The 264589-nt window shown below is 37.3% G+C and overlaps 11 protein-coding genes across 26 annotated transcripts; 4 read left to right on the top strand and 7 right to left on the bottom strand.

Annotated features, from left to right (window-relative positions):
• Nucleotides 1–11056: 11056 nt before the first annotated feature.
• Nucleotides 11057–17096, bottom strand: alkal2b (ALK and LTK ligand 2b). Of its 2 annotated transcripts, XM_082144234.1 has the most exons (6): nt 17064–17096; nt 14083–14383; nt 13859–13912; nt 13688–13768; nt 13406–13479; nt 11057–11875 (listed from the first exon to the last, which is right to left on the bottom strand). In XM_082144234.1, exons 1-5 carry the CDS (start codon nt 17079–17081, stop codon nt 13415–13417), a joined length of 519 nt encoding a protein of 172 aa, XP_082000360.1. In that variant the 5' UTR covers nt 17082–17096; the 3' UTR covers nt 11057–11875; nt 13406–13414. The 2 variants fall into 2 exon arrangements, with proteins under 2 accessions (XP_082000360.1, XP_082000359.1); XM_082144233.1 differs by lacking the exon at nt 17064–17096 and having other exon boundaries at nt 14083–14573.
• A 17192-nt stretch (nt 17097–34288) lies between these two features.
• Nucleotides 34289–39249, bottom strand: LOC309479935 (uncharacterized protein). The gene is made up of 3 exons (XM_082144235.1): nt 38898–39249; nt 35479–35530; nt 34289–35366 (listed from the first exon to the last, which is right to left on the bottom strand). The coding sequence occupies exons 2-3, from the start codon at nt 35524–35526 to the stop codon at nt 35028–35030; spliced, it is 387 nt and encodes a 128-aa protein (XP_082000361.1). The 5' UTR covers nt 35527–35530; nt 38898–39249; the 3' UTR covers nt 34289–35027.
• Nucleotides 39250–43220: 3971 nt separating this feature from the next.
• On the bottom strand, nt 43221–46665 carry LOC309479923 (uncharacterized protein). 2 transcript variants are annotated; one of them, XM_082144215.1, is made up of 4 exons: nt 46167–46665; nt 44758–45345; nt 44481–44668; nt 43221–43910 (listed from the first exon to the last, which is right to left on the bottom strand). In XM_082144215.1, the coding sequence occupies exons 1-4, from the start codon at nt 46512–46514 to the stop codon at nt 43367–43369; spliced, it is 1668 nt and encodes a 555-aa protein (XP_082000341.1). In that variant the 5' UTR covers nt 46515–46665; the 3' UTR covers nt 43221–43366. The 2 variants fall into 2 exon arrangements, with proteins under 2 accessions (XP_082000341.1, XP_082000342.1); XM_082144216.1 differs by lacking the exon at nt 44481–44668.
• A 12031-nt stretch (nt 46666–58696) lies between these two features.
• apoba (apolipoprotein Ba) lies at nt 58697–80964 on the top strand. Its single transcript, XM_082144191.1, has 29 exons — nt 58697–58811; nt 59229–59288; nt 59685–59797; nt 61778–61923; nt 62049–62196; nt 62353–62505; nt 62603–62727; nt 63495–63583; nt 63708–64155; nt 64260–64374; nt 64460–64603; nt 64778–64983; nt 65666–65870; nt 65977–66156; nt 66256–66459; nt 66580–66747; nt 66830–67035; nt 67219–67401; nt 67496–67626; nt 68712–68922; nt 69108–69280; nt 69369–69544; nt 69660–69781; nt 70039–70412; nt 71051–78634; nt 78847–78958; nt 79050–79079; nt 79177–79363; nt 79445–80964. The coding sequence occupies exons 1-29, from the start codon at nt 58760–58762 to the stop codon at nt 80663–80665; spliced, it is 13266 nt and encodes a 4421-aa protein (XP_082000317.1). The 5' UTR covers nt 58697–58759; the 3' UTR covers nt 80666–80964.
• Nucleotides 80965–90670: 9706 nt separating this feature from the next.
• ldah (lipid droplet associated hydrolase) lies at nt 90671–129884 on the top strand. Of its 2 annotated transcripts, none has more exons than XM_082144223.1 (7): nt 90671–90747; nt 91530–91724; nt 102237–102371; nt 111379–111545; nt 115786–116026; nt 125490–125572; nt 128410–129884. In XM_082144223.1, exons 2-7 carry the CDS (start codon nt 91565–91567, stop codon nt 128599–128601), a joined length of 978 nt encoding a protein of 325 aa, XP_082000349.1. In that variant the 5' UTR covers nt 90671–90747; nt 91530–91564; the 3' UTR covers nt 128602–129884. The 2 variants fall into 2 exon arrangements, with proteins under 2 accessions (XP_082000349.1, XP_082000348.1); XM_082144222.1 differs by having other exon boundaries at nt 90676–90817.
• A 4871-nt stretch (nt 129885–134755) lies between these two features.
• Nucleotides 134756–143439, bottom strand: gdf7 (growth differentiation factor 7). Its single transcript, XM_082144221.1, has 2 exons — nt 143015–143439; nt 134756–139967 (listed from the first exon to the last, which is right to left on the bottom strand). Exons 1-2 carry the CDS (start codon nt 143310–143312, stop codon nt 139006–139008), a joined length of 1260 nt encoding a protein of 419 aa, XP_082000347.1. The 5' UTR covers nt 143313–143439; the 3' UTR covers nt 134756–139005.
• A 2569-nt stretch (nt 143440–146008) lies between these two features.
• On the top strand, nt 146009–154408 carry tpp1 (tripeptidyl peptidase I). Its single transcript, XM_082144214.1, has 13 exons — nt 146009–146118; nt 146444–146512; nt 147305–147444; nt 147523–147673; nt 147920–148041; nt 148989–149167; nt 149293–149491; nt 150502–150690; nt 150830–150902; nt 150994–151114; nt 151830–151988; nt 153003–153128; nt 153424–154408. Exons 1-13 carry the CDS (start codon nt 146099–146101, stop codon nt 153559–153561), a joined length of 1686 nt encoding a protein of 561 aa, XP_082000340.1. The 5' UTR covers nt 146009–146098; the 3' UTR covers nt 153562–154408.
• yy1a (YY1 transcription factor a) lies at nt 154136–159849 on the bottom strand. The gene is made up of 5 exons (XM_082144225.1): nt 159081–159849; nt 157624–157786; nt 157137–157197; nt 156786–156944; nt 154136–156673 (listed from the first exon to the last, which is right to left on the bottom strand). The coding sequence occupies exons 1-5, from the start codon at nt 159589–159591 to the stop codon at nt 156491–156493; spliced, it is 1077 nt and encodes a 358-aa protein (XP_082000351.1). The 5' UTR covers nt 159592–159849; the 3' UTR covers nt 154136–156490.
• Nucleotides 159850–161667: 1818 nt separating this feature from the next.
• Nucleotides 161668–168188, top strand: degs2 (delta(4)-desaturase, sphingolipid 2). Its single transcript, XM_082144227.1, has 3 exons — nt 161668–161817; nt 165759–166501; nt 167363–168188. The coding sequence occupies exons 1-3, from the start codon at nt 161736–161738 to the stop codon at nt 167504–167506; spliced, it is 969 nt and encodes a 322-aa protein (XP_082000353.1). The 5' UTR covers nt 161668–161735; the 3' UTR covers nt 167507–168188.
• A 92-nt stretch (nt 168189–168280) lies between these two features.
• evla (Enah/Vasp-like a) lies at nt 168281–205491 on the bottom strand. 3 transcript variants are annotated; one of them, XM_082144210.1, is made up of 15 exons: nt 198364–201884; nt 198015–198089; nt 181814–181982; nt 181356–181533; nt 175917–175974; nt 175205–175266; nt 173337–174116; nt 171204–171448; nt 170974–171077; nt 170851–170884; nt 170677–170719; nt 170128–170188; nt 169555–169615; nt 169401–169458; nt 168281–169286 (listed from the first exon to the last, which is right to left on the bottom strand). In XM_082144210.1, exons 1-15 carry the CDS (start codon nt 198468–198470, stop codon nt 169249–169251), a joined length of 2073 nt encoding a protein of 690 aa, XP_082000336.1. In that variant the 5' UTR covers nt 198471–201884; the 3' UTR covers nt 168281–169248. The 3 variants fall into 3 exon arrangements, with proteins under 3 accessions (XP_082000336.1, XP_082000337.1, XP_082000338.1); XM_082144211.1 differs by lacking the exons at nt 198015–198089; nt 198364–201884 and adding an exon at nt 204475–205491; XM_082144212.1 differs by lacking the exon at nt 173337–174116 and having other exon boundaries at nt 198364–198501.
• Nucleotides 205492–205632: 141 nt separating this feature from the next.
• On the bottom strand, nt 205633–255630 carry eml1 (EMAP like 1). Of its 11 annotated transcripts, none has more exons than XM_082144202.1 (24): nt 255468–255630; nt 229267–229449; nt 228908–228961; nt 224714–224843; nt 220748–220882; nt 220557–220585; nt 219371–219397; nt 215769–215898; nt 214799–214948; nt 213512–213581; nt 213206–213313; nt 212946–213041; nt 212676–212810; nt 211551–211650; nt 211081–211232; nt 210844–210969; nt 209197–209328; nt 208924–208991; nt 208535–208623; nt 208322–208419; nt 207742–207829; nt 207025–207120; nt 206678–206808; nt 205633–206494 (listed from the first exon to the last, which is right to left on the bottom strand). In XM_082144202.1, exons 1-24 carry the CDS (start codon nt 255622–255624, stop codon nt 206369–206371), a joined length of 2610 nt encoding a protein of 869 aa, XP_082000328.1. In that variant the 5' UTR covers nt 255625–255630; the 3' UTR covers nt 205633–206368. The 11 variants fall into 11 exon arrangements, with proteins under 11 accessions (XP_082000328.1, XP_082000325.1, XP_082000326.1 ...); XM_082144199.1 differs by having other exon boundaries at nt 213206–213316; nt 255468–255629; XM_082144200.1 differs by lacking the exon at nt 255468–255630 and adding an exon at nt 253519–253661 and having other exon boundaries at nt 213206–213316.
• Between the last annotated feature and the right edge of the window lie 8959 nt (nt 255631–264589).

Raw genomic sequence — 264589 nt, 5'->3', positions numbered from 1 at the left:
TTGCCCACTCAAGTCGGTTATGACGACGAACTGCAGTCAGGTCGAGACCCCGATGAGGACGACGACGAGCATGCAGATGAGCTTCCCTGAGACGGTTTCTGACAGTTTGTGCAGAAATTCTTTGGTTATGCAACCGATTGTTGCAGCAGCTGTCCGGGTGGCTGGTCTCAGACGATCTTGGAGGTGAAGATGCTGGATGTGGAGGTCCTGGGCTGGTGTGGTTACACGTGGTCTGCGGTTGTGAGGCCGGTTGGATGTACTGCCAAATTCTCTGAAACGCCTTTGGAGACGGCTTATGGTAGAGAAATGAATATTCAATTCACGGGCAACAGCTCTGGTGGACATTCCTGCAGTCAGCATGCCAACTGCACGCTCCCTCAAAACTTGCGACATCTGTGGCATTGTGCTGTGTGATAAAACTGCACATTTTAGAGTGGCCTTTTATTGTGGCTAGCCTAAGGCACACCTGTGCAATAATCATGCTGTCTAATCAGCATCTTGATATGCCACATCTGTGAGGTGGATGGATTATCTCGGCAAAGGAGAAGTGCTCACTAACACAGATTTAGACAGATTTGTGAACAATATTTGAGAGAAATAGGCTTTTTGTGTACATAGAAAAAGTCTTAGATCTTTGAGTTCAGCTCATGAAAAATGGGGGCAAAAACAAAAGTGTTGCATTTATAATATATATATATATATATATATATATATATATATATATAGAGAGAGAGAGAGAGAGAGAGAGAGAGAGAGAGAGAGAGAGAGAGAGAGAGAGAGAGAGAGAGAGAGAGAGAGAGAGAGAGAGAGAGAGAGAGAGAGAGAGGTGTTGGTGCTTGCAATGCCAAGGTCATGGGTTTGATTCCCAGGGAAAGCAAGAACTGAAAAGAATGTAAATCCTGAAATGCAATGTAAGTCACTCTGGATAAAAGTGTCTGCCAAATGTGTAAATATGAATATATATATATATATATATATATATATGTGTGTGTGTGTGTGTGTGTGTGTGTGTGTGTGTGTGTGTGTGTGTGTGTGTGTGTGTACAGTATATATAGGGATAGTTGATGTAAACATACAGTAAATAGCTGTAATGACTGAAATTATGCATTTCCTCTGCATAACAGACAGTAATAAAATGTGCTGATTAACAAAAAATAATAATAATCACTCCATTGGTTGTCAGTCATCCACACCCAATTATGTAAGAAATGTATCGTGCGTCTCATCCTCTCTTCATAACAGACAGCATTCTGGCATTTAACAAACACATGGATTCAACATAAACAGACCTTATGTAGATACATGCTCTAGTTCTCTTACGAGAGGTTCTCTCGTATTGCGTAAGTAGCTTACGCATCGGGAAAGTCTTCTTTCTTCGAGATCTGAAGCCAAAAATTATCCTTAATTTTGTATTTATTGTCAACGCAGTGCGGCAGCTAGCAAACCATAGCAGGCTGAACAAGCGTGCTCATTGGTTGCCTGGCGGCAACTGCTTAAGCCTATCAGTGAGCCCTGCGTAACTTCACATCCAATGAGGGCGCTTCGCGCCCTCCACACCCCTCTAACCGTCAAGATGGGTGTGGCCAGTGTGTATATAAGCAAGGCTCACAGGCTGAGAATCTGATTTTCTTGTCTTCAGCGAAGCTCTTCGCATCGCTGGATCTTGAGAGCCGCCGCCGTTGAAACCAGCGACCAGCAAGCTTAGGACAGCGCCTGAGGAAGCCGGCCGCCTTCGCCGCCTTCAGCCATCCGTGCCTGCTACGCTATCCGGCGACATATCCTTTTTCATTGCTGTGTGTGTTCGCCCCGCGACACACACTCTCTCTCATTTCTAAAAGAGCACGAGGCGTTTTTCTAAAAATGCCTCGTTTTTCCTGCGGTTCTTGCCGCGCGCCGCTCAGCAACGGAGACCGCCATCTCATTTGCGCTCTCTGCCTGGGCCGTGATCACGCTGCTGCCGCACTCTCTTCGGGCGGCTGCCCTGAGTGCGAGGAACTATCAATGTCGACCCTGCGGGCTCGGCTTGAAGTTTTTGACAATGCTGTCACTCCGCTTGTCCCTGTCGGGCCGCGCAAGAAGAAGCGCCGCTCGCAGCGACCACCGGAGAATGAGGAAGCGCCCAGAAGCTCGCCGGAGCCCCTCCCTCGAGCTTCTCTTTCGCCCTCTCCGCCCCCCCTCTCGGCCGCTCAACCGCCGGCTCTCGCCCGCGCCGCCGCCGCTTCTGGGGACGAGGCGGATGTGTTCGAGGAACATGCCGCTGACAGCTGTTCCATCCTGGCCTCGGACAGCGAGGAATGGTCCACCGCCTCCTCTTCAGTCCAGGAGTCCGGCCGCACTCGAGTGGGCGAGGACGCGGAGCTCTTACGCCTCCTCACCCGGGCTGTCGATCAGCTGGGCCTCGAGTGGGCTCCCCCTAGTGAGCCAGCGCCGAACAGGCTCGACGGCTGCTTTCTGCATCGCCGCCGCCGATCGCCAGTGTCCAGGACCGCACCCTTCCTGCCCGAGCTCCACAGCGAGCTCTCTAAATCGTGGAACGCACCTTTCTCCGCGAGGGTTTCTTCACACGCCTCATCGACGCTCTCACAGGTTGACGGCGCCGTTGAGAAGGGGTATAATGCCATTCCCCCCGTGGAAGAGGCGGTCGCAGCGCACCTTTGCCCGCCCTCTGGCTGGCGCTCAAAGGCTGCCCTCCCGTCTAAGGCCTGCAGAACCACATCAGCTCTCGTCGGCCGCGCTTTCTCCGCCGCCGGACAGGCTGCCTCTGCCCTTCACTCTATGGCCGTGCTGCAGATCATTCAAGCGAATCTCCTCCGCGACTTGGACGAGAAGAGCAGGGATTCTGCGTTGGTAACGGATTTGAGGAGCGCGACGGACCTTTCCCTTCGCGCCACGAAATCCGCTGCACAGGCCCTGGGACGGTGCATGTCCTCTCTGACGGTCACAGAGAGGCATCTCTGGCTGACGCTCGCCGACATGAGGGAGTCAGAGCGCGCGGTGTTTCTCAACGCCCCCCTCTCCCCCACCGGCCTTTTCGGCCCAGCGGTTAACGGGATCGTAGACCGCTTCTCGGAGGTTCAGAAAACCACTCAGGCAATGAACCTTTTTCTGCCTCGACGCTCTAGCTCTGCCGCACGCCGCCCTCGCGATCAGCCTGCGCGAAGCTCCAACCAGCGTCCAGCTCAACCTCCTTCTTCGCAGCGACGACAGGGCGGCCGCCCTCGTTCGCGCTCGAACAGCCGCTCGAACAGCCGAAACAGACCGCCTCCTCCCCGGGGACCCCGGCAGAGGATCGCGGTGAAACCCGAGCCCGCAAAGTCTTCCTAGCCAGAGGGAAGAAAAGACGGATGTGTCCCGCTGCGGCCGGACCGCCGTTGAAACATTATATCCTGTCAGTCCCCGTGGCCACGGCTACTGCAGATGTTCATCCCGCAGCCAACGAGCCGGTAAAATTACCCTCTCGCCTGCACTCAACCGCCGTTTTCACGGCGAACCAGAGAAATCTCAAAAAGTGCATAATGTCTGGTTACACGGCTCGCGCCGCATATGTTTCAGATGCAGTAAATGTGCCCACTTTTCTGTGTTCACCTCTGCACCTAAGCACTATAAACCCCGTGTCTATCACAGAGCCCACTCTCATAAAGCAGCCACCGGCTGCTCGAGTGATAGAAGTAGGTCACGTGTCCGCTTCGCAGTGCCCACACCTACTCACTGCTCTATCTGTCACACGGCCCCTCACGACCGGTCATGTTCCAAATACAAATGCTGTGCCCGCTCCCCTGCGCTCACACATTATCACGAACACTCCGCCCCCGCCCTTGCGCGTCGAGTCTCACACTATTCGTTCCCCGTCCATAGCCACCGGGACGTTATGTGTAAAACAGCCGGCTATCGCTGTGAGCGACCCGCCGTGTCTAAGCACAGAGAGCGCGCGCGCTGCGCCCGCCCCTCCGTTTCGAGCTCTCGAGCCCGCTACGCGCGGCAATCAGAGCCCGGAGGCCATTCTGCCCCTGGCGACACATGCGAAAGCGTGGGAAGCGATTCCAGGTGCATCAGAATGGGTGCTAAGCACAGTAAAACACGGCTATACTCTGCAGTTCGCTCGCCGCCCTCCGCGCTTTCGAGCGCGTACCGAGACGAGAGTGAACGAGGAAGTAGCACACCTACTTCGTGCAGAAATAGCGTCACTTCTGTGCAAAGGGGCTATAGAACCGGTTCCCCCTTCTATGAGCGAGTCAGGCTTTTACAGCCGTTATTTTCTCGTTCCCAAGAAGGACGGAGCTCTCAGACCGATTTTGGATCTGAGATATTTGAACAAAGCTCTTATGAAAAGACCGTTCAAAATGCTCACGACCAGACAGATCCTCGCGCAAATTCGCCCGAGAGACTGGTCTATCTCCCTCGATCTGAAAGACGCATACTTCCAGATCCAGATAATACCCCGTCACAGGCCATTCTTGAGATTCGCCTTCGACGGCCAGGTTTATCAGTACACCGTCCTACCATTCGGCCTGTCTTTGGCACCTCGCACATTCACGAAGTGCATGGACACGGCTCTCGCTCCCCTGAGAGGGCAGGGTATGCGAATTTTGAATTATTTGGACGATTGGCTGATTCTAGCACAGTCAGAGGCCGAGCTCATCGCTCACAGAGCAGTGCTTCTCAGCCATTTGAACAGCCTGGGGCTCACGGTCAACTGGACCAAGAGCTCATTAGTGCCCAGTCAATCAACCTCGTTTCTGGGCTTGGAACTGGACACTGTGGCAATGACGGCCCGCTTGTCACCACAGCGCGCGCGCCGCATTCGACGCCTAGCCGCGTCCCTCCGGCCGGGCAGCATCGCTCCTCTCAAGGTTTTTCAGAGGATGCTGGGTTGTATGGCTTCAGCTGCCGCAGTGCTTCAGCTGGGTCTATTACATATGCGCCCGCTACAGCGCTGGCTGAATGCCCGAGTGCCTCGCAGAGCCTGGACCTCCGGCGGCATTCGAATCAGAGTGACTCAGAGCTGCGTTTCAGCACTGAAGCCCTGGTTAGCGGCCGACTGGTACCAGCAAGGGGTAACAATGGGAGCCATCTCACACCGCAAAGTTATCTCGACAGACGCTTCCACCTCAGGTTGGGGCGCTCTTTTCGAGGGCAAGCCGGTCTTTGGCCTGTGGTCAGACCAGGAGAAATGCCTCCACATAAATTGTTTGGAGATGATAGCGGTCGAGAACGCGCTCAAGCGCTTTCTCCCATTCATACGGGATCACCATGTACTAGTCCGTTCGGACAACATGTCTGTGGTGTCCTATGTGAACCGACAGGGCGGTGTCAGGTCCAGGAACCTGTGCAAACTGACAGAACGCCTTCTCGTGTGGGCTCACCGCTCGTTGCGCTCCCTGAGAGCAGCGCACGTGCCGGGCCACCTGAATGTCGGCCCAGACAGACTGTCCAGGAACATCATTCCCCCGGGAGAATGGTCCCTGCACCCTCAGACAGTCCAGATCCTCTGGCGCCTGTTCGGCAGAGCGGAAGTCGACCTCTTCGCGTCACAAGACAACGCGCACTGCCCGATATTCTTCTCAAAAAGCGAGGACGCGCTGTCCCAAGCCTGGCCCAGCCTCCCGCTTTACGCTTTCCCTCCCATCTCCCTGCTACCGCAGGTCCTAGCGAGAATCAGGGAAACGCACCACCCAGTGCTTCTTATAGCTCCTCGTTGGGAGAACCAAGTCTGGTACCCAGAGCTAGTGAGGCTGTCGCACTCACCCCCATGGCCGATCCCGCTGAGAAAGGACCTCCTCTCTCAAGCCGGAGGATCGATCTGGCATCCCCGTCCGGAGAGATGGTCTCTACATGCATGGGTGATCAACGGATACCCGTTGACCTGCCAGAAGGGGTATTGAACACGATCGCGCAGTCTAGAGCCCCCTCTACGAGGCGGCTCTATGTCTCTAAATGGTCTGTGTTCACTAAATGGTGCGCTACCAAGAGCTTGGATCCACAAGCATGTGGTGTCCCGCGGGTGCTCTCCTTCCTACAGGAGCTGTTGGATAAGGGCAGGTCCCCTTCCACGCTCAAAGTTTATGTGGCGGCTATCGCAGCGTTCGCTCAGACGACGCTCGGCCGCGCAATAGGAAGGAACGAGCTTATCATTCGTTTCCTCAGAGGAGCCAGACGGATGAATCCCCCGCGGCCCCCCTCGGTTCCTATTTGGGATCTGTCCTTGGTCCTGGAGGCCCTGAAGGCTTTTCCCTTTGAACCGCTTGAATCCGTGGATTCTAAGTATCTTTCGCTCAAAACCGTTTTTCTGATTGCTCTGTCATCAGTAAAACGTGTGGGGGATTTGCACGCGCTATCTGTTAGCCCTGCATGTCTTGAGTTCGGACCGAATGACTCGAAAGTCATCCTCAGACCGAGACACGGTTACATCCCCAAGGCGATTGGAACCCCCTTTAGGGCTCAAATCATCTCCCTTTCGGCTCTGCCAGCATCCGATAACGGAGACAGTGATAACCTCCTATGCCCTGTTAGGGCGTTGAGAGTTTACATCACGCGCTCCGCCGCTTTCAGGCGTTCCGAGCAGCTCTTCGTTTCTTTCGGCGGGCGCACCAAGGGTCTCGCCGCCTCGAAACAGAGCCTGTCCAGGTGGATTGTGGACGCGATTGCAGCAGCTTACGCCTCCAAACACCTGCAGTGTCCTTTGGGTATCAGAGCCCACTCCACTAGAGGCATGGCCTCTTCGTGGGCCTGGTCCAGCGGAATTTCTATTCACGATATTTGTATGGCGGCGGGCTGGGCCTCCCCATCGACATTCGTGAGGTTTTATAACCTAGAAGTTCCTGCCTTGCAGGCTAAACTGTTATCAATATGAATAAGCTGTACGCTCTGTCCAGTCACTTATGCGCAGACTACGCTTGCATACTGGTTATATTTCTGGTATGGCACCAGGGGAAGGAGAGTTTGGTGTTCAGACCGGCTGTGCCGTTCTATCCCTTATTTCCCTCTGCGCGCTGTGTATCGGTGTTGGCCCGCTCTGCTGGCCGCTTCTCTTACACTCTACCGCGCGAGGGCTTATTCTCCCCATAAATAGATTGCGCTCTGCTCTGTTTATTCTCCCTTATTCGTGCTAATGTATTATGTGGGCCCGCTCCGCCGGCCTCATTACTTACATGAATATGAATGGACCGGCTGTGCCGCTCTATCTATTCATAATATGAAGTGTTTTTGTACATGTGTTGGCCCGTTTCATCTACCGGCCACCTGTTCCAGCGTTATGTTTTTCCCCGGTCTCCCTGGGATTCATATGCTGCATGCTCGGCGCGCACGGCGTTGACAAGGGGTTCCCGATGCGTAAGCTACTTACGCAATACGAGAGAACCTCTCGTAAGAGCACGTACTCGGTTACTATCGTAACCTCGGTTCTCTCTAGAAGAGGGAACGAGTATTGCGTAACCTGCCGTGTCGCGCCACGAGCTTTTGCGCTTCAGACTACGAAAACCAGATTCTCAGCCTGTGAGCCTTGCTTATATACACACTGGCCACACCCATCTTGACGGTTAGAGGGGTGTGGAGGGCGCGAAGCGCCCTCATTGGATGTGAAGTTACGCAGGGCTCACTGATAGGCTTAAGCAGTTGCCGCCAGGCAACCAATGAGCACGCTTGTTCAGCCTGCTATGGTTTGCTAGCTGCCGCACTGCGTTGACAATAAATACAAAATTAAGGATAATTTTTGGCTTCAGATCTCGAAGAAAGAAGACTTTCCCGATGCGTAAGCTACTTACGCAATACTCGTTCCCTCTTCTAGAGAGAACCGAGGTTACGATAGTAACCGAGTACGTTTTTGCTCCTCATCAAAACACAGCAGACACTGCTGGTCTGATATGTTCAACACAGATTTCCAAAAGTCTTTGTCAATCTCTCAAAGGACTGCAACACCACTGTTTCTGCAGAAATCCTAAATTAGAGGATTAAAGACTGTGATGCTTTAGAGGGTCTAATAATGTGAAAATCATTTGGGGGTAGACAATTTGTAGAGTTATTTGTAACCAAAGGATCCGAAAATGATCTTGTTTGCACAAAAATATTGAGCACAACGGTTTTCAACATTGATAATAATAAGCAACGTTTCTTCAGCATTGAATAATTTCTGGTGGGTCAGGACACTGAAGACTGTAATGATGCTGAGAATTCAGCTTTACCATAACTGGAATGAATCATTTTTTTAAATATATTTAAATAGAAAATGTATTCAAAATTCTAATAATATTTCACAATATTTCTGTTTTTTATTGTATTTTTGATCAAAAAGCATTTTGAGCCAAGTTGATCGTATATATAGAGTCCATTGGTGCCAATGGTTCTATGATCTACCAGGCTTACAATGTTTTTGGGAAACACAGGTCAGGTGGTTTTATCAGCAACATTTTTAAAAGTACCAAAGGCATAATAAAATGGCCTCTCTCTCTCTCTCTCTCTCTCTCTCTCTCTCTCTCTTTCTCTCTCTTTAAAGATACCTTTTCGATGCCAAATTTCTCTTCACTCATATGCTATTTTCCTTCTTATATGCCAATATGTTAGGTGAGTTTAAAAAGGTTGCCACAGCCAGCACACTTTAAAGAGGTTAACAACCTTTTTTTTTTTACATTTTGAACTTTATTGATCAGAGTCAGACTTATATTACAGATTATTATATTACACATAGAGACAGAAATCTGAATTCTTTGTTATTATAAGGAGTATATTATTTTATAACTCAGCTTATCGCGTTGACAATGTAATCCTTATTTAAAAAACTGATATGAATTAAGTTATTGGTTGGCATTTTTTAATTAGTCCTATAATTGAAAATTGATCATTTGAATCTGCAGAGGACGAGACACAAGGATGGAAAACAGTTTCATGGAACCTTTCGTACAGATATTCCAGTGAAGATTTTGTGAAGTTTTTTCATTAACAAAGCATGTTTTGCCAAACAGTTTGGTGGAGTTAATGGCAGGGTGTTGTTTATGAAGTCAGGGATGGACAAATATATTTTATAGCCTAATCGTATATGCATCTTTCAGCCTTGATGCTATAAGCTTGAGGAGCTTTCATTGGCGGATACATTGTTACTTTGAACATTTTCAGATCATGTGCTCAGCAAAGTCCTAATCAGCTTATGGGGTTCTTTGAATGCTTCATGTCACCTTTACGGGAACTTTTTCCAGCATATTACCAACTGGAGTGGGAAAAGGGAAGAAGCATTAAGCCTAGAATGGCATTTTGTGGAACACCTATCTAGACAATTGAAATTAAGTCCCTCAGTAGTGTTTTTGACTTCTGTTAGAGCTGATAAAAAAATAAAAAAATTCATATAAATATATTGTTGATATATACTGTATATATACTGTATATATACATATATATAAAAAATATATTAATATAAAATATATTGTATATATGTAAATATTCTGTGTTTCTGAAATTATATTTGTTGTAATATGAGTGTTGCATGATGCATTCAGTTAGATGGACCATCAAATAGAATTTTAGATTATATCAATGACTTTGTATTAAAGCAAATACAAATTGCAGTGCTGTTGTTGCTCAGTTGCTTGTAACACAATCGTTGCATGCGGTTAAGGCTGACGTGGAGGTATGAGTCACCAAATGTTATACGGTTCATTTATAATCATCATCAGGTCAGATTTGGCCAGTTTTGTTGCTGATCTTTGGTTTTAAATCACTGCTGTGTGTCCATCCATGTCACTTTACTTTACCACCTATGTGGAACATATGGACAAAATCCAACTGTGTATAACCTTCATGCATTGCATTTTTCAACAGTATTAAATTAAAGAAATGTCAAAATCTTTATCATCATCTCTTGATGGTCAATAATCACAATGGTAAATGTACCATTTGCTGCTTAATACTCTTACTCTTACTTGGCTGCTGCCCAAAATTATAGTCAGACCAGCTAAACCACAGTGTTGGCATCAGGTAACTAGTGGGAGTTCCTAAGCAAGACAGAAGAAAGATACACAGGCATTACCTCAGCAGACTGATAAAATTGCATGCAATGTGGCTGATTGTAACAGCAGCAAGTGTATGCAAGTATTGATTGCTAGATGGTTGCATACAAGTACTAGGGCTTTTGGAAAAACCAGAATTCTCATTTACAATTTCATCGATTCATTTGATTGTTTGTTCTTAAGCTTGAGCACAAGTGTCACTAGCATGTCTGGACATATCAAGAACTTCAGTATAACTCTGTAATAGTAAACCAGAAATAATAGAGGGTTTTATATGGTAAATGGACTGCATTTATATAGCGCTTTCACAGACCCAATGACCACCAAAGCGCTTTACAATATTGCCTCACATTCACCCATTCACTCACTCATTCACCGACGGCGGTGTCAGCCATGCAAGGCGATCCAGCTCGTCGGGAGCAGCTGGGGTTAGGTGTCTTGCTCAAGGACACCTCGACACTTGGTCAGGTGGAACCGGGGATTGAACCACCAACCTTCCGGTTTGTAGACAATCTACATGAACCACTGAGCCACTGCCGCCCCCTCATATGGTTCATTAATAGAGAATATTATGATATACATTAACTCATAAGGCAAGTTGATGGGCTGCTGCTCAATATATATATATAGAGAGAGAGTGAGAGAGAGGGAGAGAGAGAGAGAGAGAGAGAGAGAGAGAGAGAGAGAGAGAGAGAGAGAGAGAGAGAGAGATGTGTGTTTGTACAGTATATATAGGGATAGTTGATGTGAACATACAAAGTTAAATTGGACTGTAAATAGCTGTAATGACTGAAATTATGTATTTCAGTAACAGACAGTAATAAAATTTGCTGATTAACAAATAAAAATCACCCATTTTTTTTACCGTTTGAAATGTTTTTTCTTTTGCCTTTTTTCCATGAGTAGAATGCCAATGCAAACATTATTTCAGAAGGCTGTCGCTTAAATGTGCTGTTATGACATCAGCTAAGAGCAGGGTACTGCTTTCCCACACCCTTATGGGTCTCATACCTCTCAAAGATGGATTTATCACCAAAATGGAGTGGGAAACTATGACAAGCAGCAAAAGCATATAGCATTTATTTGGAATAAATAACTTCAAATTCATCCGTCAACACTCTTTAAACATTATATAACAAATATGTTTATTTAAAGATCATATGTTATATATATTTACTGTATATATTTACAATATTTACAAACTGAACTCTAACTTATATGTTTATACATTTGACAATAGCAATATTTAACCGCTTGAATGTATAAATACATAATATAAGACATTCAATATTAGCAAAATGCAATTCATTTCTTTCACAGAATAAACTGCAACCAGTAGCATTAATTACTGCCAAGACATGTCTTGTAAAGACAAAAAAGGCAAGAAAATATCATGCAAATCATAATTCAATCAAAGGATTTAGCTCTGGCTTTGAGGAATGTGGCTTTGAGGTTGTCAGGAATATTGGACCAAAGGCTTCTTTCAGCCAGTAACCACCTTTGAACATCAGCAAAACAATATCTAAGTTATTCTTCAACCAAAAACTACCTGTGAAGGCAAATTCAATTTATAATGTATGTGAGGTCGAAAGTGACACCCAGAGTTTGTGGTTTGGCAGCAGGACATATTTTTTTGTTTTTCCAATAAACTTCTTCATTTTCACCATGACCATTTCCATTAAACTTGGTTCTAACATCAGTCTTGTCAACTCACAAGACTGATGAGCTGTATGTGATAAGAAAAAGGTCAAAAGAGGAGTTCCATTTCATTGCAAAAATAGTTTATGTGATAAATATGTGATTGTTCTGAATTAATTTAATTTCCCTGTTTTTCTCCAAGGCACTTTTCTTGGTTCTCTTTACTTCTTCACGTCTGTTGAAATCTGTAAAATGAAACAATACTTTAAAAACAAGTGAAACACAACGTCTGTACATACTATAATACATATGAGAGCTGGACTACTGCATGCAAATGTAAATGGGGGTATTAGTAATAATAAATACAACACAATTATATATATTATTTACACATATACATATACATACATACATACATATATATATATATATTGAATATACGCTATAATTAGTTTTTACAAGGCAGAGGATGAAAAACAATCTAAAATAAACCTCACTAGTGTGGATACAAAGCCACATATAAGAGCAAATTGTGCAACACAGATGGTGAAAGGACTGAAGGTTTAATGTTACACTGAGAACTAAAGCAGTGCCATTAAGAAAAAAGGCCATTGTCCATAAGTGTGGTTCTTCACTTCAAATAGTTAACATGCCATTTACAGTCAATTGAGAACATAATCCCCGATTATATTCGTGTACTTTCTTTAACAAATGTACTGGTGCCACAGTTTGACCCATTTGCACTTTTCTAATGTTTTTTTTGTGTGTGTGTGTGTGTGTGTGTGTGTGTGTGTGTGTGTGTGTGTGTGTGTGTGTGTGTGTGTGTGTGTGTGTGTGTGTGTGTGTGTGTGTGTGTGTGTGTGTGTGTTCAATTAGTGGAGCAGTACTGTATTTTTTTTAGGTTGAAGATCACAAGTTCAACAGCTAAACAAAAAAATGCATCCAAATATGGGGGAAACCACCAACTACCTCAGAACAGGGGGGAAGATACAGCATCCCAATATGCCAATTAAGTATACTTAACCGGTATAGTTTAGCTTGATTAAATGTTATTATATGTACCATGTGTGTCTGTGTAATGTTTGATGCTTTTGGGATGTTATTTGTTGTCCCTTTAGGGACAATAAAGAATACTTTAACTTTAAATGACCTATTTTAAGTATTGCTCAAATTATCTTTAGTTTGTACTCTATTGAAATAGCCTCTTTTTAATAATGAATTTAAATGAACTACACAGGTACTGACATGAGCAAACTATTCACTAGCTAAGAAGTTAGTTAATTCATTTTGAATTGATACAATCTACTTATATCTCTGTCTATTTCTATCAGCCACCTGGAATCTTCATAGATCATCCACAGTCTGAGAACCTCTGCACTTAAAACTCCACCAGAACAGCCTTTTAACTAAAATATAAAATCCCTTTCATTCCAAACAGGTGAGGTAAAAGCTATTCTGGGTGGAAGCTCCGTAATATTAGAAAGGTCATAAAACAGTTAGGTGTAATATTTCTCCTGTAGAATTATGTTTAAGTGTACTTCTGTGCGTAGGTTACACATTGTGTGTGTGTAACCAGAAACTGTCTATCAAGGTCTTTTTTTAGAATGTGGTAGCAAAAATGTTGGGATGATTGTGTCCTTGAAGATAACAGCTAGACATTTGATCACTTAGTGTGTGTTCTGGGTAAATATTTCCATAACAAGCATTTTAGCACTAATAGCGGAAACAAGTTTGCCATAACATACATTATGTTAACTATTATGTTAACTATTCACCTGCGACATCTATCCCTCTGTGCACCGCTGACTCCCTGCTAGTCTTGTAAGAAGCCGGGCACATCTTTTATAATCTAGAAAAAGACAAGACAGACATTTCATTTGACATAGAAACTATCTTGAAGACCATATAAAAACAATTTGCATGCTTAATCATTCACCTGAATAAATGGCAAAACAGTTAAGATCAATCATTAAAATGATACATTTCCGATCAATACGTCACACTCCTAGATATAGCTTCTGAAATAATGTAAATGTATTTAATGAAATGGCACTTACAGGCTGGTATTGTGCAGTCCCTGGTATTATGATAGAGTTTATAAAAGTGTTTGCTGCATTTGGGGCTAAAATAAAGCGGCCCTGCAAAAAATACAAAAAGACAGATTTTAAATTGCTGTCAATTCACAAAGATAATGAGGAAAGTGTACAGAGAGACTGGCATTTGCTCACCTGTTAAATGTTTTAAAAATCTCTCCTTCTGTCGAAGATCTCTCGGAAAGACCTCTGTTGAAAGAGGAGAAATCACTCAGGTCAGAAATTACTGTACAAAAATGTGATTATTTATATTTATTGGCCACAGAATATGAAATGCCACATAACAGATCAGGTCAAGTATTGACTACAATGCTCTCATTATCCAAACACAGTCAGTCAGTGAATGTGATGACGCTTACCAAGAATGCGTTCATGCTGATATGACTTTGTAACTTTGTTAACGTCTTTTGTTTCCACCGAATGCTCGATGATCTCGGGGGGTTGCTGTGTGTTTCCCTCGCTGTTATGCTCCCGTGCCTGTCTCACTCTGTCCATTAGGAGGTCCAGCAGACTTGTGTCATCCCTGTCTCTCGGTTTGCAGTAGCCGGCGGTGAGGATCAGCAAAAGGAGCCCTATGAAGACAGGTGTGCGCACTGCACTCATGCTGAAAGGTGGGCAAAGAGAGCCCCTCTGCCCTGCGTAGACCTGCCTCTTATAGACCTGCAAACAGACCATCATCATTTCAGTTCCCTGGCACCCACTTGATTTATTGATTCATATCAAATGGCTTAAAACATGTCATGAATGGATAGTTGACACATAATTTGATCATGAACATTTTAGGTTTAAAAGAATAAGAATGCATACATCTTTAAATTTTTCACTATTTTAAACAATTCTTTTTTCTTTTCTTTAAAAGAATTCTGAAGTTGTAACATCATCTAATATGTAATAAATAAAGTTATCGATTCACTTAAAAACAAGTTAGTGGAGCTTCAGTTACTTTTCAATATTTCTAAACAATCATAGCATCACAGATTCACACAAGAATCCCAAGTTTTCTCCACTTTTACGCACGAACGCTCTTGCGCAAAGGCGCTTCGGGAACACGTGTTTGTTTGGTAAAGTAACAAATTACCTGTTTTCTTCAATGCAGATTTAGTTTACACTTGTTCGACGGCCTTCCCGTGGGTTTAATAATGTTAACGCAAAGCACATCAAATAGACTCCGCTGGCGTCGCCTCTCCAAAGGTACTTCCACAGCCTCTAGCGCACCATGACACAAGGAGAGCGAGTCTCTTTTATATGTTTAAAGACAGCCGTGGTCATCTGTTGATCGTGTTGACTCGAAGTGGGTGGAAATTGACGAAAGTCCGCCGCTTTTAATTTATTTATTTTCCCCCTCCGGTGCGTAAAGTTGCTTCAGATCATCCGGCATGGGTTCCTCACTTTTTATTGTCAGTTGCAGACGTAAGGAGCTGTCCCATGTGGATTACCCCGGCATGTCTTTAATTAGAAACGCGTTAAGAGCACTCCTTAAAAAATGCATTTTAATTTTGCTGGATCACCGTCTTGTAACGCGCATCTTCCGGTGGTCCAATTTGGCACGAGTGGAAAGATTCTCACCAGAAGTGCTTTCTCTGTCCTAATGCCTCGTTGTATCTTCTTACTAAATGACACTATGTGCGCGCGGTGCTTCTTGGCTCCTTTATCTTTAAAGTTTCCCCGAAGATGATGCTGCGGTTTTGTATTTCAGCGTAAATTATCATCAGAAACCATCATGGTAAGAGCTTGAGTGAGAAGGCAGAATCTCCTGGAGACTATCCACAGCAGCGTCTATGAGAAGACTGAGGCCTTCTCCAATATTGGTTTCGTTCTCAATCTCGACATTTTACCACTCCCTTTGAGTATAGAAAAAAACAAAAAAACTCATATTTCATTCCCCTCCTCTTTGGCTCTCAAACGCTTCAAATACGAGTTGCACACCATTCTGCCGTGCGCTTCCATGTCCATAGCTGATGATTATCAGGATTACATACCTTGGGAATTATTATTAACCATGTTGCATGGATTAATCTGGGATAACGTGATGCAGTGTTGAGACACAGCTCAACAGTGCCACACAGTGAATGCGTTAATTTGAATAATAAGTGTTATGAAATGCGCACAAGTTGAAACTATTGAGTTTCAGTTCACTCAGCAACTGAAAATTCTGTCATCATTTACTCGTCCTCATGTCGTTCCACACCTGTATGACTTTCTTTCTTCTGTGGAAGAAGAAAAAAAGATTGATTATATGTGTATGTGTGTGTGTGTGTGTGTGTGTGTGTGTGTGTGTGTGTGAGTGTGCGTGCATGTTTTATCCAGGTGAGGACTTTAACCTGAATGCACACTGACTTATGGGGGACTCGTGTCACCGTGGAGACCTAAATTGAGGTCTCCATGAGGAAACAAGTGAATAAATATTACATAATTATTATTATTTTATTTATTTTTTTTTTTTTTTTGAAAATCTAAAACTGCAGAAAGTTTTCTGTGATGGATAGGTTTAGTGGTAAGAGGATAGAATATAGGTCTACAGTTTGTACAGTACAAAACCCATTATGTCTATGGAGAGTCCCCCACAAAGACCCTGTGTGTGTGTGTGCGCGCGTGCGTGTGTGCATCTGTCTGTATTGACAAAAACATGAAGCATAAAAAAGAAAAAGATAAAGTAAATGATGACAGAATTATAATTATTATCATTTTAACATTTTTGTGTAAACTAACTTGATCATGAAGCAGGTGGAATATATGAAAAATCATTAGGATATTAAGTAAAGATCATGTTCCATGTATATTATATAAGATATTTTGTAAATTTCCTACTGTAAATGTATAAAACATTTATTTTTGAGAGTGAAAGCAGCACTATCGCGAACATAAATAGACAACTTTAAAGGCGATTTAGATTTTTTTTTTGCACCCTCAGATTCCAGAATTTCAAATAGTTGTATCTCAGCCAAATGTTGTCCTGTCCTAACATACAACAATGGAAAGCTTATTTATTCAGATGATGTAGACATCCAAAAAATTTACCCATGTGACTGTGGTCACATATAAGGTTCCCTTGTCCAAAAAACCCACTAAACTTGAAAATTTTCCTTTAAATTACTTAATACTTGATAAACTGCTTATGATGTCGATTTGGATAAAAAGTAAATGTAAATTGCTTTAATAAATGTTAGGTAAATTCAAAGTTGTTCGAAAGTGACAGTATGCAATTATGAGTTAACTGCACTCAGAACAGTAGAAATTACAGAAATTATTGTGACAAGTTAAATGAATGAAAACAAAATATATAAAGTTATAAAATAATGATGAAAACTATTTTATAGAGTAGAGGAGTGTAGCTACTCACTCTCACATCCGTGGCCATCACACAGTTGTTCCTGTCTTTGTGCCATGTAAATCATTTATTGTTTCCCTTTTTAAAAGCCTTCGTTCCATTTCCTTTATCACCCACAGACCCTCTCTCTTTCTTTCAGTCCTGTAGTCTGTTTTTCTGCCCCACCTTCTCTTTTCCCCATCCTCTTCTCTCTTCACAATTAATCCATACTGTACTTGTGAATAAAATGTTCCTGCATCCCTTATTTTATCATCTGTGGTTAAAACGTTCTTCAAAGCTGCCCGTAGTTATCTAAATGACTTGAAAATAACCTGATATGATACACCACATGAGCGGGTGCAACTAAGATAACAACTCAAGTAGTGGCAAGTTGTCGCCCACGGTTTGTAGTAGCGTGTAGTATTCTGTGTTGTTCACTGCATTAACACTGCAGAGACCCTGAAACAACAAGATTTGACTCAGATCTGCAAATATTTTCTTTGGTTTAAAGGTGAATTGTTCTAGTTGTTAGTTTTTTTTTTTTTTTTTTTGTTTACCTAGAGAGTAGAGGATAAACATTCCAGCCATAGTCAAGTTTAAAAGTCTTTTCCACCAAAAAAAAAGAGATAACAGTTCGTTTAACATGTTTAACCTTTTGTGGGACCATGCCCCAATAACGGCCTAAGGTAGTTTTGACAATGGGAATCTGACATTGGGGGTGAGACATGACAAGTAATGTGAGTTATGCAATCAGATTACATTTTTCAAGTAAAGTAAGGCATTGCTTTTAAATTTCCAACAAAACATCTGAGTTACTTTGTTTACCCATGCATTGATTGACACCTCTCTTGTCCCCATGTTGAGACAAATTGTAAAGTGCAGAGGCTGTGTAAACATGATGGTTGGACTTCTGGACTAAATGTGAGCATGTATTATTCGGTATTCCTCAAAATGAATAAAAACAGTGAAAACAGTACAATTTCACAAACCTACATTAATTAAATATGATCAATTACACAAATATACTTTATGCATTTATTCTCACTTTATTAAGCAATAATGTATTTGCTGCTGACCTTCAATGATCTTATTCAACCATAGTAATAAGCAAAAATGACTTTAGATAAACATCACATTTATGTTTCATTTTTAAACTCATCATATTCTTACTAATTTTACATTATGGCAGAAGTACCGTAAAGAGTAGTATGGTAGTATGCGGTTCCATTGGGTGCTTCTTATTTCTAATTTGTGCATCCTCGTTTCCTTTCCTTGCTTCCTTTCCTCCCATCTTAGCTCCAGTAATGTAACCCAATACTTTCCATAAAAAGTAACTAAGTTACACAATTAGTTACTTTGTAGCGAGTAACTCAATATTGTATTCATTACTTTTAAAAGTAACTTTCCCCAACACTGCATATTATAGACTTTTTAAAATATTTTCAAGCTCAGTTAAAACAATACACTCAATGCAAAAATATCAATAGGCTATAGTTTGGCCAACAAATACGGTAATTATTTAAAGCAACTCTAACAACCTTTCACAGTATAAATATGGCAACTAAGAACACAGCTCTATATTTGACTTTTGATTTTCTTGGAACATTTCACAAACTATATTCTCATTTAAAAGGTCTTGAACACGAGAGAGAACATACTAAATGGTATATGTATGCATATCGCCCCCTATAGGTCGATATGCATACATGGGTCTACCGCACAGAAATATTTAAACTGTTGAATAAACTTTCAACTCTCACAAAAAAGTTCAAAGAAATTTGATTTAACTATATACTGTAAGAATTACAACTGGTATCCGTATGTGCTTGAACATATTTTCATTTTCATACAATGCAAGAGAATTAAGTAGTAGGCCTGCTATATGCAGCACATGCTTGACACAGCACAAACAGCGACACTAAGCCTCTCAAGTGTAGCCTTTATCTCCTCCCTGCCTCTCTTCAGAACAATCTGTCACCAGACTCTTTCTTAACAGTCAATAGATCCTGCCCTCTCAAACTAACTGCTGTGATCCCTATACATCTACTATCACATAATAAGCATCCAGATCGGTCATAATTCAGTGCTTGGCATGACATCAGCCATGTCGAACCGTATCCAAATATGCACTGCACCGTCCAGCCTACACATTCAGCCACTGATCCTAAAATCCACTGATCTTCTTTCAGTCGTTAACTCATTAATCTTGGCTCATGCCAGTTCCCTGTCCACAGCCTTAATCCCTGCTGACCTCTTTGCCATATCTGATATCATTGACAACTTTGACAGCAGTTCTGATATGTTTGCGTGATTAATTACGTCTGTTCGTTGTCACGTCAGCACCATATGTTTGGTATTGACTGAAAGCCAAAGCAGCTGTCCATACACGGCCATATACCTGATGATTCCAGTTTTTCCAGGCGTTCCGAGACTTGTCGGGAGTTTTCTTACAGTGTAAAACTGCTGAGTCAGTCAGTGAACTTGGTTAGATAACTGCTGTATTTCCAGTGCCATGCAATACTTAATAACTGGTCTACTCAGGTCTGTATAGATCATTTTTAGTACTAAAGTGAACATGTCTTTTATTGGTCAGACAAATAAACCACCATTCAAATTTGGGGTCGGTGTGATTTTTTAAATGTTTTTGAAAGATGCCTCTTATGCTCACCAAGGCTGTATTTATTTAATCAAAAATACTGTGAAATATTGTGAAAAAATTATTACACTTTAAAATAACTCTTTTATATTTGTATATACTTTAAAATAGAATTTACTGCTGTGAGGGCAAAGCTAAATTTTCAGCATCATTACTCCAATCTTTGCTGATTCATGCTGAGTTTGTGCTCAAGAAACAGTTCAAGTTTTTATCATTGTTGAATAGAGTTTTCCTGCTTAATATTTTATAATTTGTGATACTTTTTTATTTATTTGAAATATAAATCTTTTGTAACATTATAAACATTTTTACTGTCACTTTTGATGAATTTAATGCATCTATGCTGAAAATAAGTATTCATTTCTTTCAACCCCAAACTTTTGAATGGCCATCAATGGATAAGGATGTTTTGGTGTAGTTACATCATCTACCAGCAGGGGCTAATTGGATCGTGCTAACCAGACAACCCTTGACCTCTTGTGACCATGTCTTGCATTACTCTCCTCAACCCTTCCTTATAGTCACTTTTTCACAGTATGAATATGACATCCTATCACCTGAGTATTCATAGAAAATGACTTGATTGAGTTTGTATATGTGGACTGATATTATTTCTAATGTCTTTTATTGTCAGTTAAATGTATTTTATTTTATAAAAAAAAAAATTTTTTTTATTAATGTTCCTGGATTCTGCAACCTTTTTTTTTGTAAGGGAACAGCTCAGTTTATTTGTCAGTTTTTTTTTTTCTTGGACTATTAACATGCATCCATAAATAGCATGTGCAAACAGTCAAATAACAGTAATACATTATAGCACATGTTGTGATTAGTTAGCATCAACGAGGAGTCCCACTTAGAAAAGTAGCAGGGGTGTTCTTGACATCTCTGTGCTTCATGTAAAGTCAGCAGACCCGATTAAAACGTGTCAAATCATATTTTTCTTTTTCTTTTTTGTGTGTGCCAGAAACATTCATAATTGAATTTGGTTATGGTGCTAGTTTTGATGATTGGACTTCTATTTTTTTTTTTTTTTTTTACTGGAGAGAACGTTTAGAGTTCTGAAAGTTATGTTTTCATATAGTATATAATTTCCTTCTTTTATCTCAAAGCATTTTGATTCAAAGCAATTTGATTCCATGGTATGAGGAACCTGAAACTCATGAATATTTGTTGTGTTCCTGTTGGGAAATAGATGTGAGAACATGTCTCATGTATCCAGCAAAACTATTATCCCACCTCTGGATGCATGTGGTTTGTCGTCGGTAACCTTAGAGACCAAGCAAGCAGAGACAGTTCTGAAATGACTCATTCAGGAGCAGAATGCATATAAGCGGATTTAATCTTAAAGGAATAGTTCGGCCAAAAATACATTTGGAGATTCTTTCAAATTCCCTCTGTGTTTTGCACAGGTATTACAAATAAAACAAAACAGCTTACAGGATTGGAATGACATGATGGTGGGTAAACGATGACAGAATTTGAATTTTAGGGTGAACAATTCCTGTAATCATTAGCAGTCTCTGATGCTTTGTCTTAGTAACAGCTACAGAGATTCAATGTGGTGTTGATGGAATAAAACTTTTCTATGTTGAGGCTTGTGAACAATCTTCAAAGTGAAAGCCTCAGTTGACAGAGGAAGGATTGAGCGGTTTGAAGACAAACTATTTGGTAATTGTTTATATAGGATTACAAATTCATACATTTTTATTCTCATCTGTCTTTTTAGAAGCTCAAAAATCCTTCTTAAAAACCCAGAAATCCTTAGTAAAACACGACTTCACTTGAAGAGTATTCACAGGATCTTTACAGCACTGTGCTGTTGATTTTAGGTCTTATACCACACAAATTACTTTCTATACAAGTGTGGCATATATAAGAAGCTTTTATATAATATATATATACACATTATATTATATTATATTATATCCAGATTGATTCCAGTCTTAAAAAATAAAAAATGTATAGTTTTATAACTCAATTTCAATAAGCACTGTGTGATTTTAAGATTCATTCTGCAGTTACTTTCAAAGCTTACACTGATACTTTGTCATCTGTTAATATTTCCCTTTGATAATAAAGTTTGATGGCCTAAATAAAAGAGGGAATTCCTTTTGATAATTTATTAATGATGTACTGAGAGACTAACTGAGCTCCGGTCTGATAGGATATCCTTATGAAGCTAACAGAGATTATGAATAGCGTACTAAGCGTAGACACGCATACTTTCCACGGCACAAAAAATACCTGGCAATCAATAATTAATAATGTCCCTTACCTTCATCAGACCTGTTGGGAAATGTTCTGTTCTGTTAATTATGTCCTCATGGTGTTCACTAGTTGTTTCCTATTTATCTTGAAATAGGCCTACCGCTGTTGCAAATAAATATTACCATTCTATTCTATTCTATTAAACTCTCTACGAGCAGGTAAAAAAAACTCAGTAAGTGATAACAATACCTTTGCTAAGGATTTTGAAAGCTTACAAGGATTTCGAAAGCTTTACGATGGCATTAGCTAAAGACCATTAGTGTCATTACACACACTTTGCCTTGCCAAAATCTTTAATGATAGACGTTAAACTAGACACTTTTGCATTGTACCTTTTTTAAGCTCTGAGCTGAGATTACTTAAGATGCATAATGGAAACATAAACCTGGCGGATGTCAAATCACTACCTGAAGAATCACACGTACATGAGAGTGTGCAGCCAAAATCAATATATTTTGATTGCAGGTGTCTGGAGCTTCTAGATTTCCAAATTCCATCCCCGCTGCTGTTGAGATAACACATTATCACTTCTTTGTTGGCCAACACACTGTGATGAATGAAAGCTCTGGTGAGTGAAACTGGAGTTTCTGGTGAGAAATCTATTGCTATCGGCATGTTTTGTACTGGGAGTGATTTTCAATTTTATGATTCAAAAGGTCCATTCACAAATATAAAGCATGCAGATCACAACTTTTTTTTTAATCTTTTTTTTTTTTTTATTGCTATGAATTTGCTTTTAAATCCAGTTTATATTTTAATCAAAATATACTCAATACGATTGGCATTTTCAATTATTTCCAAAACGTCAACTGTTTTAAAGGTACACGATGTAGGACTAGCTTTTGGCCCTCTAGCGGTTAAAAAACAAAACTGCATGCATTTTGCGGAAGAACATTGTTTTGGTTGTGCTTTAGCTCGACGTGACTGCGGATGAATATGGTTCTTTCTCATAACTAAAGAGAGAGAGAGAGAGAGAGAGAGAGAGAGAGAGAGAGAGAGAGATTATCCTACTACTGCTCACAAAACATTCACTAGTACTAACCAGTTTAGATGGAAAGGATCTCAAGCTGACAACAGCTGAAGATGTTACTGAAGCTTTACCCTTAATAGACACGGTAGGCTACTTCATTTAAAATAAATTCCAGCACAGCGCTACAACAACCATAAAGAAATGACCCTTCACAATAGATAATACTTGAACTCTGTTAGAGAGCTACATATGGCAGTTTATCAGTTCAATAAAATACCTTACTGACCTGTTGAATAATAAAAACGCCATGCCATCTCCACGTCGCCTTTACAACATTTATAATCCACCAGTTCTCGCAGTCGACAAGACAAGCCAATGTTGATTCTTATTTTATTTTGAGCTCTGTCGCGTCTTAAAAAAATTTTTTAACTTTTTTTTTTTATGGTTGAGTTTTCTCTATTTACTGATATGACGAGACACGCACGGGCGAGTAACGCGTGTACGCGATTTCCTACGAAAACCATCCCATCCCGTCTAAAACATAAACACTTATTTAGCCTATGCTTAGCATAGTGAATTTAGGGTAGGCCTAAGACAAAAACTCGTTTTGGAAGCCGGATTGATGATGTATTGAACTCTAATAAAATAAGAATGCTGGCATATCGTATGAATCCAATGATTCAAATAATTTACACTTGATTTACACTACATAAAAACTCCCACGCGGTTAAGAAAATAGTTAAAGGGTTCAATCATTTTAAGTTGACATCAGGAGCATGCAGCACTCACAGACAGGTGGACACCATAGGACAAGACAAAAAAAATGTACATGTCTATTTAGCAAGACTAATACGTCTCTTATGCTACACCTAAATCTTTTGAGAAATTCTGCAATACATAGTTCCTACATGACGTCACAACATACGGGCATTTGCCGACCCGGCGCCATTTCTGTGGGCAGAACATTAGAAGAAGAAGCTGAAACGAGTTAATTTCGTGATAAAAAGTGAAAATAGTCATCTCCTGCTGGGTCAATGGATGTTCAAATCGTGCCGGAGGTTCAGTTAAATTTGGATTTTACAGTATACCCGTCATTAGACTTCATGAATGTGAGAAGACTAACGTTAAGCGTCAGAACAACGATGGAGGTTATGGCTGGCGAGGATAAACAGGAAAGAAACTCCCTCAAAACACGCAAGAATTTGTTGTGTTTTATTGCGAGTGTACACAAATATAAGTTAACACTTTGCAGTTTGAATGATGTCCTGTATACAAAATGACGAGGTATTAAAAACATACAAAAACAACATTGTTTCCACTGTTCGATCGCGCCCGCGACTCTCTCACTCACTCACTCACACACACACACACACACACACACACAGACAGACAGACAGACAGACAGACAGACTGACGCACACACACACATTCCAGCCTTGCAATCTCAGATTATGTCCCTAAAGAACCCGCGTATAAAGTAGTTCCGCATTAACCGTTACATTAATTAATTTGCACGCGAGTTTTATTTATTTTCATACCGTGTACTGTATATTCATATTCATGCACATATTTCCAGGCTCGGAATTGCTCACATGTGTTAAAACTCCTAGCCAATACCAGATAATGGTACACATGGATAATACTGTATCTGAGGCAAAGCTGCAAAATCAGTGCTCAGTTTAGCGCATACGGATCCACACCATTTATGACTGAAATTTTCGCATTGTACCTCTCTCTGTCTTGTGTTAATAGAGTCTCTTTATAATCTCTGTCTCTTTGTCTCTTCATGATTTTCGTAACATTATAAATAGAAAGAAATATTCGAAATTTGCTTGTAAAACTCTGTCTTATGTTAAAACTTTGTAAACACAGCAGCTTATGCCCTCAAAGATGGCGTCTCCGGGGAGGTCACGTGACATTAATTGGCCTGTGGGAACTATGTATTCATAGATGCCACCGACGTCACAACAAATAGAACGCCGCCATATTGACCGACTCGCCCGGTATGGCCGCCCAAACTGCCCATTTGAATGAGAGAGAGAGACAGAGATACCTGGAGAAAAATTATATTTTAGGCTCCGATCCTTATTTGTTACCCCCAGTTTTCTTTAGTCCATTATTATCTGCCCCAGACTTGCCCCAATTGGCCTTTCATGATATAGAAATACTTAAGTCATAGAGCTTCATGGCGCGCGTTCATGAGAGTCGAGGCGATGTCATGAATGAATCTGCAGCTGTTCAGCATGAATGAATCTATCTAATCCGTCCATCAGCACAGCCAGAGACATCAGCCGAATATGATAAAATACTGCCATATCTGTCCGAAAGAACAGATGTTCAATTACAGAGAGAAGGTTTAATACACACAAATATCGAAATGAAAGAATCTTTCGAGTCGAATCTTTTTGAATGATTCACTCACGATTCGGCTGCGATTAAAAGCTATCAAGAGGTAAGGTCATCAGTGATTATAATATAACGACTTAAATTGCAGTTTGTTCGTCACATAAAGCTATCATATGAATAAATAACTATATTAATATAACGGACGAGTCGTATTAGATCACTTTTATGATACTTTTGTGATGTTTTTTTGTCTTTTATTATTATTATTTTTTTGCGTGACAGCCCCCAGTAGGTTAACGTTACTCATTCAATTTCATTACATCGACAAGAAGAGTCTCCATTAGGCTACATATTCAAAAATGTCCCTTTGTCTTCCACGGAAAGTAAACTTAAGGGTTTGCACATGAAGGTGAGTAAATGACGGCAGAATTATCATTTTTGGAAGAACTAGTCCTTTAATATGCATTTCAAGGATGATATTATGCATCGTCTGCAGAACTAACGTTACTTACACAAAATAACATCTAAAGCGCATGTGACGAAGACAATATCTTTATGAACTTCAGAAAAATATTTCTTAGATTTAGGTAGGTATTAACTAACAGACAGACAAACAGTTATATTCAAAACAACCCCAAATCTTACTAACTTACCATGATAAAGTGCATTTAAACAGATCCAACAATAAAATGAAGACAAAACATTATCTGTCTGTATAATGTTGGCCACTGAGAGTATAATGGAAATATAATTAACCACAAACCAACATGAGACTTCAAGTCTTTTAAATAAATGATTCTCTCTTCTTTTGGTATAGAATAAAATACCAGTTCAGGGTTCCTCTTTCGGCTGTTGTTGCAGCCAACTGCACAACATATAGGCGGATCTTTTGTGACGTCATTGTTTATGTTTGTCGCGTTGCATCATGGGAATCGTGTGGCAGGAAACACCGCTAGATACCTCTAGAAACCATGCTAGATACCTGTAATTTGATTGTTTTGCACGTTTGGAGGAGGATTTAGAGAAGAGGATGGTTCACTCTTGCTGTGTGGTCGAGTACGGCTCGTTGGGGGCCTGATAAAAAGTTTTTTCGAATTCCCTCCGAAAAGGATCGCGAAAAACGAAAGAAATGGTTGCGTGCAATTAGGCGATTGAACATGGACGCTCCGAAGAAAGCCTGGATTCCTGCAGCTAACGTTACTGATCGAGTTTGTGAGGCTCATTTTGTTCATGGTAGGCCTAAGTCTTAGTGACTATGTATTTATAGAAGATTGAATAAAAAAAATAATAAAACTGAGTCAAATCAACCGAGTCATATGTTTTCGCGTTCTGATTCAGGTGTCCCAAACCGCGATCCACAGCACCCAGACTATGTTCCTCACATCAAAATGGGCTATTCTCGATCGCAAAACTTAAAAGCAAAAGAAAAGGCTGTTCTAACCTCTGCTTTTAGCACGATCACTGCTTTCTGTTTGGCAGAAAAGATCGGCCCAACTTTTCTAAAAAACAAAATAATCTTTTGAAAGCCTTTAATCTTTCATGAGTGAAGGGTCCAGGGGTTTCTATTAAATAAGAATAAATGTCTCCCCAGCAGATGGTGGCCAAGACACGGGCGAGTCGGACCAACGTTTTTTGTCATCCCAGATCTCATATGGGCTTTGAATAACTTCGATTTTGTCACCAATACAAATTTTGAGCTTCTCTCCAAACCTCCTCCGGTCTTCAGATGTTAAAGTGCTTATATATTGTGGATTTCGCCCGCTAACTCTCTTGAAAATGCTCGTCGCGTCTTTACTGCCCGCAATACTGTTTGTTTTGTTGCCACACAACCACTCGCGCATGCGTACAAAGATGTCAACAAAGATCCTCCTGAGACCGGCGGTCGCAAAGATGGCGGCGCAAAGCTACAGTGACGTCATGTGAATCGAATGAATAGTGAAAGCTGAAATCACTCTGTGTGAGTAATTTTGACTCCCCCCCTCGTGGAGACTTTAAGGTCATCTGTGCACAACTCCCTAAAAGTCATCAGAGAAAAGACATATCAGGCAATAGTGTGATGAAGAGCCTCTTGCACTCTGTGCAGCAAATTCCTCTGTGATGTCCAAAAGCTGATTCATTCAAATATTTGGACTACAAATGAGCATCTTTTGCTGAGTTAGAATGAGAAATATTTACATGAAAGCATTTGTATGGATTGTGACGTGAGAAAAGGCCAGGGATGAGAAGACTTAATGGAGGCTCTCAGGAAAATTGTTATATTGTATGTGTAAGTGATCTGAGCATCAAAATAGAGAAGGTTTACCAAAAGAGAAATATGTGCACTCACTCTGCCTCCTACATCAAAAAATGACAGGGAAAACCACTTTCATGGACTGGTTAAAACAGCACAAAATATAAGCTAAAGATTTTTACTGAGATTTATTTTATAAGACCTTAAGAAACCAGGAACTTAATCTGTAAAGATAAGGCTTAAGGTTAACTTTGAATTTATAATACATACCACTCATAAATTATGTCGAAGAGTTTCCTTCCAGCTGAGGGCAGGCTGAAAATGAATTCGATTTTGAACCAACTCCTGGTGGTGTGTTTCTGAAAGTTTATATAAGGCCACATAATTCTATAAAGCGAACTAGACAGGAAATACTTTACTCACCAGAGTGTGTTGCTTTATACAAAAGTTACAGTAGTTCCTACCGTATTCCAAAAGTGCTCTGCACTGTGACTTCCACTGTATAAATAACTCTAAATAATGCTTGTCTGTTTCACGTTGCCTGTATTCTCTTTATTGAGTACTGTGAATTCGGACATACTTCTTTTGTCACATACTGTTTTTCACATATCACTTTAAAAGTGATCAGTAGACTTAACTTAAAAAAAGCGAGGAAACCTGTTGCCTTAAAATTATTAAGTAAACGTCATGCATTATTGGAAATTAAGTTATGTGTACTTGACAATTCCACATAACTTAATTGTTTTCAATTACGCTTGAAGTTTATTAACTTAATAATTTAAGGCAATGGGTTTCCTCACTTTTTTTTAGGGAAGTTTGCGATTTCGGATGCAGCCCGATTTGCTCAAACACGATCCTTTCAGGAACTAGAGATGTGCCTTTGAGCCATCATGATTGAGTCATTGAATCATTCATTCATCCAATTCCTTCATAAACTCTGAATCATTCAGGAACAAAACCACTGTTCTGTGTTGTTCGGAGACACTCAATGGTTTAATTTGGCTGTGCTTTGTTTGGAAAAGAAATGAAAGAAATGTCACACTCTAAATCATGCTGTTGGTATGAATATCAGCATGGCTGTGTTTACCTGTCGCCAAAACCAAAACATACTAAAGGCCTATAGTGTCAACTGATCCTGAGTTGATTCAGTATGGTAAAACTCATGACTTTATATATTATTCAAAGAACTTCTATTGAGATCGGGGTTGTGTTGAGAGAGTGGGTTGTGTGTCATGCTGCTTTTGAAAATCTCCACCCTTGGGACATGTTACGTGGGTGGATTTATTTGTCGCAATCACACCTCAGATCTCAGCTGTCCCCAATCTGCAGTTTGCTTTGAATGAACATGAGGGAATCCCTCTCCGAGATCAAAGCAAAGGAGCACCAAGCTAAGGCAAATCAGACAGGGAAACCCTCAGTTTAAGTCAGCCAGCCAGGTCTTTTGAGGAAAATTGTGAAAGTGGTTTGCATTTAAAAGTTATTTTTATTTTTATGTCACTTGCCTAAGTTATAGCCTAGTAGAAGTTTACACATTTTACATAAATGCAAACTTGGATCAGGTAGGATCACAAATGGATGGCTTTTAAAAAAAAATTTTTTTAGCTGTTTTATTTTGATCTTTATGTATTTTTTATCTCTTTATCTTTATTTTTGTATTTTGAGTTTATACTTGTTCTAGATGCACTATTCCTGGTAAATAATGAAAAAGAGCTTATCAAATGTTATTTCTTAAATGCACACTCTGAAATCTTACCAAATCTACCTTGTCAATTGTTGGTTTATAGATGAGGATAACGAGGATTCAGTTTTCTCTAATTAATGTAGCTGTCAAGACTTTTGACCAAACCTATCATTTGATGTTAATCTTGCAAGAATTTTTGAACTATAGATTTGGTGATTTATTTCTTTTTACCATATCTGACGTATAAAAATATTTATAGTAATAAATATTGAAGATTTTGCAAGACATAGTAATGCCGAGGGAATTCAGTCCTCCTCATTCTTGAGCCTCATTCTGGTCCTCTGTGGCGTGAGAAACAAGCTGAAGACAAACATAAGACATGCTGTGAATTTCACATAAAAAGAAGTGTTGCTCAAAGGATCCTCTTTTTTATTTTATTTTTTTTAACCCAGGAGTCTTAAAGGAGTTTATAGTTACATTTCATTTACTTGGTAACTTCTCAGATGCTCCTCTTACAAACGTGTGCTTGTGAAACCTCAGACTATTAATAGCAAATTGCATTTCATATGGCAAATCAGAGAAGCAGAAAACAACCAAGATTAAACAGAGCTCCTTAATGGTTTTTCTTTCCTATGGGAAAACATTAGCAAATCAGCCAGAAATTGTTTAGAAAGAACTTGAGTAAATCTAAACCAATGGTTTATTTCTCAAACTGAAGTTATTGAATTGCCCTGTTGCCTGTAGGAAGTCATGTTGTTACGCTCTAGCATGTGTTTATTGATCTTGGCAAGCTCTTGTTTGTGTTCCTGTAGCCTAATATAACCTTTACGAACAGAATTGCACAATTCAGGATTCCACCTGGTCATCCAGGCCTGATGAATCCTTCTTGGGGAGTGTGTCTATAGTTTATAAGACAGACCCACATGTTGGCTGCTACTGCAGGCATTACTTACTGCCCCTTATCATCACTTACCAGACGGCAGGCTAAAACAAAGCCCGGCTTTTGACTGGTGTGTATGTATTTGTATTTATTTAACCCTCTCAAGTTTTCTCTCCAGCTTTAACAGTCCAACATATTTACCTAAGCAGCTGAGCGTGTAGAGTGCTGGCACTTTACGCATGTTTGCAACTGTTCCTGCCTTGAACTTATGAATAATGTACTGTCCTATTTTGTTTTTTTTGTCTTCTGTCTTATCTATGCCTTCATCGGGAACAAGTGAAAATGCCAATGGAGATTACTGGCAGGATGTACCGTCGCTTGTATTACGATCTTTGTGCACAATAATCAAATGGCAAGTGCCTTATACACTACCATTCAAAAGTTGGAGGTCAATACAGTTTAAAAAATAATAATTAATACTTTTATTTAGCAAGGATGCATTAAATTGATTAAAAGTGACAGACCCAGATGCACTTTCTTGGTCCTAAATGTTGTGTTAAATCCTTATCAGATCCCAGTTATTTAGACATTAAGCAATAATTCACACCTGTATGCTGGCATACCTCACAGTTCGCTGAGCATTGTCTAACATTCCTGAATTCATACGCAGTTTATGTAATTTACTTTCAAGCTGTAATGGAGCCGCATGACCTGTGAACAAAATGTATCTGTATAATACACACATTCAAAAGTTTGGAGTCAGTAAGATTTGTAGTTTTTCCTTTTTTTAAAGAAATTAATACTTTAATTCAGCATTCAATTGATCAAAAGGCATAGTAAATATAATTATAATGTTACAAAAGATTTCTATTTCAAATATATGCTTGTTCTTTTGATATTTCAATTCATCAAGAATTCCTTTAAGAAACTATGTATTAGATTTCGGCAAAACTATTAAGCATCACAACTGTTTTCAACATTGATAAAAAATAAGAAATGTATATTGAGCACCAGATGATTTCTGAAGGACCATGTGACACTGAAGGCTGGATTAATGATGCTGAAAATTAGGCTTTGTCATGACAAATTATATTATATTCAAATAGAAAACAGATATTTTAAACTGTAAAAATATTATTTCACAATATTACTATGTTTTTCATCAAATAAATGAAGCCCTGGTGAGCTTAAGACACTTATAAAAACATTACATTTCTTGACTTTAAATGTACTTCCTGCATTGAGGCTACTGAATGTTGGAACATGGATGAAACATTTGTCTTTTTTAACTCCATAACTTCGTATACATTTCAGACTCTGTATCATAATCATACCATCATATCCTAATGTGTCTTGTAAAGCACTTGCTTTTCTATGTTGCCATTCTTCAGCAAAATGTATCATAGGCAAGGGCCCAAACTCTGAGGTTAAATTGGGCTGTGTTAAAGAGCAGCCCTCTTGATTGGTGGCCGGATAGCTAAATGTCAGTTGAAGAGAGTGATGTATCAGAGGGCTGGAGATAGTGTAGGCGTAGTTTGAATAATAAGGTGCTTGAAGCAGTGACTCAGCCATGCAGCCAGAGTAGAGACCTCCGTGATAGGAACCCCTGCACATCCACCCGTGATCAATAAGGCAGCTTTCCAGGTGTATCATAATCAAAACAGTCAATTGAAGACAACTGTTAGTGTGGTAATCTTTCCTGTGAATTGATTTCGATTATCAGTGTTTTTATTTATTTTATTTTATTTTATTTTATTTTATTTTATTTTATTTTATTTTATTTTATTTTATTTTATTTTATTTTATTTTATTTCTTCACAGCTTCATCTGTAAGTCTCAATATTCCTTCAGCAACACCAAACCAGAAATATGTTTGTTTAAACAAGTATGATATCAATCAGCATTATGATTAATATTGGTAAAATGGACAGTTTTACAATTAAATGTTACAATGTTTTTTGATGGAAGCTTCCGATCGAACTGAAGCAGTTTGAGAAATGGAAAATGCGTCATGATAAACGTTGCAAAGGACATTGCACTAAATGAGTTTGAATGACACAATTAAGAGCACAGTTTCAGAAATCTGCCTGTCTTTAGCCTTTATATCAATTCATTATATATTTTATTATTTATTTCTCCAGTAAGTAACTGAATTTAAGCTGTTTATTACAAAATATTTTTACATTCTTAATATATTAATAATATGAACTATACATGTACATTTTCTGAAGAAAATGTGAGTGGTGCTTGCTGTGGTTGGTAGTTGCTTGGGTGTTCTGGTTGGTTGCCAGGGTGCTGCTAGGCACATGGTGTTTGCTATTGTGTTGCTAGGGAGTTGCTAGGTTAAGGGTGGTTGCTAGGGTGTAATGGTTGGTGATTTGCTTGGGCATTGCTGGGCAGGTGCTTAGGTGTTCTGGGTGGTTACTAGGGCTTTGCTAAGTGTAACGGAAGCCAGCTTGTTAGAGCTGTGCGTGTAAACCTCCCTCCTCGGGCCTCAAGAGGCGCACTGGCCACTGACGCTAGAGGCAGGTTTTTAGCGCCCTAGTGCGTCCATCTCCCATGCCAGTGATGCTGGTTCGAATCCCGCTTGGAGCGTGTCGAGTAGGACCAGTTACGCAATTGCTAGAGTGGTTGCTAGGCAGTAGATAGGGTGTTTGCCATTGTGTTGTTAAGCAATTGCTAGGGTGTTCTGGGTGGCTGCTAGAGTGTTGGTAGTGATTGCTAGGGTGCTATGTGCCGTTAATAGGCAGGATGTTAAGGGTGGTTGTAGAGTGTAATGGGTAGTTGCTATGCAGTTGCTAAGCTGTTCTGGGTGGTTACTAAGGCTTTGCTGGGCAATTTCTAGGGTGTTGCTAGGCAGTTGCTAGGGTGTTGCTAGGCAGTTGCTATGTGATTGCCAGGGTGTTCATGTGTGGTAGTGTTTTGAATGTGAAAATTCCATTTTGAAATAAATTTCCTGTTATCCAAACTAGGTTGTCTCAGACCTCTCAATAATTTAGAAAATATTTCAAGTTTCTGTTTGAGGCAACAGAGAATGTAAATATCATAACAACTGCTGATGCTTGTATTGGCCTTCTGTGCATCTTCCATTAGCCCTCTTGTTCTTGTACGGAGTCGTTCTGTCTGTGTTTGATTGTGACATAATGAAATACAATCTGTCAATGTCTTCAAGTGCTGGGAAGATTTCTGCTTTTTAATTTGTACCCAGTGTATTTATTGACAAAGGCAGATTATTTGGAAGATGAAGTCATTGCTTCCTCTTGTGTCTTGCAGCAAATGACAGATATAAACCACATAAGGTCAAGCTGAGCAGCTGAAGGGTGAACTTTGGGAAGACTGAATGGCAGATTTTAATAATGGCAGCCTCCTGCTTCTCATAATTTCTCAGTTTTTTTTTTTTTTTTTTAAATCAAAGATCACGCTCATCATAGACCAGAAGACTGGGTTTTAACCCTAAGGAAAACACCTTGCTTAAATTTATTAAACGATCCAAATTGACAGTAATTGAAAATGATTATAGGGAGCTGGAGGTAAATACCACATTTATCAGACAACATCAGTGGCAAGATGTCTTTTAATTAGATTTAGCTTTCTAAATTCAGCTTTTGGGAGGTCTAATAAATGGCAAGACAACAGAACACTGTGTGTAATATTGGCAGACCTTTAAAAACATCTTTGACTTGAATTAGTTTGATATTTAATGTTAAAAGTGGAACTTGATAAGATCAAAGTGAAAAACATTATTAATTATAATTATAATAATTATTATGAAATCTGCCTTCAGCACAGACTTGTACTGTTCTTATGTTTTTGTTGTGCTTTAAAACTTTATTGTCTACAATAATACAACATATATAAATAATAAATGATTCAAGTATGAGTAAAGAATAATACAGAAATCTAATAAATATTAAATATATAACCTGTCATGGTTATACAGTGGGGTTCTTGAATCAGTTTTACAGAAATCTTTATGCCATAAAGGTTCTATACAAGGAGAAATGTCTTAAATTAAGTTTAACATGTTATTTTTTTTAGTTATAACTTATGTTTATGAGCTGTTTAATTCATAAAATGTAATTCAAATGAAATGAATTCAAACAAAATTGATTAAAAGTAAATCTATAAATTGATCCAATGATGGGAATCCCTAATACACTCAAAAAAAAGATTCTTTAAACTTACTTAATTTAATTATGGACAGTGGTTCCACACAAGGAAATTGCTTTTTATTAACATTAATGGAATTTTTTGAATCTATGTAAACTCCTTTTGTTGGGACAACACAACTGAATGGGGAAGAATCTATGTGAAATAGTAATGTCGAACTAAATCAATAGAATTGCTTCCCTGTAACTTAAATCAGTTAAGTTAAGTGAACATGCAGTAGTTTATTTAAAACTGTCCAAATAGGTTACATTCAACAAACACAAGGAGATTTGTTTCAAATAACTCATTTAAATTATGGACAGTGGTTCCATCCAATTAGTTCTTGTTACTTTAACTCAGTAGTATCTATTTAAAGTTACTCCTTTCAAAGCAGCATTTGTTTGTGCGTGATTGTCTTGTAGAGTCACAAAAAGACAAGATGTGTAACAAATTATCAGACTGTATTTGTTCAACAGTTGCAATAAACAGTTTTTAACAGCTTGCTCACCCATACATTCAACTCTTTAAACTTGTGCAAATGTATTAACATCAGCAAAAATTACTTTTACACATTGTTCAAAAAAAGTCAAAAGACTTCTGCAAATTCAGTGTAAATTAAAACTCTATAAAAATTAATATAACATGTACTAGACATCTTTCACAGAAAATAACAGATGCACCGAGCACCAAATAGGCAGCTTGCAACTAAGTTCAACAATTTTGAACATTGAAAAATACAAGAAGTGTAACCTGCAATAGAAAATCTACATATTGCCCTTTTTTTAACAGTAACATTCTGGCATTCCAGGAACAGTCCTTAGAGTCCTTTCTCAAACACATCGGAGAAGAGCTTGGTCTTCAGTGTTTGGATTTTATTGGACAACTTGTTGCCATCTAGCTCCAGAATTATTTTTTGAAGGACTTCGAATGTGTACCTTAGTTCAGGAGGGTAGCTCAGGTTCAGTCCATAAATCAGTCCCAGCAACATGGCTGCTGCATATGGGACACTGGTAATGTCCTGAAGAACCTTTTGACCCTCTAATACCACTCCAAGATCTGCTGGGCTGTCTTCCATGTCTCCACCTTCATGTCTTATGACATAAATTCCCATCACAGTCTTCTGGATCGCCTCCTCAGTGCTGGCAACGTCTGTATCCTAGAGGGGATATTAAAAAAAATAAAGTACTCTTAAATTCCTGTGTATTAACTTTAACAAAACTTTAAGCATTCTTGAAAATACAGCAACATTTTAAAAAGCACATACTCACCATATACTCCCAAAGCAGACTGCTAGGGTCTTCGTTCAGGTATGCCATCAGTCTAAAGATGCAAATAACAACATTCATCTATTATTACTTTGCCTGATTATTTCCTTAAAGGGATAGTTCACTTTAAAATGAAAATTCTGTCATCATATACTCACCCTCATGTTTTTTCAACAGGGCCTGAATTTCATTTTGGAAAATGGGGGGAAATCCCCCCTTAGGTGATTCTTATAGGGGGGAATTTTTTATTTGAGGGGGGAGTTTAGGCTTTTTCTTTTTAAATTACATTTATCTTGCCTAAATATGCTCACTCATTGCATTTTTACAATGGGGTAATTTTGTTCTTAAGAATTTACACAACACAAGGAAGCTTGATTTCAATCTTTGAATTAAATTGAAAAAAGTAGCACAAATAAATACGATAGAATAACGATACCAATAAAGAGAAATAAAGAGAAAAGTTTTTGCTTAGGTCTAACACAGAAATACTACAGAGACTGAATAAATTAATCAAAAGTAAAATAACACTGGGTAGTATTTTAGTCCTGACTAAATTAAATACATAGGCTATTAATCCTGATTCCTTAAAATGAAAGCAATGTTTTGTTGTTTTGAAAACCAAATGAATGACAGACACATATGGCTGCTGTCCCTTTAAGAGCTAGTGCACGGATTCTGTTTTCATTATACGGTCACGTGCGATTTATGCTTATTTAAGACATAACCGACTGTGTTTAGAGGATACTCACCAAGACCGAAATTTACATGATTTTCGCATGTTTTTGACTGTTAAAGCGATATAATCCACGAAAAATAACTTTTGTTACCCGCGAGCTGTTTGTGAGGCGGCTTTACTCTATGTATGTGTGCAGAGAAAAAACATCTCGCAGAGTCAGACAGCGCGCAAGTACCGAATAGTTTAAAATCACGTGAATGTTTAAACTGATAAGACTTAAAAAGACGTGCAAATGGTCAACTTTAGTTACTCATGATGCAATGCTGGCCCAAATATGCAAGTGACAATTCCGTCTATCCCGACTCCCGAAACGCGAGAGTGTAATATCGCCCCCTGCAGCGCGCTTAACGATTCCCTTGTGCAACCCATTTAGAGAGACGAGAAGACGACGCAATTTATAGCTAGATGTTTACAATCATAGGCTGCACAATGCGGTGCCATTATCAATTAAAATTCAATTATTTTAGTTTGAGTGATGAACAGCATCATGGGCTGCGTTTAAGTACATTTTTTATGCCCTTCCCTCACTAACTTCCCTCCATCTTGTTCACGAGGATGCATGAAGGCCCTAAACCAGTGGTTCTTAATCCTCATCTTGAGGACCCCCCGCTCTGCACATTTTGTATGTTTCCTTTACCTGACACATCCAGTTCAGTTCTTGGAGCTGATGATCTAAATCAGGTGTGTTAAATGAAGGAGACACAAAATGTGCAGAGCAGGGGGTCCCCAGGACCAGGATTAAGAACCACTGTCCTAAAGGGTCAGTCACTACACTTTACGTCCCATTGACTTCTATTTATATACGTCGTGGCGTGACCTTTTGGCTGAATAAAAAAAAACTATATTTTTGCAGTCAAGTCGAGTAGATTGTATATTTTCTACATTTTACATTACTACTTGTTATATGTTGAATTCATGTTTATAAAAAAAAAGGGTGTGACTTCATATCACGATCGTTGCAGTCAGGGCTGGACTGGGACAAAAAATCGACCCGGGCATTTTGGCCCAGACTGGCCCACTATATGATCATAAACACAACCCATCTTTGCACGCCCTTAATTATATGCATACCAACTCCTATTCCTTAAAACCACTAATGCCATGTCATGAGTGAGTATAGGAACGAGTGAAAATTTGACATTTATTAATTAATACAGTTGAACTATACTCCACAGTGATGAATCCTAAAACAAGCTATAAGCTGCAATGGCATAGCAACACCAGTGTTTCTCACAGGATTTTTGGTAAAACTGTGGTGGGTGGACCTTGGTTCTTCTAGGGGGGTCCGGGGGCATGCCCCCACGTGAGAAAATTTTGTGCATTTTAATGTTAAATTCATCAATCTGGTGCACTTTGAGAGTTCAAAATTAAAATCTCCAACCCATATTCAGTGTGCAAATTAAACGAAAAATTCAAACCTCTTTTAGTTACAGTGTCTATTTACATTACACCTACTACATAATAATAGTTATAATATTAATCCAATGACAGTAATAGCCATATTTTGTAAAACAAATGCACTAAAAAATAAAGGAAACTTTCATAATTAGTTTTGGACCAATTTCTATACTTGAAAGAGATAAGCACATGATCTTTTATTTTGACGCAAACTGCATCAAGCTTTTATTTTGGCGGAAAACATGGTTTACAAACGCCTCTCATTAAATTTCTAGTGAATTGCGGTAATCGTCTTTATATACTGTCTATGTAATCGTCAACTATGCAATGTGGAAATAATCTGTAACTGGGTTATGGGTTCCTACACTCGATCATGACATAGCTTAAGTGTTTTGAAAGTAGTTCTGCTTACCGCAGGCTCTACACTTTCTCATCTCTCTCCTGATCTCCTATTTTGACACATTTTACAGTGTCTGCTTTAAGGGCCTGGTTCAATTTTTTCACGCTATTTCTCTGCACAATCCTTGCGTTTCTTCTCCATCTCGCAGACTACTTTGACAGATACAACTAAAACTGCTGCACGCGCGCTCACTAGTTTAAAGTTGTGATTGGGCCAGCCCAGTGTCAATCAAGAAAAGAACCAATGGGCCGCTGATCTACGTGTTTCATGGGCTGGTCTGTCAGAAAAAAAAAAAAATAACACTGACTTTTTTTGACCACTGCATTACACCGTCACCGGCACAAACCCAGCGCCGCCAATTAAGCAAAACAAAACAAAACGAATGGGCCGCCGATGTACAAATTTTATGGGCCGTTAAAAAAAATTAAAAATAGAAAAAAAAAAAAAATTATGTATGAGTATGAGATGTATCGGCCCAAAAAGCACGTCGGCCCACCGGGCAAATGCCCGGTATGCCCGATGGCCAGTCCAGCCCTGGTTGCAGTGCCCGAAGAAATTTTGCATGCTCAAAGTCTAGTGTGGCCACGGCATAAGCCATTGATCATCTGGAATCTGATATGGAACTGATTTTATATTTGTTTTCCTTAATTTAATTTAATAATTGATTTAATTTAAATAACATTCCAACTTTGTTTTTTCTCATTTATGATCACTGTTTTCTACAGTGCATTGATTTACACTGTCTGCTCACAGCTACTCAATCAGTGCAATAATAAGTGCTTTAGCGTAATTCGTAAAACTTTAAATACTATCATTGTGTGTGGGTTGTAACAAAGTTTGCAAAAATATTACTACTTTTTATAAATCCTAAAAAGGAGCTTCACTTACCTTAGCCAAAACCTTGTTTTCACAATCAATAAAGTTGTGGCATTCCTTCATTTCACCAAATTTAGGCAGTGATGAACTGGAAAAACCATAATGAAAAACATACTGTCATAAAAAAAGAACATCAGAAAACATGCCAAAATATATCTGTCTACGGCAGGCGAATGTGGCCTTATTTGTGCTTGCTTCAGAGCTTCAGCCAGTTTTACTGGGATTAAAACACTGGATGGTTTGTTATTAGACATTCTAAAACGCTTAATGTCTTTAATGTACTAATACTAACCATACTACACCATACTAATAAAGCATACTATGTACAGGAAAGCAAATTTACTCACAGGTTATAAATGCTTAAGCTGGCTAAATACCTAACACTGAGAAATTAATATTAAAATATCAAATTCTGTAACGTTACATACCTTATTAATAAACCACAGGCTGACGTTATAAACAGATTAACCCAGAATATGAACTAAACGCGTTGCATTCATATGCTAGGTTCATCTGTTTATCTGCACATTGTAAGGTTTATCATATGCATACATACATATATGTATATAGCCTATTATTAGATTTGTATTATATCACTGTTAGCCACATTAAACGTTTTAGAATGTCCCTCGTTAGTCATTTCATTACTTCGACTGAAAACCATTTTGAATTATTGTCAAATAATTTGTTCCACGAGCACACATCAAGTATTACACGACAGAGAATCATGCGTTTACCACAACCAGAATTAAACTCGCATCTTTTTAATCGAATGCAATCATCAATTAATACCGTAATCAACACATTCAACACAATATTTGATAGTTAAACAATATTAAAAGCATCCCAGAACAGACTTAACGAAACACTAAAAGAAATTAAACACTTTGCATTCGGAATAACTGTATAATTAACTTTTCTTACCTGGCTGGTACTTCTAGCTCTGACACCATGCATGCACCTCGTTGTCACCTCGTTCGCGCGCGCGCCGTCTTCATCCAATAGACCCTTTGCACGTGACGTCACGCTCTACTCCCGCGAATTCTGAACGCCATGACGGACGGCGGAAGAGCTATTCTGTAGACGGACGGCAAGCCAAACGAGTACGTGTTTGTGTTCGTTCTTGTAATAAAATGGTTATTTCGTGTTGTGCCGTGGGCTGTGCTAATAGACAGGGTAAAGCCAATATATCTTTTTATCGAATACCATTTGATGGGGAGAGAAGGCAGCGATGGGTTGCTGCTATCAGCCGAAAGGACTGGCAGCCCTCCAAGTACTCCAGGATTTGCAGCGAGCATTTTTTACAAGGTAAGATTAATGTATTTCCCAGTTACGTGTACTTCATTTGTGTAATACCATACCGTCATCCTTGTCCAGATGGAGACCCAGTCAAATTGTCATTTGTAACATGAGTAACCTAAGTTAGCTATGTTATGAGCAAGTATCAGCTAGCGTGATAGGGCTGTGCAGTCTACCCATTCACAAACGTAGCTAGCTTAATGTCAGGAATACACTGATCACCCGTCTCTAACAGTGTCATCTGGATCTGACACAAATAACAACGGAGATTTTGGTGCCATTTAAATGTCTATGCTTCTCTCTGATGCTCATAAATTTACGTTAGAGGCAATTGCCGCATGTGAGGCTATTTAACACTACACTTGACAGCAGGTAACGTTAGCTAGCAGCTGGATAAAAATGGTTAAAATGCTGACAGGTAAAACTGTGTACAAGTTTGTGTTTCAATGTAACGTTAGAGGATTCCTCTGCCAACACAGAGCAGACCTCGTGCTGCATTCAAAGTGATTGTAAATTACCCTTTTCCCATCCAGAGGTTGTTTTTGTAATTTAACAGTTATTTACTTTACAAATAGAAAATGGATGATGTGTCAGGATAGTTATAGGCTGGGACCATGGTTCTAAGCTCCCTCTTGGTGGTACTCAGGCAGATGATTTCTTTTATCAGGACAGAAGAGTGATGACCCTTTATCCCCTGATTATGTGCCGTCAGTGTTTGCGCACACCAAGTCCCCTGCGAAGCGGCGAGCCCTGGGAAGTCTAGGGAAGTATGAGGTCAGAGAGGCAATGAAGAAAAAAAAGCGTCAGGCGTCGTCCAAACATGAAGCTGCCAGGGCACTCCTCAATCTGTCAGCTGAGATGAATGTGTTACGAGAGGTTGAAGAGGAGATTGTAGAAGAGGCTAGTATCAGTGAAACTAGTGGCAAATGTGATGCAATGTGCCAAACCAACCTTACTTCAGACTACATTGAGTCTCTTGAATTTGAGTGTCAGCAACTCCGGGGTGATACGTTTGCTCTGAAGGAGAAGCTGAAGCCCTCAGATCTGGAACAGAGCACTTTTGAAAACAGTGACAAACTTAAAACCTTTACAGGACTGCCCAACTATAAAGTATTTATGGCAATGATTGATCTGGTAACTCCATTACTTAAGGATACGGCAAACATCACCATCTTCCACCAGCTACTATTGACATTAATGAGGATCAGGCTTAACCTTCCGATTGCTTTTTTGTCATATCTGTTTGGTGTTCATATGTCTACAATTTCAAGAGTTTTTACAAATGTCATTAATATACTAAATGACAACTTGGTACCTGTGTGTGTGGTATGGCCTGACAGAGATGATGTCCAAACATCTCTGCCAATGTGTTTCAGAAAGTCTTTCAAGCAATGCATGTCAGTAATAGACTGTTTTGAAATTACCATTGACAGACCAAAAGATTTGAAGGCAAGGGCCCAGACATACTCTCAGTATAAATCGCACAACACCATAAAATACCTAATAGGTATAACTCCACAAGGGATAATCTCCTTCATCTCCAAGGGCTGGGGTGGGCGGTCAACTGATGCTCACATTACAGCCAACAGTGGGTTTTTGGATAATCTCCTACCAGGAGACTTGATCCTAGCAGACCGTGGCTTTAGGATTCAGGAACAAGTTGGCTTGTACTGTGCAAGGGTTGAAACTCCTGCCTTTACACGGGGGAAAAAACAGCTGGGCGCTGTTGAACTGGAAGATTCCAGAAAACTTGCAGCAGTCCGCATACATGTTGAGAGGGTAATTGGTCAAGCACGATCCAAGTACAGAATGTTGCATGGACCTGTGCCCATTAGTCTTCTGATTAAGTCATCAGAAGAAGAAGAGTTCACCTCTCTTGACAAAATAGTCAGAGTGGCTTGTGCCCTGACGAATCTGTGCCCCTCAGTGGTGCCAATTGATTAGCTGAAAAAAACTGTTATTCTTTAACAGAGAGGTTTCAAAGTTAAAGGGTACTCTCCACTTTAAAATGAAAATTCTGTCATCATATACTCACCCTCATGTTGTTTCAAACCTGTATGAATTTCTTTCTTCTGCTGAACAGAAAGGAAGATATTTAGAAGAATGTCAGTAACCAAACAGTTTCTGGTACCATTGACTTCCATAGTATATATTTTTTCCTACTATGGAAGTCAATGGTACCCGAAACTGTCTGGTTACTGACATTCTTCTAAATATCTTCCTTTCTGTTCAGCAGAAGAAAGAAATTCATACAGGTTTGAAACAACATGAGGGTGAGTATATGATGACAGAATTTTCATTTTAAAGTGGAGTATCCCTTTAAACACATTTATTTGAGTAACAATTCCAAGTGTAAATAGTTGTACCAGTACATTAACAATCAATTGTTTACTTATCCATTAGAATCAGCTGAAATGTAACAGTTATAAGTTAGTAGTTGCATAGAACCCATATTTGTGGATGAGAGCTATTTTAAGACCATCTATTGTATACTATTTATTATATACTATTATTGAAGTTATGTATCAGGCTAGTGGCTGTGTAATGTAAGATGGTGTGTACAGTGGGTCCTGGTGACTCATCATCGGTCTCTTGAACAACAAACACATATGATGGTGGATGAATTTGCAGAGGGGTCAAATTTTTGATTGAGATGTAATCACCGGTTTGCGCTTTAGTATTAAACAACGGGAAAAGTAGAGCATTTATCAAGGTCTCCTATTTAGTCAGTATTGTGTCTACATCACACAGTTTAACCAAAATTAAGCTGTCACTCTGCTGTTTTATAAACCTCTTAAAATTGTCATGTGTCAGTTCCCTTAACACATTCACACTTTGTATTAAATTGAAACATGCAGGACAAACGTTATAAAAGAAGTTGTATATGAGTGTACATTATGTAATTTAGGTTGGCTTTTATAAACGTGTTGAAAGATGTTTTTGTAAAATAAACCAGCCATCAAACTTTTGACTATGCTGTTGTCCTTTATAAAAGGATATTAAATGTATGTAGAATTACACACTGGCAAATCTTACTAAATAATTCAATTCAATTTTATTTATAGTATCAAATCATAACAAGAGTTATCTCGAGACACTTTACAAATAGAGTAGGTCTAGACCACACTATAATTTACAAAGTCATTTCTAGTAATTCACTTCATGTTTTGAACAACGCCCTACTACTCCTCCAATTCTTGTGAGTCTGTGGACTGTGTTTTGTCTGACAGCAGTCTATCTGGGCATGTATATGTCTTGGCCAATAACTCAGATAAAATGGCTGACCTATAGAAGGCCTCAACATTCTGCACTGCTTCTGTAAAAAAGTCAGCATCAGGCAAAATTCTCTGTACAAAAAAATTGGATGTAGACCACACCATGAAGTCACAAAACTTCCGCTTCGTCACAAACAACTGGGCTTGCACCTGGTAGTGGTATTGATGATTTCTGTTAAGTGCATGTGTACCATCTGTGTTCTCAATGCAGAAATGTTTCTTTTCAGTGGCACTGAGGACTCCGGTGTCTTTGGCACAGTGTGGGCACTTGATTTCCAAAATACCATCGCCACAGCAGGAGCAGGACAGCAAGGCATCTGGAGATGCTCCAAGGTAGGGACGGGAGGTATCAATGTGGAGACCGGCATCACGAACACTTAGGTCCTGATGCTGTTGTGCAGCGTAAGCCTCATACGTCTCTCTGGCTTTTTGTTCATGTTCACATCCCCATCTGAAAATTAGAAAAATAATGTTAAGTCATCGTAACTCTTTGAGTGCCCTTTTCATTGGATTTGTTCTCTCATTTCCCTAAGAACTATAGGTACTATAGATGTCAGTACCCAAAATTGGCCTAATCTTAATAGCACATAATATTCTCTTGTATCACATTCTATCACACAGATATCACAGAGTAGTTTAAAAAGGTGTAAATGAAATATAACAGGAACATTATGAATAAATAGGCAAAGGACCTACACCATACACCTGGGATTAAAAATAGATAAGGGCACTCAAAGAGATTGAGGGATGCACTCTGTCATCATGTTTGCAATTTAATGTTGATAATTTGTAATACTGACTGTAATAAATATTCCAATGATAAATGCATTTCTTTGTCTTGTGTTTTTTTTTTTTTTTTTTTTTTTTAAGCAGGGACCCTCTACATTAGAACACAACATGTATTGCATACATTTCCATAGTTGAAACATAACAGTTCAAAGCACATCTAATTTCTTTACTCACTTACACTATGGTGAAATTAAAAACAGTAACTGTATGTTTGTGTCATTGTCACACATGCCTGGTTGCAACTGTTGAAAATCTGCATAGGTCAGGGTAACAGATCTGCCTAATTAGGGATTTGGAAGGATTTGTAGGGTCTGTCCTTGCAGCTGACTTGAACCTAGATGCTGTCACCCTACCAGCCCTCATGTCAAACCATAGCCTTGACTTTCCCTGTTGTCGTGTCTCTTCCTCAACTTTTACTGCCTACAACATTGTAAATTATAGAAGATGAAATTAATGACATGACCTTCAAGCACATTTTAGTCATATGAGATTAAGAGGGATGACTATACCTGCTCTGGTGTGACTTCCATATCATTGAATACCGCATCACATTTTTTCTCAAGGTCCGAGGCAGACAGCTTCCGGTTCTGAGCACTGTATAACTCAGTCAGGGGCTGTGGTAGACCCAGAGACACCACCTTTGGTTGAAACTGTTTACAGTAGTGCGGCAATATGCGTAGGATACCACTCTTCTCTGAAGGGTTTGGAGTTGCATTATCCAGAGCCTTGTAGAATTGTTCTATAGCTGCTGCAGACACACCCACTTTTTTCACAGATGGACAACCTGAATGGCTTTGGTTGTTTACACCACAACGCTTTTTGGCAGGATTTGAGAAATCAATTCCCGATCCCTCTTCGTACAAAGCCTTGCCCGCTTTCAAAGGAGGAAGTCCCCACTGTCTGGGCCCATCAGTGCAGCTTTTGTCTTCCAGATGTTTAACAGCAGAGTCTATTGCGTACAGCAGAGCTGTTACATGCGAGCACACCTCTCCCAGGCCCGCTTTACATGTACAGTGGCCGCACAAGACTGTCCCATCCTTCTTCAAAGATACCCATGGTTGTAGTTGGGTTTCAGACAGTGACTGGCTGTGATGCACCTACAATTACAGAAAGTGGCATAAATACATTATTCTTACATGAATGTTATTGTGATGTTATTGTTTACTGCTGCAGTGACACCATAAATGCCCCTTGTGAATACATTTTAATCACTATGCTGTGTTTAACTAGTCAAATCTTAACATAGGCTACAGTGAATATAATCACAGATAAGAAGATGGCTAGATGTAACGTGGTTTACTGGCTATGATGCACCGTCACCTACAAATACAGAAAGTGGCATAGATACATTATTTTTACATGAATGTTATTGTGATGTTATTGTTAATGCTGCAGTGACACATTAAATGCACCTTGTGAATACATCTTAATCACTTTGCTGTGATTAACTGGTAGAATCTTAACATAGGCTACAGCGAATATAATCACAGATAAGAAGATTTCTAGATGTTACAATTATATGTGGTTACTACTGATCAGACACTCCGTGATTTACTGTCTGCATGGATTAACATGTGATCGATAATTGATGCCTGCACTTCCCAGAGCTGGGATGCGTCCAGGCATCCATTAAAAAGCCACGGCCGACCATGTCCTCTAAAATCATAGGCTATGTGTTATATAAATATTTACTTAAGTAAAGAATAGATGTTAAGTAAGGGATAAAGAAAATATAAAGAAAATAGTCCGTTCCGTCTCTACGGTTAGAATCCTGCGTCCATCGCATCGCTCTGTTTTTCATGGCAATGGTGTGTTATTCTTAGCAGCGGTCTGTTATCAAGAAATAACACACCGCATTCTACATTAGAATTCAACCAAGCCATGTAATAATACAAAATAAACCATATTGATGTCTTACCTTTGCCATTATGAGGTACCTCCCCCCGCCGTTAGCGTAGCATCGCGTACCTGTAACCCAGCCAGCTACAAAGAACTGGTAAGCATCCAGACTTTTAAAAGCTTTGAGATCAGCACCAGTGTATGGGGATACCCCGTTTACCACATAGTGGTACAAATCGTGTGGGCCGAAGTCGGGCAGACTCGGCGATTTAATGAGGTCCGTGAAAACTGAGGTAGGAAGAAGGTAAGGGTCGGTATCCAAACCTGCTATCTCCAACTTCTCAAAATACCGCTCTTTGTGAGCACCTACCAGATGCCCAACCTCGACCGATAACGGCACTACAACTTCCTCAATAGAAGAAGCCATGGAGTTTAGTGGTAACGTTATCTATTTTAAATTTTAATCTAAAACTAATCAAACTTCCCGCTCGTCTACTACTGCGCGGCCTGTGCGTCCAGTGATTTTGCCGTCCAGCATGGCGTCGTCACGTGGTCGTGGTCACGTGTTTGCAAAGGGTCTATACGTTGGAAATCGTCACATCCGGTTTTTTGAATCGCGCAATCAAACCACTTGCGTTAGTTTAACGCTTGATAATTAAGTATAGTGGACCATTACACAACTTAAGTTACTTAAACGCAATACAATAGTGTTTTGATGGGAAAATAAATATATGTGGGTTATTTTAACAAAAAACATTTGGGTAGAATGAACAGTGCCCCAAAACCATTTTTTTGAGTGATAGGTTCTATATATGAAGTCCCTGACAGAACCCTTTAAGGCTCTATATAGAACCTTTTCCTCTAAGATATTAAAATATGTATTTAATATTTAGCAAAAATTACTGCTGATACATATTCTTGGTAGCCAGTGGATGACTAAAATGTCCTAAAAACTTAAAATATATGTTTGAGAAGAGTCATATGTAATGTCTGTTATGATTTATCTTCCTCAGACTTTTTTTGTTATGACTTTCAGATTATTAAGTGATGAGTGTATTATTTTTAAGTCTGTAATTTAATTTGCTTCATGTACTTCAGAATGACCTGGCACCTCTTAAAAAGAGTGTTTTCTTATCTCGTAACTGAGTGATCACAGCCCACCTACCACAGCACCTGTAAGGAGGAGAGTGCCAGCTGAATACACCCATGAACCCTTAATCTCCTTTGGCCTATAGATCACATTTCAGCCATGCAACCCTGTCCAACGCCCTCTGATAAATAAAAAAAGTGCATTTTAAGTCTCAAACATTCCTATCTCTGCACAGCTGCTCCCCTCCTTTCTGATGGCCATCTTGTTGGCTGACTTTTAATGTCCCTCCCTTTGTTAAACAACAACAAAATTCACTTTACAAATGACTAAAACTAATCTGATGGCTTTCCATGCTTAGACTTACACTGGAGCACTACGGTATGTTGCTGTGAATGTAGTTCATATACGCTGACTTTGTCACGCTCATTCCATTGCTTTACTGTGCCTGTTAGCTATGTATGTGTAGAACTGAAACATAAAAGCAGTGAGTTGTGTTGTGTAAGTGCATCTGAGGTAATGATGAAATGACTGGAAATGAACCTGTGGGGAAATCCCTGGCATGTTGATAATTAATTAGTAAAACTGGAACAACCCAGAAAACATCAAACAAGACAGAGAAGAGTATTGTGTGTGGGAAACCAAGTTACAAGACACTGCCTTGAGTATTCCGCATCCTTATATTGATTTGGTATCTGGATATTTAGTTTAAACTTGCTACCCAGCCAACTTTAAATAATAATACTAATAATTATAAATCAGGTGTTTATATCAGCCATTCATTTAAATAATCTATTTTTATTTTATTAATTTATTATAACATACACTCTTAGAAAAAAGTTTCAATGGGGTTCTATCTTGACTCAATTTTAAAGAACGCTTTATGCCAAAAAGGTTCTGTATAGGAGAAATGTCATAAATTATTGCATAATTATACTTTCATGTTTAACTGGTTGTTTAATTCATAAAATGAGTCTTTTGGTCTTTTTATTTAAAGGAATTAAATGAGGATTAAAAGAGATTTAAAGGGTTAGTTCGAGATCATAAAACTAATCCGTTTGAACTGAGCGGGTAGTCCACATTTTCTGAAGAGACACAATTGCTTTATAAGATTAACAGATTTAATTTAGCAAACCGAACCTAAACCTCAACCGAACCTGCTTGACACGCGAGAACAAACTTCTTGCGGAAGCTCTAACGTGCTGCTTAACACACAATGATTGAACCTCATTGGTTATGTGGAAGCTCAAACGTGCTGCGTAACACAAGAATGAACCTTGTTGGTTTTCGCACGTCAAGCGAACATCCTTGAGCTTCCATTAACCACAACTGGTGTGTGAGTTGATGAATGCTTATATGTGAATAAAAGCCTAAATTAAAACTGTTCATCATATAAAGCGACCGTGTCTCTTGACAAAATTTGTATTAAACAGATCCATTCAGATGGATTTTTACGATCTCTTTATGAACTTTTTGAAGTGACAAAGTAGTTGTGTAGACTGTCAATGGAGGGACAGACATCTCTCAGAAATATCTTCATTTGAAGCTTAATGTTGAAGCTGATGCATAAATGTTTCAATCAGCAAGCCCCACAGGTCTTGAGTGAGTGCATAGTTGCTCTCAGGGCTGTGGGTTCAAGGACTAGAGGAGCTCAGAACGGGAACTGTCAGATCCCGAAATGTAATACTTCATTTGGACAATCAGCTTTCTCTGTACAAGGCACTAAAGCCTGGAATTGTTTACCCACTGAATTGAAAGGAGAGTCAAACTGGGTCCTTTTCAAACACAAATTTAAAGACTCTTTAATCAGAGGTCAGAAATGTGACCACTGATTGTCTGCTGCGTTTATATTGTGTTATACTGTAACTGTATTATTATGTTTATTTTAACTATGTATTGTTTAATTTTATGTTAAGGCCCACTAGGGACTAACATTGAGAATTAGCTTCGGCTAAAATGTTGTAGTATGTAACATGAGCTTATGTAACATACTTGTCCCTATTCAAATAAACTTAAACTAAACTAATTTGTGTTTTAAGATGAACAAAGTCTTACAGATTTGGAACGACATGAGGGTGAAATGTTTTTATCAGGGAATAAATATATATAAAGAAATAATAATAAAGAAAAAAAAAAGTTATTGGTCAAACTGTAGTTGTGGACTGAAATAATAAATTTAAACTATTTGCAAAAAATATTTTATTTTAAAAAACACACATTCACTCTTTTTCGGATGTCTAATATCTCGATCACATTCAGTTAGCCTATTCCATGAATCATGTAATTGATAGCATATTTTCAATTCGAAAGTAAAATTTGATAAAACAGTTGAGTAGTGTGCATCACTGGATATTACTGTCGGTGGTTGAACATTTCTATCAACAGTTGTCAAATATTAATATTTTTAGCTACTTGCACCTTACAATGCACCCTTTTACCATTAAAACTAAAGCATTCGCACTCTTCTTCTGCAAACAGTAAGATCCGCCACCTTTGATTTGATTGCATTGCCATCTCAATCATTTTGACATTGACGAGCGCTGTTAGACAGCGGATTTAGACCAGCCGAAAAATATAACTTTTTTTATGACTATTTGTCAACTATTTGGGGGTGGGGACAATTTGGCAATTTCCATTTATAATGATTCAATATCTATGGTCGTTAAGGCCCTGCTATATAGAAACTTTCTTCAGTGTACATAGATAATATTCTGTTTATCTGTCTATGTCTATCTGTATCTGTATCTATGGCCTGGTTTCACAGACAGGGTTTAGGATTAGGCCTTAGTTCAATTAGGACATTTAAGTAGCTTGTATAAACATGCCTTAGAAAAAAAAAACATTACTAGTGTGCATCTTGAGATAAAACAATGTCAGTGACATATCTTAAAATATGTTAGTGACATTGTTTTATCTCAAGATTATTTTTTTTTCAGTTAAAACAGCTCAAACATGCATTTTAGTCTGGGACTAGGCTTGAGCCTGGTCTGTGAAACCTGGAGTAAATGTATTCATTTATGTTGTCCTACACAATGCTGTCACCTATTGGTGAACAAATGGAAGTTAATTTCAGTTTTAGAAATATTAGCAAGCATTTCAACTCCATTTATTCTTATTCAATTCATTTGTACAATTTGTGAATAAACATTAATTTAATAACAATATTTTTGTTCAATCCAAAGTCTTAAAAAAAAAGAGTGTTTCTTCACATTACAAAAAAGTGCACAGTTCAAACTGTGCTGTTGAATCACATTTATACTTATACAATGTACTTGCAACATTCATAATAATTAAGAATAATTAAATATTGAGAAACAATACAACTTCTGATAACAAACTTAACACACTTTGTTCCACCTGTTCAGCATTACTATTCAGTCCACATCTGTTCCTGTCTGTCTTCTCATTGAGAGCACTAAATAAATGCACTTCACTGGCTTAACATCCACAATCCCATTATTCTACTTACTTTATCCAACATATCAAAGATCAAATTGTTTGGTAAACATGTTTGGCCTAAGCCTGTAAAGTTAAATGTTTTAATCAGTTGTGCATTATCAGAAAAATTATGTGCATTAATTAATCGTAGTCCATCGCAGCCTCTATTCTGTATTTTCTTATCAAAGGCAAATTATCTCACAAATGTAGTCTCTTCCTTGCCATCTCTTTTGATAACAGTGGCACATAAATAAAAATACACCTTTTGCACTTCCACTAATGTGGAAGGGGCTGCAGTAAAAATGGAGATCCAACACTGACCACTGTGCTACTCATAATGTAACCACCTGATCTTGAGTCAGGTGTTAGACGTGAGATCTGGCTCTGTGGATGTCTGGCACTATTGTGGCAGCGACACCCAGTGGCATAGAATAAGCCGTGCTCAAATTCTGCAGTCCAACCACTAGACACTTCCAGGTGTAACGAAGAGCTTTTCCCACATTCTGCAAAAAAAAAAAGGGGTGGGCAAACAAAGATGAATAAACCAATGCAATATTCAAAGTCCCCACCCATGTATACAGTACTTACTCTACTTCTTTTGTAATGATGATAAAGCAGCTTGTTTTCAAACTTTTTATTAAGAGAAACTATACTGTAAATAGATTAAAATAATGAACCACATTATTGTGATGACGTTTGAACTATTCTTCAGTACAAACAATAGGCCTAGTTGTTGAGAGGACAAAATAAAAATGTCTGCTTACATGTTTTAACATTTTACTTAAGTTTGAGAATTTTACTCACTGATACGTATTTTAGCCACTTAATTATTTTTAGATTGCTAAATTGCTAAACTACATCATCATAGCCTATACCCTAACCACTTGTGAAAGACAAATATAGGCCTATCACAATTTTTCAATGTCATATTTTTGATACTTTAAAAATATGAAATAATGTTTTCTGTAATTATTTCCTTATTTTGGTATTTCTGTCCCAAAAATGTTAATTCAGTCTTTATTTACTTACCCTCAAGTTGTTCCAAACCTGTATGAATTTCTATCTTCAGTTGAATATAGGATATTTTGAAAACTATGGGTAACAAACAGCTGATGGACCCCATTGACTTCCATATGAAAAAAACAACAACAACTAAGTTAATGGTGCCCCACAACTGTTTGGTTACCCACATTCTTCAAAATATCTTCTTTTGTGTTCAGCACAATAAATAAATTCATACAAGTATAGAACAAATTGAGGGTGAGTACAGGATAACAGAATTTCCATTTTTGGGTGAACTATCCCTTTAAATCTGTTTAGCCTTTTACCGTCATAAACAATCATGATCAGACAAACAACGACCTTTGACAGTAAACAACGTACTTTTCTTAACTTTTTATATTTGTCTTGTTTTTTCTTGCAATTGTCATCTCGTGGTTGGTCAATATCATCCTCAACCAGCGGTTGGTATTTCTCTGGTAGAAAAGCGACGTGCACTTGTTTGGCGGACTTTTCTGTCTTGCTCGCGCACTTCGTTGATTCCAGAGTCTTGATTCCTTCCTCGGCTGATTGGGCTTCTTTAATAGGAACAATTTTAGATCTGTCCTCCTTTCTATGTTTTGATTTCCGCTTGAACTTGACACGTTTTCGAGACATTTTCTTCGCATCTAAAATACACTGTCCATCGGAATCAGCTGATGAATAGGCTACTCTGTCAGGTGCGAAGTTCACTGAACTTCGACCGGAACAGTTCAACGCATGCGCTGTTCAGCGAACCTGAGGTTATGTCATTTGTTTGAGTAACGTATCACTTTTGTTTTTGAAGTTGGTATTCAGTAAGTGTTATAGCCTACACTACCCTATAGTCTTATTATGTAACATGAAATCGAATTTAATAATTACAACATTTGGTGACTTTAAATGAAATAGTAGGCTACTGAAACAAAGTCCAGCTTGATATGTGGTTTATGTGAGAGGCAATGGTGGATTGTTTGATTTTGTCAAACAGTTAAAAAAAGCCTTTTCTTTTTATAGACCTATCATGCACTGAAACAATAGGCTACATAATTTTAAAAAAGAAGAAGAAGAATACAATATTTTCCTGGCTGCTATACCTTCATGGACATCACTGACTGCTCCATGCTTTGGACATTGTGATCACCCATTGATTTATGGAGTTTACAGATATGACACTTGCAGTTTGCAAATATGCTCCATTCCTTACCTTAAAAGAATATACAATATTTTAGTCTGCCAGGCCAAGTATGTGGTTAGTTTATTATTTCATTTCAGGTTTTGGCATGAAAATCTTTACATTATGTTGCATTATCAATAAATATTGACTTTATTAAAGTCACAATGTTAATTGTTAATATAAACTGATAAATGTGTTTTAAATACATTTATTAATTTTTTCCTTTATTGCAAACATCAGTATATATATATATATATATATATATATATATATATATATATATATATATATATATATATATATATATTTCATGCCAACTGGTTTACTATATGTGCAAATGCACATATTATCATGTGCATTGTGACAAAAACTTTGCTATTTGATTCATTTTAAGCTTGTAAAATACTTTTTTTGTAGCTTAAAGGCAGGGTAGGTAAAAAATGTATAAAAAAACTTTCTTCCAAATTTGTTTAAACTTTATATATCAATGCATAATTAAAATCTAAGTACTCTGAAAAAGAAAGTATAAAAATCGAGTGTCTGTAGACCTCTCACGACTGTTTTAAAGACAGCTCATTATTTCCATTCACTCCACCCCCTCCCTTCTGGGCTCCTTCCAAAGCCACGCCCCCAAAACACATGAACGCTTGACTCCGACAGCTGAGCTGAAGACGCATTGTTTACCTGAGACGAGCGGAGAGGAAGGAGCGCAGTGCATGCAGTGACATCATGTCAGAATCACATGTAATAAAAAAAAATGAACTTTATCATTATGAATATAAACAAATAAGATGTATTTTAGTACTCACTATCAAGCTAGCATATTGATATTGGTAAAGTTTAAAATATATATTTTTTGATTCGCTAACGAGCTAGTTATCTATAAGGCAAAGCTAAAAACAGGTTGCATGATACACGTTTTTCCATTACCATCATTTACACTGTGATGAAGATGAATTTCGTGTAAGATTCATAACATATATGGTGTTCTGCATGTAAGAGTTTCCATGATGAAAACATTGTTGACTCTTGATGAGGACTAACGTTACACTCCAGAGACAAGTACCGCATCGTCAGCTCGAGGACAGGTCCGGGGTCGAGGGCGAAGCAGAGGAGGTCGTGCAACTAGGGTCCGAGGATATTGACACGCGTTTTATTTCTTTGTTTATCCAAAGACTTTTTGTTCATTACCTTTTCTAGTACTGTCTTCCTTTTTTGCCTTGTTTGCCTTCGTTAACTGCATATTCCGGTAATGTGAATTTTTTATTGCTCTTTCTCTGCCATTGTTTCAAGAAGTCCTCGCTGCAGCCTGTAGCACGATGACGTAGTTGGATGATCCAATACGTACTGGATGGGGAAGTTCGGATCATTTTCCTGACTCTCTTGTTCGATCTCGTTCATCAAAATGAACGAATCTTTTTACGAGTCATTTCGTTCATTTAAGGGGCTTTAAATGTTATACTTTTAACTGGCAAATTCCCCGAACACATCCACCTACGCAATCTTGATCATATTCTGAATTAAGAAATCATTATAATGCAGTCAAAAATAATTTACAGGGAACATAAATAATTACTTTACCTTCCGAGTCTTTTGTTCATTTGTCACGTTCATGAACATAATTCGCATGCGCTGGTCTTAAGTGAGATGAATGTGATGCTTTCCTAGTTTCTCCTACATACATGCAAAATAGTTAATTTTACAACATTTTAAATCACATGATTTTAAACCTAAATGTGATGGATTTAATGCGTGTGTACAGAACATTTTAAAATAAAGCCATTTTATTTTATTCAGGTCCTATTTGCTGTTGAGTGAAAGCAAAAATGAGTCAAGTAATTGTCTCTGTAATTTGAATCATAGAGGTAGGCCTACAATAGCCTACAATACTTTCTGTAAACAACTTAAAATACCAGTAGGCTAACGTACACATTCAAGGGAAAACGCAAAAATAATAACAGCATCAAGAAACTAAATCTTGTCAGAAAAAAAGTGCTTAATGATATTTTGCCTGGTAAGAGTTCCTTCTTTAATGGCTATACTAATTTTTCCACAGTGCTCTGTACATAAGGTCCCTTAAAATACGAAATCGTCCCGTATTAACAAGTAAGATTATGCGTCCCGACTCCCGTATCAAATCAATAAGGGACGGGATTTGTCCCGTATTTTTCATTAGGCCCACACATAGTTGAATAAAAACATAAGGATTTTACAGTATGGATAATTCTAATAGCAAATATAAAAATATCATTTTCACAATAAGTAGTAGAGAAGCTCATTGTATGATTGCATTTTAGCGTCTTTGTTTCTATAGCGACGGAGTTTTATGTACCGGTAGCCTACTTAGGCCTACATCATGCCATGATGTATACATAAAAAAAATTAAAATAACCACACCCCCTGAATTTAAGTTTAATATACAAACTGATCACAGCAGTCAGATCACGCAGTTGTCACTCAAGTGATCATTTATATTTAACTTTTTTAATTTTTTTTATTTGTAGCCTACAGACCAAAACGCACCACCGCGCATGCGCGTCCAGTACGTATTGGATCATCCAACTACGTCATCGTGCTACAGGCTGCAGCGAGGGGTGTCTCCATTGTTTTGCTATTCCTAGCAGAGCCATAGAGAGAGAGAGTTGCGACACTCCCATAGACCTCCGTTGTAAATAATGGCGGCGCTTTTAACCGCCTACTTCCGGGATATGAAGATCGGAATAGTTCCAAACACTGTCATGTGGGCGTTGGACACCATTCACTTACATTGCTGCGCGTCGAGTTGTTCCAGAGTTAAGTTGCCGAAATATCGACCTCTTTTGAATTGTCAACTGTCTATATTGTATCAGAGGCCCTTTGCGATGCTTATACTGGTCTTCATTTGTACATGCACAGCGTAATTATTTATATTTTATGTTGGTTGTTTCAACCAATTTTCAAGCACTGCCTGCTAGCTAGTTAGCTAGCGCGACTTCGTCAGCTAAGAGTTCGGTAATGAATCGCTACCACCTTTATAGCAACTTTTATTTAATTTAATTTTTTGGGATATACTAACTTTTCATTATGTTATTATTGTCTTGAGTGAAGCGGCTTGTGAGAACAATGCTGGACCTTTAGGATTGTTATGGCCATCACCAGTCCTGTCTGTTTCATGGATCACCTGCCCCTGGTTTTTGTTTTTCTTGTTCACACACACAAGCACACATTTTTGTTGTCTGTCATTGTTTAATAAAAAATATTTTATTTGAAAACCTTCATTTGTATCAGCCATGCTTAAATTCGTTTTTAATCTGTTATAGTTTTGATAATGTGTATGGCCTTAATCTTAAAATAATATTCTTAGTCTTAACATGATCATGTTTCACGTTGTGGTCCTGGGGGTGGCCACTTTCATCAGAAGAAGTGAGCTAGCTTCTAAGCGAATTCTGAACGGACCGCCACGGCAGACCTCTTTGCGTGATCACGAAGGTAGGCTAATGGCTGAATCAAAATTTATAAGCAAAATCACGGGAATCAATAGCCTAATACAGCCCAGTTGTGCTAAAATAAATATCATGAGACGTCCATCATCAGATGAATGATATGGAAAAGTTAAGTTAGAGCCGCTAAAGCCAGTGCTACTACCCATGCGAACATGAACACTAAGCTTTTCCCTCCAAAAATATAGCTTAAAACTTGTCTCCAAATGCAAAACTGACATTAACAAAATGCAATAATGCAATAACAGCTGAAAAAGTACTTGGGTGTGTGTTTTATTTTATATTTACCGTTCAATAATGCAATCGCTGCTGTCTGTCCCATAGAAGAACATGACAGCCAGCGTACGTTTTGGAACTATTGGGGCTTACATGAACCACGTGACAGCCATAGCGGCGACATCAAAGAGTGTCGCAACTCTCTCTCTCTATGGCTCTGATTCCTAGGTTCCGTGCCTCTTGAATTCCTCAAATCAAACGGGTGTGCGCAAGTGGGCAGATCCTGTGTGGCAAAAGGGTGGTTGCCATGGTTGCGAGAGAGTGACAGTCGCCTAAGCCAATCCTTTGTTTCGTCCCGAATGGAAATAATGAGCTGTGTTTAATGCAGATTAAACGGTCTAGAGTCACTCGATTTTTATACTCTTTTTTTTCAGAGTACTTACATTTTAATTATGTATTGATATATAGAGAAAGTTTAAACAAATTTGGAAAAAAGTTTTTTATAAAATTCCTACCTACCTTTAAAAAGAACAATTTTGTAATCCACTGTCAAAAAGAGGATTGTGAATATTATGCAACCCTCTTATGTAACAATGAAGGTTACTTTACATGTGTCCATATCAGCTTGGACTCCTATACATCAATCGACATATTGATTAGCCTTTGACTACCCTTTAGAATAGGACAGTGGGTAAATACAGTATAGGCCTAGTCAGAAAGTTACTAGGCCTAACAGTGGGTGCATTTTTTTCCGTTACTTGCAAGTTAGAGATTTTGTTATAAGCACATTCCAAACTTTGAAATTTTGAATTTGAATCCCACCTTAGAGAGAATTGTTAATGTTAACCCTGGTATGAGTGGTAGTGTGTCAAACTTTTACAAATTACTGCTAGAAAATGTGGACAATAACACAGAGAAAATAAAACAAGACTGGGAGGAGGAAATTGGTCTAAACATTCATGAAAACATGTGGGATGAGTGCTTGAGAAACATACATGCATGTTCTGTGAATGCTAGACACAATTTGATTCAGTTCAAGGTAATTCATAGGCTTCATTATTCTAAGTCAAAACTTCATAAAATTTATCCCACGATTTCTCCACTCTGTAATAAGTATAAAATGTCAGAAGGCACACTGTTTCATTCTTTATGGTCATGTAGTAAAATTCAGCCATTTTGGAAATGTATATTTACATTTCTTTCTGAAGCAAATTCTATTGATTTGGAGCCTGAGCCTTGCACTGGACTTTTAGGAGCAGAGAATGCTTTATCAGATATATAAAGACACAGGCCATTTCGCTGTGTATGATGCTTGCAAAAAGACTTATTTTGCAGATGTGGAAAGCAGATTCTGTACCCACTTTTGAGATGTGGGCTAGGGAGCTGGGAAATATGTTGCACTTGGAAGAACTGAGATATATTAAAAGACAAACTATCCATTTTCATTAAGATTTGGAAACCAATAAGAAAATTCTTAAAGGTGGACTGAACAAGCTTTATGCGTATTATTATTTAAAAAAAAATTTTTTTACATCTACTTTAATTTAACTGTCTGATACATTATTTTAATTTCTGTAGTTGCCGTTCACTAAGATAAAAGATTGTGTATGTTCACTCTTTGCTCATGTACAACATTTTTTTGTTTGTAGAGCATTTGAAGAAACCTTCTACAATCATTGCAATATTGCGGGGGGAGGGATATTCTAATTCAAGTACCAAGCTCAATGTAGCATGTACAATGGTACTGCTTAGAAAGTATATTTAGTTATTTAAATGTATAGTTACTATTTTGGTGTCATTGTGCATGTTTGGTGTCTTTAAGAAAATGAAAATAAAGGGATAAAAAATAAAATAAAATAAAAAGTACTTGGCCATTAACCATCAACCACTTAAACCTGTAAAATTTTCATTTGACTCAAGTTTAATTTGCATAATTGTATCATTGCAATTATATACATTTATATAAACTTGTACACACTTGTGTTTTATGTTTATAGACAAAAATAGATGCCCTGCATTTATAAACATATTTATTAATCATGTTTTTCATGTGTTCTCCCTGTGTTCTCAAATAGAATATGTTCATGAACTTTGACAAGTCAGAGTTGTCATTTTGTGGTCTTTTGACTGATTGGAGGAGGTTTCATTTGGAGGCTTTGGGGGTGGGGGGCATGCTATAAAGGTTCAGCTGGGTGGGAATATTTAGGAGAAGTTAGTGAAAAAAACGAACAAAGAAAGAGTTTTTAGTGACCCTAAAGATGGACACTAAGTTGTGTCTATTACTCCTCCTCGGTGCACATTTATTTGCAGGTAAGATTTTTATTTATTACTCTTTTATAAGTTTTGACTTATTTGTACTCTATGTTTGTGCTATCTACATCTTCCCCTATTTTAACAATTACACCTATTTGCCAGATTTCCCTTTTTTCTTATTTTTCATCCTATTGTAATTCTTATTTGTATTATTAGGTATTTTTCTTACTCAAATTTCTAAACAAAGTTTCTAGTAATTATTATGAAAACAGATTATACAAAGTTTAATATATTGCAGTGTTTGAATTGAAGTCTAGAGATTGTTCACTGTTTTTACATTTAAGTTTTATCTGTTTTTCTGTCCTCCTTTCTTAGAAGAACTCTGTAGTTATTGCTTACTGAGATTTGCTGTGTTTTGCTAAATATAAAGTTGATTTAATTTATTCAGCTACTGCTTTTTATCTATCTCTGTAGAAGCATATGCTGAGGTAGTTGAGGAAGACAGTGGAGAAGAACAACCATCCATATGCCCATGTAAGGAGGAACCAATACACAACATGCTGATTATCTTAGTTAGTTAGTTGTGACATATATTATTCTATCTGCAACCAATCAGGATGAGTTTCTTTAGTCTGACCAACTGTGTTACTATCGGCTGCAGAAGATAGCAGCACTGAACTCTGGTACATGGTACATGTGTATGCGTCAAGAATATTGAATCAGAGAGGTGCCACTCTGTCAACAAATGGTCCAAAGGTCTTCCGTTCATCTGATTATTTAGAACTGGCTCTTAAATACTGCAGTCATTATTTAAAGTCATCATAAACACTAAGCATGTGAAACCAGGCAATTGTGAAATAATTGCAATAAAGTAATTTTTTATCACTGACATTATAATGACAATTACTGAATGCTTTTTTTCTTTTCAAGTGTCTGCAAGGTTCAAAAACCTCAGAAAATATGTTTATCAGTATACAGCTGAGAGCAAAAATGGGGTGACGGGTACAGCTAACCTCAGGAATGGGCCAAAGATCTCCTGTCAGGTACAAAAAAATGTCCTTAAAATGTCCTTAAAAACCTCTTTTTATATAAGGATAAGGATACACTGCCTCTAAAAAAATTTGGGTAGGTAAGATTTTTTTTTTCCAAGGCTGCATTTATCTTATTAAAAATACAGTAAAGTGAAGTGATGAATTTGCTAGTGAAAGTAGCTGTAGAATCCATTCCTACGATCCACAGCAAGTCAGACTTTTACAGCCACTACTTCCTCTGTCCAAAGAAGGATGGCGGCCTCAGGCCCATCCTCGACCTCATTAATCTGAACTGCGCCCTAATGAAATGGCCATTCAGGATGTTAACATTGAAACAAATCCTCTCACAAGTGTGCCCAGAGGATTGGTTTTTCTCAGTGGATCTGAAAGACGCATACTTTCATATCCAGATAGCCCCCCATCACAGACCATTCTTGAGATTCGTGTTCGAGGGGGGGGGGGCTTATCAGAATACGGTCCTTCCATTCGGACTGTCTCTAGCTCCACACACTTTCACAAAGTGCATGGACGTGGCCCTCTCCCCTCTGAGATAGAAAGAAGTACGTGTCCTGAATTACCTCGATGACTGGCTCATTCAAGCTCACAGATCCGTGCTCCTCAGCCATTTGGAAAGCCTGGGACTCAGGATCAATACATCTTCCAGCCAGCAAATCTCGTTCCAGGGAGCAGTTCTCGATCCAGCCCAAATGGGGGTCATGCTCATGTCAGAAATAGCCTTTACGATTCAACAGCTCGTGGCATCTTTCAAGGTTGGGTTCTCACCCCCCCTCAGGAAGTTTCAGAGGATGCTGGGCCTCCGCATCACCAGTACTGCTTTACTGCTTTACATGCGGTCCCTACAGTACTGGCTGAAACCCTGAGTTCCAGCCCACGCATGGCATCTCGGACACCTCCGCATCAGGGTGGATCACGGTTGCATCGTGGCCCTGACCCCTTGGAAGGACCCTCGTTGGTTCCATCAGGTTTGGATCTGGGAATGGTCTCCAGAAGGAAGATGGTCTCGACAGACACTTCCAAATCGGGTTGGGGAGCTTTGTGCGAGGGCAGGCCGACTTCCGGATCCTGGTCAAGCGCAGAAAAAAGGCTTCATATCAACTGCCTGGAATTGCTGGCAGTCTTTCTGGCCATCAGAACCTTCCTGCCAGATCTGAAAGGGCACCATGTCTTAGTCCATTTGGACAACGTGGCAGTGGACTCAGTGGTAAACCACCAAGGTGGACTCAGATCGAGGCCTCTGTACTAACTGGTTAGACGCCTCCTATTATGGGCACAACCCAACCTGCGCTCACTGAGAGTGCCGTACATGCTGGGCAGACAAGCTATCCCGGGGAAACGTGTCCTCGGGAGAGTGGGCACTTCACCCCCAGATGGTTTGTATGATCTGGAGTATCTTCGGGAAGACAGAGGTCGACCCTTTTGCTTCCAAAGACAACTCTCACTGCCCAATATAGTTCTTGAGGGACAGGGACGCGCTGGCCTACAGCTGGCCCAGCCTTTCCCTATACTCCTATGGCCGGCCAGTCCGTAGGCAAGCACAACCTGGTTGTTCGTTTTCTCTAGGTGTCTTGGAGGCTAAACCCGCCCCGCCCTCTCACGGTTCCTACATGGGACCTGTCTACAGTCCTCAGGGCCAGTCCCTTCAAGCCACTCCAACTGGTCGAATTACGGCCCCTTTCGCCCATTTCGGCGGGCTCTGGCAGGCTTTCTCCCAATAGGTTCGTGCAGCTCCGCTGCTCAGCCATTGGTTCAGTTTCACTGCGTTATTCTACAATCTTCAGTAATCAGAGAAAAAGGAGTTTTCCCATTGCGTCTAGTGATGCAGTACTCATTCCCGTTATCTCAGGAAACCGAGGTCAAGTTAGTAACCGAGTATGTTTCTTTCTTTTTTTAATCTTACTGACCACAAATGGTAGTGAACGGTAGTGTTTAAATAAGAGAATACTGGATGTATATTTCTCTGTCCACCATCAGGTTGAAATTGAGGTCCCACAGACGTGCAGCTTTGTCCTTCACACAACAGAATGCATCCTGAGCGAGGTGTCAGTCATCGACGCACAGGGTCAACCTGTTTACAGACAGGCTGCTGGAGCTGAGGCCTTCCAGGTTGCCATGGAGAAGTATGTTGAACAGCCAATAATATTTGGGATATTCCTCCTCTTAAATAGAGGAAATACCCCTAGTTCTTTCAGTATTGTCCAGTATCATATTTCACTCAATAATGCTTTTTGATACCCCTTTCCAGGAACCCTCTGAATTTTGTGGTGGAGCAGGTAACCAGTGTTTCCATTTATCCAGAGAAGGACGAGCCAGAAAACATTTTGAACATCAAAAGAGGAATCATCTCTGCTCTTCTCGTGCCAGTCCTGGAGGGAGAACACAATAAAAAAATGGTGAGATTAAAACAAAAATTTAGAGTAGACACACAAATGCAGTCTACACAATTCATTTTTCATGCATTGTATTTTTGACATATGTAAAATACACTTCTTTTATATACTGTGGGGTTCAAAAGTCTGAAACTTCTTCTCTATTCTTACATTTTTAAGAGCACAGTCCACGGCATGTGCAAGACTGATGTCACAGTCAACTCACGGAAGGACATTGACACAGATATCACTGTAGTCAGAGATCTGTCGGACTGCAGCCATTTCTCACCTCACAGTCTCCCCACCAGCCCCCTGTCTCTCTTGCCTGGCTTGGTAGAACACACATGGCTTATTTCTTTCAATATCCATTCTTTCATATCCATCTCAATCAAAAATACTCATACAACTTAACTGAAATTTATTTTTGCAGAATGGTCTTATCTCCAAGCTAATCAGCAGTACTCAGACTTGCAACTATCAGTTTGACAACAGGAGAAAGCATATGACTGAAGCTCAGTGTACAGAGAAGCATATCTTCATCCCGTTCTCACATGAGTGCGTAATCTCTTCCCATAAAGGCTTTGTTTTGGATGCCTGGTTACTGACCTGATCAGAAATGGATACTTCACCCAAAAATTGAAAATTCTGTTGTTAATACTGTGTTGTTCTAAATGTAAGAATATTTTGCTAACGTTCCCATTAAGTTATAAAAACATTTCTGAAAGGTCTCTGAACGTTTTTTTAAACGTACCAACATTAGGGGAACATTCCATTTTATCATTTTGAGAACATTATGGGAATGTTTCTTTTGAATGTTCTCTGACCGCTTTGAAACATTTAAAAAAACATTAGATGACTGTCCAACTAAAACATGAATGATGTATATAAATAACCTTTATGTGCTATCAATTTCAGAATGTTTGCTCATCATAACTTTGAGAGAGAACTATAGCCAAAGTTTTGAGAACGTTCCGTTAGCTGGGTGAATGGTGACCAGAACTGTCAAGCTCCAAAAATGACAAAAAAGCACCATAAATATAGTCTATATACAATAAAAATCACTATATTGTGCTGTGTTATATTATATTATTATTATTATATTATAGATTTATGAAAGTAAATTTAAATCGTTATTCAGAAAGTCTTTTTTTACGTCTTAGCTCTCTAAACTAATTTTCGCAATTTGAATATGCACATATTTAAAGTGGCTGCATTGTGATTAGTTATGTGACAGAAAAAGGATGATGACATCATAATTGATGTCAAACCTGGCATAACCTATATCATGTTAATGAACATCAATGTTATAATTTCTCCTACAGGGGGCAGTATGGTATCTCCTCAGAAGTAAAACAGAGTCTAACCCTACAGGATTCAGTGAAAATAAACAGCAGATATTTCAGTAAAGATGGTGAGTAGCCTTAAGCTGTAAGAATAGTTTGTTTTACTTTGCATTTTACAATATTTTGAGAGGTATAGAGGTGTGATAATATGAATAAATAAACAAATTCCCTCTGTCTTTTTCCTCTGAACAGACACTCTTGAGAAGAAGCTCTTTTTAGAGGAGGTGGAGGACAAGCTTCCTGTTCAGTCAAAGGATGATGTGCTTGCCACAGTGAGAGAGCTAAATACACTTAGCAGCTCAGGAAAGAGTCAACAGAGAGCCAGCCTCTTCCACAAGTTGGTGTCTGAAGTCCGTGGCTTGAAAAATGAAACGCTTTCTGGAGCTGCTGATGAGATGATGAAGATCTCAGAGTGGCTTACATGGCAGACACTTTTCCAGTGTGGAACCAATGAATGTACCAGTGCCATCATGCAGATCCTCAGGACTTCTGATGAGTTAGTCAGAGAGGTGGATGCTATAGTTTATGCTTTGAGTCTCTTACCCCAGGCCAGCCCTCAGAGGGTTAGAGACATGCTGAGCATGGCCCAAAACAAGCAAAGTAAAGCCATCATGTATGCTCTTGCCAACACTGTGAAACAGTAAGTGTCAGTGATGTTTACTCAGTTAGCTTCTCAGTTAGCATAGGTCAAGATTTTCTGTTTTTAAGTGGAATTTGAATGGATAAATGTATATTTTGCACCAGACTTCCTCAAGACCAAGCAACGTCAACACCTGAAGTGAAGGAAGTAGCTGAATTCATGGAGTTCATGCTAGGTGATTGCTCTGGAGATGAAGACAGCACTTTCCTTACATTAAGGGTACATCTAACTCTCTATCCATCCATCTGATGCATATATAATGAACACAAATGTCTAAATATTAACCAAATTATTTATTGTACAGGTTATTGGTGTCATGGGAAAGTACATGGAGAGATTCCCATCTCTGAAGTCTTCTCTCCTAAATTGCATGGGCCAGACGTACACTTCTCTGCCAGTACAAAAAGCAGCTATCCAGGCTTTCAGACTCATGGAAATGAATTCAGAAGTAAATCAACTCTTGTTAAGATTTACAGCATTTAGATTATTCCACTCATTCCGGTTCTTAAATGATGCATCGGTTACTCAAATAAAATCAGTTTAGTACTTTTAATTTAATGTGAAAAACAGTATGATCTGGATTCATTCTAAAGCATTTTATTTTTATTTTTTTTGTTACTAGGTGAGAAGTGCCCTGATTCAACAGTATGAGAATACAGAGGCACCAGCACAAAAACGCATTGCAGCATATCTGATGCTCATGAGGAACCCTGAGGTAGTAAACAAGGTGCTGAGAACACTTAAGAGTGAGCAAAATGAGCAGGTTAAGAGCTTTGTCTCCTCCCATATCACCAACATATTGGAATCAGAAGATCCAAACCTGACCACGTATGTACACTAATATTTCCAATTCTAAATGTGTTTATTATTATGGCCTTCTAGTTCAAAATGATTTGTCTTGATGTTTTCGTTGGAAGCAGAAGCAGAAAATGTGCTCAGGATGTAGCACAATGAATGTTCAAAAGTGTTTGAAGTTTTGGCCATGTTGTATTAAGATTAAAGATGTTACCTCTTGATGACAAATTCTCAATTCTTTCCTCAGACAAAAGAAATACTTTTTATGTTGTCAAGATAACCCCAGTCTTCATACTTTTAATCATTTTTAGGAATGCACCTATATTAAAATGCTTTATAATTATTTTCACGTTATTGCTGATAACTGATAACTTAAAATTCTATATTATTTTGCCTTCATAAATGAATCATAAAACACTCTAAACTAAAATCAGTTGTTTTAAATGCTAAGTGAATTTAGGCATCATTTAACAGTGTTATTAAATCATTAGTGTTTTTAAAGATAAACTCGAAGTGAATGTTAGATTATGGCAAAGGTATCCACAATTGATATCCAACTGATAATCCACAATTGATATCAAATATTATCTGTTACTTCTACTATCATCTGATATTTATAACTTTTAAAAAACTATCGGTCTATGACCGATATGGCACTGATATATTGTGCATCCATAATATATATATATATATGTCTTTTTTTGTCTTTTTTTAGAGCAAAGGACTACATTCTTAAAGCTATACAAGGGGATGCAAGCTTTAACACTATGGACTTCACTAAGTTCTCACGCAACTACAAAATTGAAGTCCCTCTGGTTGGCTCAGTAGAAAGTAACATGATTTTTGATTCTGCCAATTACATGCCCAGAGAAGTCATTTTAGCCACCACACTTGACAATTTCAATGCAGAAATACTGGAGGTACTGTATAAGTTTATCATAAAATCAATATTTTAAAAAGGCTTGATATTTTTTGTGTGCCTATATTTTCCATTTTTATGAATGCATGTGATCACTTCTTTCTCAGATTGGCCTTGAAGGTGAAGGCTTTGAGCCAGCCATTGAAGTTCTTTTTGGTGAAAATGGTTTCTTCCCTGATACGATCTCAAAAGCCATGTACTGGGCCAATGACAATATTCCACATCCCATCAAACGGGTTTTGGATAAGTGGATTTCCCCACTAAGAGGTAAAAGGATGAAAAGACAGGTAAATATCTAAAAATCTATTCTATCTCAAATCTTTTAAGTGTATAATGAAAATCCATCTAAATAAAACATAATGCTTAAAAATATCTTCTCCCTTAAGGTCCCTCAAGACATCATGAGGAATATGGAAGAATACTTCTCAGAGTTCAAAAAACGCCTTGAACAGATCGAAGATGCTCCTAAAGGCCTGGCCTACCTGCGGTTAATGGGAACAGAACTGGGATACTTGAAGACCAATGAGCTCAATCTCATCATTCAGTACATTAAACTATACACAGAAACATTTAAGTCGATGTCTGTGAATGTAAGTGTTTTTCATAGGCTTTGAAAGTATGGTACTCTAAATGCATTACCATAAAAATCTCAGTCTTCATCAACAAAATGTAACTGTAAATTTAAGTGTGATATTCTCTTGCTGTTGCAGTTAATGGGAAAGCTGATATCTAGCTTAGAGAATGAGGTTTTTGTCCACTATATGTTCCTGGACAAGGCCTTTACACTACCTACATGTGCTGGTGTTCCACTGAAGTTTTCCCTATCTGGAGTTCTGGCCCCTGGAGCCAAAGGAGGCATGACCATTGACCGCATGATGGTAATCCTTCTCACTAGTGTACATTTTGTCATGTCACAATTAAGTAGTAAATTATTCATGTTTTTTCTGTTTTTATTCACAGCAACAGCTTTCATTCATGCCATCTGTGGGAATGGAGTTTGTTACCCAAATGGGTGTTTATATCCCAGAATTTGTGGTAGCTGGGATTGAGACACACACAAACATGTACCATGAAAGCGCTGTTAATGCCAAGGTCACTGTAAGTGACAGTCAGATCAAGCTCTCCATCCCTGCACCACAGGGAAACATCCAGCTCTTCGGCATCAGGTAGGCCATCTAACCTCTCAGTATCCTTAATTTATTGTTTCTTATCAGATGCTTTTTTTATTATGCATTTATACTTTTACATACTTATACTCAAGGGTCACTTTTTTCTGTACTACTGAATGATATTAAAGATTCAAATGGAACATAAAGAAAAATATGTTTCTTCTTTCTCTTCCACAACAGTAACAAGTTGCTTTCAGTGACCTCCACTCAGACTAAGATTGTCCCCTCCATGGTAGAGGACAGGACTGACTCAACAGAGTGTAATCCCATCTTTCCTGGGATGAATTACTGCACTATTTTGCGCTATTCAAATGCAAGTTTAACCAATAATGCCCCGTACTATCCTCTCACAGGAGAGACAAGGTGAGAAACAAGTGGATGTACAGTATGCAAACAACTTATTTACTTCCATGGTTTATGCACTTAAAAACAATAAGAGGAAATACTTTCTTTCCAGGCTTGCTCTGGAACTTCATCCTACAGGAGAAGTGCCTGAGTACACGGCAACGATTGCCTATGCATTGCTGAGGGAAGGGAAAGAGGGGCGCCATAAAGTCGACTCTGTGAAAATTGTTCTCAAGGCTGAGAGTAAGTTTTTAAACAATTTGAATGACTTATTTTATTTCTAACAGTGGCATTGAACATTTATCAGTGCTTTTAATTTTTTGCAGCTTTAATATGTTTAATATGTTTTCTATCTACAGGATATGCTTGTGTTAAATGTTGTCAAAAGTTATTTTTAACAGATACACTACCGTTCAAAAGATTTGGGTTAGTACGATTTTTCTTGAAAGAAATTAATACATATATTCAGCAAGAACACATTAAGTTGATCCAGTTGAGTGACATTAGAGAGACATTTATAATGTTACAAAATATTTTTATTTGAAATAACTCCTGTTCATTTCTAAGTTTCTATTCATAAAAGAATCCTAGAAATAACAGTTTCCACAAAACTTCCAGCACAACTAGTTTCCCTACTGATAATAATAAGGAAAAAATAGTTGAGCACCAAATCAGCATATTAAAATTATTTCTGAAGGATCATTTGACACTGAAGACTGGAATAATGTCTGATTCAGCTTTGCCATCACAGGAATAAATTACATTATAAAATATACTGTATTTAAAAAAAAAAAGAAAAAGATTTTAAATTGTATTTAAAAATATTTAATAATATTTTACTACCACAACTACTTTTACTATTGATAATTAAAAACAATTATAGTATATTTTATATTGTATCACAATATTACTGTTTTTAATGTATTTTTGATCAAATAAATGTAGACCTCTTTCTAAAACCTTTGAACGGTATGTTTAGTGTACATGCATTAAAAATGTAGCACCTCTACCTTTTGGGAAAATGGAATGGAGCAAAGATGAGGATGACTCATCTTGCACTACACAGATTTTGTCCAGTCAAATTCATCCGCAAGTTATCAAGTAACAAATCATGGCTTATGGCTGTGATGTAAATATAACCTATTTGCTATTTAATTGAAAGTATCTCAGCTCAGTAAATCATGTGCTTTTTAAAAGCCACTAATAAAAACAATTTATGAAAATTAAAAAATGTATTTATTTGGTCAAGATTGCTTGTATTTCAATGAGTGTAAGCTGTCAAGTATATAAGAAAATCGGTCTAAAAAATAAGTTCTTCTTATTTTAAGGTGCTGAACCAACCGAAGCCACAGCAGTTGTGAAATACAATCGCAATAAGAACATCCTCACCACTGACCTTCAGATCCCTGATTATGACCTTGAAGCTGGCATCAAGTTGGCAGTTACAGATAGCAGCGCTAAAGGAAAAAAAATGCGTGGTATTACAATTGATGTAACTAACAAAGACATCCCACAGCTTTCACTCGTTGGGCATGCCAGGTACAGTATAAACAATTCGTTTTGAAAAAAATATTATTTAGTAAACACTCAGTAGTCAGAAAAAATATTGGAACACTGCAATCCCATCAGCATTATGGAGACTTTTATTTTAACATGACATATACAGTACTGATATGGGAAGTGTATTTTGATGCTAATCTGGATATGTATGTGTTTCTGAGAAGGCTGGAGTCTATGAGGGATGGTCTGATTGAGCTTCAGTTGGCAGTGCCAGCACTACAGATGGACACCTCTGCCACTGCCACCTTAAAGAATAATAATGGGCTCATCCTGCAGCTTGAAACAGCCTTAAACATGCCGGAGACAACATCTGTGCAGAAAGCCATACTCCGATATGGTAATAAAGCACACATTGCTAATGAAGCAAACGTTCCTGGAATGAATTTGTCATTGAGTTTTTAATGATTTTCTTGTTGACTTTGCAGATAATAATAAGGTTGAACTTGAAATGAAGTCAGATATAAACTCTGAAGTTGAGAAACTTTTTCCAAATATGGAGGAGTACCGTAGCAAGCTGCAGGCAAGTATTGATGATATCCTTGACCAGAAAGTCACCAAGACTGACATGAAACTTCGTCACATTGTTTCAAAAGGGTTAGAGGTAAGTGCATCAAATCAAACTTGAGAATTGTCTAAATTGCATGTATTTTATCATTTGAATATTTGAATGGCTTTGCTGAAGATGAACATTTCATAGTTGTTCCTTCTGTCCCAAGGCAGTGAATATTTGGCTGGATAAACTGTCGGCAGGCAGTTCATTCGTGGACATACAGAGGAGCAAGAGAAGCACCCCAGAGCTCATTTTGCCATCTTTGCCGGAAAAAATATATCTTAAATCGTGAGTGACACTATTTGTTACTTTTTACATAAAAATAAATATCTGCTAATATAGGCCGGTCTAGTTGTCACACGAGGAAGTCCCAAGGGTGTATAGACCACAAATGTAATGTATTACATTAACATTTTATATAATATGATGAAAATACAGTGATGTGTGTCCAAATTTTAGACTGGTAGTGTTTATATGTATGTATATTATATACATTGATATTGAGCTTAAACGTTTTTTTCTCTTCGTGTTTTTGTTATGTTCAGTGATTCACTGATGAGATACCAGTTCAACAAAGGCAGAATCTCCTTTTCACTTCCTCTTCTCCTGGGAGGAAAGTCATCTGCTGAACTGAACATCCCTCCCACCCTAACACTCCCACAGATTCAAATTCCTCTCATTGGCCTGGATATTCCTGAGAAAAACTATAAGATTCCATCATTCACAATTCCCCGTGCTTTGGACTTCTCCTTGCCCATGTTAGGTGTAGCAGAGGTGTCTGTCAAGATGAACAGCAACTTTTATGACTGGGAGGGTTCCATCTTAGGGGGAAACAACACTGTTGACATTCCCAGTTACATTGCTAAGTACAAAATGATGGCCAGCTGCCCTGTGACACCCCTGTCATACAAAATTGAAGGTATTTAAGTTATCAAAACTCATCACAAAGGGCCAGATTTACTAACAGCTTGCATCAGCGCAAACCCTCTTTTGTCATTCAAAAACTACTGTAAGGATTTAGTAAAGACATGCTGTGAAAAATTAGCACTGAAAAGGCGTGGACACCGTTATTTTTGCAGCTGACCTTATTGCATATGCATTTGTTGGACTTTCCCTTTCAGATGCAACATTTATGGGAGGAGAGTATTGAATTTAAATTGCAATTGCAAAGTGATTTACTAAGGTTTGCACTAGTCAATTTTCTGGTATTTGCGCCATTATTTACGGCCCCAAAAAAGCATGTCTTAAACCAGACTCTAATTTGCGCTACTCTTGGTAGATTGCAATGGTTATTATGGAAATGATAAGCATGACTTCCATGATTTCCCTGATCAGATGAGCAGCGTCTTTGTTCTTTAATTTGCGTGTTTAGTAAATCTGGCCCAAAAATGACTGTCATAATGACATCTTCAGTTTATTTGAATTTATTTTACTTCTATTACATTCTTCTGGACATTAGAACTTTGTTATTATTATACTTATCACATTTTATGAAATGATTAGTTTTTTTAGTTTTTATTATTTATTAAATATCGATTTTATTTTCTCTTCACATAGGTATGGGCATGATCACTGGTAAAATCGATGATACTCTGAAGTACTTTGTAAATGGATCCATCAGTCATTGTTTACTTGATGCCAGCCTGAGTGCCTTTGAAACTATGAGTATGGCTGATAAAATCAGTGGTAGGACCAACTACAGGATTGAAGCATCTAGTCCACTTGGTCTGGACACCTCTGTGTATTATTCGGCTCAGTCAGCTTCCACGAGTGATGAAGTCATTGGAGATGGAAACTTTGATGGATTTATCAAGGTAGGCTCTCTCTATGCCAACTCCACCCTTAGCCAATCTTATATCTACAATATGCTCAAAAGGGAAGGAAAAGGAGAGTCCACATTGAAGTTTGACTCCTCAATCATCCAAGGTGAGAATGTGATCAAAGGATCCTACGTCAATGGAGAGCTGTCGCTTTTGTCCAAAACAAATGCACAAAATGATGTTCTGAAGCATGTGGCAGAATTAAAGCACAAGAAAGGCCAGCTGTCTGTGAAGTCAGATGGTAGCATGACTGCACTTGGAAAAGCGCTCCGCTGTAAAGCTGAACTTGATGTCACGAGTGAAGAAGCCAGACTGAAAGTTGAATCCCAGGCAGATGAAGCAACACATCGTGCTTATTCCCTCCTAACTGGATCCCTAAACAGTAATGGCCTTGAAATTAACATAGAAGGTTTGCTGAATTTTGAAGATGGACGTGGGTCACACAAAGGCACACTTACTTTTGGAGCAAATGGCTTGACCACCAGTTGCATGACAACCATTGAGGGAATTTCTTTGACTTTTGAAAATAACTTCAATGGTGGTATTGATGGCGATGGAGCCTCCATGTCTCTTGTAACAAAAGGATCAACACTGGATAACACAGTTGAGCTCAATACGGAGGGTAAGATATCACCCAAAGAAGTGTATATAACCAGTGTTTTTAAAGGAAACGCCTTTGATGGAACTGCAAGAAACACCATGAACTTTGGTATTAATAAGCAAGGACTGAGTCTGTCTAATACTATGATGGGTACCTTACAGAAAATGAGATCGGAGTGCACACACACCCTGACTGTAACGTTATGGACCTTGGCTTACCGCTCCAAAATGGACAATTTCATCTGTGATGGAGCGTCCTACAACCATGACATTAAGATTAATATGAGGCCATTTATCACATCGATAAGTGCTAATAATGAACTTGAGATTTTTGATTTTGGACTCAGTGGTGACGGCCACCTTAAGATGGAGCCATTTAAGATGGACGCTGCTGGAAGCCTCAGTGGGAAGTATGGGGAAGAGGATAACTTTAAGCACAGCTGTGAATTTACTTATGCAGAGCTGGCAGGCACCATCAAATGCAATACAACAGCAAAAGTCTTTGATTCCCAGATAAGTAACAACTTCGACTTGGATTTTGCTGGACTGTCTTCTGTTATGAACAGCAAGACACAAATAAATTGTGAATCTTTACGTCTTGAAAATAACATTCGCACAATGGCCATGCCGTTTAGCCTTACAATTGATGCCATTTTGAACAGTGATGGCACTGTGAAGTTTTATGGCAAGCATAGTGGTCAGCTCTACAGTAAGTTCCTCTTGAAAGCTGAACCATTGGCCATTGCTAAGTCCCATGAATGCAGAGCTTCTGTTGTACACATGTTCCCAAACGGAGAGTCAGCTGAAACGCACATTGAAAACAAGATTGACAGCTTTCTGATACCAAATGAACAGTCTGTGGAATGGAAGTTTAAGTCAAAGCTAAATAATCATGCATACAACCAAGATGTCAATATTTACAACAAAGAAAATGAGATGGGGGTCCAGTTCTCCGGAGTGCTTCAAACAAATCTTTTGAACGCTGAAACAATATCTAGTGATATTCCATTAGACAATCAAAAGTTTAGTGCTTCTGGGTTTGTCAAGTATGATAAGAACAGCGACTGTCACATTATTTATTTTCCATTTATCGAGAGCTTCCCTGCTGCCTTTGAAAGGATGAAAAATGCAATTCTTCATAAATTCGAATCCCTCCAAAACTACCTCAACAGTTTAGATATCAATGGTTTGATAGGTCGGTTTAGAAACAAGTTGGATGAACTCCCTCAAAAAGTAAATGACATTATAGTGGACATGGACCTAGAGAACAAAGTCAACAATGTCAAGAACCAGCTGATTTCCTACATACATGACTACACTGTATCAATAGATGACCTTGATGCATATGCTGAGGAATTTAAGGAGGCTTCTAAAAAGAAAATTATTGATTTAGCGACCAGAATTCGGGATCTGATGATTCAAATCAAAGATAGCATTGAGAGTGGATCGTGGGCCAATTCTGTCTCTGACTTTTTGACGCAGATTGAAGATGAACTTAAAGCTTTTGATGAGAAATATGAAATAACCAAAACAATCATCAGAGGCATTGATGGCATTGAAGATATAATAAGACAGATTGATTTACAAAAGCTGCAGGACAGCAGTGCTGCTTGGTTAAAACAACTGGATGCAAAATATGAAATTAAAACCAAACTTCAGGAAAAGCTGAGCGAAATGAGGAAGATTGTTGAGACATTTGACATTAAGATGTTACTTGAAGGTCTGAAAGACTATGTAATCTCATTTGATTTGACTGAATATGTGGAAGAACTATCTGATCAAATCCCATATGAAGACATTGAGAGAGTGTTGGATTCTGCAAAGGATGTCATTGTCAACTGGATAGAGGAGTACGAAATTCCAGAGAAAATCAATAGAGTTTACTTAAATGCACAAGAGCTTATTTTAAGGTATGAAACTGACAAGAAAATTGAAGTTTTTGTGGAGCAGGCCATTATATTAGTCAAGCAGTATAGAATCCAAGAGCTAGTGCAGGCTGTAGTGGATACTTTAAAATCTATCCAGTTTGAGTACATCTCGGATAAGGTTTTGGAGGTCTTGGATAGAATTACTTCTCTGTTAAAGCTGATGGATTTCAAACAGATTATAGATAATTTAAATGAGCACATTCTCTCGATCATAAAGACATTAAGAATTTTTGATTACAACACATTTGTTGATGAAGTAAATGAAAAAGTAAAGAACATAGTCAATTATATTAACAAGCAGATAAATGAAGTTTATGAAATCCCACTAAAAATAGAGGCATCCAGAGAGTTTATAAAAGAGATGCAGGTGACGGTTATTGATTATTTGGAGAAAATGAAAAATACAAGGATAGCTGAAGTTTGCAGGAATATTATAGATGTAATTCACACTACTGCATATAAAGACATAAAACTGAAGATCCAAGACATTCTCGAAGATGTTAGGCAGAGAGTCAGTGACATGGACATCAGAGATGAAATCTTGGTTTACTTGGAAAGGGCAAGTGGTGCTTACGTCAACATGATTGAATACATCTCATCACATTTCATAAAACTCATTGATGAAATTAAGAAGATGGTTGAAGATAAGGAGCTCCTCAATCAAATCACTCAAGCTGTGGAGGGAGTTCTCAACGCTCTAAAGACGGCAGAAATTGACGTACCCACCTTTATTTTTCCATTCACAACTCTGGAGGTTCCTGCCTTTAAGATTAAAATGGCAAGGATACATGATATTACAATTCCAGCAATGATAGCAATACCAGGATTCACTATCCTGGACCTGTTCAGTCTTCCTTCCATCACAGTTGACTTTGAGAAAATCAAGCAGAGCATTATTGACTTCATTGACAAAGTTCGCCAGATAGAAATGCCAGAAGTGGACCCTGAAGCCATCTTCGGGAACTTACGAGCTCTTTATCTTTCCGACTTGCCTGATTTTACTTTCTCAGAGATCACTCTATCAGAGATCAAATTCCCAGAGATCACTGTTCCTAAACTAAAACTGGATAGTTTTGAGATCACCATGTTAACAATCCCCGAAGTCAAAATCCCTGAAATTCCATTTGAACCATGTCTACCAGCTTTCGGCAAACTTTATGGAGAATTCAAAGTGGATTCTCCTCATTATACATTGATGACATCAGCAGCTCTCGAGAACACAACAAGAACACCCAAATCCCCACAATTTAAAGCTACTCTGAACTCAATGGGAAAGTCAAGCCTTGAATACCTTGACTATACTCTGGATGCAATGTTTCAAATTGAAGCTCCAAAAATGAGAAAAATGGTTATTAGTGAGACTGTGAAAGTTAGTCACATGGCCCTTGGAATTGATCATGAGGCTTCTGTTCTCTTAAGTGGTTCTTCAGCAGAAGCAACAGCCAAGACAGCTGCTAAAGTCATCACTCATATATACACAGCTGATTTAATTAACAATGTAGGCATTACTTTAAAAAATGGAATATCTGCAAATATGGACACAACTTACACGCATAATCTGAACATACCCAACATAGATGTTTCCAGTCAGGCTATAATAACTGAAACAGCAGAGGCTCGCTTTGAATCAGGGATTATATCCGTGACCATTGGAACAGTGGGAAGTGGAAAGTGGTCTCCATTAAGTCCATCAAGGACCATCAAGTCCATTGATGACTATTCTGATGAAATTACACACAAGAGCAATTTTGAGTTCACTGTCAACGCTGGCACAGCAAAACTCAATTTTGATGGAGAAACAAACAGCAGAAACCTTAAGATGAAGCAGTCAGTTAATGCAGAATCTGTCATCCTGAGTCACATTACTATTGATGCCAGGGCTGAGACTGAGGCTCCTTTCATTAAGGGCAGTGTTTTGACGCTTAAAGGAAAGGCTCAAATGGAGGATGTCCGAATGGAAATAGGAATTTCACATAACGCTGAGCTTATTGGAAAAGTGAGTGGAAGTATATCCAATGCATGCGAGTTCTTGGCTCAACCATTTGAGGTCACACTTGATTGCAGGAATAAAGGTAACTCTAAAATTATCTTGCCCCTTAAGCTGACTGGAAAAATCGATCTCCAAGATGACTTTGGATTTACCTTGAACTCCAATAAGCAACATGCTTTTTGGGTAGGTCTGGCTCGCTTCAATCAGTACAAATACAAACACAACTTTACTTTGGATAACAGTGAAAATGAAGCTGGAATCTATGCTTTTGTTGATGGTGAAGCCAATCTTGACTTCTTGACTGTTCCACTCAGTATCCCAGAAATTATGATCCCATACTTGGATATGAAAACACCCAAAATCAAAGAGTTTTCTCTTTGGGAAGATTATGGTCTGAAAGATCTTCTGACCACTCCTCAGCAATCATTTGACATTGATTTCAGGCTCTTGTATCAGAAAAACCCAGACAAGCACACATTTGATCTAAACCTTAAACCAATCTACGAAGCCTTCAATGAGAATGCCAAGATCTTGAGTCTGCAATTTGAACTCGGGCGAGACCACATTTTTGATGCCCTCACCAATTCCTACAACAAAGCCAGAATTCAGAATGAAAAGTACAAAATTGACACATCAAACCTGCCGCCAAGATATTTCACTGTTCCTGGATATACCATACCCATACTAAACATTGAGGTTTCAGCCTTCCGAGCCGAATTACCTGCATTTAGTTATTTCATACCCAAGGAGGTTAGCACACCAAGCTTTAAAGTACCTTTGATGGGATTTTCAGTGCCATCATACACCCTTGTGCTTCCATCTTTGGAGCTACCAGTCTTGCATGTGCCTGAGACGCTTCAAGACTTGACCCTACCCACATTTACAATACCTGAAATTCAGAATAACATCATGATACCTGCATTTGGAAATATGACCTATGAGTTCTCAATCAAATCTCCCATAATAACTCTGAATGCCAATGGTGGCCTGTATAATCAGTCTGACATTGTCATCAAGTTTGATGTCTCGTCAATATCCGTGTTCGACGTCCTAAAAGCTAAACTTGACGGTAGTACCACCATCAATAAAAGGAGAGGTCTGAAGATGGCCACAAGCCTGTCCTTGGTACATATGAGTGCTGAATGTAGTCATGAAAGCACTGTGAGCCTCACAAAGAGGAATATGGAGGCTTCCTTAACAAACCTAGCTAAAATTAAGCTTCCAGTTTTTACGATGGACCTAAATCAAGTGGTTCGTGGTAATACTAAGTCTAAACCAAATATAGCCTCTAATGTCAAAGTTAGCTACACTTATAATTTACCCATAATCGAAACGCAAGGGACTGGAAGCATTGATCACAATTTTGCTCTCGAGGCACTGTCATCCTATTTCTCTTTGGAGAGCACTTGGAAAGGAACAACAGATGCAACCATCATGGAATGTGCAAATCTTGCTGGATCTTTGGACAATGAAGCAACTATTTATGTGAATGCCAATGGACTTCGTTCCACACTGAAAACTGATGTAACCTCTAAGGTCTACCACCAAAAGGCTGGTTCCTGGAATATGGACGTCACTAAGAACCTCGCTCTTGAGGCCACTCTGCGGCGTATTTATGCTACTATGACTTATACAAGCACTAATGCAGCTAGTATTGCTTCGTTTTCAACAAACGGAAAGCAAAATGTGAGGTTGACGCTTGAGTTTGTTCCATTGACAACTTTGTCAGCCAATCTTGATATTGACTTATCACAGCCGAGTAACCTCGGTCATGCTGGCATAGTGCAGAATGCAGATCTTTCCATCACTTCAGACAAGCAAAAATTACTTTGGAGTGGCAAGGAACAACTAGCAACGCTGATCCATTCCTCTGATCTGACACTATCAAACGATCAATCTGAAATCCGCATGGAAATGTCTGAATCCATTGAGGGGAATGTTGCATTCCTGAAGTCAATCAAATTGCCAGTCTACCATAAGAGTCTATGGGACTTATTTAAATTTGGTGAGGTCACCGGTACTGACCAATTGCAGTTCCTCAATGTTTCGACTGTTGTGATATACACCAAGAGCATGGAGGGAACACTGTTTGCGCTACCAACAAAATTGTTTGAAAATGGCGTGACGTTTAATATCCCGCAAACAACAGTGAGCATTCCGAATTGGTTTAAAGAAATTCCACAAATGATTAGACAGGTTGATATGCGATTCGAAAAGCCTGACCTGCCTGATTATATCTCAATACCCCCAGTTATAGCTGTTCCAGAGTTTACCGTACCTTTCACTACTCTCCATGTGCCGTCCTTTGTTATTGATTTGACAAATCTAGAAATCCCCAATGAGATCAGTACACCTAACTTTGATATAATTTTGCCTGGTTTACCAAAAGTGGAAATCCCTAGCATAAATGCTAAAACTAAGTATCTGAAAGACAAAATGGCCCATCTGTTTGTCAGTTTGCCAGAGTATGAAATCACCATCTTACCATTTAACCTTCCCAAAGCATTCGATATTGGCGAGTACCCAATACGTCTGGATGACATCACAAAAACACTATATCATTTTGAATTGCCAACTATTATCATCCCTGAACAAAAAATCGAAGTCCCAGAGATATCACTCCATCTCCCAGCTGGTGTGTTTATTCCAACCTTTGGTGCCCTGTCAGCCACTGTCAAAATGTCTGCCCCAGTTTACAACAATACATGGACTGGAAATATAGAAAACACAGAGTCAGGAATTGTTTGCACAATGAAGTCCACTTGCACATCCACCATGGTTTTCCTGGAGTATAACTTGGATGGTAAGTTTAAAAGACTTTTGCAAGTTCATATGAATATTTATTAGCACTTTATAGTAACTTTAACAAGCATAATATTACATTATATACTTCTAAACAAACCAATAAATATGCATGTATATTTTGTGTGTATATATGATTGATCTTTCAAGAATTTTGCAATATTTCTCAATTAATTAATTAATATAATATTCTATTTCACATTTCATTTTTAGTGACTGGCACCATCATTTTTGAGAATGGAGCTCTGGGTCTAGATGGAAAAAGTACCTTCACCCATCGTGATGTGAATATAAACTGGAAGCATGACCTTAGTCAGAATCTAAGGTAAGAACTGAACAACACATCAATTTCTCAAACCTACACATTCATAAATTCCCCTGTCATAATTTCCTAATGATTTTTGTTGTTTCTCTAGAATGAAACGCGAAGAGTCTTCAGTTCCCAGGTAATCGCTTGAATTTCTGTTTCATAGGCTTTGTTGTGCATTATGCATTGCAAAATTGCAATACTAATGTTACTGTGAATGTGTTTTTACACCACAGCCCTTCACGTCATACACTGGGCATTGACATTTCAAGCCAGACCTTTGCTGACATGAGCTTTCGTTATGCATCGCACAACAATGGAATCACGTCCTCGATATCCTCACCAGCAGCTGGCTTCATTGGGTTCCAGTTCACTAGGAGGTCACCATCTCAGTTTTATGCGAAACTGTTCAGCAGATATTTGGTAAGAGAGTGATAATCTTTAGTCAACAATTTATACAACTTATTTAAATATTGTAACAAAATGTCTGCATTGTTTATTCAGTCAACTCCTGACAAGGACACAGACCTGATGAGTTTCAAGGTGACTTTGAAGAACTCTGAGAAGTTGAGCGTTCAGGTTGGCTATCATATCAATGGACTCTCAGACATGATTAATGGCCTTAAAGACAGACTTCCGTCTATCATAGCAGCTCTTCACAAGTTTATCAACCAGTACCACATTGATCACCTTGGCATAGACCTGAACCGTGCTGCCCTAAAACTGAAGAACGCACTCTCCAGTGGTATCGACAGAGCTTACCAGGAGATCCCGCGTATGATTAATGCTCTACAGACCTCAGTTGAGCAGCTCAGACAACAGGGTAAAAATATGTGGAGGATAACACTGGAGAACTTTCCCCAGATGGATCTTCAAGAGTTGAGCAGAAGGTTCTTCAGCAGCACCAATGAATACCTTCAGAAGTATGAGTCAAATATGCGGGTTCTCTTGGACGCTGCCATGAAGTTCATGAAGGACACAAAATTCCACCTGCCAGGTCTGGAGGAGAAGCTTACCGGGCAAGAGTTGTACAATAGGACCAGACAGTCCATTTCAAAGGCTACTGATAGAGCTACTAAAAGTTTTTTTAGCCTCATGGAAGCCATTGCTGACTCCGTTTCAGGTAATATCAACAAAGTAGAATTTACTCTTCCTGGTACCACTAAGGTTATTAGTGGGAAGAGCATTTTGAAAGATCTAAGGTCTGCCATGAAATCAGCGAAGGTTCAGATTATGCAGGCAATAGAGAGATGGGATAACTTCAAATTGGAGAATGTGTTCCAGGACATGTTAAACTTTGTCAGGGTTTACATCCAGAGGGCAGAAGTGTTCCTAAACTCTCTCAGGACTGAAAAACTGGAAGACATTTCCTCACACATCAATGGGATTTACAAAGAGGCAGGGAACTTACAAGTTACACAGAAGATTCGTGAATGGATGCGGGAGGCTAAAAAAGGTTGGTCAGAGCTCAGAGACTCTGCCAAAAGTAAAATCCAGGAGCTGTACAATGAAATATCCATGGAGAATCTCAACTCAAATCTGAATGATCTTCTCATGGTAGTAGAATCACATATCATCAGCCTGTTTAAGAGCTATCTTACGTTTATGAAGTCATTGCCATCATATACAGAGCCATACGTACGGGTTTCAAACAAAAAAACGGATGTGGATATTCCTCTTCCTTTCTATTGGAAATCTTTTAGTGAATGGCCCAGCATGGCATAAACCTTTTATCTAAAAAGTTTGCAATAGAAATACTTTTTTTCCCTACCATTTTCTTCTGTTATTGTGTTCCTCTAAACACTGTATGAAGTTGGAAATTCTACATTGTAAACTTTAGTTTAATTGTAGTTAATTAAAGTATAAAGAATATACTAATGTAAGGAATGTCTGTCTTGGTGAAGTGTTTTAAGAATATAATTAAGCTAAAATGATTTTGGAAAATTGTATTTAAGGAAATGTATAAATAAAAAAAGCTGCATGACATTACATAAATTGAAGTAAAATCATATGCAATGTGCAAAGATTATTACAGGAAGTTTTTACATAATCAGATTACTTTGGAGTTCTTTTCTACAAATCCTTTTAAAAAGTCTATACAGTTCTCCAACATACTGCTTTGAACTTGTGATAGTGTTTACAGCTTTTGGCCAAAAGAGGGCGATGTCTTCATAACAACAAACGACTGCACGGCTGTGGATTTCACTTCTTGCGTCTCGCAAGATCATACATGGTTAACCAGCCGTGCTATTTCACTCCACTCAGTGCATGGCCACACCAGTCTAATATAGTAGGTTACATTCCCACCATATACTGCCCCTGGTTACCTGGTGGGGAACAGTTCCCTCCTGTTGTTATTTCATATAACCTCATCAAAAGAGCCCCAAAACAATTGTTGCTAAGCAGAGAGACTGCCACCTGTTTGGAATCTGGGCCTGTGCTGTGTTCAAGTGCGTGCTGCTTTTCCCACACCAGTCTTTTCAGACAAGGTTAGAGGTCATCAGCACTGGAGTGGGGGTGTAAAGGATGTAGGCCTCATCTGGCTCTTCTCCCACCTTTATTTTTGGTACCTGCATGAAACATTCAGAACATCAGTTTTTTCTTACAATTTGGCTGTCAGAATCACTCCAAACTAAGCATATCTTAAGTGTATGTTGATGTTTAAACCCAAATAATGCCTCATCACTCATCATGCATCAACACCTGTGCTCTTTAGGAACAACTTTGCAGTGTAGTACACTGCACTGTATGGGACTACAGTAGATGTTGTGTTTTTGTTTCATAAACATTCAAATATCATTTTTTCCATCTCATATAACAGATGGATAATATATTTGCCATTGATAGCTGATGCAGATGTACTTTCTCTCACTTATCATTAATATTGTGAAAACTATTTGAGAAGTTTTAAGAAGTATGCCAATTAGGTACACGTGTAATAAAAGCATACAAAGCATTTCCATATCCAGTTCTTCAGGATGTGACAATTCTAATTTTGTCTTGCCAAAAGTACTATCAACGTTAGTGCATCTGCTCCTGGAATAAAGGGAATAAGGCAGTAGTCTGCTACCATAGTCATGATGAAGTGCTTTCTTAGGAAAGACGTTTTCCATTTCTCTTGGCTTTCGTTCATTCACTTGTCAGAGGTTTAACGTAACACTCCAAAGAGTATGCCAGTTATTATTTATCCATGGATACTTGGCAAAACAACTTAGTTGATGTTTCACAAGTAGCTGAGTAGCACAGCGTAGCACAGTGTTTTCCGAAGGATGTCCAAAAGGAAGCAGCGAGCAAATTGGTCACTGTCCATTTTTTCCCCCTTACTGCTGGGGATTCCCAATCCCAAGATTCATATATAATATTTCTGCCTAAAAAGTGGAAAAGGTAGGCTATTTAAACAAATACACTGAAATAGTGGCTGATGCTGTGAATAAAAGTTTGTTGGTAGTTTTATTCATGGTTGTCCATCATTGTGAACCCCCAGCATGTGAAAATGAACTTCAGGATATGGAGAATCAGCCTCCCAGTTGTGACCCCCAGCATTTTCTTAGTGTGTGATCACCCAGACATAACATATTGCTTTTTCTTAAAAGACAGTGTTCATACATGGGGTTGGTTAAAAGTTCAGTGAAGATTCATTCTTTTTAAAGCGTGCATGAATTTGACCCTTAGGTAAATCACATTTTAAACAAGAATGTACATGAATGAGCACAACATTGTAAAGGACATTGGTCTAAAACAAAATCAATAGCCACCTGCTATCTTAACTTAAATTGAACTTGCACTGTTAAAGATACGTTTATTTTATTGCAACAATGCAAAAAAAATCAATTTGTAATCAGTATTTTTTTTTTTCTTATTTTCCCATTAAAAAAAAAACATAAAACTTACATGGAAAGCAAAATAGGATATTTACATATACAAATACTGATAAGTAGCAAAGTAATACGCCTTAACAAAGCATTTTGTTTGTCTGGTGGCTTCGGTAACTCGAGCACAGATGTTAACAAGACATATTTCATAACAACATCCCTGATTGTCAAATATCCCTGAGCTGGTTCAGTGCCAGCACTAAGTAATCTAATTTCTACAGAGGAGAAGGCTGACAAGTGAAAACAAAATGTCAATGATTTACAGGGTGCGTAAAAGGCAATAAAACACACGCTGCTCTACGCCACTCCACCATCCAGACCTGCTACAGCTGGAAGAAGGCTGGAAACTGATAAAAATCACATGGACGGATGATTTCATGCTCCTTAGCTGTTTTGCTTTTCACTTGACCTTCTTACAGATCAAATGCTGACTGTCTCTCTGCTAGGCACTGGCATTTCATCAGCTCCTCACACCAGCGTCATATTAATCAAAAGGTCATTCATTTTCACCACTCCTCAGTGAACTTTTCATGCTATTGATTACAAACTTGAATTACATTTTTTTAAAGATCCAAACCAGTCTTTCTTGTTTCAGATAATCATGTGGCTTAAATGGATATATTCACCCAAAAATGAAAATTCTGTCATCATTTACTCACCCTCAAGTTCCAAATCCAAACCTGTATGAATTTCTTTCTTCTGCTGAACACAAAAGAAGATATTTTGAAGAATGTGGGTATTCAAACAGTTGATGGACCCCATTGACTTCCATAGTACTTTTTTTCCCCATACTATGTAAATCAATGGGGTCCATCAACTGTTTGGTTACCAATCTTCAGAACATCTTTGGAACAACTTGAGGGTGAGTAAATTATGACAGAATTAAAATTTTTTGGTTGAACTATCCCTTTAAGAGTTCAACTTAATGTAACACCGTGTTTTAAAAAAAAAAATTCTGTAAACACCAGTTAGAAATATAGAGTTCAGGGACATCATTTTGAATTTATGTATTATGAATCCACCAGAGAGTTTAAAAACCTCTTTAACAATATTCTGTTTTGTCTGTTCATAAATTCAAAAGGATTTGAGTCTTTTGAGGAAAGAGCAGCAGTTTTCAAATTCCTCATCTGTACTGTTACTCATCTATCACATGCTCTCACCCTGTGCAGAGACTTCAAAATTACTAAGATCTTCCCACTAATTCATTTTTGACATTTATTATTTTTAATGGAGGAGACAATTTGCTCTCTCTATTGGTTTTTAATGTCAGATACTGTATATTGAAATATCACAATATTGCATATTTGTCTGTGTTTTGTGTCGATTTGTGTGAATGTCTACATTGTCTTGTATCAATTTGTAAACATTTTCTTCATCACAGTTATGAGGGCATGCAGGCCTGAAATGATGTATTGCCTTCCACAGGTTAGAATGATTTCATGTGGCTCCTGACCATCTGCTGACATTTCCAAGACATTTGGAAGCTAAAATAAGTTGCCTGTTTTACATTTCCTCTATATGGTGCTCAGTCAACTGATGAAAATTTATACCACATAATATAAATACTCTCAAATTCATATTTGAAAACACATAGGTGTTTTCTATGGGCACTGAGGCTTTTAGAAATAGTTTAGTTAGTTAGTTAGTCAGTTAGTAAGTTAGTTACACTGTAAAAAATGTCTAACCTCTCCAAGTCAAAATTTTCTAGTGACTGGTCACATCTAAATTTTTTAATTGGCCCAAGTGCAATTCTTGTTGCAATAGTCTGTTAACATCGGCTCAATGAGAAATAATACGTCAGACTAATTGAAAAATTTAGATGTGACCCACCCAGTCACTAGAAATTTTTGACTTGGGGATGTAATTTTTTTTTACAGTGTAGTTAGTTAGTTAGTTAGTTAGTTAGTTAGTTAGTTAGTTAGTTAGTATTTGCATAATTTGTCTTTTTTTAGCTTGAATGGAAATTACACAAATAAAAAAATTGATATTTGCCTCAATTTTTATACAAAGTTCATACAGACATTATATAATGCTGGTCACTGGCTATTTTTTGTTATTAGTGGCAAAGCTGTTCTGTTGTGGTTGAAGTGATGAAACAACTGTCATAATGTATTATTTAACACTGAATATTGAAATGGATGTATGATTATTGATCCATTTGTTTAGATTTGTTTTTAAACTTTTCTAGTTTAAGATTGAAAGTCTGGGTCTGGGACAAGGTTAAACAATACAATCTACAATACATACAGTAACAAACTTTGAAAAGTCAACCACTGAGATATAAAGAAAACAGCCATGTGTCCTCAATGTTTTGGCTGTGCACAGAGAATATTGTAATGGGCATCTCTATTTAGTTACATTAGACATATTCAGATATATATACAAAGGTTGGAAGGTGCATGCTGGCAGTGGTGTCAGTCTGTCAGTCATCTTGCAGCTGTGTGTTTAATTAATGGCAGCAGAGGGTGACCCTAAACCAGTTTTCCCCAACACCTCGCATAACAGAGACCTGATGCTGGACAAGCCATGCCAGACAAAGAGCATTGCCAACGGTTTCTATTTGAAATGTCAACAGTAATGAAATCTGGTGGGTGAATTTGTCACAAGCAACATGAAGGCAGGAAATGGCATAATTGCAGCCCATCATGGACACACACCAGTACAGAGAGTGTGGCACTGAATATGGGCAGTGAACCAGATAGCAAATAGTATTGTGATTTAATGTTGTTTATGATTTAAAGGTAAAAATCCTAGCTTATTCGGTTGCAATACTTTTGAGAATCCCTACATTTGAATTATTAACATGCAAAGTGATGCCTCGCTAAATAATAAAGGAATAATTATAATTAGCAAATATAAATGCATTAAGTCTGCATTGGGGTGCACTAGTTCCTTAAAAATACATTCTGTATTATTCACCGAATAGAGGTACAGATTAGATGTGGAATATTTTATCCTCAGATGTATTCAGACAGGATTTAGAGTTAGTAGTGATGACGAACTTGTTTCGTAAATGTCTCAGTAGCAAAGGGAGAAATAAGAAACTGATGCGATCAGATATGACGGGCCAGGTGCTATACCGAACACCAGGCATTTTCTCTTCCTTCTGACCCCTGCATGTGTAAATCACATCCTTCTCACTGATACACACACACATACTCAAGCACTAAAGGCCCCACAGGGAGCATGACACTAATATGGACTTTAACCGCACAGGGCACTTGAAGATTTTGGATGCATCTGTTTCTAACCCTTTTGGCTACATATTATGTGTGTGTGGGTTGTGTAGTGCCTCTAATGGACAGCAGTATCCCCCATTTGAGAGCTCAGATAATGTACCTCAACCTGTTGGGTCTGTCATACATGTAAATCACTGCAGCAGATTTCAAAGTGTCTCTCTAAATCTTGTGATGATTTACAACCAAGCCGGAGCATAAAACAACAGCTGGCCACTGACTGAGCAACATATTACAGATATGGCAGACAGCAGAGTGAATCATTCCTGTGTGGCACTTGGAATTTTGAAACATTTCCTGGTGCTTTTGTGTCAAACATGTAAAAGCTGCTTTGAAACAAAGCGTTGGTGGTGGAAACAAAGTGCCCCCTGAAGTGCTCCATGTAAATGAAAGCTACTGATAGGACTTATATTAGTGTCCTTTTTAAACTTTTTTCTGTTTAATTTATTTTTTTTAAATAATGAGGGAATTGTTTCTTCCTAACAGTATTAAAAATGTTTGTGACATAAATCTCTAATGAATGCCTTGGTAAGTTATTTGTATATATTTTCTTGTTTCTAATCATGATTATATATGATATATATATATATATACACATACATACAAAATGCATAATGAGATCTTGGACTGAACCTCCAGCTATTGTGATGTTTCACCCCTCGGATTGTATTGCAACCATTGCATTCATTAATGACTAATTATTTGTTTTACAGTAACATCCTCTGACTGTTGAGACAATGTCAATTAAACACTTCAATTGAATAAAATACATCTGTTTTAATATGTTATTGTTTACTTCATTCTTATATCTGTAATTACATTCATACTTCTATCCTGAAATCAATAACCCTCTAATTAAATATGAAAGGCCTTCCATTCCATGCTTATTCATAGTTAGTTAGTTTCCGATTCAAATCAATATGTGGTTGTTTTAGCTTTTACCTAAAAACTAAGGGTCAACTATTTCACATTCAAAGCTTGTCTTTAAATAAACATCACGTTCGCAATAATTCATTTCTGACATTTCTCTGTGTGTGTCTCTCTAATGTTAAAAGCAAGGTTTTTGCTTCTTACTGTTTAAGAATTAATTATCAAAACCACATCGGATTTCTTGCAATCACATCTGAACTCCAGTAAAAAAAAAAAAAAAGGCTTGTGAAGCTTTTGATTAAATATTTTTGTTAAAATGAGAGAGAAACAGCTATGTAGAAATATTTCATAATGAATGAATGAAATTCACATTGTCATGCATCAAGATATATTCAGGAAATACTTAACATTATAATCTCTCTTTTTTCATATTTAAACAACAGATCTCTCGACCAATATATTGATACAGTGTTTTCACAGGTGCACTAAATATTCCCTATTGTCCTCAAACAGCTCTGTGAAAATGTGTGTGTGTGTGTGTGTGTGTGTGTGTGTGTGTGTGTGTGTGTGTGTGTGTGTGTGTGTGTGTGTGTGTGCGTGTGCGTGTGCGTGTGCGTGTGTGTGTGGTTAGACGTTACATGTGTTTCCAGTAAAATGTAATTTTTTATTGATTAGATTGAGATGTGAGAATGTCAGGTCACAAGCATGGAATTCTTGGCATATTCACTGAAGGCATATGTATATGAGCAATGCTCTTTAGAACAAGGCCATAAGCATACATTTAAGAATGGGGTGATCTGACAATCTTAACCAGATATAGTAATGCTTATTTCTTCCTGTTTAAAACACACTCTAACTAATTTCAAACTTATTTACATTTGTAAACCCTAGGTGCTAATGGTGCTAACCAAGTTTTGTAAATTACAATTAAGAAACGCTGCTTTATGGGTTTAAAGCATAGACAATAAAATAATATTATAGCATTTCCACAAATTCTTCTCACATCCATTGAAATGAAAATGTATAGAATAATAATTAATGGATTACATTAAAGTGTGTTTGGCTTTGGCTTACTTGTTAGTAAATTAAATAACTTTGAACAAGTATTTAAAAATGTGTTATTTATATTCACATTATTTGCAGATTTTTCACTGGCCTATACGTCACATCGAGCAAGTGAAAAAAAAAGCTAAACTGGCAACACTTTGTCTTCTTTTTATTACTATTAAACTATATTTTCTCTGCAAACATTTATTATTACTAAACATTATTTTAGACATTATATGCTAAAACCGACTTTAGTCTGAGTATGACTTACAATTTCCAGATATTCTCTGAATACTTTTTAAATTATGTTGCTAGGTGACAATGTATTACTTGCTTGTGGTATTGGACCTGATACATCAAACATGGATCTGGCTGTTGATTGCATATGGATTTACTTTCAGGCAAAAACTCACAGGACACTTGATTCTGTATAAGAAATCTGCATCTAAGCCCATGTCACAGTGTCTGTCCAACATGAGAAAACACAGGTACCATGCAATGGTAGCCTATAATGTCAGATTGCATGCTCTTTCCTGAAACTAATCTTGATCTAATAAAATGTGTGGGGAACTTTTTTTCCCAGTTTGGCTCTTACTACATTATTTTTTACCAGTTCTAATCAGTTCATTTTCTTTCAGTGATTGACTCGTGATTTTGTGATAGTGTGTTGAAAGAATACTGAGATTACTGCCTGAGCCAGTATTGGAGCCTTTTGTGCTTTACTTGGATTTAGTGTTGACATTTTACTGGCCGTTACAACCGCGGCAGAAAATCAGATTCAACATATTTCTGTACGAGAGTGGATTATATCCAGATATCACTGTGAAACTCATGACGGTTAAAGCTGATATTTAAAACAGTTGCCGTTGAGACAGTTTATACGTAAGCTATACAACAGAGGGCAGTTCGTTTATTACTATGCATTCGTCTTTATGAAAGCTCACAGCATGTGACAAGATAAAGATTCTATTTAATATCCAAAGGTAGGCTAAATGTGTTTGTTGAGCACTGCTGTGTGTGGCCATTATGACCCGCAGGTTTGAGTCCTCACCCGGGGGTGATCTAGAACGTCTACTGAGATGATAGTTCTGAGAGGTGACATGACATGTCTTGACAGTGGAATATTGTCACCATCGCTTGAATTCACAGGGCCCAGGACAATTTAAATGCAGTATAAAGATGTAGCGGGCCTTTCCTAGTTGTAACATTTCCAGTTGTCCAGCCCTGAATACATACTGTCTCCTATCAAACTGGCATATGCCATCATCTTTTCTGTGCCTTATCTTTTGTTTTCTTTAGTCCCCCAGCCCAAACATTCAAGGAAAAGTATTTTGTGCTCTCTCTCTCTCTCTCTCTCTCGCGCACACACACACACACACACACACACACACACACACACACACACACACACACACACACACACACACACACACACACACACACACACACACACACACACACACACACACACACACACACACACACAGAGAGAGAGAGAGAGAGAGAGAGAGAGAGAGAGAGATTACCTAATGGAGGCAAAGGGGACTTTCCAGCATATATGCCGATGATGCAAACTATTGGAATGTGTTATGTGGACCTGATACATTAGTTTTATCAACAACAATCAATGCATTATCACACATTGGCAACATTTATGTTAAATAGGGTTACATTTTATTTAATAATTGGGTGAAATGGTTATGGTTAAGACGTTATGGTTCAAAACATGTAACCTGCTCAGTGAAAACTCTATCACTATCATGTATAGTGCTTGTTTTACCCATATCTTTAAATAGCTAGTTCTGTCATGAAACTCTAGATGGCACAGGCTGATAGGTCCTTAACTCATTTGGTAGTGATCGCATTGTTATCTACATAGAGCAGCTGATTGGTTGCTGTTGCATAAGTGGCCAATGAGCTGTGGCTCAACATTCAAATACTGGCAGTGTTTGGTGTTAGCAGTCTGCAGCGTGCTTTCATAAAACCTCCACCTGTTATAGATCTGCTGGGGTTATTTCATGTATGTTATATGTGCAGCAACAGCAGCATCAGCATGTCTAAAATGCTCACGACCGCAACCAAACACCACCACAGAATGTTCCCAAGTGAATTAACTGTCATGTAGCCTAGTGGCTTGCACTGTTGCCTCACAAGGAGATCCCCAGTTCAAGTCCCGGCTAAGGCAGAGGCCTTTCTGTGTAGAGTTTGCATTTTCTCCCTGTGTCTGTGTGGGTTTCCTCTGGGTGCTTCAGTTTCACCCATAATCCAAAAACATTCAGTATAGGAGAATTAGAGATGCTAAATTGTCCGTAGGTGTGAATGCATACAAGTCCCCAAGCCATGTAATGGGGAGGGTTGGGGAAAGAACTGGCTACCTACCCCGGAAAATAAATCATGGCCAAGAAAATTCATGGACAGTCAGTCTCTCATGTATGGCAAGAGATAGCCCGTAGAATAACCAAGAGTCGGATATGACTGACATGGATAATGAATGAATGAAGTATTTGGTGTAAAAAGAACCACTGTGGCCGAAATTAATTAAAAAAAGAAAAAGAAAGAAAAATTCTCAACCCCTCTATCTTTGCTTTGAAGGTTAAATATTTAAGTTAACCCTCTTCTCACCAGCTAATAAATAAGTGTAGTGTAGATTGATCCGTACATACAGTACATTAGGTGGCGATATGCTCCTGTTGGTTCGCGGACTTCAAAACATCCAGAAGAAGAAACAGTAAGAGCGATTCGCTCCTTTGGTTTAATGGTCTTTGCTTTGAGAAGATTACCGGTAAATGTCATCGCATCTCTAATTACAAACTTTCTCCGCTCACAAACACTAAAAAGAATATCATCTTTTGGTAAGAAATGCAATGTAGTCATCCATATAGGACAAGCTTTGTAATTGCGTGTAAAGTCGTAGGTAAATTGAATGAATGAGCATTATAAGCTGCAGGTTTATTAATAAGCATACTAGACAATTATTTTATAGTTAATTTAAGAAATTCTACATTGACAAGCTTTGTGTTAACATAATCGAAAGCTGTAAGTGATGTCTGGATGTAAATTACCCGTATTCTATTTTATTCTATCCTACTATTATATACATAATGTTTCTCTATAACGTTACATATTGAGCCTGAACTGAATGATCTGATCAGAGGACTAAACTAGATAACAGACTCTAAACTCCAATGTTCAGTGTGTTGCAAGCTGTCATTCAGTTATTAGATGTCAGAGAGCAGAACTGCTGCATATCTGCTGTCAGTGACTTTTGCACCAGCACTTGTGCTGAAGTATACTCCAGCAAGACTGCATTTATTAATATGATGATGGATGGACAAGTGTTAAAGGCCACGTTACGTGTTAAAAACGTTAGTGGAGTCAACTGATTGTAGAATCTCTGGGACAGTGTTCCATTGCTTGTGATCATAATCACCAAAGGCTGATTCAACATTAATCAGCTGTTTTTAGTTTAGATTTTTTTACTGTACATTCAATTGGCAAGTTGTAGTTGGATGATCTGAGTAAGATATATAGCCTATATAATTAGTCATTGGTTTCTTTACTTAGGCCCAGAACTGTGTGGAGCTGATCCGGTTGATGTGATGTGCAGTCCCGGATCCGAGGGGCCCGGAGAGGATCCCTCTGTGGAGTATGTCTACTGTAGAGGTGTAATCACTGAGCTGCTCAAGTATGGACCAACAGACCTGCATGCTGTCAGCAAAGGGCCAAACCCTCCTAAAATGCTCATCCTTGTCATTCCAGGTAGGATGGGTCAAGTTTCCACTTGGCAAAAACAAAGGCCTAAATATACAATATATTTTAAAATAGATATAGAAAAAATAGAAAAATCGATTATATTATATGATTATTTATTATATATTATTATTATATATTATATTATATTACATTACATTTAAAGTTATGTTTCAATATATATTTAATATGCAATCAGTATTTTAAAATATATAATTTGTTATATTCAAGATGCTAACATTTTCACTTAATTATGAAATCACACATATTGCACCTTCAAAATTGTGTATTATATTATATTATATTATATTAATTATACAATTACATTACATTACATTTGAGAGTAGAGGTTTTCTCGGGTCCTAAAATCTGTACCTGACTCGAATTGGCCTGAATCACTTCTTACCTGAACCTGATGTCCATAAATTAATTAAAAAATAAATAAAAAGTTGACCAGAGACAGACCCGATAAAACTAGACCTGAGTCTGACCCGACAGCAATTTTATTTTAACCCAGCCTGATCCGGGACTACCACTTTGACGCTACAAAAATTTCATACAATTTCGTACCATAGTGGTTTAGTCCAAATTTTCTGAAGAGACACATTCACTTTATGCACTAAACACGCTCGGTTCTCAGCTTTATGGTTTCTTTTGCAGTTGCTATATATATTGGTTTTGATGGTTACATTTTGAATGTCAGGAAATGTTTGAATGAACTTTAAGACTTTAGTTTTTGCTCAGCCTCAAAGCCTATGACTTCACTTCCATAATTAAGACTAAGCACCAAATAAACCTGTCTTGAGGCAAAATGAATATCTTAGACCGAGCTGTGTTCAGTTTTGGTTGCCAAAGCATTTATAAACATAACTAATGTAACTTGTGTAGCAGTGATTGGTACGTAGGTGGGTGAGTGTGTCACAGCTATAGTATATACAGGTACAGGTACAGATACAGGGGATATGAAGAAAAGTTCAGCACAGTCGGGAATCTACCTTTTTTACACTTGGCCCTGGGTCAAGAGGAAAACCCCAGTGGAAAACGGCTGTATGGGCCACCACTCTTCCCCTGACAGCAGCTTCTACTGCATTGACTTCATGGAAAAGCCGTGTAGCTCAGGAGCAGATGTTAAGCATTAAAAATACTTTTCAGATTATTACACCTAGTCAGAAAGACTATGTTAGACCTGGCACTTTAGATGCAACTTTCTTATTTGTACTTTTTTGGTAGTTGCTTAATTTCACCTTTCATTGGCTAGATTTACATATACTTTGGTTGAAGCTCTTTGAATTTAGAGAATTATAGAGATCATTCACCAGCAATGTAAATTCTGTCATCATTTACTTTCCCTCATGTCGTTCCGAACCAGTATGACTTTCTTTTTTCTGTTGAACAAAAGTTCGAAGATAGTTTGAAGACTGAATCTTGGACCAATTGAATGCATCCTTGCTGAATAAAAGTATTAATGTCCTTCCTCCAAAGCAAACAAAGAAACCTTACTGATGCTGAACTTTTAAATGGTAGCGTGCCGTACATATATCACTTTTTTTAATTCCTGACGTAAACTTTTTAAAAAAGAGAGACCCCCAACTGCAGATGTCCTGGAGAGAGAGAGAGCACGGTCAAGCTGATGACCTTAAAGAGGGCCGCTTTTCACCAGGCTCTGAATGTCACTGAGCATTGTGCTCAATAGACTCTTTATGGGAAACGGGGAGCCCATACGCCGGCACTGTTATTGTAGAACCTGTGCCCTTTTCTCCAGAGATAACAGCAATAATCTGCAGTCTGGCCAGAGGCTCCCTTGGCTCTTATATCTGCCAGGGACGGCACAGGTGCTACTGTTTTAATGGACTCGGACTGTGTTGTATTACTGAGACAAGCACACTGACTGAGCAAACTAAAGGATATGAATACAAACCATATTTTATTTGACAAAGGTAGATTTAAGATTTTAACACTATATATTCTTATTACACTAGCTTAGTGTAAATCATACATACAAAATGTAACCTTTTTATTGCGTGGTATAACAAAGCAATCTACTTATCAGACTTCCCTAAGTGAATGTTTTGAAAGATCTTGATTTATTAATGATTTTTTTGTCTTTAATAGATCTCTGTTGTAAGTCGTATTGTTAAAAATGCCAGTTGCTTAATGTCTTATTCATATTTTGAGGCAGATATCTCATTAAAAGATCAAGTTCCAATCGAGTCCAGTTAGAGACAGGCACATTGACATTTGTGTGGGACATAAATGCCAAATCACTTCAGTTCACATATACACTAACCGTGTTAACTGACTAAACCACTGGATGGCAGCAGGTTTGCTGTGTTATTACTGATTTTGTATGTCCCCTGCCGATCATGAAGTGTCTCATGATGTTTCCTATTTTGAAAGCTTTACAATGGAAGAACTAATAACTTGGTATAGTATAGCATTGAAAATAGTCAATTAACCTTGGTCAGTCTAAGTTCAAAAATTATTTGTGTTGTTTACTGTCCACTTTAAATCTTTCTTTAAGAGAGCTTTTTGACCAATTTCTAAAGGTTCTTCAAATGTGATCTACATTATTATCTATATCAAAGTGTTATTATCTAAATGTTCCACCATCTATAGAAAATTGTCATGTTTTCAACTCAAGTGCAATATACTTGATGGTGATCTTGTCTAACCTTAACAAAGGTGTAATGATGTATAAATACAAGGAATGATTTTTATACAGTATATTATATTGTATAAAAAAAATTGTTAAGCCCTTTATCATTTTAAAAGAAGAAAAGTTACTTATGATGAGTCCTATTTAAAGCACAGAGATGTTCAGGGGGTCAGGGATAGCTATCCAGATGGTTTTGATTTATAGGAACCTGCTGTGCAAAGCACTCTGCTTGTCTCACCAGCTGCATCCAATAGCCCACAGGATCACATTGTTTGATAATTCATAATAATCTTACAAAGATTCCTCTTTCCTTTGCCATATTTAGACAGTATGCTTTTTTCCACTTGAGGTTGAGGAACGTTGTGTTCACTTTAATCAGTGTGGACTTTACTCTAACTTATTTTCCTAATAACATGGGATTTTTTTTATCACCAAATGTTTCCAAGGGGTTTCCCTCTCTTTTTGGATATGGAAACGAATATTTATGTCAGTTTTCATGGCTCATGAAAGGAACAAACCCCACTCCAGCCAACTTTGCTGACCACCTTGCAACTATATAAAATTATATGAACGTTCTGCAATTATGATTCTCTTGCTAGCATTTGCTGAGCAGGTGGATCAGGAGTTACGATGGGCTTGCCAAGGGAGGTTATTATTTTTGCGTTTTCATGCATTTCTTGGATTTCAGGCATAATGCTTTTAGGAATGTTACCCGGAGGTTGTATTTGATTGCCGGTCTAGCACTGACCTTTTACCTCCCCTCTGGTCTCGCGAGTCCTTTAACTCTACAGCAAAAGACTACATTGCAACGAGTTGTTGTGGGCATGAACAGCCCATTTAGACATGAGATCGTAGGACTGACATGTAAAACGATCAACAGTTTGTTTCGTTTTTATGTGCTTTTTGGCTGGTTAATCAAAAGTAAAATACCACAGTATTAGACAGGTGCGTGAATGTTATTTAAATATATTAATTTTGATTACTAAATCAAATAAATCCAGTCTCATGCTCACCAAGACTGCATTTATTTGATCAAAAATATTATTTCAATTTAAAATAACAGTTTTATATATAATCTATTCCTGTGAAGGCAAAGCTAAATTTTCAGCAGCCATTACTCCAGTTTCAGTGTCACATGGTCCTTCAGAAATCATTCTGATATTCTGCTTTGCTGCTCAAGAAACAGTTCTCAGTTTTAAAAAATTGTCCTGCTTAATATTTTTGTGGAAACCATGATACATTTTTTTTTTCAGAACAGCATCGATAATGTTATAAGTGTCTTTAATGTCACTTTTGATCAATTTAATGCATCCTTGATGAATACAATTATTAATTTATTTAATTAAAAGACTCCCAAACTTTTGAACCGTATAGTGTTCATTTTCCATTTATAACAGAAGTTTCTCTCACTTTTCACATGCAAGATGGTTTGTTTGTAGCATCAGCTGTTGCACTAAATAGCCTTACAGTCTTTGCACAAGTGCTGGTTAGTTATCTTTAGTAGTGCGCTTATAACAATTAGGGTTTTTTTTCACTACAGTTTCCATAAGCTCCAGTGAGGTTTTATTTTGGTACTGTTTTCCTTGTTTGTTTGAATAGTATATTGTTTGTAACCGACAACAATGCAGTAAGGTGCATTAACCAATTGAGTTTAAACTGACTGTTATATTAAAAATACCTGTTGCGGTATTCTCTATTGATTCATAAATTGTTCTTCATCCATCTAAGCTTTTCCCCCTCTTGAGGTTGACAACTCCCCTACTGCCTTTTATCCTGGATTACAATTCCTCTTGAATAGATTGAAACAACCCTCAGAGGGCAATCTGTTAGGAGATCTGGCTATAGTCACCCTTGTGTCTGCATGTTTGCCAGAGTCAATAAGCATTTTCACTTGTTCCTCTCCCTCTGCAGACTGGATCAGCTTTATGGCATGTTGGACCTAATAAGTTAAAGACAACTTCACACACTGTCTGCATGAACGAATTCCAGCACTTGCTAATGCCTTCCTTACGGCAGGTCACTTTAACCTGTTTGACTCGATTCCTGTTTTGTTTGCACTTTAATGCTACTAAATGGTGGTATCTATTGATAGACATTTTCTATGAAAGAATAAACTAAAGTTCCGTTTAATTCAGGATTAGTTTAAACTAAAACACAATTTTTACTTTAAATAAAATAAATTTGAACCGAAATAAAATATTACAAAATCGTTAGCTCGATGTAAAATAACTAAAACTGAAATAACAATTAATATTTAAAACAAAAACGAATAAATAAGATAAAAAACAGAAAACAACATTACTAAAACTAATGTTAAACTAAAATTAAAATGATTCAAAATATTAATTCAAAACTAATTCAAAATGTTATTAAAATCTATAATAGTATCTCAATGAATGATACTAAAGCAACACTGGTTCACAGACTAAACCAGAGGAGACTCTTTATTTGAGTGACAAATTTAACTCGATTCATTTTATTTTTTGATATCCGTAGGGTCCTACATCACTGCTGGTGTTTATGCATTGATTTAGTGACTTCCCTCTTGTGTAATTGTGAATCGGTATGGTTGGTAAGCAAGCAGGATGGTGTGTGTGTGTGTGTGTGTGTGTGTGTGTGTGAGTGTCAGAGGAAGAGACAAAGAGAACGTGTCCTGCACCTGCAAGGCTACGTCAGTGGTGTGGTAGTCCAGGCAGCCTTGGGGTCAGAGACAGCAGGCAGGGTATCTGTTTAATGTCCTGGTGAGCAGCTCTGAATTTATGAACTCGGGGAGAGGGGGAAATGATAACGTGTGGGAGAGGAGAGGATAGCTCATGCTTCTGTCGTCTTTTTCTGGTAGGAATGCCTCCTTTGAATTCTTTCTCCCCACACAGAGGCAAAGCTTTTAGTTTGGCCTCACTATTAGCTCTGTGATGTCCAAATAGAGAAGCTCTGCTGTGATAGCTTTAACACAGGGATGGAACAGTTTTAACACCGGGATGGAACAGACACAGTTTCAAAGGGGAGGAGACCTTCTACTTCCTCGGTTTAATATACACATAAATAAGAGATCATTAGTAGGTATGTTCAGTGTCACATTTTAATGTATTCAACTAACACCATGTCCTAACCTGGGGTCAGTTGCATAAACATAGCCATTAGATTAAGACTGTATCTTAAGTAGTATGATCAGTGCTCGAAGTGGACCGGCACTTCTATATTTTACTCTTTAGTGTACTGTACCTTCTCTTTCTCTAGCGTGCCGCCACTTCTCACTTTGCCACTCAGAGTCAAAGCGTCAGTGTCTTAGTCATTGTAGAAATTTCAAATGTGATAATGATTTGCATATGCCAGCCATTAGCCGATGCACAAGAGAGTACTGGCACTTTTTTTCCCACTTCAAGCACTAAGTATGACCGACTAGCGATTAGTCAAGGGGCAATCAGTCTTACTTTTTAGTATCAAATTTGACCAATCCTTATGTAACTGACTTAAAACAGTTATGAACAGTCTTAAAGAAAAAAACCTGATGACTAACTTGTAAGACTAGTCTTAGCAGTTTATGCAACCGGCCCCTGGTGTGATGCAAAAAATGTTAAAGGGGTGGTTGATTATGATTTAACTTTTTCAACTTTAGTTAGTGTGTAATGTGGCTGTTTGAGCATAAACAACATCTGCAAAGTTACAATGCTCAAAGTTCAAAGCAAAGGGAGATATTTGCTTTTAAAGAAATCGCTTTTTAAGGACTACAACAAACGGCTGGTAGGGACTACACAACATCTCTCCTGGGTTAGTGACATCACCAACCCTAAAATGTACATAAACCCCACCCCCTCAACACGATTTATAGATGATCAAGACAGAATATGCTAATCAATGACTAGAAGATAACTACACATAAGCTACATAAATTCATCAACTAACCATTCAGAAACGTCCTGTTGCATTCTACATGTTGTCACTTCTTCTTGAGTCTCTCCATCATTATCTGAATCCGGTTTGAACATAAAAGGCTATACGTTTTTGAAATTTTCAGTGCATGTCTGTGTGAGTGCAAGCTGTTGAAGCTCCGCCCTCTGTGCTGGGAGCAGCAGCTCATTTGCATTTAAAGGAACAGACACAAAACGGTGCGTTTTTGCTCACCCTCAAAAATTTACAATTTTAACATCCTATATAAAAATATCTGTGGGGTATTTTGAGCTAAAACTTCACATACACACTCTGGGGACATCAGATACTTATTTTACATCTTGTAAAAAGGGCATTAGACCACCTTTAAAAGATTAGTTTGAGATCACCCAAAAATGAATATTCTGTCATAATTTACTTACCATGACTTTCTTCTACATTTGGAACAAAATTGGTGTTTGTATGCTGGATTTCTTATGCTGCTCTGTTCCATATAATGAAAGTGAATGGTGACCTTGGCTGTAAAGCAAGATTTTCAGTGAATAACCCAAATGTCGGTCTGTTACTTATTGCCATTTTTTTGTAGGGATGCATGATATATCAGTATCATCAGCGAAGAGTTTTTATTTGTTTATTGGAATTAGTAGATACCAGATTTTTAATAGTGCATCTCATTTCCATTGTTCTCATTCTTTCAAGTTCTTTTTAATAACACTGTTAAATGTAATCTTTAGCAAATCTCAAAATGAATCTCCATTTTTCATGCTATTCTAATGTTGTGATGCCAAAATTTACTTGTAACATTTAAAATGTTTGACTTTAAGTTTTAAGTATTTTATTTTGAATTTATTTAGATCGAAATAGTGTAGAATTTGAACATGAAAGTATCAGTATCACTATCGGCCTGAATTTTAATATTGGTGCATCCCTAATGAAAGTGACCACCATTTAAATGCTTACATTTAAATTTCCGTCTGTTCCTCACAAAACTGTATCAGCTGCTTCAGAAGAAATATTGCACAATAGTTTTACAGACTGCTTTTATGGTGTTTTATGGTATTTTTTTTTTCATTGTTTGTGGAGCTTTACAGCTCCTGGCCCCCATCCACTTTCATTGTATGGAAGAAAGAAAGTCATCCGGGTTTGGATCGACATGAAACCGGATAAATTATTTCTGTTTCTGTCCTTAACAGCTGCGTCATGTCAAGAGACAAGACATGCTTGGTTTCTCTGTCTGTCACGTTGAGCTGAGGAATCCTGCACACAGTGAAATCTCATTGGTCGAGAATTGAGTTGTTGAAAATTCAACATCAAATATCTTCTGATTGGCTGTTGGTTGTTTTTAGTTTTATGCAGCATTTTCACCTTCAGCATGGACAGAAAAAATGGAAAGGAGTGTAATTATCAGCTAGATCAAGGGTAGAGCAGTGTTTAAAGCTGTGGAGTACTTGTCTCCTCTTGCACCTCCCCTGCCCTTATAGATGAAATCTATCCGTGGGCCCATGTGTGATAGTGCATTCTTTGATTCCATCTGCCTTTATAGAGCAAGAGAGCCTGTGACTTTATTGTGGTGACTGGTTGGGAAAAACCTGCCATTTCTAATAACATTGGCTTGAAGCAGTTCGGACTTTGAGCATGTCAAGTCCCATCTGAAAGAGATTTGGGAACGCTCAGCATGAATAAAAACATACAAATGGATTTAATCAGTTTGAAAAAAGCTCGGAAGGGCTGCTGTTGGCCCTTACCGCTCATATCTGTGCAGCGTATCTCAGCGTACACTGCCCCTGCTGTGAGGACTGGGATGGTGGAGAGCTTTGCTTCACCAGCCCTGCTTTAACCATAGAAAGCCTACTGTATCATATTTGATACATGAATTTCTAAAGCCTCTAAATGGTCAACATGATCAAAACTTTGCTGAAAAATCTGCGGCACATTGCATCTACTACATGCCTTCTGGCCTCTGATTGATAGTTCATACTGATTTATAGTTCATACAAGTTACAATCCTTCTTCAGGTCGTGGTACACGTCTTTTTGCTATGAAATATTTAATGATTTTTATAAAGTAAAAATATACTTTATAAAACAATTCACTTTTATAATGTTGTTGTTATTATTATTTCAAGATGACCATTTACTGCACTTAGGTTTATGATACAACAGGCTTTTGAGGAATGTTTATTTGTACATCTTTCAATCATCATTGTATTTGTATTACATTGCGTTATATGTTTTTCCACACGATTAACACACATTTACACAATTAATACTAATTTGATCATAAAACTAAAAGTAATATACATATTAATTCATATAAATAACAAAATAAGCGCATAACAACATCTGCACCATATTGCATATTTTTGTTTCCGTTTGGGTCTGTGAATAAAATTGAGGTGGTTTTTACTCCTCGATTGTGAGCTCTATTTGCCTTAAAATAGTATGAGCTAGATTTATCAAATATGATAAAAAAAAAAAAACATAAAATGCATGCAATTTTTTTACATATTTTACATGCATAAAACAAATGCAATTTATATATTGTAACATGTTAGACACACAAACAGAGATGAAAATACGTATTAAACAAAGAGAAAACACTAGGAGATAGACATAGCAATAACACATTCACATAAACAATACAGAACATGGAACAGCCTGAACTGAAGGCTTAAATACACAGGGGAGCAATCAACAGAAAACAGAACAGGTGAAGAACTAGCCTAATTAACAACCATGGAAACAAACAAGGAACTATAGAACTCAGGCAATTTGGCACAAGGAAAACCAAAAGAAAACACAAGAAAAACCAAACTAAAACACAATGAACTGAGTGACAGAACTAAACATAACTGTAACATATAAAGGTTCAATATGGGCCTACTGTTCCATTAAAAATACACACACACACACACACACACACACACACACACACACACACACACACACACACACACACACACACACACACACACACACACACACACACATATATGTGTACATATATGTATATGGTTGCACTTTATTTTAAAGTACGTGCACTTACGAGTACTTGCAGTGTACTTACCTAAGAAAGTAGTGGGCAATACAAGGTAACTACATGGGTTAAGGTTAGGTTTAGGGGTAAGTTCAGGGTTAGTACCTAGTTATTACCCAGTTATTATAATTACTATAATAAGTACATAGTATTCTGAGTATTATTTCATATGTATTATGTATATAGTGTATGTATTATTCATATAGTACCGGTATGCATGATATGAATTATTCATATAGTATATGGGAACATTTAGGGCTTTACGATACTTATTGGTAAGTATTAGAGTATATTGTGTTTTGCATGTTAATATGAATTTGAAAAGTTTTGTTCATTTACATAACTCGCAATAGTCCCCAAATTTGTGTATCTCCAGTAATGGGTGATTACTTAGCCATTGGTGGGAAAATACAAGCATTGTTATTTTCCAAACATTAGTTTGATGTGTTTTTGAATCTCACCTCATGCACAACATTATGGTAAATGAATCAGCCTGTGAGGCTGTGGCCCGTCGATACTCTTTTGAGCGAGAGAGCGAATTCCCCGTGACCACACAGAGTGCCCATTGTTCTGCACTGGAGGCAGCTGGGTATCAGAGATGCCATTTATCTCCTTATCTCCCCTCATTCGCAGTTAACCTCATCTGTGAAGACCAGCACAGCTACGTCAGCAAACCTGGAACAGAACCCTGCTCTTGTCTAAACCAGGATTTAGGAAAAGAATGTTCTAAAACCTGATTCAGTTGTTTAGACTGATGGACATTTTCTCATTTTTAGGACAAGGGGGCAACAAATAATTCAAATTATTAAAATGAATTTATATTTATATTAGAATACAATAATGAATACATTGTCTAACCATCCTTAAATTGTGTGTGAGAAATAGTGAAAAAAGTGAGAAATACAAATATTTGGCCTAATTACATTTTGACCTTTTCACAGGTAACCCAGGTGTGGTGGGCTTCTACAAGACATACATGTGGACATTGTATCAGACGTTCCTCCAGAGATATCCAGTTTGGGCTGTGAGCCATGCTGGACACTGTATGCCTCCAGAAACCTTTGATATGATTGAAGGTGGGACATCGCCCTCTTTTCATACACTACATGGCCAAAAGTATGTAGACACCACTTTCTAATGATCTAGATTCGGTTATATCAGCTATAGCATTACTGACAGGAGCATAAAATCAAGTATGCGGTCCAAGGTATAAAAGTGATCGTGCATGTCCTACATTGAGGCAAAAGTCATGCAACTGGTTGACATAACGTCTGTTCCATTTCTGTGGGTTGTTCATGGACTTCAAAGTAGTTTGTCTTTTTAATGGTTGACTCAGATGAGTGCAAGCCTTTTCAAATGTGGACTATATTACAAATATCTGTGTGCCGATGGTCAAAATGTTGTTTTTCTTTTCTTGAGCTAACATTTAAGCCTGTATGTACTTTTTGTGTTTACATAAATGTCATAGTGAAAATATTGTATAGAGTGACATCATAGATCATCTGCAGAAACCACTGTCTGTTTGCTCTCCTCTGACTCACCATAGTATCATCACCACTGTTATGAGTCAGTAGATGGCAGCAGATAATTAAGTGACATCAGTTATTCAGAGGAATAATTATTTATCATTCTTACTTACCCTGCATCCTTTGAAGACACTTTTTAGATGGTTTTGGCTTTATTTACCATTTAAAGTATTATTATTAATAATAATAAATTGATTCTTTTAATCAATAGACTATTTCTGTATACTAAATCATATTAATTACAATGAATCGTATTAATATAAGGAATAATTTTCCAATTTTGCATTTGTTTTTTGCATGGTTATTATCAATAGCATTAGTGGTATGTTTCTTTTTCGCACAAAATTTCATTGATGCTTCAGGTCTTTGTATTCATCAATTTTATTTTTATTGGTTTATATTTACCTAGCCTTAGATATCGATAAAGCTCAATTGAATTTGTTTTAAATCATTTAACAGAATGTTATGGTACATTGGAAGCCTTTTTGAAACCAGTTTACTTTGGAGTTACTGTGCCCTCATGCACAAACACTGCCTGTGAAGTCACTGACTGACTACTCTTAAAGACGGTTCTGACTGATATGCTGGTTTGTAGTGTCTGTCAGAGTGCGGGATGCTCCTCCTGGAATCTTTTCACAGAGCCCACAGTAAGGTGGAATGCATTCGGGACTGACGAACGAGCCAAGTTGTGTCTCCCTCCTCTGCCTGAACCAGTATATGACAGTCCGGCATGTTCATCCATAAAGCAGCATGGACATTTTTATTGAGCTTGCTACGTGGGAAAGACATTACCAAGCCCTCACCTGTAACAAGATAAACCACATGCAGATGGCTGGGATATCCAAAAACAGCACTTCTACTGGCTTGCTTGATGGATAGGAAAGTGTAGATGAACACTGGTCACTTTAGCTGTCCAGACAAACAAGCTGCAGGGACCTTGCACTTCTAAGTATGTCTTATTGTGGTCTGTTTGCCACCCGATAAACAGAAATGACCATAATCAAATCAGTAGATTTGCCAGAACAAAACTTCTTGAAGCTCATCTGAAATTTTCAGCAAACTGAAACGATCTCTTAGCTAATCCAGGAAAGCCAGTATTAGGCCTTAGTTCAATTAGGATATTTAGCTTTTATAAACATGCCTTAGAAAAATACATTACTGGTGTGCATCTTGAGAAAAAACTATGTTTTAAGATATGTCAAGTTGCTTTCAGTTAAAACTAGCTTGAACATGCATTTTAGTCTGGGACTAGACTTAAGCCTTGTCTGTGAAACTGTGGGATAGATTAATATTTTTTACAATCTGAAGTATCAAACAATTGCTTTTCTATTGTGAACACATGGAATACTTTTACCGGAATCATAGTCTTAAAGTATTCAGTGACAGACAGCTGATCTCTGGCTCACACAAAAGACGATGACATCCATTGCTGTTCATATCATGTCGTGCAATCACGAGCTGGATGATTAAAAGTCCAAACTCAGCAACGGATTCAAATATGCCAAGAGATGACAAGCGGCAGGCGTTTGCCAAGGCAGCACAGATGAAAGCAGGGACACAATTAAAAGTTCAATTTCATTTCCCCACTCTTGCTCTTTGAGTGACATTCTTGATTACCATCAATGGCTGTCTTAAGCGCGGTGGTATCAAATATACTGGGCTTTTCTTTCCACGGCACATTGTCTTGTTCATCTCAATGATCCATCCCTCATCATGTTCTGCCATTTGGTTCGCAGATGCCCCTGTCTGAAGAAATAGCTGCTTATGTTGCTCCTCATTGCTGAGGATGTAGTATATCAGACTGTAAAAACTGCCAAAGAGATTCTAGGAAGCGTTTGTTTTTTATCATGCAAGCACTTGCAGAACGTTTTTTTATTTTTATTTTTTTTATGTTAGATTAAACTGCTTTAGTGATTTATTGTTTGGATAAACCTGTGTATCCTTCAGTAAATACTAAGATGCTGTCATTGAGTTTTGCAGGCTGAAGCAGCAATGTTGGCTCAACCAGTTGCATGGGTTGAGGGCGGGACTATCTGTTTTGTCACATGTTCAAGATACCTGTCTGAAAACAGTCATTATTTTTGCTATCGTTTATGGACACTACTGGCAAAGAATTTTTATGAATTATTTAATATGCAGTTTGAATCAGGGTTATTATTGTTTACTATTAAAACAATTTAGTCAATTAAAATAAAGCAGATTTTTTTTTCTAAATATAAAATAAAAAATTAGAAATGTTGTTTTGGCAACTAACTGAAATAAGCTGAAGTACTAAAATGACTAACTGGATTTTTTTTCACTAATTAAATGTAAAGTAAAAATGAAAGCTCACTATAAAAATAAAAGATATTTCAAAACATTAATAAAAACTATAGTAGTATATAAATAATACTTAACATTGTTTGAATAAAAAAATAATTTACTTTTTTTAATTACTTCAAAATATGCCATTTAAACCATTTGAAAACTGATTGATACCATTTGATAAACATTTTACCATTTGATATTTATATTATTCAGTATTACCATGTTACATTTTTTTTTTTAACTAGCTGATTGTAGATTTGGTGGTCTTCTGTTTTCCATAACACCGTGGCGTCACTGACTTGGGTGTCAGATCTGGTTTGCGGTTTCTTCTTTAGATGACCCTTCAAACAACTTCAGGTTTTCAAATCCAGCTTCCTTCTCCAGAAGTCACTGGTGGCTTTCCTTGTGAATGCTGCCCATTGATTTACTGCTGTTCAAAGAGCACTTGGTCAGCCAGCGGTCAGCAGCAGGCACAGCCATTCGAACCCACAGAAACCTCATTTCGTCCAGTCCAGCACAGCCATAGAGAAACTTAGAGTTCATTGATGAGATCTTAAACTCTCACCGCCAAAAACTTCAGTCCCTTTGGCAATATAGGGCTGGACTTATTTTATGGCATATATTAAGTAATATTACATCCCTGTGTCTTGGAAACATAAACAAAAGCAGGGGGAAACGGTAGTGGGGTAAACATGCCAAATCTCTGTGGAGGAACTGTTCCTGTGGTTGGCGAATCGTGATTGATGCCTTTTGATTACAGTAAAAATATCTGTTAATGCAAACACAGGGAATATTTTGGACTCTGCCAATGTCAATAATCCTGCCCTGGGTCAAGCCGTCCTCAAGACCTACACATCTCATTCATTTTGTCAGAGCGTATTAAGAGGGCTACTACTCAAAATCTACTTTCCCTTCTCCGATATGACTAAATTACCCTCTATTTATGCTCAGGCTATTAAAGTAGGCATAAAATAGGAATTTCCCGCGTTCTTGTAAGATTGCCTGGGGTATAGTAAAAGGGAAATAGATTGTTCTAAGCGGTTTGGTTGATGTGACCCTTTGTGACCATTTGTAGTCAGGTTAGGTTTCATGTTTGTCTTGCTGATTGGAGGCATAGGCAGTGGTGGAAAGCATTTTGGCCCTTTTTAAACACTGCATTTAAAACAGAAGTTATCTAATACCTCTTTGTACGGGTTAGTTGTAACCATTAGTTGTTTTACATTTTCTTTAAGACTGATGTAGATCTTGCGTTCTTAAGCATACATGCAAACAACAATTATCCTGTGTTTCAAATACTTACAGTTTTCTTTTTTAAGATCCTCTAATCATGCTTACAACAGCAAAAGGACAAGCCCTCTATATAAACCCATTTTTAATCAGTAAGACAACTCTGTTGTGGTTCCTTTTGACATTAATATTCAGTAACCTGATCCCAGGGTGAAATATGCACCACACATTTATTGCACATTTTTGAGAGGGGGATATAATCATTTAACAGCCTGCTCCCTATACATCACTTACTCTTGCCAACAGATCTTTATTATTTTTTTTATTTATTTTTTTAGGAATTTGTGTTTGCCATATGTTGCATAAATGCTTTTTTGGATCCATTACAGGTTGTTTTAATTTTGTTCCTGTTCCATATCCAGAAGGATATCCTTTGGATTGCTTACCTTAGGCTAAGACTATAGTCTTAAAGTGCCCCTATTATGGATTTTTGAAAATGACCTTTCATGTAGTGTGTAACCTAGCTCTAAGTGAATGAAAACATCCTGCAAAGTTTTAAATCTGAAAGTGCACTGTATATAAAGTTATTGTCTTTCAAAAGTAAGAGTCGACTCAATGTCAATGAAATGAATCGTTTTTCAAACGAGTCATAAGCCGTTTCGTTGTGACATCAAGACGAAACATTAGCATATTGCCCGCCCACTTATTGCGCGTGCAGACACCAGGGAAAAATGTAACCTCCTCAAACACTGCAGCTGATTCCTGTGGATACTGGACAGCATCATGTCGAGAAGACGCTGTGCTCTACAATGTAAAGGGAAAGGCAGTTTTTTTACACTTCCCAAGGACGAGCATGTGAAGAATCAGTGGTTAAAATTCATCTTTACCACGATACCCCAGCAGTATAATCCTAAACTTTTGCTGTGTTCCCTTTATTTTGCTGATGACTTCATCTCAAATCTTGGAGTTCAATGCAGGATTCGCATATCGCTTGCTCTTGAAAGATGGTGTTCAAAATACTTAGTTTTGAGTTGTATATTGTGTAGTTCTCCTGCTAACTGGTTAACTCACATTATTACTGTCTTACTGAAATACTTCTGCTAATCAGTTGTGGGCCACTATTACCTAAAACTGTGTCTAATGCAGATTGTCTGTCGTTCTCACTACTTTGAGGAAAGATTAAGCATGGAGCAAGATTTGTTTTACCAACGTTTATGTTACATCAGTCATTCACGTTAGAGCTCGGCTAATGTAGGCTATGTTATTAATACAGTTTCCACATGTTCACAGCAATAAATTAGAAAAATACTTGGTAAATAAATAAGTACAGGTAAAATAATTGGTTTGTTGATGGACATGCACTTGTTAATGCTGATGGTGTGGAATTACAGTTGCAACATCTCATTATGTACCTCAAACTGAGTGGTGTATCACTGAGAAACGTCCTGCTCACGTCGTCCTTGCGATGGAGGTTCGGGAACTAGTTATTCCAGTGTTTCATCATCGCACTCGCGCTCGGATTGATATGGTAAAATCTGTACGTCATTGTTCGTTACTGTGTTTAGTCTACGGTGTAGGAAGCCTCAGGACAGCTGACGTTGTTATACCAATGGCCGTTTTTGTTTTCGGTACGTGGTAAACCAATCACAACAGACTGAGCTGTCTGGCCAATCAGAGCAGAGTAGTTCGCGGAAAGGAGGGATTTAGAGAGATTGATTTAGCTGACGAGTCGTTTGAGAATCATTGAAAATTATTATGTGCAAATGTATTATGAGAAAATGAAGCAGTTTTTTTTTTACCTTTGTTGCATGTAAACCTGTTGTAGGAGACTCCAAAACAACATTAGGAAACTTTAAAATAGCGTAATAGGGGCACTTAAAGACCAAATTGACCCTATTTAGTTTCTCAATGCACGTTATTTGTCGTCTTATGCTCAATTCAAACTGCGCGCATTATATAAAGTAATATCAAAATGTTACATGGTAATATAAATGTTAATATAATTATGATAGTAATAACATATATCAATTGATTTAAAAAGAAGCATTAACATTGGGATATGTTGAGATGGTTTTGAGGGTGAAATGAATCTATAGCATCTACATCACTTGGTAATGTTATTTCATGTTAGCTTTAAATTGTTCTTTGAGTGATACTGTATTTGTCATGTGATTTATTTCTTAACACAGGCAGCTAATAAAAACAACTAAAAAGTGTTGTTAATATTATATGAAATGAAAAATAGGGTTTATTAATGATCTAATATAATTAATATATAATGTAATATAGGAAGAATAATTTTTTGTAACCATCTTTCCAACTGTTCAAGATTGCTTTAATGTAGGTGAATTTAGGCAGGTCATTGTAGCTGGATGTTGGTTTTGTATATGTAGGATAGTCTTAAATGTTCATGAGGTAATCCTGAGAGGCCGCTCATTGTGTGAACTGGTCTCATTGGTGTTTGGGCTCTGAGCTCATAGTGCCCCTCTGTGCTGGTAGATAAACATTTAGGGCCCCTTTGTAGGCAAACTTCAGTGGGAACCTTCGGGAAAAAATCAAGATCAGATTTGGAAAATGGGAAATGAGGGGTAAGGAGTGGTTGGGGAGAGCTAAATGTGTGTGCATGCACAGGTCACTGACTTTACGGCTCAGTGTCTGATCTCTCGCTTGTATTCATGAATGAAAATAGCCCTGGATTGAGAGCCTGTCAGTACTTTAAAAAAATATTATTGGTTAAAAAGTTTTTCCTAAAATGATGTGTATGCTGTAGAATTTGTCCCCATTTAAGGTCCTACTCAGCATCCTAAAACTTTCATAATAACCAATAAATACTTATAATAAAGAAGTGTTTCATGTTCATCAAGGCTGCATATTTTTGATAAAAAATACAGTAAAACAGTAATAATGTGAAGTATTAGTACAATTTAAGAACTGTTTACTATTAAAATGTAATTTATTCCTGTAATCAAAGCTGAATTTTCAGCATTGTTTTCAGTGTCACATGATCCTTCAGAAATCATTCTAATGCTGATTTGCTGCTCAAGAAATATTTCTTATTATTATCAATACTGAAAACAGTTATGCTGCTTAATGGCTTTGTGGAAACTGTGAATCATCTTTTTCCAAGATTCATTGATGAAAAGACAGTTGAAAAGAACATTATTTGTTTGAAATAGAAATATTTCATAACATTATAACTGTCTTTACTGTGACTTGATTGATTGATATGCCCTTGCTGAATAAAATCTTATCTTTTTATCTTATCTTCTCTTGACCTCAAACTTTTGAATGGTAGTGTATAACATCAACATTTTAGGCTAAAGAGCATCTGTCAGAAAGATTACTACATAGAGCAGATTCAAACAGTCGTTTGGGAAATCATTATTAACTCATAATAATGAACTCATAACTCATAATAACTGTTTTTTTTTTTTGGTTCTGTGAACTTGTCAAAAACATATCCATATTTATGTTTATACATTATGTTATATATCTTGTTTATAGCCACAGAATCCACAAACAAGTCATATTATCTCTCTTTTTCATCACATGCCATTTGACCTTTATGTTGATGTTTGGCAGTGATTTTTGCCTAGCAATTTTCCATCAAACCCAAAACCCAGCTTTAAGCTGTAATGCACATATGGCACACAGTTTTGAATCTTGCATTTTGTCTCAGGCCCCTCTTAATGTGTATGTCTTTTTTTCACCCTGTCTTATCTTATCATTCTTGTACATCCACTGGTATTTTATGCAATGAAAATGATTTAAAGTTTTGAACTTTTTGAATGGGTTTCATTGGTTCCTCCTCCCTTCGGCTTCCTTTTTATCTCTGCTGCATGTTTCTGTACCTTAAGGTCATATGCACTCCTTTTGGTCTTAGTGGTCCCCCTCCTGCTTCTCCGGCACCCCCACCCCCTTTCATTTTCTTAAACTCCATTTTTATCTTCTATAAAGATGTGAAGGTCAGTGGAGGTAGCGGATCTATTTTACTCTATTGAACACTACATTAAAGCAATGTTAAAACAAATATTGGATATTCTTGCAAAAATATATAATTAATTTCTAAAATCAAACAGTTTTTATTTAAAAAAATATATAATGTTATATATATTATATATAATATATATATTTGGGGGTGTCATTTTTTTATATGTTGCCTGTACAACAATTTATAAAAAATATGTTAATTTGTCTTTCAACAAGAGTCCAATCTGAGGTAATCTACGAGACCATTAGGATTTGTTATTCCAGCACTTCTCATCATAAAACAGGTCTAAGTAATTAGCCATGTGCAACTACGTCAGTTGAGATATCTTTATTATTTTAGAAAGAGGATAAGATGCAGTGTGCTCCAGAAACCATATATTGTGAGATGTCTCATGAAGGAGCACTTTGTCTATTTATGTCTTGAAGCTAATTTGAGTTATTTCTCTCTCCCCTCTGGTACTCCTCTCTCCCCCTGTCTCATCATTAACAGTTCTGCTCTCATAACTCATCACAGTGATAAATGCCTCAGCCTCACCCCACCTCAGTCCAGCTTCTTCTCTCTTCTTCTGTCATTCTTTTGTTTCTGTACAGTCCATTGTCTTTCTAATTCTTGCCCTTTCTCAGGTTCATACTGGTGAATTCAGCACCTGTAGGAAGATATTAATATCAAAGCCTGCCAAGCATTATCAGGATCTCCAGTTACTGCGATTATTCAATAGAGCGTAATTTTACCCCTTTCCAAAGAAATAATGAAGAACAAGATCAAGATGATGAAAGAAAACTTCTAATATGGAGCGCTTAACAATTTAAAGTGCCTTCTGGATCCGTTACAATTCACATTCAGCTGTGATCGGAGCTCCACAATCGATCAAACTAAGCAGCTTTGTCTAATTATGTTATTTGCTGTATTTACTAGTTCTAGGTCATGATGAAAGTATTGGCAACGGTCCTGGCCACCATGTGATGATGTACAATGTACATTGGGTTTGGTGTGAGAGCTTTATTCTTTTTTTCCCCTATTTTTCCTTCAAAGATGCGTCCGTGACAGAGAAGGATGTTTTTGGGCTAGATGGGCAGATTGAACACAAGCTGGCCTTCCTTCGAAAGCATGTGCCTCGGGGGACCAACCTGCTGCTGATTGGCCACTCCATCGGTTGCTACATCATCTTGGAGATGATAAAGAGAGACCCCGATCTGAAGGTATAAGCACCTGGATGAGAAGGCATTCACTGAACTAAAATGCAGTTAACACACCCTACCAGTTGCTGGATATGGTCTGTCATTTTCTATAAATAATTTTATAATAATTAAATGTTGCAACACAATAAATGCATTTATCTGATTTGGAGTTTAAACTGAAGGTAAAATATGTACGTATTTAGAGGAATTTCAGCACATTCAAAGTCCCCAAATTAAATCTTCATTTACATGATTGAATAAAATTCCCCCCCCCCCCCCCCCCCCCAAAAAAAGGATTTGTCGAGATTATTCACATTTATTAACATCCTTGAAAACCTATATATTTGCTTATTGTGAATTGAAAAAAAAGTTCCCCAATGACCGCTGACCCACAACCTCTTTCCTGTTTCTGTGCCCTGTCTAGAGTCTATCTACTGATTCTATTCGATTCTCCACATTAAACAGCATTGTACTGCTGTCTACAGAACCACCTCAGCGATTTGAAACTTGGCATTGTCAGCTCAGCGAGACAATGCCAATCAGCAGCATAATAAAACACTTCTGTTCCTTTTTCTTGCTGTGTAAAAGGTCAGGAGATTAAATAACATGGAAAAGAACCTTGATTTTCTTTCTTCCTCTGGGGTTTTCCTGCTCTAAGATGTGCTCCTTATCATTTTTTATTTTCAAGCATTTTCTCTACCCAGAAATCTTTTCCTTCTTCTCTCTTAACATCTTTTTTAGTGTTTGCCCTCACTAGTGGTGTGTTTTCCTCCTGGCAAAGGGAAATGGATTTTAGCTACATTAATGGGGCCAGTGCAGTTATGTACCACTTTTTTTGCAGTGCGATAAAAATATGTTCTGATAGTTTTGGAGACATTCCACATCCAAACCACTTTTAGTCTAGACCTAAAGCTGGTCTTTTTTCTCTTTAATGATGACACAACCTCCTAATCACACTCAATGATTCGAAGGTCCTCTTTCATAATTTATTAAAAATATGCTTCATTCCAGGTAATTAAAACATTGCCAACCATGTAGACCTTTTGTTTCTTTCAAAATCCGAATCTGTTCTTTTTGAATTATGGCGTGGCTCAGAGCAAACATACACGAAAGGAGAAAAGATTTTCTCTAGTTCCAGATTTCAGGCTGCCAGGAAGCCAACCTGGTGATTATGCCTGGTAACATATGATGTGTGATAATCAGAAACTGTTACTATGGGCTCTAGATATTTATTTTGGAGTAGAAGAGACCAGTCTGTGTAAATGATGGTAGGGGCTTCTTTAGTGCACTTCTGGAGGAGAAGCTTTGCAGATTTCAGCTTTAAACCAGGAGCAGCATGAGGTAGGTTGGAAAACCTTCCTAAAACTTGAGGAAGTGTTTGATTCACTGCTCATGGAGGTGCTAAATTGTTTGTCTCTGTCATGAGTCCAGTTCAAAAGTCTTCCCTGTTGCCTTTGAAGTACTTACTTGTTGTAACAAAGTGACACCGTATATGTGCCAGTTGTAGAATAGATGGTCTAAAGAGAGCAATTGATTTGTTGCTGTGAGGCTGCAGCAGGGATTGGAAATCTACAGTCCTTTTTCCAGCCAACACCTCAGCCTGAGGTAGAGCGCTAGGGACCTTTAGGTGAGGAAAGTGCTTTATGACTCCTCCTGCTGCAGCCATCTTGCCATGTGCCCTGCGAAGGTGATGTCATTTCCAATGTTGTTTGCATAGATGTAAAGTTTGGTTTAACAGCTGTTGGCTGAAGTGTTGCTTTGCATTTTATTCGTGTCATAGACATCTTGGTTAATTACTCTGATTGCAGTTAAAAAATAGATTAAAGGAACACTCAAGTTCCCCTGACACAAAAATGTGTATTTCTCTTCCCATACATGAGGACTTGGATGTGTGGCTTAACTTGTAGGCAAGTGTGTCGCAGCGTTCTGGGTGGGCCTCTGTTTGGGGAGCAGAGGTCAGACCGACAGTCCTGAAGTATTGGTGTGATTTCATACTTTACTCAAATAAAACATCGTTACAGTCACAGCTTGAGCCAAACACAAGCGTAAACATTACAGCACACATACCTGTCTCATATTACCCTCACAACATCTCCAGATTTTAATGCTCCCAGAAGTGACCACGGACTGTCCAGCCCACTGGAGTCACACGGTTGTGAAAACTCAAGATGTTTTGGTTGTTCGGTCTGGCACGCAAAGGGCAGTGGTTTCTCTCAGCCTGGTAGAACGTGAGGGGCATGATGGCCTGGCTTGGTGCATTCATTCATCAAAATGAAAGTGACATCGTGGGATTTCCCTCCTGCTTCCCATCGGGATCCATGAGGAAATGACCAGTCTTTTCCTAAGGGTAGCGGTGACAAGGTGCTTTTGACTTCAGGTGGACCTTTTCACACACTTCCAACAGAGTTCAATACATCGCCCTTTCCTCTGCAAGGCATCAATCGGAGGGACGGAGTGGTGCTAACGTGCGGAGAGTCGGTCGTTGCATCACGATTACCATTGAGATACTCACTGTTAGTGGTTGAGTTGAAAGAGATGTGGTCTGGACTGCCGTATGATCCATCATGCTGTCTGAAGCTCCAGTAGATCTGTGCATCATTAACATTCCTCCACTATCAGATTGCACCCTCACATCACAGATCCGTGGAAGTCAGATTGTGACGTTTAAACTCTCTTCGCCCCTTCTCCAGATGCAGATCGCTCCTTCCCCCTTCCTGACCTCAGTAGTACCAGAGAAGAAACCCTCTAGAAGTAGAAGTGCGTGTGTGTATGACTGGCCGTCTGTCTCTCTGATTAAAGAGCCACTCCCAGAGACTCTGTCGGATTTTTCTGTGTTCTTTGTTACATTCCTGTGACCTCCAGGAAGAGGAACTGCTTCTTGTCAAAAGCACTACTTGCACATCAAAGATCACCTGCTCTGCACACAACTCCCTCTTCTTCACCTTTCCCTTTCTCTTTCACTGCCCCCCCCCCCTCTCCCCCCCCCCCCCCCTCTCTCTCTCTCTCTCTCTCTCTCTCTCTCTCTTTGTCTGACAAATGATGGGCATCAGGATGAGCAGTGAAAGGCCGATGAAAAGTATTATGTGAGAGGGTTGTATGCTTCCTGTATCCGTATTTGTATTTGGTAGCTGTGTATAGATTTATTAGTGGCCACTATCACTAATACAATTACCCGTACTTAGTAGAATCCTGACAAACAAAGGATTCTAACATTCTAACAAAACACCCTACAAACTGCACTGCAACAAAACTTCTTAGCAATTGTATAGCAACCTGCTAACAACTGCTCAGAACATCTTACCAACTGAATAGTAGAGTCTTAGCAACCACCCAGAACACCGTAGGTTTTACAAGCATCATTCACATTCACTCCAGAAAATGTAGTTTATAGTTGAGTAAACTCTATAGATTTGTTCTTCGCACACATAAACAGAGCAACTAATTTGATCTCCATTCTGAAATTGGCTCAATTGTAATTGTTATGACAGAGGAACTCTGGGATGTGAATCGCTCATCCATTCGGATTTTGACAGCAATATATATATTTCAGTTCCTTAAGGCCCGTTCAGATGATAAATTCAGCGGCAGCAGAACTTTGCCCGTTCGCCTGTTGCTGGGGCGTGATGAAACCAGCACTCTTTCAGGATTGCAGAACTAGCTGAGTTTGAAGTTTAGTGGTTTGAAGCTGAATAGATTGCATTTGGCACTGCTGACAAAGAATTGTGCTGGCTATCACATATTTTACACAAGAGAATTGAAGATATTGCACTGTTTAGTTTCATTGAAAAATACTTGGCTGCAACTGCAAAGGATTGTAGAGACAGATGAAGCACATCCACTCTGTCTTACTCACTGAATGAGTCTAGCTGCCTTCTACTCAATGGCCAAACAGAGGCAGGTGTTTCCTGTTTCTGGAAGTCTCTCTCTCTCCTCTCTGTTCCCTCCTTCCCTTGTCTCTCCTATCAATTTCATAATATAGCGAGAGCACAGACACGTCATTTTTCTTAGCTTGATAACTCTTAAGCATTGAAATTAAGACATGTCATTTGTTATGATTATAAGTGCTTGCAATGCTGTCGTAAATATTATGCGTTACATCTCAGTATGTAACATATTGTTTGGCTGTTCTTGGTTTTCTGCATAAGTGTCAGATACTTAACATGACCAAATGTAAGTGGGCCTAGAGAAAGTGCAGGAATTGAAATAGTTTTTCTGACCCTGGTTAATTTAAAAAATCTCCATATGTACTTCTCATCCTTAGGTTGTAAAGGCAGTGATGCTCTTCCCCACGATTGAGCGCATGGCCTGTAGCCCTCAAGGAAAGGTCATGACCCCTGTGCTCTGTCGACTGCGGTACGCCTTCTATTTGCCCATCTTCCTGCTCTCCCTCCTTCCAGAGAGGCTGAAGATCAGCATGGTGCATCTGGCCCTGAGGAATTTATACACACTGGACACCTCCATCATCCCATCCACCGTCAGCCTGATCAATGTAGACTGTGCTGGTGAGTTTCCTTGTGTTCTCTTGAATAGAACAAGCTATAATGCACTATAATGTGTATTGGGTGGTTTGATATATTGATCGAACAATGTTTTTTTCAATAGCCAATTGATAGGCAGCCAATATACATTTATATATATTTATAATTGTATATGAATTGTGTGTTTCTATGTATATATGTGAATATGTATGTAAACCTTCATTGTTTGTTAATTAAAGAAATTAGTTCAGTGTAGGACTCATAGCTCGGTTTAACTCATTTTATCATAATTTATTGGTTATTCCATAATTTTAATCCATTTTGCAAAATTTCCCCCTCCCTCAGAAAGTTATTTGGCCCAGAAATATCTACTGGTCATGTTTTTTTCTTGTTGGGATGCATCTCAGCGTTTGATAATCTTTTGTAGCATCTGCAATATTCTGAGCACTATTAGACACTGCTAAAGTGTAACATATTACACTTTAGGTTGTCTCACGCAACCTTTCTGTTCACCTCAGTGATGTCCCCTCAGGTCTCCATTTCCATCTCTCTCAGTTAGGAGTCTGCTCCAAAGATCTAATCCTTGTTTCAATGAGGTGCTGAAACCTTTCAGAAGTTCACATGTTGGCATCCCTCCAAACCTTGACTGTTCAGATGCGTTGCTCTCTCTTTTTATCAGACGATAAGAAGTATATCACCACTTCAAAGATGACTCGGCCGATTTAGTTGAGATAAAGTCGAGGCCGAAGAGAGGGAAAACGCAAATAATATTTGAGTGGCAGCCAAGAGAGCAGTATCTCACAATGTTTTGAATAAAGTTTTATTTATCATAACTCATATTTGATCTCCAGGGCTTTCTGTACATGAACTAATGGTGCAGATGAAGTGTTGTGAGTAGGAGTAATTAAGAGGCCTCTCCAGCGAGCAAGAGAGCGAACGGACCGCTAACGCAGTCTCTCTCTAGGTGAAAGGCTGAGTGTTTTCCCTGTCTGTCCTGGGAGGAGAGTGATGGATGTTGTGATGGCCGGAGAGTCTCTGCCAAAGAGGCCTCAGTCGAGCCCAGAGGCATTAGTGTGAGCTCCACTCTCTAGTCGCTCTGAAGAACCAGTTTTCTCACTCGCTCGCCCTTCTTTTCTCCTTTTTGTCTGTTTTTTATGCTGTCAGCTCTACCTTTAGTTTCCTTCTCCCTGTGTTGCGCTGGGATTTGGAGGTTTGCTTCTGACAGTGCTTGTAAGCATGCTTTTAATCATTAGCACTTCTCATGTAGTGTCAATTGGAATGGATTTAGCTTTTTTTCTTCCCATCTGAACAAAATGTTCAAGTGAAAATTTCTTCCCCTTTGCTTATTAAAAACCAACAAATGTTGGAATACTGCTGCAAGGAAGTTTAATCTCTTGTTATTCATCGAAAAGGCCAGGTGGTCCTGTATGTACACATGTGCATGCGTGCGTTTTGTACCATTGAGTGCTGGCCCGTGACTGCATACGAAAAGCTGGTCTGACTCTCTGTCTTGTATTACATCCGTAATTAATGGCGAGTTGACAGACTTAATTAAGAAAGCATGTTGCTATTAGCTGGAACTTCCTGGGCACATTTAAGGATTTATTTGCTCAGAAATCCCTTTCCTTGAAACTGAGAATGTTGATATTTTGATGTTAACTGCATGTGGAGCATGCACACAGTCAGTGTCTGTCATGCAGACATCAAGGTTCTGCATCTAGGAGCATAAACGTCAATGAGGCGTGCCTGCTCGCAGATCCACAGGGAAAGTGGCTATGTAACGGTCTCTAATATGCTTTATCCTTTCAGTAGTCTGCAACACTCCACTTCACACAGCTTCTGTTTTCACTCACCTAACTACTTATGCCAGTTCTCATGACACGGTTTTATGATTGAACACTTTTGCACTCTTCTATCCTGGCTTCTGTTGGCCTCATTTATGAGAAGCGGGAGGTTTGACCCACCATCTCTGGAGATGCAGTTTGAACTCCTCTGTCTTTAGTTCCTTTTGCTGTTCCGATCATAATTTGACTCACCTGGGAAAGCGGGAAAACAGAGCGTAGCGGCAAGTAGCTCCCTTTCCTGTTAGAGCGGAACAAAGTTAACGTCGACCTGATTTTGGAACCTAGAGGCTATACTCGTGAACTTCTTATCTGCCACCTTACTTTTGAGTCATATTCACTTCCTCCTCCGGCCACCTGTTTCTGCTTATATGTGGAACACCTTTACATTGCTAGACTTATTACTGAACAAAACACAAAATTGCTTGGCTGTTGATCAATTGTTGTTTCTTCCTGCATTTCCTGTTCATCATAGATTTTTAAAACAATGGGAACATTTAGCAGTACATTACTGTAACTTCCTTCTTGTTTTTTCTAGCGAGTCTTTAAATTAACATTTTTGTCATCATTTACTCATTCTCAAGTTAATCCAATCCTGTATGACTTTTTCTTCTGTGGAACATAAAATAAGATATTTTAAGAAATATTTCAGTGGGTTTTTTTTGTCCATGCAATGGAGGTGGTCACCAAAACAGTTTTGTTACCAACATTCTTCAAAATATATTTTGTGTTCTGTAGAATAAAGAAAATCATACCGGTTTGGAACGAGGGTGAATAAATTCATAGAAGTTATGCTAGTATTTGCCTGCACATCACCATTAGATGGAGCAGGACACAATAAAAAGATGCAGTGCTCAATGTGGCGACTAAAAAGTGCATCTTATACTCATTGTAACAGTTATGCAAAAACAAACTGGATCATATTTTATAGCTTCAAATAAGCTGTTCCACAAAACATAATGAAACCTCTTGGAACAAGTGTTTAATTACACTTCTTATAACTTACACTTACACTTTATAAACTTATATACAAGTACAAAGAAGCTTGTTGCTTCTGTTTTCAGTGTGAAAGGGTTAGTTCAGCCAAAAATGAAAATTATCTCATAATTTAATCGTCCTCAAGCCATCCTAGGTGTATATGACTTTCTTCTTTCAGCCACACACAATTGGAGTTATATTAAAAAAATATCCTGTCTCTTCCAAGCTTTATAATGGGAATGAGTAGCGCCTGAGATTTTAAAGCTATAAAAAGCACATCCATCCCTCATAAAAGTAATCCATACGGCTTCAGGGGGTTGATAAAGGCCATCTGAAGTGAAGCTATGTGGTTTTATATAAAAAATATCCATATTTACAACTTTATGAACTTGAATCACTGGCTTCCGGACACGAATCGAGTTCCGGCCGAAGTGCAGGGGATAGAGCAAAGCAAAACGTGCGGACGAATGTTACCGGAAGCTATAAATAGGGATATTTTTTAAGGATTTTTGATATTTTTGAAGGATTTTTGATATTTTTGAAGGATTTTTGATATTTTGGGATATTTTGATATATGTTTTTAAGCTTCGCTTCAGAAGGCCTTTATGAACCCCATGGCGCCGTATGGATTACATTTATGATGGATGGATGCGCTTTTTGGGCTTCAAAATCTCAGTTACTATTCACTCCCAGTATAAAGCTTGGAAGAGCCAGGATATTTTTTTAAATAACTTTGATTGTGTTTGGCTGAAAGAAGAAAGTCATATACTGTACACCTAGGATGGCTTGAGGCTGAGTAAATTATAGGATAATAAAAATTTTGGGGGTAAACTAACCCCTTAAGAGTTAAACTGCAATATATTTGGTTTTGACTATCCTACAATTTTTTTATTTTTTTTATAAAGATTTAAATGTCATCTATTGTTATCTTACTGTCTATAATGACCACAGAACTGATGAGAACTTAATGTTTGATTTCATTATCTGTTGAATGTTTGAAGGATGAGGATTTTCACATACATCATTTACTCTATTTGAAAATCATTGTATAATACAATCTAGTGTCGAGACTTGATCATGTCAAAGCTGAATACATAGATTCCTGATTTTCCACACTTCATAGAGCGTTGTGCTGCCTGATATTGAAGGTTTGTCATTTTATGACATTGTGTCCATGGGCTAGTCATTTATATTATTTTTATATTATTATTTTACTTGAGATCCAAGAACCACATCTGCAACTCTTGTGTTGGCCCAGAGGGCAGTAAATATCCCTAAAAAATGTGTGTTTTTTTTATTATTATTCTCATCCAGTATGTAACAACAGTCATTTTCTCATTGTGGTTTTTGATATGTTGCAGAACAGTTGACCCTCTCTAATAATAGGGTCATGCTGAAATTGTAATCTCTTTAAAATTTGCTTACATAGTCATAACTAAAGTAGCTATCGTTAATTTCATAACCAGGGCATCAGGTGTGATCTCTCATGAAAAAAGAACAAAGTGTTGAATAGGAATATCCTGTTCATTAGGGGTATAAATGAAAATGTGATGACATTATAACGCAAGGTTTGTTTATTAGAGTAACTCTCCAAAATGTATGCTCTCCGAACTACTTGAGATGCAATTGATCATGGCCACCCACCTTGTGTTCTTTTTAACGTAATGTAAAAAGAAATCTGTATTGTATTTCAGTTTATGTGGATTTCTATTACGACATGTGTTATTGAATTGAAAGGGAGAATATAATTGTCACATTCGCTTAGCCCTTTTAAAGGGAAATATAATAAAGAGAAGCACATTGCGACTTTGTGGTCTGTGCAGACGGTGGAGAAAACTGGACGATACGCTGTTCTTTCTGTGTCCGTGGACTTCAGACGGTTCTGCCGTCATGAACTTGTCTTGTTTGTGTTACTAATGCAAAGTGACTGGAGAAAAGACGTAAATAGATGGTTTGAGACCCAATAGGAATGTGTGGTGTAAAATAATTGGGAAGCAAATGCAAAGAGTATAGAGGCACAGTGGAAGAAGAAAACGTTTTGTTCCCCATCCGCATCTTGAACTGAACAGGATGGAACATTTAAAAGCTTTTGTTTGTTTGCGAGGCTCATGCTGCCCCTTGAATCACTGCAGTCTTTTGCAATTGATTTGTTTTTTTATAAATCTTTGAAGATTAGGCATTAGTTTGATTTATTATTGAACATTTGGCTCAGTTATGAATTTATCACAGCTTGAGCTTGCACTGTGCAAATAAGTTTTTGATATGAAATACTTTAGGGGAGATGGCAATTTCAACATACATTTACTATACAGCAACTTAAAAAAAAAAAGAAAAATTCATAATTTATGAAAGTATGATGATTCATTGAAATCTTGATGTTAATGAAGAAAGTCCATAGACGCGTCGTGTCAACTGCCCATCTTGATTTTGTGCCTTGCCACATGGAGGTACCCAGAACGCTAACAGGAGACGCTGAAATATCTGCACGTGTTTGTCTGTTTGCGTCTTTGTGTGTCTGTGTCTGCGTTTTTGTGCCCAGATCCCTCGGTTCTACCTCTCCAGACAGTTGTTAACTAGGTGCATGTGTGAGGATGTGTAAAATTGACTGGAATGCTGTGCCCTGCCAAACCCCCCATCCCGATACCCCCCTGGAGATAAGTGAGATAGAACAGGGGATGTCTCGCAGATCGCTGCCCCATGACTGGCACACCCATCTCCCTCAAAATATCTCAACCTCTCTTTTTCCCCCTACCTTCTCCTCATGGGTTTTCCCTCCTATCTGTCGTCCCACCTTTTCGATTTATACAACACTTTAAAATATGAAGTGTATCAATGGATGATGTGATGATTATGAAAGGATTAATCACATTATGTGATGATTAATTGTCATACAAATCAGGTTAAAATTCTCTACTTTGACTGTCACTTACAGTGTGTTCACACACAACTTAAGGGAAAGTCATTCATTTACGTTAAACTAGTAGACATAAAATGTTTGATTTAAGTGGTTTTCTAGACTGATATTTCATAGGGTTGTAAAACATAAATTTAGTATTCTAAATGTTAAAATTTCTTAATATTTTAATTAGTCAAGTCCACTCTCATTTCACACTCTTGATTTTTTTTTTTAACCCACCCACCTGAATATTAATAAGAGGTCTGTCTGTCTGTTTGTCCATCCGTCCGTCCGTCATCACAGAATAATGATTCTGTTCTAACTTTTTATGTATTTTCAGCAACTTAGCCTTAATTTCTCGTAAAAAAAAAAAAATTGTTTGTTTATCTAAAGAATGGTCCCATCTCCTCTTTTCATTACATTTCATTACTTCATGTAATTTCGTGAATTTAAATCAGTAAAGTGGATTGCTCTGCATTTACAAAGTAACAACCGGTATCAAGGATTTAGAATTAATCAAACTCTTAGGCCCGGTTTCACAGACAGGGCTTAGACTAAGCCAGGATTAGACCATAGATCAATTAGGACATTTAAGTAATTTTTATAAACATGCTTAGAAAAAAACATTACCGATGTGCATCTTAAAACTAAAAAGGCACTGATATATTTTTAAGATCAGTCAGTGCAAGTTTATTTCAGTGGAAACAGCTCAGACTTACATTTTAGTCTAGGACTAGTCTTAAGCCCTGTCTGTGAAACCAGGGGTTAAAGTACCAGAAATATGTCAACTTAAAATGTTCTTATTTGGATATATAATATGTAATCGAGATTTAAAGGACACAATGATTGCAGTTATCTCACATATCATGATTTGATCGAAAAACTGCAACAGGCTTCCTGATTATTTACTTGCATTCAAAGATTTTTGTATTTGAATCATAGGGTAAAGGTAAGGGAAATGCAGTGAACTTTACTCTTCTGTAAAACCCTCTAGTTTAAACATCCTCTGATCCAGTTTACCTCATTGGGTGGAGATGTTGTTTGTGATGTGTTTAGTGTAATAAAATTAGATGCCTTAGTAAGTCTTCTATGTGTTCATTGTGTTCTACGGCAAATATTTGTTTGCACCTCATCTCAAATGACTCATGTCTCCCTTTAGTACACATCAAAATGCAAAGGAAAGCTTACATATAACTTTAACATTTATTTGGAAGCAAAAAGCAGCCAACCCAAACACTTAAGTGACTCTGAAACCTCTCTGATGCTGGGAATAAAGGAGACATTCTACCATGAGTCCCTCTTGCTCAGTTCTTTGAAATATGACTGGCACACTCTGTTTTCTTTTTTGTGTGAAGGCATGCATTGAAGGAAGTTACAGATCAGACCTGAAGCTAGATTTGTACTCTTTAATGATCGGTTGTCATGGTCTTACTAAGATGTTTAGCACCAAAAAGCACACCTTAAGTTGTTAAGTTGTGTTTTTTAGCATGTTGCTAGGCTGTTGCTATGGTTCTGGGGGTTGTTTACTGGCCCAAATAAAAATAACTCGCCTCCAATTATCCATGATATTCTATTGATATGCATGTGTGTAGTATGAATACACTCTGGACATGCATCCGCCATGTTGCCACTGTCATGTGACCTACAACATCAGATACACACTTTAGAATCTCGATAGAAGCAGTATGTCATTTGGGTATTTGCACTGTTTTATGAATACTTTGGATTCGGACGTGGTACTAATTTGATATACTGCTTTTTTGCATACTATTTAGTAGGGAAATATTCATACCAAGGACTGTAATAATTCTTTTCGCAACCACCACTAATGAAATGTGGAAAAACCCTTCGTTTGCACAGAAGGCTTTCATTCAGTTTTCCCCATTTCCAAAAATCATTTCCTCTGTAAAAATATAGTGCTGAATTAAACTCTCCAGTCTGAAAGAGGAAACATTAAGAATGAACTTACTAATGAAACATGGCGTAACTTTAAATTATTTTAAACTTTTTTTTTTTCCTGTGCTTTTCTGCTTTGAGAAAAGGATAAAATTGATTACTTGCCTTTTTAGTATGTGGCTCTCAGTCTTGTGAAATGTGTTAACAGTGCTGGATGATATAGTACACGGCCATGATTAATATGATAGCATTAGAGCCGTGCGGATGTGTGATCATACCCACACTTCCTTTTCACTCAGTGGAAGCAAGTCATTTGAGGAGTTTTTCCTTACACACGAACACACACACACACACACACACACACAGATGCTTTCTTCATGCACCCACACACACACACATGTACACACTTCCTCCATAGTCTGAGGGTGAACAATCATCAACAGAATGTCCTGATGAGAAAGGATATTAACACATCTCTTGGCCAAATGTTTGGCCCGCGCAAGATCAGGATCAGGATCAGTCTCTTTGAATTGTTGCCAAGGGTATCAAGGTCAAGCAGCTTGTATTTGCTTATGAATCTCAAGATTGTGTGTGTGTGTGTGTGTGTGTGTGTGTGTGTGTGTGTGTGTGTGTGTGTGTGTGTGTGTGTGTGTGTGTGTGTGTGCGCTCCTGGTAAACCCTACATCATGGGGACAGAATGTCCAGAATCCGAAATCCTTGTCCTTGTGGGGATGTTTTTTGGTCCCCATGAGGAAAACAGCTTATAAATCATACTAAGTGATGTTGTTTGAAAATATAAAAATGCATAAAGTTTTTTTTTAATAGGTAGGTTTAGGTTAGGGGATAGAATATACAGTCAATGGAATGTACAGGCATGTATATTGGAATATATACTTGTAAATATAATGTATGGAATATATGGAATGTCCCTATAAAACATAGAAACCCAACATTGAAGTTTTTATTTGTTTTTTGTTTTTTCAAGTTTTATTCAGATTAATTCATTCAAAACTCCTCATTGTTTCTGAGGCAGATATTTTTGTAATCTAAATCTGTTTATATATAGTATATAGAGCAGCACATTTCTTGAGCAGCAAATCAGCATATTAGAATGATTTCTAAAGGATCATGTGACCTTGAAGACTGGAGTAATGTCATCACAGGAATAAATTACTTTTTTATTAAAATAGAACACAATTACTTTAAATTGTAATAATATTTTTTTGCTTTATACTGTAGTGATAAGTGACTTCTTTCAATAATATTTTACATTTTAACACACACACACAATATATATACATACTTATCAGCTTCTTAGTTTGTTTATTTATTTAGCATATTTATAGTGTTTTAATAAACCCTCTTTTCACCAAAAAACAAACAAACAAAACAAAACAGACACACACACACTCGCAAAAGAAAAAGAAAAAAAGAATGAAGTATAAAATCAATGGTATTTCTTTTAAATATCCACTCTACAAAGCCTGCATGTAGAGACCTGGGAACACATCATATGAAATATTCTCAAACGACATACGTCACTTCAGTGCACAGAGTCTGAACCCTAAATCAATGACATCATTGTGCATCATTAAACTTTTAGTAGGAGTGTACATCCAGTAAATATGAACAGGAACAGATGTAATCCTCATGAACTGGTTGCTGTTTCCATGTTTGTACGCGCACTGGCCTTTGAGGTTGTGCCGTTTTTGGATGTGTATTTAATTTTGATACTCTGCATGTTTAGTAAACCTTGCAGTGGCCGATGTGTAATGCAAATGTTTACAAAGTTCTGTTTGCACTACCTCATTTATTGCAATTTTGTAATATGCTAATCCACATGCCTGTCTCTGTTGTTGTCTCTTTGTCTCTACAGCCAATGGTATGTACATGGGAAGCCAAGAAATGAGACTGGTTGTAGAAAGAGACAACGCAACTATTCGTCAACACCTCAGCAAGGTAATAAACAGTAGATAAGAGTGATTTTTTTAATTCAGGACATTGCCAAAAGCTGAAAACACTAATTTTAAATTAGCCTTTGTTTAGAACAACTATCAATTCTATTAATCTTAATGACTTTTTAGTGATTTATTTCACATAAGAAGGAAGGAAGGATGGAATGAACAATATTTAAAGTGCTGTTTGAATAAAATGACAGTATGGAAAAAATGGTATAATTAAAAATGGTGTTATTATGCACATGTCAGAATTGATCAAGTTACTTTAAACAAACTCTATTCCCAACAGTCTCGAACTGATTTGTGGCTAATTCAAGAACATCTGTATCCTACAATGTATCTTATGAGATGTTGTGTTAGTCTATCACTCTCTCTCTAATGCATGTTTTATTATTCAGTCAATATACACATCCAGTCTCTTCTAGACATACATTAAACAATGCATTATATTTTATTAAATAAATAGTACAATTATGTTGGGGTATTACATTTCTCAAAAAATTCAAATATTCTATAAGTGATAAATAGGCAATAAATGTACTATTTTGTCTAAAAATAAAAATAATTTAAATTGCTAGGCATCACATAATAATGTACAGTATTGAAAATGCATGTTTATTTTGAGATTGGCCAAAGATTGCATTTAACAATGTTATTAAATTAATAATGTTTTTAAAGATTGACCTAAAATATAACATGAGCATTACATGATGGCAAAGGTAATCTAAATGTAAAAAAAAGTGGAAAAGAGCATGCACAATTAAATATGGAAAATCAACTGATATATCGCCAATATTGTCTGTGGCCAAAATGTTGATGGATCACTTGTAGATGACTGTAATAAGTCATTTGTAGCCAACAGCATCGTTCCCCGTTGTTATTTGTTTTTACTGAAACAATCAGATGACACAGCTTTCCTTCATTTCCTACATATTAAGGGCGTTGAACAAACCTCTAAACATGTTAGACGCAGATGAAACCCATGCTGACTAACCCTCAGAGAGATGATAACCGATCAAAAGATATCAGATCTCAAAGCACGTTCCTCCAACCCACCCTTCCGTTTTCTCAATGGAAGCATGGGCGGAAGAACCATGTGTTCCTTTCAGTACTGTGGTGTGATGCAAGGCAGAGACTGCGTACACATGCTCCTGATGGTCTATATCTGTCATCAGTTAAAAAGGTGATATCGTCACCGCTCTTAAGAGTCACATACTCGAGGCCTGCTTCTTATGTTACTCATAGCACCTCGAAGTAATTCCTGGTCAAAGCTTCAGAAATTCCCTCGAGTCTGGAAACCGATCGAATGTTTTCCCGGTCTGATCTTTTAGCATCCCACCCATAATTCCATGGAGGAAGGAAGCTCTACTTTTCCGTCCATGTCTCTGACTACCATTGTCTGTTTGTCCGTATGGGTGTCAGAGTACGTGGCATTCTTTGGTATCGGCTTCGCAGTCCATCTCGCTTGCCAATAGCGATGCTAGAATAATTTTCTTCCGAAAAAGCTGAAGGTGAAGACAGGAGGTCATATGTTTAAACCCCTCTCAGCCTTAAACCACATGCATCTGACTCCTCTATTAGATTTATGGGCTGTGGTGAAATCGATCAGGCCGACAGATGTAGAACCCATCATGATTAACTGGTACAGTCGGCAAAGGCTATACATTATGCAGTTTGTCAGAGAAATCATGCAAAGCAGTTGACAAGAGAATTTGATCTTTCTATTGTGTACGGCTCTCGAGGTCTCACCAATAAATAGCCTTTAGAAATCTGCACGGGTGGTTTTTCCTTTCACATTGATGTTATTGGCATCATTCAGCCCAGGTTACGGAAGCCTAACTGAAGGAAATACCCTTCAAGTGTCCACACCGGTGTCTGACGGGACATGGTGGACGTAGCGGATTTAATGTCAATCTTTCTTATATTTTGTTTTATTGAAATGCAATCTTAATTGTTTTCCCATTTGGAATCCTCTGTGAAGTTCTCAGTTTGCTCCGCCTTTTTTAAAGACTTTCTCCATTCTGCTTTATAGATTTATGGCACATGATGAACAGTCTACTTTGATGTTTCATCTGCCAAATGATATTTGAATGATCATACCTTGTTTTTGACTAGGGCTGTCAGTTTACTAATTGTTAATAATTAGTACAATTAATTATATAAAAAAATTACCTATTTACTCATGCCCCCTGACCCAAACCTATTTTATTTTATTTTTCAAGATTGTATTGTATTATAACGTTATTGCATTATATTTTATTATTTTATCCTATTTTTTAAATAAATTCTTTAAAAAAAAAAAGATTAATTTTTAGATTTTAATTTTTAAAGATTAAGATTAAAATTAAACAAATTATCTTTTATTAGGGTTTTCTCTAAACAAATACTAATTTATGCAGTTACTTAGTGTATAATGTAATTCATTTGATTAAATCTTTTAATTATTTGACAGCCCTAGTTGAATTCTTTTCACAAAGCAAAAAGTTTTAGAGCTTTAAATGATGGCATATGTCATTCATTGATAGCGGTTTCTGAAATTATGAGGTGAGCTGAGGAATATGAAGGAGCACATACTATAAACTCCAGTGGTGGTCTAAGTTCCTATGCAAATCAAATGGGAAGGCTGAAACTTTTGTTATTCTTACATCATAGATTGTGCCTTTAAAATGAAATATGGGGTTTTGTGACACACAAGTACTTTCTCTCAAATGAATGTCAGAAAAACTGAATTGTTGTAGCTCTGCTCTTATTATGATGCATGGTCATAGTGGTGAATCCCACATACAGTGTGGGAACCAACCTATATCATTTGAGGTTTGTCTTTTTTGTCTTTTACAGCTTATTTTTTACTATGGAGCTACGGACCACTGGTGCCCTGTGCAGTATTACCATGATATCAGAAAGGACTTCCCTGAAGGGGACATTCGTCTGTGCGAGAGGGGCATCCGGCACGCATTTGTCCTGGATTCAGGGGATGAAATGGCTAACATGACGGCTGAGTGGATCTTAGATGATTTGAGGACGCTCTAACTACCAGAATAACATTTATTCAACTTTAATGTCTATCAGACAAATATTCTAACTGAGCCCCATGTGTGAGTAAAAAAAAAAAAAAGACCATTATTTTAGAATGTAAGGCTAATTCACACTGAACCAACAGATCACCAGATTACAGTGTGTCACTTGTCAAACATTCCATGACCCGACAAATGCCAAATTAAGATGTTCAGTCGGTGTCTGTTGCCGTTGGTCGGCGTGTCGGTGCAGTGTGAATTCCATGGTGACGTATCAAGCATATCACGTGTCCCTTCACAGTGACGATGAAGCTCTATGACTGATGTATTGGTGAGATTTCATTTTTCCTCAAAATATTCATGAACATGTTAATATATTGTGAAATATATGATAATTTAATTCTCAAATATGTGTAAGTAAATGTATCTTGTTCTTCAACTTTTCAGTGTATTGCATAAATAATTTATTTTTGTGGAAATCTGTAATTTTCCAAACTTGACAACCAGACAAGTCACTTAAAGGTGCACTGTGTAATTTTTAGCGACATCTAGAGGTGAGGTTGTGAATTGCAACCAACAGAAGTTACGGTGGCCGACAGGAAAAGATGTCGTCGTCTGAGACGGCAGGGAGTAGCCAATTAAGCAATAAGGTTTCTTTACAAAGATAAATTAAGAAATTAGGTTTACTTAATTATTCAGTAAAACGATATGTAATTGTGAATATTAGTGTTACTTGTTAATCATTGTGTCAATGTTTTATTCGCTGACTTTAGCTAGCTTCTTTGCACGAAGAACAACATAGTGATGAAATGCGTTTGTCCTTTTAGAGCTACTGTAGAAACATGTTGGCGCAAAATGGCTATTTCTATGTAAGGGGACCCACGGTGTATGTAGATATAAATGGCTCATTCTAAGGTAATAAAAACATAACGGTTCATTAAGAGTAAGGTCTTTATACAACATTGAAAACTTAGTTATGTAAATAATATTGCATTTCTGTCAACAGATCCTCCTAAATATTACACAATGCACCTTTAAGAACAAGATTCTTGTATACAACAACAGCCTGGCATGACGATGTTGTCCTCTTGATGGAAAATAATTTTTTCAACATAAAAAATTCCATAAAGTTATTTTATAATAGAAATGTGAAAAAAAATACAATAACATCAGTAAACAAAAACAAACAATACATAATGTAAACTATACAGAAGTATAGTTTAATTGAAATTGTTAACAAATACAATATATTGTTAATAAAACATTTTGCAATTGAATCAATAAAAGCTTGTAAAGAGACATTGTCCAATTTTAGCATTTTTTGCAGTTGATTTCTGTCATTGGGAGAGAAATGTTGAATTTCTATGTATTTGCTATAATCATTTAGTATAGTTAAATTACAAATTACAATGTTAATTGTCATGAATTAAATGTTTTGAATATTCAGATATTCAGTATTTGAGGAGCAAATATATTTGCTTTAGCATCGTGTATCATTTGTGTGTGATCTCTTGAACCTTTTCTTTTTGGTTTTTCATTGAAATGTTTTACACTTAGGACATGTTACATGTGATTTGATTTCTTTCTGAAGAGAAATTGTATTAATATGGCAGGAAATGCCTGTACTAGCATGGACCACGATATTATGAATTTTAATGAAACTTGGGCTGACCCTGGTTAAAGGCAGACAAATTATGCATATTTGAGCGGTCTCCACATAAATGGACCTCAACATTAATCCTGGATCATTTTTATTCTCCAGACTGCATCAGCAGGATTCTGGAATAGTGTTTTACCTGTAAAGCTGCTATTCTCTTAGCTTGAGACCAGTTTAGATTCTTTAGGCCCCAACTTGGCTCCGGACATATCCCAAGAGTTTGCTTTATGGTGAATGGGGAGCCAAAGCGGGACCTCTTATAAGAAAACCCGGCTGTAGGTTTGTTCTCCACTTGCATGGTTTCCTGGGAATTACCAAGTGAAATATTTTGACAGTTTACCTCAAATGCCCAGGGACCCGTAATGTTATTCAGTCCTCTAACCACCTCAGTCAATGTAATGCAACATCAAAACTTTTATATTTTACTCTGATGCTCATATTCAAAGTGATGTCGTTTCAAACCTGTATGACTTATTTTCTTAATTTCTGAAGAATATCCTGTCCACATTTTAAAGGGATGGTTCGGAGTAAAATCAACCTAGGGTCCTTTGCACCATGACCTCGAGCCAAACACCCCCCCCCCCCCCCCCCCCCCCAGAAGCCTTTTTTTCCATTGGTCGAACATTGTTAAAGTTAGAGCTTATTTAGAGATATCAGCCGAATGGCTTTGTGCAGGCGCTAATGGATCCAAGGTTGTATCTCGTAAATTACCCCACTAATAATGCCTGGAATGGTACCAAATTTCTACAGTAGTACAAATTCTGTACTCATAAAACTAAGCATTGGAAAGTATAAGTACATCAGGAGTTTATTTAAATAACACTTGCCTGATGGCTCATGCTAACGCTAACCTGGACGTTGAGGTCACTTCTGTGATTTGGGAAAAGTCCTGTCAGAAAGCGATGCATAAAGATTTAGTGTAACGACGCCCAGTTCCAGGAATCCACTAATATTTTGTTGGTAGTACCAGTTTGCAACAATTATTAGTTAACACTAAGTTGTCAACACTTCGGAAAAAATTTAATAAATTCACTAGCTTTTCCCTTACACTTGTGAGTTTTGCAAAGGACTTTTCCCAAATCACGGAAGTGACTTCGACGTCTGGGTTAGCGGTAGCATAAGCCATCAGGCAAGTGTTATTTAAATAAACTCCTGATGTACTTACAAACTTTCCAATGCCTCGTTTTATGAGTACAGAACCTATTTGTACTACTGTATAAGTTTGGTACCATTCCGGGCATTATTAGTGGGGTAATTTACGAGATACAACCTTGGATCCATTAGCGCCTGCACTAAGTCATCCGGCTGATATCTCTAGATAAGCTCTAACTTTAATAATGTTCGACCAAGGGAAAAAAGGCTTCTGGGGGGTGTTTGTCTCGAGGTCATGGTGCAATGGACCCTAGGTTGATTTTACTCCGAACCATCCCTTTAACATACAATAAAGATGAATGAGAACTGGGACTGTCAAGCTCCACATTTTTTTTAAAAAAAGCACCATAAAAGTATAATAAATTGGTCCATATGACTCAAGTGCTGTATTCCACGTCTTCTAAAGCCTTGTGATGGAACAGACCAAATTTTGTATCATTATTCACTGAAAGAACTGAGAGAAGTGATGTCCAATTCCTGAGCAAATCATTATTTTGTGTCAGATCTATCAAATCAGTTGATTCTGAATGATTTGTTTGCAAATCAGATCATCGCATTAAGTTTAACTTGATCTTGTTAAACTGGTTAACAGCCCACCAGAGGATGGTTATGAGCCAATAACCAAATTTTACTCTGCTTCAAAACATTTGGAATATATTGCATAAGTCATTTTGACGACTTTTGTGATACTTTTAGGGCCGTTCACACAGAATGCATTTTTGTATGGTTGTGGTTTGCTGTAAATCATTTGAGTGACAGGTTGTCCCAACCTCACACCAGTCACAAGAGAAGAGATATCACTGCAAGAGGGACAGGAAGTTACTTTGATTAAAGATTACGAGGGCACATGAATTGGGCATTCACGGATTGGGCATTTATAATAAATACTGCAATATTCCAGAAAAAAAAAAGAATTAACCATTTTGATTTCATTGTGACTTTAACTTGACAGTGTAAAAGTAGCGATACAATGGCTACTTTTTTGCATTTTGGAGCTTTCATTATATGGGAAAAAGTGGCAAGGAAATTCCCCCGAGGGCCACTATGATGACAGATATTTCTTTAGAAAAGGCTTTGGCACAACACCATGCACACAGGTCCTCAACAAGTACTGACATGTGGCATATTCACACCAACTTGTTCAGATGATTTGAAATCTGACGTCTTCAGTACTCGGCAGAGATTGGCGCATCTTGTTGCCGAGCGGCTCAGCAAAAACTCAGTAAATATTTCCATCTGATCTGTTTCCCGTTCTCTCTGAGAGTCGGGACTCTCCGTGTAAGCCCAGGTCTCTTTAATCTTCCTTTCCAGCCTTCTCAAAAAGAATGACAAAGCCCCTTAATTTGCTTATCCTTGATTTAAACCAGGAGGCAGGGCTAGTTAGAAGGAAATGGAGTAATCCTGCCCGGGTGGATTGAATTGTGGCAAAGCAAACAAGCTTTACTGTTTTACGTCTCCAGAGTGGTTTGGGTTCTCTTGTGGTGATGAAGAATCGTTCCAAAGATACTCTGGTATTTTCCTGCCAAATATCATCTGCAATAGATCATTTTCTTTCCCCCTGGTCTTTGTTATGTTTTGTTTTGACATCGCAATAGTTGTTCTTTGTTCCCCTCTCTCCCAGTTTTTGTACCAACTTAACATCATCTGATACGCTCTGATCTGGGGTTCAAATTGAAATAGATCTTTTCTACTAAATGTAAGCCTACTGTATTTGGTGCTATTGTGAGATTTGTCTTCCAAAACATAATAGCAGCACAGATACTGTAGCTATTTCCTATTCATATATATAATTCAGGTCCTACATTCTCCTTCAATGACACAAACTTTGAGTGTAGGAAAAGCAAACAGTGCATCCCATCCCACAAGCCTGCTCTCACGGGAGTATTGAAAATGTTTTTCAGGTTGTGTAACTTACAGAGAGCCAGAATTGTCCCCAACGGTGGCCCATCATTGCTATTGATTCGGTTTAGGGGAATAAGATCAGTTTAAATACAGTATTTACATTAACATCTGAGTGTAATAGTGGAATCATGCACTTTAAATAGAAGGGAAACGAAAAGTAAAATGAACAGAAATGTATGAAAATGAAAAACACACTAAAAGACATGCAAGCCAGACAACCCTGAGTTTGATGCAATTAACTGCCTTTGCATTCAGCTATATTAAAAGTGCTGATAACCATGTGCATACTTTATGAGTCTTTAGTATTTTGTGTGCGCCAGTTTCATATATGTTCGGTGTAATGCTGTATAATGCATATAGTATTCAGAAGGGACACATGAAACAGGTGTGACATGGCAAGCTGATTCCCCATGTTGGAAAAGCTTTATGAAATGGTAAATGCCCAATATTTTGAGAAAAGACATGGATTTTATTGTGCAGTTCTAGATTAAGTGCAAACTAGAATGTATCCTATTAGAAAACCCCTAGATAAATGCATGCAATCATACAACAATATTTACATATTTAGCCTGTTTGATATGTAAGTTTACAACATGCTGGCCATGGAAATGAGATTTCCTTTATGATGGAAAACGTAAAAAAAGAACTAAAAAAAATAAATAAATTATATATATATATATATATTATACACCATGTTAGAAAATATGTAGTAATGGATAAATGACAATAAAATGTTTTGTATCATACTGTATTTAGTATATTTTATATAGTTTAAATATATTAATTGTATTATGTGTTTTATTTTTAATATACTATACCTAAGAATGTGGTCACTTATTAGCCAACTGAAAATAAATGTATTTTTTTATTTAAAATATTTAGTGTATTAATAAATGTACTATATTGTTTTTTCAATCATTTTTAATAAAATGTTATGCATTCATCTTTAAAAATAGCATTAATACCCACTTTCAAGTGTCTAAATGAAAGATTTAGGCCAGTGTTACTACAGAATCTGACTATATTTGTCTCAAAAAAACATTTGGATGTCAGCCTCATCATTTCCTCCATCTCAAGCTGTCTATCAACTTTTTGACCTGAATTAGATTTTATATGGGCCAAAGTGGCTCTCAGGAAAAGACATCTGGACAGATGTCAAAGTCTGGACACTGCAATGCTTTTTTTGGTCTTACTTGTGATTCTGCGACATGATTCAATAAAAAAGAAACAAGCGTGTTTAAAAAGATCTTTCCTCTCATAAAGAAAAACTGTATCCCCTCTTGTCATGGACTCCAGGCAGTTGTTCAAATATTTGGGGGTCAGTGTTCATTTAAAAGCATCCCTAAAAAATGGACTTGGTGAGGGGCCACCTATTCTCTGTCTCTAATAATTGTTTGATATAGTGTATTATTGCAGTATCTGTAGACTCAACAAAGGAAATATTAGTGACCTTGATTCAGATTAGTTTTGCTATCCATCAAAAACAGATTAACAGACGGCATAAACGTCTTTGAATAAGTTATCTCTGTTACTCCTTTTTAAATATTGGAGGTATTGTAATAAAAGTGAGTGATGATCCATCTCCTCTTTGCTCTTGCATCATAACCTCTGGACAAGTGCTCAATGGCAGGGCACAAAGTCATTCATTTCTAAAAAAAAAAAAAAAAAAAACCTCCACAGAGACCCTCCACACATTAGTGTTTCCTGGAGTTTAGCACACAATGCCACACTGCTCCCCTACCAGCGCCGGACAATACCGTATCCCCCTCTTCACCCCGTGTTGTGTGGAATTTAGAATCACCTGGAAACTTCCTGAATACTTGCTGGCAAAAAAATGAGACAAAATACAAACCCAATAATGATTCCGGAACCGTGGGTGAGTCAGACAGTCACCGAAGGTTCACTTTCATGTGGATGTCTGGGAAAGAAGATTTGCTGCGGGAGTGCGGGAGAGTTTTTTTTTTTTTTTTTTTTAATAAAATCATCTGTACAAAAATGACAATGCAATAAAGAAGTATGAAAAGATGCTAAGTGTGTTTACTTTTTGCTTTTTAAATTTAAATTTATATATTTTTTTATACATATACTAATAAACATTATATCCCCCAAAAAAACAAGAAATCAATATATTGCAGATAATTTACAATTGAATTATGTACAATTCCTTATCTAACAGTATACATACTCTCACATACACAGTGCATTTACAATAAAAAGTCAATAAAAAAAAAGACATTCTCCCTTTTTAAGATTTTTACTTTTAAAATTATCATTTTCGCAGCCAATACATAACTCTAAATGCATTAAATTAAGAAAAGCGTTTTTTGGCATGTGTACAATAATTTACACTTATATTTTAAGCCTTTGTTCTAGTAAAAAAAAAAAAATAATAATCAGTCACGGCTTATTGTTCCCCCCACCCCAACATATATTTCCCCTGCTTTACAGTAAAGTAAACCAGATATCGGTGAAGGTAAGTTAACATTGCTTAGCACTGATCAGCATGTATATCCGAGGGGTGCCAAACCTCTCTACTGAACCATGACAATCCTGCAGGCTTTGCATTCATTTCTCTGAGAGCACTTGGCATGCTGGATTGAAACTCCTTCTCTACTAAATGTCTCCTAAGGCTTTTCACTTTAGTAAAGTAGCGAGACACAGCTGAAGTAACCCATGCAGCGCTTAAGCTGATAACCTCCAGACCTCCGAACAACAGAAGAGGCAACGGCACTCTTCATGCCTCTTTATCTCCTTGAACCAAAGATGGCACCCCGTAATGTTAATCTTTTCCAGCTAGGTGTGAGATCACGATAGTGTCAATAGTGAAAGAAAGACTGCTTATAAAAAGAATCAAATTGTTTGGAGAAACTGCCTTGAGAGGAATTAGATTAAGGAGCAAGCACATACGGTTGGGAATGTTTACAATGAGAAGAGATAGAGACCCCTAAAGAGGGATATTGCTTGAATTATCCTTGACTGGCCAAATGTAATTAATTTGTTTGTATAGGTTTGAAATAGATTTTGCTTTATCTTTTCAAACAGTCCTGAGTTTAACCAGTCTGCAGAGCAAAAACAGACCAGCATGATTTGAATGGGAACTGAAGAAATATTGTGAGGCGTGAGCATTTTTGAAGAACTGTCTTCGACATAATTTGTTTAAAAAGAAATGGTAACTTAAAAGTTAAGAACTTATTTCCGCCAAAGTACTTAAAAACAGTCAAAACAACAAGCTCGTACACCAACAGTCACGACAATAATGTATCGTAAAACCACACAGGATGTTTTCTTGAGAATCGCACAGACTTCGTGCCATTATATTGTTCTGAACTGCGCAGATGCTCTGGCTAATTCTTCTGTGGTCTGTTGATTTAGGAATGTAACTTTCATAATGCCACCGTGGACAATTTAGGTGATTATCATTCCCATACAGTGAGACCAACATTGATTGAGGGGAATTACCATGGAGAAATGTCAAAAAAGAAAGAAAAACAGTTGCTGTTATGAATTAAAAATCTGCTTTGTATTTCTTCATAGAGGAAACAGTGATGTTATATAAACAGTAAGCAGGCAAATATTTCTGACCTGACACTGAGATTAACAAATGCTAGAAGCTTTATTTTGATTTTGATTTTGAAGAGCTTCTAAAAACGTTCATATAAACTGAACTAATTACAGAGATAATTCACCCAAACTTCCTTTCTTCCGTGGAACATAAAATATATTTTTAGAAAGATTTCTGTTTTTGGCCAGATTTGGGCCAAACAATGGAAGTCAATGGTAACCAAAACTGTTAGGTTACCAACACTCTTCAAAACATATTTTATGTACCACTGAGAAAAGAAAGTCTTGCAGATTTGGGACAACATTAGATTGAGTAAATGATGATAGAATTTTTATTTTTAGGTGAACATATCCCTTTAAAGATTTTAAATTGGGCATACATTAAGTCCCTTTTTGTTATACTTATGGTACAAGGCACTTTTTTTTTTTACCTTGTGGCTATCATTCATACATAAATGATTTAAATCAAACATTTGAGAAAATACTGCAGATTTGTTTGATAATCCATAATAAGGCATGACATTAAAGGATAAAAGTAATCTAATCTAATTACCAGTGCAAGTAAACAAACCCTCTCAGTAAATGTAAGTGAACACTGAAAGTAGACACTCAAACAGCCAAATCTAGTGTCAGGATAAAACAAAACAATCATTTTGATTTTGGCTCCACAGCGCCTTTCACAAAATAAGGTCTGAGGTCGCTCCATGCAATGAAGTCATTTATCTTGCACATATTGCATACATCATGTACTATACTGCAGCTTTATCATCCGACCGAAGCCAAATGGTCTCATCAACATTTTTTAAAAAACGCCTAGTTTCTCATTCTCATTAAAGAGCTTCATTTTAGTTTTTAGCATTTAGTATGTTATTTTAAGAATGTAAAATGATGTGCTAAACACTGTTATGTGTTATTCTTTTTTTATGTGGGCCAATGTTGAGATTTCCACCTTTCTACATCAAATGTAGGTGGGTTATCTTGATATAAAATTCAGAACTGTCAAGCTCAATTATTACATGTGTCTTTTGGTTCTAGAAGCATCTAAAGTTGCAAAAAGGAAAACCATACTGTGTATATATGATTATGGAGGTCTAGGTACTAGGAGAAAGCTGTCAGTTAGTATGATGAGGACTCTCAGAAGTATGCAATTTTAAATCTGTAATTTTCGAGCCAATAACTTGAGCCATAAATGTCATGTGACTAATCATTCTAAAGCTGCAGGAAAATTATGTCATGAGTCATGACAATTCTGTGTGGTTGATGGGATCACACATGCACAGTCCCAAATCCTTTACTTTTGACTATCCTGCACTGTTACAAAAGACAGTTTGCAAGTTTTACACTTTAAAAAGCCTGGTAAAACACCTACTTTAATATAATGAAAGATCTGTGTTTTAAATGTTGCTTTTAATTTTTTTTATTCCATTAGAATACACAGCTTTTTTGAATGGCCGTCAATTGAGAAAGGTGTTTTTGCAGCCACATGGTGTAGATGTGACATCTACCAGCAGGGGCTAATGAGGCCATGCTAACCAGCTACACTTTGACCCCTTAGATTTAGAATGGAGTCAAAAGTGTTAACTTTCACTCAGTCAATGCCGTATTTGATTAAGGCCACTAGACTCCTCTGAGAAACATTTTCAGAGGAACTTTCAAATTCTGCAGAGCTATTTCATCTTGAATATAAGCTGACTGTCATGCAAAGCACCTTTACTGTTATACACGTTATAGTTGCGTGCTACCGCTGACAGATTCTCAGACTCCGAGTCTTAACGGGGCCAACATTTCTACCGCTGCTGCAAGGATACTTCAACACTCTATCATTGAGTTTACATTAACAGGATGTAAAATAATTTCTGGAAAGCCTAGGTTTTCACTCATTTTCTGTTGAGGAGTTGTTTATTTGGTGTTGTAAGGGAATTTGGAGCTGTTCGGCACACATGTCCTCTGCTCGCTTCATAAACACAACTCAATGTCTTATCGCCGTCTGAACATACACACATGCTCTTTGTCACACATTTACACACTGTCCCTCTCACCAGCTCTGACTGCTTCGTCTTGCCCACAATGCAGTGCTTGGCCTCTGCGTATGAGGCAGCGGCAGCTTTCGTATAGGGTCCAGGGGTAGCTCACCCCTCGCTCACATTGCTACCTGCACCCACAACTCTCCACCACCATGTCCTCATACTGTTTATAAACTACGTTATTCCCAGAGTCAATGTACAGGATGCTGATGGGACTGAGTTTAGAAGGAACGCAACAGCTTGGAGGGGTGGACTCTGGGTCCATGGAGTTCATGAGAGTCTGGATGATGGCATGGTTGGTCGGTTCCAGGTGTGAGCGCAACGGGAAGTCGCACAAACCCTCGCAGTGATAAGCTTCGTAATCTAGTGGTGCAATAATCCAGTCGTCCCAACCCAGCTCCTTGAAGTTCACGTGAAGCGGCTTCCGGCTGCAACGTGTCCTCCGTCTGCCACCTCCCTTTCCTCCACCGCCGCCTCCTGTAACAGGTACTACACCAGGACGGCCTGCTAATGCTGTCCGTCTCCTCCGCCGATGTCTTGGATGACTTTTAATATCATGCTCCCGTGCAGGAAATTTACGACTTTTCATGGCCTTTATCTTCTCACGGATCTCCCTAAAGAGGTTCTCCTTCTTCCGAGCTCGAGAAAAGGCCACCAGTAAGGCTCTTTCATGGGTCTGCTGATCCTCGTGGCTCAGACCCAGCATGCTTGGATGCACGGCCTCGTTATTTGAATCAGAAACAGCTGATATGCTGAAACACAATGGCCGGCTGCCTTCCACGGTCCTATGCAACTTGAGGTGGGTCTTCACGCTTGCACCAACATCAAACACATCCCATGTGGCTGAAGCGGTATCTAGAAGATCAATGGTCCTGGAGGTGAGGAGAAGAGATTGGTGAGAGGATCCCAGGAGGGAGCAGGTATGAAGGAGAAGTCGGTACAGGTTCCCACCACGGGAGATTAAACTTAAGACATCAGGTGGTGGCCGCCTCAGAACCCGCAGCTCCACCTCCATCAGTTCGTCCAGTCGTGAGAGACCAGACAGGTCGAATGTGTACTGCTGATGGAACTTCAGGGAAAGCTCGTCTGAAGGTGTAAGAGAAAAAATGGGTTAGCATTGAAATATGAAGTTTTTGAATTTTAAGAATGAATGCAGCAAGCTTACAAGAGGCAAACACTGATGCGTTTTCTCACCTTACTATGAACAATCTTACATATGGCTTTTGTGAAAATGGCATACACAAATTGTCATTCCATCTACTCAATGAGAATAACATTCAAGGGCCTGAATGACTTCTCCAAACACGAGGTGCAGCATGCTCACGGAGACCAGGTGGAGAGCATTTGGCTGACCTGTCAGACTGTGAAGGCCTTTGGCAGCATCTGCTAATTACACTGATTGAGTGAGAAGAAGGTTTGGCAGGATATTGGAAATGCTCAGCTCTCAGAGAAGCCCTCCTCCTTCCCCTATATGTCCTCAGGAGGATGTAGTAAATTTAAAAGGTGGGTGGCTTAAGGGTGTAATTAAATATTAGGTAACATTTCAAGCCGGGGTGGACCTCAGTTTTCTGTGGCCACCATGAACTGGAACTGGTCTTTCATTATTTGCACAGCTAACTTCGCTGCAGGGAACAAAATCTCTGTCTGCAAGATGTTGTCCTCTCTTTTTCTTTGTCTGGAGAAAGAAATTGGCTGAAAGAACACATCCAATACTCAGTCTCATCCGTGACTGAGATGATGCAGAACCAACCTTTGCTAAGAGAGACCAGACTTTGCGTTTAGAGTAAAACAAGCTTCGATGTTGACATCTTGACATACAGTTCAAACATGGAACCCAGAGTACAATGCAACCTGATACAGAGACCGCAGTTTCATGGGTTAAACATGAAGAGGATTCTTCCAATATGAGGTGGCTGCACAAAGGCCAGATCGGGACATATATTGATGCTACACTGTGAGAGAGACCTTCAGAATGGTAATCGCAAACTGTTTAAAGCTAGCAGACTTTTGCGGACTGGCCACAAATAATGTACTTGCCCTGTGGTGCTACATGAGTGCAAGGAGCATGCAAAAGAGGTGTTTTGAAAGAAAAGCACTATACATCTCCTCTCTGAGACAAAGGAATGCTATAAAAAACAGAAAGAAAGGTGAACAGAGGGGAGGGGTGTAGAGTAAAGCATCCTCCTCTAAGCTAATATCCGCTTGCCAGACTAAACAATGACATAACCTAGAAAATGAGCTGAGGCAGTCAGGGACTCAAGTTCCAGTCAAGTACCTTGGGGTCTACAAATATTGTCTGAATTTCTTAGTTTTTATGGCTTCAGACAATGCACAGTCATATTTTGGTTATACCTTTAATACTTTTTTTTTCTTTTTTTTCCTGCATATATTGGATAAATAATTTTGTTTAGAATCTTTTTTTTATCTTTTTTTTATCATTTATTGGCATAATTTATGATGGGAACAGGTGGGAAATCTTCACAAAGAAGCATGCTACACTCCCAGGCCAGATTTGAAACAGAAACTCCATATATTCATAACAAGCCACCAATACATACCATTGAACCAACAATTCACTGCTGATGATTAGAGCTGGTCTATGCATGTATCTACACACCGACACAATTCTGGTCCCAAAAGCATCAGATGTATATGTGAAGGTATAATTTAAATACGTTACAAGTTCATTTTAGCACTTAAATTGGTCAGTAAGAATAATTGCTGCTTCATATCACTGTATAACTTAATTTTATGTTGGCAAAAGTAATATTTAAATTGTGGTTTAAATTACTTTTGGGCATTTCTGCCTAATTAATATTTATGATCTATGCATTCGCCATTTCGTGATGTCATCTCCACCACGGTCCCCCCACTATTTATTTTTAAACAAAGTGACATCCATCGTTTTATTTTCTTTGTAAGAACTCAGAGAGATCGAATCAAATTTCTTTATTCTCCATTTTTCACAAAATGTGGGAAAATATAAGGTGGAAATATGATGCTTGGAATTCAATGCTAATTATTACCCTCAATAGCCTACCCAAAACAAATGTGACATTGGGCGCTTTTTTATTATTCAAAGGCTGTGGCCTCATATGTAATAATGTATGAATGTCACTTCAATCCATCGAACATTCAAGAACAGAACCTTTTTAACGTTATAGCCTACTTAAAAAAAAAAAAAAAAAAAAATGTTTTTACGCAAATCTCCATGTATTTGGCCGTGCTGCATTTATGCAGTTGACACACTGCATTTAACAAATTCTGTATTTTTACGTGACAATCTTATTTGAACATAAGTTTTAAATTAAAATGTTTCTCTATCTTTATCAGCAACACCTGGAGGGGAGAGCGCGTGCTTATAGCCTACTTTAACTCAAGGTGCTGCTGAAGCTTATCTGTCACAGATGGTGGAAATTTGAGACATTTGACTTCATATTTATTTTTTGGAATTGTATGTAGCCTAGGCCTATTTCGAAAATATTATCGGGAAGTAGATGATCCTAAACAAAAAATTAAACTTGAGCTTCAAAAACATGGAAACACGCAGTCGCAGAGCAATATAGAATCACCGTAACAGTCTTTACTAAATTATTGTTCTTTTCGAGTTTAATTGGGAAAAGAAAAACAGTCTATTCGCGTAACTGTAATACACGCAGATTTGCGCATTTCCCTAATTAATGTAGGCTATAATGCATAAACTAAATATGATATTTTTAGTGCAATTTGTTGTTCGTAGGCTAATTGGACCTATAATAGCCTAATTATTATTATTGTTAATCGGCAACAAATTATTTGATTGATAATAATATATTCTAAAGCATCAGAGAATTTCAAGGCTATGCAATATCATGCTTGAAATAGGCCTATAAACTCTCAGTCAAAGTCACACCGAGATCAATCATCTTACAGTGTCAGCTGTCATTTATAAGCTACGGCATGATATAAAGTGATTTATTACGGCAGCATGTACCTTTTACAATTTATCACAATTAATGATTTTATGTGCCAAGTATATAATAGCCTACATCAAAATAAACAGATCAGGCTCAATCTGAAGGTATGAAATCCGCACCGATGGCCGGAATGAGATCATTTTACAACCCATCTATCTATCTGTCAATCTCACTCACCTTGTCCCAGGTCCATGAAGCTGGTCACTGTGTTGGCATATCTCCTGGAGCGTGTCTGGCTGCCGTTGCCTCCCCGTCGGTCCAGTTCCGATAGAGTCCTGTACAGAGAGATCATGTAAGACGGAACATGAACAGATGTGGAGCTCGTGCTGTCTTCTGCAGGACCGCGCGCATCCAGATGTGAGTGAAGCCCGTTATCAGAGGGGTACTGCACCGATCCCAGCACCACTGCCTCAATAATAATCCCAAAGCAAAAGGAAAACCATAGGAAGGGAGCGGCAGTCTTCTTGGGAGTCATTTTCAGTGGTCTCTGGCCGAAAATGGCAAAGTTGGATGGACTTGATGACTTTGGAAACTCCCCTTTGCTCTTTAGAAAGTGTTAATATCTTGAATGTGAGTAACATTGAATGCCTGTTGCTTAGTACTCAAAGAGCGCCCCCCGTTGGAAAGATATTTTGTGTTTTCAAATCCCCAACAATATTCTCAGAGGACTAATATTATTGCCAGTTAGAATGCCAATTTTATATCACTAAATAATGCTAAACCGAATGAGCTTGACTAATAATAAACAATGAAAGGTGTCCTGTCCACTTATTCTGCTTTGCTGGGAATTTTCTTAGCAGCCTATAATTATAGGCTAGGTCTATTGTTTTTTTATGACATTGACAAATAATCTTCTTCTAAATAAGAATAATAACATAAATAGACGTATTGGAGGTCAATAAGGTCAATTTCCATTTTAATAGAAATTGTTGCTTTTCATGCTACACCTTTTGCGCAATCGTCCCCCATTTAATGCGCGCGCACTGCCATCTACAGTTGAAAAGACCCATGCTATACGTTCATGCGAAGTTTAAATCGCAATAAAGTAGCAGCCTACTTTAAAATGCTAACAGTAACATTCCTTTTCACTATGCAGAAACTCAGTTAGGCTACACATTTTCTTATAGATTTGGGGGAGATTGAGGCTAGTTGCTTCACATCTTACTCAGGTAATAATTCTCAGTGTAGTTTTCTTTTTGAAAGTGAACTTCTGTGTAAACACCAAAAAATACAACCTACGAAAAGATTACTATAAAACTACTAAAGACATTCACTATGATATATGATATTCCCTCTGCTGTGCAACCCAATAGTGAATGCATTGAGATTTAGATCTGTTTCTTTCTTAATGCTATCCATTTTTATACTAATTTACACCTTGTCAACATAAAAAAATAAAGACTATCATATGCATAATCAGTCAAGCATATGCTTCTTTTCACTTGACACTTACTGGAATCAAAAAGGGAACATAACCATCCATTATTATTTCATCACAGCTAACATATGCTCAAGTTCTTAAGCCGAAAATTGTATTTCAAAATGTCCAGCCTAAAATGTGGCATATACCATGGAGATTCAACCTTGGATCACAATGTTGAGGTAAAGCATAAGTCCAATGGCACTACCCAAACACTTCATTTATATAACTTTACACTGCTGTATGGGCCTAAAATACTGTAGATCATCCATGTCAACATGCAACTGATTGTGTGTTGATTTGCTGTCTGGATTAACCAACTCTATGCTATAATATATCAGATTAAACTCTGGATTTTTTTTTTGTTGCCAGGAAGTACAATAATCCATGCTTCCTTTCTGACCTCATCCATGTCTGCCATACTAATAACTAATGATCAGTAGAGACAGCAAACTAAACACATTCTAGCAGCCAAATGAACATTTATTAAGATCATGGTGAGCTGTGTTGTCTTCATTCTGCAATCTTTGAAATCTAATTTACAATGACTGCTCAGTAAGATCCATCAGATAAACAGATGCCATTCCATTAGTAAGTAATGCTATCAGAAACAGCTGGACTAGAAAGTATCTTAGTGACAAAAAAACTTATTCTTACCCCTCAAAACAATGGAAATATTTCATGTACAATACAATACAGTTTTTTTCCACTCAAACATTTCTTGACTTTTGATTAATTGCTCTGAAATAGTTCACAGGGACTGGACACCAGTTACAGATCTTTTGTCATTTACAGTATTTCATTTAACTAGCTGACAATTGTTTTCTGTGTAAATGTGTATTTATATAAGAAGGAATGGACATGCTACAATGAGTAAAGAGTGCAATTGTAAAGCTCAAAACATGTAACTAAATGTCCTCATGATTAGGCTATATATTTTAAAGTTGATATATTTTTTTTATTAAAGATTATTGCCTTTTTCCCATGACACACACTGAGTAGAGAGGATCATTATCCCCTCAAAACTAAATAAACTTCCATCAACTCACAATAAAGTATTTTATATCTCAATTATGTGTTTTGCAGTGTCAGAAATTAACATCTATTAATGGGCAATATATCTATATATCTATCTATATATATCTATCTATCTATCTATCTATATATATATATATATATATATATATATATATATATATATATATATATCTATATATATCTATCTATCTATATATATATATATATATATATATATATATACACACACACACACACACACACACACACACACACACACACATATATTACAAACAAACAAACATGGTATTACTCATAAAATACATTTTACTTATAAATGTTTTATGAGTGTTACTCATAAAATACAAATATTCAGTTTTTATATTCAGGCTTTTTTTTTTTTTTTTTTTTTTTTTTAAGGACAAGTAACCAACACGAACGTCAGGGTCTGAACTTACAGTAAAATAAGGCAAATAATACGTGACATCTATGGTAATTTGGCCGAAAATAATTTGGCTGGTTTACCGTGGTAATTTTTGTACAGATGACGTCTAAGTATAACTTTATAAAAATGCCTTTAAAAATGTGCGAATAAAAATAACCTATATACACTGTTACCTGTAGTATAAGATCGTTACGAAAACTAAGACTTTCTCTGCATTTCTTACAAGTTTTCATTTGCAGACACTTACAGCACATTTACTATGAACTTCCTCAATCAAAATAAAACATCAGCTGATGGTCACGTGACTATCACATGATTAGTACATTCAGTCACAGACATTTGGTGTTGTGGTGTTTTTCAGAATCAGAAATCAAGGTGCATGAACGCGAAAACAATGCGGTGAGTCCTTTGTTGTTTATCAAACGTTATCTTACCGTAGTCATAGTTTATTGATCTCATTTGCAAAGACTGTTTGTAAGTCTCACATACTATCTATGGTTAACCTCACGAGGTCAGATGGTCAGGAGGACACACAGTAAACGTGTTCCCTTGTGTACTGTTGGTTTGCTGTCTAATGTTAATTGCTTAAGTTGACTATTAAAGTTAAAAAGAGAAAAGTCAGTAAAATTAACCTCTTGCTCTTGTGCGTTTATCATAAAATAATTGAATGTGCATCAGACTGGGTTCTTAAAGTGACAGTGTTCTATTTTTTTTTTTTTTACAGGATTGCTGTTTTTGTCCTGAGCTTTTGGCTGGTCAGTGGGGAGCTGCTTGAGGCTGATCAAGATGTTTCGTAAGTCCAAACTATGAATTATATTGGTCACTTTTTGTGACTTTAAGTGACCGGCATAAATGCAATTTCCACATATCGCTTTACACTAAACAGGCCTTTAACAATAGCAATGTTGCATCCACTTATTTTTATGTGCATTTGGGGATATCATTCAAAAAGGTAGATGGAGACGCAAAGATGCACAAATTCTAAAAATGCGCTTTAAAACGTATGCGCTCAGTTGAGTCGGATGAAAGTTTTTCTCTGATTAGACTTTATATGTGAATAAATTACGATGGAAACACACTTACAGTTTAAATACCTCAATGTGCAACAAAAAAAACCTCATGTTACCTTGCCTCAACAGTGGATGTGATTGGATTACTGGACTAACCAGCTGACCAATTTCATCTCAAATGTTGGTTTGGTCATTCTGAAATGCCTGAAATCTGAATGATTTGGTTTAATTCCCTTGCAGAAGCATCTCACATGATTGTGTTCCCAAAAACCAGCATCCGAACGCAAGATAACATGAGTTTTTTGCATTTAGTTCGACGAGTTCTGAGACCGTCACTTAGGATGTGGGGGTAAAAAAAGCCATAGTGGCTTCCCCGATATCAGCAACTTCCATTTTTATTACAGATATTTTTACACCAATTTCCCAGGAAGTGATGATTTTGTTCTCTTTCTTGAACACATGGGATGAAAATGGTGCTTTATTTGCAAATATTTTATGTGATATTCCAATTTTCACACAAGTTAAATTCACAAGTTTGGATGGAAACATAGCTAATGTTATTCCCAATGTTTTAGTGTGCCTGATGACTGGATTCTAGTTGAACGGGTTGGACCTTTGGAGGAAGTGGAACTTACGTTTGCACTAAAGCAGCAGAATGTTAACCGGATGGAAGAGTTACTGAAACTAGTGTCGGACCCAGATTCACAACAATATGGTATTGAGCCTCTCATTTTATATAATCAAAAATGATGAAATAAAGAAATCAGTTCTCATTTTCTCATTTATATTTTAGGGAAGTATCTGACTTTGGAAGAAGTAGCTGCTCTTGTACAGCCATCTCAGCTGACCGAGAAAGTAGTGCAGAATTGGCTCCAGAGTCATGGGGTCAAAAACTGTCACACAGTTGTAACACGGGACTTTCTTCAGTGTGTCATGACTGTACAGTAAGGACAATTTGTGTGAACTTTACCATATCCATAGAATTTTTTTTTGAATAAAAGTCCACAAAAAATAGCCTCTTTTTAAAAAGAATTCTGAAAGTTGTGCTTGCTTAGGTAAGCATTATTTGTTTTTCCTTTAGAAATTGAAAAAAATAAATTCTAGTTTGTTGTTCTGCTTTTATATAAAGCACGGCCCAGTTCTTCCATATATTAACTTTTGATCTCTCATCTTCTATCTATCCTTGTCAGGGTGGCTGAGGCATTACTCCCCGGCTCTAAATTTCACCGCTACAGAAGAGATTCACACACTGTATTGAGGTCAACATCTCTATACTCAGTTCATGAAGATGTGCATCATCATCTAGACTTTGGTGAGCAGCTGACACCATTCATCTCCATCTTCAATCATATTTGATACATGAATTTCTAAAGCCTCTAAATTATGAACATTATTAAAAAAAAATCTATCTGCATGCCTTCTGCCCTCTGATTGTTTTTAAAAGGCCTTTTAGTGTAATTGTAAAGATGTCAACCTTTAGGTTGTGGTACACATCTTTTTGATGCAAAATCAATAATGATTTTTTTATTGTTATTAATATTTCAACATGAACATTTACAGTACTAAAGCAACTTAGGTTTACTTTACTTTATCTCTTAGTGATTGTTGTATTGCATTGCATTCTATGTTTTGCCCCCCACAGTAAAAACTATAGAGCTTTGATCATAAAATTAAGCATTTAAAATATCATCTTACTAAGTCATTATTAGGAGATATAGAGTGACAACTGATATGTATATGCAATTTTTGTAAGTGGTATGCTGTACTGTTATAAAGATCTCTATCACAAGCAATCAGAATGGCAATTTACGTTTTGGTTATATAAATATCAGCTACTGCACCAAATTACATAATTTTTGGGTCAGTTTGGGCAAAAAAAAGTCTGGGTGTGTTTTTTCCTCGTCAAGTGCGAGCAACATATTCTCTATAACTATATGGACCATAAAAGCCTGATTTGTGAATTATGCTACAAAACTTTGTAAACTTTTTTTTTATTTTTTTATTTTGTTTATGATAATTTGTTCAGCAATTTCATTGATTTTTTTTCCTACCCAGTAGTATTTCATATGTCCGGCTTTATGGGGTTAAGGACAATAATATTCTGCATTCAACAATACTGCATTCTGTTTTTCAGTATTTTTTTGTGACATGCATGCATGCATTATTTGATCCTAATAAGCATGCATCTGGTATCAATGTTCCTAATGGAAGATCTTTAAAGTAATCAGTCTCAAAAAGCCTATTTTGATGTCTTTTTAGTGGGTGGTGTTCACCGTTTTCCACCAAAAGGAAAGGAGATCAGTAAAGGCTGGGAAGGAGCAAGACAGTCAGCATTAGGCTATCACTTGGGTGTCACCCCCTCAGTCATTAGGAGTCGTTACAACCTTACTGCAAAAGATGTGGGCACTGCCACTAACAACAGTCAGGCAGTGGCACAGGTACACCTCTCATATGTGTGGAGATTTCACTGAAAATGTTCATTTCAACATGTGAATAGTATTCTGGTATGTTCTTCTTGGTTGTGCCAAATATCTCCACTAACTTGAGACTGTAAACTTGTTAGTTCTTGGAGCAGTACTACCACCCCGCTGACTTGGCTGAGTTTATGAGTCTTTTTGCGGGAGGATTCACGCACATGTCAGCTGTAGAGCGGGTCGTGGGCACTCAGGGCGGTGGGAAAGCCGGCATTGAGGCCAGTCTGGATGTGGAGTACATCATGAGCAGTGGAGCAAACATTTCTACATGGGTCTTCACAAATCCAGGTATGTGACTTATTTCAGTACCATTTAGATCCTATTTTAGTTCTTATTCATTTATTAAATAATTTATGTTTTCTGTTTTAATTTTAATTGTAGTTAAAGTTGCAGAACTTTTGTCATTTTATAAGTTTTCCGTTTTAGTTACTTTAGTACATGAGAAATGTATATATATTTTTTTCATCAACGTTTATTTTATTTCAAGTAACAAAACTGGTTTTTAATGGTTTCGGTTTAAGTTAAAGGTACGCTATGTAACTTTTTTTTTTGTTCAATAATTATATAAAGAGCATGAATCCATGTTCCAAACCGTGTTTTCGTCGAATCACTACAGTACACCTATAATAAGTGTTTATTTTTGGACTATTTTAGACCTTTTGAGATGACAACTGCTGTGGAGTAGCCCAGTACCTGTGTGAGAGAAGTAGCTCCGGCTACAATGTCCCTTCTCAAGATGCAGTATTGTTTATTAACTGCTAGAGAGCCAAAAGTTACATAGTGTAACTTTACCTAGAATCATTCAGATTCATGACCATAATTTGCCTTAGTTTAGTTTGCGGTTTTGTCAGCATGAAACGGAAGTTGCGATAGGCTTTTCTTCCCTGTTGTGACGTATATCCAATGAAACGGCTTCTCAAACAAGAACATTTTTTGGGTGAGACCTGATTTTGTCCTTCGTGAATTAATTGGATGATTGAATGGTTGTGGTTTGCTTTTGCTGTGATCTCATGTGAGTGACAGGATGTCCCGCCTTTGTGCCAGTAAACACAAAAGATGTCACTGCAAGAGGGAGGGGAAGTTGTTATGATTAAAGATAATGAGGGCACTTAAATTGAAAACAAAATATGGACATGGATAAATCATTTATAATAAATTGACAAGAATTATACATTTTGACTTCATGGTGACTTTAAGGATCATATCTGCTGGGTAGCTCCTCAACTGATCTGATTTTAGGTGGTCTGTTTCTGGCTTCATGCATTGTAAAGATCACTTCATCATGACCTCTGTTACAGGTCGTCATGAGACTCAGGAGCCGTTCCTTCAGTGGATGCTGCTGCTCAGCAACATGTCTGCGGTGCCTTGGGTCCACACCATCAGCTATGGAGATGATGAGGACAGTCTTTCTGATGCCTATATGAACCGCATCAACAATGAGTTCATGAAGACTGGCCTCAGAGGGATATCTATGCTCTTTGCTTCCGGTAAGATAACTAAAGTCAAGTTGAAATATGATCAACTGTTGGTTGCATGATCTGCTAGTTCTGTTTTTTTTTTTTCTCATTTGTATAAGATATCAAAGAAAGCCACACTCATAAATTAGATCTCTGTGTTTTCATTCAGGTGACAGTGGAGCGGGCTGTAGACACTTGACCAAGGAAAGAAATACTTTCAGGCCGAGTTTCCCTGCATCCAGGTAGACATAGCTCTCTAGATAATCTGAATAGTACCGATATATTTTATATTGAATGTAGTTGATGTGTTACATGAATCTCTTCCCTATCTAGTCCCTATGTGACCACTGTGGGTGGGACTTCTTTCAAGAACCCTTTCAAACTCAGCTATGAGGTCACAGATTATATCAGTGGAGGTGGCTTCAGTAACGTGTTTGCAATGCCAGATTATCAGGTAAAGATCCACAAATCTGTATCATTCGCTATGTTCCGTATCTTGTTGCTCAATGGAAAAGCTCAGAATATACTGTGTGGTCTATTTTTTAAGTACCTGAAATAGGGGCTATTTCCTGTTTTAAACATTTGTATGAGATCATTATTGTCACATGGAGTCACAGTTGTTGTCTCATGACCCTACGTTGTATGTTTAAGTCACCAACAGGTGTGCAGTTATCTTTTGAATAGTTTATCACTTGACACAATATTGGTTCAGAGCAGCTTTACAGTAACTGCTTGTTTCAATGTTACAATTTAGGAAGTATTCTGTTATCAGTTAGATATGAGTGTGTCAAAGTAATGCCCATATGGCAGTAATATACAGCTATAAGATATGTTATGTGGTAAACAAAGTAAACATAATTTATTCAGCTAAGCAGAGACAGTGAGTGAGTGTTGGGCAGCAATTACAACTTGTGCTCGTAATGATTACAATATAAGGATAGTATTTGATAGTTTTGTTTGTTGATCCAAAGCTCTTGTCATCTGAAGTCTTTGTAAATTTCGGCATCGACTGAAATCATCATCAAGGCTGGATCCACAATGGAGCTGGTACACTTTAGTTAGCTCGGGATGGTTAGCTTCTTTTTTCGCAAAAGCCTTTGCACTGTGTGTGATTCTGTATTCTAGGTAGTGCTGAATTTTCCTGACAAACTGTGTTTTGTTCTCTATAGGTTGGTGCTGTTGGAATGTATTTGAAGAGTGTTCAGCCTCTACCTCCTCAGACATATTTCAACAACACTGGAAGAGCCTACCCAGACTTAGCAGCACTGTCTGACAACTACTGGGTTGTCACCAACCGTGTCCCTGTACCATGGGTTTCTGGAACTTCGGTTAGTAAATAATACATTTTACATTTACAAGTGCACTTATGTTATTACAGGTTTGCTCATATTTATCATTTAAATACAGTGAACAGTAAAACTGCAGTGTATCATACTAAGATTTTATTTTGATTAAAAAACAATGGACTATACTCTACCTTTTCAAAGGTTTGGGGTCAGCTAGATTTTTTTTTTAAAAGAAAAGAAATGTATACTTTTATTCAGCAAGGATATTTTTATCATAAATATTGATCAAAAGTGACAGTAAAGACATTTATAAATGTACAGATGTTTTCTATTTCAAATAAATAGTTATTGTGAACTTTCTATTCATCAAAGAATCCAATCCAAATGTATCATGTTTCCATAAAAATATTAAACAGCACACATTTTCAATGTTAGGATGTGACTCTTAAGACTGTAGTAATGTCTTCTGAAAATTCTGCCATTACATAAATTAATTGCATTTCAAATAATATTGTAAAATATTATTACAATTGATCAATAATCTTTTTTTGTTTTACTGTATTTTTGTTTAAAGGGATACTCCACTTTAAAATGAAAATTCTGTCATCATATACTCACCCTCATGTTGTTTCAATCCTTTATGAATTTCTTTCTTCTGCTGAACAGAAAGGAAGATATTTAGAAGAATATCAGTAACCAGACAGTTTCTGGTCTCATTGACTTCCATAGTATATTTTTTTCCTACTATGGAAGTCAATGAGACCAGAAACTGTCTGGTTACTGACATTCTTCTAAATATCTTCCTTTCTGTTCAGCAGAAGAAAGAAATTCATACAGGTCTGAAACAACATGAGGGTGAGTATATGATGACAGAATTTTCATTTTAAAGTGGAGTATCCCTTTAAATGCAGCCTGGGTGAGCATAACGTTAAACAAAGTTACTGACCCCAAACCTTTGAACAGTAGTGTGCAGCAGAAAATGCAAGGACAATGTGCAATATGAAGTAACTTAATTTCACTCTACTGTAGTAGAAGTAATCTGGATGTTTTTCCAAGGCATCAACTCCAGTAGTGGGTGGAATTCTCTCCCTAATAAATGACCAGCGCTTCCTAAAGGGCCTTCCTTCCTTAGGATTCATCAACCCTCGCCTTTACAAGCTGAAAGGCAAAGGTCTTTTTGATGTAAGTTTTATAAACTTGTTTTCTTCGCTGACACAATAGTCACTCTCTTAGTCCGGTCCCCCTGTATTCAGCTCAGTTCTTTCTTGTAGTAGGAGTCTCAGAACTGAACACAGGATGCCAACAATGCCCATATTTACAGTGACAATAAATTGATGTTTTAAAGTATAGCTTTGTCCCACATTCATAATTGAAATGATTATTAAAGGCACTGTGACAGTTAAAACTTTAGTTCCCCTGCTTTTATAACCATATCCTCAGCGTATTGTTGATTTAATGTCTTCTCTCCTGCTCTTAGGTGACAGAGGGATGTCATCTGAGTTGTCTGGATGATAAAGTTGAAGGGAAAGGTTTCTGTGCCTCTCCTTCATGGGATCCAGTAACGGGATGGGGAACACCCAATTATCCTGTTCTTCTTGCAGCTCTCATGGATTGAGCTGCTGCTGTTTTTTATTTCGAGAAACACACCGATATTAGGTTTTTCATTATTTTTGCTGAAGCATCTACATGACAATATCATATCAAGATTTCATAGCTGTCAATCATCTAAGAATCATTCTCACAAAACAAAGTCGTTTCAATATAAACTGAATCTTTTATGCCTGGTTGATTAACCCAGCCACCACCCCAGCTTCTCCCTGTCCAACAGGTCATATTCAGTTCTTTCAGATGGGGAAGATTTGTCTCAGATGAGTTAAGGATCTGTGGATTCCAGATATAGGACACAACCAAATGTTCAACAAGCCTTTGTTTTTAATAAAACTAAATCTACTGATTGAATTCCATTTTTATACCGATTGGATTTCAAGTGCAATTTTCCTTAAATGTACATTTCCTCTCTATTAATGCCATTTCGTTTTAAATGCAATTAAAACAGATCCTTTTTATCATGAACACTAGGATGTTTCAAGGTTTAAATGTAGCATGTAATGAAACCAGCCTAAATATGGAACATACTTGAGAGCTGCATAAACCAATGGCCTGTTTTTGTCTTTTTTTTTTTTTAATGGGTTGATTTCAGTTATTGTAAATGAGGTCCTCAGGGAATTAAATAGTGAATAGATTTGTTGTTCTGGAACTATTAGGTCGTTGGAGAGATTGAGTGTGTTTTTCTACCACACATCTTGTGCACTGAATGTTGTTGGAGCAACCGGTCCAACTTGTTTTTTTGAAAGAAGCATTGCCTCCAGGATTCCCTCTGAAAAGTACATGAATATTTTTAAGACAATGATGTTTCTTTGCTGAAAAAACAAAACAAATTAAAGGTTTTATTTTGAAATGAATGCTACCTTTGTGTGCTTAAAGTGTTTTAAGTAGATTAAGATGCTGTTTAAAAACTCAATTTAAGATTGCAATTGCTTGAACTGCATTGGAGTTGGTATTTTGAGTTGAGATTTCTGTTAACATCATCAGGTCAATTTATGAGCTCACGAAATATACATGAAAAAAAAAAGTATATTCTGTTAAAAGTGCTCATTGTTTTTGGAAAGTTTAAAGGGTTAATTCACCCAAAAATGAACGTTGTCATTTGCTCACCCTCGTGTCGTTCCAAATCTGTGAGACTTCCATTCATCTTCGTAATTTTTAATTAAATCTTAAGAGATTTCTGTCCCTCCATTAACAGCTACGCAACTACCACTTTGATGCTTTAACGAATTCAGATTATTTAAAAAAATTCTTATGAATTGAGCGGTTTAGTCCAAATTTTATGAAGAGACACGATGGCTTTATATGATGAACAGATTCAATTTAGGCTTTTATTCACATATAAACATTCATCAATGTACACATCAGTTGTGGTAAACAGAAGGCGAGAACCAATGAGGTTCATTCTCGTGTGTTACTAAGCACGTTTGAGTTTCCGCAAGAACCAAGTCTTACGGGTTTAGAACGACATGAGGGTGAGTAAATGAGGACAGAATTTTCATTTTTGGGTGAACTATCCCTTTAAGTCTATAGGGTGTATGTGAGATCAAATCTGGTCACAGATTAATTTAGTTAAATAATGTTTAGGTTTCTGCAAGTTTGTGATGCACTCAAGTATTGATACTTGAGGTTGTTTAGGCAAAAATAAGTCGTCTTCATCGCCAATAGCACACTACTGCATATAAATATTTAAGCATAAATGTGTAATTTTATACAGTCATAACTGAATATTGTGCATATTCTAAGTTGGGATGCTTTAACAACATTAGCTCAAAGTATGCAATGTTAGTGTTGTGATTTTTTTTAACAATATAATTTGAATAACTAAATATATTTACGGTTAGTTATATGTTAAAACACTATATATATATATATATAATAAAACGTAAATATAAAACATGTATATACAACATAGATACATTGTCAAATATTATGTTCACTGCTGATTTTTACTGTTGTCTACTAGAGGCAATAATACTTTTTGACAATTACCATGAAGAAGACCCAATCACATTCAGGCAGTCATTTGTGAAATCAAATTAAAACAATTGTAAAAAGCAAGGATTGTGCAGCTTTAACAATCAGTTGAGAGCATTTAGCATACAACAGCATGATGATGAACTTCAGGCTCTTGACAACTACACGGGAGTTTAGCTTTATTCCATATCATCAAATAAATTAGAGAATTCAATGGAAAAGTGTCTTTTCACATACTGAGTAGATTGTTATCGTGTTACAAAAGAAGGCATGTTTATGTAGCAGTACTTCCTGAAGCTGAATAAAACTGTTTTAATTGGTTAAACACAATCTAATCAACATCTCTATTATCTACATGATTTCAAAACATTTATACATGTCAGGTATACAAAATGAGATACCTGCACAGGATACCTCTCACAAAGAAAAGCTGTATTTACATTGAAAAAAAAGAAGCTGAATGCCAAATCATTCTCCTTAAAGAAAAGCATTCACAGGTTTTAAGTCTCAGGGACAACACACACACACACACACGCACACACACACACATATTATGACAGCTCTACGCTCTAAAAAGTGTACAATATGCACACTTTGAAGACATCTAAAAAGCAGTCCTTGTCTTTGCAAACTGGTAGAAACGGACACACTGATGGACAATTTGCTTCTTTGGGCTCAGGATAATGAGCATCTTGTATGTGAATGAGGGTCCACAAAAACAATCACATCTTCAAAAGAAGAAACTCTCATAACCGGGAAGTTATTTCATTCGGGTCTATACCATGAGAAGGTTGACGGGATAGTTTGGTATCAGGTCCTCATTCACATTTCATTTCCCATCAAAATGTGCGCTGAGATTCTCTTAGAAAAGAATGGTTCTAGAAACGACATACAAAGTGGGTTTTGGAGCAGGAAGCTGTTGTCAGACAATGTCTTTAGGGAACTTTCCTCAGTGAGCGATCTCACTGATTGTTCTTAGCTTTCGCGTGTGTCAAAATGTGAGACTTCAGGTTGGTAGACTGAGCAAATTTCTTGTTACAGCCATCAAACGGGCAAACATACGGTCTGTCTCCAGTGTGAATCCGCACGTGTGTGCGCAAGTTAAAGTCCAAAGAAAAGCGCTTTCCACATCCCTCAAAAGTACACTGTGGAGGGAAAGATAAAGCATTAGGATATTTATTAGTTAGAATTAACAGATTTCATTCAGTTCTACACCGTTCTGAACAGCATTATCCAATTTTTTTTAAATAATCTTACCTGGAAAGGTTTTTCACCAGTATGAACCAACTGATGTCGTTTTAGCTTGGAACTTTCCACAAACGCCTTCCCACATTCAGCGCAGACATGAACCCGTGGCCCATGGGTGTGCAAGTGCTTTCTCATAGCGGAGTTGTCCCGAAACATTTTTGTGCAACCCTATGATAAAGACAATGATGATAAACAACTAAACTCCTAAAAAATAAAATCAAGATGATAAAGTAAAAAAATAAAATCATCAATATATATTAAACAGTGATCCCATCTTGACGTTGAAGCACAAAATCCTAAATCAGCACTTCTGTTACCGAAATGTAACAATGCTCATAAATGCTAAAAACAGGCACTCACTTTGTGGGGGCATGCTATCGTTCTTGGAGAGTCGTCTTCTTTTATTTTCCTGGGCTTCATTCTGTGTAGTGAAAAATATTAAGGATAAGACATTTGTTTGTGTGACACAAGTCAAAACATAAACTAAAGGCAGCTGTGACCATAATATATATATATTATTTATTTATTCTAAAACAACTATGGATTGGCTTTGGAAGTTAAACTTGTGATGTCGGTTATTTGTTTTGTTTTTCCTTAAAAATTCTACATAAAAATCAAATCGGTGTAACAATAACATACCAATTTATTTTCTGGACCAATCCGTTTTAAAATCTGCCAAAATAAATTCTCTCATGCTTTAGGGCCTACTGTAAAACGTTATGCCATAAAAGACTGCTACTTATTGTACTGCTCATAATGATGATTGACAGGACTGAATGATAAGGCTCCTCCTGGACTTATGTTAGGAACTTCATATTAAGTTTCAATCTTTTGGCTGAATACACACCTTGCAAACTCTGCCAGCTGTTTGGGGTCTGACAGGTCAATTCCAGGTATGCCACCAGGTGGCAGTTTTTTGCCTGTCATATACTCGGAGTAATCAGGAGGAGAGTTCTCCCCAATGATCTGCTCCTCCACCACGGTCTCGTGATCGACATCTTTCTTATCATCTGTGCAAAACACAAGATTAAACGTTTAGCTAAGTACTTAATCAAATCACACACCCTGTATTCATAATGAGCAAAGCGTTATATCAAACAAAAACTAAATGCACTGAAGACAGTCAACACCCAAGTCATAAGTGATTCATCTTCAGGGTAAAACAAATTCTCTCTTCATTGTCTCCGAGAACCGATGCATAAGCAATTAAAATGGTGACGCGATTATGGGCACTTTAAATTTCAGTCACGTGTATTCCGCATCCAAATATGGTCATTTTAAGAAAGTATAGAAATGCAATGAAGTGCACGGTTTAGGTATTTTTCTCTAGTGATGTATTGCGTTATGCGAATGTTCCGAATGAACAGAGTAGACGCGTGAAGCGCATGCGCAGTCTGTGGTGGTTCACAGCACACTCGTGAACGTATAAACAAGACTAAAACCTGCACTCCATGCTCATTTTCTTTATTTAAATATTCAAGTACTAAACACTGTAGTTTCTTCAGTATTTAAAAAATAAATTTGATTTAGCTATTTCAAGTTTAAAGAGATCAAATGACACATTTTCTGAATTTAAAATGTCGTTAAACCACCACAATTGCAATCGTCAGCGAAGATATCGAAATCGCAACAGCTACGAATACTTATGTATTCTCGCAATTTGCTTTCCACCATACGTATTTTAATATGTACTACTAATAATAAATACGCAGTATTTTAAACATTAAATCGCTTTTAAAATCAATGCGCAAAAATGCATCTGTCTGTTAAATGTGTACAAATGCTAATCACGTCTTACTAAACAGAATTATCGCTCCACGGTACAAGAAACTGCTAAATGTATCTGCATTTGTCAGTTACAAGATTTAAATACGCGGTAACATTTGTTTATTGAGAGAATGAAGCGCCGTGAGACAGATATTTTGCAGACAAACAGCAGATCGTGTGACTAGGTCCCTCCCCTTCTTCAAAATGAGCTGCGCCATTGCGGCCTGCAGCAGCGCGGCGGACTCACAGCGCCTCTCTCCGCTCCCGCCGCCATCTTTCCCCGCTCACACAACCGCCATGTTTCGGGGCCGCCATAATGGTCTGGAGGAATATGGCGGCGCCCATCCACACTTAAAACATGGCTTCCCATCAAAACAAAAACATTTAGACCGGGGCCATCCTTAAAAGTGGCTTTTTCGGTCTGAAAATCGATTCTGGCACTAAACTGTCTGGCAGCTTTATAACGGGCTCGACAGGAAGAGGGCCCACACGAGGCCTGCGCGAGAACAAAGCACTTGATGTGATGTCAAAACTTACCCGATGCCCACATAGTGACGGAAAACTCCCCCTCCAGTGTTTTGATCTGCACTTGCTTCTGCTCCCATTTGCGTCCGCTCGCCTCGGCGGAGTTGAGGAAGCTCTTTTTGACCATTCTTTTCCCACTGCCTCCCCCTTTCTTCATCCTACCCGACGGGTTCTTGCCAGACACGGTCACTAAAGTCTGCTCGATATATTCCTCCTCTGCCACCGGAACAGGGACGGGAATGAGGATCTGATCCTCGAAGCTGTCGTCTGCGTGGAGGTCTGAATCATCGCAGCCCACGACCTCCTCGCGAGTTTGGACCAAAATTACCTCCTGATGGTTGACGTGGTTCGGATCGTCTAGAGGCTGCAGAGCGATCATCGGCTGGTGCTCGTCGTCGTCGTCGTCGTCTCCGCCGACCACTGTAGTCTCGATGGTCTCAACTTCGATTTCGTGCAGCTCGACGATCTCGGCCGGCATCTCCGAGCCGTCGGTTTCAATGTACAGTGTCTCACCCGACGCCATTCTTGCTCTCCGAACTGATTTCAAGCAAGCCCTGTGTCAAGTCAACGGCCCGCTCTCCCCCTCCTTCTCCACTAACAAACAGCCAAAACTCCGTCCCACATTGACTGACTCCGTTCACGGACTCTGCCTGAGGATCAGACAAGCGAAATCTCGCGAGATCTTCTTCTTCGTTTGACCTCATTCTCACCACTAACACTAAACATTTGTAAATGATCCACGAGCACATTTTTAAATCTTCATTGACGCATCGTTAAGAGCAAAGTTGATAAACTGCATATCAAAAATAAAATAACTTTATCATCGGAAACATTTCTGTAGAAATGACACGGAAACTTTCAACAGCAAATATATTTTGAATTGACATAAAGAGGATTTTTCATAAAGTGAAACTATAGATTTACAACTAGGTGGAAGTGTAATACCATAAGATGGAAGTGAAGTGATATACTATAATATACTAAGTTCCATATAGGCCTATTCCTTTTATACACACAACGAAATGGTCTGGATTCTGGAATACAAACTATTTTCTTTTCTTTTTATGCATGATGACTTTAAACAATATAATGTTTTGTATTTGTTGTGTAATGTAAAAGCAAAAAAAAAGTGATGAGAGAGCATGTAATGTTATTATTAGGTATTAATAGTGAAATGATATTTTTTCTACTTTTGTTTTATACTCTGGGACCTTTTTATTTTATGTTTTACTTCTATATTTGCTGACATTATGTAATCAGTTATACTTTGTAAAATGTTATTCATAATGCAAGTGTATAGCCCATATGTATTTCGGGGTTTTTTTCCCTTCTTTTTTTTTGTTCTTTTTTTTATTTATCTTATTAGGCCTCATAATACATTACATGACTCAAATATCACATTACATGCCTGCCATTTATCTAAATTTGTCCGTTATCCTCCTGACAACCAAGAAAGTTTTGTGAATTTAAGACTCAGTTGTTTAAAAATTAAAAGAGATTAATTTACATGAATTGGCAAAAACAATGGTTTTTCTTTTTCATTAACCAAACAATTTTTGGGTTCTAGGATTTTTTTTATTTTTTTTTACCAAACTTTGTATAAAGATTATCTCAACTAGGTTATGAAAAATATAATGGAATTAATTGATATTCCGTTTTACTTTGTGCAATATATAGGTAAAATGGCCATTATAATTTAATATTATTATTTTATTTATAATTATTGTTAATGTCTTTCTTAGTCGTATTTAAATGTTCTTTCTATTCGTGTCATAGGACATGTATGTACGTATGTATGTACCCAGAGCTCCTGAAAAACATCAGCATTCCTTTTGTGTTTGCTCACACTTGGCGAATAAAGCTCATTCTGATTCTGTTAAATTGGTAGTCATAAAAAAGAGGTGTCATAATTGGAGTAATAATTGGCCAACAATTTGAAAATTTGACAGATTTAAATGATAATCACAAAATATGATCATATTTCCATAAGAGTGCTAAATTGTATCACTAAATTAATATCAATCATTTTTAAAGACCAAGGAGAGGGAGTTGCCATGTTGAAACCTCTAAACATTTGGAATCTCTGAAACCCCCCGAATGTGCCCTTTACAGGAGATCCAGACTGAGACATGTAGGGTGTCAGAGAAATTCACTAAAATATAACATTTACTACAGTGGACAAAAGTCGATTCCTTGGTCAGGAGGTTGTTAAATGCTCCTTATTTGACGGAATAATAACATAAAATAACGCCCCCTCGCGGTAAGGTGACGTAAACCTGTCTAGACCAGAAATACAGGACTGTGACACTGACACTGACATCTACTTAAGTATATTATAAAAACAAGAAGGAAAAAAAAACCTTCACTGTACTTTACGTATATTGTCCCGTGTAGGCCTACATTTTAAATCACATTGCCAAACATTTTCACAGACAACGGTTTTGCATCTGTGGCAAAATTTAATTTTCTTATTGGGACGAGGCTAGGCTGCTCTCTGGCCAACTTTATCTCGTTACTTCGTTAAGGTTTCGGTTGAAGTTAGTTACCGTTGGCATAAACTCTCAGGCACACCTTCTACTCCTCTTATCTAAGAGGGCGTGTGCGAAACAAGTCTAGTAAGCGAGGAATCACCTGAGCTCATTACATCAGCGGCACACAAGTGTGAAAATGGGGAAAGCAGTTGGACGCTGGGACTTTGAATGGGTTTATAATGAGCAACCGCACACATGGAGAAGAAAAGAAATTTTAGGTAAGTGTAAATCAAATGACAGGAATAAATAACTGTAGCCTACTTCAGCTGAATTCGCTAAAACATGCTGAAGAAGTCTTCAGAAGAAGTCTGATTTTTGATTGCCGATTGACTTGAATTGAGTTTTAATATCTACTTAACCATTTGGGAGCGTGTTAACCCTCTACTGCATGAATTTTGATGACACATGATAAAAATTATTTCACATCATTTCCTGGCTCATTTGGGAACATTTTATTGATTTATTGAAAAATTTCCCTCCCCCAACCCCCCCACCCCAAAATATTTTTTTGTTGCCTGAGGGCAACGTTATGCAACAATGGTAAAGAATCATAGAGAAAATGATCATTATACAATTCTCAGAGAGCAATACAAAAATAAAAAAATTTATTAAAAAATGTCAAGAAATCATTTAAGTAAAAAGGGAAAAACACTTAAATAACTCTGACTGGCAATCCAATGGACGAGTCTGGGTTTGGCAGGAAAACGGTACTTGCCTGACTGCATTGTGCCAAGTGTAAAGTTTTGTAGAGGGGGGATTATGGTGTGGGGTTGTTTGGTGGAGGGGGGATTATGGTGTGGGGTTGTTTGGTGGAGGGGGGATTATGGTGTGGGGTTGTTTTTCAGGGGTTGGGCTTTGCCCCTTAGGTCCAGTGAAAGGAACTCCTAATGCTTTAGCATTCCAAGACAATTTGGACAATTTCATGCTCCCAACTTTGTGGGAACAGTTTGTAGATGGCCCCTTTCTGTTCTAACATGACTGTGGATGCTGCACATTAGTGTCACTTTGGTGACTTTGGGTGTTCCTGTGCACCCAGGAACCCTACATCTTCCCTACTTGTAACACATTATTTGCCATTGTGAGGTATTGTCCAAGACATCCTTGAAAAGTACCCCTTATCGCATAACGTTGCCCTGAGGCAACAAGAAGAAAAACTGAATTTGTGAACATGCAAAATAAAAATAAATTCACAAAACCTGCCAAAAGGCTTCTCTACACCTTCATACACACACACATATTTTTTATGTACAGTTCATGTCATTTTAAATATGATTACTAAAGCAAATAATCTTGCTTTCATCTCACACCATGTGCTCCTGTGACCATGTGTCAGAAAAGGACGTCCCGCCTTCAAATGGTGCTTGATAGTGACTCCCAAACCTTATTGGACTGTTCTTTGATACTTTTTCAAACATTCTAATTGGTTGCAATCATTTAAAGAAAAATGTACTGAACACAGGGCTTAAGAAAACTTTCCGTTGCCTGGGGGCAACGCTATGCAGTAGAGGGTTAATTGTTTTATCCTGTTGTATCTTGTGTTGGTAAAGATATCGGCTATATAGTTCAAATGTGTACAATGATGAACACTTTCATCATGAGTGCCTATATCATTGGCATAACTCAAATCACTGATTGTAGAGGAATTAGGTCAATTAAGATGACATTTTAATTCTGATGCTTATCTTCTAATTTAAAATTCAAAAAAGTATATTCAATATCAACCCAATAGCCTTTACTGATAACTTCCCCGGAAGAGTGAGCGAGCGTGGGTGTGCGCGTGCTTATAGCCTATATGTGTCAAGAGGGAGCGTAAACTGAATATTTTCCTTTTTTTCTTTTCATTTATTTTATACTCTGTCGTCGTGTCGTATGTTATGTATGCAAGATATTAACTCGTCTCATTCTACTTGTAATTAAGATCAAGCGCCCTTTGCCACATCTTTAGTTTAATGTGGTTAGGCTACACACAGGTGTAGACAGGCGAAACATATGTGTTTTTTCTGGATCACATCTACCAGACTATGGCTTCAGGGGATGGCAATTTGAGTAAACTGATTCAAGGCATTATTGGCACAACATCAATGGGTCTTGCTTGGTGACAACATTCTAGTCTTATGACCATAACAGTGAAGATGTGTCACAAGCTCAGTTCCCATCTAAAACACATTTATGAACAGCTTGGAGATTTCACCACAAAAATGACAAGATAGGCCAGAGTGATTTTTATTTTTTTTCATTTCCCCCCCCCACAGAAATATGGAATTAAAAAGTTTGTTCTTTTGAGAGACCTAATTGAACTGTAAGAACTTCCCCTTTACTGCAATTCTCCATCAATATCCCCCCAAAAACAAGTCTTGATATTGACATGATATTGTGAAGTCGCGCGGGTAGTTTTACACCTTTAGCTCTTTAAATATTAATAGTGTATTCTTCTATCATCTTTAGACTATTACAGAAGGGATGGTGATTCTGATACTACACTTATATAAATATATGAATATTATATATAAATAATTTATCTAAGTATATAAATACTTATATAAATATTTGATATATTTTAAGTAACAGGAAATGCATATAAAATATATATCATTATTTATAATATTGTATACAGTAAGCCTAATTTTTTTATACAATATATTTAAGTAACAGAAAAACTTGGTGTTAAAAATGATTGGTGTCAGTGCAATCCAAATCACTTTTTAAATTATTCTTGTTTTGCTAAAAGACCATATAGTAATTTTTACGCCCAAACATCACCTTGGATTTTTTTTAAGCATCTGGCAGTTGAGTTTGTGGTACTTTTATTTACACACTTTATGGCATTTGGCTACTCATTACATGGATGAACTTGTCCAATGTTCAGAAACACTGGATGTAGGTTGTATTACATAGGCTTAATTTAAATATGACAAGCTAAACCTGTTTCTGTGTTTATGTGACAATAAGCCATGACAGGTGTGATCTTGTTAAGAGTACAAGGGTTGGGAAAAGTGCATCCATGAAACCGCATGTGTCCAGCCACAGCTGCTTATTTTGTGTGCACCATTTGTTTGACATATGTAAAATGTAAAAGCAAAACAAATACACAGATAATTTATCATATGGAACCAAAACCATTTTTGATGATGACTGAGGGGCCCGTTTTCACTGATTGTGGCAGTATTAGCCTAGATAAAAAAAAAATATATATATATATGATTAATATGTTACCATTCACAAGCATAAACCAGTAGAAAACCTAGCAATATGGACCGTTTGCTATCAGATATTATGCAAATTGCATGAAAAAAAGTGTTCTGGCAGATTTGCAAGCAGGTCACATGTTATTGGTGAGAATGGTCACTTTGACATGTATATTTGTGGAACTGCTTTAAAGAGACCCTGCAGCAGTGGATGATAAACAGAACATTAGCAGGGCCAACAAATCCACTAATTAAAAAAGCACACTGTTAGGGGAGTGTCTCCCATGTGGGGAGAATTAGTTATTGGTTGACTACGCAACATAGTGCTTTAACATGTTTATAGGTTACCACTAGCAGCTGTAATAAAGTCGTCATCATTTTTGCAAAGCTAAGTATAAATAACATGTACTTTTTAATTTAAATTTTAAGATGTTTGTTATAATTGAGTTAAGATGTTATTTCAATAACATCTTAGTTAAAAATAACCCGCTTCAAGTGTGATGCAAGCATTTAATGACGTTGTGAAGGCTTAATTTTAAGTACAATCTTTCTTTAATGGAAGTAGCCTACAACACATCCTTGAACATGAATAAGACTTCAGTAAAGATCTATAATAATCCATGTAACAAGAAATAAATTTCATGAGCTCCAGCAACAGTTTATATCCTTCAATATAGGAACTATAATGGAAAATGTTATTGTTTGTGATATTTTTTTTATATATATGTACACGTACACACACACACACACACACACACACACACACACACACACACACACACACACACACACACACACACACACACACACACACACACACACACACACGTGTATATATATGTGTATATATATATTTTTTTTTTTTTGCGTGCTTGTATGTATGTATATAAATAAAAAATAATGATCAAAAATAGTTTTTTTTTTTCTATTCAAACGAATTATTTCATATTCTTGACATTGTACTCTCTCTACAGCAAAGTATCCTGAAATCAAGTCTTTGATGGGTCATGACCCCCAGCTGAAGTGGGTCGTGTCAGGGATGGTGCTCACCCAGCTGCTGGCATGTTACATGGTCCACGAGCTCTCCTGGAAGTGGGTGTTGTTTTGGGCGTATGCGTTCGGTGGCTGCATCAACCACTCTCTGACCCTAGCCATCCATGACATTTCACACAACGTGGCCTTTGGCACTAAAAAGGCTCGCTGGAACCGCTGGTTTGCCATGTTCGCCAATCTCCCCATTGGCTTGCCTTACTCGGCATCCTTCAAGAAGTACCACATCGACCACCACCGTTATCTCGGAGGAGATGGCTTGGACGTGGATATTCCGACCGACCTTGAGGGCTGGTTCTTCTGCACCCCAGCCAGGAAGGTGCTCTGGCTCTTTCTCCAGCCTTTGTTCTACGCACTCCGTCCGCTGATCGTGAACCCCAAGCCCGTGACCAGGTTGGAGATGCTGAATGCGGTGGTGCAGTTTGTGGTAGACATTATCATCTACTATTTTTGGGGACTCAAGCCTATAGTCTATCTAATTTCTGGCTCTATACTGTGCATGGGCCTGCATCCCATCTCTGGACATTTCATCGCTGAGCACTACATGTTTACGAAAGGTCATGAAACCTACTCTTATTACGGCCCTCTCAACTTAATAACCTTCAATGTGGGATACCATATGGAGCACCATGACTTCCCCAGCATTCCTGGCAGCAAATTACCTGAGGTACGAGTTTGGCTGTATTCCATTGTTTTTAGGGATGCTCAATATTCAAATAAAAAAAGTCGCTTTTACACACTACAAGTGAATTAAGGCATCACAACATTATTATGTACACTAAGAAAATGAATATTAACTCAATAATTCATGAATGCCCAATTAATATTAATTTAGTGTTTTAAAGATGAAGGTTAGGTAATGGCAAAGGTGATCTATATATAAAAAGAGAGGAAATGAGCATTAACATTTCAATATCCAATACTGACTTACAACATGAAAACATGGCAGTTTACAGTTTCTGCCTTGGTTTTTCTCACTCATACAAGAGATTCTTTATCTAGAAGTTCAAAGATGTGGTCCCTTATGACAATAAGCTGCCATTACCAGTAGGAGACCAGATTTATTATTCTAAGTAAGTTTACTTTTCAGGGTAGTGCTCTAGTGGAAATGTCATGGTGATGTAATGCTTTGTATTGATTTTTATCACTGTTACTGATTAAGAGGAAGAATGTGGCATTTGGTGAACTAGAAAGACAGACAAATATTTGCTGAATTCTTTTTCAAGCTTCATCAGTGTCCATAAGACAATTTAATAGCTTACAGACATCACACTTTCAGTGAAAAAGAACCCAAAGGCATGTCTGTAAACCGATTGCTTGTGAAGTACATTGTGTCTGTTAATGTTTAAACCGTTAAGTATGATAGAACTACATGCAGAAAACCAGCGCTCCACCTACGCTTTACACTCTAGCTGCATTATTCTCCATTCATATTTCTTGGTTCACATTACGCATGTCATTCAAAATATAAACAGAAATTTTGTAAGTAATATTTATGATTTATTTATGGATCTTTCTCATTTTACAGGTCAAGAGGATTGCAGCGGAGTACTACGACTCTCTCCCTCAACACACTTCCTGGATGCGAGTGCTCTGGGACTTTGTGTTCGATGACACCATCGGCCCCTACGCCAGAATCAAGAGACAATACAAACTTGGCAAAAATGAATAAATTTGGTATTAGACTACTGATCTACCCAAACGTACTACAATGTATTCATAAAAAGTTCTACACAAATCTGCAAATGAAAGATAATTGGCACTTGCCAGGCTATTAGTTGAAAAGGAACAAACCTTTTCACTCAAGAACCGGCAAAGCTTCTTCATTCTGTCACAGCATTTCATCATATATGTATATCCATCTGAACAATATCCAAACTAAAACTTCACATTCCCTGCACCTGGGACCATGTTAAATTATTAGGAGTATCAAAGCCCAGTTGACCGTCTCAAAATATTTCCATACATTCATTCCTACCAAAGATGTGAAACTTTGTTTTAGATCTAATATTGTTCTTATGGTATACATGTACAACATGAATGCAGTTGTTTGTGTATCATTGCCAATAGTCACTCAACTCTATCCAACTACTGAGATGCCAGTTAAGATGTACCTGAGGAAAAGAAGTGCTGAGATGAAATGTTTAAGCAGACTTTTCATCAGTGAGGCCTTTTTGAAAACCAAATATATCATTGTGTTGTGTAACTTGTGTCTTTAAATAATATAGTTTCATAAGTTCTGTCGTTTGCACTGTGACAGTTTAACTCTGAACACCACTGTGATAAATATGTTATATATGGAATATATTTGTTCAGCACACTGTTCAATAAATTTCTCTTACATATGAATCTGACAGATTTTGCAAGGTGGTTGTTGAACGTTCAATGAAAATGCAAGACATTTTTTTGTAATAGAAGCACAGGACAAGACTTTTTAAAAGGGGGAAAAGCTTTTAAAGTTCTTTTAATTCCATCAATCTCTCACTCTCACCATGTGAATAATTTAATTGTAATTTTTGTGAAATATCAACATCAACTTTTAAAATCAGGATCAACCTAATTAAACCAGGATACATTGTACGATCAAATAATTCACCCAATTCTTTCAATAATTCATCTCACATTGTTGTTTATATATATATACATGTATATTTTTCCATGTCCATCTCTTGAGCTCATTGAAAGAGTGTCGATATTTAACCTCATATCTCCAAGTTAATTTAAAACAAAATTCTAGTGAACTTCTGGGGCTTCGCTTATAAAATGTTGCACACTCTAAGATCAAATCTGTGCGTACACACGTTTTATAAATGAGGCCCCAGCATTAGCCAAAAAAAAACAACCAAAATATCTCAGACTGTTTTAACTATAGTAGTTTTCTGACAGTTTACTAGCACAAATGTGCACAGTTTGTACTTATTAAACCCAATGATTAAGAGCAGTAATATAAAATATAAAAAGTTGACAATAACTGTCGTGCAACTTTGTATCTCTCTCATTTAATATAATACAATTCTTAACAATAATAACAATGACTGATGAAACAATATAAACTTAGAAAACAAAAAATATCTTCATTAATTTCCAACGTGTTGACTTTAAGACTTGAAAGAGCGAGAGCAGCGAGCTGCAGAGTGGACTGTCTCAACGTTCATACTGGAGGAAATAGAAAATTCAGTGTGAAGGTCTATATTTCCATCTGCTCATCCATACACACACTCACTCACTCCAATTCCTTCTGTTCCTCAGCTTTCCCTTGTCCTTCTCAGTAATTCCTTGTTTCTGCACAACATTTCTGCAAATGAATTTTCCGTACCATTGCAGACATGCTGCGAGAACGTTTTCAAGTGCGCGTTCCTGTACTTCCCCGAACCTTCAGTCGTTATCAGTCGTCGTCATTGACATTTCATAAGACTATGTGGAGCCAATTCTCAGCAGTTCCCTTCTAATGGCTAAAAGAAAGAGAGGAAAAATGTAAATATTCTGAAAAACTGAAAGATATGAACACATTTGTTTTGAATGATCATGCACTTAATGAACTGCCCCCCCCCCCCCCCAAACCCTACCATCAATGATTTCTTCTTTTACTTTCTGTAATTCCCGCACAACCTCCTCCAAAATCTCCTTTAGAACACAACAGATTTTATAATAGTTAGCAGACCAGTCCGTCCTCATTTTTTGCACCATAATCATACATTTTGAATGATAGTCTGAACTAACCTGTTTCATTCTGTCAAAGTCAAATGACTCGGCATCACTGGTGCTCCCGATTGGTTTTGCCCTGTAAAATATTCATCATAAATATTTAAATACATTTTGAATGATCAAAAATGTACCTGCAAGACATGTTTGCTTTAAAAAAAAATGGTTTTCTGATGTAATCTCAGTTTTTATAAAGGGTTCATTTTCAGAGTGTTTACGCAAACACTCAATGCAGTGCTTACAAAACATAAAACCTATGTTTTTCCGTTTGTCAGAAAGCGAGCATAACCTGCATTTGCATTTAGGTCATTGCAAGCTCATGTTGCCCTGTGCTTTACTTCCTTAACATGACCATTTGTATTGACAACCGAGGCATTTACTCGCGTATGCAAACCCTAAGCTTGACAAAATCATTCATTTCCCTGCTCTGGTGCAATCCGTTTTTGAATGCCTCCATAAATGTACATTTTAAAAGGAACCGAATGTTGTAAAATAACAAGCAACATTACAAGTCAGGAGACAAATAACTCACTAAACATGGTGAAAAATTTAATGTTTACTGCGCCATAAACCTGTTAAAACATAATGTACCTTGTCACAGCTGAAGACTTGTCTGCAGAGTTTGCCCGTTCCCATGGCTTCTTCACAGGATCTAAGAACAACATTTAAATAATGGATGGTTCTTCTGCTCGCCAAACCTCAATACGCCTCATAATTTACCATAAAACATTTTTTCATTAAATTAATATCTTTAAATGTTAAAAAATTGTCTTTACAATTTTCTCTTTACAAATAAATGTGGGCAAGTAAGATTTTGAAAGAAATTAATACTTTTATTCAGCAAAAACTCAATTAAATTGATCAAAAGTGACAGGATAGACTTTTACACTGTTACAACAGATTTCCATTTCAAATTGTTGTTAAGGATAAGGAGTTAAATTAGAAATGTTATTTTAAATTGTAATATTTCTAAATATTACTGTTTTTATTGTATCTTTGATTTAAAAAAGCAGCATTGGTGACATAAGATAAGATATCTTTTAAAAACATAACAAAAATCGTACTGACCACAAACATTTGAACGCTATTACTAAATTATAGTATTATAGTAATTTATTTTATTTTATAAAAGAAACACACCTGAATTTTGTCCACGGGAGGAAGGCGATCCATTAGACTCCTCCTGCAAGAAAGAGATATCATACTGATGTCATGTAAGAATAATCACAGAATAATAATATAATATAATCAAACATTAAGAATTATACAATCAGTGTGTGTTTAAATGAATAGTGTACAAAAATCATAGTGTACCAGACTTTCTTCTGGTTTCTCGGAGGCCTTCCTCCTATAGAATGACCATATTTAACAATCAAAGTTTGCATAACCACAAGTCATTAGTTATGAAATAGAGACAGGAAATGGATGTGGTCTGACCTCCGTGCTAAAAGAGCATTCATCTCCTGCATGAGACCCTCTCCACCTCCTCCACTGCCCCCACTGGAGCGATTGGCATCGTTCTTGCAACTGTTGTCCTCCGGCTACAGAAGATAAAACATGGAATAATCAGGCACCAAGATACCCTTATCACACTTATTGCATAAAAAAAGAAATATGTGAAACATGTTGAGGTCTGGGAGAGTTTGGGAAAGTTATGTGCCACGCACCCGCTGAACTTTACGCAGCTTGGCACCAGCTATAGCTGCAGCCAGGCCTGCCGGAGCAGGACCTCCACCAGCCGGCAGTGGAGGTGGGCTAGGAGGGGGTCCTGTGACGGGTGGGGGCGGCCCGGGTGGGGGAGGCCCAGGAGGGGGCGGAGGGGCCAGTGGACCCGCCATGGGTGCTGAGGTAGGGGGTTGAATAGGAGGAGTGGATAAGACCATGGAGGGATGACCCGGTGGGACAGGAGGACCTGTTGGAAGAAAGGAAAGAATCACTGTTGTATTCTAGACTGAGTGCTTAATTGCATATGCATTGTAATAAAATAGATAGCAATGGTGAACATTTGTGTTGACTTAAATGTGAAGTGTTTACATTGTGCATCACTAGCATTTGCAAACAGGTTCCTGGTTCCCCTCATGTTATTGGTCAGAAAAACAGGTAGCCCCGCCCCAAACTCACACCATTAGTTTAGTCACTGTGTCAGCAGACGCTCCAACGAACACTGCAAATGTTTTGATAGCACCACAGTGTTTACAGTTTTTGGGGAAATATACCAACATATGGACTCGGCAGTAAGAATTATTTTTAGTCGGGCTGGTACTTTCAATTTATTACTCAGGCCAGTACTTCCAAAACAATGACAATTTTTTTATTTTTAGCTAAAACATTTCTCACTAAATTATGTGTGTCTTAAACATACACTACTGTTCAAAAGTGAGGCGTCAGTCAGAATTTTTTTTTTGTGAAAGAAATGAATGGTTTCCCTAACCCTAACCCTATTCAGACCTTTATTCAGCAATGATGCTTTAAATTAATTAAAAGTGACAGTAAAGACATTATTTAATTTTGCAAAAGATTTCTATTTCAAATCATTTCAAATTCATGAGAATAATGCTCATTCTGATTCTGAAATAGATGAAGTTCTTTTAAACTTTCTATTCATCAAAGAATCCTGGATTTGTCATAAGGAAATTTCAGTTTCCACAGAAATACTAACCAGCACAACTGTTTTCAACATTGATAATAATAAGAAATGTTTCTTTAGCATCAAATCAGCATATTAGAAGAATTTCTGAAGGATCATGTGACACTGAAGACTGGAGTAATGGCTGCTGAAAATTTAGCTTTGCATCCAAGGAATAAATGACATTTTAAAATATATATTTTTTTTAATATTTCACAATATTCCTTTTTGTAACTGTTTTTGATTAAATAAAAGCAGCCTCAGTACACACAAGAGACTTATTTTAAAAACATTGTCTTTTTAATCTTACTGACCCCAACTTTAGCATGTTAGCGAATATGGTTACTATATAAAATAAAAAAACACACTGCTGAAAAACAATCATGGCATACAATAAAATTCTAAATGGTTTGTAGTTTTCAAATAATTTCCTCCAAAGCATTTTTGCAAATTCGACAAAACCTCATTCAGCCAGCTAGATAATATATCTTGGTGACAAATCAGCAGAATTTGAATAATAATACATCAGAGAAAACTAAGCATTTAAATTTGCAAAGTGGATGTACATCAATGAACATTCAGTGGAACAAAAGAAAGAATACATGACTGGTCTGTCAAGTAGCCCAATACTCTCTAACACTGGCCCTGGGTCAGCAGGCCATATCCTTATTGTTAACCAAGCATTTTTACATAAAACAATGGACACATTTCACATTCATGATCTGCAAGGAGCAGAAGCTCTCAGAAAAAAATGGGGGGAAAAAGGAACATAATGTTAGTTTAAAGTATGATGCATGGCTTAAACAATACAAATAAATCACCTTTGAGCAAACACAGATGAACATCACCGTGATGCATATGAATATTTACTTTAAAATCGTAAATCCTCCTTCCTCTATTCAGAACAAAGAAGGTGAGGTAGCTGCCGTTTGTTCAAATGATCTGCTGTGATTTTTGTCGTATAACACGTATACAAAAGTCAACAGCCTCATTGACAATGCTGACGGACTGGTATTTGAATATGGTTTCAGTGCAAAGACTGTACTGTTCTCATTGGACAACTTTTGAGATCAGCATGTCATCAGCCCAATTCCACTGGACAGGTGTGTGAAGTCTTTTGGTGGTGGGCAAATAATTACGGAGGGGGCAGCTGATGGGTGTCTGGAATACTTACTGCTGGACGCTGTGGCGTTCTGATAAACAGGCGAAGGAGACGTCTTGTGAGAGGTGGGTGTAGTGTCGAATGGGGCTGTGGCCTGGTATAGCTGCTGTGGGTAGAGGGCGGGGCCTTGGGTGGGCTGGCCAATGAGAGGGGGCAGGGGGCAGGACAATTCTTGTATGAGATAGTGCGGGTTCAGTGGTGCTCCGGAGGTGACCTGCGTAGGAGGGGTTTGGTATGGGTAGCACTCCTCTGCCTTGCCATTGGATGACTGCTGGTGGTGTGTTACGGGCACAAAGTGGGAAGAGTTAGTGGGAGCTTTGGGGCCACAGGTTGGGCCGTTGTTTAGGGGTGGCAGGGGGAGGGCGACAGGCAGGGCAGGTTGGTTTACTGGTCCTGCCATTACAACGGAGGGCGATGCAGTGGGTAAGGGGGCGTACATGTGGGTGGAGGACCAAGTGGCGTGTTTGGGGTCCAGGTGGGCCGTTGGAGGAGAAAGCGGGATTTGCTTGATGTTGCGAGGTGGAGGGGTGACACCTGGCTGTACGGGGGAGAAAGCAGAAGCCAGAGAGGTGGATATCTGGGAAAGCTGCTGGGTCTTTTTTTGAGGGGAGTCCACCGTGCGGTAGCCGCTCTCCCGTTCCTGGGAGGAAGAGGAGGCGTGGGAGGAAGATGGCATGGGGTTAAGGTGAGCATAGGAAGGGGGGAGAGTGTTAGCCCGATACAGTCTGAGGTCATGCAGAGCGGTTTCGGGCTGAGAGGCAGATGCTGACACTTTAAACTGAAGGGTGGAGACTAAGAAACGGAGAAAGAGACAAACGGTTCAACACAAATGACAAACGAAAAGAGAGAAAATATGAGAGTGACAAAAATCAAGCATCAAAGTGTATAAAGGAACTGAAAAAGATGAAATGTGAGCAAAATATACAACTTTTATAGCACGTCATATGCTACAGGTGAATCTCACAAAAACATCACGGTCAGATTTCAGAAAAATAAAAATGGAGAAATAACAAAATTAAGCATATTTTATGACCAAGATTCTGTTTCATTGTAACTCTTTTTTCATGATAATTAAACACCACCTCCCAAATTCTCAATACAATAATGCTAAATCTCTGTTTTACTTTTGAGATTTTTACTTTTGAGAAAATATTATATTAGTTCTTCTCAAAGGTGATTCTCATTAGATTCATATTACTGTGACACAAAAAGTATTCAAATTAATAAAAGTTAAAGTACTCAAACCTATTTTTTTAAACTGAGCATATACATATAAAGACACATTATTTGACAATTTTAATAACTAAATAAATAATACTAAATAACTTATTAATGTAAATACAAATCAAATACTAAATTCAACAACCACTACCATGATGAATTAAAAAAATAACAAATTTAAATGGTCAAGTATATTATTGTTATTATTTTGAATGACATAAATGACAATGATATCTGTATAACAGTACTGACAACAGGGATTAATTATCATGAAATAATGCACAAATCTTAATTGTCCAACAACAGGCTTAATTTTCTTGACATGTTTCATGAGATTCACCAAAACAGAATGCTGTTAATGGCATTATGAAAGATGACTGTTTTGACTGAACTGATTCAGGCTTAAGCAGGTGCTGAAACAGAAAGAGAGCATGTGTGTATGATAGAGGATGGGCAGTGTGTGTTGTTTGGAACAGGGATCTGTTCTCCGGCCAGGGAATTTGATATTCCTCAGTGTTAACACTCGTCCACGCAGACACTAAAGCCTACAGGGTTAATCTGTGGTGGTTTTATGAGTGTGTGTGTGTGAAGGTGTGTTTTAATTGCACAGCATGTAGTCTCATATCATATCCCACAGAGATGTGGCATTTTTAGCCTACCTGCAGAACCTGATGTTCGTCGTTCCCTTTCCATCTGCATCTGATGCTGGTCCATTATTTGCCTAGAAACAAATGTTAACTCACTTAAAAGTGAAATCTAAACACTCTCAATCCACTGAATAAACTGGTTACTGACACAAAGACATGCTCACTATGTGTATTCACACTTTGTCCTGTTGAGCTCAGTGAGATTTCAGCTTTGCATCTGACCACTAGAGGGCCCAATCTAAACTTCATGTCATGACAACAGTTCAGAAGTGTTCTCAATCTTCATGACAGCAATATGTGAAGAATACTAAATGCAAAACCAATGTATTGATGAGTAATTTCTGAAACAGTAATACACTGAACAAACTCTGACCTTTAATGTTTAAAGTGAAGTGTGTAATTTCATTGTCTCTAGCGGCACTCAATAAAATTAAATTTTTGTATTGGTTTCCCAAACCCTCCTCATCTGCAATTGGTCGAGCAGACAGACAGTCCCGCCCCAAACTCATGCTATTGGTTAACCCACTGTCACTGTTGTCAGGCAGGATGGTCGAGATGCTCAAACAAATTTGATGAGTGTTTACACATTTCAAGGAAACCAGAAAAACATTACACACTACTTTAAAGGAGGATATTGTGTAATTCAGGACAGTGCCCAGTTATTAAAAGCTGTGTGACAGATGTCTCAGAAAGAGTAAATGTCATCATTAGTTACGGTCCGCACCTCCTCTGAGCCTCGCCATCATCAGTCACCGGTCCATTCTGACGATGAGCTGCTGGACCTGAAGGAAAAGAAAATAATTGTACCTCATATAGATATTTTATTTAACTGTCTCTCAGGAACTGTAAAATGTGTCTGATTGCATTCATATATTCTGGTTTATGGTTTTCACAAATCAGGGTATGTCACAAAAACCGGTTCATGTTCATCTGCCTAATTTGACTAGCTACTACTAATTGACAACTGAATGAGTTCGATTGGAAACATGGCCTTTGACAACAACATCAAAAGATATAGGAATAGTGTTCTCTCCTCCCTAAACTAAGACATCTAAGTGCTAACTAATCAAACTACTGCAGTCCAATAAATCCATCGTGAGACCAAACCATATTATGCCCAAACAACTAAACAATAATTTCATGTCACAATTGCTCCTCATACCCAACACCTCATCACTGGTAGACTTAGCAGTCATTCTGAAACCATCATAATTGTTCTGTTGAACTTGTTGAGCTCTGCTAATAATGGTAAACATGGCTCTCAGGTTACTGAGATGATGACTATTTACGTCATATGACATTCAGGATCTCAGTATGGGGCATGGAAGCTCAAGGGAGAGAAAGGCCCTGAGCGTGTAAATATCTAATGTGGTTGATAATCTTTGGTTGCTAGGCACCATCAAACCTAATTGAGTTTACCTCTATTTACTGTGAAATTTAAGGTGGCAAAATAATGAGCTGTTCACATAGCTAGAGTATCCAGGGTTCTCAAAACTTAAAAAATAAAAATATAAACGCTGAAAAAACGTGCATTGGACAAATACATTCATGTGCGTTTGTATAGCGAGAAACAACTCAAAAAATATATTTCTTAAAATGTATTAAAATCTTCTAAAGGCCTGTTCATGCCAAGGACGATAACTATAAAAACTTTTGAGTTATAGTTGTAATAATCATATCAATACTAATAGAATAGAGGAGCCCACAGCACAGCTACAACAAAACCAACACGGAGGAATGATATTGTTGGAATCACGATATTTTCCAGATGATGAATGATAAAAACATTGACAGCCAATCAGAATCCACCTGGCTTTAAAGAGCTTGAAGCTTTAAAGTGGTAGATGACATAATAATAGACAAAATTACAAAAAGTGACTTTAAGGCCGGTTGTAACATAAAGATAGTGCTGTCAAATTGATTACTCGTGATTAATTGGGTCTAACATAAAAGTTTGTGTGTGTGTATATATATATATATACATATGTATATATATATACACACACACACAAACTTTTAAACTTTTATGCTGCATGTGATTAATCGAGATTAATTGATTTGACAGCACTACTTTATAGTTATTATTCTTAGCTTGAACCAGCCTTAGACCCACTTTTTGTAATTTTGTCTATTCAGTGACTTCATCTGCCACAATAATGTTGTGTATTAACATTACCTTCTCAAATACTTGTCAGCAAATATTAATAGACTATAAATTATATCGTATAATCCCTTAAATAAAAATTTACCCCCATTCAGATCCAAATACCCCACTCAGCATTTCAACGTTTATTCTCCCAAGAATCAGTATCATGGATCAAGATAGAATCACTTTTGAATTTAATAAAAATTTTGCAAACGGAATCAACGTCAATATCGCAACATTGTTTGAACGCCTTACTTTTAGTACAGATCTTCAAATTTTAAGATTGATTTCTAAATATTTAGTTAACCTTTTTATAACCATTTAGCATCAAACATTGTCTCATATTCGCATTACTTCAACATTGAAACAACTGACAATATTTCAACTCATCCATAGAGCATGAAAAACATAATAAATACTAAATACAGTTCTGCTTGATTAACAAGGGAGTAACATATGGCGTTTGTTTGAACAGTTATCAGAGTAAATAAGCATGATAAATGAGACAGTTTGGAAGATCTTGACATTAGCAGTTGTCAGCAGGATCAGTCTGGGTCTAAACAAGCTGCAGATGACAGGTGGGATTCTGCTTCCACATTTAATGATTAAATGATCCGTGTCTTTAAGGCGATTATGGGAGCTAAAGTCTCATGAATGTAATGCCATTATGCAGCGCCATATCCTAAAACACTCTTAATGACTTCCAAAAATAATAAACCAAGCTCCATATTTTAATGAGTACAAAAATATCCCTGTCATAATCCTCAGTGTAATAAAACTATGCTTATTTAGAAAAAGGAATAGCTATATTAAAGTACGTGGTCATGCTGATTCCATGAGGGAAAACAGCTTGTCATTGGCCAAAAAAAGAACATTTCTGAATAACTGCAGCAGCAGAACTGAATATCAAGTTCCTCAAGCAACAGGAATGGGAATATATTCAAATGTCACGTGAAAGCAGCATTTCACACGGTGTTGCAAACACTCAATCCACCTGAGGTCCTGCCTGCAGCAGATGGTCCCATTTCATCTGTCCCTAAATCACTGATGAACATCATAACAGACACTATCTTCATAACTGAAACTCTTGAAATATTGAAAACAAACATCACATAAATCTCAAGTTAGTCAACTTGATCATATAACAAATTAGTCAATATAGGATCTCCATAAATATGGACCAACAGCATAAAAATCAGGCTTACTCATAATAAAACAGATATACAATATAATTTCACTGACAGAGCCTTACTGAACAAGACTGCATCGTTACTATGAGAACTTGGTATTTTTATGATAGCCAGGAAAACAGAATAAACAGAACTCATGTACACACAGAATTATGAAATGTCAATTTACAGACCATAAATCATTAATCCAAATCCCGTTGACCATTTTGGGTAATGCCGCATTGTCTCACTTCACCAGCGGAGAAAAAAATGCAAGTATCTTTCAGCTAGGAGTTTGGCCCAAGAAGTAGATGAAATATCTTTTTATGGACACTTCTCTAACAAAATATAATGCTGTGTTCTAGATTCAACCATAATGCATTGATATCAATTAAGTTGTGCACTGTGTAACCAGACAGCGTATAAAGCAGAGATATTACTCCTGATCACGCATCCATCTCTGCTGCAGGTCGTGGCAGCGTAATACACTGTGTGATTTATTTCATAAACTTGATTGAATCCCTTGCAATATCAACATGCTGATAAATGGCTGCAGTTTGAGTGTATTAAAATGGTTGGTGCGACTGATGCTGAATAAAGTTAATGGGTTCTTAGTTTTAAGTGCCTCTCGAGAGTCGAATGTGGAGCTCCGGATTTTATTGTGATATATGGTCAAATACTTAAAAAGCTTTGGAGGGGAAACACTAAAAAGATCAAACGATAAATTTGTGATGAAATCTTTGGACAAACTTCTGAAGTAAAGGTCAATATGTACAGTACTTTATGATTCACATACCATATCATTTGGTGGTTGCGTGCAGCCAGAGTCCCTTTGTACCAAGTACACTGGTGATCATTGAGCTGAACTGATGATGTCCACTGAGATAACAAGTGGAAACACAGATACAATCTGATTGGATGAGGGGAATCGCTGGTCATTTGTTTTATAAACCCTACCTTTCTTTTTTATAACACACCACTTGCATAATATAAATCTGTAGAGTATTTTAAAATGTTAACATAAAATAAAAACTGAAATAACTAAATGTGTTATATCAGGTATAAATAACTCCTTAAGGTAACTTTTAAATGTTTTTTTTTTCTTCCCAATAACTAATGAAACAATTTCTGTCAGCCGTTTAAATTTTTGATAATATTTTTTTTTAGCAAATAATTAATATAACTTAAGTATCAACAACAACAATTGTAATAACAATCTTATTATTTTGTACTATTATTAATGATATTATTTTTATTCTGTTTTTGAAGTTTATCTTTTTTTCCCCATTTGGCTTTAATGTGATATATGATATATATGAGTCAATCAATGCGGAATCCTATTTAAATATTTTAAAATAAAACTATCAGCAGTATTAATTATGTTATGTTTCACTAAAAATCTAAATTGGTTTTCGAACCCCAAACGGCCAACGCTAAAGACAACTGTTCAAAAATGGTCACGACAAACACAATAGATCTCAAAAACAATCTTCACGCCTCATCACAATCAGGCACCGTGGCAAAAAACACTACGCGGCTTCCACAACCCCATCCTTCATCAAAGAAACCACATCACATTAATATATGTGACTGAACCCTTAACAATACTTACTGCTGAGTTTTATTACTCTGGAGCTGATCCGACGGATTGGCCCCGGTGAAAACTCCGGTCCAAGCATGGCTCCACAGCCCTCTTAGGTGCCTTTAATCTATGTACATATATCTATAATGGTGCAGTTTGAGCTCCACTACCAGGTGGGAACTGGTAATAACAGTCAGGACTCAGGACAGGTGAGTTCAGGCAGGTGAACACCAGCTTCTCTCTTCTCTGCATGCTGAGGTGCGAGCAGCACTTCTAACAACCTTTCCAATCTGCCCACCCCAAAAAGCAAGAAACATGCAGCACCCTTGGTCTGAGACTGTTTGGCTCCATGGATATTTTAACCAGGGCTGTGACCCCCCCACATACATCTTATAAGTAGCAGCAGCCTGAAACCAGAGAGGCCCATGTGCTGTTCTTAAATAAGAATTATACTACACTAGTTAAGGGTACCACGTATAAGACCCAAACAACAATATTTTCAGTGGGAATTTACAGTATATTCCTGACTACTAGCTGCCATTTTTTATGCAATGAATTACAATTAAATGATTGTAACACAGCGATCAGCACCAGGACACGACTGTAATGTAGTAACACCTCTTCCAAAATCTTCCAAGATCTCTTTCAAATTTACATGTTCATAGATATTTAAGAGATAAACACAGCAAACTATATTTAAAAAATACAGTCAAAAGACTCAAAACTAAATATTATTACAATATAAAATAACTGTTTTATGTTTTATATATTTTAAAATGTAATCTATTCCTGTCTTCAGGGTCACATGATCTTTCAGAAATCATTAAATATGCTGATTTGTTGCTCAAGAAACATTTCTTATAATCAACATTGAAAACAGTTTTGTGGAAACGATGATGCATTTTTCCCAAGATTCTTTGATGAATATAAAGTTTAAAAGAACAGCATTTATAAAAAAAAAAAAAAAAAAAAAAATGCAATGCATTTGAATCGATTTAATTAATGCATCCTTGCTGAATAAAAGTATTAATTTCTTAAAAAAACTCATGAAATCAAGTGGAAGTCAAATAGGCTCGTATAGGATGTCAACTCATTGCAAATAACTATTCCCAAAGACTTACTTTGAATGCCTTTAAATGTAATACTCAAACCAAACTAATCTCTAAAAAAAAATACAGAAATAATCCAAGTAACACCTAACCAAACACCACACATGAGTAATGCAGCAGAGAGTTAAAAAAAACAAAACAAGGTCATGTAAATTACCTGCATCCTGAGAGCTCAGGACATTGAGCGCAAAGAGCATGGCAGTGGAGAAGGTGGTGGCCTCCTCTTTGCTGGCAAAGTTCAACCCGTAAACTTGCCGCGCATCACGCCATTGGTGAAAAGTTGGTGTGGCCTGGTTATATTTCAGACCTTTCACAATGGAGTAGTTTATTACGACCTGGAAGAGTGGCGACATTTAGTTATGTGTCTGCATCTGTGAAATGTTCTCTGTAATCAAACTATTTCAAATGCTCTTCAAGGGAAAACCTTTCTCGGGTCAATCATACATTCACATAAATGGTGGTTTAGGAAACTACAGAAACAAATTTTAGATGTTAAGATGTAAAATGCCACCAACAGAACTAAGCGACTGTGAAACTAAAGCACACACTGTGTACAGTAAGATCCTATCACACAGTCTCTTCTCTTTGAGTTGTTGTGCCATGTTGGCTTCTCACCTGCTGGTCCTGCAGTTTGACTCCCACCACGCGGAAGCTGTTGTTGACGGTGTTGTGGTAGATGTTGATGCGGCTGAAGCCTTGCTGGCCCGGTTTGACTGGCACCCATTTTTTGCTGGTGTCATCATAAATCATCACAGAGGCTCGTGCTTGACATATACTCTGTTCACTGTGAGGAAGAAACAAGGACACTGGTTAAAGATTCACTCTGCACAACAACAAAAACCACAACGATGAATTACGATACGAGACAATGAAATACAGATGTCAGACTGAAAGCGTCTCTTAGCAACAAAAATAATGTTGCAACTCGATTATGCAACTATTTGTGTGTGTATTTGTGCATAATATTTAGCTGTGCAAATAAAAGAGACTCTCAAATAGTCGATATAAAAACCCGTCAAACCCTTCAAAAATGCCCTTTGCCCTTACTGTGGTATTATGGTACAATAATTGCCCCTCTGAATTTGTTTGAAGACACGGAGCAAGGGGCGGGTTTGTTATCTGTACTAATTATATAGTGTAATAGGCAGCTAACGAGCGAGGCAGGAATGTAACCGTGTTGACTATGATATGAGACCATGTTTTAATTAAAGACCTGAGGTTTTCTGCTTCTTTAAATAGAAATCTTCTGTTGTCAAGGTGAACAATTAACATAAAGAGAGAGTAAAAAGTGTGTACTGTATGATCAGTATTATTATACCTGGCTAGCTAACACACAAACATAATTATGAATTATCCCATTTATATTAACGTTCACACTTTAGGGTCCAATTCTCAGTATTAACTAACTGTTAACTACGACTTTTGCTTCAATAAACTCCTAATCACGTTTACGTTAATCTAGGTTTCACACACAAAGTATATCTGTTGGTGTGCCAAATGAAGCTAGGCAGATTTCCACCCTGACTCCTATATACCCTAAAACATAGTGTTCCACCACACCCATCTCCCACAGAAACACCCAAATCCAGCCACACGCTCCTTAAACACAGATGTAGAACTGGAAGAGCAGCAGCACACGATCAAAGGAACTGACGAATAAGATACAGCCATTTGAAACAATTGATCTGAGGATAAATGTAAGATGAATCAGACTCACCGGTTTTGTGACATTATGCCAAAATAGCAAAAGAATTCACACTATGAACTCTGAATGATGAATATGAAGAGTTGTTTAGTGGGGGCTGGACTACCGAAGAGCGAGAGAAACCCCATCATAAAGAAACAAGCATTTATGAGAAGTGGATGAGTTTGTACAAACTCAGCTCAATTAAATACGGCTTTATATCTGTATGTTTGATTTGCAAAATTTCAAATTTCAAAAAGTCATAGATAGAGGACATGAAATACTTTTGGTATATATATATATATATATATACTCCATCTATATCTATTTTAAATAGCATTTTGTATTCATGCAGCTTTAGCTTGTAAAAAAAACACATTAAGAGACATAAATGTTCCTCAATTTTATGTGAATTTATTAATATAAATGTTTTACTTAAAACATGATGTTAAAAAAATTAATAATAATGCATCAGCCACCCTCATATAATGTTACTCTTTAAAAGATTGAATTTTACTCTTTAAAAACAGCACATTTGCACGTTTCATGCTTTCACAACAACATTTTCCATCATTCGTTTCTCTCAGTTCTTCATTCTCTGCACTTTCATGCTTGCCTTACGACAGAGCCTATTTCTAGCATCCATCTGGGGTTAGAGGGCAGCACGGCAGATTCTTCCCCGTCCTCTTGGTTTCATTTCTCCCCCCTAGAGCAAGTCTGAAATAAAGTACACAGTCTCTCCTCCACCGATGATGCTTGGTCGTCATAAATTACATCCTGACGGCTCTTTGCTTTCATAAACATCCAATATATTTAGACACCGGGCTATCTCGGTTTACTTGTTCTAATAACACATCACGCAAGGCCTTTCTCTCTATGACTACTTGAGCATAAAAACATGGAAAAACTTGCCAATGTTGTCTAAGATGGAACAAGAATAATTATCAAATAGAATTAGAATGCAAAGACTTTCCAACAAAACCTTCACTTCTAAAGGCTCAGAGACCAACATGTCTTGTAATAGCAAGCTATAAATATCTGAGTCCGGGACATTTAAAACTTAGAAAGCTTTATAGTCTGTCCCAGAACTGCAAAGTCAGTAACTGAACAGAGTTTTGATGTGAAACTACAGAACGTTCTTAAAGAACTCTGACAACGGTCTTTTAGTAATTTAGGCACAATTTACTGATTCATTATATATTATTTATTATTAAGGAGATTTGTAAATGGATGAAAATCGAATAATAATTAAATCGTTTAAAATTTTTTTTTTTTAACAATAAATACTTTTAAAATAAAAATAATAAAAACAAAACCCTTACTAAAAAGATTCAATATTTTATTTGTTTATCTGCATGTCTTTTTTGTTTATGATTCATAAACATGAATCAACATCTGAACACGAACACAAACAAGTTTTGATTTAGTTTTTGGGATCTACTAGAATAAGATTTCATGCTTGAATATATATTTTTTAAAAACTTTATTTTTCACATATTTTACATTTTTGCGGCACCTCGTTTCCCAGTCTGTCAGTAACACTCTGTTTGTTTAGTTCCTGTCTCTGAAGCCCCTCCTTGCAAAATGTGCAATGCGCTCTGATTGGTCGGCTAGACCAGTGTGTTGTGATTTTATAAGTAATGTGATATAATCAAATGTTTGGGGCTGCTTTGGTTCTGCTTTGGTTCACTCTTACAGTGTCATACATCATTAGACACAACAAAACTTTGCCGAAATGAAAACAGATATTTGATCACTGATAAAATCGCACTAAACAATCATTATGCACTTTGAGTAAATCTGCTACAGTGCCCAACAGGCATGTGTCTGAAACAAGGTCACGCTGAGAGTCTGAATAGCCCACAGAGCTAATGCTTTTACTCCATAAAGCACCACTATGGGGCAGGGACCTTCAGGGCCTTCCAGCTATGACCCCATTAGCTGAATGCTCTCTTATGTGGATGAGTGCGAGTAAACGTGTGCAACTGTTAGTGTGTGATAGAGAAAGACACATGAACCTGATCTCGTAAGGAAACTACAAGACATGGAAATTCTTGATGAATGCATACATACTCATGTCACAGGCGCAATATACTGTAAGAATGTTTTCTGATGGCTCACGTTTGGGAGAGATGAGTGTTTCTAAGTGATGACATGGTCAGGAAGAGGCCAGACTCCACTGTTTGTCCAATACACAGCACTTTGGTGCATAATGAATACTTTTTGCTTTTTATTATAAAATTGTTTATTTAGCTCTAGACTGTTAGACTGCACACTAGTGAAAGTTTAATCTGAGCACTTTTAGTTATATAAAATTATATTTGAATGTATGTGTACAGACACACACAGACACACACACAAACACACACACACACGCACACGCACACACACACACATATATATATATATATATTTATATATACAGTATATATACAGTATATATATATATATATATATATATATATATATATATATATATTATACACACATATTAAAATGTAATTTTTTAAACAAACATTTTAACTGCAAAAACATGCACAAATAAAATGCACAGTATACTTGGATTGTAAGAGGTCAACTATCTTTTCCCGATTTTTCCAGATATTGTATTTGTTTAAAAATGTTTGTAAAAAAAAAAAAAAAAAATTAAAAAAAATTTCACGAATTTATTTATTCATTTAAAATGCTACTTAGTTCTAGTTCTAGTAAATATATGTAATGGATTTTTGGGTGAACTATCTCTCTAGAACCAGTCATCAGTTGACTACTCATTCAGGCAACTCACCAACTAGTACATTTTGAAATTATTTATTTTTGCACATTTCAAGCCTCCTTTGAGTCCTTTCAAGACGTTATAAGAGGGGCGAGAAAATCTGTTATCAGCCTTAGACTCCCAGTTGATAAGCTGCCATAATTAATAAAAGCTGTGAAAAGCCTGGCATTTCCCACTTGGCTTCTGCCATCATAACACCCTGAGTGAACCTGGTCTCCACTCACCCAAACTCTGTCTCAATGACCGAGAGAGAGAGAGAGAGCTTGACAGGGCTAGGCTCCTTTTAATCTCATGTAAAAAACATTTAGTCTCAGCTCAAGGCCAAACACAAGGTCCAACTCTGCTTATGTCTGGTCACAAGATCTTCAGTTGTCGTTTGCCCAGATTTCAGAGGAAAATAACAGAATGTGCCTGAATTGGCTCTAAGCCGATAGTGTGCTTGTCTACGCTGTGGATCTGGATATATGCCTGGTTGTAACACTCTTCACTATCATTTGATGATAATTTGATGAAGAACTGCTGCCATGATTAACAGATGTGCATAAACATCTCTTAGAAATTAATTGCTTTTATCGCCTGTTTTCTGCAGGTGGTAACATCATAGCATTAATTGCACCAAGCACATAGCGAGTTTTGTAAGGCCCAATCTATAATAAGCCTAATTTACATAGAAATAAGCCAAGTTTGACGCGAATAACATTGAATTATTTAAACAATCAAATGTCAGCGCTAATTCGGCTCACATAGCACCTGGTAAGTGAAGAAAACATTGAAATAATGCACACGAAACACTGAGAAACACTGAGTACAGACTTAAAATTTAAGTTGGGGTTACTTTTAGCTTGTAGCAAAAATGCTACACAAAGTGAGCCCTGTAAATGATTCTAAAGCAAGTAAAATATGGAAGTCCCCTGTTATTAGAGAGTGGGAGGATGGAGCTGAAACAAATGAGAGTTTGCAGGAAACGAGGAGGCATTTTTTAGCTTGTAACCCAGTAATCATTTTGGGAAGGGTGGGAACCAAGCTAAATCTCTGCCTATGAGGGACACTTCCCACTTACAGGGAGCCTCTGAGGCCTAAGAAGCTGGATTAAAGGCTGATTTCTAGTAAGATCTGGATTTAATGTCTCCTGCAACATAGTAATCTAAACATCGAGCAAGTAAATGTCACAGAGCACAAAGGAAAACTAGGAACATAATAGGCCCCTACATAATCAGACTAGGGCTGGAATGACGCGTCCTCGATGTAATCGATTACGCACTGTTAATGTTAATCTCTAATACCCTGACATGTTTCACACAAAACAAAACACTAGAGCAGATGCGAATGGCTAGCCTAGTATGGCAGCGCCGCTTTATCTGAGCCTGCACATTTTCAGGACAACATTCAATGACAGTATCAAAAATGGAGATGTTTATAACATCAGGAATTTTTAACACAATTGACGGCATGTTATTTACCCGGAAGGGTAAAATTGACTGTTATTTTCATCAGCTAACTTACAGCTCATTAGATCTAGCATTCTGCACACAGAGATAAAGTAGTGCATAAGGTTACATTTGAAAGAATGAGTTATCGCATTTATTGGAATTAATTATCGAGAGAGAGAGAGAGAGAGAGAGAGAGAGAGAGGGAGAGAGAGAGAGATGCATACCTGCATCTGTTCAGAGTCTCTCTCTCTCTATTAACAAAAAGCTGTGAGTTCAATCACTTCAAAATACTAAACAGCGATGTAACCCCTTCGTTGCTGAAAAATATAATGTAGCGATTCAGAAGTGCGTGCGAGTGACGTATGTGTGTGCGCGCTTCAATGAAAAGAGCGCGCATTAATACAGAATAGTAATTAAACTGACTTGTAACTAAACGGTTATATTGCACACCTTCCAGCCAATCAGAACTGAGTATTCAGACAGACCATGGTATAAATGTCTTTACTGTAAAAAATCTTGCTGACTAAACTTTTGCTCTGTAAGTGCACGTCAGTAAAGAAATCAAAAGTCACAAACTATTAACAATCATGAGAACACACGTATCCTCTTCAGTGAAAGCAATCCCATAATGCATTGTACCAAGCTTAGTGGAAAAATAAATACAAGATGAGGAGAGGAAAATCTGAATAGCCATTCTACTCTTACTAAAGCCAAGCAACTAGTGCCAGAATTTATGCTTATGCCAATAATATATTTTTTTTTTTCACAATATTAAACATCTTCATAAAAACCTGAATAAATAAAAACAATATAATGATAAGCCTTCTATAAAACTGCTGGGCCATAATGATACTATTAGATGCAACAACAACAACAACACACAAACTTTGAATGTAATTTATTCAGTGGAATTTGCTAAATAATGGCAGCATTGGCCATTTGTCCACACACCACAAATACAAATATGTGTCAGCTCCTAAAGCACATCACTGAACTTCAATGTCAAATTTACCCTCCCCCTCCAAAATCCACATCCATACCATAGACTGTATAAAGATCCATACACACACACACACACACACACACACACACACACACACACACACACACACACACACACACACACACACACACACACACACACACACACACACACACACACACACACACACACACACACACACACACACACACACACACACACACACACACACACACACACACACACAGGCTCCAATGAAGCTACAATGATAGAAAACAGTACTGATGGCCTAATGGTCTTTTTTTGCTTCTGAATTAATGTGCTTAAGTGCTCAGCTAAATGTTTCAGGCAGGGCTACTAGGTTTATAATGCTAGATGTATCCTGAACGTTGACTGTGGCATTATCTGTCATTCTCTAAGCTGCACGCTTTCAAAAAAGCTTACGTTTCAAAAAAGCTAAGATTACATTCAAATCTGGCTAATTTCACATATGGCTTTTGAAGGGAAAATTAAAACTTAAATGTCATATGAGGTTTTGACTGAGAGGAACTGATATCTTGATTTCTTAATAAAGCTGGATAAGGCTAGACTGAGATGCATGTCTTGTGTTTTACTGCAGGAGATACTACAGAAACACTCACCACATCCTTTCAAAAGAGTCACTGGACCGAAAGTGAACATCTCCCCTAAAGCAAATCTTTCTTTAATATGGCATAAATTAAACATAGGCCCTCACAGAACATCTTCACAGAGAGTTTCCACATAAACCAACCCTTCATAATAATTCATCAGTGAACATCACTTCTGCAATCGCTCGAAACAGTTCACACTGGTTCTCAACTGGTGGCTAGCGACCCAAAATTGGGTTGCAATTTTGTTCTAAAAAACGTATAAATATATAATAATAATAATAATAATAATAATATCATAAATAAAAAAAACAACGTATATATATATATTGTGTGTGTGTGTGTGTGTGTGTGTGTGTGTGTGTATATATATATATAGAATCTGTTGTTTATTTGTTGTATATATACAGTATAAATATACAACTATGCACATATACACACACACACATTTTGTGAATTTATTTGTTATTTAAATTAAGCTAGTAAAATTAGACACACATAAACAAAACTGCACGTGATAAAGGAAAATATGAAACAAATTACATTAAATATGTGTTCACTTGGAACAAGGATATACAGGATGTGTGATGACCACAATGATTATTCATCAAATTATTAGGCCACTTGTATATTATTATATTATATTATCCTATAATATATTCATTTTAATGTCTGATCTTAAGGACTTATTTGTGTACAAAGTTGTGTACAATACTGACATACTGTACTGGCTTGCCACTTGATCTAAGGCACTCCAGGATCTAAACATATTCATGTTAGGATCTAAACAAAAACAATCATTATCCAAATGTTTCTTTCTATTTCCTTGTGCCAAAAGATACATCTTCAGACATGTTCAGCAAACATTTTTAAATGTTTTAAAAGCTCACATTAGGATGCTGATGTGAACAGGGAATCACACTGACCTTATTTTGCAGCCACTCAAATGAAGACCAGAGTCACTGTGGCTCTGTGGTAGGTAGAACTGGACAGAATGAGCATCCATCTCTCAAATACACACACACAATAGATCTTTACTGCCCAACAGATGATGCGAACCCTTCACCAAACCTGCTTTAATTTATCTCAAACGCATCCGTAAAATAGACCTGATGTAGTACAGCACAACAGATGCGTACTTCAAACCAAACAAGCTTTGAATCATCTAGGGAGCCGTTCCAAGATTAAATAAGCATTTTCAAACGTCATAATCCCATCATATCCTCAAAAAACAGGCAAATGACAATCCGTAAGGTTGTATGATCTCAGTTGATGTGTCAAAGAGAAAGAAAAAGCGAGAAAGAGAAACAGGGTCAACAACAGTGAGTGAGTGGTCAACAGTAGGGTCCCATATCTAGACAGGGTGTCACAGGATCAGATTTTCCCCTATAAGAGGACGGCCTGACAGTGGATGTGTGTTGTTTTGTCAAACCCTGAGGGGGATTACCTCATGACACCCAACCCCCCATCCAGCTGTGACAGAGGAATTGAAAACGAGACAGTGCTACTGCTGCCAGTACATTACACAGTACGTTTGATTCACTAATTGTAGTACAGTTGTCACAATACCAAAATTTCAGTAGTCGGTACACTGTAAAAAATGATTTTTTGGTGAAGTAAATACTTCTGGAAAAAAAACAATGTAATTTACATGAAAAAGTTAGTTCAGGCAAGAATTAAAAAAAACGAAGTAAATTCCATATCAGTACTTAATTCAAGCGAGTAGAAATGAAAGCGTAAATATCAATCAACTCAATAAAATTAAGTAAAAATTACTCAACTTTTCTGATACTGGGGTTCCCATCATGCACTGGACCTTGAATAATGAATGAGGTTCATTTTTCACTGGTTTCCAGCTGTATTTACACTGTTTTATCATTGCTTTTGTTGTCAGGATTAGTAACGTGCCATTTTGTGACATTTTGAGTAAATTTTCTGCTCAAAATGACACATTCAAACACTAAAACGATCCATCAAATGTTACCGTCATTGTGTATTGTCTACCAAGTATTATGGTTTTTGCATTCACATGCTGCTTAACATCCGACATGATGTAGTATAAATTACTTAGATAATCTAAGTAAAACACATACTATAAATGACTGGTATAATTCAATGTTAGTGTTTGAGTGAAATGTAATGCAAAGGAAATTTCAACTAAATCGATAATAATCAACCTTTTACTAGCCAAGTTAAAATGACTTATTTTCTTTGTTACTTTCACTTAACTAGGTTAAGTAAAGTTTACTTAATTCCATATTCCAAGTAAATTTAATTTAAAGATTTCTAATTAAAGCTACTGATAAATATGTTTAGGTTTTTACTTGGCAAATCTTTGTAAATTTACTAGCATTTTCTGAGTGGAAAAAGTTGCCTAGCTTTTTTCAAGTAAATCCTACTCCAAATTTTTTTCAGTGCACCAATACCAGTCATTTCGGTACCAGAATGAAACTGTTGAATTTAGTATTTCAAAAAATATCCCGTTTTGTCTCGACCGTTTGTTATCACTGTCAACCATCACAGTTTCCAATTCAGTCACGCATTTAAATACAGTTGTCAATCCAGAAACATTGCAGTGCACTTAGCAGCATGAAAAACTAAACTTGTATTCAGATCGTGAATGGGTAATAAACAGAAAGCGGGAGCGGAGCCTTTTTTTATAATCACTAAGGCTGTCAATCTCGAAAAGCACAAAATGCTTCTCCAGTGACGCATCTTGACACTGTATCAGTGTCTATTTTGTGCACACAATGTGGATAAGCTACAAAAAGTCAACATGTTAGCTGCGACAAAAATAGGGCTTGGTTGACAATATAGATTTTTTGTTTTTAATCAATCTTCATTTTGATGAATCAAGATCTTTTAGTATATGCTGTTTTTAGTTGATACGTGAACATCACTGTAGAGCAACATCCAGTAATCACAATAAACTGTGTGCTTTGTTACTTATGATATAAAACAATTATGATTCTGCCAATTATATGACAAAATTCAAACAATAAATGTTGTTTTGGCGCTCTTTAATGTGGCATGACAGATCGCTATAGTCGCTTCAAATCATGTGTACCGGTCATCTCTTCCTCTTTACTACTATAAACATGATGTGTGATGGATCAGAAGGAAGGTTTGATCAGAAGGAAGGTTTGAAAGACACAGTACGACTGACTTAAATGTATCATGTCTCCTGTAATTGCTCAATTAGTGTTTCAAAACTACAAAAAATACCTCTAGGGAGAAGCATTTTGACAAATATATGTGTCACAGTTCTGGGCCGGGTTTCCCGATAACGATGTATCTTAGCTCTTAAGAGCGCTTTCTACGTGCAAGGTTACGAACGCTCGCAGCAATTCCACGAGCGTTTCCCAAAAATGCACTTAACATGAACGCGCGAGAATGCGCTCTACGTGCTACTTAAGAGTCGCTGTCCATTCGTGAAGTGCTGAAACATAACCTTATATGGAACGTTTAACCTAATAATTGTCATCTGTTGTGGATTAGCAATCAAGACAAGTCTATATAAAGCACCTACAGGCGGAGGCACTGACAAAATAGCTAAAAAAAATAAATAAAAAAAGATTCCTTTCAAAAAGATGAAATTAATGTCCTTTTAGAGGAGATAGAGTGAAACAAAGATGTAATTTTTAACAGATTAAAAGGATTTCTTTTATTTATTTTTTGTTCATTCATTTAATTTTGATTAAAATTATTAGATTAAATTATTTCTATTTTTTGTTTTGTTTTCTGACCTTTTTAATTATTTAATTTATACATTAATTTAACCAACAACAAAAAAAGAACAATAAAGTACAATCAAACCTTATATTATAATCACATTGCATTAGAATAAAGTTAAAGGTGTAATCTGCCGGTTGTCCTGCAGGTGTCCTCATAAATCTGTCTTCTTACGATGAACTTGGTGATGTACGATTACTCCAGAGCACTCGTAGATCTACGAAGATTTTCAAGTGCTACTTAAGCTACGATGCTTTTGGGAAACAGACCGTAATATTAAGATCAGTCGTACGATCGTTTTTACGATCAACTTAGGCTTACGATGCTTTTGGGAAACGCAGCCCTGTTCTGTCTGAGTGTTTTTGTCATTGGTCACATGTTTTCCTTAGTTGTGTTTTCCCACCACTCCTTGGTTTCCATGGTTACCCTCATTAGTTAATTTGTATCACCTGGTTTCTCGTTAGTCTTGTCAGCTGTGTCTTGTTTCCCTGATCTGTTCTCCCTTGTATTTAAACCCTGAGTTTTGCCTTGTTCAGTGTTGGTCAATGTTAGGTTCCTGTTCTGAGCACACGCTCCCTGTTTTTGTGTATCTGTTATATTTGAGAATTAAAACATTGGAATACTTCATCTTCGAGTTTGCCTCCTACTTCATCTACCCTGCAGCCTGACAGATTGACCGACCAAACAAAGAAGAGGAAGCTTTTACGATGGGTATTCTCCTCACTCCGCTCACCCCAATTCACTCTCTACTCACCACTTTCCAAGATGGACTTGAATAGAGCATTACATCGCCGTTTTCCTGGAACTCTCTGCTGGGGTAAGCTGGTCAGATGATGTCTTTAAATCTGTCTTTTGGTTGGGCTTAGACGATCATCTGCACCAGCAAGCCCCAGCAGCAGCTTTTCCAGGAACCTTTGCCAGTTACCTCGATCATGTGTTGTGGTTGAGTGGATCAGCCCTCACCGTTGGTGAGGCTGAAGATGACATCACCACTTAACCACACACCAGCCATCTTCACCACGCCACCCATCATCACCCGGAATTCAGTCACCAGCACTAGCGATCCGACACTTCACGCCAGTCCAGCCGAGCCTGCACTTCACGCCAGTCCAGCCGAGCCCGCACTTCACGTCAGAGCTGCCGAGACCAAGGCAGTATGCGTCGTGCCCGCCGCCCCTGAGACTGTGAGCGTCATGCCCGCCGTGCTAGAGACTGAGAACATCACGCCTGCAGAGAGGTTATTCTCGCTGGTTCCGCCTGGCTTGGATCTCCCTTCGCTGCTGGTCCCGTCCAGCTCAACGCCCACTTCTCAGCTGGTCCCGCCCAGCTCAGAGCCCTCTTCGCCGCTGGTCCTGCCCAGCTCAGAGGCCTCTTCGCCGCTGGTCCTGTCCAGCACTGAGCCCTCTTCGCCGCTGGTCCCGTCCAGCACTGAGCCCTCTTCACCGCTGGTCCTGCCCAGCACAAAGCCTTCACCGCTGGTCCTGCCCAGCACAAAGCCCTCATCGCTGCCCAGGGCCGAACCCTCATTGCTGCCCAGCACCGAGCCCTCTTCACGGTCCCTATCAGCCCAATCAGAGACTGTTTTTAGCCATCCTTCTCCGGTACCCGGGACTTTCCCCAAGTATTTTTTTTGGGGGGGCCATATGCCTCCGTCCTGGCCACTCGAGGGACCACGGCCACCCGAAAGGTCCGCACCGCCGTGGCCGCCCGAGGGGTCCGCACCGCCATGGCCGCCCGAGGGGTCCGCACCGCCATGGCCGCCCGAGGGGTCCGCACCGCCTTTCTACGGCGCGAGGACGCGCCTACCGGGAGGGGGGAGTTATGTCACAGTTCTGTTCTGTCTGAGTGTTTTTGTCACTGGTCACATGTTTTCCTTTGTTCGGTTTTCCTGCCACTCCTTGGTTTCCATGGTTACCCTCATTAGTTAATTTGTATCACCTGGTTTCTCGTTAGTCTTGTCAGCTGTGTCTTGTTTCCCTGATCTGTTCTCCCTTTTATTTAAACCCTGAGTTTTGCCTTGTTCAGTGTTGGTCAATGTTTAATGTTAGGTTCCGGTTCTGAGCACACGCTCCCTGTTTTTGTGTATCTGTTATATTTGAGAATTAAAACCTTGGAATACTTCATCTTCGAGTTTACCTCCTACTTCATCTACCCTGCAGCCTGACAATATGCACTACTATATTACATTCATTATATTTTTTACTTAATCTGTTGTCTTCATTATTTGATGTAATTTTGAATACATCAAGACAAGTTATTACAGCCACCTTTTTAAATGTTTATATTTCAATAACGAATTGGAGTAGAAACAGAATTTTATCCTTAAAAAGTTCCATAAAAACTGCCTTATGTGCTGTTTAAATGTTTATAATACAACAGTTTGTGTTGATAAATTCAATTAATTGATAATTAAATCAACTTTATTTTCTTTACTTTAACTTTACTTTATAATTGGTGCATCACTATTAAACTGTATGACGATTTGATTTTGAAAATATGTAGTTTTGCACAGACCAAATTTAAATATGCCTGGTAGAGTGCTATATCAGAACAGATAGCAACTGCTTAGTGAATAAGATGCAGGTTTATACGTTCGAATTTGAGCTAAAGTTGAGATACTGTTTTTGCAAATTTTCTGCTCAAGCAGGACAGCTTTCCAGCACATTTATTACTTACTAGAAAGCTCTGTGACAGGTCACAAAGAGGACAGTCAGCCAGACTATCAATGACACATTTAAAGTGAAACCAGTGGATACGCTAAACAACATGCTTAGGTCAGCATTTCATCACATTTCATTGTCAGTTCTTTGTGACTTTCAAAGAACTGACAAAATGAGAGGGTTCAGCACTGGAAACGAGTTGTCCACTTTAAATGATGACAAACGTTCTCCCATTTTACATTGAGCTAAAAGTCTGACTATCTAAGGCCGGCCAGCATTAATTCCAGTATGTTGAGGCTATTTGAGATATGGAAATATGAGATGTATGAGGTAGGGAAAAGTGCTATATTGTATTAACCCAGAAGAAAAATTTGTAAATGGGCCATAATGGAAAGACAAAGCAACAGAACTCTGGTAGATTTGTATCTGTGAACGATCTAAAATCTAAGGAACATAAAACAGATACACCTTATTTTACACTCAATTATAAATTATGCTTTAAGTCTTTATTTTATGCAAATCACTTTAATCTTTACAAATTTAAGTACATTTTTTCATAGTTATGATATGATTAAATGTACTGGTGGTATTTCTTTAGGCTTTTAGTATTTAAATACAACCATTTATTAGTTAAGAGATATAAGAGAGCACTGCAAAAAAAAATGTATAATAATAATTGTGCTATTTGCAGTTATATGGTGAACAAACAGATGTTTTGTGTCATATCAGCTACAATATATTCTGGATTTTAGCAAGACAGGAATACTGTATTATTGACCAATCAGAAGCCAGGACTGGAACAATTCATTTTATAAGGGGTCTATATGACTTTCTTTCTTCTTTGCAACAAATCTTCCATTATGTCATAGGCTTGGAAAAACATTTTAGGTGAACTAGCCCTTTAACCTGGGGTTAAATCCTGCTTACAGGATTCAAATCTGCATTGTTACATACCCAGATCCTTTTACAACCAGATACTCCCCAGCCATTCCTACTGTACAGAATATATACATATATTTAAATATTCTATACACCTGGTCTCTGATCAGATAGCTATCCAATCGTGAAAAGGCCATGTGTAAATGCCCTCCGAAATGCTTTAAATCAAATCACGCGAACCACTTCAGGAGGCGGCTTGAGGCGCGTTCCAGACGAAACTGGCTAATTGTAAATGATCTGGTTGTTGAAGCCATGTATACAAATTTTACTACATGCAAAATGTATAAAAAAATAAAATAAACGTGTGAGAGTGTGTTACACCAGCTCCTGTTAGCCAGATATGACAATGCAATACAATATGGCATCACCACAGATATGGCCCACCAGAGATAAACAGTGGAACTTCTTTCTTCAGCAAGCAGACTGACGACAATGAAATTCAATGTTCGGCGTCACATTCTGAAAGTTATTTTCATAGTGGTGCACTAAATACTCTCTCACTAATGCCGACACAGCTCTCTCTCCTACTGCGGTCTTTGATCTTGAAATAAGCTGATGTTAAAGAAATTGCAGCGCATTTCTGTTGCTTTCGGTGACATGAACTCGGTTGAATTTGCATATAGCGTGGGAATTGAAGATTTATATTTATTTTGTGGAGACACATGTGGCCAAGTGTAAATGAAACCGTTTCAGCAAATCGGATTGCTATCTGATCAGTAAAATCGCATTAAGTGACGAGTTTAAATAGGCCCTTAAAGGGGAGTAAAAACAGACTTGAGTAGTGTCAAAACTTCTATGAGCAGTGAAACATCTTATGCATTAGAGAAACGCATGCAATTGACTAGAATAAACCTAGACATGAGACCTTGATATTGAGTTAGGAAGCAGTTTCCTTGGTGATGAGAAAAGTGGACAAATGGCCCGCACCCTTCCCCCACCTTCTGGTCATAGTATACCAGGTGCCGGACACTCTAACTAATCCTTATCCTTAAAGGCAAATCATTTAAATGACTAGTGCGCTAGCAATCAGAAGTGAAAATAGGCTTGTATTAGGTTACACTGTTTTTTAGGAGACAAATATAGAAAGAAAACAGTCAGCGGCAGACAGAAGGAAGGAGGAAGGAGCTGTGTAGTCAGTCTAGTTTCAACAAATCTTCAAGGATTGTTTTGCCTTCACTGGTTATTAATAGGTTACCATGTGTACATCCTGTAATACCGTGAGTTTAACTAAAAGATTGTCTTGCCACTGCCAGTATATTCTAACCTGCTGTCTCTGTAACAAAATAAAGAGCTTTAATGAAAGAGTTGTTTGACAAGTTTGGCTCTGCTTTGGATCAAATGCAAGAGATCCCAAATTCGGGCTCAACCACACTGTTGTCCCTACATAGCACACGGCTTCTCTGTCTGGAGTTCTTCCCAGTTGTGGGACATCACATTTTCATTTCCTGTAAACCAACTGCTTAACTCAGTTCTTTTCCAGTTTTACATCTCCATTAAGCCAAAATAAAATAAAATAAATCATTTCAAAGAACTTTTTTTTCCACATGCACATCAACAACATACATATTTACTACTACAAAAAAGATGTACTGTACACTGTAAAAAGATCATCTAGTACTAAAACGTTGCAGGACAACACTCACAATACTATAAAAAATACAGACTGAAAATTCCAATCCAGTGTCCTGGTTTCTTATTTAAACCCATGGTTTTCCAAAATGCTAAATGACTCAACAGTAAAACACGGAGTGGGTTTGGGACTCCTGCACTGTAGCTATTGAACCCAAGCTTGTTTTTGTAGATTAGTCAGCTCGCTCCACAGAGGGAACAGCTGATGGGAAAAAAATCACTAAGTTAACAAACTAAAAGGCACTTGAACCATTTGAAACCATTATGAAGTCAACATATTTTTTAAGCGAAACATCCGGTAATCCTCAAAACTCAAAAAACAGGGTAATAACAAAAACCACAGAGGAAATATTCTTACCCGTAGTCATCAAAAGAATACATATTGGGAAGATGGAGCTCTGAAGAAACCAAGGAGAAAGAAAATTCCTTACAGCTGGATGAAACAAAAAGAAAACAGGGAAAAGGAGGGGGGATCAGAGAGAGAAAAGTCTGTGCCTATTTCATCCCTCATCCTCTCAGCTAGGTAAAACACGAAGTGCACTCATTTCTAAGATTCAATAATGCAAAAACAGGGAGTGTGTGAAAGAAAAAGGAGGTGAGGGAGGGTAGGAGGAAAAAACGAATGAACGAGAGAGAGAGAGAGAGAGAGAGAGAGAGAGAGAGAGAGAGAGAGAGAGAGAGACATGTGACAGATATGGACCAGTCACCTTGTCCTGCTCACATCCATTCTTATCCACTCAAAGGATTGGAACACAGCCTGTGCCTTAAAGAAGCCTCTTTCCACAACAGAAATACAGCCGAGAAAATGCCACATGTGACATGATCCTTAGAGACACACAAACACACACACACACACACACACACACATTCTCATTCATGCAACTTGCAAGAAGAAACAAGAAGGCTGCTGGTATTCGAGAAATTATATTTATCTTGACAAGTAAAAGAGTCTTTCTGAATGTGTTAAGATATATGCTTATATGTTATTTATATGTTAAGATATATGAACACCCAGTCAGTGCAGTTCGTTTCTTAATGTGGTACAAACTAAGTGCAGATATAAATAGTACGTATAACACGGAAGCAGTTCTTGGTTAATTTTGATTGAATCATGACATGTTATGGTGACTTACGGTTCATTAATGAGTCAAATTGAGTCAGAACTACTTTGGCAGATTCAGTGAATGATTCATTAGAATAATTTCAACTATAACTCTGTGAGTCTATTTGACCAATACATTACAAGAACTGTCTCATGAGACCGTGCACATGACATGCAGAAAACAATACGCATCATGGTTATGAATGAAGAATTAGTTTCTATGACATATTCATTTGTGGTCATGTTTTATTAATTAGTTCCCTCATTTTCGTTAAACAGTGGCAACATTTGATTAATCCTTTCCCTTGTTTTAGGCAAATCAAGGCCACATTGTAATAATTTGTTCCCTAGTGTTAATCAAATTGTGGGAATGATTCAATTAAAAAGAGAGAACTAAGTAATAAGCTGAGAGAACTGGGAACAAATTCTTAAATCATGACCACAATATATATATTTTTTTTTCATGTGCATTATATTAATTTGTTTGTGAATCTGACAACAATGGTTGCATCATAACAAAAACTCCACAAGGAGCGAGTGACTGATTTTACTGCCCCTCTAGAGGCCATGCTTGTACTCCATTGGGTGCCATGGACCAAAAAAAAAAAAAAGAAACGAAAAAAAACACAAGAATTTTTTGCAGATAACCAATATTTCAAAAGCTGACAATGAAACATTTAAGAACTGCATATGGCTCAATAAGTATAGTGCCACACTGTAGTAAAAACTGTTTGTGCTGGAAGATGAGTCCCGGTTCTTAGAAAATGACAGAATGAATCATGACAGCTGGATTTGATACATCTTTATGTAGGGTCTCAGATAAATTATACAAAAGGAAACACTACCAGCAAACACATTTGCTTAAGCTCGACAAGTCAAAAATAACAATAAGACAAAAAATCCTCATAAAAAACAGCAAATAAAATTAAGCATAACTACAAATAGTAAGTCTGAAAGAAGAGTTTCACCCTGAAGAGATCATTGGCATTTGTATCATTCCAATGTTTAACCGAAAACTGGATCTTCTACATACTATTGAACTCGTCCACAAAAACGAACAATCCATGTGTCTGTACAATTCACCTTATCAACAGATCTCATAGCTAGAGCTCATTTCATACACTCATTACTTCCTGCCGACAAATCAGGGCCGGGTCTAAGACCCCCTCCCCCCACGCCACAGGATTTTTGGAAAAAATATTGTTACATGTACAAATTACTAGGGTCTGTGTATGCGCTGTATTTCTCTAGGCGTGTGCTCTTACAGCGTTCCCTTACAAACACGCTCAGCACTTTCTTGCATTCCTGAATTGAATCAAGTCTGTGAAGTGAATGCCCTAACTTCCCCATGATGGAGCACTAGTGCTAAAAATAGCCTATATTGTGAAGTAAAGACTTTTGCTCAGAGTGTCAAGGGTTGAATAAATCATTCCACTGAACCAGTTCCTCAGTTTCCTGTTGGCAAGAACGCAACTCGGTCCAGCACAATTTAAGACTTCCTTCTAGTCCAGACGGAGAGAGAATAAAGGAAAGGGAAAGCGGACATTATACAGAAGACTAAAAAGAGGCTGAAATAAATGCACTTATATGAAGATAATGACAAACTTATGTAGGCTACATCATGTTGATGTTGATACTCAGTCGCACTTTATTTTACATTCCTGTTCCGCATCTACATATATGTTCTTATTATAGCAATTACTATAACATGGTTATAACTAAGTACTAACCCAGAACCTACTCCTAAACCCTATGTAGCTTCTTACCTTATATTACTAGTACTTTCTAGAGTAAGTACACTGTAAGTACATGTACTGTAAAATAAAGTGTAACCTGATACTCTATATGCATTTACATGTAGCTCAAAATGTTTACTAGCCTAAATTTACAAGTTAGTGATATCACAATTGTTTAATAAGGGACTAAAATCAACTGTAGAAAACACATTTTTATTTAAAAAATCATGTGAAATTTCTGATTAGAGTAAACCGTTTCCCCCTATAATTACTAAATTAAAAACTAAAAGTATTTTCTTCATTTTTAGAATTACAATTGCAAAGTGATAAATCTCGTGCTCACTGTTATTTGTGATTTGATTACAGATGCATTTGTTTCCAAAACACAACTAAGCATGAATACAAGAATCGTCATTTCCAGATTTACTTTGAACAGTGAATATCCACTGCACGCCTGTACTGCTCCATTGGCTTTATGAATGAAAGATTAAATAGACTGTGTGTGGTCACATTTACTGGCAGTTCAATTAAAATCATCATGTCCATCGGCATATGGCAAGCCATTTTAACATTTAATCCTTAATACAATAAATAAGTACTAGCATCTAATGAATACTTATTAGTAATATTTAAAAAGATACTAGTCAATATTGGAATAATTACTAGTCATAAATTACTAGATGATATCAAAACAGAATACCTATAGTATCTATTAATTTGCAGATATCTTCAACCTCATAAGGAACTAGTAAGAAAATACTAAGAGATATCTTCTTTTAACAGTTCATTACATAAACATGAGTATACTTTCAACCATCCAATCAGAGTTCATATGGTAATGCAGGCTAAACTAAGGCTATAGAAGATTGATTTTTCGTAAGTAACTGGCTTTGTTGGTTTATCTAGCTAATTGGTCAGCATGAACACAAGGAAAGATATACGTTTAATATGACATTTATTGTTTTGAATGTACAGTAGGCTATAATAAAGACTTAACTGCCAATGATAAAATTCAAACAACAGTTAAGTAGATCCAAAACCCGGTTCATACCCACCAGCCAAATAACCACAATACCCAGAGATTGGGATTTTTGGTGAGCATTCATAATTCCTTACAAATCCAAAATTCAGAATATTAATCTGTGTCTGAGAATAACAGTCATGTCAAAATAAGAGTATGCACTATATTACATATGCCTATTCATTATATAATTTTCTCTAATACCATTAAAAAGGTAGGCTATTATTATATTGTTATTATAAAAACAGCCTTCTGCAATTCAGTCAGTTTCCTGTGTCATCTCGCTTTGATAAAATATTGTTGGTTCATTAATATTCCACATATTATTTGCATACTGATTATTTAAATAGTATTAGTATCTATTAAAGGGATAGTTCAGGATTTTAGACATGAATCTCTATAGCTTCCCCATAAGCAGTGTGGTGCATTGACCATGACTTACCCCCGACAGCGTCCTGTGAGCCGAGCTCCGGTCCAGTTTTGGTCAAGATGAAATTAGTCCGGCAAGATTGCTGGGGTCACGGCAATAAAGCTTTTTTCTTCTCAAATCAATATGTGTTCAAAAGAGTGATATATTTGCGTCACTAAAACATTGTCTATGGAGAGGTCAGACCTCGTAATGGCTTGGCACTATTTTCTCCCCTGTCATATCACTGCGCGCTGCCGCTACCTACAGCCAGCTGCGAGCTGCGCAGGCGCACACCACTTTTTCAGTTGTTCGGCAGTGTTTACAGCAGTGTTTACGTGCTCAGAACAGCTACACGAACGAGCTAACATAGCTACTCACCAAGAGCGATCAGTTTGTACAAGCTTTGTAGAAAATGGTGCGGACTTGTGACTATCACTGCAGCAGCTGTGGCTCCAGCTTCAACTTGTTCAACTTCTCTGTCCATCCTCTCTCTTTCTGTCCTTTCTAACTCCATCTGGCGTAACTCGTCATCTGTGTATTCAGGTTCGTAAAGATATCCTTTTGGCTGTGTGTCGAAGTCAATGTTGTCATCGTCGCTGCTGTAGTCAGACATGTTATCGTTCTCTTTACGAGCTGTAAACAAAGTGACACGTGCGCGGCTCCCAGCTGGCTGTAGGTAGCGGCAGCGCGCAGTGATATGACGTGGAAGAAAATAGTGCCAAGCCATTACGAGGTCTGACCTCTCCATAGACAGCGGTTTTGTGCTGCAAATATATCACTCTTTTGAACACATATTGATTTGAGAAGAAAAAAACTTTATTGCCGTGACCCCAGCAAACTTGCCGGACTAATTTCATCTTGACCAAAACTGGACCGGAGCTCGGCTCACAGGACGCTGTCGGGGGTAAGTCATGGTCAATGCACCACACTGCTTATGGGGAAGCTATAGAGATTCATGTCTAAAATCCTGAACTATCCCTTTAAGGTAAGCATATCTTTGATTTAAAATGTTACTAGTAGCCTAACTAAAAAATAAGCACTATAGTTCTATTTTTTTCTATGTTAATACGGCTTGCCATATGCCGATGGACATGATGATGATTTTAACTGAACTGCCAGAAAATGGGACCACACACAGTCTATTTTATCTTTCATTCATAAAGCCAATGGAGCAGTACAGGCAGTATCTTTAAATGCACTAGTACCTAAAGAATAAGCACTAGTATCTAACGAACAGGCACTAGTACCTAAAAAATAAGCACTAGTTAATGAATAAGTACTAGTACTTAATGGAATAGATACTAGTATCTAAAAATAAGTACTAGTAGCATGAAAATACATAGCCTACAAGTAGGTTTTAAGGATTAAATGTTAAAACGGCTTGCCATAATCGGCATCAATACTCTGCATCTCGGTACGCTTAACACACCCCAAACTCTGTCACTATCCGCTGATGTCAGCAGAACAGAAAACAGGTAGGATCTGCTCACTCATAAACGGACTCAGCTCGAGCTTTCAGTGGCTGTGTGCCAAATCCTATGAGCTGACTACTCAGAAAGCATTTCTGTGGCTCGACATCTGGGCGTGTTCTAATGATCGCTAGTGGTGTTTGATTTGTGAATGAATCAATGATTCGAATGAATCTTCTGAAGTTACGAGTCGCTCCTTGAACTGATTCATATTTTCAAATGCATTCAGAAGGAATCGCTTGGTCCATTCGGAACCGCATGCTACGCTACTCTTATTACTACTTTTTAAAATACAATTATTAAAATGAATTAGTCTGCTCTTTTTAAATCTAATAGTATTTTAAAAGGAGAAAATACCAACTTGAACGTCTAGGTCTGAACCGACAATAAAATAATGCTACAGTAGATATATAGTTATCGTTCTTCGTGATAATGGGACAAAATTAATAATAAAATATTGACAACCAATCAGAATCCACCTACTTTAAAGATCTTGAGCACTTAAAGTGGCAGATGTCATAACTGCAGCATACAGTTATAATAAACACATGTTGGGTGTGGACGAAAAAATATAGTTTTTTTAATAGTTCTTGGTGTGAATGGGACTTTAAACACACTTTCTGGAGTCTCAATTTGCAGATCTGTAGCCACGCATAATATTAAGGCTAATACAATTTATTTCGATCATGAACAATTCAGCGTTCAGAGGAACCAGTTGAGTGAATGATTCCATGATTCACATAACATGCAAAAGGGCATTTGCTTTTCGCCACCTACTGGTAAAACTTCCAGAAAGAGTCACTGAATGAATGCGTGAAAAAATCTTTTTAGTGAACGGATTCAATAGATTCAAGTCACTGGGATGAATCAAAACCCCCACTACTATATAGGCCAACCAAATTCCTGTCTAGGTAGGGAACTCACAAGATTTGAAACACACCCAATAGGCTAGATGTGATTAACAGTGTCAACTGCTATAATACATAAATATCTATAGCAATACATTTATTTGTATACACCAATGCATTTTAATGTATAAATTAATATATGCATGCTGTGTCAACACATTTGGGCAGCTTACCTCATTTTCTGATGATATCCCCACGAATAAATGGATGTAATAAATTATTAAAAAAGCTGAAGGGGAAAAAACTTAAAAGCCACAGAGGCGAGCCGCTCGATGTAAAGATATCAGCGCATAAATATGTATTTTAGTGAGTATTTATACAACACGTGTACTATTCCATAAAACAATGGTCAGATTGAATGTTCAATGCTCATCCAGCGATGCACAGCCGGTCCTCGGATCAGAAACAATGCAGATGTCTCGAAAGATCTACAGCATATCGCTCTATGTCACCACAGCTGAATAAAACATATCCCATGTTTAGCTCATGGTCGCGCCTACAACATCGATCTGAATTGCGGACTGCAAACGCGCACTGGAGTTGCCATTTTCCTCCTCCGTGTTATGACAATGAGAAAGGAGCTTATCGGGATAGTGTAAAAACAAACACGCAGAACAGCGACCACTGGTGGCCAATATGCCGCACTGCAACTTCCTCTGAGCCCTGCCTCATTGGGTTACTGTTATTCCTTCTCTTCCTGTTATTCATGCCCATTTGGTTCTGTTGTATAAACAGGCATAAACAAATTATGTTTATGAATGCGTGTGCTACAGGTCAGGGCTTCACTGTTTACAGTGCAAAGGTTTTAACACCACCATGTGTTTTTATTTGACCCTCTTATACTTGGGTGGATGATTTTTTTTCAAGGTGAAACAACAGATTTTTCCTAATGTTTCTCATATAACTAAACATTCATATACCAGGATATTGTCATGTGGTTGTACATTTAAAATTCAGCAACATCTCACCTTCACTCCAACCTTGATCCAACAAGCCAATTTGGTCAAAATCACAGCTTTCTCATATTTCAGAGAAGAACTAACATTCTTTCCCTCTAATAATTTCATATATCTGACAATTAATAGGGAAAAATAGGTTAGACAGTTACAAACAAGCTTGTGCATGCTTAGTTTTATTAATAATACTACAATCATTTGACTGTAACTGTTCTTGTTTTCTCAAGCGGAGGTTATGAAAATGGAGCTTAACTCTAATGTAAATGTGCACTACGTTATGACGTTCAGTTAAGCTAGTTGATGCATAACAGATTTGATGTCAGACAGAGGATTAAACTAAATCAGAGATAATGGCTGTGGGAGTGATATAACAAGTGAAAGTCATTGAAGGCTTTAATCATTTTGATTCTGCAGTACAGTCACTGTTTCCCAAACTCATGCTTTTTTTCCTCCTTGAGAAGATTTTGATGGCTGATTAAGTTTCTTTAAACTTCAATTACATTTTAAATTCATGGAACACCATAAATATTTGAACACACAGCTGAAGATAGAATGAAATGAAATCAACCGTGGGAAAGTGGTTGCAGTACCTCAACACACCAGACAGTGGCAGCAAAGGTTAAAAAAGTATGATTACGGAGGCAGATTTCTTTTAGTACAAAATGATGCTTAACGTGCAATTTATCAAAACACAGTCAGTCTGATAGATAGAGTATAACTGATGGTATTTTTAAGACTCTAAATGATACCTCTGAAGTAACTTACCATGTTACAGTGTTAGTGCTTTGATCACATATATTGGTCTTATATATACTGGACTGGACTATTCATTCATTCCCAATATATTCCTCCATGTGCTTTGGCATCACATTTAACTTTGACCTTTAGGGCAGATTCTTTAGTTTGTTATTCAAAGACATCTCTTTCGTAGCCTAGGGAGTGCGTGAGACAGTCAAAACAGAGAGTCGCTTCAAATATTGGTGTCCTGAGATAACAATTAAAGGCAAATAAATTTGACACTCCACTTCAGTCTGTAGTCGATGGACCCACTTTTGCTTTCCCAAGCCACTTGATCCCAGAAAAAAGAAAGTTCAGCGTGACAGTGGGAGTTTTACACCACACGCCACTGCATTACGCTCATGTCCTTCCCTCCTGTAGAGACTAGGTGGCTGTCGTCAAACAAGAAGTTAACGTTGGTGACGTGGCTGCTGTGTCCACCGTAGATGTGACTAGGAGCCTGCAGAGGAAGATAGAGAGAAATAAGACTATATTTTAACATTATTTGGTGCTAAAATGAATAATATCTATCCAGGGCCGATTCTAGGGAGCCCTGCGATTTCCCTCGAGGGGGACAAACACGATTTCATCCTGAGGGAGACCCCCCACCCCCGGATACCCCAGCTTTAGTGCTGTTTCTTACCCGGGACTGAGAGCAGGGGAATGAGAAAAGGTGAACTTTGCCAAAGTCGTCTCCGGTGACGAGCAGTCTCTTTGCATATGAACTGCACACAGCATTGATGTCAGTCCCATCTGAGCCGTCCGGCCACAGACCTAACACAAACAGAATATACATGTCATTTTCTGTGGCTGTATGCTAACATTTATGAAAGAAAACACTACGAAAAGAACTCTTTTGTGTAGTTATGGGCATATGAGGAAGAGCTATATTTATTTACTATCACTACAAATTAAACTGTTTTAAAGAAATGTAATATAATTTTTTTATTATTTCACACTGCCATGCATGACATAAAACATAAACCTTACCAAAAACATGGAAGCCCAGAGTACAGGTGAAAGTGGCCCATTCAATATCCCGGGTGGTCTCCACACTCACAACTTGCTTGCACACAGAGGGAATCCCTGAAAGACAACAATGAATTTATAATATAAATGGATGGATTTAACAACCAGGAGGCCGGGGTCCACTAGGGGCCCTCAAGATGACTTAAAACAGTGTTTCTCAACTGGTGGGTCGCCAAGACCATTTTGAGTGGGTCGCGGAGTGTGCAGTCAAAGAAACAACAACAAAATACATAATTCTAATTGTTTTTCTTTATTTTGAAAGACGTGTGTGAAAGAAAGACTCTTCTGTCAGATGAGAAAAACACGTTGTCCTGATTCAGTATCTGCTGTCAGATGAGATGTTGTCAGGCTGTGTCAGTGTCATTCGAAATAAAAAATCTTGAGTCAAAAAGGTTGAGAATCACTGATTTAAATAAAAGTTTATTATTGAGTATTTCCATGTAACAGTGTTTGGAACTCCAGCCATACTTTATTCAAATGTATTGACTGAATTCATTTAACTAACTAATTATGGTTGTGGTCAAGTAATGAAGGAAAATGTACAATGCCACTCATGCAACTATGCAGAATGGCTAATATTCATCCTGAACATGATCACTAACATCAAGAAAAGATGCAAAAAAAAAAAAAACTCTGAAGTAGAAATAAAGTATCAGTCCTCAAAGTAAAGATACTTACAGTAAAGGATCTCATAGTCTCCTGAGTTGGATACCAAGTACTGAGAATCCACAGACCAATCCAGATGGGTGATGAAACTCGAATGACCCTGTGAGCAATAACAGACAGTGAGTACGAACGTTAAAAACAACCTTAATTTGAGGAGACAGATGTGTGTTTGTGTGCATGTTAACAAATAATAATAATAATGTGGCGGTGTTTTTGTTAAACCTATTAAAATATCCTTTTCATTATAAAAATAAAGCTGAAATAAAATATAAATATTAGAAAAACATTTTGGAAAAAAACAAGTTTTAGTTGAAGTACTAAAATTACTTAAACTAAAACTTAAATAAAAAATAAATTACAGCTTAATAGAAATATAAAAAAGGGCAAAAACAACCAAATGAAAATGTAACTGAAAATATAAAACTAAAAGCTAATTCAAAATAATAAATACTACAATAGTATAGAAATAATACTAACATAACACTGTTAGGTGTTAGAATCAGCTGGTCTATGATCTGATCTATGGTCTATAATAATCTATTACACTCATTAATTATACAAAACAAGTCATATTTTGCATAAACATACTTACTGAGCACTTTCCAACTCTACTGTATTTCTTGCCATTTTCTGCCACAGCATAAATGTAGATGTAGTTGTCATGTGACCCGACTGCAAGGAAATTACCATCTGGAAGGAATAACCGAATCAATTGCAGAGACTTTAATGAGCACTAGTTTCTGGCTAACTTCCTAAAGTTTTCCCAGCCAGCAGTGAAAAAGCTGCTAGGAAAATTAACCCTAACCTGGAGAAAAGCGCATAACCGACAGCTGTTCGTTCCCATCCGTGTGCACCGTGACGAGATCCTTCGATTCAGTATCGAGAACGAGCCACCTGCGCAGATTGATAATGAGTGAAAGGACATTATTAAACACACAGGTCTAAAGAACCTGAAACGCAATAAAAGGTTAGACTTTTAGATGAGGTCTTCATCCAAAGCCTTTATTAGGAAAAAAAAAAGGAAATCAAAGACGGCCGAAGAATGCCGCTGGGAGGGATGGTATTGTGTTCCTGTGTGGCATTAGCATAATAATAAGTGTTTGGGTCTTTCATGTAACACTCTATTAGACCACTTTCCTGAATTGTAATGATGTGTCAGGGACCCCATCGATGAAAAGAAATGGCTCGCCTCACCTGCCCATCTGTGTTCCTATAGCAACCGTTGCCCCAGAAGGGTGGAAGCCGGCCGATTGAGCGGCGTCCTGTACATGAGGGAAACACACATACATGCTCAATCAAACATCCTGTCAACATAAATGCGGTTACATCTCAGCCTAAGGAAACACTAGAGCTCTTTTCATTATAGTTGTAGTAGTGGCAAGGTTTTCAATAACAAGAAACCGATGTGCAAGCTGTGAGATGACACTACAGTAATGCAAGTGAAGCCTACAGAGGCAGGTCGCTCACCTCCAATGTTTTGGACCAGATGGGCTGATGGGAGCCTGAATCCCACAGGCAGACATGCTTGTCATAGCCACAGGTGAGGAACTGATGCTTCAGCGGATGTACGGTCAGGCCCCATAGCTCATCTGTGTGGCCCTTACAATCAAACAGATGCAAACATTTGGTTTGAATTTCAAAGAAAGTTTCAAACATCAATCATATTCTGTATTAGATCCACAAAACGAGTTACTCTTTTACACTAAAAAGATTCATTTTCTTTCAACATACCAGGGAATAAATCCGCAGTCAAACTCATTAATTAACATTACTACTAGTAGTGATGCACCGATTTTAATATTCTGTCTGATGCTGATAAGCCAATCATTATTTCATGCTATTATTATTTTATATTAAGGCCAGAATACAGACTGAATACAGAAGTATATGCCTAAACATTTTTTACAATAAAACATCAAAAACAAAAGTAAATCGTTTTTAAATGCTACAAGTAAATGTAGGCATATTACAGATATTGTATAATGTACAGCATGAAACTGGATGTTCATCTTGATATTTGCTAATGTTTATATTTAACAGTGTTATTAAATTCTAAAATTATGTATTTCATAAAGCACCTTATCTCGGTGCTCTTTTGATGTAAGGGATAGTTCAGCTCAAATAATAAAGATATTCCAAGGCACTCGAATAGTGTTGAAAAAAAATTTAAAAGCCTTTCAAATGATAATGCTATGATGAAATAAAGGCTTTTTAACTTTTTTCCACACTATTCGAGTGCCTTGGAGTATCTTTATTATTTAAGCTGAACTATCCCTTACATCAAAAGAGCACCGAGATAAGGAATTCACACCCCGTGCAGCACTTTTTTTGCATTCTTTGCAAAATTTTATAATTTCAATATATTATATTTTTAAATATTTAAAGGTCTCATCTAAATGTAAAAATAGGGAGAAATAGATTGGAAATCAGTCTAAATAATTAATTTAAAGATAAAAAAAAGAAAAAGAGAGAGATCAAAACAAAACAAAATAATGAGATCAAAGATTTCATTTAAAAATAATGCATCAAAAACAAATATCAAAAGTGAATTTAGGCATCACAACATGATAATGCACAGCATGAAAAATGTATTAATTTTGAGATTTAGGATTTAACGTTCAATAATTTTAATATTTTTAATTATTTAAAAATTATATACATATGTAATAATTTAAATATATTACTGAATATGTCATATTAAATATTTTAATTATTATAGTTTTATATTTTTAAATATGTTTAAATTTACTATTACTGTAAAGACAAACTTTAAGTGAGTATTTGATGACAGCAAAGGTCTGTGAATTATAAATGCCCAGTCTTCAATATATATTTCCAATATTGACCAGTATAGACACATTCTTCTCTAAAAAATATTTTAGTAAATAATTAGATAGAACTTAGAAATTGGTTAATAACTATGGTATCATTTTTTAAAATTAAATATAAGTCTATATGTTATATATACTGTATTAAATATCTTCTCAACAAACCCCCTGGAGTACTTCAAAGACCCCAGAGGACAAGGAAAATCATGGTTCTTTTCTCAGTTTTATTCTATATCCATAACTATTCATTTACTCTTCGGTATTGTACATATACTGGTAAACTTACCTGGGTGATGGGGATAAACTCTCCATCCAGACTGCCTTGTAGGACATAGTTTTTGGTGGTGCCAATAAGAACCGTTTCTCCCCGTCCTTCAGCCACAGTTCGAATAGGGCCATATAACTCGGGCACCTGAAAGTTACATATACATATGGTAAATGATGGATACCTGCTTGAATCTGGTACTACTATTCAAGCATATAAATGCCTACTGCATCAAAATGATATCCAAGTATGCCTTACCTCCACTGTTTGAATATTTTGATAATTTTCATCCCATGAGATGAGTTTACGGTCCTTCCCACCTGAGACCAGCGTCCCATTTCTCAACATGCAAAGTGCAAAGACGCTTGCCTCATGTGCTCCCTGAATGGCCAAGCTAATACGATTAGAACCTGTGAGCCATGACCAGAAAACAAGCATTATATAAACCAGCATCAGTATAACAATCAAAAGTGTTCACAGCCTACATGAAGAGTCTTATTGAACTGTGTAAAAATGGAGCACCATCTCTCTTTTATTATCACAAAATAAAGAATGTTTTGTTGGTAGCAGCAGGCTCACCCTTAGATAACACACAGCTGTTATACTGTACAAACAACATTCATAATTGAATTTCATAAAATAGATATTTTACAAAGTTCAATGGGGGTAGGCTTATACAAAACATTCACATAAATCACTAAATAATAATAAACCTTTTATTCTTTTACCTTTGCCCCACACAAGTATATTTCCACTCGAGTCTCCAGTGATGGCGTCGCCGTTTTCTGAAAAAGTCACACACAATACAAACTTGGGCTTCTCTTGTTTCTGCAAGAAACATAAATATTACTTTATTTTTAAAGCAGAAATGCAATAGATGTATCACACACACACAAAAATATGATAACACATGTGTTTTATATATTCTAAAACTACACAGTGAAATGTTTGGACACATTTGACTGAATTTATGTTTCTCATGATCTTAAGAGCCTTTAAATCTAAAGGCTTATGCTTGAATGCTGGAAATTAGCTTTGGAGACAAATATAACATTTTTGAAAGAATTTAATACTTTTATTCGCCAAGGCCAAAGACACATTAAATTGATCAAAGGTAAAAGCAAGCACATTTCTAATGAATCAAAATATTTCTATTTCAAATAAATTCTTCTTGAGAACATTTTTATACATCAAAGAATCCTGAAAAAAAGAAAGGTTTCCACAAAAAAAAAAAAAAAAATCATCTTTCAACATTGATGATAATAATAAATGTTTCTTGAGCAGCAAATCAGCATTATAATGATTCCTGAAGTGTCATGTGACACTGAAGACTGGAGTATTGACTGCTGAATATTCAGCTTTGCCATCACAGGAATAAATTACATTTTAAAATATATGAATATAGAAAACAGTTATTTTAAATTGCAATAATTTTTTACAATATTAGTACTGTTACTTGCTGTATTTTTGATCAAATAAATGCAGCCTTGGAGAGCATAAGAGACTTCTTTCAAAAACATGAAACAATCTTATCAACCCCAGACTTTTGAATGGCAGTGTATACATTTCTTAACTAAAGTAAAAAAAATTATATATTTTTTTATAGTTAATCCCATTATGCACCAGATGAAGCTAAAAAAGTTTTAATTGGAACTTTTTTCATCACTACATAATATAATTCATATACAGCACTTCCATTTGTGTTATTTTATAGTTTTGATGTGTCAAAACATTTGACTGCTAGTGTGCATGATGCACATGCACATGTTTTACCATATCTAAACATGCATCATGCTATCATTCAGCAAAAAATGAAATTTGAATAAAATGGAAAAGTTCTTAAAGGAGATTACCTCAAAAAGACCCTGTTTTTTCACAAGAGACCCTTTTTCTAATGACCAGAAGTAAAGATGCGACTTTCCACACGTGACAATTATATTAGCATCTGTCGGGTGGAAATCAGCAGCAAAGATTGACTCATTTGAGCACTGTGAGGGCAGAGAAAGAGAAGTTGTAAAGATGTGCATAATAAAAGCAGTCAGTTTACTTGTGAATGGCCTTTGTCGACATACAAGTTACACTAACACAAAAGTAGACACTGCTATCAATTATGAACCACTCACCTTGACTTCAGCTAGTCTTTCTTCCCTCTGCCAGTCCCACACAGACAGAATGTGGTCATTGGAGTCATCCACAACACACAACCAGCTTCCACCGTTCTGAATGTTTTAAAAGACATTTTTATCACTCTAAAGCTCTTATGACAGATACATTTAAAGAAAAGAAAATACAGAAAGTATCACCCACAAATGTAGGCTGTATTTTGCTGTGGCACATGACAACGTTTATTTGGTAACATAATATACAGTTGACTGTCTCTTACCGACTTGGAGAAGGAGAGGCAGACCAGAGCTCGGTCAAAGAAACCGGTTCCAAGGATGTGCAACGTGTTCAAACTCACAGAGTCCCACACTCGCACGTGAGGAGCCAACTGCTGCCAGACACAGACAGACTCACTGAGCATGTTAGACCAATTCAACTTCTATTTAAAGCATGTGGATTTGAGATTGTGATCATGCACGTTTGTTATGACAGACTCCTGAGGCGCATCTGATAATTAGGATATAATGCTAGATCAAGCTATTAATGACACCGGTTTAAAATATCTGAGCTGAATAACCAATCTTACTTTTCCATCTGAGGATGTGCCAGCCACTTGTCCTGTTGCTATGGTGATTTTATCGGGATGGACAGCGAGGCTGTAGGGGAAGAGAAAAGAGGTTAAAGATGTGGACAGCTGGGACTGTTGAGGAGTGAGGCGATGACACAGCAGTGAGAGGACATCCCACATTCATGTCTCTTGAGTCAATGCCATCACAACACAATGACTTTGAACATTATGAGTCACAGGACCGATCATCTACATTTTAATCACAGGTCTTTGGTTTCTGTTGATGCTTTTCTTGCTCAAGGCCTTTGACTTAGATTAGACATTCTGTAAATTCCTCTACAGATGAAAAAGTATGAGGTTTTCCATGTTTAGAACAAAGTCTTCTGACAGTAGTGTGATCAGTTGTGTTGTAGCTGTGTTAGTATTTGAGTGAGTACAATGTAACTACGTCACCATAAAATAAAGTGTAACCTTAATTATAATTTTTTTGTTCAAATCTTACTGACCTCTCATGGAGGTTGAATAGTTTTATTAAGAGAAAGTTAAGTGGAAAATAGGATGTTCAAATACGGAAAGTCCTCAATATGAACCTGACACTTCAATGTTAAATATAGTTTAACTAATTTAATTACATTTTGGCCCGGGTTAACAGACAGGGCTTAGATTAAGCCAGGATTAGGGCTTAGTTTAATTAGGGCATTTAAGTAGCTTTTATAAATGTGCTTTAAAAAAAAACATTACCGGTGTGAATCTTGAGACAAAACAATGGTTCTAACATATATTAAGATATGTCAGTGCAAGTTGCATTCGGTTAAAACAGCTCAAACATGCACTGTAGTCTAGGACTAGGCTTCAGCCTAGTTTGTGAAACCGAGGGTTTATATAAAGTATTAACTATAATTCTTTTAAAATGGCCCATATCCCATACTCTCCTGCCCCAAACAGAACTAATATGGTATTACACAGAGGCAAAATACAGACTCTGGGATGACAGTGGAATGAATAATAACCTTCAGTGACACAACTAATGATAAATGTTCTGTAGAATTGCACATCAAAGCAGAAAATTAAACAACATTGCTCAGAAATCCTTAATTCAGCATAGGTTTTAAAAAATAGGCTGAAGAATATTTCAATAGGCTAATAATTTTTTTTTTACATAGAAGTTTATTAAAATATCTGAGGTGATGAAAAGATGTGCAAGTGTAATGTACAAGTCTAGTGATCTTACAGAGTGTGACATCAGTGTATGCTATGATGACCACATGGACAATGACATCATACTGACAGAAATGTAAGTCTTACCACTTGATATCATCAGTATGTCCAGTGTAGTGTCTTTGTAGTTGCTCATCCACATTATACAGCACGACAACAGATGCGATGAAGTAAACCGTTTCCCCCGTCGGGAGCAAGTACAGGTTGGATCGACAGTCGCGGCCCCGGTAACCGTAACTGGGTCATAGTTAAAGTCACCATGAAATCAAAATGGATTTTTTTTTAGGGAATATTTAAGTATTTATTATAAATGATTTATCTGTGTACATCGTTTAAAAAATTTCTGTTAACTGCCCCTCCCTCTTGAAGCGACATCTCTTCTTTGATGGTGTGTTTACTGGCGGGACAACTTGTCACTCACATGAGATCACAACAATCCCAACCATCCAATCAATTCCCTATGGACAAAATCAAGTCCCGCCCTACATTTTTTCTTGTTTGAGAAGCCATTTCACTCGGTAACGGTAACTTCCGTTTCATGGCAATTTTCAGAGCAAAAACTACTCTAGATGAGCTTAACAATGAACAAACCTCAGCAATGAAGGGCTTTTTCCGTGAAAAGCCTCAGTTTTTTCTAACAAAGTCCTTTTCAGGGAATATACCAAATGCATTATGGGTAAGAAGTGCAGAAAATATCCTACTCCAACAGGCTGCAGTGCTCAGCTGAGCCAGAGAGAAACAGGGTATATGATAAGACATTCTTCAAGCTTCAAAATTCAGCAACTTGGATTGAGAATATGGAATTAGTACATCACAGTGAATAATACTTTCTTTTAAGGTCCACGTTCAAGAAGCTTTACATTATGCGCAGTAATTTTAACATGACTTTGACCTAGAAACCACATCCATCATTTAACTTGTGACATTTTTACAAGCTCATTCTCTGTGCAATAATAAATCAGCGGGTAATTCAATCTTACAGCAATGAGCGTTCAATACAAGAATCAATCTAAATGCAACTCCATTTCTATTTCATCATGCAGCAATAAAAGGATACACCCAGTCTAGTTTCAGTTTTTTAGGAGGCAAGTCAGCCTTTGTTTCCAGGCAGTATGTGTCCACCAGGTCTTTGGGCATGTACATGGTGATGGGTCGTCCCTTCAAATACATTTTGACATACCCTTCATCTAGAAAAAGCAACACAGATTTTTAGAGCAAGAAAATGCATGGGTCACCGAAGGATCGCTGTGACATCTGTTGATGTTAATGTCACCAGATTTGAACTGAGATAGAATAATGAAGACATATCTACCTTTCAAAAGTTTGGGGCCATTTAAAAAAAAAATATATATATATATTTTTTTTATTAAGCAAGGATTCATTTTAAAGCTTGTTAGCATCAAATCAATGCTGTTCTTTTGAACTTTCTATTCATCAAAGAATTCTGAAAAGATGTATAATGGTTTTCACACAACTGTTTTCAGCATTGATAATAAGAAATGTTTCTTGAGCGGCCAATCAGAATATTAGAATGCTTTCTGGAGGATCATGTGACACTGAAGACGTGAGTAATGATGTTGAAAATTTAGCTTTGCCATCACAGGAATAAATTACATCTTAATATGCTATTTTAAATTGTAATAATAGTCCACACTATTACTGTTCTTGCTGTATTTTTTACTGTTCTTGCTGTATAAGAGACTTCTTTCAAAAACATGATAAAAAAACTTACTGCCCCAAACTTTGAATGGTAATGTATTTTAAGAGGAGATTAAATGTTAATCCAAGACAAAATAAAAGGATTTTATCCCAAAAGGAGAATTAGAAGGAATTGCAACATAGTGTTTAGAATAATATATATTCTATTCTATATAATAATATATTATTCTGAAAATAATTAAATAGGTCAGTGAGATTTAAAAGGTAATGATTTGATAAATTTTATTACGTACAGTATTTGAGATACAGTCCATTTAAATGTAAAGACAAACAATGTGAAGTCAAATGCAGAAGCATGTGAATACAGCAATTTCATGGTTTGGTAAATTAGTAATAGACACAAAATAAAGTCACAGATATGCATGCATGCATGCAAACATGATGGAAAAGGAAATGGACGGTTAATAAAATGCACACTTGAACAAAAGAAATCTATTTAAAAGCAAAAAGACAAAAGTGTGAACATGCAGCTTAACATACATGGACAGAAACGACATGAAACTAAACCAAATCAAAGTGTGACAATCAAAACAAAAAGAACGAAACAGAACAAAAGACTCATAAAGATCCTTAACACCTGACTAAGGCTAATATTACAGCTGTTTTGCTTAGTAACAGATTTGAAAATACTGGCTGGGAGATTTGATTGGACTCCTGTAAGAGGGCATATCTGAGGGCGAGTGGACTGACTGAGAAGTACACTTCCTCAGAGGAAGGGTAAACGGAGGGATCTTTCGGCTCCCGAGCCGGGCCGCTCTGTCAGACACAATCTTGGCCTCTGACGGGGTGTTCGCAGACTGCGAGGGCACGGTTGACGTGGATTTGGGGGGTTCGGCGGATCCGGTCCTTTTTGATGGTCGGTGCAGGTAGATCTGCACGGTTACTAGGTGAAGTGGTCAAATTGGACAGGGCAGGTGTAGGAGAGGGTGGAGAGGTGGGATGAAGTATAGTCATGATCAGACATGGTCCAACAGATTTAGATTCCACCATACTAACAAGACGACAAGGCTTCCACAATACTAAGAAACCACACTGCAAAACAATCGTTTTCGCAATCAGTATTTTTGTCTTGTTTTCCATAAACATCATTAAAGCAAGATCAATTCAGAAAATGATCCTTTTCAAACAATATATTTTGAATTAAGAAGTTTATATTCTTAATTCTAATCTTAACCTACTATTCTGGCAAAAAAAATAAAAATGTTTTAAGCAAACATTGAGATATTTCTGCTTAAAAAAGTCAATGAGATAAGAAAAATTAACTTTTATAAACTAAACAAATTAATAAAAAAAATATCTTTGCAAAAAAAAAATTATATATTTGTTTTATTCATTTATTTTTCTTACAAATTATGGTCTGGTTTCTAAATATATTTACTTTTTTTCTGGAAAGTCAAAAATGCAGATTACGAAAATGATTTTTACAGTGCTGATTACAGTGGGTAGGGAATGCGCATATGATCTATTATCCTAGAGGAAAACCAGGAATACTGGAAACAAACTGAAAAAACGTATTCTGAAGATACATTACTTTAATTGACTTGCCTTACGAGTTTCTTTGTGACTATAAAACACAGTGAGTCGTTCACCAAATTTTGCATCAACATCGACGACTATAGTTTGGGGAAAATAATTTCCACCTAGTGACACACTGCACATAGATATGCATGTGTCTGACATTTAATTTTAGATGTATGATGAACACGAAACTTCAGTTTCAGAGGGGAAACAAATCAGAAGAGCTAGTTGACGCAGGATGATAAATGCCCTTTACGGGACTGAAAGAACAAATATGTGTGCGTGGAGCAAAAAGTGGCATTAAACTATTGGACTAAAAACCATCCAGTGAGCTGCTGTGTGACTGCAGGAAACTGTTGTGTTCCCATGGTGCATGTGGAAAAACAAGTGCCATGAGCAGTGAGCAAAACACCCAGGAGCTGTCAGAGCAGCATCACTCAAGAGTTACCAGCTTGTGTTTTAACTCCACTGCAATCAACCACAGGTTGGCATCACTCAGAAGGGTGTTACAGAGTGCGCATTAGTTTATTGGGAAGGGTGGCATGTCTGGAGGAAGGTGGGAGCTTCTATCACACACGCATTTGTCTAATCAACCCAGACCTTTACGCAAGACAGCTCTGTGGGAGCCGATTCTGTCATAATATGAAGCCAGAGCTGTCAAAGTCAGCCAGATTACCATACTTTCTAGAATACCAGTTTAAACTGTATAAAGGGACATTATATGATTCTTACAGCCGAAATGTAAACATGTCAGAAACCTTGTTAAGACCCCTTAAAATCACAGCTTTGTGGCAAAAAATCATTTAAAAATCTAGTTTAAAACATGTCAAGTTCTTAAAAATATACTCTTTATATTCATGTTGGATTCATATGGTTTAAAAAAAAAACATAACTCTAAAATAAATATTTTCCTTACACCTTACATACAGTACATGTGAGTGTACACATCTTAATTGAGTGTACACATTAAACAATTTTTTTTAATAGTTTTTATATATATTTTTCAATGTAAAAGTATTTTGTTTGCAAATAACATAAATTTTTAATTCACAAATATCATAATTTTTTTAAATGCACAACATGACATTTTACCTCCTGCACCTTGCCTTGTCATAAAAAGCTCAAATGATCTGATATTTTAAGCGATTTATTGACATAGTCATGAGTCTGCAGGGGCCTCTATGATGTCATTTCCTGTAAACACTGGTTGTTCATGGGGTCTTTATTTAAATCATTTTACAGTATCTGGCACTTCATAAATAATGATCCTCAACTCTACCAGCTGTCATTGCATGTGTAAGCAGAGTTGTAATTGCCTTCTTTAATTGCTGAAGTGATTTAAATAACTTCCCTCTGGCTTCGAGAATCAAGCTGTATCCACAGAGCTGCTCACACAAGGGGCAGTTGACAAACAGTGCCTACCTTTGCAGTGTGTCACACGTCGCATCCCTTTGTGAACGTACAGAGACAGAGACAAACATGTAAGATGGCAGAAGATGGCTCATGGAAAGGCAGATCCCTGTTCATAAGATCCCAGGTTTCCATGTCTGGGTAATTACTCTACAAGCTCCTCCGGGAAAGTCGTTTCATTTGTCAAGCGCTCTATTTAACAAATCTCCACTGGTGTTTGATTAATTTGGTGTACTGTATATTTAACATCTGGAATTGCTGTCTTGATGACTTCAATTAATCACAGTTTTTGGCACAGTTAAATACAGCAACTGGGTCAAATATACAATAAGGAACATGCAAATTCCGCCTTCAGCAAAGAACAGTTAATTTTATTCTGCCTCATAAGGCTGCGCACACTGGACGCTCTGCTTTACACTGACACCAAATCAAATTTGCTCTGACGTTCCCAAGAACTGCTGCTTAATTCCTTTGTATTCTTTAAAAAAATGAAGACTGAACAGCTTCGGACCAAAACTGATGTATAATAGATAAACACAATGACTATAAACGCCTATCAGACCTTGAAAATGTCAAGCTTCTTTTATTTGAAAAAGACCCTGTACTCTACAGAGTTATGTTAATTACTCTCTCAGTGCAGTTTCTATGCTTAAATTACAGTAAAATTTTATATTGACAGAATTTATTTTATATTATATTATAATTTTCTAATTCTAATTTTGTGAGCAAATGAATAAAAAATATAAATTTGACAAAAATAAAATGTAATAAATATAAAACCATAAAATATAAATATACAAACACAAAAATGAGAAACAGTGGAAATGTTTTTGGTAAGAGATGATGTTACTGATAAAAGAAGAGCAGGTAATTGAACTGCGAAATGAACTGAAAAAAGACTGTACAGCACAATATAGACAGTGAGCTTCATGAGCCATGACTGGAGAGCACAATGGGAGAAAGCTCTGTGGAAAAAGAAATTCCCTTGGATTTCCCACCTACTAAATGAGCTGAATTGCAGCACAACAAAATAACTTCTGGTTGGTCACCCATTCATTTAGAGTGCTTGACAAGAGTTAGCAAAGTTTGTACTTTTTGGAAAGTCCAGTAAAAAAGAGAAATGACAGCATAACCATTGCTTTGTGACTGATCCAGTCCTGGTTCATACTCTATCACATGGGAACAGGGCGACTCTTACCTGCGCAGAAAACAGGCTCCCTCTGTTTGCTGCAGGGGTGAGAAAGGAAACAAGTCACCCAAATGTGCTTCTCTATGTGTGTGTGCAATGTTTGATAGTATGAGTCATCTTATATGAGTTACCCATTTTAGGTAAAAATAATTTTTTGAATCACATGGGCACAAAGACCAAATATATATAAATGTCCATACTTTTCTGTTGTTTTCTTGCCACTGGAGTTGCTCCCAGTGGAACCAGTGCGTGTTCGATTGCTTTTGGAGTCCACCCCGCTGTCTTTCCTGTTGTTGGGGCCGACGTGCTCGGATGAACTTGTTCTCTTCACAGTGCTATGAATGACAGAACGAGAGATATTAACATCATTTTGGCTCTTACCTAAGAAAAGGCACAACAAAATACCAACACTTGATAATACTAAAATATTCCTAAACTGAAACATTCTAGTGAATGGGAAAATATGGCATCTGCTTTTTTAATACGACATAAAATGTTAGATTTGAAGATACTGCTTGAATTGTTTTAATTTTAGTATTTATTTTAGAATTATTGATATATATATATATATATACTCTTCCGTTCAAAAGTTTGGGCCAACAGTTATTTGATGAAAAATTTAGAAATATTTTTATAAATTAAAATACCAGTTATTGCTGTGATGGCATATTATCTTTAAGAAATCATTCTAATATGCTGATTTGATTATTACTCTATATGTTTCCAAAGTTGTGAATGTAATAAAAAATGGAAGAGTGAACACTGTGAACTGTGAACACTTCTGACAGGTTATGAAACATGAAAACATGCCAAATTGTGCGGACATCATTTTTGGTCAGGCTGTCAATAAATTAAGAACACATGCAAAAACATGAGAGAACCAACAAAATATTAATAACTGATTATGTTCAATGTATGCTTACTCCTTTGAGCATTTTGTTTTTCTATGCATTTTTTGCATAGTAAAATAAAACCTGTAGCTGTAGTAATTTCCCCCTTTTTTGCCAAATAATTTTGTCAGATAAATACCCTAACCAAGTTAAGTGTTTTGTTCTTCCCTCGTATTTAAAATATTTACAATTATAAAATATTTTCCTCATATTTTGATGGTTTAATCGAACTTGTAGGGGTAATTAAAAACAAATCCCCAAACCAATTCCCTCCAGAATATATATAATACTGTACAACAGAATTGAGTAACAAAACGTTTATGTATTTGCGTTAGCTTGCAATATTTCACCTGTCTCTAAATCTCTTTCATGAATCCTAATTTCCCTACAATAGCCTATACCTCAAACAGAAACATTTACACAGACAAAAAGGAAATGGCAATGTAGAGATAATACTGGCAACATCCCAGCCAATTATAACAGAGATTATAATTATAACCTAGGCCTGGTCATCCACAAAGAGGCAGAGCAAATACATATAAGACAAACAAACAAATGAAATGTATTTTATTTGTTTAGTTTTTTTTTCTTTTCTGTGACATGTTCATGCCCTGATTTGCTGTCTTTGTGCATTAGAAAGGAGTGAACTGAGCCTGGGTTCCCTTTAAAACTTGTCAACAAAAGAAAAGACCCCATCAGCAGTCCACTGGTTGCCAGGCTCAAGTCTAATCCAGACTGCAGGGCTAAAGTTCATTTGGCCCAGCCATTGGCGGATGGTGTTATTCCATGTTAAATAAGCTGCAGGATCTTCATGCTTTGTGAGGCTTTTTGTCAATAATGGCACTTCAGGCATACAAGCAAGTGGGTATAGTGGGAGTTAGTGTAGAGACTGCACAGGGCTCTCGCTTCAAGGCATGATGGAAATAGAAGCTTTACAGGCTGCATTGAAAGAGTGCCTGAAGAGAAGCTAAGAAAAAAAAACGGGAAAAAAAAACACATGTCCAAGCCAAAGAGTGCCCAGTTTCACAAGTATCAAAGCAAGGCTTATCTCCCAGTGCAGTGGTACTTCATGTGGGATCCCCAAAGCACCTTCATAGACTAGGGTTTTAAGCTGTTCATGAATAATGGTTTAAAAACAGACCCTTAAAGCCTTTTTATTAAAAAATATCAGAAGTCCACAGCACTTTTGAGAAGATTGCGGATCCTTTTGGCAAAAACACTCTCACCTGCAGGGTGGCCTTAGAAGAAACCTGGGCAGATGGGACAGGCTAGAACATGCAACAGATAGGAAGAAGGGGAGGGGACAGGGGAGAGAAAGGTCGCACAGGATGACAAATACATGTGACAGACAGTTGACACTAACAAACAAAGACAAGCAGGGGTCATCAGCTGGGTTGTATCTCATAATAACAAACGTCTGTTTATTCATTAATTAGTCTGCATGATGTGTACTTAAAGAAACACTGGTGCTGCACAGCTGCAAAGTTCACAAGAGTGACTGTTTCATGAATATCAACCCTTATTGTAATTTAGATTTTTATAGTGACAAGAAAACATAACTGCAGAAGTATTTTTAACCTAGTGAATATCACCAAATCCGAATTGGCTTATGGATTTTAGAAATACAAATTATCTAATTATTATTCATGGATTCCTGATGTCATTCTAAAAACATTACACTTAATTAAAACAATGTTATTTGTTATTTCACATTGTGATATATAATACCATTCAAAAGTTTGGGGCCAGATTTCTTTTTAAAATAAATTGATACTTTTATTTAGCAAGGAAGCATTAAAATAATCAAAAGTGACAGTAAAGACATTTATAGTGTTACAAAGGATTTCTATTTCAAATAAATGCTCTTCTTTTTAACTTTCTATTCATCAAAGAATCTTGAAAAAAAAATGGATCACAAAGTTTCTCTATCTGCTAATTTGAACTTGTTCTTTGTCATCTGAAACATAGTTGCACTGCATTGCTTCCTACATCACAGACGACTCACTTGAGAACAGGTTTTCTTTCAGGTTTTGCGTTTCTGATAAAGACGTGAGCTGACCTTTATAAGACAAAACCATGCACTGTTATCTTTGTATTTGCATGCACTGGATAAATGTCTATTATAATACTGAAAGCTGATCCAGCACTGTACAGCAAAACAATGCAGACAATTTCATCTCCACTATAGAGTGAAAAGACTGCGAATGATTTTAACAAGTTTATCTTTATTTTTAAATTAAAAAAGCAGATTAAGCCTTCAGTCATTTATGGTTTAACCAGGCAAAGATAACATATATTTGTTGTCTGACTAATGATGAATTGACTAGATGAATTGATCTGATACATACAGACAGACATACAGAGGGGTCTGACAAACACCACATTTAAAATATGTAGGGATGCACCAATATGAACATTTTGGCCGATACCGATAACCGATAATTCTTTATATTTGAAAGCCGATAACCGATATATTATATTATTATATACCGATATATAGTCCCAAGCACACAGTTATGATGTTCTCATTATAATTTTATGTAGCCTATATGACAGACTTTCACAGCACATTTTCCTTTTTTGAATTGATTCCAATTATATTTCAAGCAATTCAAAACCATTGTGGTGAACAGTGCACACCTGAAGAGTCTCAGCTGAAGGAAATAATCAATTATTTATTGGCTTTAAATTTATCGGCTCAATATTGGTAACGATAACGATAACGATAACATAAAAAAAAGGACATATATCGGCCAATACCGATATGCTGGCCGATATATCTTTTATCCCTAAAATATCAACTGATTTCAAAACAGTAGGCATCATACACTTGCTGACTTTATAAAATAGTTACAGAGAAAAGCTAGGCATCATACAGTAAACAACTGAGGGTCACACACACACACACACACACACACATTTTCAAGTCGTTCCGAACACAACAAACTCACGCAGAAACATGCGCCTCGCTTCTAGGAGACTTGTGAAAATTGAAAACAATGTTCTAAAAATCGGCTCAAAATATCAAACAAAAAGTCATAAGCTAAAAAAAAAAAAAAAAGTCTGTGCCCATCATAAGCAATTTTCTGTGGAATCGGTAAACTCTGATCTGCACAGGTCAAAGTAAATCTGGCTTAACCTCACCCACTTAAATCACCTGAACAACAATGAAGAGGGAACCAGCAGCACTTGTGGAGCACTGCCTCTGACTTTCATCTACACTGCAAATTTGCACAAAAATCTGGACAAAATGTATTCCAGCCTTTAGTCTCTTACCTTTTGGTTGCTGGTGAGTTGTTGTCCTTCTTGGAGCTGGAGGGTGATGGCAGTGTGCCACCCTTCTTTGACAGGCCAGTACCATTATTGACCGTGGGTCTCAGGGGCAGGGCTGCAATCATTGGTCTAGCTAAAAGATGAAAAGACACATGGACAGAATTACACACTGCACTGCAGTCAGATGTTCATTGTCTGTTGTTTCTGTTCTTTTTGTAAAGTAGCACCAGATTATGTCAAGCTTTTAATAGCTAACTTTACATTCTCAAAGGCCCCATGAAATTGCTTAACAAGGACAAGTGTTTTTTCCCAGTGTCCTGTGTGAGAAATATTTCCTATTGAAAAAGGAAGTTTGGCCGGGACATATAAAGGGACTTGTCCCTTTTGTTTAAAATGACCAATAGGCTTAATCACATCATAGTCATGAACAATCATTTGATACTTTCTAGTTTCTTGAATATGGTGTTAGGGAAGGGACATTCTCATTCCAGAGAGCATCTGGTTGGACAAAAATCTGTGTAGTGCAGGATGAGTCATCAATATTCTTGCTCTGTTGTCCCAAAAGAGATATACAATGTATTTAAAATTACTTTTGAGAGAAAAAAGTAAATTTTGAGTATATTAGCATTTAGATTTGTATTTATAGAGTTTTCATTTTGAGTGAGTTTTAAATGAATTTAAATGAATTAAGTTATTTTATATATACATTACCATTCGAATGTTTGGGGTCAATAAGATTTTTTTTAAATGTGTTTTTGAGTATGATAATTTGGTCCTAAAGAAACATTTCTTATTATCAATGTTGAAAAAAGTCGTGCTACTTAATATTTTTGTAGAAACTGATTTTTTTTCCAGGATTCTTTGATGAATAGAAAGTTCAAAAGAACACCATTTATTTAAAATAGACATATTTTGTAACATTATAAATGTGTTTACTGACACTTTTGATCAATTTAATGCATAACCTGAATAACCGTTAATTAACCATTCATTTCTTAACAAAAAAAAATCGTACCGACTCCAAACTTATGAATGGTAGTGTATATATGAAATAATTAATGGACCTCACAGAAAACATTTCCAGATATTAAATTCAATCAATTTAGGAAGAACCAGAACAGAACAAGAATTCCAGAGTAGATTTTTTCTTGCTTCCTCATACTGTCCTGCAAGAGGGTTGAGCCATGAATAGATAGACCCATTAAAATGCAGTTGTGGTTCACATAAGTCTTACTTACTTAATAGTGCATCCACACCTGCAGTCTAACTGCTGACGGCATAGATTTTAGAGAGCCTTTATTTACTTGGTCCTATGAGTCTGAATTATTAAATATTCATCACAGCAGAGCTACTTGAATGTGTGATGAATGTGTAGGCAGCGACACAGAGATAGTTGAAAAAAGAAAAGAAAGAATGAGGCAAAAGTGCAAGTGAGAAATAGAGGAGAATTTTTTGTTTCAAAGACATCAGCCTGCATGGTGCATGAAGGATTTTGCAGAAGCAAAGCATGACTCATCTTGCACACACTTCAAACAGGCAGAGGAACAGATAAACTGAACATGAGCTAGGCAAAGTACAACTAAACTAAGCGTTTCTTTAACGGTTTAATGGAGGAGTCTTGGACTCCAGGTTGACATTTGGTAGCACAAACACAGTCTGGCTAATTAGTGTCTGACACCAAAGCAGAAGTGTGTTTCAAATCTTTGAGGCGGTAAAGACATGTGACTCTAAGTATCCAGTTTATCCTACAGTTCAAAGGATTATGTGGATGTAGGAAAGCTTTGTTAAACAATCACCAACAAATCTATGCTCTATAAATCTATAAGAGCCATAAGACCAAAATTGAGCTCTTTCTAGGATCATTTTATTTTGAGAGATATTAAAATATGGATGTGGTAGATTGTCAATCGAGCATTAAATGTAATCAGGACTGAGTGTTTGTTAAGCACACTATCAAGCATCTTATAGTGTTAATCTCACTTAACTCACAAGAACACTAGACATACAGTGCCCTCCACAATTATTGAACCCCCTGGTAAATATGATCAAAATGGGCTGTAAAAAATAAATCTGCATCGATTATCCTTGTGATCTTTCATTCAAAAAATGTGCAAAATTCTAACCTTTCATTGAAGTAAAAGAATTGAAAGTGGGGGGAAAATCACATTATGAAATAAATGTTTTTCTCCAAAACACGTTGGCCACAATTATTGAAACCCTTTTATTAAATACTTTTTGCAATCTCCTTTTGCCAAGATAACAGCTCTGAGTCTTCTCCTATAATGCCTGATGAGTTTGGAGAATAACTGACAAGAGATCAGAGACCATTCCTCCACACAGAATCTCTCCAGATCCTTCAGATTCCCAGATCCATGTTGGTGCTTCTTCTCTTCAGTTCAGCCCACTCATCAGGTCAGGGGACTGAGACGGTCATGGCAGAAGCTTCATTTTGTGCTCCACAACAAATTTTTGTTTTGATTTTGATGTTTGTTTTGGATCGTTGTCCTGATGGAAGATCCAACCACGGCCCATTATAAGATTTCTAGCAGAAGGCGTCAGGTTTTGATTTTTTATCTGTTGATATTTGATAGAATCCACAATGCCATGTATCTGAACAAGAAGTCCAGGACCTCCAGCAGAAAAATATGCCCACAACATTAAAGATCCAATGGTATATTAAATTGTACACATGGGGTACTTTTTATCCTTGTGTTCACCAAACCCATCTAGTGTGTTTGCTGCCAAAAAGCTCTGTTTTAGTCTCATCTGACCACAGAACCCTGTGTTGTTTGAAGATCCAGTCGTGTCTGACAATTAAATTTGCTGGAATTTGTTTTTGGATGAGCGAGGAGTTTTTTTTTTTAAACCCTCCCAAACAACATGTGGGGATGTAGGGGTTGTTTGATAATTTTTTTTTTAGGCTTTCTGACCCTAAGACTCAACTAATCTCTGCAATTCTCCATCTGTGATCCTTGGAGAGTCTTTGGCCACTCAAACTTTCATACTCGCCGTGCATTAAGACAGTATAGACACACGTCCTTTTCCTGGCAGATTCATAACATCTTTAGTTGGTTATAACTTCTTAATTATTGCCCTGATGGTCAAAATGGGGATTTTCAATTCTTTAGCTATTGTCTTACAGCCACTTTCTAGTTTGTGATGCTCAACAATCTTTTGCTACGCATCAGAACTGTATTCTGTGGTTTTACTCATTGTGATGGATGATTAAGGGGATTTGGCCTTTGTGTTTCCTCATATTTAAACTCCTGTGAAACACGAAGTCATAGCTGGACAGTTTCATGTTCCTAGTCACCCTGGTGTACTAAAAAAGGTAAATATTAATGGGAATATACTTCAGAGATATTTTACTCGTAAAAAATTCTAGGGGTTTCAATAATTGTGGCCAACATGTTTTGGAGAAAAACATTTATTTCATAATGTGATTTCCCCCCACTTTCAATTCTTTTACTTCAATGAAAGGTTAGAATTTTGCACATTTTTTGAATGAAAGATCACAAGGATAATCGATGCAGATTTATTTTTTACAGCCCATTTTGATCATATTTACCAGGGGGTTCAATAATTGTGGAGGGCACTGTACGTATGTGAGCCAAGACTTTGTCACACATGCTGTGAAATACATGTGACATTAGGGATGCACAATTTATCAATGATCATAAAAGTATCCGCCAATATTTGTGTTTTTTAATTATCTGATAAGGTTTCACATTGAAAGACATATTGGAAGTTTTAAAAGTATTTTTACCATTTATTTTTCTACTGTACATTATGATGACTTTATCCATGATTTCAATTATGTGAAATCATAATTCACTCACTTAAAGGGCTAGTCCACTGAAATATGAAAACTTTGTCATTATTTGAGTCATTTAAATACCTGCATTGTATAATATTACGGAAATAAACATAAGATTGAAAATTACCTTATCTGCTTTGCATATTAATAAACACTCAGTTCACCAACATGCCTTAATAACAAACAAATATCAAAATGAATGTGATTAAGATTTAAAATAAAAGATTATGGACAATCAATATCAGCCAAAATGGCTTTATCAGTGCATCCTTAAGTGAAATAAAACGAATATAAAACTCAGTCCTCAGTGTTCATGCATTTTGAAGCATGGTGAAGAACAGTTCCAGTGTCGTAACTGAAACACAAGCCCCACTCCCTACCTGGCTTCCCAACACTCCTGTCAGAGGAGGGAGAGTCTCTCCTCACTGCTGCTTCTAAACACGTTCACAGTATGAGAGAACAGTTGAAGGCAGGGAACAGGAGGATAGGAAAGCAGAGAAGATAAACGAAGAGCAACATGAGAGAAAACTGCAGCCGGAGCATGGATGGGATGGAGATGAAAACAAGAAATGGCACACATAGAGAACTGTTTTCCAGTGAGGCTTAAAGCAAACACTGAACACTTTCTAGCAAATCAGGTGAGGTAAAATGCAAAGCCGAAATAAACAAACAGCACAGTGTGGAAACTCTAGGACTTTCCACCAGATTAGGTGACAAAGGGTCCAGTCTTATGTGGTACCTTTGGTTGGTCCTTTCCTGCTGAGCATGGCCTGCTGCTCCTCTGAGGTGTTCAGTCTCCTCACCACGTCAGCCAAAGCCGACTTGAGCAGCTGAATCTCATCCTCCTGCATCTGGACCCGCTGCTCCAGAGAGGCGATCCGGTCCGTCACCTCCATACTGCTCGCTGCCGAGGCACTGTCATCTATAACACACACAAAAAAAAAACTCTAACATTTGGAAAAGCAATGCTATAAATAAATTAAAAAATGATGTGCACGGATATCATTTATGATTGAAAAAGATTGGTCAATTTTGATTTCATGGTGACTTTAAAAATTAAGGTGTGTTGCTTTGAGGCGCCACAGGATCATAATGAATAATAAACAAATGAATTAATAAATGAATAATGGTTAATCAAATATAATGTGGGTCCCCAGAGCCCAGTTTGAAAACCTTTGCTTTGAAACCCCAGCACATAGTATTAATGGTAACACTTTTCAAATGAGGTTTCATTAGTTAACTACTTTAGTTAACATGAACTAAGAATGAACAATACTTCTACAGCATTTATTAATCTTAGTTAATGCTAATTTCAACATGCACTACATTATTCAAATCAAAGTTGTATTTGTTAATATTAGTTAATGCACTGTGAACTAACATGAACAAACAATAAACAACAGTATTTTTTATTAACTAGCATTAACAAAGATTAATAAATACTGTAACAAATGTTTAACTCATTGTGAGTTTGTTCTTTAATAGATTAACTAATGTAAACAAATGAGACCTAATTGTAAAGTGTTACCAAATTAATAGTAGGCTACAATAAATGCGTATGAGTAAGGGCCCAAGGGTGCCAAGGCTCTCTCTCTCTCTCTCTCTCTCTCTCTCTCTCTCTCTCTCTCTCTCACACACACACACGCACACACAAAATAGCAGATAGTTGTTTGCTAAGTGATTAGACAGCTTTGTAAAATCAGTGGTATGAAACATTAATGAAAACTAGTGCTTTCAACCCTTCCCTGAGAATAACATCTTCATTAATTATACACAGAGAGGAAGCAGCTGGTAATTAAACCAATAAAAAAAGTTATAAAACGGAACTGTGTTTTTTTTAATATATTTAAAAAGAAGCCATTCAGGGTGCTTTATATTTTAAATCTACATCTTTATATCGGTTGGAATCTTATTCTTTGCACATTATTTTTAATGTCGTTTTACGTCAGATTGGTACCATGAAATATGTGGGTAACAGTGTATTATTAAATTAACAATACTCTAGATTAATAAATGCTTAACAATTGTTTCTTGTTTCCTTAATATCTTATGCATTAAATAATGTTTACAAATTGAACCTTGTTGTAAAGTGTTACCAGCATTTGATTAATAACAATTTACACTAAAAAGTCTTGGTTTTGAATTAACACTTAGTAATAGTGTTTAAAGGATGAATTCATAGCGAGCGTGACCTGAATTATAAAAATGCAAACTATGAGTCATATTAGCCTGAGTAATTGGCAGATGGGAAGCTTCAGGCAAAATAAAAAAATGGATAGTTTTGAAACTGAAATTTAGATAAGTACCTTCCACGGCAAACATTAAATCACTCAAAGTTTCCTTACCCCAGCTGAGCTGTATAATTATACACTAACACACATACACACACATCAGCTCGGTGCATTTAATGGCCTCCAGCCATTTCACTTAAAATTCAGTTGCTCGCTCTGCAAAAATGATCATAGTCATTAATGTTCAGCGGTGATTAATCGCCTCCTGAAGATAAGCCTCTTTATGCAACACTATTTCACCCAGTCAGGCTATTCAGATAACCCTTAGATTTATACTTACCTGCACAAACCTGCACACCTTACCCCTGTGTATTGGGAAAACTATCTCAATTTCCCAACATTCAAAAGGTTTCTGTTGCTGGATCACTGAGAGCTTTGTTAATCACTGCACTAAAGCTTTTTATGAGTGCATTATGAACAAAGGAACATACAATGTGAATCCCTATTCTACACACACACACACACACACACACACACACACACACACACACACACACACACACGCATCAACCGCAAGACAGAACCTAATAAAAAATGACTACTAATAATTAGAGCCGCAAATCATGCTGTTTGCATAGAAATTGCCTCTTTGATGGATGAAATTAATCACTGATTGAAGCCTTCCCATGGCTTCGTCTTTTGAAAAGCTCCATGGGGAGTTATTCTGTCTTTTCTCCAAGCACAAACCCAGTTTGCAATTGTTCTGAAGCCACTGGTGGCATAATGCTAGTAACCAGCACAATAAATGACTGTCACATCTGCTCAAAGCCTAAAAGAGCTTCCCGTTCATTTGACAATTGCACAAAATAATCCTGCACTCTACAAAATCGCACCTGTGCGGTCAGTGATAGAGCATGTAAACACACACTTAAACACGTATTTAATTATATTGCTTGTAAACGCTAATGCTCTCCAGTGAACTTCTCAGCTACGCATGACTGCAGGTGAGCATCAGGGAGCGTGCGCTTCGACCACATTAAAAAGCATTAGCGGGAATATATCAGTGCAGCGTGAACGGACACAAATTGCAATTCTTGTTGCTGTTCTTTCCGTAAAAACAGCAGGATTGACAGGCATCCGTATCTCCTAATGTGTTTCAGAAATCAAATTAACTGCTAAGATTGAGGATGCACTTCCCTTGCCATTGTCTCTGTATCTCGGTCTTTCTCCCACTTCCTCTGAATTCAATCTTGTTTTGTTTCATTGTGATTGGATTGGACAACGGCCCATCTCTAGCTTCATCTTCCACTGGAAAGGACTGTGTTCATTAGATACCGCATCACTATCCTAGCTAGATCTCCTCCAAACTTCTGTTAGTTAAACTCCCAACACTGAACAGCTCATCTTGAACTATTATCTGGTGATTATAGAAGAACACACCAAAAAACTAAAAAGTTAAAAAAAGAAGAGTTTTTGCACTGAAAACTGAGAAAAACAGCAAATTCCAGTAGGATTGTTTTCAGTCAGATCTTTTAAAGTGCCCCTTTTTCAAATATTACCTTTCTTGCAGTGTGTCATATAGCTGTTTGTGACTGTAAAAGGTCTGCAAAGTTTTAAAGATCAAAGTGCACAACAAATAAAGTTATTGTCTCCTAAAAGAAAAATGAGTCGTCAGTAATTCCAGTCTCACTTCCTGTTACATTCCTACGTCAAATTTGCATAATGTCAGCCTATGGTCTTCATTGGCTGCCCGCGAACGACATCTACTTTGACCCGCCCTCAAGTACTGAAGTTGTAGCTGAGGCCTGGAAGAGTTTGGTTCGTGTTGTCGACTGTTTTCAGTGCTGAGAATCTACTAGGATAAGTAATCCATCGGTCATTTCACTATCAACTGACAAATGTCCTATCTTGTAAAATGTAGAAGCCCACTGCAGCTTCTTATACACAGAGTACACACGATTGCAAATCCGAAAGTGATTTCAATACCCCACATATAGATAGCAGCTCACTGATGCCCGCAAATTATAGGCCTCTACACAGAGTATGCATGATCGCGAATTCAAAAGCAAAAGTGAAAAACAATCGTGCATTTAAAATACTCAGACCTGGTAATAGGTGTTTCGTTTCCGACGTGCTGTAAACAGGGGAAAAGAGGGATTTAGAGAGACTGAATCTTTGAACAAAGCGTTTTCAGATTCTTTGAGAAATGAAATGTGCAGTGTATATTATGAGAAAATTCAAGTGGCTTTTGACCTTGGATGCATGTAAATCTATTCTAGGAGACCTCTAAAACTAAATTAGTAACCTTTAAAATGGCATTGTAGGGGCATTTTAATTAATCAGATGATCCAGCTCAGAAAGTTAGTATGAATGATTTGTTTCATTCGGAAAATATTAGATATGGAAAAAGAGTGGCATAGTCTTCAGAAACTTTATTTGGGCTTAAATGTGTTAACATCAGCATTAGATTGTGTAGTCAGAGATGGTCTAATGGATTTTACAGTCAGATCCGTCACTAGGAAAGGCTCAATCCTATTTCACTTCAGACAGTTTGGTGCAATTGAAGTCAAATGCAATACCTGTACCTTTTATTTTCTATCCTCCTAAGAAAGAGAGACAGAACTGATCTTATACAGATCGACATTGCCAAAAGATTGATTGTGCTCTTACTGCACACAAAATGAGATGGAAACTGAAGTGCAATTCCTGACCTACTGCCCATAGGCACAGACATTCCTTCAGTCTTTTAAAACCACTGTAAAGAATTGAAATGTAAATTGAATCCACACTGCAAGGAGAAAGTCCAGGAAGTATATACAGAAAATTATACACTTGCTATAAAGTAACAACCAGTGGACACAAACTCTAAAAGCTGCACTTTATTACTTAACCAATATGAATACACATCAGGTTTATCAGAAAACTAAATGTAAACAGTTTAGAAATTGGAAAAACTGAAATTTAACTAAAATGAAGTAAAAAAAATAAAAATAATATATATATAATGTTTAGTTTCAGTTTTGCTACAATACAAAAAAGAGAACATTAAACCTTTAAAGCTAGCCAGATACTTATTGCTCTTCAAGAAATAAAACCCAAAAGAATGAAAAAGCTGTATTCAATAATTAATTTATAAATTATTAACTTCTAAATACATTTCTTAACATATTTAATTTAATGTAAGATAACAAAACTGTGAATTAAAAAATAAATATATATAAAAAATAAATATAGAACCTAAAACTACTAGAATTACAAAGTGAGAATTTACATTTAAAAACTATAACTAACTGTCACAATCTGACATTCAAAAATAATAATGCCAATAAAGCTGCTTTGAATCTGTGAATAATATAGCATTAAAAATTACACATAAAAGGCAGGGTAGAAAGTGTTTGTGGATTATCAAAGCAAAGCGGACTCCCTTTAATGTCTCCCTCAAAGCGCTTTGGCTGATTAATAATGCATATCTCTGGTCTCTCTCTGAGTCTGAACCTACTAGCTGACTCACTCAAACCCTGTCTCTGCCCATAAATGAGACAGCAGGGAGCAAAGATTTGTAAGGATTATCATTATGCTAAAAAAGTGAATGTTTCTTCATATTGGAGGCTATCCCATATCATGCTTATGACCTCAAATACAATGCATGTTACATTATATATATTTCATGGTGCAGTCACATTAACCATTGCTCTGCAAATTTCCACAGGCAAAATCCCATCTTTTTAATAGGAATCATCCAATATGGAATTTCACATTAGGGTGAAAGATTTCCCCTCACTGATTTTGCATCAGGTTCAAGCTGACCAAGAGAAAGCTGATTGGTTTGTCTGACTTCTGTGTCAGCGGTGCTTCATACATCGCTACACTATTGACAATAGACAATGGACCTTTTTTGCTCGACCACACCTTAACGCACACTCCAGGGAAAAAAATATTTTTAGCATTCAAAATGAGGCTATTTGCAAGTCACCACCATTTTTAGGCCACTGCATACCTCACTACAAGGACATATGTGCCCTGTTCCAAAGCCTAGTGAGCTTATTTATGCTGCCAATATTTTTATGCATATACCATATTTTAACCAAATTCTAATCCCAGAATGCATTGCGACAAGCTCATTGAGAAATAAGTACAAGATAGCAAACAAGGCATGTTAATGTGGATTATCAACATATTTCATTCAATACTGAAAAGTATTGATTGCATTAAAAAATTAGCACACTGTACTTAATCAAATTAAGTAAAGCATGTTTTTTTATGCTTATTAAGAATATTGTGCAGTTATCTTAGCAACATGTAAACAGCAAAGTTAAAGCTGCTTATGTAGGCAATAACCCCATTTGGCAAAACACTTTTCCTTATTCTAAATATGCGTTGAAAATGTTTTTTTGTTGTTGAAAAATTGTATTTCAAGTTGAAAATATATTTCATTTAAACCTTAAAAGCCAAAATATATTACAAAAATGTTTTTTAAATATTTTTAAACATGTCAAGGGGCAAAAAAAAAAAAACATTTCCAATTTTAAAATACACTTTGAATAAATGCTAAATTTATTTTAATTTTAAATTTTTTTATTTGGACAAAAGAATTATATAGAAAAAACATGAGATAAATATAAGTAAATTAAACTTGTTGCGTTGAAAATAATAAATACTGTATATTGTGGATATTTGTGTCTGTATATATATATATATATATATATATGCATAAATATATATGTTTTGCCTTATGGGGCACCTCACTAGGTTTTGTAACAGCCTTTGTATAAACAAAATGCATCTGGTCTCAGAGAGTATCAAAGTGAATCCTCTCAGAGCTTTTCACAAACAATTCTCATCAACGAATTGGCCTTTGAGATTTGCCTCTTACATAAAGAGTTCACGCTGAGAGACACAGGGAGAGTCTATGAGAGAAAGTGAGTAAAAGGTTTGTGTATGCTTTAAGAGGATTACAACCGCCTGCCTTCCCCAACCGCTTTGTTTTTGCAACCTTAGGTCATAGATCCAAGGTCAGTTCATTGAGGACCCATCTGGAACTCTGGTAATAGTAAAACAGTACATTGTCTCGAGGTGTCAATGATTCAGAGATGATGACTGGACTGTTATATAACCCAGCACAGTCACAAACGAAGCGAGAGCGTTTGCTGCCAAGCTATTTCCCAGATTACAGGTACATAATGAGGAAAAAGAGATGGACTTTAGTAAATAAATAGGACTTAGAAGATAAAAATAGACACATGAGATCATCCCAGAGACCTCACTCGTGACCTCCGGCATGGAAAGAATAGGAGAAAGCAGGGAAGAGGTGATGAGCAGAGCCAAATTGTCCCCATGAGAGAGCCAGAGTTTCAATCCATCTGACATCAGCAAAATCTTCCTTCAGGTCAAGCTGTAATCAACCTATTAAAGCCGACAGCTTCTCCATTCTGTTTTCAAATCCCTCGATAGGTTTTTATTGTGCTGCAATATGGTTATTATAATATTCTGAGTTGTTTTAGTTACATGCTATGCAGTTGCTAGAGACCTTAGCATGTTGCAAAGCAGTTGCTGGAGGGGGAGGGAATATCAGACTGGGACACAACTTAAAGGGGTGGTATAATCCCTTTTCACAAGATGTAAAGTAAGTCTTTAATGTCCCCAGAGAGTGTATGTTAAGTTTTAGCTCAAAATACCCCACAGATATTTTTATATAAAATGTTAAAATTGTCACTTTTTAAGGGTGAGCAAAAGTGCAACATTTTTGTGTGTGTCCCTTTAAATGCAAATGAGCTGTTGCTCCCGGCACACAGGGCGGAGCTACAACAGCTTGTTCATAGCAGCTTCGATTACCTCACACAGACATGCACTGAAAATTGCAAAAACTTTTAGCCTTTTATATTCAAACCGGAGTGACAACTCAAGAAGAAGTGACAACATGTAGACAACATTTCTGAATGGTTAGTTGATGAATTTATGTAGCTTAGGCTATGTGTAGTTATCTTCTAGTCATTAATTAGCATATTCTGTCTTGATCATCTATAAATCTTGTTCCGGGGGCGGGGTTTATGTAAATTTTAGACTTTGTGATGTCACTAACCCAGGAGGAATGTAGCGTAGTCCCTACCAGCCTTTTGTTGTAGTCCTTAAAAAACGATTTCTTTAAAATAAAATATCTCCCTTTGCTTTGAACTTAGAGCGTCTTAACTTTGCAGATGTCGTTTATGCTCAAACAGCAACATTACACACTAACTTAAGTTAGAAAAGTGAAATCATAATCAACCACCCCTTTAAGTCTTATTTAGCATGTTGCTAGGGCATTCTGGGTGGTCCTTGCATTCAATAACAGTAAGATGCAGCACAGCAAAACCGAACAGGCTCCAGGTGCATAGAGATTTTATAAAAGTCAAACTCCTTTTAACTTGACACAATATCTTAAAAATGTGTCACTCATGACGTAAGATGCTAAAAAAACCTGAGAATCGTCACAGAGACTTTAGTGCATATTTAAAGTCAACATAAAAATTTAAATTCACATCTCTTTTCTAAATGCATGTTATTGGTCTTATTTTGAATATTTCAAGCATATGTTTAACCTGTCAAAAAAATGATTCGATCTTCCGCTTAAACAACAGTCTTCTTTCATCTGCCAGGTGACGTGTGCCAGACTTCTCCAATCATTAAGTCTGCTTAATCTCCGCCCCTTTCTTACAACCGACTGCAAGCTCGCATTCAGATCTGCATCCATCCAATCAACAACCGACAGACAGAACCAAGTCCAGCCCTAATACACATTGTGATTTTAAACAGAAGAACAATTTGAAAAAACTCAAAAACATGTCCAGTGTGTATGGCCCCTTAGCAAGCACCAATCATGAGAGTATGTTGGGAATTATAAAAAGAGGACATCGAGTAGATGGCTTGCCAAATGGCTTGATGGGAAATTAGAGTATGTCTTTCTCTATCTTTCTCCCTCTCCTTCACGCACTGCTTACTAAAAAAGCCTACAGAAGCTGTTAGCATGCTGCCGGAAACCTTGCCAGCATGTGTAAGACAGGTGGCAGAAGCTATATGTGTTTACGTGTGTGTTCATTAATCACACCAGCCACCATCCCCAAAGAGAGACTCCAGACAGGACCGAGTCAGTGACAAGTGATGCGGAGATGCCCGCAGTGTTGTTCCCAGTTAATCTTCTCCTGGCAGCCAGGGAAGCAGAGAAAACAACTTTGTGTGAACCGCAAAGGCAGGGTGTTTTCCACCCCCTGATACCACTGGCTTGAAACCAAAGAGGGGGGTATTCAAGAGCCGACGACGCTCAAGCCCCAAGCCTCACTGTTGGGATGCAGGAAGCGGTTGGGCTAAGAGAGGATTAAAGGGATACTGAGCCGATCCTGATCAGTGGTTATCCCTGTGCACCGGGAGAAAGTGCACAGGCTTAACACGCTCTGATGTATGGGTGCATGAGACTACTGAAAACAGAGCTTGTGTGTTGTTTTGGGATCAAACCAGCTAAATGTTGGTGTCCTACAAATGAGTTGCTGGCCAGAGATGAGATGAGGCTTAGCAGTTTAATGTGAACATGGCCAAATATCAGCTGATAAATCATTTTGGCCTAGGCTGCTTTTTCCCAAAAGCATTGTGCCACCAATATGCTCTACGATCCTCTTTATAGCTCACGTGTCACGATGCTTTTGAAAGAAGTATACCACGACATTTGATCAGCAATATAGTAAAAATAGTCCAAAAACAAATTAGTTTTATAGTAAAAATACAGTAAAAATGAAATGAAAATTTGGAATGAAATAAGGCAGAGTGAATAATGATATTTTAATTGTTGAATTATTACTTTAAGGACACAAATTATCATGTTTTATACTATATTTAATACTATATTCTATATTTTATATTTCTATCATTTTACAGTTTTTTTAAACATTGTAAGATACTGTATGATCAAGCATGGCAAACATAATTCATCCAGGCCTTGCTGCCAATAGCTACGTTTCATCCCCCTGTTTTTAAGCAAATTTTGGGATACTTCTGGGAGTCAAAATCTGGTTAAAGGTTAATTAAACGTAAATTGTATCATCTTTTATTGGAAAATTAAACAACATTTTCAAACTTTGATAACTGCCTTAATCTTTTAAACAACTGAAAAGATAGTGATCAAACTATGCTTTATAAAAATCACCTGTCGAGTTTATAATATATATTACATCAGCATATGAGAGTCAGATTGGATGACTTCAGGGACTCATCTCAAGATTACTCATTTAGTAGTCCATCGATTGCCAAAATTATGAAAAGAAAGCAGTCAAGAATAGAAAATGATTTACAAACCAGGATTGTCCGAATCAGAATGCATAGTTTGTGCATACAAATTTTCGCATTTTTTCAATTTGATTGGCGTTTATTCTTTTTAGTATGCAGTGTGAAGTATTTCACTCAGTTCTCTGATCATTCAGATTCAATTTCAGCAAGTGAAGAACAAAAACATACATAGCGTGTGTTATGTATTTGGTACATTATCATCTCTGACAGCCTGAGCAGCTTCAACATGCTGTCTGTCATTTATTCCTTCCTCTCGTTAATTCTGCCGTGTATTGTGCACGTTTGTTTTGACAGACATCGATGTCTGTGTATGCTGTTATAAATTATGTGGATTTGAAAACGGATGGATCGGTAATATTTTTACATTTTTTTAGCCATCAAGTATTCATTGAAGTGATTGATGCCCATGAGAGTGTTATGTTTTAGTTTCAATATTCCAACCAACAGTTGGACGTTTTTGACAGATGTGATAACGTGTGTAAGAGGTGTTTTTTGGGTATTTATAAAACATGCTGGAAACGTTAAAAATGTTCATTTTACGGAAAGAAGTTTATTTCGTGGCTTAAATTAATTACTTGCTACTCAGAGACGGACATGTTTGGCTTGTCAAAAATGTTACATTCAGCTGTCGAAAATTCGTTGACTTTTGAAAATCAAGTAAATTTTTTGACAGGAAAGGAGTGGTTTTGATGCACAAAACTGTTTTAACTTCTATTATAACAAAAATCTTTTATTTAAACCCATGGAAATGCAGATACTGTTTTAAATAGTGAAAAATCCCTTTTTAAAACTGATTTAATATATACGACAAAAGAGCCACAGTGTCTTCCCTGATTGCTGAAACTTTCATTTTTATTATATATATATATATATTGCGCAAATTTCCCAGGAAGTGACTATTTTGTTCTCTTGAACACAAATCGCAAATGTTAAATGCAATATTGCAATTTAGCACACAAGTTAAATTCTCAACTTTTGATGGAAACATAGCTAGTAGAATGCAACAAAACACACACTTATAGACAACATAAAGAAAGCTCCAAATGACTCAGTGCTGTAACATTGAAGTTACACATCATGTCATGCTCCCCACCCACATGCTCCTTGAACATTTCGACATACTAATCAATGAAGAAAGCCCACTCGCTCAGTCACAGGTGACCTTACTGTCATCCACAGTGAGGAACGGCACACACAACAAAACACTTATCTGACTCCATGTTTAATCAGCCAAGGCCTCTGTTTATGGGACCCATCCTGTGGCAGACCCTCAAAGTCCAGCACAGTCACCATAGAGATGAAAACACAAAACCGACCTGGAAAAGGCACGCTGGAGTAGAGCAGTAACCGCTGGTTGTGCTGACTCATGCTCTCCTGAGAAATGGCACAAACGGCAGGGAGCTCTGGTGGCAAACGAGGAAGGGAAGGAGGGAAGGAGAATTTTGAAGGAGTCGCAGAGAGTCTGACTGAGAAAAGTAGGGCAGCATTAACTCATGGCTGGCTCCGCTTTCCCGCTACTGACACAATGCTCTTTTCAGTGTGCTTGAAAGCCAGGGCTTTCTTCTCCTGCAGAACCCAGAGCATTGTGCACACATAACAAACAGCCCAGAACAGTGGGTGGGGGGGGGTGGTTTAAATAAACTAAAGTGTTGTTCTTAGGGTGGGTTGCGGATGCCGTGTGGTAATGACACTGGATGTTACATGCGGAAAATCATATGTCAAGCCCCTGCTCAGCACAAATGAACTGATGGAAAACAGAAAGTGTGTCAGTGTTGTTATTGTTAACTGAAACTAAAACTACTACAAATCTGAAATAAACCTGAAATAAAACATAAATGTTTACTTCAACTTAAAACAATTTAAACAAAAATTTGAATATGTTGCCTGGGCATGACTGGCAGAACTAACTGAAATAAAATAAAAGTTACAAAAAAATTGAAATAAAATAATGCTAAATAGAAATATTTAGAAAAATGACAAAAGCAAATAACATAATTACTGAAATGCAAACTAAATTGAAAACTGAAAATATAAAAATAAAAGCTAATACTATAATAATACTAAAATAACACTGAAGTGTGTGTATTTTCAAGCTTCTTCTTTCTTGTACAATCTGTTCTGAATAAAAGTACATTGGGAAAGGCTTGCATGGCTCTCAACTGTGCAAATTACAGTTCTAAAATTTCCATTGGACAATGGACATTCAAACAACAAATACTGAAAAATGCAAGTTCTGTATATAATCCCAGAAAGCCTATTGGCTGGACTTGTTCTGGTCGACACAACACACACATTATATTAAAGTAATGCACCACATTTTGCCATTGCAAAAGCATTAGCATATTTTGAAGCAAAATTTGAATAATCCTGTCTGCTTGACACCCCCACAAAGGACTCTTTGTTTTGGAAGCCCTTGAGAGGGAATGAACGAGTGGAATATTCCAAAAAACCTCCTTAATGTACAAAAATAGCACAATACTACGCCTTCAGCGGGACATGTGTGCTTCAGATATGACACCTTCAACACTGCAGTTCTCATGACTAAAAGGCCCAATACAAAAAAAATCAAATGTAATCGTACTGACCCCAACATTTCAAATAGAAGAGTATTTGAAATGAAAAACATGATAGAGAAAGAGAGAGAGAGAGAGAGAGAGAGAGAGAGAGAGAAGCACTAATAGCTTTGGTCTTCTCAGAAGGCCACGCAGATGGTTTCAGAATTGTTATCAGTAGCGTAATGGGAGAGTGTGCCAGATAAAGAACCAATGCAAGTCATCTGAGGTCTGCTACATAACAGACAAACAACGGCCACGTCAATATGTCCTATTTAGCGGAAGACGACTTTTATTATCCCTCAGTCTGCAATTTTCTATGAGACCACTGATCAATAAATAACAGCTCAAGAGCCATGATACTAAAGGACATTGATGGCTAGCTTTGAACAAATCGACAGCCTTGAAAGAGTTATTACTGTGTATCAATATTTACCTCCAAATTCATGTGACAGCCTTGGAATGAGGAAATGATAAATAAATGATTTCTTCCAACTGTGGCACTTATGAATTGGATTAGGATTTCCAACTTTTACATCCTTGCTGCCAAGGTTGTGGAGAGCTCAAGTTTAGAGGCAAGTGGAAGCTTTTGTTCACGGCATTCATTCTTACTCACTTTGAGTTTTCTTGTCTGGTTCGGTCGGTAACGTGAGCAGGTCTTTAATCCTAATCCTGTTGCACATGCATCCATCAGTGGCTCAAAGGGCAGCCAATAAGAAGTGAGAGCCGAGTGCCAAGAACACTTCTTTGGCAGCAGCGGCTGAATGAGACAACAGCAGTCAAAAAGACTGGGACGTCTGGTAGAGGTTTAGATGCCAGAACAACAGATCTTCCGTTACTCCTTTTGCCAGAACTCACCGCCAATGTTTAATCTGAGTAAGGACATGAGGTTATGTTCCCTCCAGAATCCTTCAGGAAATAACCAAGATGATGGTCACGTTTTGGCTGAATGAAAACAATCATTTAAAGGTCGATCTTAAAAGAATAGTTAACTCAAAAGTGGAAATTATATCATAATTTATTCACATTCATCCCAAACCTTTATCTTTATCAATACAATGAAAGTCAAAAGGGGGCCAAAACCGCATTGGACCCCATTAACTTTCATTGTATGGACATTTTTCAAAATGTTTTATATTGTATCATCTTTTACATTTTTGTGTTCCATGGAAGAAATGACTTGAAGGTGAATAAATGATGGATATTTTTTTATTTTTGAGTGAACAAACCCTTTAAGATAAACCTTGGTTTCATCTTGGTTATTTCCCAAAAGATTCTGGAGGCAAAATAACATCATGTCCTTAAAAAAATATATACATTTTTGGATGACCTATCCCTTTAAGTGTCTATCTTTTCTTAAAAAAAAAAAACAGCAAGCAGATGAATCTGAGGCTGTAAACACTTTAAATGAAGGTTAAATCTAATGCCTATAGAATCTGCCTAGGAAATGTGTTTGCTGACCCAGTATCCCTACATTAGTATGGTTGGCTGATCAGAAACTCGTGAAGCGTTTAAGAACAAATGACTTCATACCAGATCCAGAGCTTCGGCTGAGCACTGTACTGTTGAATGACCTCACCGCAGCGTTCTCCAGCACACCCTCATTCAATTACCCACAGTCCTACGCTGGCCTGACAAGCCAGAATACAGGCCAGCCATCACAGCAACTCTCACTCTCATTCAGCCAAACAGACAGAAAAGCAGAGCGATTTGTCTTTTTTCATTTAAGAACTTGTAAAACACAATGTTTAGAAGTGTAACGATGAATGAGGCATATAGCAGATTAAAGGGCTGTTAGATGCTGAATGGAAGATTCTTACAGGCGACATGATGAAAGAGAGAATCACAAAATGCTTTATGATGTCACTAGAACCGCACAATCTTATCATAACTCCAGTGTAAACTCAAGTTGGTAAGCTCAGATGATCTCAATATCCACACAAGTGCACATGACCCCAGAAAAAAACATCACTCTAATATTGTATTTTCAAACCGAAATATGAGCGTTAAAAGGAGTGTATACACTAGAGATGCACCAATATAAAAATTCTGGATGATACTGATAAGCTGATTATTATTTTCATGTTATGGCAGATAACCGACTGATGGCCAATTTTAAAATTCAATACTATTTTGTCTAAAATAAATGGAAAACAAAACACTAAAAACTAATATCAATCATTTCAAATACTACAAATGGATATCCATTTTTAGGTTTTGCTAAATATACATTATTACTATAAAATTGTTATAATAATACATTTAAATATTAAAATAAACATAAAAATATTCTTTATAATAAAATATTAGTTTAAAAATAAATTTTAAGAGAGGGTTAGGTGATGGTAAAGGTAATCGTAATGTAAACAAAGGAAATTAGCATAAATATTTAATTTCATATATGTGTGCTGTATCCATTGATAAATTATTAAATCTCTCATTGATAACTGACATGGTACGAATACTGTGCATGCCTAGAACAAACATAATTATAAGAGAGAACATTCATCTTCTGTCAAAGGAGACTGGACTTACTTTTGCAAACAAGCAATTTGAGTAGAGTGACATAAACCCTGCCCAATAAAGGGTTAAACTACAGTTCAGTAAAACGTTTAATGTAGAAACTCGTGCAACATCATCACATTGTACATAAGAGCAGGGAGAACTTCTTTCTCAAGCACTGTTATGTCATATGAGGTCTCTTTATGCAAGAGATTAATGGTGTTTGACAGAACAGTGACACATACTTTTATTCATCCTGGAACAAGGAAATCCCTAACTAACCCACCCACTCCCTCCATCTCCTCTTTTCTTCTCTTCTTTTATCATCATCAGCCCTTACCCAAAAGCCTTGAAGCACCAGCCAGAAAACATACACAATCACATGACTACAGATCACAATCAGGTTGGCAGAACAACAAAAACACCCTAAAAAACGACAACACCTCAACAAATCAAAACGACATCCTCATTCTTTCTCTTGTCGCAAAGGTATTCGGTTTCATTTTTATGTACAACGGTCTGATGTAATAAGAGGTAAGAGATTTTTCACTGCACTGTTTCATTCAAAACAAAACTGTCTCTCTGAAAATAACATCAAACACCTTCAACCTCTAAGTGTCTACCTAAAACACTTTAAGAATCTTGAAAACATGGCATTTTGAAAGATTTACTTCAAGAAACATTTGCTTTGGGATCATATCAGCTAGAAGCCTGTAAGAAAACTGTAAACTGGTATCACTCCTTTCGAAATGATCCATCACAGCCAAGAGGATCTTGATAATCTTTGTGCCAAAGTTGAGGGACTAAAGAAGGTCAGAAAGGTTAAGTGCAACACTTGAGGCACCACCGTCCAACTCCAGGCAACATGTTTACCTGAACTTGAAGAGATATAGATCATAAGATGGACAAGTTCTCAGATTAAAGACAAAAAAAACATGATGGGTTTACCATTGCAGAACTGCAGCAGTGAGGAGGTGTCATAGAGACTGCTGTAGCTGGAGAAGCCGTCCTCCATTCTCTTCCTCTCGTCTTCCCTTTCTCCACGATAACTCCCTGTTACTTTCGCTGGCTGGCCACTGCAGCTTTCTGTCCATTCAACATCCAGTCTTCTTCTGGGGTCAGCCTGCCAGTGTCAGTCACCATGACAACCCATTCACCCAATGCTCGAGTCACGCTAACTCAGACGCTCTCCTTGAATGGGACTCCAAAAAAACAGAAAGTGAAAATATTTATGAAGTTACGAAATGCGGATCTTCTTGTGCACTTTTTCTCTCCTGATCCTTTCTGTGGTGTGTTCCTGTTAGAGATCTCCAGAAGAAAAATAAGCCAGTACAGGGGTTGAGCTCTCAGAGGAGGGCGTGCGAGTGTTGAGAGTGTGTGAGTGTTTCTGTAATGTCGAGGACTCTCCGTTGAGCTTGTCTGGTGAGTCCCTGTCTGACAGTGGGGAACGGACCAATCAGAGCACAGGGGGCGGAGCCTCCCTCAAAACATAAATCCTCCCCCTCCAGCTGACTGAGACTCCACTCTGATGCAGTAGGAAACTGTGCTGGAGAAACTAAGCCAGAAGAGAGGACTTTTTTTCTGCATTAGAGATGTTTCTAAAATGTGGACACAAGTTGGGGTGAATCGATATTTAGAGTTGGTAAAGGGCTACTACTGATTAAATGTATTTGTGTGTGTTTGGATACACAGATTCAGAAATTCATTTGTACTTAAATCGTACTCCGGAGTAAAGAGGATTATGACTGTGTTGTTTGTGGGTGAGGCTAAATGTAAGCCTTCACGTTTCACGGAAGCAGAGAAGACGCCGTACTGTGAAAGACATGTCAAGGCTTTGCTCTGAGAAAATGACATAGCACAAAAAAAAAAAACATAAATCATAAATCTATGCTACCATTCAAATCCATAAATCAAAATGTTGGGGTCGGTAAGATATCTTAAATGTTTTTGAAAGAATTATCTTATGCTCAGCAAGGCTGCATTAATTTGAACAAAAATACACTAAAACAGCAATATTGCTAAATATTATTACAATTTAAAACTTCTCTAATTTAATATATTTTAATAAAATATACAAATATTATATTTTTGATATATTTTAATCAAATGTAATTTATTCCTGTGATGGCAAAGCTGGATTTTCAGCATCATTACTCCAGTCTTCATTGTCACATGATCCTTCAGAAATCATTCTAATATGCCGATTTGCTGCTCAAGAATCATTTCTTATTATTATGTTGAAACCAGGTGTGATATTTTAATATTTTTATGGAAACCGTGATGCATTGTTTTCAGGATTCCTTGATGAATAAAAAGAACAGAACTTGAAAAAGATATTTCATGCTTGCTGAATGAAAATATTAATTTCTTTCAGACAAAATCGTACTGACCTCAAACTTCTGTTCTAAACATGTACACATGCTGTATATATAAATGATAAAAGTGTACATTAGCATGATGACCTCAAAGCTGACAGACATTTACTGTTAAACTGTTATTTTTATTTTGAACTACATAAGCTACTAACAAATATATTGAAGTCTTAAACGGGTACATGAACACTAAAAAACAACCAAAAAAGTTAAAAAGAACCACAATTTGTGGCAAAATAGTGATTAATGGCAACATTTAACTAAATATTTCACTACAACAAAATACAGAATCGTAAAATGTTGCACAACAATCTTTTTTCTAGCCAGTTCATTAAAATGAATGCCCTAAATAATCTGATATACACTAAAATGAATCAGATTTCAAAATGCAGTGACGTACTGTAGAGATTTGTCACGCTAAACCACAAGTAATCTGAAAAACTAGCTACACTGCTATGCTGTTTTGAAAAGCTGCGGTCACATTACTTAAAAATTGCAGTAAGTTACCCCAACACTGCAGACACTAAAGAAATAAACTAAAGCAGTGCTTTCCACGAGGAGCAAGGTTTTTGGGGACTTTTCCACGTATGAGACACAATGCATGACCTCACACTTTCCACCCTTTATTCCACAATCCAAACAAGCTTGAAGTGTAATAAGCATTGACTATTCAAAGCTTATCTGCCTTCAGACAGACAAAGCTGTCTGGAAGACCATCAAAGAGAAACCAAGGTTGGCAGAAAAAGAATAAGAATGTATCTCAGTTTTGACTGTGGGTCGTCACAGGGGAAAACCTTTTTAAATTATTCAGGAGGCAGACGCATAAGCAGGAATATGCTTAAAGATGACGACGTGGCCTGTATTTACACATCTTCAAACAGACAAAACACAGTCAAATTGAAAAGAAGAAAAAAAGCACAGAAAAGCTTGAAGAGCCTCTTTAAAGATTGTTCTCCTGACCCCCTCCCCCCACCGTGAAATAATGGAAAGTGGACGAGAGCTGTGTTAAATTAGATTTCTGGGGTTTCTGTGTCCAATTTGGCCATGGCTTTACATCAGAGGCCGGAAAAAAAATGATCCAAGGTGGATGATGAGACATTTCTCCGTCTCTTTCTCGCTCTTGTCCTGAGGCCAGCAGTGCTTCTTGAATCTGGCATCAGAGACCCTATAGTGTTTATTCTTAGCCCCCATAACAGTGCTGACACACACACTTCTGTCTGTTCGCTAAAGATCAAATCAAGGATTAGCCCCAGAAGCGACAGTCCACTTCTTTCCTGCATTTTTCACATGATGTGGTCTCTTCCTCGGAAATCATTAATAACGGGATCTTTGATCATGTCAGCTAATCGTTTTCCTTTTAAGTTTGCAATTTTTAATGCCATAACACATAGTTTTTGTTTTATAATGTATTTTAAATAGAGTTAATGTTGAGCATGGTTAAATGTATAGTTAAAAATGAATTATTGAGCCAGAGCATAAAGATATAAAGTGCACAAAAATTATTTTGTCTATGCCTGGCTAGTGGCTACTACGGAAATGGTTTTATTTTATTGTTTTATTTTTTATTTATTGAAGCAGTTTATTATTTTATACCCTAAAATGGTTTTATTCAAGTACAAAAATAAAAACGTATTTATTATTAACCCTAATCTTAAAGATGCAGTACCAATTCTGGGGGGGGAACCAATTTTCAATTTTCAATTGTAAAAAAAAAACAAAAACAAAAAATCAATTTTCCTTCTTCTCCACGCTTCATGCACGGATGAATCTGATGATTTGACTGTTTTTGACTGAGTTTCCTGTGATCACCATTTCAGATCAGCAGTGACAGCTGAGTATATAAATCATTATTCTAGGCAATAATGTAATGACATACTTGTACTTTACATTAAAAGTAACAGTGAAAACATTAGGAATACAGAAAAAACCTTAAAACTTAACCACTCTATTCAATTTCACTCTATTCTAAGATTTTCTTTTCCAAATTGATTTTTACCAATGACATTAGCATTTTGCTATAGAACAGCACAAGTGGTTCTTGATTATTTTTTTGGGCATCGGCTGCCTGCTGCGTGTTAATCGAGGCTCAGGGCAAACAGAAGCAAATATAGTACAGTGGTGGTGCTGTGAGATTAGACCCCCTGGAGAGAGACACCAGCTGGGGGAAGGGAGAAGCACTTCATCATCTCTGTGTAAGTCTGGGGATCCCTCGGGTGGCAGCTGGACAGAGCTACACCCTCCCATTGTTCTCCAATTATGCTGGCTACACTTTACTCACACAAACACATATGCACACTTGTACACAAACACAAAATGATATACATAAAGGATCTAGTTGGGGATCAGTTATAGTCTGCACTGCTTTTTTTTTGTAAAAGGAAATTATACGGTATAATCCAAAGACTGCAACATTAACATTCCTGCACATCCACAGACGCTTATATTCACAACACTTTATAACTAAGGAAGAATTGCCTCATTCTAAACTATAGTGAGTCTGGATTGCAAAAAAAGAATAATAATTATATTATAATATAATATATATATATATATACATATTTATTTTTGTTTCATTGTATTTATTTTATTTTATTTTCCTTTTTTATTGCCAGGTAACAGATTTGAAACTACATGGCCTTTTCTTTTACATTTAGTTCAAGCTATTGTTAAATAATAGTGCAATATTACACAATAATATGCCTACTATACATAAAAAATAGCTATAATGTTTGTAATCAGCTGACTTTTCCCCTCCACCAGTAGTACAACTGCATTAATGGTATGTCATAAGCAATGTCAGGAGGTTGTGCTGATAATCTCAGGGTAATAGACCATGCCAGTGCCTGAGGTTTAGAGTAAAATAGCAGCTGCAGCTTTCTCTGCTCCAATGCCTATTAGTGAATTAACATTCATGTGAAGAACAGACTCAACCAGCTCATTAAAATATTTTACATGTGCAAGCTGGTTATTATATAACAATTTATAATCATACATAGGCTATAGTGAATGAATGACTCTTTGTGAAGGGAAGACATACTGTAATCCCCAATGACACTGAAATCTCTATACAGGTCAATTGAAAAAACAAACCCTGGTCTAATGAAGTTGAAGCTTTCTGAATCATCTCTTTGAAATTAAACTCTGAGCTGTCCTACTTTAGCATACTGGATAATCTCATGTTAGATTAGCCATGTTTACTATGACTCTGTCACCAACAGCATCTGCCCCACAGCATTCACACAACCATCAGTCTGAACACTTCCTTACTTCTAATATTTCATAACTAACAATGCATTACAGACCATTAGTTGTCTTGACTTGCAATAAAATGGCCTGTAGCCAAAAAGCGGGTAAAAATGTCTAGCAGTATTTTATTTAGATTAAAATATTGATATACATTACTGGTATGTCAGTATGTTGTACTGAATTTTCTCAAAAGTTTATACGGTCAGTAAGATAATTTATATATATATAAAGAAATTAACACTTTTATTCAGCAAGGATGCATTAAATTGATCAAAGTGACAGTAGAGACCTTTATATTGTTACAAAAATAATAAATTGTTCAATAAATGCTGAGAAAAATGAATGAATCCTGAAAAAAATGATCAACGGTTATATTATTATAATATAAAGGAGCACAACTGTTTTCAACACTGATTAATGAGAAAGGTTTCCTGGTTTCTTGGTTATGTATATATGTATATTTCTGAAGGATCATGTGACACTGAAGACTTAAGTAATGGCCACTTAAAATTCAGCTTTGACTTCACAGGAATAAATTATATTATAAAATATATTCAAAAAGAAAACAGTTACTTTAAACTATAATAATATTTCACAATATTAAAATTTTTACTGTATTTTTGATCAATTAAATGCAGGCTTGGTGAGCATAAGAGACTTTTAAAAATATAAACAAATTGCACCGACCCTAAACTTTTTGAATGGCAACAACGAAGCACTGCTATGGATCTTCGATTCTTGTATATCCTATAAAACACATGTAGGCCTAATTACTCTCTCTGATTCATGATTCTTTATGTGACTCTCTGTCTCGTATTCATTCATTCTATCTTACAGTTATCTGCCCCTGAACAGGGATCATCTGCTTTGGGGACTGAAATAGCACTCATGATCCTCCAGGCTGTGAAGAGATGTTAGTTCAGATCCAGAATCAACTGAGGATTCAGACATCAGAATTGCAGACAGACAATGTATTTCAACTTCCACTGCTCTAAAGCTAATCAATTCACATCATTATGAATCAAACAATGTTGCTCAAGCCACGGTGACATCATTTAAATTACATCATACACAACTGCAGTTAATTTGGCCAATGAAAGAGTACCAGACCAGTGGAAAGAAACAGATCAGCAGAATTAGCAGAAGCTTTGTTGGGCCAAACAAAGTTAGCTTCCCGGCGTCTTTTTATTTAATTTTTTTCAGCTTTTGAACATTATACACATGAAATATTGCAGTATAATCAATGTCACAGATCCATATACTCATAATAACAAACAAACACAAGACCAGTCCACCCAGATTTAACATCATGTTCTGCATTTCCCAAATCGTTTTCTCTTCACTACCGGCCCGTTTGGACTCGTGAAACAGCTGGTGTGGGTGGGAACCTGGGAAACCAGCCATGCGGACTCCCCTGAGACATTATTCTCTACAAACCCCGGGCCACCACCTGGTCAAGGCCCTGCTTCCATCACCCCTGTAGTCTGGATGGTACCAGGGAGGATGGACCAACAGGCAGGCAAATAGGGAGAGGGATCAGGGACATCAGGGACAGCGTGTGTGCGCCACCCCCTACTGTTCTCATTCAGATGATGATGTCATTAAAGCTTACATCAGCGCTCATAAATTCACTCATGCATCCAGCCAGCACAGTTAAAATGCACTAAATTAGATGAAATCCCCAAATATGATACGTTTTTATGCTGAATCATATGGCCAAACAGAATTAAATATTCCAGACAGCCATGTAGTAGGCCTATATATCTGAAAATAAAATATAAACATATTGAGTCTGTTTTTGATCTATGTTGTACAACACATGTGATTCAAATGTTCTTTCCTTCGTGATGATTATATAAGGGAATGTTCTCCTGCTTGCACAGCTCTGTATTCTGTGAAGCAGGGACAACATTAATCATATCTGACTTGGCTGCTAGAAATAAAGAAACCCCCCCATCCCCCCCAACCCACATCCCCCAGTTATTATATTAAAAAGAACATATATGATGCTTTATTGACCTAGTATGCAACAAACACAGAGCTCTTTCTAAATGCATGTTCTTTCTCATACAACATATCATTCGTAATCTTGGATCCAAAAGAGTTTTGAATTATAGTATATGGTTTCAGTCATTATTATATATATATTCTATGTTTTTAGTGTTTGTAAGTGTAAGATGATTGCAAATGTGATTTAGAAGTTAAAAGAATTAGCCTAGAAAAATTAGCATGCACAAATAAATATCCAATATATATTCAATAAATAAATGTAAATAATAATAAATATAATAATCAGCCCATGCAGTCCCAATATATTATAATGCATCCTTAGTTATTTTGGAAAGTTCTGTAAATTATATAGTCCTCATAGACTTACACCTTAATTGTATAATGTTACAGTATACCTAAATCCAATAACATGACTAGATCACCAGTTAAACCAATTAGTGGCCAGTTCAGAATACAGGCCTCATAAATCACATTGCACTAATGGGATAGAGCAAAAGTAGGCGGGCTTTTCTCCACAGTGTGAACATACCACTTGCTTTTACTAGGACCTCGCGTTACCAGTCTCAGATTGTCAGGATTACTCTGGTCGATCAATATAGCCTACTATCTTGAATAACCCTGCGTACCAACACTAAGAGGCTGAAATTGCATTACGGGTGGAAATGCTCCTCCCCAGACCAAATCAGTGAAGTCATTATACAAAATATCTCTTGCAATGGAAAATGCAGTGCTTTTCAACATGACAATACACAATTACCTTCTAATGCAGCAAAGACAAACATGGATCATGCCATGATGACAGATGTTTGCAATGTAAATTGTAACTGCACAAACTGCACTACTTGGGGATTCTCCATGTATGAAATTATTTTTGTTATTTCACATCCCATATGACAAGAGAAACCAGGGTGGGGCAGTACACATTAAGAAATGCATATTCTCTAACCAACCAAAATATAAACAAATGTGCAAACTGTCAAAACTATAAAACTGTCAGCTCTCTTATAAGGTAAATGTCCTCTTAAGGCCCAAGCCTTACTCACCCCAAGATATCAGATGAGCAGAGCTATGTCCTTGATAGAGAGTAGGCTACCATAATATACTAGTCTGACAATGTCATGACTCGGCACACAGTTAAACTAAACACAACTAAATGTCATTCTGCCACAATATAATTCTCCCTTGTTATGAATGATCTGACCTTATAGCAGGTGGGCGTACTGTGTGCACTATCGTTATTTAAATGGCTGTACAGTGACATCTTGTGGTTCAATTACAGCAAGCACGTGCAGGAAATTTCCCCTCATATCATAATTCAACTATTATGCGAGAAAAGCTTGAAGTATACTGTTGCTTGTAAACAAATGGGTTTTACTTCAACTATGAGCCCTTTTGTCCCTGTAGACTACAAATAAACTTTAAAACACACACTGTCGCGACTCGCTATAGCTTGTTTGTGCACTAACAATGCCACAATGAATATAGAGAGGAATTCTTTCATTTTCGAAACGCCATCAGTATTTCCACTTATTATGCGTTTAATAGGATTCCGTGGATGAAATGACACTGTAATTATTATTATTAATAATTATTATTGATAATAATACTATTTCGTGAGGAGAATGGCCGACCTCGCTAACGCTATATCATAGCTAGCATTTTATTTATCCGAATTAAAATACAGCATTAGAAATATTGCCACGCTTTTTCCACAATTGAAGAACATTGTTTCTCGACTGGAAATGACATGTAATAAAGTGAAATTTACCTTGATTGTTCTTTGTATTTCCACAGATACTGTGTCATATTTAATCTCAAGCATGCTCTTCAGTGACGTTTCTCCATGCAAAAAAAAAAACTTTTAAATACTTTGTCGAGGCAAAAAGTTTAGCCGTGGACCAGTCGTGTCACATGTAGGCTAAATGTTTTTCACTTGTTTAGATATAATTTTAAACTAACAATTTATATTTGGATATTGTATAATTGTTTTGTGCAATTAAGTATCGAAAGTATTTGTCTGGAAAAGCATGAAACAATAAATACAATTGTAAAAAAATAAAATTTAAGAAAGCTAAAATACATAAAGAAGTAAAAAAAAAAAAAAAAGACAGCTTTGTGTGAGGTTTATCCGGGTTTATCTAACAAAATGTTTTATAATTTTAATACAAATAAATGAAAGTGTATCTATTTAATTACATCCAACTCAGGGACAAACAGAACACTCTCGACAAGTTTTAAATAATGTATTGGACTGCATTTCTTTTAATTATGACTGAGAAATAACAATCACAATGTACATTTAATCGGATTATTTCAGATTATTTATTTAGTGCAAGGCCTGCAGTTAATTTGGGACATTTAAAGATTCAGTCACTGGAAAACAAATGGCCTTCTGTTACACAGAGGCTCAATAGTTATACAAAGTAGGTACATTAAATTCTGAGCTTCATTAAACAAAGACATTCTTCTTCACTATTATGAAAAGAATTCCAAAGTGCAGCCTAACTAATTATTTCTGCAAACAGCTGAAGGTTATCTGTTTATGTGCTGTCTCATGACTGCACAACTTCTCTCAAGAGACTCATTAACAAAACTATTATTATTATTATTAGCTCATCTTAATTTCCTGAAAAAGATCATATAAACATCATAATATAAAACAAATGTATTCCATGGCTCTGCTGCACAAACAGCTTTACTGAGACCATTAATGATCACAGACTACAAATCAATGATATACTGATCACTTATATACAGAAATTCTATATACCAGCATAGCAGCACACTAGCAGAGTGGATGGTAAACACTTATCTAAACATATGTTTTCAAACTCTGATATATGCGAATACCAATGCATGCCAGATTCCTAACACATAATGCTGGCCTTGGCAAACACATAACAGGATTGAGTTATTACATGTGACTGCTGATAATGATAACACCCACAGAGATTTGGAAGTGAATGCACTGACTTCATTCCCATAACAAACCTTCAAATATTAAACATTATGTTATGGCATAATCCTCATACCTGGAGGCATTCGTGGCAAAACAGAAGGATGCAAACCATTTCATTACAAATAATTTGCAGTTTAACATTATTATGCTTGAGTTTATTATAACAGAACCGAATACAGGCGTTTTACCCTTAGACTGTGTTACATTAGTTTACTGGGATAATGCTTGAGCGGGTCAAATGCCTGGTAAACAGTATGTTCCTCGCACCAGGAGGGAGATGGTCTATTTATATCTGATTGTTTTTACTGTGCCGACAACCAGCCAACGTTCAGACTTTCCTCGACTCTGCTCTATGTGAGGGAAATGATCCTTTCAAGCGTGGATTATGTTTATGTGTTATAAATGTACTGTCATGAAAACTCCCATGCGGGAAGCACATAAAAACACGCCACTGTTATAAATAACAGCTGCAATGGTGCTCAGCTGTGATGTACGATACAGATAAATTATTTGTGGAGACTATAACACATACTTTGCAACGGATACACTCATAGAACTGAAGTACATTTGTAAAATGATAGTCTCTCTCTTAAGATGCCCTATGATAGAGACGGCCAGTCTGAGAGCAGCCATATATGGCTAAAACCTTTGCTCTCTCATCAAGCAGAATATGAGAACATATTTGCAGGATGAGTTGTCAGAGTGAGGCCAAGCCAAAAACAGGATAAATCCAGAATTCCCTGACACTGAATACTCACCCATTGGAAGTCCCTCACAGTCTGACATTATGGAGTAAAGTGGAAAACTCTCTCGGAATGGATGGTGTCCAACACAAAACTCTGACGATGAAACAAACAGCTCTTTGAGATTGCGTACACCATCAGACCTCTCTGCTACTGTCCTGCTGAGAACCATGGGATGCAAAGAATGCATATCAAGCACTCGTGGCCTCGGCCACTATTGGACGATAAATTGTTTACACCCTCCCTCTTCCCTCTGGACGCAATCCATTTAATCTAACCGGGCCTGCTATAGTGCTACACTGAGAGGCTCCATTCCAGGATACAAATGCTGTCACTCTAGCTATTTTCAAGCCAGCTGAACCCATCCAACTCTAAATTTACCAGTGGCTGCAAATGAGTAACAGCAATTTGAAGTTTCATTTCTTGTTCAAAAAAGAATCAAAGACAAAGGGGAATTGTTTATGTAATGACTGTATTGTATCAATGTCACATGTGTATCATTACAGTTTTTCTGAATAGCTAAAACACTAAACCCCATTCTCTGAACCAAATTCTTAATAGCTTAAACCAATTTGTTGAATAAATCACTCTTTCTGTAAAACCTTATACAAGTTCAGCCAGTTAAACACCATTTGCAAATCTCATGCGCTCTTTTTGCAAAACTCTAAACACATTCTCACTTACTAAAACACATTTCGCACTGTGATGTACTTGTGTTGCAAAACAGTAAACACAAGTGGCAAAAGTTAAACATTACTAAAACACAGTTGTCATCGTTTACACACAACGACTCAAAATTGTTCCCGTATTTCTAATGATGTGAGCAAACCAACTGTACAAAGTAAGCCAGTTCAGCTGGCACGGGTGCACTGAATGTTGATGCCAACAATATATGTAAGCCATCTAAAAAGTAGAGGAGGAAGAGTATGTGTAGAGGTGGTGGACAAGGAGGAGGAGGATGAGGACGAGGAAGAACACTGTGGAGAGTGTTGTCAAGGCTGGATCTGGCACACTAGAGGGTTTTTCCCTTTGCCTGGCAAGAGACGACATTCCCTGTGATGTGGACAAAGTCCTCAGGCTGGACCCAACATGAAGACGTAATGCTGAGGCAGAATGAATCTCTCATTGACCTTGATTTTGCAGCTGAATTCTCACTCACTAAAACACATTTCGCAATGTGACACGTGTCGCAAAACGCTAAACACAGGCAGGCAAAAGTTAAACACAACTACAACACAGTTGTCATTGTTTACACTCAACAATTCAAAATTGTTCACACTTATTTCTTACGATGTGATCAAACCAACTGTATGAAATATGAGCTGGTTCAGAGTGCATAGGTGACACAGGTGCACTGATGGAAACAATCTGAGAGGGAGAGGAGGATGAGGATGAGAAAGAGCAAGGTGTGGACAGTGTTGTCAAAGTGCTGGATGTGTCAGACTAGAAGGTTTTCCCCTTCGTCTGGTAAGAGACAACATTGCCTGTGAGGTGGACAAAGTCCTCAGGCCAGAGCCAGCAGGAAGACATGATGTTGAAGCAGAATGAATCTCTCATCGACCTTGATTTTGCAGTTGCACAACTTACAGTATTTGAGTGCACCGTAACATGCTTTTCATTTAGTTTTATTTGACCTTTTTGGCTTTTGCAGTTGGACTGCAGTATTTTTACAGTATGCAAGTGCTGAATATACCGACATTCAATAGGCCTACTATTCAATATTCATTTCAATATACACTGAAAAAAATATTTTTGCTGCTTGTTCAAATTGCTTAATTAAAATGAGCTTAAGCAACACAATTGCTATACATTTTGTCCAAACTTAATTTGATTGTGTTCAATCTGCTTAAATATATGTAAAACTTAAGTTTACTTACAGTAATCCGTTTGTTTTGGATTATATGATTTGTGTTGCATTAACTGAAACTGGGCGGTGCTTGTTAGTTCCCAGCATGCTTTGCATATGGTTGAATAAAGAGAGAATAAATGTTGAAATTAAGTGTTATTTTATGTGTTTTCGAGTAAATGAGAAAAGGGGAAGACTTGATAGTGTGTAAGTGTGTTTAATGTTCACATTGGAATTACATTGTTCCAATTACATTGGAATTATTAGAAACATTTAAATTACAGTGGGTTACCATTGTGGAGAAGAGTGGAGCATTTGGTTAGGATGTGGACTGATTCATCATTGTTTTAAATGCTTCATCTGAAAGACAATGTCAATATTAGCAATTTTGGTTGCTAACAAAGTGTTATTGCTAGGCAGTTAATAGTTAGCTACAATATAGAATGTCATTTGAGTGACACTAAAATTAGTGAAATTCAAATGGATGTATGAATATATGAATTGGAATACTTGAATCATATTAGAGAGTATTTTAAAATTCACTTTGAGACTTCTTAATGGGTCACTTAAAATGATGTGGAAGTTACATGAATAAATTATGTTTGTTTAACTTAATTGGTTCATGTGGGACCGATGTACACGATCAAATCATGTAAGTCCAACACACTGTTTTTTGAGTGTATACTTGTAGTGCATACAGTATACAATATATTCACCTTACTCAGTTGCAATACTATACTTTATGTAATTGCATTTTTTTTTTACTAAATACAATATTTTTCTGTAATGTTCTGGATGCTGTGTTCTCCATTTTTGATGTAGTGTCTAATGAATGATCTGTAGTGCTTATTTTATTGACTCATGTGTGTATGATCTGAAAGCATTGATTGATTTTGAATATAGGTGAAATGGTTTTGAAGCAATTGTTTGACTTTCCAGAAGAGTCAATGGTTTTGTGAGTTTAGTTTGAACATTTGGATTTGTGTTTAATGTTGTGAGAAAATGGGTGAAGGTTTCAAGAAATGTGTCTTAGCAATTGTGAAAAACTGTAACCTTTTTGGCTTTTGCAGTTGGACAACTGTATTGTTACAGTGTTCAAGTGCTAAAATATACAGATATTCAGTAGCCTACTATATAATATTCAGTACAATACTATACTTGCAGTGCATAGAGTATACAATTTATTAACCTTTCAACTCTAAGTTGCGATTTCTATACTTTTTTACGTAATTGCAACAAAAAAAAATTCTGTAACTATACTTTGGGTGTTGTGTTCTCCATATTTTTAATGTAGTGTCTAATGAATGAACTGTAGCGTCTGTAAATTGACTGTTGTGTGTATGATCTGAAAGCATTGTTTGATTTTGAGCACAGGTGAAATGGCTTTGAGCTGATTGTTTGATTTTGCCAGAAGAGTCAGAAGTTCTCTGAATGCAGGTTTTGAGAAAGTGGGTGAGGGTTTCAAAAACTTTGTTTTAGCAATTCAGAAAAACTGTAATAGGTAACCAACAGTAAATCACTGTTATAAGGGGATATTTTATTGGTTATATTGTTTGAATTATTATTATGTTGGCTGCCACTTTCCTTTATTTACTTTTTACATAAAGATATTCACCATTATTAGCAAAAGAAAGAAAGAAAGAAAGAAAGAAAGAAAGAAAGAAAGAAAGAAAGAAAGAAAGAAAGAAAGAAAGAAAGAAAGAAAGAAAGAAAGAAAGAGCTTGTGAGTGACATTTGATAGCACATCCATATTGGGACAGTTCGTAGGAACACCGCCAGATGGCACTGTTGGAGCAAAGTTAGTTTTGAGAGCTCAATTTATTTGGATGTTTTAGATTTGTGCTTGACATGGAAAACACGTTACACTTAGAATCAACTGTATTCAGTTAAAGGAACTAATAGGATATTCTCTAAGTTTTAAGTAACGTAGTCAGTGTTCCCTAGCCGTTTTTGTCTTATGTAGGCCTACCACCTCAAGCCTATCAACACACTTCATTATTACAAAGCTGAAACGTCTTCCTTTCAACTCATATTATTCTTGACATCAGTTATCATTGTCATTAATGTTAATTAAAAGTATTGCAATTCTGTGGATAAAAACTGACTCAACATATTAGCTACATTTATAAAACTTACACACATTGCACATATTATTTTATTTTCTCTCTGTTAAAATGGACTATTGTTTTCCTGTTTTATAGGTTTCACAAAGCAAAAGCGAAACTTTTCCAAGTATGTCTTGGAACCTTCTTTAGTCCCCCCTGCTGTATATTACACAATGCAGTTTTGACTTTATGATTTGGAATCTTTTAATAGGTCTTTTGATATTTTTAGATTTTCTGATCAGCATCACTTGTATTTTGCATTTTAGAGAGTTCATGATAGGTTACAGTAAACTAGGCCAGTGTTTGACTTTCAAAAATGTGTTTGCTTTAGGGGAGTCTATCTGAAAACACTAAGGTCAATCTTAGGTCCCCATCAACACATTGGTAGGTTTCATCCGGGATTTTTAGAGATGTCAGATTATGAGGTATTGCTGTATTGTTTAGGCTGTTGATATTGTCTGGAACCTACATAAGAAAGTCATTCACATCTGAATCATTGCTCTTTGGCTCAGTCCCCATTCTCTGCTGGACTTCTTTGAAACCTCCACATGGTTGAATCCTTATTTGCTCACTCTCTCCAAACGTAACTTTACCCAACCTCAACCCCCACCTCCAACAGCAACCCCTCCAGCCTCTCGGAGTTTGGATCAGTCCAGCTTGTTTTCTCAGAGTAATCACTGAAAATTACTTTTACTGCCCTAATGTACTCCTGAAACACACAAAATTGGTGCCCATTATTACAAATTGATCGTAAAAAGTCTGAGACTCACGCTAAGTAAAGTTTAAAGAGGCCCTTGTACACATGACAGAATTGACAACACCAAAGATTACGTGTCTTTACATATTAAGTGTAATTAAAAAGAAGGTGGATATTTCACCTTTCCACCTTTAAGTCGTACGGGCAAAGGCTGCCAGAACCTCCCTAACAGGAATGACAGAAAGCCAGTTTCGTGACTCATTAGTCCATTTGGTTGTGATTTGCATTTAATTAATATTCCTCAAAGAAATGTACTGGCTCTATTGTAACAATGCTGACTAATGAACTCCTAATGGTGTCAAATTTAACAGTCTTCTGACTGATTCCTTAACTGTTTTATTGATATTGGGGCAATCTGCTAATTACAGTACAGACTATTGAATAAACAACCCAGGATTTCTGGACTCTGTTACAGTCAAAGGAAATAAACAACAGGTCTCATATTTGATTTTGACAAATAGATATAAATCAGTGGCAGTGTGATAATGTAGAGTTGAAACATCTGGAGTAACTTGATATAAAGGTAAATCTGAATTCAAATAATGTATTAAAAATTATCTTTTATTTTGTCATGCTGATACTGAATATTCTGAAGGATTCAGTTAAAATTTTGTTAATAACTTTAACAAACTTTATTAAAATTATTCTTTATTGTGTCATACTTGCTATTAAACTTTGCTTCAGTTAAATCTTTATTTATCTTTATTAAAACATTTTATTAAAAAATAATCTTTATTTTGTATATATATTGTATATAATTAGTGTATATATAAGTTACCCGCCCCCTTTAGTTACTGTTGCTATGTCCGACAAGCCACGCCGCTCTCACGCCACACCATGTTGCAGTGAAAAATACACCGCGGAGCAGAGAGGACACTGACAATGCGCTGACAGACAGGACAGACCAGGTTACTTTTGATATATCTCATTTAAAATTTGGTCATTTTTTAAAGGTGGTTTTGTGGCTCTTTAATGTGTCTGACAGATCGCTGTAGACTAGAGCCTCAGTTGAAGCTGCTCGAGAACCGATCATCTCTTCCTTCTAGTTAATTTATAGCATCGAATAAACGTGAATGAACATAAGAAGGAATGTTGTTTAACCAAGGAAAGACGTCAGTACAAACCGTTTTTCAAGTTTTAATCCTCCAACGTTAATCTACTAACTCTCCTGACTGCTCTCCTGACTCGGCGGATGGCGGATTATGATTGGTCAGATCGCCTGTCAATCAAACGACCTGTCAATTAAAGGAGTAGCTCACTTAAAAATGAAAATTAGCCCATGATTTACTCACCCTCAAGCCATCCTTGGTGTGTATGACTTTCTTCTTTCAGACGAATACAATCGGAGTTATATTAATAAACACCCTGACGCTTCAGAGCTTTATAATGGCAGTGGATTGCAACCATTGCAACCATCAGTTTGAAGCTAAAAAAAGTGCATTCATCCATCATTAAAGAACTCCACACGGCACCGGGGCTTAATAAAGGCCTTCTGAAGTGAAGCGATGAGTTTGTGTAAGAAAAATATTCATATTCAACATGCTACAAAGTAAAATTCGAACTTACGGCCAAATGGCCATACGCAGTCTACTTGCGTATAAAGTGCAAATTTTGCAAATTGTGATGTCAGAAGTAGCATAGTGTGTCATGGCATAGCGTAAATATAAGCAGTACGTTGCATTACTTGCATAAGTTGCGCTTTACACTTAAGTCGAATCCGTATGTTCGTTTTGGCCGGAAGCTAGTTATTTTACTTTATAAAGTTTTAAATATAAATATTTTTCTTACACAAACTCATCGCTTCACTTCAGAAGGCCTTTGTTAAGCCCCCAGAGCCATGTGGAGTTCTTATAATGGATGGATGCACTTTTTTGAGCTTCAAACTGATGGTTGCAATGGTTGCAATCCACTGCCATTATAAAGCTCGGAAGCGTCAGGGTGTTTATTAATATAACTCCAACTGTATTCGTCTGAAAGAAGAAAGTCATACACACCTACTGTATGGCTTGAGGGTGAGTAAATCATGAGTTGATTTTCATTTTAAAGTGAACTACTCCTTTAATCTCTATTGATGTCAAAGACATTAAGTAAGCATGTTCTTTAAGTCCCCTGAGTAACTGTCAAACAGCCACAAGGTTGGAAGGCCTTCACAAACAAAAGGCTTCCAAGCTTTGATTTCTCTACCAGCTGGCCCAACCAGAGCCTCAGCTCTCTGCCGGTGTCTCTAGCCCCGAGCACTCAGGCCAGCCAGACCGAGAATGATTTACAGAAGCTATGTGTGAGTCCACAACAGTGGAAAGGAGACCTGGTGGACCCACTATGATGGATGTCCCTTAACTGTGGCACGACTTAAAGGCATTTGAGGAGGACAGGGAGGAGGAGGGGGCGTGAGCTTCATACACAAAGAAAGCACATCAAGCGCTTCATGTGGGAGTACAAGCAGATATCTCAAGACTTCTGAATTTGAAATGCATACATCTTAAACCTGAGGGTGTAAAGAGGTTAGCTGTTAAAGATGTAATAATTGTACAGTCAGTGAATTCTTTCATGACGATGTGAACTTCAGATAAGATCATCTTTCTTGTCTCCTCTCGTTTGTTGGGTTGAATCTGATTGGGGAAACAGATCTAAACACCACTACAATTAAAATCACCAGCCTGAAAAACTATTTTAGCTTATACTTTGTGGAAAAGATGTACAATTGAGTACTTTTTGATTACTTATTGTGGAACTAATACTTACAATATACTTAAGTGCAAACTGAATGCAGTGTTTTTAGACATTTAAATGCATAATAATTTATTTTTTTTTTACTTTTTATTTGTTATAGTTTAAATGTATTACATGCAGTTAGTTGAAATTAAGAGTATACTTTTTTACATACTTAATCTTTATATTTAACTTCATAATTACTTCTTGTCTTTGAATGTACTGACAAGCATTTATGGTAAATTAAAAATGAATCTAATTTGTATTGAAACTTGTATGTCGTGTATATAAATATATTTGTAATTACACATTTGTAATGATGAAGTTGCAGTTTAGTACATTTAAATATATTTACTTGAAATGTAATTTTGAATTATACACTATGTTTAAATTCAAATCAAGTACAAGTTACGAAAATAACATTACAATAATGACACTGACATAGCCTGACATCTCATCTGACCACAGATACTGAATCAGGACAGTTTTTCTCAGGCACTCTTTAATTAAACTGCGTCTGACAGAAGAGTCAACAGCTTTCGCACGTCTTCCAAAATAAAAGTCTCTCAGTAGTAAAACATAGAATTATGTTTGATGTTGTTTCTCACACTACCCGACCCACCAGTTGAGAAACACTGGACTAAATGATACCATTGATGTCAGATTGTATTTACTATTTCAGATTTAAATGTTCAAGTAGACAGGAGCTGTACTTGTATGCCTACCTTCACAGAAAATAACTGCCGGGAGGCATAACCAAAATGGCCAAGTGAACTGCTTTAAAATGACTTTAATTATGCTCTCATAACTGGGACTGCTGAAGCTTATCCTGTATTAGCAGAGCCAATCTACACAAGTCAGAGGAGAGAGCTGAATCCTTTACAGAATCTCTTGAAGTACCTCACGGCTTTACAAACACAAATGCAACATATTTCTAAACCACAAGCTCTGGTTTGCTTTTGGGCTACATATCATTTCCAGATGGAGGTCATGAATAAGAGTGATAGAAATAAGTTGAGTGAAACAGGAAACTAAAGAAACAAAATGGCAGGGAAAGAGCAGGGCGCAAAAACAATCCAGTTCAACGCCACACAACTGCCCGGCTGTCAGTTAAAACCACAGCAGCATAGAGTCCCACTATGAGACACTGGGAGGTAAGGGTGACAGGAATCTCTATGTGTCCTTACACTAAAAACAAACTGCAGAAATGTACTGTACGTTTCGTGACTTATGCTATGGTGTGGGCGATGCAACTGTGATTCAGACTGCGATTCAAGAGCCAACACAAATAAAGAAGGAAAAAAGAGAAAACAGCCATAAGTTTGCCAACATGTTCTTTCATTCTTGACATTGTAAAACATATGTAGTGCTTTTTTTATTTTTTTATAAAAAAGCCTAGAGTGTGTTTTAGACACTGTAGTGTTTCCATCTGTGTGCTGTGATGCATGGTTATGCGAGTTTGGCCAAAAACAGCTACAATTCATGTCTGCCATTACCATGTCAGTATATACAAGCCAAGAAAAACACAGCAGAATCCAGAAATGTAATTGTAGGTTGAAAGGTTGTAAACCCCATTTGATGATCATTGTAGCCACAAAATGAGTGTAGTGGCTTCACTGTAAGGGTCATTGACAAATAAAAGTGGACACAATAAAGAAAATAAATCTCTTAAAAAAACTAGTTTAAAATATGTGCCAAGACAAATGTAATATTTATATTA

Source organism: Leuciscus leuciscus (genome assembly GCF_965113295.1).
Source record: "Leuciscus leuciscus genome assembly, chromosome: 17".
Lineage (NCBI taxonomy): Eukaryota > Metazoa > Chordata > Actinopteri > Cypriniformes > Leuciscidae > Leuciscus > Leuciscus leuciscus.
The sequence above is the reverse complement of the archived record's forward strand: the minus strand, read 5'-3'. Positions and strand labels throughout refer to the sequence as shown.

Bases quoted from the DNA above. Each gene is read 5' to 3' on its own strand.
- degs2 (XM_082144227.1), top strand. From the start codon at position 161,736: ATGGGGAAAGCAGTTGGACGCTGGGACTTTGAATGGGTTTATAATGAG. The intron at 161,818-165,758 runs GTAAGTGTAAAT...CTCTCTCTACAG, and splicing joins GAGAAGAAAAGAAATTTTAG to CAAAGTATCCTGAAATCAAG. The intron at 166,502-167,362 runs GTACGAGTTTGG...CTCATTTTACAG, and splicing joins CTGGCAGCAAATTACCTGAG to GTCAAGAGGATTGCAGCGGA.
- alkal2b (XM_082144233.1), bottom strand. From the start codon at position 14,404: ATGATGATGGTCTGTTTGCAGGTCTATAAGAGGCAGGTCTACGCAGGG. The intron at 13,769-13,858 runs GTGAGCAAATGC...TATTTTTTGCAG, and splicing joins ATTTTTAAAACATTTAACAG to GGCCGCTTTATTTTAGCCCC. The intron at 13,480-13,687 runs GTAAGTGCCATT...GTCTTTTTCTAG, and splicing joins GGACTGCACAATACCAGCCT to ATTATAAAAGATGTGCCCGG.
- LOC309479935 (XM_082144235.1), bottom strand. From the start codon at position 35,526: ATGGCATACCTGAACGAAGACCCTAGCAGTCTGCTTTGGGAGTATATG. The intron at 35,367-35,478 runs GTGAGTATGTGC...TATCCCCTCTAG, and splicing joins GTCTGCTTTGGGAGTATATG to GATACAGACGTTGCCAGCAC.
- yy1a (XM_082144225.1), bottom strand. From the start codon at position 159,591: ATGGCGTCGGGTGAGACACTGTACATTGAAACCGACGGCTCGGAGATG. The intron at 157,787-159,080 runs GTAAGTTTTGAC...TGTTTTGCACAG, and splicing joins CGTCACTATGTGGGCATCGG to ATGATAAGAAAGATGTCGAT. The intron at 156,945-157,136 runs GTGAGTGCCTGT...TCTTTATCATAG, and splicing joins CGATAGCATGCCCCCACAAA to GGTTGCACAAAAATGTTTCG.
- eml1 (XM_082144199.1), bottom strand. From the start codon at position 255,624: ATGGTTCTCAGCAGGACAGTAGCAGAGAGGTCTGATGGTGTACGCAAT. The intron at 211,233-211,550 runs GTAAAAGAATAA...CATGGCTCACAG, and splicing joins TATACTTGTGTGGGGCAAAG to GTTCTAATCGTATTAGCTTG. The intron at 209,329-210,843 runs GTAAGTTTACCA...TTTGATTGTAAG, and splicing joins AGTTTATCCCCATCACCCAG to GGCCACACAGATGAGCTATG.
- evla (XM_082144210.1), bottom strand. From the start codon at position 198,470: ATGTGGCATTTTCTCGGCTGTATTTCTGTTGTGGAAAGAGGCTTCTTT. The intron at 181,534-181,813 runs GTGAGAAGCCAA...CCACTCTTCCAG, and splicing joins TCAAACTGCAGGACCAGCAG to GTCGTAATAAACTACTCCAT. The intron at 169,459-169,554 runs GTTAGTTCAGAC...TGTGTTCTAAAG, and splicing joins ACTTTGACAGAATGAAACAG to GAGATTTTGGAGGAGGTTGT.
- ldah (XM_082144222.1), top strand. From the start codon at position 90,721: ATGGTCTTTGCTTTGAGAAGATTACCGGTAAATGTCATCGCATCTCTA. The intron at 90,818-91,529 runs GTAAGAAATGCA...TTCTTTACTTAG, and splicing joins AAAAAGAATATCATCTTTTG to GCCCAGAACTGTGTGGAGCT. The intron at 111,546-115,785 runs GTATAAGCACCT...TCTCATCCTTAG, and splicing joins AGAGAGACCCCGATCTGAAG to GTTGTAAAGGCAGTGATGCT.
- apoba (XM_082144191.1), top strand. From the start codon at position 58,760: ATGGACACTAAGTTGTGTCTATTACTCCTCCTCGGTGCACATTTATTT. The intron at 64,984-65,665 runs GTATGTACACTA...GTCTTTTTTTAG, and splicing joins GAAGATCCAAACCTGACCAC to AGCAAAGGACTACATTCTTA. The intron at 78,959-79,049 runs GTAAGAACTGAA...TTGTTTCTCTAG, and splicing joins GACCTTAGTCAGAATCTAAG to AATGAAACGCGAAGAGTCTT.
- tpp1 (XM_082144214.1), top strand. From the start codon at position 146,099: ATGAACGCGAAAACAATGCG. The intron at 150,903-150,993 runs GTAGACATAGCT...TTCCCTATCTAG, and splicing joins CCGAGTTTCCCTGCATCCAG to TCCCTATGTGACCACTGTGG. The intron at 151,115-151,829 runs GTAAAGATCCAC...TGTTCTCTATAG, and splicing joins TTGCAATGCCAGATTATCAG to GTTGGTGCTGTTGGAATGTA.
- gdf7 (XM_082144221.1), bottom strand. From the start codon at position 143,312: ATGACTCCCAAGAAGACTGCCGCTCCCTTCCTATGGTTTTCCTTTTGC. The intron at 139,968-143,014 runs GTGAGTGAGATT...TTACACCTTCAG, and splicing joins CTTCATGGACCTGGGACAAG to ACGAGCTTTCCCTGAAGTTC.
- LOC309479923 (XM_082144215.1), bottom strand. From the start codon at position 46,514: ATGGCTTCTTCTATTGAGGAAGTTGTAGTGCCGTTATCGGTCGAGGTT. The intron at 45,346-46,166 runs GTAAGACATCAA...CTGTAATTGTAG, and splicing joins GGTACCTCATAATGGCAAAG to GTGCATCACAGCCAGTCACT. The intron at 43,911-44,480 runs GCATGTGTGACA...TCTAATTTTCAG, and splicing joins TTTTCAACAGTTGCAACCAG to ATGGGGATGTGAACATGAAC.